This window comes from Lethenteron reissneri, chromosome 58 (genome assembly GCF_015708825.2).
Source record: "Lethenteron reissneri isolate LAM-NWPU_2019-01 chromosome 58, ASM1570882v1, whole genome shotgun sequence".
Lineage (NCBI taxonomy): Eukaryota > Metazoa > Chordata > Hyperoartia > Petromyzontiformes > Petromyzontidae > Lethenteron > Lethenteron reissneri.
The window spans coordinates 10,095,193-10,383,550 of NC_083836.1; the positions used below are offsets into that span (position 1 = coordinate 10,095,193).

A 288,358-nucleotide genomic window follows, 5' to 3' on the forward strand; every position below is an offset into this window, starting at 1 on the left:
CAATATTATTTTAATGCTGACCTAGAACAAGAGGACTACGGCTCAGTCATATACCGAGTTTGACTTGAGTGGGGGGGGGGGGGGGCAGGGGTTCGCTTTGTCCCTCGCATTAGGAATCGGGGGGTGCACATAATTTATTTATGTATGATCTTAATTTTATACTACTGAAAATAAATGAATAAAGGTGTCCAGTTTGGGGGGGGCTTACCCCCCCCCCCCCATGCCCCCCCCCCCAACTCAGTTTTTCATGAACTACTGCCGATGCTTCTTGCATAACGCACAGAGAGGGGCGTGAGACGCTCGTGTGGTTGCTGTGCCAGTAGGGGACACAGGTGGTGCATCAGCAAGTCATCTCAGTCAGCACCTGGGTCTGCCCCGTGACCTCCTGCCAGCGGGTGTTCGACACTTTACGTGGCCTCAACGTGCACATGGCCTGGCACAAGCGTCGTGGTGACGTCACCGCCACTTAGTGGCGAATGGCGCTTGTTGTTGTTGTTGTTGTGGTGGCGGTGAGTGCAAGTGTTGCAATCACCGCGGTGGCACAATCAGGCGCGGCCGCGTGTGCCCTGGCGTGACTGCGCCACGAGGGGGCGGCCGAGCCACGGCAGTGCCATTGTGGCCGTGCAGCACAAACCATGGACCGTCGAGAAAACTTTATTTGTAATGTGCAGAGGTGGGACAAAGTCATTGTTATGCAAGTCCAAGTCGAGTCTGAAGTCATCAAATTCATGACTCGAGTCTGACTCGAGTCCAAGTCACATGACTCGAGTCCACACCTCAGAGGTGGGACAAAGTCATTGTTATGCAAGTCCAAGTCGAGTCTGAAGTCATCAAATTCATGACTCGAGTCTGACTCGAGTCCAAGTCACATGACTCGAGTCCACACCTCTGGTAATGTGACCAGCTAAGGCCCACTGAGCCTATACAGCTCTTTTTCAGAAGCGACCTGGCCACAAATGACAGCTCAACGAAGTGGATTATCATCACGTGAATATGTAGAGCAGCCAAATAGTCTAAACGCGTGATGTTGATTCTTTATATTGTTTTCATCTGAGGACGATTGCTTGTGTTGCGATCGAAACGTCGTGATTTTTAAAATAATTTTTCGATCTACGTGACTTTACCGAAAGACCCAAAGAGTATCGATTCTAACTGTGGAAGGAAAAACCGGAGAAAAATCCACGCAACCACGGGGACAACATGTAACATCCAAATATACAGCAGCAGGCGTCAGCGTCCGGATTAAACTCACGACCTGCTGCATACCAGGCGAAGTAGTTAACATATCATAGCCACAGTGATGATGATGAGAGAGACACGCAAACTCCAAATATACAGCAGCAGGCGTCAGCGTCCGGATCAAACTCACGACCTCCTGCACACCAGGCGAGGTAGTTAACATCTCATAGCCACAGTGATGCCCAAGACAACTCGCGCACATTGCAGTTTATCCAGAGAATAAGCTTCTATGTCCAATTCTCATGCTGCTTATTTCTGCATTGAGTGTAGGGCATGTCGCTGTTACCGTCTTCGTATTCTTCATATGGCGATCTTGATGCAAAGCAACATATATAATTTAACTTTGAGGTGGTTGAGCCATATAATTGCGTCGGGAGTAGTGGAGTGGTATGTATGCGTGTATGTTGAACTTCTTTCGCACCGTACGTAGTAAACAATGCTAATCAGAGGTGCGGGCGTAGGGCAACAAACTAAATACAAAAATCAGTTCTAAAAAAAAGTTTTCAATCTAGATTTAAAAGTGCGTATAGTTTCAGTGGCTTCCTAATATCGCAAGGAAGAGCGTTCCAGACGGACACAAAAGCGCATCTGGTATGGCTGTGATGATGCCTGCTTCGTATTTGCGAATCGATCACCGAGTTGTGAGATGTGCCGTGGTTTTGCTCTGGGTGGCGACCCCAGTCTCCACACATTAATCGGAGAGTTGTTCATTTCCCAAGCAATGCATCATCAAAGTGATCGCATCTGTTGCTGGTGCCATGGGTTGTGGCGCAGCGGATGCGGTCCAGGAGTTGTGGCCCAGAAGCCTCGCAGGAAGATCCCAGCCAGGGATCTTTCTGCGTAGTCTGATCTCTCCATAAGAGGTGCTCGTTGTTTGTGACGTCTTCTTCTTCTTGTGAACTCTGTTCGGCTTTCCAAGCTCCACCATCGGGGGGTTGACTCAGTTGACCGTCACTAACGATGGGTGGAGGAGTGGTGGCACGGAGATTAGCGCGCTCGCGCGAGGAACCTTGCACCCTTGAGCTCAAGCAGTTCGTTATGAATTTGACTGGACGTGCACACAATTTATTCGCGTTCGATTGAGAATATTCTGGGGCTGCAATTGGCATTATCGGCCTCTGTTGCTGGTCGCTTGTATCGGCATGAAACTATACCGGCACAGAATTCAGTCTCTGCGCATCACGGATAGTAAGGGTAGTCACGCTATTTTTTAATACAGCAATATGGCCATAAAACAAATGAACCAGGTTCAACGTGAGTGGTTACACTGAAATGGAAATTTTTATGCCATGTGGAAAAGGGTGTGCATTATATCTGGCGTGCCAATATTTGTAATTCCCGATTCATGCATTTTTAAACAACTTGTAGTTTATTCGCATTTACAACCGTGACTGATTGATGACGCTGTGTGTACGCTTGTTGATTCGGATATCTTTAAAACAATAGGGATTTTTAAAAAAATCTTTGACGTGTACATTGAACTTTGGAAATTATTTTAAGTTTAAAAAGTGCTGAAGGTCTTATTTATTTTTACATAGCATTGTGTTTTAAGGAGTGAGTCATGTATTGTGTTATAAAGCACTGACTGCCAAGGCTGTTTACTTTGTATGGTTCCTGTGATAAGGGGGAGGGGGGGCTAAGCCTCATTTAGCAAACAGCACAGAGGTGAACTTGTCCGCCCATAAATAGTCCGGAGGTTTTATCGACACTTCAGAACCGCACTCTCAAGGGGCCCAACCGCAGAACTGCAAGATGGTTCAAAGATGTTTGACATTGTTAATGTCATGCTTAATTACATGGTCCTTGTGGGAAACCAAAAGGTAAACACATTTTCTTAATTTTTTTCTCGTACGGTCCTGTAAAAGCTCTCGAATGTATATACGCAGCAGTTGTGTTGAACGAATGTTGTGTTCAGTGCGGCGTCTTTAAAGCACGACAGTCTTTCAGACAATTACCGGCGATTATATTTGGTGAAAATGCTAATTTTAAACATACGTTGCAAAACAAATCGAGCTGAGCGTGAGCACGTTAAACGGTTGCAATGTCCGTGCAGTTTGTAAGCAAGTAAAGGAGTGCGCGATCGCTGCTCGTTTGCCCTCTCGGCAACTTGGCCCCAAGCACCGCACGCCACCCAGTCTTGGGTTCGTCTGTTGTCACCGCTCACTGGGCACGCGCACTTTCTCGCAACTTCGATTTTTATTGATAACCACCAATGTAAAATTTCGACCGCGTGGATGGCGTTTGGCCGTGCGGACTGTATGGACTTCGGGCAATTGTATTGACATTTTTTAATGCAAGCTGTAATTTCCTATTTGTAATAGGGATTATAAGCGGACGCGCATCACCTCTCCCCCGTGTCGCTCTGTCTCTGCTGCTCTCGCCCTCTGTCCATTGAACATCACCTGGGGTCGCCGTTCTTTTGCTTCCTCTTGGTCTTCTCCCAAATAATCTTCCCACAATCACCTCCTTCAGCTCATCCCCCCCACTACCGCCTGCCCAATCCAGATGTTCTTCCTTTTACTTTTAGTTTTTACGAGTTCAAGTCTTTCTCCCAGCTGAAGCAGGACCTCTTTGTGTTTATTCCTGTCTGGTTCATTTATATAATTCTCGGTCAAAATCCACATTTTCAAAACCTTCAAATCCGTGCCTCGTGTCTGCATTGTCCACCGCTCACAGGCGCACCTCGCCACACTCCAGACCTTGCTCTTGATTATTTTCTTCAATTTGCCATCAACGGGTTGTTAGGAAATCCTTTCTGATGGCTTCTTGACCCATCCCATTTCTGGTTCTGACTTCTTTAGAACACCATCCATGAGATGTGATGAGGCTACCCAAGTAGCTTTCGAATGATCACTGAGCCAGAACCGCTGAGGCCTGAGTTCAAATCTAGGCGGTCGCCTGTGAGAGAGTTGGTGGCCTCAGCCTAGTCAACAATGAATGTAAAACTTGCATTATATAATTGTATTATTATTCGTAATCTGCTTACATTCCAGCTATGAATTGTTTAATATAATGTGGTTTGACCATTATATGATGGACATTTCTTCGTAATAGAAAATTATCCCTTTAAGTGTGCGGATATAACATGTCACTTGAAGGGAGGGATCTCAGAAGTAGTTTTCTGATATCTCATTACGTGGGCCATTGTATGACGTTGCACTGCTCTTAGAGAGTTCCGAATGGACTTTGTGCTTCGTGGCGTCACGTGACTCCGTGTGAAACGGGCTGCTGCATGGCCTCATTTGCATCGCTTTGGCAGATATTCCGTTTTCGTAGTCAAACACTTCTGAGAGACATTTGTTAAAAAGCCAATAACCAAGAACAACATTTCCCAAGCACTAATTTACAAATACGGAGAGACAATATGTACTGTATAGACAGTATTGACTACCCACAAGTCAAACCAAAGTTTCTCACTGTGTATAGTGCTTATCACCGCTGGCTTATCTGAGTCAGTCATGCAAATTTCACATTCCTACGTAGGGGTTTCCCAAAACGATAACCACTGTGGACAAGATGACCACTCGTCGACCTCCCAGTATGCGGTACTCATCTTATCAACCCCAGATATGAGAAACACAAATTGTATTGTAACGTACAGCCTTCCGATTGTGAGTCAAGTTCTCTAACCACAATGCCATCTGCCCACCTGGAGTAGGTTGATCAAATGTATGAGGGCAATCCATCACGTAGCGTTCGATACTCGTTCCTGAAAAGAACGCGCGTAAGTCGAATCGCTCTGGATGAAGGCTCAATGCTCCCATTGACATAGATGTTATCCAGGGGGTGCGTTACTGAAGACAAATTAATTATCATTTCATTATTATCCCTGAATTTACAAAGTACGCACAGTATACATTTAATACGTAATAATATGATTAACATTGAAAAAAAATACTTAGGAGTTTAATAACGAATAATAAATAAGATTAAAAACATTACCACTTACATAGATTGCTTAATAAGTTGGCTACGCCCAGCCCATCCATGACACTGAGCGCTGCCAAGACAGGGTGACGCCATCAGATTGAGATGTTGTGTCGGTTAATCTGCGAAATATATTTCTCCCTTGATATTTTTTTTTATAATTTAAAATATTAGTATTTATTTTGAAATATTTTACTTTCACAATTTCTATTGTTTATTTTCTTGGGCGCGTAACTGTGAAACGCATAGCGTACGTGTGACGTGTGTCCCGAAAAGATTAATCGATTTGCTGCAAATTCGCGCTAAGTGGGAGCGCGTTACGTAAGGGATGCCTCGACTGAATCGACTTCACTCGTGTGGCTGGAACAGAGTTGTGGCCGGAGTGCTTCATCATTACAGCTGCAGATTGCAGCGAAACGATGGCTTAATCGATACAGCTTTCAAGTAATGTCTGGCCAGGTGGATCTGTGTTTCGTAACTACTGTTTCCACAATCAAAATATCCTAATTTTTTCTTTTGGGTATGACTTGCTTTTGCCCATTATCCCTCAGGGTTTCATTAAAATAGGTATACTTTGTGAGGATCTAGCGACATTGGTTGTTCTGTGGAGAGTAGCACTGGTTCCTACCAGAGGGGTGTGGACTTATCTAAAGATGTGGCCATTTTGACTGCTTGGAATGCCTGCTGTAGAGCGATAGTGAATTACTCAGTGGCGCTGTTTATAAAAGTGGAATTACTGTACCAATCATACACACGAGCAACAGATATATACTTTACATAAAGCCCCGTAGTGCACACTGCCTCACAGCAAGAACCGTCTGAGTTCCATACCTGACTCGGACGTCTCTGTGTGGAGTGTATATGTTCTCCCTCTATTCTGCATGGGTTTCCCCTGGTTTCTTCAGTTTCCACTCATAACTAAAAAGACACACGAAATGGAAATGGACAAAAGATCCCAATGCTGAAAAAAACACCGTCAAATTACTCAAGAGAGAACCCTCTGCAAAAAAATATACACGTGTTTGCCGACGAGTAGAAATGCAATCTATGTTACCATTTTATGCACAATGCATTTATTTGTGAAATAGGAAAAAATGTGCATCACACATCGACACTCAGCACGCTGAGGTGCCTCTCTAACCCATCAAACACGGCTGACGCTGTCAGCAGTCGTCACTCGTGCACAACTGCCTGTGCACAGACACCGTTGTGGAATGGGTGACACGTGATGGTGATGGGATTTCGAGTCACTTAGATCTCTGTTGCAGTGCCTGGACGCTGCGTGTTGGAGACTCGCCTGGCCAGGAGCGGCAAGATCTTGGTAAGTGTCAGCTGGTTACATTTTTCAATAATTGTGCATATCAGCATCAAAGTTTAAGTGTTGAGTTTATTTGATTTGTTACACGAGTGGGTCCCGTTTAGCCAGTTGCCCGTCTGTTTTACACGGGAGATTTGTGGTGGGTGAACACAGCAGCATCTAGACTCCGAGTGAAGCATCACATTCCATTCCGGAACCCCGTTAACAACACAGGTTCGTGTTTAATAGCACTACTCACACGGGATATGAGATTAATTCAAATTTCCCACACATGCGTGTCATCGCTCCCTGCAGCCATACAACGTCGTGATGCATCCCATGCCTGCCAGTGCAAACAGGCCCCCTGTGCAGAAAATGAAATAACTACCAACTTGTTTTTATGTTTTTGTTCTGTTTTGTAATGGTTATATGGTCCATTTGTGGTCTAACAAGCCAGGGGCATAACATTCATATCACACGACAAGCCGGTTTATATATTTAAGCTCCGATACGAGCTGCTGATTTTCATCTCAGGCGCCAGGGTGGCGCAGTGACATAAAACTTCTAAGTGCTGATGGCTCGATGCTCCACAATTACCACTGCGTTATTCACTATCAGAGTTGTAACAGATTCGAGTTCACATGTCTCTTGACTTGAGCAAAGTTGGATATACGAGATTGAAAAAATAAACGATGAGAAGGAATTTCAAAGTGGAGCAGTGCGAGGAAAGAAGCCGAAAGCGAAGTGTTGTGAGCTGCAGTGTGGTGGTCAAAGGCAGTACAGATGAGATGAAGCAGTCAGTGTCAGCTGGACCTGGGCCCTCAACGTGAGTGGAGGAATCACTGAGTTAGGTTCATGGGGACAGTCGCCATGGTAGAGCTGCACAATCATTTTTGGGTTAATTTTAGTTGCAGCCACCCAGGCATGTGACCCCATTATCAAATGATCACTGAGCGGTGGTCATCTCTGTTTAATGCCCCTTGCCAGGAGTGGAAATTCAGCATTGTTACGGTGGTGCCAGTATCTTCACAGCGTGGTGGTGAACTCCCACGACGTGTTATGCATTTTATTGCCCCAACAGAGCAATGGCGAGGGGTCAATTGTACCCTTTAAAGCAAGGCCGTAGCCATGGAGTCAAGATTTGGGGGGACCAACTCTTCTAGGGGGTCTGGGGGTCCCAACCCAGATAAAAATCTAAAATTGAAAACTCATTTCCTGCCATTTCCTGCCTAAAATATTGAAAAATTCATAAACACATGGGATGGACTTTTTATTTATTTTTTACAATATTGTCTAATAGTGTATTGTATTACATTGCTCTGTTTTTTTTTACCATTTCTTTGTTTCATTGTATGTAATGTTTGAGATTAAGAAAGTTTAACCATAACCACAATCATATAAACATAAATCTATGCATTGATTTATATGAAGACAAGTACAGATATTGTGGTCAAGGTTTAGAAAATTGTTGTTTTTATTTACAAAGCATAGCAATTATGATTACTTTATTTTTTATTTTTTTATAGCAATATATTGGGGGGGACATTTTGAGCATATTTGAATATTGGGGGGGGATGCGTCCCACCCAATATTTGATATCTCACAAAAACTGATGCCAGATTTGGAATCAGCAACCCAAAATTACCTTACAACCGTTGGAATACCTTATGCCAGAAAAAGTGTGTTGACCAGTGTTATCAGAGTGCTGTTTTTTGTTGTTTGCATTTTGACCGCAACTATTGTGGTCAGAATGCAAACATGATTTCTTGTAAAAAAAATGTGTCAGTTTTGTTGCCAGATAAAAGGGTAAAACCCTATTATCAAAATTTCCTTCATTAATCCAGAAGAGCCCGAGTCTTGAGACTCATTTCCAGCAGCGTCCTGCAATGGGATGCTTCGACAAATTTCTTGAACGAGTGGTTTCATTTGAGGGAGTAAACCAGAAAATCTGGAGTAAATCGACACCACAGCAAGGAAGCCGGACATTACTCGACATTGCCATCTTCTGGCCACCTTGCGGCCAACGCTAAGGGTAACACGTGGCGGCCTCCCATCCGAGTTCTAACCAGGCTAAACACCTGCTTAGCTTCAGAGATCTGACAAGATCGGGTGCGTTCACGGCGATTCAGTCCGAGACAAAAAGTGATGATCGATGAAAATCCGTCACAGGTAATGCCCGTAAATGTTTTCCGTAAAATACTGAACAACGTTTGTTGACATGGACAGGGCACGAGCTATGGAATTCCATTATAGGATGTTCAAGTTTACCGTCGTCACAAAAACAGGCAACGTAATTCAATGGACATTTTAACCCCCTGTTCTTAATGTCCTGTTGCACTCAAAGTCATGAGCGGCCTCTACGAGGAGAACACTGAACGGGTCTGAAGGGCCACACCGGTAGGTTGAAGTGAACAGCTCTGGCATCCCTGGGTTAACGCCCGAGTTGTGGTTTATGGCCTAACAGCTCTCTCCTTGCCTCCGTGGCGATGATAACGAGGCTCTGTAAATATTGAAGTCAATCCATGTTGACTGCACAGTGGTTGCTGGTAAAGCCCAATGTGACAGTTTCCACAGCTGTAGGGGTTGTAACTTCAAATACAAGTTAAGGGACTCTATTTGCAGTGGGCTTTAAGGAGCAGCTGAAAGTATTTTCCCGATAATTGCCATTAACGAACACTGCTTTGACAAAGACCCATACACAACCAGCTAACATCTGAGACGAATTTCCCTTGAGGAGAGATCCACGCAAGACTCCTTGCTGGTGGCACCTGCAATGAAGACCACGTCACCCCAATCCTGCAGACCCCTCCACCGTCTCCAAGATCCTCCTTGAACCCACGGCTGCTTATCTGTCCCCTCTCATCTAACTCTACTCCCCACCACGCACTCTCCTACGACTCCCCTCTCTTATCACTCTACTCCCCTCCACATTTCTCCTACCTCTCCCCTCTCATCTGACTCCACTCCCTTCCACGCACTCTTCTACCTTTCCCATGGCATCTCACTCTCTCTTCCTCCATGTATTCTGCTACCTCTGTCTTCTCTAATCTCACTCTACTTCCCTTTAACTGTTCTCTGCTCGGGCAACCGAGGCGTTTTCTATAGCCCCCAGTCAACCTTCACCCAGAAGGAGGTCACTCGGTCTCCTGTGGTGCCCTCATAGTTCGGGATTCCTTTCCCTCAGCCACCCATGCTACCGGCTCCCTGCCCCTGTTCAAGTCCAGCCTCAAGATCTCTCATGAATCCTCTGCCTGACTGCCTGCCTGCCTCTCCCCACGAAATACATACACCTGCCGCTTCTTTACAATGTTTTGAGATGCAGTCACATTTCTCAAAAAGCGCCTCGCTTATTTTATCCAATTAATCAATTTAACGATCAGTCGCAGCGGCAATTCTTCTTCAACTAAGCAGTGTCAACCGTGACAAGTAATTGGAATTGAAACGGCTTCCCACAGCCGGTTCACTTGACGTGTTCAATAACTACATCACAACGGCCAATCTCATCTCGGATGTTACGGCAGGCAGAGACACTTGCACAATCTAGTACATTTGCTGGGTCCAAAATGTAACCGCACCGAGATAATGGGAGATGCGTGAAAGCCGTCACGTCAACACATCGAGGGTCACTACCAGGGGGACCTTGCCCCGCGACGTGGACCGCGGGACATCCAAGGCACCTGCACCGCGCTCTCGAGTCTCGTGCATGCCTCATCCAGAAGAATCCATGCATAGGCCAGGCACCGCACACCGCACGCTGGCCAGCACCAGTCCGTGCTAATTGAGATGGCATATTTATTTTATTTCAGTCACAGTCTCAGTCTGTGGATTTTATATATGTTCTATCCCTGCTATGACTATGACAGCCAAAAATGTAGTCCAAATCTGAGTACTGATATGTTGATGTGAGGAGAGTGTCATTTTATTACTCCTCAGTATAATAAATGTTATCAGGTCAGCCAATCCGTGAACTCGTTAAATGTTTCTTTTTATATACAGTCCATACACTCTCTCGTAACTTACCACTTGTGTTATCTTTAGTCCACTGCAGTCTCGAACATCGCAAAATCATCGCAGCCTGCGTCTTCACAGCAGCGCATCGTTCTTTGGTGGCTAGCAGTGACCGTCACCGCCACGTTTGATGAAGTTCATCCGCTCATCGCTGATTGAAATAAAAACACCTCGTCGGCGAACATCACCGCCATTAATGTCACCAACATAAATGCTCCCTGGGCCATCGGGCCTGCACGCGCCCTTCCCCTGCCGTCACCAAGCCAAGGCGAGCGGAAAACGCAGCCGGGGTACGAGATACATACTTACGTAGGGGTCACCGAGTTGGATCTTGGAGTCAGGTATGATGTGAGACAGGGGAGCCACCAGTTAGAGGAGTCGGCGATCCACATGTTATGTAGCCGGATAGGATCCCACAGAAACAACACACATATCTCTGCACAGGGCAGGCCTGGGGACAAACGCAAGGTGGTGGCACGGGAAGATCCATGAAAAAGGATAAATATTCCTGAAAAACGTACAAACTGTATGGTGTAGAATGATTAACAAATATACACAAACTAAAATATTAAAATACAACATACATATAGGACACATCATTATGCTCGTTTACCCAGTGTTAATATTATTAAAAATTACATTTTTAAAACTACAGCCAGTTCTCAACTTACGAACACCTGGCTTATGAACACCCGCACTTACGAAACAACTTCCACAACATTTTTTTACATCGACTTAAAACGCGAACTCGCACTTGCAAACTGAACCGTGGCACTCATCAGCGGAGAGATTCTCCGCGAGATGTAATGAGTCAGCCTCGCGCTGGGAGTGTCTTGTGTGTGCTCACGAACAGCACTTGCAGCAATGAATCCCACCGTCCGAGTTCGATTCGTTGCCACGGCTAACATCGGTGGCGAGTGATATCGGAACCGATTCAACCCTTAGCCAGCCTGCACTGACCAGCATGGTGAAGTATGGTCAAAAACACCCCATGCCCTACAATGCTTGAGGAGGCAACCATCTATTGGTGGATGGTGAATATCAGAAATGAATGTGACTTTAATGCCCCGTGACAGCACCGAATGAGTTTATATCACACACATACAAAAGTACCGTGTTGTGCACCTGTTTTCAGGAGTTCATTTGTGAGCGTGCGTGACCAAATATATCCACTGCAGACTCTGAACTCCACTGCAGATTATCACGCAGGCCAATTCCTTTCTTGTACAGTAATGGTTATCTAGCTGGGTGCTTCTGTGGCAAGAGCATATAACTTATCGTTGGAAGTTTGTGAGCTTAAATCGAGGGTTTGGTTAATAAAACTGATCTGTCTTAAAGCTGGTTATTCAGATCAATGACCCACCAGTAACATTGAAAAGCACTGTAAATATCTCAGTGGCAACATTATTCAGCTGTATTGTCTTTATACCGTGCCCAATAAAGGAAAGCATGATTCCGTGAATTTATAACAAAATTTTAATGTTATTTTTTACAGACGCGCATCTCGGCTGCAGCTTTGATGATGAGGGGCTCCCGCTGTGCGGCTGGACTCAGTCAGGCGATGACACCGGAGACTGGATCAGGAACTCGGGAGCAACCCCCAACCCCAACACCGGTCCACCTGGGGACCACACCAACGGATGTAAGCAGCACTCACATTGTAAAATGGTTGCTTAGAAGAAAAAATAAAATATAATCTGGTGGCCAGGTGGCTCAGAAGTCAGAGGACTTGGATAGCACAGCTCGATAAGGTGCTGGCCAAGGTTTGAGTCAAGGCCGCTGCCTGTGATTAAACCTGCTTCTCAAGTCTTAGTGAGTTGATGACCTCAACATGGTTACCAATGACTGCGCACAAAAATCACATCACGTTAAATTTATTTAACACGCTTAATTTGGCAATAAATCCCAGCACTGAGAATAAAATATTTAGTTTGGCCGCCTTGCGATAAACATAACTCTCATGCAGAGCAAGTGGGAAGTGCTGCCCTCTACTGCGTGTCGTCCGGAGGTGACTTGAAGGCATCTCAAAGGTAGCTCTTTGATAGCCGCTTCTGTGGGCCGTCTTTGAACACGAAGGGTCACACTGCTCTGCAGGAGATATGGGTGGACGCGTCTCGTATTGACGCCAGTAGTATAATCGAGACAACACTGGGGGAACAAACTCACAAAATTCAATGACAAAACTATCTGTTACGAACACTCTGTGTTGAGTCTTCACCTCGGATATTGTTACATGTTTACTGTTTTACAGAATTATCTCCTGTTCAGCGTACCATGCTTTTCAGTTGTATATACATATATAAATGAAACAATTAGAGCCACTTGTTTAGCATACATACAAAATTACGTCTGCATTGCATTTTAACAATGTGCCGCCCAGTGCGTTTTAACAAATCTCGTCTATCCACGCATATTTTTTTTCGTATGTACCTTGCAGTTAAGCCTAAACTTTGATTCGTAGATAAGAACACCTGGATGTGCCCCATTGTTGAACTCAATGTAGGCGATCTAACCCCAAAACACACTATTATGGATGATATTGGTCGCGAAAGCCTACGTGTAAAATTTTATACAGTTTTGCTTATTGGTGTCATGTCATGAGATGAAAACATTTAAATTCCCAAATGCCACAGAAAGCGGTGCACCACTCTGGTTTTATAACAGCTTGTGGGTGATATCACTAACCTTGAGTTCCTTGATCAATTGCCTCTAAGGCAGTGTATGGGTGCTGCACATTCTCATTCAGCCGAATATTGACAATGTTTGCCACATGATGAAGCAAACATTTTGTAGCACAGAGTGGAGAATATGCCACTTAAAGTGAAAGAGATTTAAATCGATTGGGTTTTTGCGGAAGTTGTTTAAGTTCATTTATTAAGTATAGCCCTGTGAGCCATTCGGCTCTTGAATCGGGTGCAACCGCAACAAACAAAAAAACAAAAACATGAACAAGAAAACATCTTAAAGTGAATGTGACTAAGTGCAAACAGAAAATCCAAGAAAAGACAGCAAAATATTGCAGAAAAAACACCGTACACCAACGCTGTGTGCAAACATCCCAGTGGGATCATGACAGCAGTTGTGCAAATGTCGCGACAATAAAGCAAATTCCCGTGCGATGCTCTCTTGCTGTTTTTGATCAAGACACAAATCTGACCCAGCAAATTTACAATTGCGTGGGATTTTACGATCTCGTGATTAACTTCAAACACACACGAGAGACAAAATGCTCACGAGCCTGCCTACAAGGCCGAAGTGTTTCTTAAAATTAGATCTGAATAAAACTGTAAACAGGTTGAACATTTATATGGAAATAATTAAAATATTACTAGTTACATTTTAAAAAATAATTAAAAAAATGTACGAGATCTAACCCAAAAAAACTCTTATTGATGTATTATAATTGTTAAACAAATTAATTAAAAAAACACCCCTTCAGATAATAACAATCTAAGCTCAACTAAACTATTATTACTCTTTGGTTCTTTCGGTAAAGTCACGTAGGTATAAAATAAAATAAATCACGACGTTTCGGGCGCCACACAAGCGTCCGTCATCAGGTGGGAAAGCATGGTCTGCTGCTGATGCAGACTGTTTTAAAAAGGTTAGAAATGGGTGTAACCCAAGGGTCATAAAAAAGTGGCCGGGGCTAGTGATGTTGATATGAGAAATTAGTATGTAACTGTAAGATATAAGAGCCACCTCCTAAACGAGGGCAATGGAAGTGGCTCTGTTAATGAGGGATTAGCATGATGTTAATGTGAGAAATTAGAGGGCACGGAAGTGGCTATGTTAATGTGAGGGATTAGCATGATGTTAAAGTGAGAAATTAGAGGGCACGGAAGTGGATATGTTAATGTGAGGAATTAGCATGATGTTAAAGTGAGAAATAAGCATGTAACTGTATAAAATAAGGAGAAGAGGTGGGCCTCCTCGACGAGGGAATGCAACCCAACGGGTGTAATACGAAGGGCCTGTGAGTATGAGAGTGCAATCCAAAAGACGCTTGTGTTGCGCTCAAAACGTCGTGATTTATTTTATTTTCTACCTACGTGACTTTACCGAAAGAACCAAAGAGTATGGATTCCTGCAGTCACGAAAGCCTCAAATCAAGATTAAACTATTATTATTTATCAGGTAAAGCCCACCGAGCTCAATTTACACTGTACCTCGTGGTGAATTCATCCTGCTAGCCACAGCTGATCTGTAAAATCAGGAGGGGGCACTGTGTAGCATGATAAATTAATCCCACTGTCCACACTTTTTTCGAGGGTTAAGATTAGAGAGTTTTCGTGAACGGAATAAAATACAGGTAGTCCTCTACTTATGATAGAGATGCGTTACGATGACCACATCGTAAGTCGAAAATAGTGTAATAAAGGACTTCGCTGACACACTGCTTGGTCTCCGTCACTCTTTATTCCCGTTGATGCTCGCACTCCGCTGGTCCCGACAGCGGACCAGCTGCTCCTCGCGCGCCTCGCACGCGCTCTCCCGTCAGTCGCTCCACTCCCCCGCTCCCGCACACCGCTGGCCGACGGTGTGCTCGAAGCTCCTCCAGCCACGTGGCTGATGGCGCGGATACCCTCCGGCCACCCAACGTGGTCCCGCTTCGTGACTCTACCAACTGACCCGGAGCCCTTCCGGGATCCCACCTATATTCCGTTCACCACGTGATCCTGTCTCCTTCCTCTCACCACGCCCTTCACCAAACCTTCCAGATCCGGCCTCCGCATAGCGCCTTGCTGGCTCCGCCTTTAGGTTCCGCCCCTGCTCACCTCGCATCCGATTGGACCCGAGGTGAGCGGCGGACCTTCACATACGCCCCCATACTGGGCCCCGCCCCCCAATACCCTGGGCCGTATGATTGGCCCAGAGCCGAGCAGCGAAACCCCGCTTACGCTCGCATTATAATAGCGTAAGTCGAAGATGGCCTAGCCTATCCAGGAGTCTTAAAGAATGGTGATAATTTAGCAAAACAGAGCAATTTACAGTACCGTACCGTATAAACTTAATTACAATACTGTATTGCACAGTAAAATTGAAAGTTAAAAACAAGGTAAATTCTTAGCCTACCTATATGAACTGCAATTTAATAGAAAGTTTTTTCAGGAAACAATCCTATCTGCTATAAAAACTTTGAACATGCATTGAATGTATCGTATCGTGGTAACCCTAAAATTAAATCGCTAAAGCTACGTATCATACATCCATTGAACGTATCGTAACGTATCATATTGTACTGTACTCACCAAGATTCTGTCCGTTGTCTGCATACTTGAACGATGTTAGGTTATTGATGGCTACATTAACTTCGTTGTCGGAAGAGGATGGCGATGATAAAGTACAGTATCGTACCTCGTACGGTTCTGCGTTTGCCTGCCGCGCGAAATGTAAAATATTTTTCAATTTTGTCGTATTGCTATCGTAAAATCGAAATATCGTAAGTCGGACCATCGTAACTCGGGGACTACCTGTACAATTTTTTAGGTATTTTGATGAGCTTGAAGTTCTCCCCAACACTCCCCGACCATCGCGGATAAGAAGTCTTCCCCAGACCACACAAACGGGCCTGGTTCTTTTGTCAATAAGGAAGTAGGGGGCTCCCACAGGGCGTATCTGCACCGGGCCCCTAGCAACCTCATGGCTGGCCCTGCTCGTGCTGCTTGTTATCGGTGTAAATTGACGGCACGGGATGCCGGTTTGTTTCAGCCTCCTTCTACCTCTACCTGGACTCTGCATCCGTGGGAGCTGGGGAGGAGTGAGGCTCCTGAGCCCCAGCATCAACACCAACCAGAACGTGTGCCTGAGCTTCTGGTATCACATGTTCGGCGATGAACTTATGACCCTGAACGTGCACGTGCTGGAGGACGGTGGAGAGAGACACGTGTGGCGCGCGGAGGGGCAGCAGAGCATCGCCTGGCTGCAGGGAACCGTCACCATCCAGGCCAGGCCAGACACCCAGGCCAGTGGCCCTTAATACTCACCAGAAACGCCCACCAAGAGTCTGATTCCTATAGCTATGTTTGGCCACTATTCTTCCACTTTGAAGAAATTACAGCTATTTTCTTCGAAAAATCTTACATAAATGTTACTTTGATAATGCCTGTCTGCTAATTTCCAATCCTAATTTGTTCTCAATGCATCTCGCAGTAATTGTATTTGTGCGTACCCTATTCAATACGTTTCTGCTCTTTCAATTGCTGTTTACTTATTGTTTTCCAACAACCATGGATATTTAAGATCTTTCGGCATGTTTGTGCCCGTGTATGCTCTGTTATAAATTCCAAAATTTATCAGATTTTTCCACTGTTACAAAGTGACAGTAATTTCCAATTAGCCTGGTCCTTCAATACCAAGGATGGGATAATTGCCCTCCCGAGCTAGTAAAAATAACTAGAACCATCCTTTATTTTTTTGATTTTACATCCATGCATGTGTTGTGGATTCACGGAGAGTGGAGACGACTTGTAGAGGCAACGCGTTTATTCCAATAACGGTAACAATAACTTCCACAAAGGGCAGCGGCCCTTTTACCTACTGCCTGGGGAGGTACGGCCTCCAGACTAGTGTGCCCTATCACTGGGCTACGGGCTCTAAGTCCTCCGGCTAAGACTAACCTAGGGGAGGCTACACTGACCTGACCCAGCCAAGATACGGGTCCCGACCACTGGCCTACTCGGTCCCGGCCCTTACAAGGGCAGCCTGTCTCGGGGTCCCAGGATCCTAGGCTAGCTGGTCTTCTGGCTTCGGTCTTCGGACTGGCCCTGGACCCATCCAGAGGTCCGGCTTTTATACCCCTCCCTAGGTGTGTCAGCCCCTGGCCACGCCTCCCTTCCAGAGAGGGGGGAGGGGGGTCTCGGGTGATCCTAGAACACCCAGAACCCCCTCCCCTGCTTTGGGGCTGGGGAATGTAGCGACCCTTATGCCGGTCCAAGTTACTACCCCTGGTGGGCCCTGTCTGCTACTGCAGGTAAGTATACGGAGCCCGATAATTGGTTCTTTACCCTTCTATCTGGCAACAAAACTGACACCTTTTTGCAAGGAGTCATGTTTGCATAGACCGCAATACCTGCAGTCATAATACAAACAAAAGAACATAACTCTGATAATGTGCACTGTCCCTGAAGTTGATTGGTCCACACCCGAGACAGCTTTCCTTCGAGCCTAGTCTCATATGGGTTGGACCAGATGACGCCAAAAGGCGCACAACTCAAGGACAATGCACCATCAGAGTATGAGAGCTCTCATACTCTGATGGTGCATTGTCCTTGAGTTGTGCGCCTTTTGGCGTCATCTGGTCCAACCCATATGAGACTAGGCTCGAAGGAAAGCTGTCTCGGGTGTGGACCAATCAACTTCAGGGACAGTGCACATTATCAGAGTTATGTTCTTTTGTTTGTATTATGACTGCAGGTATTGCGGTCTATGCAAACATGACTCCTTGCAAAAAGGTGTCAGTTTTGTTGCCAGATAGAAGGGTAAAGAACCAATTATCATATTTTTACTGGCAAATGAGGTCCCCATAGTATACGGAGCCCATTTACTGCGCTACACATGTTTACAGTTATTCCTTTGTGAATCAAAATTACCGTACATTTTTCTTGTGGTTAATTTATCTGAAACAATCACTGTAAAGTACAGGCGTCCCTCCAGTAATTCAGCCCCCCCCCCACAGTGCAAATTCACAGTTATGCGATTCTTCTTTTAGGGAGATACTTCATACGTACGCTTTGTGTTTCACATTTACGTGCTCGAGAGAAAAGAAAAAAAAAATCAAATGTTTAAAAATAATTTTTAATTCTAAAAATTCAAAGCAAACAAACAATATTCCTGATGGCGTCACAGCGTCATGGCAGCGCCCAGCGTCACGGGCTGGGAGTAGCCATCGTAGATCTACCGCCTGTGTCTGCATCGCGCGTGCATCTGTAAGCAGCCCACGGAAGCATTCAAGGAGCCCTGAAGTTACTCATTATTAAGTAAGCTTTGTAAATAGTAATATTTTAAATAAAAATTATTAGTATTGTTTATTAAACTCCTTAATAAGTATTTCTTTGAAATGTTACAAATGTTATCAAGTTTTACATCTATACGTATTTTGTAAACCCAATTTTTCTTCAGAAACGCACCCCTCCGTATAACATGTATGTGTATAGGAAAATAGTCTTCATACAGCACGATTCGACTTACGCGTTGTTTTTCAGAAACGCATGTCACGTGTTATGCGAAGGACGCCTGTGTCTGACTCAATATCTACTCTATCTGCAGGTTATCCTGGAGGGGATTCGGGGAGCATTAAGATTGAGTGATATAGGCCTGGATGACATTTCCGTGGCTGAGGGAAATTGTTTTGGTAAGATGAAATGAATTCAGTTTTATCATTTTGTAATAAAGGACTCTTAGGCGATGTTGGTCTCCGTCTGTCCTTTATTGGGTTCTTGTCTCCGGTCGGACCCGCACCTCTTCTGTCGCGTGCCCTCCGCACGCCGTTCGAGTCCTCCGCTCTCTCTGCAGCCACACCGCTGCCCGTGTGCCCCGCACACTCTGCAGCCACCCTGCTGCTCCGAGTGCTCCCGCACACTCTGCAGCCACCCTGCTGCTACGTGTGCTCCCGCACACTCTGCAGCCACCCTGCTGCTCCGTGTGCTCCCGCACACTCTGCAGCCACTCTGCTCCTCCGTGTGCTCCCGCACACTCTGCAGCCACTCCGCTGCTCCACGTACACCACTGGCCGACGGTGCCGTGACTCCGACCACGTGGCAATTCGTGCCACCCCTCCGCCAGCACCCTGCGTGGCTCCTTCTATCTCTACTCTCTCTCCACTCCCGATCCCCTTCCGGTTCTCACCCTATATCCTCCTCCTCACGTGACCCTGACTCCGCCACCACTCACCCCGGCGACCAGGCTCCACCTCCCCTAATACTCCGGCCCGCGTGAGTGGCGCAGAGGCCGCGCCCACCCTGTCCTTGCTCGCATTACAATTTTACACTTATTAATTATGAAACATTCTCACCGTGAAACAGATTTTCGGCTCAGTTGAGGGTGTCATTGTGAGATCGTTTGTTAAAATTTCAATCAGAGAGTACAGCACGCCATCTCCATCATCCCTCTGGAGTACCGACCGGAGCACCCCTACTAGGTGGGAAGTCACCAGTGATTGTCCTATGGAACAACTAGTCTCTGCTAGAAAGCTCCCGAGCTCATCAAATTTCGGCTGCTAAGCAGGCTTGAGCCTGGATATCACTTGGATGGGTGACTCCCATGCACAGACAGGTTGCATTAGGGCTATCGGGCCCTATGGCAACCTTCAATCCACGCTGACCTGGGTGGCGAAGTATGGTAAAAAAAAATCTCTCACAACCCAAGCGGTGTGGGAAGGCCCTGATCCAGCAGTGGATTTAGAAAAGCTCCAACTGGTTCAGATATTCGTCACTGATGTTTGTCGTGAACGAGACTCGAGCTCGAGTAGCGGGATTAATAACGCAGTGCGTGTTGGATCCCGATTTGGTGGCTGAGTGGAGATTGTCCCATCGGATGTCACGATGCTGTGGCGGATTCCTCTTGCTCCTCTCTAAACTGTGATTGGTTAGCGAACACTGAGCAGGCGAAGATTCATACTACATTGCACTGAATGAAGAACTGTGCGCTGCTGGAAACTCTGCTCAGTTCATGAATCGCACCCTAGAATCGGCACTACAACAATTTTCTGGCCCAACAGAGCTGTGACTGAATGATTTTAAATTCCAGTGGCATCGATATTCTGCACTATAGCCATGCATTGATAAGTTAGCAACTTACGACTCACCATGGAATGCAGAAAATATAGTTTGCTTGTTTCTTGTGTGTAATTTAAATGTGAAGTAATTTACCCACGTATTAATTCATGTTTTCACCCCACAGAGTGTGTGAGCGGATGTGATTTTGATGAAATGGGAGACTTCTGTGGCTGGCAGAACAGCGGAGGGGACGTGGGCTGGGAGCATTGGACTGGTCCCACAGTAACTGAGAACACTGGTCCTGACGATGACTTTTCACGCCCTGGCTGTGAGTATCTTACAGCCTCGCATCACTCACAGCCTCCACTCGAGCTCCTGGCATTGAAACCCACATTCAGTATAATGTGTATCGATCACTGTGTTAGTGAATACAGCAGAATGTGTGTGTGGATCACTGTGTTAGTGAATACAGCAGTGTGTGTGGATTACTATGTTAGTGAATACAGCAGTGTGTGTGGATCACTGTGTTAGTGAATACAGCAGTGTGTGTGTGGATCACTGTGTGAGTGAATACAGCAGTGTGTGTGTGGATCACTGTGTTAGTGAATACAGCAGAGTGTGTGTGGATCACTGTGTGAGTGAATACCGCAGTGTGTGTGTGGATCACTGTGTGAGTGAATACAGCAGTATGTGTGAATCACTGTGTTAGTGAATACACCAGTGTGTGTGTGGACCACTGTGTTAGTGAATACACCAGTGTGTGTGTGGACCACTGTGTTAGTGAATACAGCAGCAGTGTGTGTGTGGATCACTGTGTGAGTGAATACAGCAGAGTGTGTGTGGATCACTGTGTTAGTGAATACAGCAGTGTGTGTGTGGATCACTGTGTTAACTCTGCTGTGTGTAGTTGGGAATTACCTGCTGCTGGACTCTGAGTACAACAAACCTGGAACGGCGCTGCTGCTAGAGAGTCTGGCTATCCCCTCCTCTGGGTGCCTCGTCCTGAGCTTCCACTACTTCCTGTATGGGTCAGCAGAGAACATGGCCATCAACGTTTACATCAACAAAGGTACAGAGGCTTTTATCTCCATTACAGTTGTCAGGCTTTGCCAGTAGTTAACCTGTCACGATGTAATTGAAGATATGCACTTTGTTTTCATTTCAATTTGGATGAAAGGCCATATTGCCAACTAAGGGTTGCTTTAAAGCCAAGATTTAGTAGGCGTTGTGTCCAGATGAAACGGTAGTAACTAAGATCACGTATAAGTCTTTAGATAAAATTATCATTCGTATCGCAAATATTAAATGTCGCTGTACGCACTACTGCAAGTACATGTGTATGCACAGACGATATCACATCACTGTCTTGAACACTTCAGTGTACAGTGAGGGAAAAAAGTATTTGATCCCCTGCTGATTTTGTACGTTTGCCCACTGACAAAGAAATTATCAGTCTATAATTGTAATGGTAGGTTTATTTGAACAGTGAGAGACAGAATAACAGCAAAAAAATCCAGAAAAACGCATGTCAAAAATGTTATAAATTGATTTGCATTTTAATGAGGGAAATAAGTATTTGACACCCTCTCAATCAGAAAGATTTCTGGCTCCCAGGTGTATTTTATACAGGTAATGAGCTGAGATTAGGAGCACACTCTTAAAGGGAGTGCTCCTAATCTCAGCTTGTTACCTGTATAAAAGACACCTGTTAACAGAAGAAATTAATCAATCAATCAATCAGATTCCAAACTCTCTACCATGGCCAAGACCAAAGAGCTCTCCAAGGATGTCAGGGACAAGATTGTAGACCTACTTAAGGCTAGAATGGGCTACAAGACCATCGCCAAGCAGCTTGGTGAGAAGGTGACAACAGTTGGTGCGATTATTCGCAAATGGAAGAAACACAAAATAACTGTCAATCTCCCTCGGCCTGGGGCTCCATGCAAGATCTCACCTCGTGGAGTTGCAATGATCATGAGAACGGTGAGGAATCAGCCCAGAACTACAAGGGAGGATCTTGTCAATGATCTCAAGGCAGCTGGGACCATAGTCACCAAGAAAATAGTTGGTAACACACTACGCCGTGAAGGACTGAAATCCTGCAGCGCCCGCAAGGTCCCCCTGCTCAAGAAAGCACATATACATTACCGTCTGAAGTTTCCAAATGAACATCTGAATGATTCAGAGGACAACTGGGTGAAAGTGTTGTGGTCAGATGAGACCAAATGGAGCTCTTTGGCATCAACTCAACTCGCCGTGTTTGGAGGAGGAGGAATGCTGCCTATGACCCCAAGAACACCATCCCCACCGTCAAACATGGAAACATTATGCTTTGGGGGTGTTTTTCTGCTAAGGGGACAGGACAACTTCACCGCATCAAAGGGACGATGGACGGGGCGATGTACTGTCAAATCTTGGGTGAGAACCTCCTTCCCTCAGCCAGGGCATTGAAAATGGGTCGTGGATGGGTATTCATCCACGTACGTGGGCAAACGTACAAAATCAGCAGGGGATCAAATACTTTTTCCCGCACTGTAGTACGGGGTAGATCCGTGTGATGTAAGGAAAAAGTTTAGCTGGAGGCATATTATATTTTTTGCGACATAGAATTGTAATGTATGACTTATTGTTAGTAGCTAAGTTTATTGGAGAGTATATTTAGTATATTGATGATATTGATGTCGTTTATATTTTAGTTTTTTACGTGGTGGTTTGGCTGCTACAGCTTCTTACTATTAAAATTCCTTCTCTTTATTACTGCGAATACTACTTCCTCCCTTTGTTGCTGCTAATCCTACATAATGCAAAATATGACTTTGAGACCCCCCCCCTACCTCCTACGCAATCCCATATCTGCATTTTCCATAAATATGCTAAATTCCTCTGTTGATATGCAAATTCCTTTGTAAAAGCGCCCTTCCTCCTCTAACCCAGCTTAAATATACGCTGCCAAGCTTGGTGGTGTTCATTCAGACGCTGTATTTCCGACAGACCTGTTCTTCACCTAAGGACGGCTGCTTGCGTTGTGGCCGAAACGTCGTGAGAATTGTATTTTATTATGTTTTATTTTTATTATTTCCCTTCTACATGACTTTACCAAAAGAACCAAGAAAACTTAACACTTGTTTTGTTGCCAGATAAAAAGAGAAAACCTATTCTCATATTTTAGTACTGGCAAAGGAGGTCCCATGATATTAATGAAAATGGTTTAATGGGGACTATAGTTTTAATGGGGATGATGGTTTTAATGAGAATTATGGCTTTAATGGGGATGATGGTTTGAATGGGGATGATGGTTTTAATGCAGATGATGGTTTTAAAGGGGATGGTTTTAATGGGGATGATGGTTTAATGGGGATGATGGTTTTAATGCGGATGATGGCTTTAATGGGGATGATGGTTTAATGATGATGGTTTTAATGGGGACTATAGTTTTAATGGGGATGATGGTTTGAATGGGAATGATGGCTTTAATGGGGATGATGGTTTTAATAGGGATGATGGTTTTAATTGGGATGATGTTTTTAGTGGAGATGGTGGTTTTAATGGGGATGATGGTTTTAATGGTGACTGGTTTTATCTCCATGTAACTTTGTGTATTTGTGTGTCAGTGGCACACCCATATGCTCCGCTTCCAGCCGTGTAACAAACCTTCTGTATCACCCACACTGACCGCAGCTGTCAATGGACAACCCGTGTGGACTGTTCAGGGAAACCAGGGAGAACAGTGGATTTTAGCTCAAGTCATGTTCCCTGAGTCCGGAAATGTTCAAGTAAGAGAATCCCTTACATGCAGTGTAGTTCTGTATATGTGTCTACTGTATTTGGATCACTCCCGATGATATATGTGTGTGGGTTAGATTTGAAAGATATGCAGTTGTATTTGGTGAGATGCAGATTTGTAATACCAATTGGTAAGGTGTAAAGATTACGACTCAATTAGAATGCACTTTTAATTGTTTACGATTCCCCACTGTGTGCACGGCTATTTATTTGAACACTGCACCACCCATTATTCAAATCAAGCTTGGGCTGGTGTTGAACACTTTGGGTTGAATGCAGCTGAATGAAATCAAACGTCATTAAAAAATTGTGAAATTAATTTAAAGTGTTTAAACATTCAGAAACCATGTAAATGTTTTTTATGTTTTGTGTTTAGTTTATTGTCCTTCCCCTGCACCTCCGATTAGCACGGTTGGCTACGTAGTTCAACATGCATGCATACAAATGATGCACACACGTTTTGTTATTTATGTTGAAATTTCATGAAACTGAACACTTTTGAAAATAACGTTGCGTTATTAATGAGTTGTGTGCATTTCAAGAGATCTCGTGTCATACCGATGTATTTTCAACCATATCAGTTGATTAAACAAATCATGATGCAACTTAGATTTTCTTAGTCCATGGGTATTAACCCACTTCATATATAAAAAAAAATTATATTACCTTCGCTCATGCATTAAATATGCATTTGTGCTCCTGCGAGTTCCAATCATATAAATTGGAATTCTATGGACAATTCCTGGGCTGCACAGTTAGAGAATCTCCATTAATTAAATTGCTGATTCCTGCGTCTACTTTAAATAAAGGGGTGATTCTTGGGCTATTCGAATGGAGACAGGACCATCGCCATGGAGTTGAATGGGGATTCTTTGACAGCCTAGCAGTTGTTCAGAGAATCGCCACCAGATTCCATGCTCTGGATATTCCCCACAGAAAATATTATTAACGCAACGATGCACACATTAAACCATGCATGTGAGAATCAACTGTTTATTTATATAACCTATATGCTAATGTATATATAGAGAGTCATTCATTATTGTAATCAAAGCGCGACGATAAATTGTAAATATTTGTATAGTTACTATGGGCAATTGTTAGATGCCTAGAAAATACCATAAATTCGCAATTCAATTGATAATCCCATTGGGCATCGTATTCCATCAAAGAGCCGCATCGCGATTGGGACCAGGCACAAATCGCCCGGCATTAGTCCCTTGATGTTCCTACCAAAGCGTCACATATGAAGTATTCGGAATGACGGCAGGAAACCACTTGACGGGTAGCACACTCTTTTATTAAATCTTGACTTGTTACGATACGTGTGGTCTCTATTCTCACACTACACACTCCACTGACACGTGTGGTCACTACTTCTCCCGCTACACTCCACTGACACGTGTAGTTACTATAGCTCACGCTGCATGCTCACACTGCACTCCAGCCCCGTAACGTCCATGGAGCCTACAGACCCACCCCAAGCTTGGGCGTGGGTCACAACCTCTGGGTCCCGCGAGCCGGCCCTCACACGGACGTTCGGCCCCGGGTCCCAGGGTCCCGCCTCTGGGTCACACAGAGCCCCGGTCCTTGCAAGGACAGCGGGACTAGGTGCCGCAGGGCCCTATCTCTTCCTCCGCCGTCTTCAGTCTTCGCTGGTCACCAACTCCCCGAGCGACCGCGCGCACCACCTTATATAGCCCTTTTGCGGACCGCGATGTGAGCACCCACTAGTCGACCAATCACGGCGCGCTGTTCCTACGATCCGTTTTCCCAGCGCGTGTTACCACTACACAACCAATCGCCCCGCGCTGCCACACGATCACTCCCTGTCAGCGCGCGTCACCAACACACAGCCAATCACCACCACATAACCCATGACCCCGCGCTGCCCTGTGATCCCTCACCGTCAGCGCGCGTCACCGGCACACAGCCAATCACCATGCGCTGCCCCACGATCCCCACTGTCAGCACGTATCACCACTACATCACCCCCTCCCACATAGCTCGCAGCCGGCCCGGCTGCTAAACAACACAACAACAACAATAGTAACACAACAAAAACCCAACCCCCCAGTGTGCCCCGTAACACAACAACAACAACACAATGACATAACACCAAACAACAACCTATGTACAAACCGACAACAACACAATAAAAAAAACCAACAACAACACACAACACCTAGACAACAAGTTATGTACAAACCGACGAACAACACAATAAAAGCAAGTCCGAGAAAAAGAACGTGTCCAGTGTCTCTGTGACTATCGATCCCCCCCCCCCCCCGCTCCGCTCGCTCCTCCACCGGGATGATGGAGCGGTCGAGCGGAAGAGGAACGCAGTGACGAGGCGCTCCGGCCGCATCGACCCCTCATTCGGTTGGTCAAGAAAAGTTGCGCGACTGAGCGTGAGTCCGCCTGGCCGGTCCATCGTATGGGACGGGACGCTGACGACCGTCTGGTGGCTCCGGCAGCCCCGGAAGGCGCGTATCGGGCCTGGAAGGACCGGCCGCGCCGCGGGGATCTGGCCGCCGGTGGTCGGCAGCTGTCAGTTCCGAGACACCTGGGAGCGGATCAGGCGGAGACATGTGAGGATCAGGCGGAGACATTTCCCCCCTTTTGTCGTCGGTCACGTCACATGCTCGGCCCTCACGACACAAAGGGAGGCCATATGGAGGCGAGAACGGTTTCAGTCGGGAGGGGTGGACGTAGCAACGGCGCTTTCCCCATTTTATCTGAACACATTGGGGGCGTGCAACCCGCACAACCTCAACGGGTCCCCGCCATGGCTTCAATAATTTAGGCGACGTAGCCAAAGGTGCCTGAGGGCAGTGCAGCCAGGCCCTATCGCCTGGTTTTCAGTTGTGCACGGACACCTTCCGTGCACGCAACCGCTCGTTGGCAATTTGACGAGCCCGCGAATTAAGCCGTGCGGCCTCCCGTGCCTCGGTCAGCTTATGAATGTTAAATTTAATATGTTCAGCCAATTTCGAACTCGTTCGTGGCGCGGACAGTCCCAGCTGCGTTTCCATAGGCGGGTCGGCTTCCCGACCATACATCAGATAGAATGGGGAAAATCCCGTTGCTGCATGGGGGGCCATTTATACGCGGCGAGGATCCCCGGGACCTGCAGGTCCCAGTCAACATGTGCCTCGCACACCTGCTGGCACAGCATAGAAGTCAAAGTCCTGTGGAGTCGCTCCACCATCCCGTCTGTCTGTGGGTGGTACGGGGAGGTACGCACCTTCTTAGTACCCAATAGGTCGCACACCTCTTGCAGCAATTTACTAGAAAAAATTTTCCCTTGGTCGGTTAGCAAGCGTTCGGGAGCCCCCTTGTCCAGGACGTAGCCCTGGACAAAGGCGTCCGTCACAGCCGCCGCCGACTGGTTGGGGAGTGGCCACGCCATAGGCCACCGGGTAAAGTACTCGACACCAACCAACAGGTACTTATTTCCCCTCGGCGTGACTGGAAAAGGCCCCAAAATATCGAGCGCAACGAGCTCGTTAGTGCGCGAAACCTGAATAGATTGCAGCGGTGTATTCGACGCCACGGCCGGCGGTTTTCGTCTGGCGCAATCAACGCACCCCTTTAGAATGTTCACCACATCACTCCCCATCCCCGGCCAATAATAGTCACGCTGAAGCAGAGCAAGCGTTTTGTTGACCCCTAAATGCAAGAGGCATTCATGTGCGGCCAGGACAACTTTCCCTCGCACAGCGGAAGGCACCACGAGTGCGTGCCGCCGGGACAAATTGTCCCATCTCATTAACAGGCCCTGCTTGAGCACCCAGGAGCCAGTCCGTTCCCGGCCATCCTCGGGACCCCCCACCCTGCGGCGCAGCGCGAACAGGGAGCTGTCAGCCATTTGGAGACGGCCCCACTCAATCAGCGACAATGAGAGCAGCGAGTCCTCTCCTTCAGGGGCAGCGGGAACATCGCCAATCGGTGCATCCGCGGTCGCGGCGAACGCCCCCATACTTTCCGCAGCTGGCGGTTTACAGCGTGCCAATCCCATTAAGCACACACATTTGTGACAAGGCGACAATCGCGACAGGGCATCGGCGTTAGTGTGGCGGAACCCCTTTCGGTATGTGGTCGTGAACTGATAGTCCTGGAGGACTTCCAACCACCGTGACAATTGGCCCGAGGGTTGGGCAACCCGCAATGAATACTGAAGTGCCGCGTGGTCCGTCCGGACCGTAAAGTGACGGCCATAGAGGTATGGTCTAAATTGTTGTACAAAAAAAACAATAGCCAGCAACTCGCGATGGGTGACGCAGTAGCGCTGCTCCGCCGGCGACAAAACCCTGCTACCATAGGCAACCACCCTTTCGACTCCCCCGACGACCTGTGAGAGTACCCCCCCAATGCCCGTGTTGCTAGCATCCGTGTCTAGCAAGAAGGGACTTGTAAAATCAGGGTAACGCAAGGGCGGGGCACCCACCAAGGCGTCCCGGAGGGAGCAGAATGCGGCCTCCTCCTCCGGTCCCCATCGGAACTTGACTCCTTTTGCCGTTAGAGCGTGCAAGGGTTTTGCAATGGTGGCGAAATGCTCAACGAATCGGCGGTAATAAGAAGCAAAACCGATGAAACTACGCACGTCCGAAACCGACGTGGGCGTTGGCCATGAACTGACACAGTTCGTCTTCGCGGGATCGGTAGAGATCCCCGAAGAATCGACAATGTGGCCCAAGTACCTCACGGACTTACGAAGAAGGTGGCATTTGGCCGGTTTAAACTTTAATTTAGCCGATCGCATCCGCAAGAACACCCCTCTCAATCGCTGGAGGTGTTCCTCGAACGTTTTACTGAAAACAATGACATCGTCTAGGTAAATCAAGCAAGTATCCCATTGCAAGCCCGACAAAACCAACTCCATAAGGCGCTGAAACGTCGCGGGAGCGGAGTGAAGACCCATGGGTAACCGGTTAAACTGGAACAGGCCCCCTGGAGTCCGAAATGCCGTCTTGGGTCTAGACTCGTTGTCGAGTGGCAGCTGCCAGAATCCCGACAACAAATCCAGAGTCGAAAAATATCGCGCGCCAGATAATGCATCGAGGGACTCGTCCATCCTGGGGAGCGGATACGCGTCAGCCACGGATATCTTATTCAGGCGACGGAAATCTACGCAAAATCGCAAGGACCCGTCTTGCTTTTTAACCAGCACAATAGGTGCTCCCCATGGACTGGAAGAAGGCGAAATAATGTCGGCCGCCAGCATATCGTTAACGGCCGACTGAACGTGTTCCTTTTCAACAGGACTCAGCCGGAAGGGATTTAGCCTGACCGGTGCCGCATCGCCTGTTTCAATGTGGTGGTGCAACAGGTCCATGCACCCAATGTCATATTTATGCTTACTGAAGACGTCCGAAAATTCAATCAGTAACGTACGCAGCGCACCCAACTGTACCGCTGACAAATCGGTCGAGTCCGCGCACAGCGAATCGACCCATTCAAGGTCCTCCCTCGATGGATTGTTCTGCGTCGGGCTTGGGTCAACCTGTGCAACTAGGCGCTCCTCCGCAGGGACCCGTGCCACGTGAGCTAGTACAGTGCCCTGCTTAATAACAGCCGGCCGCGAACCAGCGTTTAAAACCATCACGAACGGGTCCTTGTCAGCCCGAACCAAAGTGTGAGCCACCGACAAATCGAGACCCCCCACAGCCCTATTAGAAGGACCCAAAAGCATGCCTCGTTCCGAGGTCTCTCCAACCAATGGTTTTCTCAACCGGAGGGGAATTAACATCTGTGAACCCGGGGGCACGTGCACGGTCTGCGTCGCCAGCGCTTGTATCGTAGCGCACGCCGTCCGAATTTCGGTAGGATTCGTCAAAAATGAAATACGGCGACCCGATGGTAACTCAATGCAACGCTGATCGATGAGAATTTTAATGGGCATTTTAGCCAAGAAATCTGTGCCCAACAGACAAGGGACCGCTAAGGAAGAAGAAACGAAAACGGGTCCCGACAATTTAATATCTCCAATGCAAATGGACGCCCTAATTTGGCCGACAATGCCCAACGAGCCCCCATTTGCCGCGTAAAATGGCACGTCGACCAGGAGCAGAGGTCTACATTGGACGGGGAGAATGTTGTAAATGAGGTCTGATATAATAGTCGCCGACGCCCCCGTGTCCACCAACACCCTGACCTCGACCCCGTCAATGAATCCCGTAACGACCGACGAACCCGCCGACGCAGCCACCATCCTGTGCCCCAACTCAGACCATTCAATGTCCCCTCGGTCCCGCACGAACCCCCCTCGCCGAACCGAATCCCCGATCCCTAACCGGCCTTCCTCCGCCGCAACGCGACGGCCCATGTGTGTCGTGCATGTAGGCCGAGCATGTGAAGTGCCGCGACTTGCCGGGGGTAGTAGGGATGACTTGGGGCCTTGGTCGTCGTCCAGCCGAGGTCCCATGGCGCGCTGACGAGGAGCGCGGCAACCGGACGCCACGTGGCCCCGGAGGCCGCAGTTGTAACACGTGATGAGGGACGTCGGAGGTCTCGGTTGCTCCGGCTTGCGGGCCGATCGCAGAGGCGAACGACCCCCCGACCTCCAGTCCTCCGGTCGTCCAGCGGTGAACGCCTCCTCCCGTGGGCTGATGACTTGGGGCTCGGTGACGACCGGGCCCGGAGCTGAGGCCACGGCAGCAGTGCAGACGGCCCCCTGTTTACGCTGGAGGACCTCGTACGCCTGTATACTTGTTGCGACCCGCAACGAAGAAATATCGACCTCGTCGGCCGTGTTGATGGGGACCCCCAGGTCCTGCGCCAATTTGAGCAGCTGCTCCAAGACCATCGCGTCCTGGCCCTCCTCGTCCATACGAGGGAACGCGGCGTCGGCGAGAGCCAACAACGCCGTGCGGTAGGCGAGGGCGGTCTCCGTGTCTGCCTTCCGTCGGGCGTAAAAGTGATGGCGACACGCCGAGGGAGGTCCGTAGACCTTGGCCATGAGACCCAGCGCCGCCTTGAGCGTGGAGCGGTCCGACCTCTGTGCGGACCTGAAGGCCGCGAGCGCGTCGTCGTCCAACATGGCAGGCAGTGCCCGCAGCGCCGTAGCGTCGGACCAGGCCGACATCTCCTGATGCGCCAGAAACCTGCGCTGGAATGCGCTCCAGTCCCCGCCCTCCGCCTTGAAGGCTGACAATGTGGGAAGGCGCTGCTGGGAAATGAAGTCGTCCTCTGCCACGTGGTTCCTCTCGGCCGCACCGTCGGTCTGCAAGATGGCGGCCCCAATGGCGGGCGGCTGATGGCGGTCCGCGGCGCGCGTTGATGACGTGAGCGGGCGCGCGTGGAGAACCGCCGCCACGTGTTGCTCGCCGTTCCCGCCAAAAGATGGCCGCGCAGTTGAAATGGCGGGAATCGCCAAGTCATTTTGGCGGGAATCTGCGGGCCCCGCTTGATGAATGTCCGTCGACGTCCCCGCTCCTCCCGCTGTCTTGATTTCTGCCAGGATGGACGCGGCGGCGAACAGCAGCTCTGCCAGATGGGAGTGCGCCTCGCGGAGTACGGCCTCGGTCCCCAGTCGTTCGTCCGGCGCCCTTGGCGGGTCCTGCGGCATCGGCATTTCCTCGTCCTCTCCCCCCGATGCCAGCTGGCCCGAGTCGTCAAGGTTATCCTCGCGGTCATTCCCGTGAGTCCGACGGGTCTTCCTTGTATCCATGCCTGGAAGACTGTTTCACTTCTGACGCCAGTTGAAGTATTCGGAATGACGGCAGGAAACCACTTGACGGGTAGCACACTCTTTTATTAAATCTTGACTTGTTACGATACAACGTGTGGTCTCTATTCTCACACTACACACTCCACTGACACGTGTGGTCACTACTTCTCCCGCTACACACTCCACTGACACGTGTAGTTACTATAGCTCACGCTGCATGCTCACACTGCACTCCAGCCCCGTAACGTCCATGGAGCCTACAGACCCACCCCAAGCTTGGGCGTGGGTCACAACCTCTGGGTCCCACGAGCCGGCCCTCACACGGACGTTCGGCCCCGGGTCCCAGGGTCCCGCCTCTGGGTCACACAGAGCCCCGGTCCTTGCAAGGACAGCGGGACTAGGTGCCGCAGGGCCCTATCTCTTCCTGCGCCGTCTTCAGTCTTCGCTGGTCACCAACTCCCCGAGCGCCCGCGCGCACCGCCTTATATAGCCATCTTGCGGACCGCGGTGTGAGCACCCACTAGTCGACCAATCACGGCGCGCTGTTCCTACGATCCGTTTTCCCAGCGCGTGTTACCACTACACAACCAATCGCCCCGCGCTGCCACACGATCACTCCCTGTCAGCGCGCGTCACCAACACACAGCCAATCACCACCACATAACCCATGACCCCGCGCTGCCCTGTGATCCCTCACCGTCAGCGCGCGTCACCGGCACACAGCCAATCACCACGCGCTGCCCCACGATCCCCACTGTCAGCGCGTATCACCACTACACATATATACGAGTGGTTTCCACTCCAACAAACAACACGATCATTAAATGCTCAAGTCAGACGTGCACTAATAATACGTGACATTGCTTTGTATTTTTGTGCAGTTTGCCATCGAAGGAGTGCGTGGGGAGACACCTGAGAGCGATATTGCTGTGGACAGCGTCTGCGTCTCAGTCTGTGAGCCTACAGGTAAATATGTTGTCGTAGTGGAAGTATTCATATAAAACCGGCCTAATTGACATGTGCATTCTAGTTTGAATTCCAGGATTACAACACAGGACACATTGGTTGCGTGTCTCTAGATACATATTTGTAGCTGTATTTGTGATGCCTCATCTTTTGATACATCACTGTTGGTAATGTATAAAAAACATTTTCCTATTTAAATGTGTGCCTTGTATTTGTTTCTGCACTCTTTCGGTCATCGATGAACGCGAGAGATAATGTTTCACCTGCATTTCCCCCGCACCTCCGATTAGCACGGTTGGCTACATACGGTGGAAAGTTCAACATACATAGATTAATCACGATGCAAAAGATGTCACTTTACTCCGAAAACCCTTCATTATTCCGATTACAGCCATATCCTGAGTGGTTGTGTGTGAAGTTAAATAGAATTTTTTTCAGAGGCTACTCATACGATTAGAACTGCCAATTTCTCCGTGTATGAGCATGCGTATGTCCTGTATTGGAGATGTGTTTGCTCATACAGTGGTATTAGTTCTACCATGGCACTGCAGGCTCATGATTGACAAAAGGTTCTTATGATGTGCACTCCAAATGGCATTGCTTTAAAGTGGCCTCGGCAGTTTTCTACAACTACATACTGTGCACGACACACAGCTCTTCGGCACATCCGCCCCATGCCCTCAATTGGCGCAGAAAACACCCTCGCCTGCTGTATCATAGGTTCCCATCACAATTGCTGCAATGCCCTCTACTCACTTGGGCATCCGTCAAGAGGATCAACAAATTACAAATACTACGAAACGATCTGCCGTGCCCTGCCCTCGGCATGGAGAGTGGTGGCACAGATTTTTCTGCTTTGCTAAAAATCACAGCGCTCGCCCCCCATATCTGCACGATTCAAGCAAAAGGTTGCGGCCCTCTATCACCATGCTCTTTGCATGGCCTCCTGTCAGACCCAGCATCACTGCTCACTCTGCAGCAGTTCCCTCCATCTGTAACTCTACCCCCCTTCACATACGAAGCAGCATCCAGTCTCCTTCCACCTTCAAGAAGCACCTGAAGACACATTTTTGGCGAGCTTCTTGAGCTTTCTGGGGAACTCCGAGCGAGGCTCCGAGCTTCCTGAGTCGCACTCGAACTTTGAATGCACGGTCGTGAAATTTGAGCGCATTGAAAGTGGACTCTTATTACTCTTTGGTTCTTTCGGTAAAGTCACGAAGGTAGAAAAAATAAATAATAAATCACTACGTTTCGATCGCAACACAAGCACTCGTCATCAGGCAGAAAGACACAGCAGCAGAACTGCTGAACAAGAAATGGCTGTTGCAACCAGAGATTATTTCAGGTTTGAGGTGGGTGTCACCCAAGGGCAAGTAGGCGGGGTCAGAGATGGAAAGGAGTCCTGTCGCCGTGCGTACGCACAACAGCCGCGCCAAAGGAGGATTGGCATGCTAATGCAAACGAGCACAATGGGAAAATGAGCTTTGCCGTCGCACACGAGCACCGTCGCCACACGTACAACAGCGGCGTTAATAGGAGAGACATACAGCCTATTGAACAGCGCCACCTCGTGGGCAACACAAGCTGAGGCGTTGGCTGCTGCACATTGAGAGGCCAGCGTATCAACGCCAGAGAACCACCGTAACGGTGGCCGTGACAGTGAGAATTCAGAGAGTCGGAAATAACTGCTAAACAACGGCAGGAAGGATGGAAACATCACAGCAAGTTATGACTTACCTGGTTAATAACATCCTTCTAATGATTGCTCAGTTTGTACCCATCTTCTCGGTTGAAATTGTGTCTGTGTTTATATATCTGGATGGCTTCACGGACAAATCTTTGATGGTAGCCCGAAGGTTTGCAAATTACCTTGGTCTTGGAAAAAACAATATCGTGTGAACCGACCGCGTTAAAACAGTGATCAGCCACGGCAGAGGTATTTGTTTTGCCGTGTTTCAAATCTGCCTTGTGTTCGCGAACACGGTCCGAGACATGTCGTTTCGTTTCCCCGATGTAACTGCTACCACAGACACAACTTAGTCTGTAGGCACCAGGGTATTGCATGTCAGGAATCACATCCTTCACAGGATAGTTGTTGCTGGTCGGAAATGCAACGTGCCCTATGGTGTAGTGTTTTGATGAGGGAGTTCTTCTGGGCTGGATGGTGGTGGGAATCAGGCTTTAGATAGGAATCCGTGTGGATGGCTTTCCTGTAGACAGAATGTCCCAACGAGCCATCAGAGTGTTTTCTCGATCAAAATATCCAGGAATGGTAGCTTGCCATCGTTTTCTACTTCCAAGGTGAATTTGATGGATGGGTGTATGGAATTGATGTGGTTAAAAAATTGGTCCAGTGCTGTCTGGCCATGTGGCCAGATGACAAACGTGCCATCTACGTATCTTTTTCACAAGGAAGGACGTAGGGTGGATGTCAGGATGGTATCTGTTTCAAATTTCTCCATGAAAACATTTGCTACCACTGGCGACAAGGGAGAACCCATAGGGGTACCTTCATTTTGTTTGTAGAATGTACCATTCCAGGTGAAGTAAGTATTGGTAAGGCAGTGCCTTACCAAACTTGGTACATCTGGATTCAGTCCATGTTGGATCAAATCTTCAATGATTGCAATGGTGTCAGACTCAGGTACCTTGTTGAACAGAGAGACTACATCGAAACTGACAAGCAAATCATCTAGAGATGGTAAGATGTCCTTGATTAGAGCAACCAAGTGAGCTGAGATAAGTACAGCTGAGGTGGTCTTGCCCATGAATGGAAGCAGGTTCTCGGGCCAGTTTGTCGGTGGGTGAGTTAATGGTGGATACAATAGGACGGAGTGGATAACCTTCTTTATGGATTTTTGCAAAGCCATAAAATCTGGGTGCTCTCGGGGTCTGTAAGGACGATGAGATCTGCAGTGTGGAGGATGGCGTCCTGGACTGTCACACACAGGGTGAGTCCTCCCTGCGTGACTTTTCAGTCTACATATAATGCTTTGAAACATTGTTCTCCAGGTCCAGATGATGACACTCCAAAACTGTACACTAATTTATCCAGTGTAATGGTGTGGAGGGGTTGCCCGGATGAAACGAAATATGGATAATTCAAAACATATAAATTCTACAAAAACATATGTCTTACTTAGATAGAATGGGGATGAATAAATAATAATTACTTCTGTAGCGCCGTAACATAGCAAGCCATTGGAAGGTTGCTGAACAGAATGTGTGTAGAATGTGTTGTCTATCTTTATTTGTTTAATAAAATCATGAGGATTTTTGCTGACATGTTGAATTATAGCCATAACATATGCAATAATTAATCATGAAGCAGGGGTAGCTCGGAATTCAACCAGGTCACACGTAAAACTTAACATTTTGTTTTACAATCATTGTAAACCTGCCCACTCATAATGAGCATTAAGTGAAAATGTGTCAGAATTATTATTCATTGTGTAGTGGGTCCAACTGAGTCGCAGACGTTGTTCCTTTTAGAGGCAACACGTTTACTTGTAACACCGTAACACAAAGGGGTAACTGCCCCTTTACCAGACTACAATGAGTTACTGCTACGAAGGGTCGATCCCTCACACGGGTCTCCGACCACGTGGTTGCCTCGTAGGATGGAGAGCTTCAGCTTGAGACGTAGAGCTTCCCGCTTGTAGATGTTTATCTTCCAGCTTGTAGATTGCAGTGACCCTGGTCCCTCTCAGGGACCTGCCTTATATCCCTCTCTGGTCGGGGCTGCTCCGCCCTCGGCCCCACCCGCCTTCCTAAACATTCTCGTTCCCTCTTGAACCTTCTCAAGAGCTCCTTCCGGACACGTGATCACCCACCAGTCCCCCCACCCGGGGCCCCCTGTGTGGACATTTTGGATCACGTGTCTACGGGGTCAACCAGAGTGCCATGGCTCGGGGCAACCCTGCCCCTGGGCTGACACTCACCCCCTCCCTCTCGAGGGAGCCCCCACCACATGCTGTGTGTGGTGCCCGCATTATCCCAGTGTTCGCCAAGCACCGCTAGGGCTGGTATTAAACACAGCCACCCACACGGTGCTGTCCACGATGTAGGAACATCGAACGACATGACCCCTCTGGGCCGGCACCATACAGTGACATCCCCGATGTCACTACATCACCCCCCCCCCTTCAAAGCATCCAGCTGTCCCGGCTGTAAACTCCCCCCGCAATGGTCAATAAATGAAATGCAACGACCAAGTGTGCCTCAACAAGAACAGATATAAATACCCCAACCCACCTGTACAAAAATTACACTATATACAAATGTACAAACCAACAGGGAGAAGGGTGGAAACCAACAAAACCATAACCACACAATCTTAACAACAATATAAAAGAACAGCGTGAACCACGGGATCCTCCATGAGCATCAGACCTCCCACCTTCATCGTGTAACGATGGACGCGAGCACAATGGCAGCAAGGTTAAACCAATGACCGCCGTGACTCAGCGAGCGCGACAAGCAACCGAAAACGTGGGAGCGAGTGTACAAGGGAATCATGAAACAACACCATACCAACAATAATAAAAAACGCGGAACACACGGGATCCCCCATAACCATCACACCTCCCACCTTCATCGTTGTAACAATGCACGCGAGCAAAATGGCGCTAAGGATGAACCAATAACCGCCGCGACTCAGCGGGCGCGACGAACAACTGACAACGCGGGAGCATGTGTGCAAGAGGATCGCGTACGAGTCTTTGAGCGGGTCCAAGATGCCAGCCCCCCCCCCCCCCCCCCACAGGGGAGGTGGCTCGCACCATTGGAGGACCTGCAGGGAATGTGTCAATGTTCCGCCGGACCCGGCTCCTCACGAAGAGCAGCAAGCCAGGCCGGCGGGTCCATCCCCCTCGAAGCTCGCGAAACCGGCATGTGCGACCAATCAGGGGACGACAGGTGTACCGCGACCGGGGACGGGACAGAATCGATCCGCCCGGGAGCAACTGCAGCGGCCACTCGTCCCGGGTCACCGGACGCACTCGACACTCGGCCCCAGTGATATGTAGATGAGATGAATTTGCGCGGCGCGATGACCGGTTCAATCGAGAGGGGTGGACAGCACAGCAACTAATCACATCTTGGAATCATCACGTGCAAGGCTCCGCACTCGCTATACCGACAACGCCCCCTACCGGACGTACCGGGGCCACATGAGCCAACCCCGTACTTTCCTGAATGACCGTGGAGTCCAACCCAGCATTTTGAACCTGAACACGAGGTTTCTGGTCGTCGGACACCAACGTTTGAGCTATAGCTTGGTACCCCGCAGTACCCAAATCGAGCGGCTCCCTCAAATGGAGGGGAACAGACGTTCGTGCGCCGGGCGGGATTTCCCCCGTTCAGCGCGAGGACATCTGCACCGTAGCGTAAGCCGAACACAACTGGGTAGGGGAAGGCAAAAACGCCACAAGGTGTCCGGATGGCAATTTCAAACAGCCACGGTCAATGCAGATTTCCAATGGCATCCTGCCAAGGAAATCGGTTCCAAGTAAACATGGAACAGTCAGGGACGTGGAAACAAAAATGTGTCCCGACAAGCTGACATCGGCGATGCTTACATCGGCCGTGATCCAACCGATGATACCCAACAAGCCGCCATCAGCAATGGCACATGGCGCATCGACAAGGTCGAGAACCTGACACTTCCGGGGCAGAATGTTACAAATCTGGAATGTAACGACAGTTGCCGATGCACCCGTGTCGATCAGCATCCTCATCTAGCCCTCGGCAAGGTAAGGTGAAAGTTAAATGGTAAAAAAAAACAAGACTATTTTTACCCTACCTTTTACCTTACGACAATACAATCACTCTACCCTACCCTTTACCCTTTAGCAGGTAAGGTAAAAGGTTAAAGGTAAAAAGCAACGAGCCTACCTTTTACCCTTATCCCATACAAATTACACGATTACAGGGAAATTACTGGGGTACAACACATGAAAAAAGTTTATAACGATAAATGCTAGGTAGAGCGCTTTATACATATAGAATACTCTCGAATCGGGCGTTGAGGCTGTCGATGACACCGTCCTCCATAACCTGCTCGTCCCAGTCGTCTTGGTCGATGGCGATCTCATCAACAACCTGATCAAGTTCGTCATTGCTATCGTCCTCGGACGAACGACAGGCAATAAGATCCTGCGCCGCTCCAGCCCAGTTAGACGGAACCTTCAGGCAGCCGACGCCGACGTCCCGACCACGCTGCCTGGGGCAAGCGCGTTGTGCTTCTTGAGGTGGAAAACCACTTGCGGCAGTGCGTGCTGTACATTGGGATCACCCTCCATCCAATCGTGCGTGTGCTCCCACGGGAACGCATGCCGCTGCCTCTTTCGATTGCTGTTCGCAGCAACCCCAAAAATGCCATTGCTGGCATCCTCCTCGACCTCGTCCTCTAGTACCTCTACTCAAGAACGTGGACCGTCTCCATCTGGTCCGACATCAATTTATAATGGAGGCCACGGACTGCGCCACGGAGCTTTTAGCGGTAAACAAGGTACAGTATTTACCAGGTAATTATTCGCGCTACTTTTGCCCTACCGGGTAATTCTTCTGAGCTACCTTTTACCCTACCCTTTACTTTACCCCTTGGCATGTCGAAACCTTTATCTTTTACCTTTACCCTTTTACCCGGTAAAAAAGGTAATTTACCTTACCTTGCCGAGGCCTATCCTCATCTCCACACCCTCGATAGACCCAAGCACCATAGACGAATTATCGGTTGCAACCACAACTCGATGGGCCAGTTCCGACCACTCACCCGGTTGGAGCTGGCGCACCTCGCGACTACGCGTAGGACTTTCCCCTACCGACACGCGATCGGGCCTTGAACCAAATGGCCTAGATGAGTGAAGGTAGGCCAGGGGCTGAGTATGGAGTGCGTCGCGACTCGCATCTGGTCGTAGAGGAGAGCAGGATGGCGGTGATGCCGGGAGGCGCCGATGTGGGACGCGGCAGCCCGAAGCCATGTGGCCCGACAGGCCGCACTGGTAGCAGGTATCACAGCCACCTCTTGAACGAAAAGACGACCTCGACTGCCTCCGCTTGTCCTTCTGCCGCGTGCCACCGTTATCCCGGTCACCACCCATCCGAGTCGACGCGCCTTCCGTAAGGGGCCCCGCAATATGCGGTGGCCCCGGCTCTGTGCAGGACACAGCGCAAGTCGCCAGCGCCTCGTCCTGATGCAAAAGTTTCTGGGCTCAGACGCACTTGGCGACTCTGTGGTGCATGTCCGCCGGAGGCCTGTATATGGACGCCAGTTGATCGAAGGCCTGCGTAAGGGTGGATCGTTCCAGTGGCGGGATGGCGAGAAACGCTGCAAGGGCGGCAGGTAGCGCCCACAGCGCTTCCTTCTCCGACCATCCCGCCAAGCCGGCGTTCACGAGGAAACACTGCTTGAAGGCCACCCAGTCGCCGTCGGGAGCCATGATGTCTTCGACAAAGGGAAGCTGACATTGGAGTGCCGGGCTGTCCCTCGGCGCCGACGGCACGCCTTCAAGTTTGGCGGGCTGCGCGCTCCGTGCAGGCGGTAAAATGGCGGCCAATCACGCAGGCTGCACCACCGCATTTCCCGCCTGTCGTGAAATGAGCGGTCTTGCTGCTCCTTCCGTCACCGGCGTGACCGCAAGGATAAACTCTGCCAAGACCAAAGTCGCCGTATGGAGGAGCTCCGCGAGACACTCGTACGCCTCCCGTAGGGTCACCACTGCCGACGGCGAAGCATCGAACGCCCGGACGGCACCCAGCTCCGCTAATGTCACTGACGTTGCTCCTTTTAGAGGCAACACTTTTATTTGTAACACCGTAACACCGTAATACAAAGGGGTAACTGCCCCTTTACCAGACTACAGCGAGTTACTGCTACGAAGAGTCGATCCCTCACATGGGTCTCCGACCATGTGGTTGCCTCGGAGGACAAAGAGCTTCAGCTTGAGACGTAGAGCTTCCCACTTGTAGATGTTGAGCTTCCAGCTTGTAGAATGCAGTAACTCCGGTCCCTCTCAGGTACCCGCCTTATATCTTTCTCCGGTAGGGGCCGCTCCGCCATCAGCCCTGCCTGCCTTCCTGAACATTCCCGTTCCCTCTTGAACCTTCTCAAGAGTTCTCTCCGCACATGTGATCACCCACCAGTCCCCCCACCCGGGGCCCCCTGTGTGGACATTCCGGATCACGTGTCTACGGGGTCAACCAGAGTGCCATGGCCGGGGCATCCCTGCCTCTGGGCTGACACTCACACCCTCCCCCTCAGGGGAGCCCCTACCACACACTAAGGCTGGTATTACACACAGCCACCCACACGGTGCTGTCCACGATGTAGGAACATCGAACGGCACGACCCTTCCGGGGCTGGCACAATACAGTGATATCCATGATGTCACTACAATTGTATTTGACCGAAGAATCATAAATGCACCCCATCAAATTGTATGTTGTCAGCTAAGCAGCATTGAGCCTGCTAAGTTATTGGATAGGTGACCAGCAGGGCTTGGGGCCATAAGAAAGCCAGAATATATAAGTAGTCACCTCTTGATAATTGGGTTTTTACCCTTCTATCTGGCAACAAAACTGACACCTTTTTTTGCAAGTGCTATGGATAGCTTGCTATTAATTTCCCAATGACACTCTCTGGTCTACTTTTAATCAACAACATTAACAACAATGTTATAACCACATAACCACAACCATAACCATATTCTAACCACAACCATTAGCACATTATAATTTCAACTATAAACACATAAACACAACTACAGTATTATGACCACAACCATAAGCACATGATAACCATACTCATAAGCACATTATTATCAAAACCATGATAACATTATAATCACAACCATAACCGCATTACAACCACAACCATAAGCACAACAATGCATTCGAAACTGGCCTGATGACGCAATTCACCACCAAATCCGGACTGTACCAGCAGAGCATCAGCCTAAGGCGAGGGAGAGGGTCGGATGCATCCGAGCAATACTGAATAAAAAATATAAATGTTTCTGTTTTCGTACTGCTTAATTTACAATAATAAATACATGGTATGTATATTTGTTATGTATATTAGCAGACCTTTTACACTATTTCCTCGGAATGCCCTCAGCAAGAGACAATGTTTTAGGTTTATACATGTGTAGTGACATAGAATCGGTCACTTAGCAGAATAGCGCTTGTTGCTGGCAGGGAAAGGGATCTGTAGTTACAGCAGCACTGACTGACAGCAGGTCACGTGATAGACCAGAGAGAGGGATGTAGGGAAAGGTTACAGAAGGGGCACGTGGGGGAAGCCTGGGAACCCGCTAGTAGGTTATAGAAAGGGGGCGTGGCTGGAAAAAAGCAAGGCCACGCTGGGAGCATAAAAGGAGGCCCCGAGCAAGAGCTCGGTGCTGTCGTTTGGAGTGGGATCTCGTGGTGCTGCTGGAGTCTTCGTCACCGTCTCCGTCTTCACCTTCTTGGCGTCATCAGTCAGGCAGTCTGCCAGCTGTGCTGACTGGGAGCTGTAGTTACTAAGTGTTAAGGCTGTTAATAAACAGAGTGCCTCCTACTCTTAGTGTCTCTGAGTCAATCACTATACATGTGTGGTGAGTGACTTCCGAGACTTAACGTGTAGAGAGATTCTTATTTATTTCTCACACTTCAGGCACAATCACTGGGCAACATATATATACACGGCTACACATAGCTGACCCATCTACGCAGCCCCATCGTCGGCGTCTAACTATATAGCTGACTGACTAATATAGCGACGACGATGGGAGCCATACAGAGGATTGGCCATGCGGCCAGATGATGAAAAGAGATGACGGCGAAGACAGCGACGGTCACTTCCCACTTATATACTTCCCTGTGTGGCCAGGCCCCGCCTCTGGCCACGCCCCCTTCTATAACCTTCGAGCAGGTTCCCAGAGCTTCCCGACTGACCCCCGCCTTTTACCTTTAACCCAGTTACGCCCCCTTTCTAGTTGGTTATTATATAATGCACCAATTCTCGTGATTACCCCTCCTGGTCAACCAATGGCACACTGTCATTAGACATGTATAGTGACATAGCGCTGACTGTTGAACAGCAGCAGCAACTGCAGGTGGACACTTAGCGCACACACCGCTGAGCCTATACGTGGGTTCGCCGACAGGGTGGAGGAACTGGGGAAAGGGTCATGGTAGACCTCGTGTGGGAGCCCCTGGAACTCTCTAGAGCAGGGGTACCCAACCCCTGCGCTGCGGAACGGTACCGGTCCGTGGCCTGTTAGGAACCGGGCCGCACAGCAGGAGGTGAGCGGTGGGCGAGCGAGCGAAGTTTCATCTGTATTTACAGCCACTCCCCATCGCTCGCATTACCGTCTGAGCTCCGCCTCCTGTCAGAACAGCGGCGGCATTCGATTCGAATTTTATATATATGTAGAAATACATATCTCAGTGTGTATAATATATGCTGTGTTTAACAACTACATTTTTACTATTTCAATTCACCAAATGAATTCAAAATGAGTTGCAGAACGTGTTTTTATAACAGAATAATGGAAAGTAGACAATGTTTGTTTTTTCTTTGTACTTAAAAGAGTGTCATGAATGATGATGGAGAGGTTTTGTGAGAGAAGTGAAGTAAAAACCTTTGAAATGTTTAGAACACAGGATACAAAGAGTGAATGGGCTCAAAAAGGACATTGCATCCATGCCACAATCAAGTGAACTACATCAGCATATCCAGAGGGTATTGATACATCCTCAGCAGTGGATTTTAAATGGCAGCTTTGATATATTTTAAGCCTTTTACTTTGGCAAATTCAAACACAAAATGTGACATATTTGACAATTTACCATAAAAAGGTCAGCATTATTAAAACTCCGTATTAATACCAATACATACTTGCATAACATTTTTTCTTCAAGTAATTCGCTATGTGGTATCATCAGAGTCAACACCTGCACCAACTCCATCAGCACCAGCTCCTCTACAATCAACAGATTAACTAGCAACTTAATTTCCAATACCAACAACAAAGTCACCATCAGCAATATCATCACCACCAAGTAAATATACCAAATACAGCACTTAATAGACTGTTTACTATCAGACAACATTCAAAATGTTACTATGGATATTGGTTTAGCAGCACTAATATACGTTTCTTATGAAATCTTAATAAAAAAATCCTTAAAAGCTAATTGATGACCTGTCTATTACATTTCTTACACAATAAAGGCACCGATACCACATCATTAGAATCACCATCAGCACCAAATCCTCCAGCACAATCCACACCAGATAAAAGCACACAATGCAAATATGACATTGAGATCACAGCACAATACATATGACATTGAGATCACAGCACCGTAACAATACATGATATACCACCAAACATCATTGTTATAATAAAAGGGTCACGATTATGAACAATGAAATGCAATCCTGCACAAATAATTAACTTCTTACTTGCGTGTAACATTCTCTATGTAATGAAGGCACCGAAGCCCCTCCTTTCGACTCAACACCAGCTCCTTCACAGACTACAGATTTACCCCCAACTGTATTTCCGACATCGACAACAAAATCACCATCAGCAGCGTCAACACCAGGTAAATGCATCCAATATAAGCATGAAAATACTACAGCACTACATCAAGACATTTTACAACGAAGCATAATTAATTTCGCTGCAATAATAAATACAATTCTATTGTGTACACTCTTGCACTTAAAATCAGACTCATTACAATTTTAATGCTGATAGATGTCTTTTTCACAATGACGACTGAAACACCAAAAACCCATACATTTCCCTGCTGTGCTCTTTGCTATATATAGGCACCGAGGTTCCATCGTTAGAATCAACATCAGCACCAAATTCTCCAGCAGGATCAACAACAGGTAAATGTACCCAAAACAGATGACATTGAGATCACAGCACCGTAATTGTTTCTAACAATGCCTGATGGTAAATTATAATTTTTAAAGGTTCACGATTATTAGAAACATAAATATAATCCTTCACAAATAATTTAATTATTGCCGGTAACGTTCTCTATACCATGAAGGCACCGAGGTCCCACCTTTTGAATCGTCTGTGTCTACAGATGTAAGAGCAACTGCATTTCCCACATCAATAAAATCACCATCAGCAGTGTCAACACCAATTAAATATGCACAGCCCAAACATCAACCTAAGATTACAGTGCTCTTAACTTTCACAGTAATGATGAAAGTATCATAAATTAGAGCCTATGGAAATAATATCCTATATATAAAATGTTGCTTCATTAGGAATTATAAAATGGATATCAGGCTAAAGAATCAGTCATTTTTATATAAATTGCAATTCCATATGCTGTGTTTTAACTTATTTAAACATTACTATAACACATTAAACATATTAACGGTGGCATGCAATGAGACCATGTTTGTAAAATTGTTCCCCTGATAAACACACACACATTTGTTAAATTGGTGTTATAACGCCTTATTTCCAGACGCATATTCGTTAAGAAATGTACATAGCCATTTCATGGTGCATGTTTTCACATCATCAATTGTTATGACCTTTAAACCTTTTGCACCACCCATCTACACTTCAACTTGAGAAAAACATATCACATAGCTAACCTGTAAATTTCAACTGGTTTGATATTTTCCATCACTATAAACTTATCTTCTTAGTTCTTTCGGTAAAGTCACGTAGAAGGGAAGTAATAAAATAATAAAAATAAAATATAATAAAATAAAATAATTCTCACGACGTTTCGGCTACAACGCAAGCAGCCGTCTTCAGGTGAAGAATGAGACAATGCCAAGCTAGGAGCTTATATATAAGCTGCGTTGGAGGTGGAAGAGGAGCGCCTTAACAAAAGAATGTGCATATGAAGAGGAATTTAGCATATTCATGGAAAATGCGTAGGAGGTGGGCGGGGGGGTTTCAAAGTCATATTATGCCCATGCATTATGCAGGATCAACAGCACCAAGGGGGGGTGCAGGGATTAGCAGTAACAAAGGAAAGGAATGTTAATGATATGTAGCTGCAGTTACTAAACAACCACGTAGAAAACTAAAGTATAAACTACATAATAAACTAAAGTATAAATTGCATAGCACCATCAGTATACTTACTATACTCTACAATAAGCTGAGTTACTAACAGCAAGTAATACATTACAATTCTACGTCGTAAAAATTATATAATATGCTTCCATCTAAACTTTATTCTATTGCATTACACGAGCATATACCGTACTATATACTGCCAACATTAAAAATTATATACTGTATTGCTGTAAACCAACCTTATACATACCTTATACATTTAATATAACACTATGTATATTAAATGTATAAGGTTTACAGCAATACAGTATATAATTTAATGTTGGCAGTATATAGTACGGTATATGCTCGTGTGATGCAATAGAATAAAGTTTAGATGGAAGCATATTATATAATTTTTACGACGTAGAATTGTAATGTATTACTTGCTGTTAGTAACTCAGCTTATTGTAGAGTATAGTAAGTATACTGATGGTGCTATGCAATTTATACTTTAGTTTTTTATGTAGTTTATACTTTAGTTTTCTACGTGGTTGTTTAGTAACTGCAGCTACATATCATTAACATTCCTTTCCTTTGTTACTGCTAATCCCTGCACCCCCCCTTGGTGCTGTTGATCCTGCATAATGCATGGGCATAATATGACTTTGAAACCCCCCCCGCCCACCTCCTACGCATTTTCCATGAATATGCTAAATTCCTCTTCATATGCACATTCTTTTGTTAAGGCGCTCCTCTTCCACCTCCAACGCAGCTTATATATAAGCTCTTAGCTTGGCATTGTCTCATTCTTCACCTGAAGACGGCTGCTTGCGTTGTAGCCGAAACGTCGTGAGAATTATTTTATTTTATTATGTTTTATTTTTATTATTTTATTACTTCCCTTCTACGTGACTTTACCGAAAGAACCAAGAAGATGAATCCCTGCAGTCACGAAAGCTTTAAATCGAAACTATAAACTTAATTACAAAATCCTGTCCCATAGCACATGACAACCATAACACACCGTGAACTGCTATCTTAAAATACCCAAACTGCTTTGCGCATCTGTCATGTCATTTGACATGGGAATTTCCAGATTTTGCTACGACCACTTGTGTTATTTTATGATTAGCCAAACAAAAAAAGTACAAGTTAACATCTAAGTACCCTTTATAATACAGGTATCCATGGATTTACGATAGGGATGCGTTCTTCAAAAACAGGCATAGAACTAAATTTCGAAAATCAGGATCACTTTTCCCATCCATTTAATAAAAAAAAAGTTTGGGAAGTGTTTTGGACAATCATTGCAACTCTACTCCTAACCTAAAATATACACCTATATCACCTTCACAATTCAAACAATAATAAAGAACATAAATTTAAAACAATTGAATAATACATTTAAAAGAATGTACCTTTTCAGGGATCTCACGAAAAGATAAGATTGTTGGGATGAACAGAAAGATGATGTGGAAGCGTTACTGTTGCACTGCAGGGATAGCTGTGACACTGTCGCGGATGGATGATGCAACCTCCCTGATGCTTCTTGTTTGATTTCATTGCGCGTGCCGTTCGAAATTTCGTTAACGCAGAATTCGATTTGGTTTTGTCAAATTTTCGAAAAGGTTCAATAATGAAAAGTGTCCATAATTCTGTAAATGCGACATTTCGTAAACCAAACATTCCTCCCATTAGAATCGACGCCAGGACCAACTCGTCTGCCAGCAATCACGACCACGACCAATACGACAGCAGCTCCTCCAAGTAAACACTGCACTCACAGCACCCGCTTTGGTATATGCCAGTTACTGAGAGAGTGCCCTTATATAGAAATAGAGAGGCTGTTGGCTTTATATATGTGGAAAATATTTTCTTTTCAGTATGCATACGTCTGTTGAGGTGCTAATGATGACACGGACGCAGATCTTCGTAAGGGCTGATGCCAAGGTTTATTAGGGGCTCCGCCTAGGAACTTATTAAGGGCTAGCATATTTCTCCGCAAGGGAAGGGTACTGGGAATCCTAACACCCCCCGGCTATCTGGGCTCTTCCCACTGCACCATCCGAGGGCTGAACCAACATCGGCCGGCCGGGTGAAACAGCCACTCTCGCCTCGTGTTGGATCACCCTACCCTGGGTCCCGGCTTCCACCCTCTCCAGGGGGACATGACGTCACTGTCCCGCCCCCCGTGGATGACGTCACTTCTCTGACGTCACTGCACTGGAGGTTGAGCGTGATGTAACGTCATAACTACCCCTCAACATCACCCCCCCACCCCCCCGTGAAAAAAAACAGCCGACCTGGCTGAAACTATCACATGAGCGGAGTCTACCCGGTGGGAAATTCCAATGACAAAGAACGCAAGCGACACATACGAACACAACACTAGGGCAGCACGGAACAAAATACAGTCTGGAAGGAGTCACCACTCGGGGTAAGGTAAGTGGCGGCAAGGCTGAGAAGGAAGAAGACGGCTCCACAGGCCGTCAGCATATGGGTACGCCCCTTGAACGCGTGCCCGCCGCGGGCCCGCACCCTCGCGTGGCGTCGGCCGCCGAAGCATGGTGACGCACTGGCCGACGGCAAGCCTACATGGACAGGGCGAGACGCCGCCAGCGGCACAACCAGCGGGAGCTCCGCAGGCGCCCCCAATGGCAGGCCACTGCCTCCTGCTGCGTTGGCCTTCGAACCAGGCAGTGGTTCGGAGGGGGACAGGGCCGCCGCCGGGACATCCCCCGGAAGGCCCGGCACCGGCGGCGTCACTGGCGGTGGCTCTGTAGGCGTACACAAGGGCAGGGCACGACCCCCGCAGCCCGGTTCATTGGACGCATCAATCGCTGGCCGCTCTGGGAATGGGGATGAATCAGAGAGCCCAGGAGGCACCACCCACTTGAGCCGCAACGGGTGCACGATCCAGTGGCGACAGCCCCACCGAATACGAACACATTGAGGTTGGCGGATCTCCACAACCTCGACAGGGCCCTGCAATGGGCGATTTAATTTAGGGGACGTACCCACCGGCACTTGAGGGCAGTGCAGCCATGCCAACTGACCCTTTCCCTCGACAGGCCAACAGCCTGGTGGAACAGGTGAACCTTTCTTGGCAGGGCCTAGGTCGTGCATCGGGGGCTCGGGTTCCCCCCCTACATGAGTTAAAAAGGGGAGAACCCTGTCGAGGCATGAGGAGCCAACCTGTACGCGGCCAGCACCTTCAGGATGAACAGGTCCCAGTCCGATTGGGACGTGCTCACATGATGGCACAGTATGGACGTGAGCAAACGGTTCAACCGCTCTACCATCCCGCCGGACTGGGGGTGGTAGGGAGAGGTGTGGACCTTCTTCATCCCAAGGAGGTCACAGACCTCCTTGAGCAACCGGGACGAAAAATTCTGCCCCTGATCAGTCAGGAGCTGTTCTAGCGCCCCCTTGTCGAGAAGATATCCTTGAACGAACGCCTCGGTGATAGACGAGGCCGATTGGTCCACCAGAGACCACGCCATAGGCCAACGCGTGAGGTACTCCACCCCACCAAGAGGTACCTGTGGCCCCGTTGGGATGCAGGGAATGGCCCCAAAATGTCCAGGGCCACAATCTCATTAACACGAGAAACCCGGATGGATCTCAGCAGGGCCTGATCCTGACCAACTGGGGCCTTCTTCCCTGCACAGTCGTGGCAACCTTTCAAAATAAGGGCCACATCATCCTCCACACCCGGCCAATAGTAGTCCCGTTTAAGGGTTAACAAGGTCTTGTGGTAGCCGAGGCGCAAAAGTTTCTCGTGAATGGCCCGAGTCAACTTACCTCGCAAGCCAATGGGCACAACCACACAATAGCACTCCAACTGGACATCCCAACGCATGAGGAGGCCGTCATGCACAGCGATCACCGGGGCAGCCGACGGAGCCGAGCTCCAGGACTTTGACCCAACACGGCGTCGCAGCCTCAGCAGAGATGAATCCTCCATCTGCAGCTTGGACCATACCTTCCGGGGGAGTCCCAGGCCGAAATCAACAGGCACCGCCACACCTGGATGGGCTGCTGCTTTGGCCGACGCAACCAACTGGGCCACGGTGTCCAATGGGGCCTACAGCGGCTGGAACCCAGGGCACAAGCGCACCCGCCATCGGGGAGCAGCCTGGAAAGGCCATCCGCATTCCCATGCAGAGTCCCCTTCCTGTGGATGACATCGAAGGGGTACTCCTGGAGCACCTCGTGCCAGCGGGACAGCTGACGCGAGGGCTGGTCAATTCGCAGGGAATATTGCAGGGCCGCGTCGTCAGTCCAGACGGTGAACCGGCGACCAACTGTACAAAAAAACTATAGCCAGCAGCTCCCGCCTGGTCACACAGTGGGGGACAAAACACGGTTACCATAGGCAACAACCCACTTCACCCCATCGACGACCTGAGCCAGGATAGCCCCAAAATTCGTGTCACTGGCATCAGTGTCGAGGAGGATTGGCTGTGAAAAGTCTGGGTATCCCAAGGGCGGCGCATTCGCTAAGGCCGCGCGAAGCGCCACAAAAGCGGCTTCCTCCTCTGTCCCCCAGTGAAACTTTTGAGCTTTGGCAGAGAGTGCGTGCAGTGGTTTCGCAATGGTCGCAAAATCGCGGATGAACCGGCAATAGTACAATGCGAAGCCAACAAAGCTACGCACCTCATCGATAGATGTAGGAGCCGGCCAAGTCCAGACACAAGCAGTCTTTTCCGGATCCGTGGCAACACCTGACACGCTCACAATGTGTCCCAAATACTTAACCGATGGTTGCAATAGATGGCATTTTTGTGGTTTGAATTTCAAGCCCGCGGCACGCACTTTGGCGAACACTGCCTCAAGACGCTGCAAGTGCTCGTCAAACATGCGGCCGAAAACAATCATGTCATCCAAATAGATTAAACAAGATTCCCACTGCAGCCCCGCCAAGACCATCTCCATGAGACGCAGGAAGGTGGCCGGGGCCGAATGAAGACCCATAGGAAGCCGGTTGAATTCGAACAATCCCTGGGGTGTGCGGAACGCTTTCTTGGGTCTAAAGGCCTCGTCGAGCGGCAACTGGCAAAATCTTGAGAGAAAATTTAGGGTCGAAAAGAGCCGCGCACCCGAGAGAGCATCGAGGGAATCATCCATTCGTGGAAATGGATAAGCATCAGCCACCGATATTTGCTGTTTCTTGACTAGAACGATGGGGGCCACCGAAGGGCTAGTGGAAGGGGAGATAATGTCCACCGCCAACATCTCATCAACTGCGGAGCGGACATGATCCATTTCCGCCGGGCTAAAGCGGTGTGAATTTAGCCGAATAGGGGCCGAGTCGCCCATATCAATGTGATGTTCCAGGAGAGTGGTACGACCCAGATCAAATTTACTTTGGCTGAAGACATCGGTAAACCTGACGCGGAACTGCTGGCGCTCCTCGGAGGACAATGAGGCGTTCTCGTTGAGCAACGCATCAATCCATGATGCGTCGGCCCTCCCCGCGGGCAACACGCCCACCATAACCCCTCCCGGCGGCCCGCGACTTTGGGAGGAGGGCCCGGGGTGGCGAGCACCAACACAGCACCGACAGGGATGACGATTGGCGCGGGCCCCCAATTGAGGACCTGCAAAAAATGCTCCCGGCCGCCGACACATCTGTAAAAGCACCCACCAAACAGTCGAATTCGGAAAAATAATTGGAGGGAGACAGGAGAATGCCTGTCTCCGGGGACTCCACTTTCAATGGCCCGCGCAGCCTGAGGGGAAGCAGGATCTGTGACCCAGGTGGGACCGTCACAGACTCCGTGGTCAAAGCCCGAACACTAGCGGCCAGAAGGGCCAACACAGAGGGAGATTTCAGGAAATGCAACCGACCCCCCGATGGCATCTCGACGCACCCTTGGTCGACCAGGATACGCATGGGCATCCTAGCCAAAAAATCGGTCCCCAAGAGGCATGGTACGGCCAAGGTCTTGGAGACCAAAATGAGCCCCATCAATTAAATTTCACCGATCACTATCGACGCAACGACGTGGACCAAAATGCTGAGGCTGCTCCCGTTGGCGGCCACGCAAGCCCCGCGAACTGGCCGCAATGGCCCCACGCTGCGTGGTAGCAAATTAAAAACGGCCTCCGAGACCATGGTGGTTGACGCACCCGTGTCCACCAGAATCCGCACCACGACCCGCTGCACATGCCCCACAATGGCCGAGGACCCCGCAGTGGCGGCCACCATGTGATGCGCAAGGGCCCTCCACTGGCGAGTCTATCTGGGCCACCCAAACGACGGGTGTAACCGCGCGAGACACAAGTCCGACCCCCTAGAGATGACCCCTTGATGATGGATCCTAACCCCGCTAGCTGCTCGCAGGAGGAGAGGCCTTGACGAAGGCCCGGGGGCGTTGTTGCAGCCCCGCTCGAAGTGGCCCTGCTGGCCACAACGGAAGCAGGTGACCTGCCCCGTGGCCTGTGGACGAGGAGGACCCGCCCGCCACCGCCTCTCTGGCCGGCGAGTAGTGCCACCCCTCCCGCGGCGGTCGTAAGCCGCCACGGCCGCGAGGGCATCCTCCACCCGAGGCACCACCACCGCTGCAGACTCCGGAGCTCCCACGCATGCTGCCACCACGGGTGGCTGTCGCAGCGCAAGATGCACTTGAATATTTTGCACAACGGCCAATGATGTTATCTCGATTCCTCGGCAATGGACAGCACAATGCCCAGCTCCCCCACGAGGATCAACAGCCGCTCAAGGGCCAAGGAGTCCAGCGCCTTCCCCTCAAGGTCGGGGTATGCGGCCCGAGCCAGCGCCAGGAGGGAGCAGCGAAATGCTAGGGGCAACTCCCCCTCCTCCCGCCGGCGCATGGAAAACTTAAGGCGCGTACTAGATGGCTGCTCGAACACTGCGGCCATCTGTTGGTAGGCCGACTGCAGTGTCGCCTTATCCGCCGGTGAGATGGCCGAGAACGCCTGCAACGCCCTTGCATCAAGGCACGTTGGCAGTGCGCGCAGCGCCTCCTCCGTGGGCCAGTGCACCGACTGATAGACCGCATCAATCGGGTCTGAATGTCCAGCCAGTCGCCCCCCTTCACGACGAACGGCGCGACAGGGGGCAACCGGCGCAGCGGCAGGTGGGCCGACCCTTCCCCCAGCTCGGACTTACCTGCACAGGCGGCCGCCGGTGATCCCACGGCCGCACCCCCACCTGGGCCACCACGACGGCGAGCTGCGCCATGGTGAGCGGCTCCTCACTGACCATGGTCTAAATTTTTCATCTATGCTTTTGCACGAAGTGTGATACATTGGGTACTAAGCAAATGAAGACGTCCCCATACCATTCTCAGACGGATGGGATTGTAGAACGCTTGAACAGAACGACATCATCCATGCTCTGTCAAGTGGTAAATGAGGCACAAACGGATTGGGACCTGCATGTTCCAGGGATTTTGGCGGCGTATTGGATGGCTCCACATGCCTCTAAGGGGTTGTCCCTTTGTTTCTTATGTACGGGCGGGAGGCTCAACTGGATATAGCCTCCAATAAACGATGGGACATACCCGAGCCGCTGCAGGTTTCACTCAAGCGGGTGTTGGAAGCACGTGCAGCAGTGAAGGAAAATGCCGCCAGGGCACAAGCCGCTAATGAGAAGAATGCAGAGCGTCGCACGCATGTGCTTCCTTGGCCAATCGGGGAAAAGGCATAGCTGTATTGCCCGCAGGTGCTGCTGCATACGTCGCCAAAATTGCACCAGCGAGACACACACAGACAAACAGAAGGACAACGAAGGCTTCGGCACAGTTTCGTTGTCCTTCTGTTTGTTTTGGTGTTTGTTTCGTTCTGTGTGTCTTTGTGTGTGTCTCTCTCTGCATATGTCTGCCTATGCTGTTCCTGTCTGTGTTTTATCATTCATTTTCACCTGATGATGGTTGCTTGCGTTGCGTCCGAAACGTCGTATTCTATTATTATTTGATTAGATTTTCTACGTGACTTTACCGAAAGAGCCAAAGAGTAATGTATCATTTGATGATATGCTTCCAAGCAGCATTAAGTCTGTAGCAATCTGAACAGTTAAATGTTTTTCTTTCAATTTCGATAGATTCTCTAATTAGTCTTGGCCAGTAGAAACTAGTTTTGCACAGAACTTCAACATTATTAAAATGTATTGAGTGTCCTTGTTGGCACACGAGTTATGATACTGGTGACAGTTGTATTTGGGAGTATTTAATATTTATTTGGTGTTTTTTTAGTCTCGTGCTGATCATTCGTCCTGTTTGCCCAACATAGCATTTGCCACAAGTGCAATCAATCCGGTACACACCATCTGTTGATAGCTTCGGTAATACATATTTTGTATGAGATATTAATTTCTGTATTTTATTTACCGTGCCAAATCTGACTCGGATGTTTTGTTTTTGCAAATATCTGGCTAGTTTATCAGTTACTCCCGCAATGTACGGTATTTTAAGTCTGAACTACTTGGGAAGCTTCAATGCTCATGTTATTTGACTTGGTTTTGGCATTCAATGCCCTGCTTATTTGTGCATCATTGTAACCGTCAATTGCAGCGCTTCTTTAACGTGTTTAATTTCACTTCTCAGACTATCACCATCTGACACTTTCTTAGCCCGAGGAATGAGCGTCTTGATGAGAGCAGATTTCTGTGCAGGGTGATGGTGTGACTCTGCATTCAGATAGGCGCAGTGTGTGTTTTTTTTCGGTAAACACTGTGTGTTATTTTACCATTTAGACCCCATCCGAGCAGAATATCCAGAAATGGTAGAGTTCTGTCAGCTTCCCTTCCATGATGAACTGGATGGATGGGTTTTTTGAGTTGCGATGATTTATAAATTCGTTATGTGTATCTTTACCGTGTGGCCAGACCACCAATGTGTCATTCGCATATTTAAACCAAGCAGAGGGTTTTAGTGTGCTTGAAGCTATTGCTTTTGTTTCAAAATCTTCCATGTACAAATTCGCTATCACAGGAGACAAAGGAGATCCCATTTCTGCTCCTTCCGGTTGTTTATAGAAGTCACCTTTCCACAAGAGTTGGTGTTCTTTAGACAGTATTCAGCTTGTCGTGGGATATCTTTGGCTAAACCTGTGTTCGTTACCAGAGTGTCGAGTAATATAATTGACTCGTTGACTGGAACCCTCGTGAACAGAGAAGTCGCGTAAAAACTTACGAGAATATCATCAGGGTTAACCTTAATATCTTGAATTTTATTTACGAGATGTTCAGAGTTTTTAATGAATGAGGAGGTCCTACCGATGTATGGCTGTATTTGTTTCATGACGTATTGTGCTTATTTGTATATGGCAGAGCCTATTGTACTCACTATGGGTCTTAATGGGACATCATGTTTGTGAATCTTTGGTAGCCCATAAAGTCTTGGTGGTTTGATGCCCTTGGTTTGATCAGCTATTGGTCTTCCTTGGGAATTGATAACTTGGCAATATTTGCCGTTGTTTTACGTTCTAAGGTTTTGGTTGGGTCTCACCTTCATCGAGTAAATCTTTGATTGTATTATGATAATCCTAACGGGGATCACAACAGTTAATCGGTCCTTATCATCAACAAGAATATGGATATCTTTATTTGCTCTCAATTTTCTTAAGGCGTTTGCTTCACTGAAGCTAATATTCGTTTTTGGCAATTTTACTGTTCTCAATAATTTTGGCAACCTTATGCCTAGTCATCTCAGCTTGATTATGTGGGAGATGTCTAACTGCTGATTCCACTTCAGCAATTATCTCATCGACAGGGATTGTACGTAGGGTAACAGCAAAGTTTATCTGACTGTTGCCTCATGAAGCTAGTTTTAAGTACTGGCGAGACGTCGTACTCAGATTGTAAATGGTGTGGCTTGGCTCTCCAACACACTGGTGTGCTGTACTAGTAACGAATTGGCATGTTCTGTTCATGTGACAACCCTTACTAATTGGCTGTGTCGGGTGGTGGCGGGTTTAACAAGACATTGATATATTTATGCGATTTAACCCAAAAAAACCTGTATTATGGATATTGGTCGCAAAAGCCTACGTGTTAAAATTACAAAAACTACGAAACGATCTGCCATGCGCTGCCCTCGGCATCGGGCACGGTGGAACAGATTTTTTCTGTTTTGCTAAAAATCACCGTGCTCGCTCCCCATATCTGCACGACTCAAGCTTAACGTCGCGGCCCTCTGTCACCGTGCTCTTTGCGTGGCCTCCTGGCATACCGATCGTCTTTGCCCACTCCGCAGCAGCTCCCTCCATCTGTAACTCTACCCCCCTTCACATACGCAGCAGCATCCAGTCTTTTTCCACCTTCAAGAAGCACCTGTAGACACACATTTTGGCGAGCTTCTTGAGCTTTCTGGGGAACTCTGAGCGAAGTTCCGAGCTTCCTGAGTTGCACTCGAACTTTTAATGCACGGTCGTGAAATTTTAGCACGGTAAAAGTGAACTATTATGTTTCATCATTGCAGCATTAATATTGATGAAGCACTATACATAACACAGCAGATTAAAGAGTGCTCTTAATGAATGAATGTTGGGTACGTCGGTTGACGAGTAATGTCCCATTGTCTTTATTTCATGAACCGAAGCTCCAACAACGCCGGCACCAACGCCACCACCGACGCCACCACTTCCAAGTGAGAATTTGCAGTGGAGTGCGCGGTTCGTCAGGGATAACCTAAACGCCTCATCGGTTTGAGGCTTTGTGCTGTACTGGTTTCCAGTGTCAAGTCGCTATATTATTATTTCTACAACTTTTCATCACTGCCGTATATTACAGTATTGTGGTGGGGCAGTGATCAGTCCATTGCACTATGAACATTGATCTGGTTATGCAGATCAATGGCCCACCAATAACATTGAAGAGCACAGCCCATTTCTCAGTGGCAACATTCTTGAGCTTGATTGCCTTTATACAATGCCCAATAAAGGAAAGCCTGATTCTGTGAATTAAAAAAAACGTACAAATTTTCCGTGCTGTGTGTGTGCGTTGTTTTTTTTTCAGATGTGCGTCTCGGCTGCACCTTTGATGATGAGGGGCTCCCAATGTGCGGCTGGACTCAATGGGGCGATGACGCTGGAGACTGGATCAGGAACTCGGGAGCAACCCCCAACCCCAGCACTGGCCCACCTGGGGACCACACCACCGGCTGCAAGCAGCACTTGCATTGTAAAATGCCTGCTTAGAAGATAAACATCAAATATAATCTGGTGTCCAGGTGGCTCAGAAGTCAGAGCACTGAGAGAGGACTGCTCGCTAAGGTGCTGCCCGAGGTTCGAGTCCAGGCCGCTGCCTGTGATTGAACCTGATTCTCAAGTCTTAGTGAGTTGATTACCTCAGCATGGTTACCAATGACTGTGCACAAAAATCACATCACGTAAAATTGAATTAACACGCTTAATTTGGCAACAAATTCCAGCATTGAGAATGAAATCTTTAGGGGCCGTCCATAAATTACGTCACGCACCTAGGGGGGGGGAGGGAGGGTGAGACATTTGTGACGATGTGTGACGAGGGGGGGTTTGAGAAATGTAACGTCACGTAAAATGCGCAATTTTAAATAAATATAAACAACACCTTCTACTTAATTAAATTGAATTGTTATAACACTAATTTTCATTATTAACTTTTTTATTATTTAAATGTATTAAGGTCACCTTTTATTTATAGTATAGATGAAATTATACTGTTAAACATAAGAACCGGAAGTCAAACTACTTCACACTTTTATAGAGAATAATACTTCGTCAGGAAGAAGAAATGCAAATAAAATTTTAATGCAGTCGTTATATTAAACACGCTTGATAGTTTCGAATAAGAATTTAAAAAAACGTAAGTACTATTATTCCTGTCATATTAATCGACAGAATTTTCAATCACACACATTTATTAAATATACATTTTTAATATCACTATAAAATGTACTACTATTAATACTATTATTATGTTACAATAACATTGATAATAACATATATAGAGAGAAAAGTAAAAAAAAAAAGTCTTAAAGTCACTTTATTGTCAAGTGTGTTACATGCATGACATACAACACAGATGAAATTACAGTCCTCTCTTGGTCCCACGGTGCAACCAAGCAATTACAAAATTAATCACAATTAACAGACATAAATAAACAATAAACAATCGGCGATCAACACAAGATAAATAATCAAAAATGTAATAGACTTAAAATAAACAACAGTCAAGAATTTTTAAAATGTAAAATATTATTTAAATAAAGTATTTAAAGAAATAAGATATTTAAAACAGTGTGGTAGTGCGATGTAGTGCAATGTGCAGTCCAGAGATCAGGATGTACGAGTGAATGTGTGTGTGGGGGTTGGGGTCAGGGGGCAAAGGGAGGTGGGTGGGCAGAGGGGGGGAGTGATGGTAGAGCAGGGAGGGAGTTGAGTCTCCTGACAGCCTGGTGAAAGAAACTGTCTTTGAGCCTGCTGGTCCTGGCTGGAAGACTCCGCAGTCTCCTCCCTGACGGCAGCAGGCTGAAGAGGCTGTGAGATGGGAGGGTGGGATCACCTGCAATCTTGATTGCTTTGCTGGTGATGCGGGTGTTATAAATGTCCAGAAGAGGCGGGAGAGAGACACCAATGATCCTCTCAGCTGCTCTCACTATGCGCTGCAGAGTCTTGCGGCAGGACACGGTGCAGGTGCCGTACCACACGGTGATGCAGCTCGTCAAGATGCTCTCGACGGTGCCTCTGTAGAAGGTGTGCATGATGGGGGGCGGGGCTCCTGCTCTTCTCAGTTTGCGGAGAAAATACAGGCGCTGTTGGGCTTTTTTGGCCAGTGATGCAGTGTTGTGACTCCACGACGGGTCTTCAGAGATGTGCACACCCAGGAACTTGGTGCATCTCACCCTCTCCACTGCAGCACCGTTGATGGTTAGCGGAGTATGCTGGGTGTGCACTCTCCTGAAGTCCATGACAATCTCCTTCGTCTTCTCAACATTCAGGTGGAGATTGTTGTCCTTGCACCACGTGGCCAGCCTGCTCACCTCACTCCTGTAGTTTGTCTCATCACCGTTTTTGATGGCACCCACCACAGTTGTGTCATCCGCAAACTTAATGAAGAGGTTGGAGCTGAATGATGGTGTGCAGTCGTGGGTCAGCAAAGTGAAGAGGAGGGGACTCAGCACACATCCTTGGGGGACCCCTGTGTTCAGTGTGATGGTGCTGGAGGTGTTGCTGCCAACTCGAACTGCCTGTGGTCTCCCTATCAGGAAGTCCAATAGCCAGTTGCACAGGGAGGTGTTGAGCCCCAGGTGGTCTAGTTTGTGGATGAGCTGCTGGGGAATGATTGTGTTGAATGCTGAGCTAAAGTCGATGAACAGCATTCTGACGTAGGAGTCTTTAGTCTCCAGATGGGTGAGAGCTGAGTGGAGGGTAGCGGAGATGGCGTCATCGGTTGAGCGGTTAGACCGATACGCAAACTGGAAAGGGTCCAGTGCGGGGGGAAGGACAGACTTGATGTGTTGTAGGACTAGCCGCTCGAAGCACTTCATAAGGATGGGAGTGAGTGCGACCGGGCGGTAGTCATTGTGGCAGGAGGGAGATGACTTCTTCGGGACCGGGATGATGGTGGTAGCTTTGAGGCACGTGGGTACAACAGCCTGTCTCAGCGAGGTGTTAAAGATGTCGGTGAAGACATCTGTGAGCTCCTCCGCACAGTCTCTCAGGACACGACCCGGAATGTTGTCAGGGCCCTGGGCTTTCCTTGGGTTCGTCCTTCTGAGGGATCTCCTCACGCTATCTGGGGATAGCGTCAGCACCTGATCACCGGGAGGTGGTGGAGTCTTCTGTGCTGGGGTGCTGTTGTCTGCCTCAAAGCGAGCGAAGAAGTCCTTCAGCTGGTTCAGCAGAGAGGTGGAGCTGTCACAGGTCTGCGGAGAGGGTTTATAGTCCGTGATGGTCTGCATCCCTCGCCACAGGTTCCTGGTGTCTCTGCTGTCATTGAAGCGGTCGGATATCAAACAGCCATTTTTGAGCATGGAGGGATAATTAATAATGGAGTACATACGTCATTCAGCAAGTGAACAATAGCCAACGCGTCCTCCATGATTAATTATTCCCCATTAAATTTTAGTTCTTTGTACCCAGAAAATGGCGTCATGCTTCTTTTCGCCATTGTCCTACTATGAACCATGAGTGACTGAATTTAACCGTATAGGATCTTTGATTTAACTACGGAGTTCCCTTATGGAAATAAATACAAAAAATTACCGCTCACGATTCAGTATATCGTGTGCACGATTTAGTATTTTATGCGCAAAAAAATATAAATTGTGTGCAAGAACTAATCATTCGCACAAATAAAATAAATTTCGCATTAAATTGAAATTGAGTTTTTTACATGTTTCTATAAAGGTGCTCCATACTAGCTCATTTCATTTTTTAAAATACTTCGTATCAGTTTCAGTTTGAGTTAATTGAGTAATCATAGTAATCAAATAATCATAGAATAGCTAATCAAAGAATTCATGAATTTAACGCTATCTATTTAAAATATTAAACATTTTCAGACTGGTCATTACTTTAAACTCAAATCTCAATTAATATATACAACATTTTATCACATAGGTATTTTAAATTAAATATAAGGAAAGTCGTATATAAGGATTATAAGGTTTTCAGTGTTTGTATGATTGTTTATATTGTACATTTTTGTTGTTTTCTTGAATAATTTTCTGTGTTTAGGAAAAATATATGATTGTGTTAGTGAAATTTTTTTTCCTAAAAAGTGTAACATTTTGGAAAAAAAATTTCACGAAAATAAATTGTCACGCACAACAAGTCTGTGTGCAAAATGTCAGCTCGATTGGATCACGGGAAGTGGGTTAAAAAAAGACCGAAAGATTTGCACGGTCGTAAGCGTGCAAGCAAGCAAGCAAGTGAACTTAATATAAAGGATTTAAATTTTTTTCCTAAAAAGTGGAAAATTTTGGAAAAAAAATTTCACGAAAATTAATTGTCACGCACAACGAGTCTGTGTGCAAAATGTCAGCTCGATTGGATCACGGGAAGTGGGTTAAAAAACGACCAAAAGATTTGCACTGTCGTAAGCGCGCAAGCAAGCACGTGAACTTAATATAAAGGATTTTAAAAAGAGCACATAAAGCAAGAGATGAGAAGAAAAGAAAATTAACTGTTCTTTTTGAAGATAATCCAGACTTACGCACATCTCTGAACGTCAGGGCCAAGCCGGGTAGGCCGAAAATTGAGGAAGATCAGCCTTCATTACTGGAACCTATTGTGGATACTGCTATGCATGGATCGGCATCGCATGAAAGAAGGCAGAGCGATGTGTACAGAAGCATGACCATGACTGGGTTGTGGCCGCAGGACACAAGCTAATTCCTTCGGTCTATGCCGGAATCCAAATTCAGTCTAATGGTCCAGGAAACCGAGAAGCTGTTGGTTATTCGGGACCGACCTACATAGCATTCAGATCTGGAAAACACTCGTCATCAACAGCATTCAGCCATGGGTTTGATTTCGAAAAATTGCTTACTCTCGAAGAGTTTGACGTCATTACAAGGAGTGGTATTGATCGATTGGTCAAACCAATTTTAGTGTCGATAGTTGATAGTGGATAGTGGCTCGGACGAGAACCCGAGATACCAAAAGTGATGAAGGTTGCAGTCCACCACTTTCTTCAGCACGATTTCTACGCTTTATTCCTCGCTACCAACGCTCCAGGAAGTGTTTAATAGGGTCGAGAGAAAAATGGCACCACTCAGTAAGGAACTTACTGGATTGATATTACCACATGACCACTACAGTAGTCATTTGAACTAAAGAGGTATTACCATCGACGCTGATTTAGAGAAGAAGCATTTTAAGTTTGCTGGAAACACTCTAGCCGAAATTTGGTCACAGTTGATTGTCGATCATTTTCCGACAGTGGCTGAATACATCGAGCCAACAGAGTCTGAGCTCCAGGAACAAAACCTCTTGTCCAGAGATCAGAAATGGTACGACGTCCACGTACGAACAAGCCAATACTTGACACAGATTGTAAAATGCACCGACAAGTGCTGTTTGAAACCAAGAAGCTCCTATTTTAGTGTGGTAACAGACACATTTCTTCCTCCTCCTTTACAAGTTGTTCAAACAAGCGAATGTCTTAAAATTCCAGAACGGACAACAGACGGAGCATCTCATAAATTCCCATCTCTGTTTGTTGCACATAGTTTGAAAGTGGATGACATCCTTCCTCGCTCTTCAAATCCTTATTGGTCGACACCATACTGTATGACTTGTACTATCCGTCAATACAATCCGTGCATAGCGATAGGATTTGTAAGAAATGTCACACATACTTCGTGTCATTAGGCATGCTGCGCAGCCACTCTGTAACACAAAAGCAGGAATCAATTATTATTCCGCCCAAACGCATCAGGCCACATAGAGTCGCTGCATGTCGGCAACGTGAACTAATGGTTGTAATCGCGAACAAAGAAAATTGAGAGAGTGCAGATTGCATAGACGAAGAAGAGCTCGATCTGAATGGAATATCCATTCCACAGGATGAAGAGATCCATGCTCTCCATATTTATTCCATGAAGGAGCATTTTGCTTCTCCATAGGAGAATGGAGAAGCATAAATGTAGTAAAAATTTGGAATCATTGTTATTAAACATTTCGATGCTAATGATTCTTCCAGGGCTTTTCATTCTGTGGAATGAATATGTGATTTCCACACAGCTATAATTTAGCAATCTTTGGAGAACGTAATCAACCAGGCTATGCGTTGTGTGTTAGCCGACTCTCTGCGTTGCATTGCATTACATTTCCAAAAATTTGCTAGGTTTGTTTTCTCAAACTGCCTATTTCTCTCTCTAAAATTTACCAGGCTCTCATAGGCCCATTCACTTTTTCTCTCCCCCTGCCGCCGCGGGGTGTATTTCCACACAGCTCTCTCATTGACATGCTAATTTCTCTGCTCCAGCAGACCCACTTCTCTCTCTGCCCCCTCTCTCTTTATTTAAGGTCACGACACAGAGGCATTGGGTCTCTGTGTGTCTATGTTGTGTGTCTCTCTCTGTGTGTCTCTGTGTTGTCTCTCTCTGCTTGTGTGTCTGTCTGTGTATTTCCGTGTCTGTGTTTTGTCTCTCTCTCAAATTTAGTTCTACCCGATGACGACTGCTTGTGTTGCAATCGAAACGTCGTATTCTATTATTTAATTTATTTTCTTTCTACGTGACTTTACCGAAAGAACCAAAGAGAATATGTTATTGTTATAATTGTACTCTCCATTTTGCTTCGTTCTACTACAAAGTTTCAAGTATTTTTTATAGTTCTAATTACTTTTAATATTTGTTAATTATAAGAGAAAAAAAAGTATGGATCATTGCAGTCACGAAAACTTCAGATCTAGATAATTGTCGTGCAGAGCAAGTGGGAAGTGCTGTCCTCTACTGTGTCTGGTCCGAAGGTCACTTGAAGGGATCTCTGAGGTAGCTCTTTGATCGTCGCTTCTGCGGGCCGTGCTCGAATACGAAGGGTCACACTGCTCAGCAGTAGATATGAATGGACGCGTTGTCTCGTGACGTGACGCCAGTAGTACAATCGAGATAACATTGGGGGAACGAACTTACGAAATTAAATGACAAAACCATATTGTTACGAGCACTCCGTGTTGAGTCTGCACCTCGGATATTGTTGCATGTTGACTGTTTTACAGAATTATCTGCAGCCTTTAACTTCTCCTGTTCAGCATACCGGACCTTTCAGTTGTAATGTAAATATATAAATTAAACAATAAGAGGCACTTTTTTAGCGTACATACATTATTACGTCTGCATTGCATTTAAACAATGTGCCGCCCAGTGCGTTTTAATAAATCTCGTCTATCCAAGCGTGTTTCTTCGTTCCGTGTGCACCTTGCAGCTAAGCCTGAACTTTGATTCGTAGATAAGAACACCTGGATGTGCCCCGTTGTTGAACTCAATGTCTCTTTTGTTTCAATCAAGTTATTTCAAGTTAATTTCAATATCAAAGTTAAACCTTTTTACATAATTTTTCAAAGTCCACTTTTAGTCAGATCAAATATTAGGAAACACTTGGGCCTTGCAGGCGTTCTCATGGGCATATTGTATATCGTGTTTGTTTTAAGTTAAAACACGACATCATAAAATCCTACTAATTGTACATTTGCTTGGTCAGATTCGTGTGTTGACCAAAACAGCAAGAGAACATCGCCATGGAATTTGCTTTATTGTCGCAAAAGGAAACATCTGGGCATTTGCACAACTACTGTCATGACTTGTGAAAAAACACCATCTACTTGATTCTCCTTCACTTTAAGTGGGATATTCTCCACTCTGTGTTACAAAATGTTGCTTTATCATGTGGCAAACATTGTCAATATTCGGCTGAATGAGAATGTGCAGCACCCATACACTGCCTAAGAGGCAATTGACCAAGGTACTCTAGGTTAGCGATGTCACCCACAAGCTGTTGTATAACCAGAGTGGTGCACAACTTTCTGTGGCATTTGGAAATGAAAATGTCTTCATCTCATGACATGATACCAATAAGCAAAACTGCATTATAATTGGTAAATAAATTAAAGGACACCCCTTCAGCCAATAACAATCTAAGATAAACTAAACTTTTTTTTATTTTACCAAGTAAAGCCCACCGAGCTCAATTTACACTGTACCTCGTGGTGAATTCATCCTGCTAGCCACAGCTGCTCTGTAATATCAGGAGGGGGCACTGCGTAGCATGATAAATTAATCCCACTGTCGACACTTTTTTAGAGGGTTAAAATTAGCGAGTTTTCATGAACGGAATAAAAGTATTTTTTTGCTGTATTTTGACGAGCTTGAAGTTCTCCCCAATACTCCCCGGCCATCGCGGATAGGAAGTCTTTCCCAGGCCTCATACAAAAGAGGACCCCCATAATGGGCCTGGTTCTTTGTCAATAAGGAAGTAGAGGGCTCCCACAGGGCGTATCTGCACCAGGACCCTAGCAACCTCTGGGCCGGCCCTGCTCGTGCTGCTTGTTATCGGTGTAAATTGACGGCATGGGATGCCGGTTTGTTTCAGCCTCCTTCTACCTCTACCTGGACTCTGCGTCCGTGGGAGCTGGGGGAGGAGTGAGGCTCCTGAGCCCCAGCATCAACACCAACCAGAACGTGTGCCTGAGCTTCTGGTACCACATGTACGGCGATGAACTTATGACCCTGAACGTGCACGTGCTGGAGGACGGCGGAGAGAGACGCGTGTGGCGCGCGGAGGGGCAGCAGAGCAGCGCCTGGCTGCAGGGAACCGTCACCATTCAGGCCAGGCCAGACACCCAGGTCAGTGGCCCCGAATACTTTCCAGAAATGCACACCAAGGGCCTGATTCCTTTAGCTATTTTTGCTCTTCTTGGTTCTTTTGGTAAAGTCACGTAGAAGGGAAGTAATAAAATAATAAAAATAAAACATAATAAAATAATTATCACGACGTTTCGGCCACAACGCAAGCAGCCGTCCTCAGGTGAAAAATGAAACACCACCAAGCTTGGAGCGTATATTTAAGCTGGGTTGGAGGGGGGGAGGTGGGCAGAAGAGCGCCTTGACAAAAGAATTTGCATATCAAGAGGAATTTAGCATATTTATGGGAAATGCGTAAGAGGTGGGCGGGGGGTTTCAAAGTCATATTATGCCCGTGCATTATGCAGAATTAGCAGCATCAAAGGGAGGGGATGGGGGTAGCATTAACAAAGGGAATGGATGTTAATAGTATGTAGCTGCAGTTACTAAACAACCACGTAAAAAACTAAAGTATAAACTACATAGTATCATCAGTATACTAAATATACTCTCCAATAAGCTGAGCTACTAACAGTAAGTAATACATTACAATTCTACGTCGCAAAAAATATAATATGCTTCCATCTAAACTTTTTTCTCTTACATCACACGGGTCTACCTCGTACTATATACTGCCATAGACAACCCTAACATTAAATTACATACTGTATTACTATACACCTCTTAGTATCTTTCACGCGACGGTCAATGGTATAGTGTATAGCAGATTGTATAAATAGTATAAAATTGTAATGTTTAATACAATGTATAAGGTAATATACAGTATCGTAATTGTATAGTGAATATACAGCAGTGTGGTATACAGTAGGGTGGGTAGAATAATACTTAGGTTAATATTATAGTCGAAGGTATAGAGTGGTGTATAGTAATACAGTATATAATTTAATGTTGTATTTGTCTATGGCAGTATATAGTACGGGGTAGACCCGTGTTATGTAAGAGAAAAAAGTTTAGCTGGAAGCATATTATATTTTTTGCGACATAGAATTGTAATGTGTTACTTACTGTTAGTAGCTCAGCTTATTGGAGAGTATATTTAGTATACTGATGATACTATGTAGTTTATACTTTAGTTTTTTTTTACGTGGTTGTTTAGTAACTGCAGGTACATACTATTAACATTCCTTCCCTTTGTTAATGCTACCCCCATCCCCTCCCTTTGATGCTGCTAATCCTGCATAATGCACGGGCATAATATGACTTTGAAACCCCCCACCCACCTCCTACGCATTTCCCATAAATATGCTAAATTCTTCTTGATAAGCAAATTATTTTGTCAAGGCGCTCTTCTGCCCACCTCCCCTCCTCCAACCCAGCTTTAATATACGCTCCAAGCTTGGTGGTGTTTCATTCTTCACCTGAGGACGGCTGCTTGCGTTGTGGCCGAAACGTCGTGAGAATTCTTTTATTATGTTTTATTTTTATTATTTTATTACTTCCCTTCTACGTGACTTTACCGAAAGAACCAAGAAGATGAATCCCTGCAGTCACGAAAGCTTTAAATCGAAACTATTTTTGCTCGTTATTCTTCCACTTAAAAAAAAATATGGCCATTTTTCTTCGAAAATCTTACGTAAATGTTATTTTGATATTGCCTCTCTGCTAATTTACAATCTTCCTTTGTTCTCAATGCATCTCGCAGTAGTTATATCTGTGCTTTCCCTTTCAATACGTTTCTGATATTTCAATTTCTATTTACTTATTGTTTTCCAACAACCTTGGATTTTTATATCTTTCTCAAAAGTTTTACCCATGTATGTTCTGTTATAAATGATAATATTGATACGATTTTCCACTGTTACAAATTACAGTAATTATCCTTTCAGCCTGGTCCTTCAATACCAAGGATGAGATAATTATGCTTTGCCCACCATAACAAGTAAAAAGTAACTAGAACCATCCGTTATTCTTTCAATTTTACATCCATGAATGTATACAGTTATTCCTTTGTGAATCAACTTTACCGTACATTTTTTTCGTTATTAATTTATCTGAAAACTATTCACTGTAAAGTACAGGCATTTCTCGAGTAACTTGACCCCCTCCCCCCCACAGTGCAAATTCACAGTTACGCAATTCATTTTTAGGGACATACTTCACACGTACGCTTTCTGTTTCACATTTACGTGCTCTGTAAAAAACAAAACAATTTTGAAATCACATGTTTCAAAAAATGTTTCATTTAAAAAAATTCAAAGCAAACAAAAATATTTTTGATGGCGTCACTGCGTCATGGCAGTGCCCAGCGTCACGGGCTGGGCGTAGCCATCGTCGATCTACCATCTGTGTCTGCATCGCGCGTGCGTCTGTAAGCAGCCCACAGAAGTGTTCAATGAGCTCTGAAGTTACTTATTATTAAGTAAGCCTTGTAAATAGTAATATTTTAAATAGTATTACAATTTGTTATTAAACTTCTTATTAAGTATTTTTTGTAATGTTAACATTATTTTAGGTAAAGTGACATAGATAGAAAAAATAAAAGATAGTGTTTTTTTATCTTACGTTTTATTTATTTATTATATTTTTCTATCTACGTGACTTTACCGAAAGAACCAAAGAATATGAATTCCTGCAGTCACGAAAGTTTTAAGTCAAAATTATTATCAAGCATTATTTGTATACATAGTTTGTAAATCCAGGGCTAAAGTAATGAAATAATACTTATTGTTAGTTTTTTGTCGGTAAAGTCACGTAGGTAAAAAAAGAAAAAAATATAAATGAAAACAACTAAATTAAATCACGACGTTTCGGGCGCAACACAAGCGTCCTTCAGGTGGGGACAACGTAGCGAAAGCACAACCGCTTAAGTGTGTCTAAGAGATGGCTGTGACGAGGAATTATATAGTCGCGGGGGATGGAGGGAGGGGGACCATGGTGAGTGTGTGGGCGGGCTGTGGACTGGGAGGCAGCGATGTGAGGAACGGGGAGGGCGCTGGGAGGCAACGCATGGCGCTCAAACTGAAGCCTTGTGATGCAGGGGGCGGAAGTAGATAAGAAAGCTAAGATTAAGCAGCCTTTTGTTATGCTGCCGGGGGGGGGGGCAAATTAGAAATGCGCAAGATGAACACTAACGTGTGGTAATGGTGATGTTAGTGTGTGAAGCTGGGGGTAACAGACTGGGAATAAGGATATGATTATGAAAATAAATCTAAACTGGCTGTCTAGCAGTAAACTGCACGGCAGCTAAAGTTGAACTTGGTTAATTACATCCTTCCAATTATTGCTCAATTTGAATCCATCCTCTCGGTTGAAGTTATGTCTATGTTTGTATATCTGGATGGCATCATGGACAAATCTTTGGTAGTATCTAGGAGGCTTGCAGAGTACCTTGGTATCGGAGAACACAATGTCATGAGAACCAGCAGTATTATAAGAGTGGTCAGCTACGGCCGAAGAATTCGTCCTGCCATGCTTCAAATCCGACTTGTGCTCGCGAATGCGGTCAGAAATATGTCGTTACGTTTCCCCGATATAACAATCACCACAGGTGCAACTCAGTTTGTAGGCACCAGGGTACTGTAAGTCAGGAATGACATCCTTTACGGATGGGATCAGATCACGGATATTGTGTACTGTACTGAATCGGACCTGGATCTTGTGTTTATTTAGAATTTAGGAAATATTTTTGGTAACGCCTGCTATGTATGGCAACGTAATGATTTTGATCGGAGTCTCAGGGGGCTGTTTCTCCACGGTGGGAGAAACAGCTTGGTGGATAGCACCTTCCGAGTATCCGTTTATCTTGAGGACCAGATGTACATGTTCCAATTCACTGGCCAGGTGGTGTTGGTCAGAGATGCAGTGGGCCCTATGGAATAGTGTTTTGATGAGGGAATTATTTTGTGCCGGATGGTAGTGGGAATCAGGCTTCAAGTAGGAATCTGTGTGGGTGGCCTCCCTGTAGACAGAATGTCCAAAAGAGCAATTGGGCCTCCTCTCAAACAGAACATCCAGGAATGGTAGCTTGCCATCCTTCTCCACTTCCATGGTGAATTTGATGGATGGGTGTATGGAGTTGATGTGGTCTAGAAATTGGTTTAATACTGGGAGGACATGTGGCCAAATGACAAAAGTATCATCCACGTATCTCTTCCACAGGGAAGGACACAGAGTGGATGTCTGGATGGCGTCTGTTTCAAATTTCTCCATGAAAACATTGGCTATTACTGGTGACAAGGGGGAACCCATAGGGGTGCCCTCATTTTGTTTGTAGAAGGTACCATTCCAGGTGAAGTACGTGTTGGTGAGGCAGTGCCTAACCAGCGCAGGGACATCAGGGTTCAGTCCATGTTGGACTAAGTCTTCAATTATTGTTATTGTGTCAGGCACTGGAACCTTGGTGAATAGAGAGACCAAATCAAAGCTGACGAGGACATCATCAGGAGACAGTACAATGTCCTTGACTAGAGAGACCAAGTGAGTTGAGTTAAGTACTACTGAGGTGGTCTTGGCAGTGAAGGGAAGCAGAGTATCCGATAGAAAACGGGCTAGTTTGTAGGTAGGTGAGTTGATCGGGGACACGATGGGCCGTAGTGGGGTACCTTCTTTATGGATCTTGGGAAGCCCATAGAGTCGGGGAGGTCTCGCAGCCGAGGGTTTCAGGGAGAGCCGTTTGATTGGTTCAATTAGGGAAGTCGAACTAGTGATGATCTTGTTGGTTTTAGTAGTTAGGCTATTAGTCGGATCTCTATTGATTTTAGAGTTTAACAAAAGGCTGCTTAATCTTAGCTTTCTTATCTACTTCCGCCCCCTGCATCACAAGGCTTCAGTTTGAGCGCCATGCGTTGCCTCACATCGTTGGCTCCCAGTCCACAGCCCACCCACACTCACCATGGCCCCCCCTCCCCCCATCCCCCGCGACTATATAATTCCTCATCACAGCCATCTCTTAGACACACTAAGCGGTTGAGCTTTCGCTACGTTGTCCCCACCTGAAGAAGGACGCTTGTGTTGTGCCTGAAACGTCGTGATTTAATTTAGTTGTTTTCATTTATTTGATATATAAAAAAAAATATTTTACCTACGTGGTTTCTTCGTTAATGCTCTCCCGCATAAAAAATTTGTCTCTCGGCTGCGACGCGTTGTTTTTCAGGAATGCATGTCACGCGTTATGCGAAGGACGCCTGTGTCTGACTCAATATCTACTCTATCTGCAGGTTATCCTGGAGGGAATTCGAGGAACATCAAGATTGAGTGATATAGGCCTGGATGACATTTCTGTAGTTGAGGGAAATTGTTTTGGTAAGATAAAATAAATTCTGTTTTATCATTTTACACTCATTAATTATGAAACATTCACACCATGAAACAGATTTCCGGCTCAGTTGGGGGTCTCATTTTGAGACTGGGAGTAAAAATTTCAACCGGAGAGTACAGCACGCCATCTCCATGATCCCTCTGGAGCACCGACCGGAGCACCCCTACTTGGTGGGAAGTCACCAGTGATTGTCCTATGGAACAACTAGTCTCTGCTAGAAAGCTCCCGAGCTCATCAAATTTCGCCTGCTAAGCAGGCTTGAGCCTGGACAGTGCTTGGATGGGTGACTCCCACACACAAACAGATTGCAATAGGGTTATAGGGCCCTATGGCAACCTTCAATCCACTGACCTGTCGAAGTATGGTAAAGAAAAATCCCTCACAACCCACGCGGTGTGGGAAGGCCCGGATCCAGCAGTGGATTTAGAAAAGCTCTAACTGGTTCAGATATTCGTCACTGATGTTTGTCGTGAACGGGAATCGAGCTCGAGTAGCGGGATTAATAACGCAGTGCCTGTTGGATCTCGATTTGGTGGCTCAGTGGAGATTGTACCATCGGATGTCACGATGCTGTGGCGAATTCTTCTTGCTCCTCCCCTAAACTGTGATTGGTTAGCGAACACTGAGCAGGCTAAGATTCATACTCCATTGTACTGAAGGAAGAACTGTGCACTGCTAGAAACTCTTCCCAGTTCATGAATCGCATCCTAGAAGTGGCACTGCAACAATGTTCTGGCCCAACAGAGCTGTGACTGAATGATTTTAAATTCCAGTGGCATAGCTATTCTGCACTATAGCCTTGCATTGATAATTTACTAACTTACGACTCACCAGGAAATGCAGAAAATATATTCTGCTTGTATCTTGTGTGTAATTTAAATGTGCAGTAATTTACCCACGTATTAAAATGCATGTATCCATGTTTTCACCCCACAGAGTGTGTGAGCGGATGTGATTTTGATGAGATAGGGGACTTCTGTGGCTGGGAGAACAGTGGAGGGGACATTGGCTGGGAGCATTGGAACGGTCCCACAAACACTGAGAACACTGGCCCTGACGATGACTTCTCACGGCCTGGCTGTGAGTATCTTACAGCCTCGCATCACTCGCAGGCTCCACTGGAGCTCCTGGCCTTGAAACCCATATCCAGTATAATGTGAGTGTGGATCACTGTGTTAGTGAATACAGCAGAGTGTGTGGATCACTGTGTTAGTGAATACAACACAGTGTGTGGGTCACTGTGTTAGTGAATACAACAGTGTATGTGGATCACTGTGTTAGTGAATACAGTAGTGTGTGTGGATCACTGCGTTAGTGAATACAACAGTGTGTGTGTGGATCACTGTGTTAGTGAATACAGCAGAGTGTGTGTGGATCACTGTGTTAATGAATACAGCAGTGTGTGTGTGGATCACTGTGTTAGTGAATACAACAGACTGTGTGTGTGTATCACTGTGTTAGTGAATACAACAGTGTGTGTGTGTATCACTGTTAGTGAATACAACAGAGTGTGTGTGGATCACTGTGTGAGTGAATACAGCAGAGTGTGTGTGGATCACTGTGTTAGTGAATACAGCAGTGTGTGTGTGTATCACTGTGTTAGTGAATACAACAGACTGTGTGTGTGTATCACTGTGTTAGTGAATACAGTAGTGTGTGTGGATCACTGTGTGAGTGAATACAACAGACTGTGTGTGTGGATCACTGTGTTAGTGAATACAGCAGTGTGTGTGTGGACCACTGTGTTAGTGAATACAACAGTGTGTGTGTGGATCACTGTGTTAGTGAATACAACAGACTGTGTGTGTGTATCACTGTGTTAGTGAATACAACAGTGTGTGTGGATCACTGTGTGAGTAAATACAGCAGAGTGTGTGTGGATCACTGTGTGAGTGAATACAGCAGTGTGTGTGTGGATCACTGTGTTAGTGAATACAGCAGTGTGTGTGTGGATCACTGTGTTAGTGAATACAACACAGTGTGTGTGTGTGTGTGGACCACTGTGTTAACTCTGCTGTGTGTAGTTGGGAATTACCTGCTGCTGGACGCCGAGTTCAACGGCCCTGGAGCGGCGCTGCTGCTGGAGAGTCTGGCTATCCCCTCCTCTGGGTGCCTCGTCCTGAGCTTCCACTACTTCCTGTATGGGTCAGCAGAGAACATGGCCATCAACGTTTACATAAATAAAGGTACAGAGGCTTTTATCTCCAATACAGTTGTCAGGCTTTGCCAGTAGTTAACCTGTCATGATGTAATTGAAGATATCCACTTTGTTTTCATTTCAATTTGGATGAAAGGTCATATTGCCAACTAAGGGTTGCTTTAAAGCCAAGATTTAGTAGGCGTTGTGTCCAGATGAAACGGTAGTAACTTACATAATGTATAAGTCTTTAGATACAATTATCATTCGTATCGCAAATATTAAATGTCGCTGTACGCACTACTGCAAGTACATGTGTATGCACAGACGATATCACATCACTGTCTTGAACACTTCAGTGTACAGTGAGGGAAAACATTATTTGATCCCCTGCTGATTTTGTACGTTTGCCCACTGACTAAGAAATGATCAGTCTATAATTTTAATGGTAGGTTTATTTGAACAGTGAGAGACAGAATAACAACAAAAAATCCAGAAAAACGCATGTCAAAAATGTTATAAATTGATTTGCATTTTAATGAGGGAATGTGGTAACCACCCCCACGTTCCATGGAATGGAACGTGGGGGTGGTGGGCGGGGCTACAAGAGAAATTGGTCAAAGTCGTCATGTACAAGAAAACAATTGGTGTACCTCGACCTAAACCGATGTTGGTTGAGAATCCAAATACAAAAAAGCAGTACTGTTAAACGCTGGGGATGTCAACACTCGGTAAAGTAGAAAAGTACCTTTTTTCTTTTATTAACTTTTAATTTAATTTTTTACCTACGTGACTTTACCGAAAACACCTAAGAGTATGAATCCTTGCAGTCACGAAAGCTTCAAATCTAGAATTAGTTTTCAAAGACAATGCATATTTTATCAGAGTATGTTTTTTTTCTTTTTTTTTGTTTGCATTTTGACCACAATTATTGTGGTTAATGCAAACATGATTCCTTGTTAAAAGGTTTCAGTTTGGTGTTTTAACAATTTAATACTTGTTTTGTTGCCAGATAAAAGGGGAAAACCTATTCTCATATTTTAGTACTGGCAAAGGAAGGTCCCATTATATTAATGAAAATGGTTTAATGGGGACTATAGTTTTAATGGGGATGATGATTTTAATGATAATTATGGCTTTAATGGGGATGATGGTTTGAATGGGGATGATGGTTTTAATGGGGATGGTTTTAATGGGCATGATAGTTTTAATAGAGATGATGGTTTGAATGGGGATGATGGCTTTAATGCAGATGATGGCTTTAATGGGGATGGTTTTAATGGGCATGATAGTTTTAATAGAGATGATGGTTTAATGGGGATGATGGTTTTAATGCAGATGATGGCTTTAATGGGGATGATGGCTTAATGGGGATGATGGTTTGAATGGGGATGATGGTTTTAATGCAGATGATGGTTTTAAAGGGGATGGTTTTAATATGGATGATGGTTTTAATAGAGATGATGGTTTAATGGGGATGATGGTTTTAGTGCAGATGATGGCTTTAATGGGGATGATGGTTTAATGGGCATTATGGTTTTTATGGGGATGATGGCTTCAATGAGGATGATGGTTTTAATTGGGATGATGGTTTTAATGCAGATGATGGTTTTAATGTGGATGGTTTTAATGGGGACTATATTTTTAATGGGGATTGTTTGAATGGGAATGATGGCTTTAATGGGGATGATGGTTTTAATAGAGATGATGGTTTTAATTGGGATGATGTTTTAGTGGAGATGGTGGTTTTAATGGAGATGATGGTTTTAATGGTGACTGATTTTATCTCCATGTAACTTTGTGTATTTGTGTGTCAGTTGCACACCCCTATGCTCCGCTCCCAGCCGTGTAACAAACCTTCTGTGTCACTTACACTGACCGCAGCTATCAATGGACAACCCGTGTGGACTGTTCAGGGAAACCAGGGCGAACAGTGGATTTTAGCTCAAGTCATGTTCCCTGAGTCCGGAAATGTTCAAGTAAGAGAATCCCTTATATGCAGTGTAGTTCTGTATATGTGTCTACTGTATTTGAATCACTGCCGAATATATATGTGTATATGGGTTAGATTTGAAAGATATGCAGTTGTATTTGGTGAGGTGCAGATTTGTAATACCAATTGACAAGGTATAAAGATTACGACTCAATTAGAATGCACTTTTAATTGTTTGCGATTCCCCACTGTGTGCACGGCTATTTATTTGAACACTGCACCACCCTTTATTCAAATCAAGCTTGGGCTGGTGTTGAACACTTTGGGTTGAATACAGCTGAATGAAATCAAACGTTGTGCAAACCCCTGATTCATTTAAAAATTGTGCAATTAATTTAAAGTGTTTAAACATTCAGAAACCGTGTAAATGTTTTTTGTTTTTTGTGTTTAGTTTGTTGTCCTTCACCTGCACCTCCAATTAGCACGGTTGTCTATGTAGTTCAACATGCATACATACAAATGATGCACGCACGTTTTATTATTTCTTTATGTTTACATTTCATGAAACTGAACACTTTTGAAACTAACGTTGCATTATTAAAGAGTTGTCTGCATTTCAAGAGATCTCGTGTCATACATCGCAACTAAGTGCCAATATTTTCAACCGTATCAGTTGATTAAACAAATCATGATGCAACTTAGATTGTTTTAGTCCATGGGTATTAACCCACTTCATATATTTAAAAATTATATTACCTTCGCTCATGCATTAAATATGGAGTTGTATTCCTGCGAGTTCCAATCATTAATTTTAATTTTATGGACACTTCCTGGGCTGCACAGTTAGAGAACCCCCATTAATTAAATTGCTGATTCCTGCGTCTACTTTAAATGAAGGGGTGATTCTTGTGCTATTCCAATGGAGACAGGACATCGCCGTGGAGTTGAATGGGGATTCTTTGACAGCCGAGCAGTTGTTCAGAGAATCGCCACCAGATTCCATGCTCTGGATATTCCCCACAGAAAATATTATTAACGCAACGATGCACACATTAAACCATGCATGTGAGAATCAACTGTTTATTTATATAACCTATATGCTAATGTATATATATAGAGAGTCATTCATTATTGTAATCAAAGCGCGACGATAAATTGTAAATATTCGTATAGTTACTTTAGGCAATTGTTAGATGCCTAGATAATACCATTAATTCGCAATTCAATTGGTGATCCCATTGGGCATCGTATTCCATCAAAGAGCCTCATCGCGATAGGGACCAGTCACAGTGGGAATCGCTCGGCACTGGTCTCTTGATGGTCCACTCCAACAAACAACACGATCATTAAAATGCTCACGTCAGACGTGACATTGCTTTGTATTTTTGTGCAGTTTGCCATCGAAGGAGTGCGTGGGGAGACACCTGAGAGCGATATTGCTGTGGACAGCGTCTGCGTCTCAGTCTGTGAGCCTACAGGTAAATATGAGGTTGTCGTAGTGGAAGTATTCATATAAAACCGGCCTAATTGGCATGTGCATTCTAGTTTAAATTCCAGGATTACAGCACAGGACACACATTGGTTGCATGTCTCTAGATACATATTTGTAGCTGTATTTGTGATGCCTCATCTTTTGATACGTCACTGTTGGTAATGTAGAAAAAGGATTTCCTATCTAAATGTGTGCCTTGTATTTGTTTCTGCACTCTTTCGGTCATCGATGCACACACGGACCACCTCTACAAACGCGAGAGATAATGTTTCACCTGCATTTCCCACGCACCTCCGATTAGCACGGTTGGCTACATACGGTGGAAAGTTCAACAGACATAGATTAATCACGATGCAAAAGATGTCACTTTACTCAGAAAACCCTTCATTATTCCGATTACAGCCATATCCTGAGTGGTTGTGTGTGAAGTTAAATTGAATTTTTTTCAGAGGCTACTCATACGATTATAAACTGCCAATATCTCCGTGTATGAGCATGCTTATGTCCTGTATTGGAGATGTGTTTGCTCACACAGTGGCATTAGTTCTACCATGGCACTGCAGGCTCACGATTGGCAAAAGGTTCTTATGATGTGCTCTCCAAATGGCCTTGCTTTAAAGTGGCCTCGGCAGTTTACTACAACTACATACTGTGCACGACATAACCAAAGCATGCAATTGCCATCTCACAGCTCTTCGGCACATCCGCCCCATGCCCTCAATTGGCGCAGAAAACACCCTCGCCTGCTGTATCATAGGTTCCCATCACAATTGCTGCATTGCCCTCTACTCACTTGGGCATCCGCCAAGAGCATCAACAAATTACAAATACTACGAAACGATCTGCCGTGCCCTGCCCTCGGCATGGAGAGTGGTGGCACAGATTTCTCTACTTTGCTAAAAATCACCGCGCTCGCCCCCCGTATCTGCACGGTTCAAGCAAAAGGTGGCGGCCCTCTATCACCGTGCTCTTTGCATGGCCTCCTGTCAAACTGAGCATCACTTCTCACTCTGCAGCAGTTCCCTCCATCTGTAACTCTACCCCCTTCACATACGAAGCAGCATCTAGTCTCCTTCAACCTTCTAGAAGCACCTGAAGACACATTTTTGGCGAGCTTCTTGAGCTTTCTGGGGAACTCCGAGCGAGGCTCCGAGCTTCCCGAGTCGCACTCGAACGTTGAATACACGGTCGTGAAATTTGAGCGCATTGAAAGTGGACCTCTTATTACTCTTTGGTTCTTTCGGTAAAGTCACGTAGGTAGAAAAAAATAATAATAAATCACTACGTTTCGATCGCAACACAAGCACTCGTCATCACGCAGAAAGACGCAGCAGCAGAACTGCTGAACAAGAAATGGCTGTTGCAACCAGAGATTATATACAGGTTTGAGGTGGGTGTCACCCAAGGGCAAGTAGGCGGGGTCAGAGATGGTTAAGGAGTCCTGTCGCCGTGCATACGCACAACAGCCGCGCCAAAGGAGGATTGGCATGCTAATGCAAACGAGCACAATGGGAAAATGAGCTTCACCGTCGCACACGAGCACCGTCGCCGCACGTACAACAGCGGCGTTAATAGTAGAGTGAAGATAGCATGTCGGTGTCAGAAGACCGGGCAAAGCGCCACCTCGTGGGCAACACAAGCTGAGGCGTTGGCTGCTGCACATTGAGAGGCCAGCGTATCAACGCCAGAGAACTACCGTAACGGTGGCCGTGCCAGTGAGAATTCAGAGAGTCGGAAATAACTGCTAAACAACGGCAGGAAGATTGGAAACATCACATCAAGTTATGACTTACCTGGTTAATAACATCCTTCCAATGATTGCTCAGTTTGTACCCATCTTCTCGGTTGAAATTGTGTCTGTGTTTATATATCTGGATTGCTTCATGGACAAATCTTTGATGGTAGCCCGAAGGTTTGCAGAGTACCTTGGTCTCGGAAAAAAACAATATCGTGTGAACCGACTGCGCTAAAACAGTGATCAGCCACGGCAGAGGTATTTGTTTTGCCGTGTTTCAAATCTGCCTTGTGTTCGCGAACACGGTCCGAGACATGTAGTTTCCTTTTCCCGATGTAACTGCTACTACAGACACAACTGAGTCTGTAGACACCAGGGTATTGCATGTCAGGAATCACATCCTTCGCAGGATAGTTGTTGCTGGTCGGAGATGCAACGTGCCCTATGGTGTAGTGTTTTGATGAGGGAGTTTTTCTGGGCTGGATGGTGGTGAAAATCAGGCTTTAGATAGGAATCCGTGTGGGTGGCTTTCCTGTAGACAAAATGTCCCAACGAGCCATCAGGGTGTCTTCTCGATCAAAATATCCAGGAATGGTAGCTTGCCATCGTTTTCTACTTCCAAGGTGAATTTGATGGATAGGTGTATGGAATTGATGTGGTTCAAAAATCGGTCCAGTGCTGTCTGGCCATGTGGCCAGATGACAAACGTGTCATCTACGTATCTTTTTCACAAGGAAGGACGTAGGGTGGATGGCAGTGCCTTACCAAACTTGGTACATTTGGATTCAGTCCTTGTTGGATCAAGTCTTCAATGATTACAATGGTGTCAGGCTCAGGTACCTTGTTGAACAGAGAGACTACATCGAAACTGACAGGCAACTCATCTCGAGGCAGTAAGATGTCCTTGATAAGAGCAACCAAGTGAGTTGAGTTAAGTACAACTGAGGTGGTCTTGCCCATGAATGGAAGCAGGGTCTCAGACAGAAATCGGGCCAGTTTGTCGGTGGGTGAGTTAATGGTGGATACAATAGGACGGAGTAGAGTACCTTCTTTACAGATTTTTGCAAAGCCATAAAATTTGGGTACACTCGCATGCGAAGGTTTTAGAGAGAGCTGTTTGGTCGGTTCGATTTGGGAAGTGGAATTGGTGATGATATTGTTGTTTTTTGTAGCCAGGCGGTTGGTAGGATCTCTGTTGATTTTGGTATAACTGCCATCATTAAGAAGGTCCTGAATTTTGTTATTATATGTGGTTTTATCCATGAGGACAGTAGCATTGCCCTTGTCGGCTCAGAGGATGACAATATCACTTCTAATTTTTAATTGAGCGAGTTCAAACCGCTCGTCCTTGCTGATGTTACTGATGTTTTTTTTTATTAGCGTCTTTGAGGATAGCAGCGATTTCAGATCTTGCCACGTCTGTCGGAAATTGGGCTATTACTCTGATTGATAACAATCTTGTTGATATCTAACTTGTGTGGATCTGGATTATTTTTGACAGGATGTTGAATTTAGCAATCAGGTTAACTTTACATTTAGTTGACATTGTAGAGGATGAAGAAGTAGTCATGTTATCTACAAGGTCCCAATCCGATGTGGACATTTTATTTGTTAATGCTAAGTGTGATTGTAAGAGAGTCTTGTCTAAATTATCAACTTCAAATCGGAGCAGTATTATTCTCTCTTGAACAAACACAAGATCCAGGTTCGATTCAACACAGTACACAAAATCCGTGATTTGATCCCTTCTGTGAAGGATGTGATTCCTGAAATGCAATACCTTGGTGTCTACAGACTAAGTTGTGTCTGCGGTAGCATATACATCAGGGAGACGAAACGACGTCTCAGACTGTGTCCGTGAACACAAGGCAGATTTGAAACACGGCAGAACCAATACCTTTGCCGTAGCAGATCACTGTTTTAATGCGGTCGGTTCACACGATATTGTTTTTTCAGAGACCAAGGTACTTTGCAAACCTTCGGGCTACCATCAAAGATTTGTCCATGAAGCCATCCAGATATATAAACACAGACAATTTCAACCGAGAAGATGGGTACAAACTGAGCAATCATTGGAAGGATGTTATTAACCAGGTAAGTCATAGCTTGCTGTGATGTTTCCATCCTTCCTGCCGTTGTTTAGCAGTTATTTCCGACTCTCTGAATTACATGACCTTGTTAAATGTCTTTACATTAACAGACGAAGGTCTCACTAACATAGCCACTGCTGTTCTCTTTTGCCTCGATGTAACGGCTTTCGCTGTTCAATAGCCTGTTTGTCTCACTGGCACGGCCACCGTTACGGTGGTTCTCTGGCGTTGATACGCTGGCCTCTCAATGTGCAGCAGCCAACGCCTCAGCTTGTGTTGCCCACGAGGTGGCGCTATGCCCGGTCCTCTGACACCGACATGCTATCTTCACTAAGATAGCCACCGCGGCCCCCCTTTTTCCTCGAAGAAACTGCAGTTCTCGCTGTTCAATAGGCTGTATGTCTCTCCTATTAACGCCGCTGTTGTACGTGCAGCGACGGTGCTCGTGTGCGACTACGGGGCTCATTCCCCATTGTGCTCGTTTACATTAACATGCCAATCTCTCCCTTTAACGCAGCTGTTGTGCGTGCGTGCGGCGACGGGACTCCTTTCCATCTCGGACCCCGCCTACTTGCCCTTGGGTGACACCCACCTCAAGCCTGTATACAACCTCTGGTTGCAACAGCCCTTTCTTGTTCAGCCGTTATACTGCTGTATCTTTCTACCTGATGACGATTGCTCACGTTGTGATAGAAACGTCGTGATTTATTATTTTTTTTTTTTCTACCTACGTGACTTTACCGAAAGAACAAAAGAGTATGGATTCCTGCAGTCACGAAAACTTCAAATCAAGATTGGACTATTATTGTTTCATCATTGCAGCATTAATATTCATGAAACACTGTACAAAACACAGCAGATAAAAGAGTGCTCTCATGAATGAATGTTGGGTGCGTCGGTTGATAAGTAACGTCCCATTGTCTTTATTTCATGAACCGAAGCTCCAACAACGCCGGCACCAACGCCACCACCTACACCACCACTTCCAAGTGAGAATTTGCAGTGGAGTGCGCGTTTCGTCAGGGATAAACTAAACGCCTCATCGGGTTGAGGCTTTGTGCTGTACTGGTTTCCAGTGTCAAGTCGCTATATTTATATTTCTACAATGTTTCATCACTGCTGTATATTACAGTATTGTGGTGGGACTGATCAGCGCATTTCACTATGAACAGGGGTCACCTCGGTTTGATTCCTGGCCATGGCTAATATCAGTGGCGAGTAATGCTTGAACTGGTCCTGCCCCTACAACCCCCCTCCACACCCTTCACCAATCGGCACTGACTAGCGTGGTGAAGTATAGTTAATCCCACATTACTAACATGACCTGAGGGAGGCCTTCATCCAGCAGTGCATTGCTGAAGGGCATGTTATGTTATATTTCATATTTATCCATGCAACCTTACATTTCCGCAACTCCGATCAACACAAATAGCGACGTACAGTGTGAAAGAAGTTCAACATACGCACATACATACTATTGTGGCTTTATTGATGTTGCACAGTGCCATGTCACCCGAGAGACATGACTGAGACGTGATGTGCACGGTCATACCATCCCGGCCATCATACTACAGTAGTATCATAACAGATGTCATGAACTAAGTATTATGAGTAATAGCAGTATTTAATTGTAAAAATATCTGTTTGATATATCCAGTGATAAAAAAGTCCAATTTAAATCGGAAAACTTTTGGTCCCACATAATTAGACGCAAAAATGGAAAACTTTCATATTTTTTAAACTTAGGCATAAAATCTTTGAAAAAAGTTTTAAGTGTTCTATGGTACAGAGTGTAGTAGGTTCCAGGAGACTTGGACGACGAAGTTGGAGGCACACTTATTTATTAAGCACAAAGTACATAACAGGCCGAGATGTACAACACTCGAAGGGGTATCGGCCCCTTCACCCGTCTAACAGGGAGATCAACACTCTATGTCACAGCTCGCCTTACTCCTAGGTCTTCCACTACAGGGCTAGGGGAGGCTAGCTAACCCAGCTCTGGTTAAGCTGGGATTACGGCACCCTGAGTCCCCAGACCGGCTCTTACAAGCGCATCGGCTCTGGGCTCTTGGGGCCACGCCACTGGCTTGCCCTGGTCGGTCCTGAGAAGGACAGCGATCCAGGAGAGTCCCAGGGCCTATGTAGCAGGTCTTCTTGCTTCTCTGGTTAAGGCTGAACACTGAACCCCGAGCCCTCCGGCTCACCGCCTTATATAGCAACTCCCCCCCTGAGGGGTGGGGCCGTGGGGGATCCCAGCGCCGTGTTAGCCCCCCCAGGCTAAACGGTGAGGACGTGGATGTAAGCACCTCTCGGCGTACGGCCATAACCACGCCCAGTGTGTTTGTTTGCCCTCCGTAACACCTCTACAAGAGTATAATTGACATCAGTTTAAATATAAAATGTATACATATTCTTTCAGATCCCAAAATTTGGAGTGTGCTCAAATGTTTAACAATATTTTTCTCATGGAAGTCCTATCTAGAGGTTTTAAAGGTGCTGAATCTAAATAGGTGTCATATTTTAATAAATTACATGTTCATATACTTCTGGGAAAAGTGCGATGTTAAAGCTGATGGAAAGCCAGCAAAGCCTGCTGCCAATTACCAGCATATATGTACGTGCTGGTAACATTTACCACCATCACTTGTATTATGCAATGATGTTCGTAACTTTCAGAACCAGGACACTGCAGCATTTGCGGAGACCCTCATTACTGGACATTTGACGGGGTCGCCCACGACTTCATGGGCACGTGCACCTACACCGCGTCCATCCCGTGCAACCAGAGCTCCACCCTGCCCCACTTCAACGTGGAGACGACCAACGAGCACCGGGGCGGCAGCACGGCCGTGTCTTACGTCAAGGAGGTCCACGTGGAGGTCTACGGCCACAGAATCACCTTGGGCCAAGGGCGCCGGGTGCTGGTGAGGCCTGCGCTTGCACAGTGCCTCTTGTTTTTACATTGCAGGACCGAGACCCTCCAAGCTAGCTGGTCCCGCTCAGCAGGTGCCAGTTTGTTGCTGCGCTGTAAAACCCAAGGCTGTGACGTCACACACACAATGAACGAGACGCTTGCAGATGATGCGGTGACGCCGTGTCCTATGTCCTCACATCACGCATTTAAATGTAATTGCCGTAGAATATCATCTCGACTGTGTCAATTGTGTCACCTCTGTTGTGCAGGTGGATGGGCTGCGTGTGACTCCTCCGTTCTTTATTTCGGGGGTGTACATCCATCTGAGTGGATCCTACGTTGTGCTCGAGACCGATTTCAATCTGGTTGTTCGGTTTGATGGGAACCACCATGTGGAGATAGTCGTGCCTGGAGAATACACGGGGGAACTGTGCGGCATCTGCGGTGAGTTGATCTGCTGAGAGAAGTGACACAATAAGCAACTGACTTGAGGCTGTAGAATTCATAAAATCTCAATGAGATTTCAGTTGACAAAATATGCAAAGAATTCAGCCAAAGAGGAGCTGCAGTGAGGACAATTGAGCATTATCAGCCACGAATTCTTACCAAAATGGAAAAGTTAAATAGGCCTTTCATCGAAAAAGTGCCGTTTTTCACGTAAACCATCTGAATTGCAACTACTAACGGAACGAGTTGTGTTGTTTTACAGGGAACTTTAATGAAGATGGCTCAGATGACAATCTGAAGCCGGATGGGTCAGCAGCGGCCTCATCAAGCGAGTTGGGAAACAGCTGGAGAGTGTTCAACAGTTCTGATGATGAGTGAGGATCCGTTCTTCTCAATTATTTCCATGCACTTCTGCTAATTACAACAGTGCCATTGCAAAAGCCTCTAGATAATACACGTGGAAGGCATTGGTATTGACAGCGATTCGAGCTCGAGATAAATAAGAAGTGCCAAACATGAGCCCCATGCTGACATTAGATCTGACTGTTGTGCCACTGATGTTGTATTTGTGTCAGCTGTTTGGGCTACATTGAGTTATCTTCACGATGATGATGATTAATGACGACTGTGATTATGTTTCCAGTGATGTTTTCTCTTTCAAACTCGGTGATGGTAACCTGCGCGTGTGTTTGTTGACAGTTGCCAAGATGATACCGGGGAAATACCTCCATGTGATGAGAATGACAAGAACTTTTATGAATCGGATACGTTCTGTGGAATAATCACTGACCCTGAGGGTGGGTATTGCTCTCCATTAAGTTCAGCTGTTAACTCGTAACTGTGCATGATAATGGACTTCATTATATTGCAGACATTGTGGCATTTCTACTCCATGGAGCTATACCCACAACAAGTTTACCTGTGTGATGGGCATTCAATTCTAGTTGGAATAATGTTTTATTATTATTATCACTTAAAAAAATATAGATGCTACGACATTCTTATTACACGTATTTTTTCAAAACTCTTGCACGAGCCATGATGAAATTGTTTCTACAGATAATTAGCGTTCAAAGTTGTTTTGCTATTAATGGGAGCACAGTGCACAAACCATTTCACCGCTGCTGCATCAAGAGGAGTGATGTGCCGATGCCGCTAACACTGACATCGTATTTCTCGCTTTGATCAGGAGCTTTCAAAGAGTGCCACGCGGTGCTGCCTCCACAAGTCTTCTTCGACAACTGCGTGTTCGACCTGTGTGCCACGGACGGGGACCACGGCTCGTTGTGCCAGGCCCTGCAGGCCTACGCCGACCAGTGCGCCCAAGCTGGGGTCATAGTCACGTGGAGGAACAACACCTTCTGCCGTGAGCGCACCGCCTGCTATGATGTCACCGCCACACTGATTGCCCAGCCATGACATTTGATTGTGATTTGATGGACGTGTGATCGTAAATCTGCGAATCAATAGAGGTCGAGATACACCACGCAATTTTAATATAAGTGAAATTCAAACCTAACTAGGGTTCTCCATTGCATGACAGACGCATTGTTAATAGTGCGGGTGTATTATCCATGAATACTCACCATCTGCTTTACATTGGACGCTACAGATTTCCTGAGATTTTAATCAAAGTGGGCTTTGGTGTGATGGTGTTGTTGAAATTTGCTAAATGTGTAAAATAATCTGCCAATTACTCGATCTGGATTACAAATAACAACATTGCTCTTACTGGCAGACTCATTCTGATGACAAGCTGGTGCTCAGTCACCTTGTGCTGCCCAGAGTCAGCTGCCAATATCCAGCTGCCTTTGAATATTTACACGATCTAACCCAAAAAAACTGTATTATGGATGATATTGGTCACGAAAGCCTACGTGTAAAACCGCCTTTGAATGTTTGAGATAATATGTGGCTCAAGGTGTTTTGAGTTTCTGAAGTATTTAAGCACCATTTGAAATCAAAGATTATTAAAGATTATTGTTGTGTGTGGCACCCACAGCATTCCCGTGTGAACCTGGCAGCCACTATGAGAGCTGTGCCCCACCGTGCCCGGCCACCTGCAGCAACGCAAGTCTCCCGGGTGGCTGCAACCAGCACTGTGCGGAGGGCTGTGTCTGTGACGACGGCTTTGTCCTCTCTGGAGACAAGTGTGTCCCCACATGGCAGTGCGGTTGCCTGGATAACAATGGCCACTACCATCCGGTGAGCTAAGCAAAGATGTGTACGTAAATACCTATCCTAGGCTTTGTGTTTGATACAGGCCAACACAAGTTTGAATCACAGTCAAAAGTATTCATGAGTTTATTTATTTATTTACTCGTCATCATAATAATAGCTAAAAGGTTAACTGAGATGTTTCTAAAGACATTGCATTTGTATCTCAGCTCGGGGAGAGCTGGTTTGAGTCGCACGACTGCAGCAAGCGCTGCATCTGTGTCAATCCTGGCGGCGATGTGAGCTGTGACCCCTGGGTCTGTAAGGACGATGAGATCTGCAGTGTTGAGGATGGCATCCTGGACTGTCACACACAGGGTGAGTGCTCCCTGCCTGACTTTTCAGTCGACATATAATGCTCTGAAACATTGTACTCCAGGTCCAGATGATGACACTCCAAAACTGTACACTAATTTATCCAGTGTAATGGTGTGGAGGGGTTGCCTGGATAAAACTAAATATGGATAATTCAAAACATATAAATTCTACAAAAACATATTTCTTACTTAGATAGAATAGGGATGAATAAATAACAATGACTTCTGTAGCACCGTAACATAGCAAGCCATTGGAAGGTTGCTGAACAGAATGTATGTAGAATATGTTGTCTATACTATGAGATCTCTTTTACCAGTGGCAAAATATAATAGTAGGTTTTTACCCTTTTAACTGGTACAAAACTGGTGTCAGTTTTGTACCAAAGGTGTCAGTTTTGTACCAGTTAAAAGGGTAAAAACCTACTATTATGTTGTCTATCTTTATTGTTTCATAAATTAAGAAGTATTTTTGCTGACATGTTGAATTATTGCTATAACTTATGCAATAATTAATCATGAAGCAGGGGTATCTCGGAATTCAAACAGGCCACACTTTAAACTTAAATATTGTTTCACAATCATGGTTAACCTGCCCAGTCATAATGAGCGTTAACTGTATATGTGTCCGAATAATTATTAATTGTGTAGTGGGTCCAACTGAGTCGCAGACGTTGTTACTTTTAGAGGCAACACTTTTATTTGTAACACCGTAACACCGTAACACAAAGGGGTAACTGCCCCTTTACCAGACTACAGCGAGTTACTGCTACGGAGGGTCGATCCCTCACACCGGTCTCCGGTTGCCTTCTAGGACAGAGAGCTTTAACTTGAGACGTAGGGCTTCCCGCTTGTAGATGTTTATCTTCCAGCTTGTAGAATGCAGTGACCCCGGTCCCTCTCAGGGACCTGCCTTATATCCTTCTCTGGTTGGGGCCGCTCCGCCCTCAGCCCCGCCCGCCTTCCTGAACATTCTCGTTCCCTCTCGAACCTTCTCAAGATCTCTCTCCAGACACGTGATCACCCACCAGTCCCTCCACCCGGTGCCCCCTGTGTGGACATTTCGGATCACGCATCTACGGGGAAAAAATAGAGTGCCATGGCTCGGGGCAACCCTGCCCCTGGGCTGACACTCACCCCCTCCCCCTCCCACCTGGGGGAGCCCCCATCACATACTGTGTGTGGTGCCCGTACTATCCCAGTGCTCGCCAAGCACCGCTAGAGCTGGTATTACACACAGCCACCCACACGGTGCTGTCCATGATGTAGGAACATCGAACGACATGACCCTTCCAGGCCGGCACCATACAGTGACATCCCCAATGTCACTACATCATCCCCCCCCCCGCTTTTATAGCATCCAGCCATCACGGCTGTCAACTCCCCCCTCACAATGAACAATAAATGAAATGCAACGAGCAAAAAAAACACAGTGTGCCTCAACAATAACAAGAACAGAAATAAATACCCCAACCCACCTGTACAAAACTTACACTATATACAAATGTACAAACCAACAGGGAGAAGGGTTGAAACCAACGAAACCATAACCACACCATCTTAACATCAATATAAAAGAACAGCGTGAACCACGGGATCCACCATGAGCATCAGACCTCCCACCTTCATCGTGTAAAGATGGACGCGAGCACAATGGCAGCAAGGTTAAACCAATGACCGCTGCGATTTAGCGAGCACGACAAGCAACCGAAAGCGTGGGAGCGAGTGTACAAGGGAATCACAAAACAACACCATACCAACAATAATAAAAAACGCGGAACACACGGGATCCCCCATAACCATCACACCTCCCACCTTCATCGTTTAACAATGCACGCGAGCACAATGGCGGCCAGGATGAACCAATAACCGCCGCGACTTAGCGGGCGCGACCAACAACTGACAACGCGGGAGCGTGTGTGCAAGAGGATCGCGTACGAGTCTTTGAGCGGGTCCGTGATGCCGGGCCTTCCCCCCCACAGGGGAGGTGGCTCGCACCACTGGAGGACCCGCAGGGAATGTGTCAATGTTCCGCCAGACCCGGCTCCTCACGAAGTGCATTGATACATCCCCAGCAGTGGATTCTAAATGGCAGCTTGGATATATTTTAAGCCTTTCACTTTGACAAATTCAAGCTAAAAATGTGACATTTGACAATTTACCATAAAAATGTCAGCATTATTAAAACTCCGTATTAATACCAAATAGACATTTGCATGAAATATTTTCCTCAAGTAATTCGCTATGTGGTATCATCTGAGTCAACACCAGCACCAACTCCATCAGCACCAGCTCCTCCACAATCAACATATTAACTAGCAACTTAAATTCCAATACCAACAACAAAGTCACCATCAGCAATATCATCACCACCAAGTAAATCTCCCAAATATAGCACTTAATAGATTGTTTACTATCTGACAACATTCAAAATGTTACTATGAATATTGGTTTAGCAGCACTAATATACTTTTCTTATGAAATCTTAATAAAAAAAATCCTTAAGAGCTAATTGATGACCTGTCTATTACATTTCTTACAAAATAAAGGCACCGATGCCCCATCATTAGAATCATCATCAGCACCAAATCCTCCAGCACAATCCACACCAGGTAAAAGCACACAATGCAAATATGACATTGAGAGCACAGCACAATACATATGACATTGAGATCACAGCACCGTAACAATACATGATTTAAATTTCGAGGCGACAGAGTCTGACGGACCTGTTTTTCACCTGAGGACGGCTGCTTGCGTTGTGGCCGAAACGTCGTCAGAATTATTTTATTGTGTTCATTTTTATTATTTTATTACTTCCCTTCTACGTGACTTTACCAAATGAACCAAGAAGATGAATACATGATTTACCACCAAACATCAATGCAATGCAATCCTGCACAAATAATTCACTTCTTACTTGCGTGTAACATTCTCTTTGTAATGAAGGTACCGAAGTCCCTCCTTTCGAATCAACACCAGCTCCTCCACAGGACACAGATTCACCACCAACTGTATTTCCGACATCGACAACAAAATCACCATCAGCAGCGTCAACACCAGGTAAATGCATCCAATATAAGCATGAAAATACTACAGCACTACATCAAGACATTTTACAACGAAGCATAATTGATTTCGCTGCAATAATAAATACAATTCTATTGTGTACACTCTTGCACTTAAAACCACACGCATAAACCGCTTTCAAAGATAATAAAACACAGAATCAATAATTTCCCGAGACTCATTACAATTTTAATGCTGATGGATGTATTTTTCACAATGACGACTGAAACACCAAAAACCCATACATTTCCCTGCTGTGCTGTTTGCTATATATAGGCACCGAGGCTCCATCATTAGAATCAACATCAACACCAAATCCTTCAGAAGGGTCAACAACAGGTAAATGTACCAAAAACAGATGACATTGAGATCACAGCACCGTAATTGTAATTTTGTGTTTATTTCTAACAATGCCTGATGGTAAATTATAATTTTTAAAGGTTCACGATTATTATAAACATAAATATAATCCTTTACAAATAATTCAATTCTTGCCGGTAACGTTCTCTATGCAATGAAGGCACCGAGGTCCCACCTTTTGAATCCTCTGTGGCTACAGATGTACGAGCAACTGCATTTACCACATCAATAAAATCACCATCAGCAGTGTCAACACCAATTAAATACGCACAACACACATCAACCTGCGATTACAGTGCTCTTAACTGTCACAGTAATGATGAAAGTATCATAAATTAGAGCCTATGGAAATACTATCCTATATATAAAATGTTGCTTCATTAGGAATTATAAAATGGATATCAGGCTAAAGAATCAGTCATTTTTATATAAATTGCAATTCCATATGCTGTGTTTTAACTTATTTAACCATTTCTATAACACATTAAACATATTAATGGTAGCATGCAATGAGACCATATTTATAAAATTATTCCCCTGATAAACACACACATTTGTTAAATTGGTGTTATAACTCCTTATTTCCAGACGCATATTCGTTAAGAAATGTACATAGCCATTTCATGGTGCATGTTTTCATATCATCAATTGTTATGACTTTTAAACCTTTTGCACCACCCATTTACACTTCAACTTTAGAAAAACACATCACACAGCTAACCTGTAAATTTCAGCTGGTTTGATATTTTCCATCACCATAAACTTAATTACAAAATCCTGTCCCATAGCACATGACAACCATGACACACCGTGAACTGCTATCTTAGAATACCCAAACTGCTTTGCGCATCTGTCATGTCATTTGACATGGGAATTTCCAGATTTTGCTACGACCACTTGTGTTATTTCATGATTAGCTAAGCAAAAAAAGCACAGGTTAACATCTAAGTACCCTTTATAATATAGGTGTAGTGTTGTACAGACGGACTCTTCAACGTCTTTTGGAGCACACACCTTTATTTGTCTTATGAACACAGTCCCTATGCACTGAGGGGTATACGGTCCCCTCACCCGTTACACTCAGAAGGTACAAGTCTCCGCACCCTACAGGCTACTTAATATCCCGCTCTTCAGTGTCCTCTGACTGGACCTAGGGGATGTCTCCCCGACCACTGGTTACACTGAACCCTAGCCCTTATAAGGGCTGGAGGGCTTGGTCCAGGGTCCTAGGCTTCTTCCGCCGTCTTGGGTCTTCGTGTAGCCGAACTCTCTCAGAGCTCTGAGCGCTCTGGCTTTATACTTGTCCGTGGCCGGGTTGTCCAATCCCCGGCCACCTTGTGGAACCCTGTGATTGGTCGTTCCCAATCTGCTTTTGGATCCCAATTCACCCTATCTGACCCTGACCGTTTGGTCGCGCGGGAAAACCTTGTTTTAAGGTCAGCTCTCACAGCTTGTGAGACCCTGACCGTTAGTTTGAGCGGGAAAACCTTGTTAACGATTTGCTCTCCCAGTTTGTGAACATCGAGTAGTTAACTCTACTACATCACCCTCCCCTTCGGAAGCCTCAGCCATCCCGGCTGTTACAAGCAGAAAAATCCCAATCAATGAACCAAAGTGTGTGCCAAAACCAACAAGAACAGGAACACCCACTATAAATACCCCCCCCCCCCCATCAACAACGCAACATATGTACATGGTCAGAATCAATCACAAATAACGACATTCGTGACGCACAACGCATGCAGCATTCAGCTACCGCAAAAAAAATGATGGGCAATCAAGAAAAGCGACGCGATCTAGCCCGTGTGTATTTCGCGGGCCCGTCGTAGGGGATGGGTGCCCTTTTCCAGGCTGCAGGCTGACCAGGCATCCTGGCAAAAATGTCAGCAGGGGCAGGAGGCCTCTCTGCGGAGACCCTTGGAGCAGACGGGTCGGGCAGCCTGGCAAACATGTTGGGCGGGTCAGGCATCCTGGCAAACATGTTGGGTGGGTCAGAAGGTCTCTTTGCAGAGACTCTTGGTGTAGACGGGTCAGACATCCTGGCAAACATGTCAGGTGGGTCGGGCATCCTGGCAAACATGTTGGGTGGGCCCAGAGGCCTTTTTGCAGAGACTCGTGGCTCGCCCGGCTCCCTCAGTCCCGCATCATCTGCGGGAGGAATGACACGTCTGCGCTGTGGTTAGGTACTAACGGGGCGAAATCCGGCTCGTCGGGGATATCACACGCTCGGCCCTCTTGTTTTGAGTGTGACGCAGAGCCACGCGGAGCAACAAATGGCTTCAGACGAGAGGGGTGCATGAACCAGCGACGTCATCCCCAACGGATTTTAACACATTGTGGGCGCATTATCTCGACCACCTCAACCGGACCCCGCCATGGTTTAAGGAATTTAGCCGATGTGGACACCGGCACCTGGGGGCAATGAAGCCACGCCATATCACCTGGAGCCCACTGATGCACGGACGTGCGAGGGGCTTGCAACCTTGAATTAGCCCGCTGGCGGGAGGCGGAATTTTCGATCGCCACATCACGAGCCTCAGACAGCTTTTGTAGGTTGAACCGCAAATGGTCAGTGAGCTTCGATGACCGTGGAAGCTGTTCTATCCCAAGCCGTACATCAGCGGGGGGAATGGCCTCCCTGCCATACATTAGGAAAAATGGGGAGAACCCTGTCGCTGCGTATGGCGCCATGCGGTAAGCAGCGAGGACCCCTAGGATCTGCAGGTCCCAGTCTACGTGGGATTCGTCAACCTGATGGCATAGCATAGAGGTGAGGGTTCTATGCAACCGCTCCACCATGCCATCTGTTTTGTTTGGGGGTGATACGGTGAAGTGCGCACCTTCTTAGTGCCCAACAGGCGGCATACCTCACTCAGTAGGGTACTTGAAAAATTTCTTCCCTGATCGGTCAGCAACCGTTCTGGAGCGCCCTTATCCAGCACATAGCCTTGAACAAAGGCGACCACCACGGCTGCTGCCGACTGGTTGGGGAGGGCCCAGGCCATAGGCCACCGTGTAAAATACTCCACCCCAACCAGAAGGTACTTGTTACCACGAGGCGTTGTAGGGAAAGGCCCCAAAATGTCGAGAGCAACCAGCTCGTTCACACGGGATACCGTGATGGGCTGCAGCGGTGGGCATGCCGGCTTCACTGGAGGTTTACGTTGCGCACATTGTGTGCAGCCCGTTAAAATATCAGTTACGTCGCGAAGCATGCCCGGCCAGTAAAATTGTAATCTTAGCAACCCAATGGTTTTGTGCACACCCAGGTGTGACAATCGCTCGTGTGCCGCGCACACAGCTGTACACCGCAAAGCCGATGGCACTACAATTTTGTACTGGCAAGAATCAGCATCCCAATGCATGAGCAGACCGCGGTGCATGGCAAAAGAGTTCGATTTACTTGAACGTGAGGACGAATCACATGCGCGAAGACGCAGAGGCAACAATGACGCATCGTTCATTTGGTGCCGACTCCATTCGTCCAACGTTATCCCCAGCAAGTCGTCACTTGCTGGTGGATTTTCGTGGTCCGCACCCGGCGCGGGATCGGAAGGAAGGGCAGCAGAAACCGTTTCAAGAGGTGCAACCGGGCGTACTATTTGCGATTTGCACCGGCCAGAACCCGTAAAACAGGCGCTTTCTTCTGACGGGAGGCGAGATAGCACGTCCGCATTATCGTGCTGTGTACCCTTACGGTAAATCACCATAAAATTGTAGTCCTGGAGGACTTCAAGCCATCGGGAGAGCTGGCCAGACGGTTGGTCAATGCGCAAAGCGTATTGTAACGCAGAGTGATCGGAGCGCACGGTAAACCGTTGACCGTACAGGTATGGCCTGAATTGTTGTATAAAGTAAACAATGGCCAGCAGCTCGCGTTGGGTTATGCAATAACGTTGCTCTGCAGGGGACAAAACCCTGCTTCCATAGGCAACCATCCTCTCAACGCCATCAACTATTTGGGACAGCACCCCGCCGATCCCGGTGTTACTGGCATCGGTGTCCAGAATAAACGGCTTTGCGAAATCGGGGTAAGCCAGGGGCGGTGCTGCTACCAGAGCGTTCCGTAAGGAGTCAAATGCGGCCTATTCTGCGTCTCCCCAATGAAATTTCAGCCCTTTTGCTGTTAGAGCGTGTAGTGGCTTGGCGATTGTAGCGAAACCAGCCACAAAGTGTCGGTAATACGACACGAACCCGATAAAACTGCGAACATCCCCAGCAGAGGTGGGGGTAGGCCATTGGCTGACACATTTAGTCTTTTCAGGGTCTGTGGAAATACCCGAGCTGCTGACTATGTGGCCTGTATAGCGCACAGACTCACGCAGAAGGTGGCACTTCTGCGGTTTGAATTTGAGGTCCGCAGCTCGCATCTTTTCGAAAACAGCGCGCAACCGTTCAATGTGTTCGTTGAACGTGCGGCCAAAGACGATAACGTTATCAAGATAGATAAGGCATGAGTCCCACTGGAGCCCAGCGAGGACCAGCTCCATGAGCCTCTGAAACGTCGCTGGGGCCGAGTGGAGCTCCATGGGCAATCTATTAAACTCGAAAAGGCCCTGTGGTGTCCGAAAAGCAGTCTTTGGCTTTGACGCTTTGTCGAGGGGGAGTTGCCAAAACCCTGACAAAAGGTCCAAAGTGGAAAAATAACGCGCCCCTGCCAGAGCATCCAATGACTCATCCATACGTGGAAGAGGATATGCGTCAGCCACAGAAATTTTATATAGGCGCCGAAAATCTGCCATCGTGCTTTTTGACCAGCACTATCGGAGCACTCCTGGGGCTGTTGGAAGGAGAAATGATATCAGCCGCCAGTATATCGTCAACTGCCCATTTAACATGCTGTTTCTCCGCAGGGCTGAGCCGAAACGGGTTTTGGCGGATAGAGGCAGCATCACCAGTGTCAATGTGGTGACGCAGCACCTTGGTGCAGCCAATATCAAATTGTGATTTGCTGAACACATCCGAGAATTCCCGCAAAAGAGCTCGCAATTTACTCTGCTGTAAAACGGATAAATCGCCGGCATCCGCACAGAGAGCATCAATCCATCCCTCGTCAACGTTATGAGGGCGAGGCTGTTGACTGTTCGCTACATGTCCAACAACCCCGGTCCCCAGGGGCGCCACCGTCGCATGAGCGAGCACTGTCCCCTGCGGAATGATGGTGTCGGACAGACCGATATTCAAAACTTGCATAAATGGCTCCCTGTCGCCCGCTACAAGAGTCTGTGCGGCCACCAACGATAGGCTCTTAACTGCTGTGTTGGAGGGTCCCAATAAAATGCCATTTACTGAGGCGGTGGGAGTGAGCGGTTTCTTTAACCGCAAGGGAATGAGCATTTGTGCCCCTGGCGGAATGCGTACGGCGCAAGCCGCAAAAGCCTGTACGGAGGCATTTTCCATCCGTGAATGCGTGGTTGCGGGTAAAAATGCCATCCGCCGGCCCGACAGAAGTTCAATACATCCCTGATCGATAAGGATTTTAATAGGCATTTTGGCAAGAAAATCGGTTCCCAGAAGGCACGGCACCGCAAGGGAAGAAGACACAAAAACAGGGCCGGCCAATTTATTATCACCAATGGCAATTTGCGCCCGAATTTGCCCGAGAATCCCTAGCGAACTTCCATTTGCAGCAAAAAACGGAACGGAAACTTTTTCCAATGATCGACATCGCACAGGCAGTATGTTGTAAATTAACTCGGAGATGATAGTGGCCGATGCACCTGGTATCGACAAGCACGCACACTTCTACCCCCTCGATCGAACCAACAACCACCGAGGAACCCGCCGTCGCTGCAACCACTCTATGGGCCAGCTCTGACCACTGCCCGGGTCGTAGTGGTCACGAAAAGTCGCCCGAACGCCGCGCGTCATACGCCGTATTCCGAGCGAAGTCAATGGTGTGTTGTGGTGTGTATGAGGACCGAGCGTGAGGGGTGGCGCGACTCGCCTGGTTATGCTGCGCCGCTCTGGAAGCTCTGTAGTCCCGGTCTTGGGAACCGGAGAAGCGGCGGCGAGGTGCACGGCAGTCGGAAGAAACGTGGCCTCGGCGGCCACAGTTGAAGCACGTCACGTCGCCGCGGGGGAAGGACCGTCCCCGCTCCCGGTCGTCGCGGCGTCCGATGCAATCCGGTAATCGCTGGAGCGTCGTGCTGAACATCGAGAAGACTCGATCTGGAGAGCGAGCGTTGTCCCTGCTGGCAGGCCCCACTGTCTTAGCCGATGCGGTGATGGTCTCGTCCTGGTCGAGCATCAAGTGAGCATGAATGCTCTGGGCAGCTCGCAGTGAGCACATATCCTCATCATCCACGGCCTGGATGACAAGGCCCAGTCCCCTCGCCATCTCCAACAGCTTCTGTAGGACGAGTGCGTCGATAGCTTCATCGTCCATGCGGGGGTAAGCCGTTCTTGCCATGGCGAGTAGCGCGGTGCGGAACGCCAATGGCGACTCCCTTGGCTTGCACCGTCTCTCGTAGAACTGGTGGTGTGTGGCGGAAGGAGGTCCGTAGACATCGGACAGCCGCTGAAGTGCTGCTTGTAGTGTCGCTCTTTGTCGCTTGGGAATGGAGATGAGTGCAGCGAGAGAGTCGTCGTCCAAGGTGGCTGGTAGTGCACGAATGGCTTGTGCATCCGACCAGCCCACCATCTCCTGGTGGCTGAGGTAGCGACGCTGAAATGCCGCCCAGTCGCCCCCTGTGGACGAGAATTCGCGAAAGACAGGCAGTTGTTGCTGTAGAGCAGCTGTGTCGTCGTCTTCATCAAGGTCGGACTCGGTTCCAAACGCGGCGATGGCTTGGTTGACAACATGAACTGTACGGCGTCGCAGCCGTGATGACGCGGTGTTGCTGGAGCATCCTGCAGAGGCTGCGTCATGGTCGGATGACGCGGTGTGCCGTGATTGGCCCCCGGAGGTCCCAGCATGCATATGGCTTCCGCCTCTGGCGGAACCACGTGACCCATCGGCGGGAAAGTCGACCTCTTCCGGGTTTGCGATGGCGGAAACGTTCGCCGTCGGTCGCTCCTCTCCGCCCGCAGCCCCCAGGGTAATTTCCTCCAGGATGGCTGCTGCAGCATGCAGTAGCTGGGCGAGAGGCGTGAGCAGCCTGGATGCCGTCGTTCGCGGCGGTCGGCTGCACTGCTGGTGATGGGACGGCTGGAGACACGCCAGCGTCTTCAGCGCTGCCCTCAGCACCCACGGGTGAGTCGGAGCTTGCATCGTCGGGACTTCGCGTGCGGTTCGTTCGTATTGTTTCCATCTTCTGATACCAAATGTTGTGTTGTACAGACGGACTCTTCAACGTCTTTTGTAGCACACACCTTTATTTGTCTTATGAACACAGTCCCTATGCACTGAGGGGTATACGGTCCCCTCACCCGTTACACTCAGAAGGTACAAGTCTCCGCACCCTACAGGCTACTTAATATCCCGCTCTTCAGTGTCCTCTGACTGGACCTAGGGGATGTCTCCCCGACCACTGGTTACACTGAACCCTAGCCCTTATAAGGGCTGGAGGGCTTGGTCCAGGGTCCTAGGCTTCTTCCGCCGTCTTGGGTCTTCGTGTAGCCGAACTCTCCCAGAGCTCTGAGCGCTCTGGCTTTATACTTGTCCGTGGCCGGGTTGTCCAATCCCCGGCCACCTTGTGGAACCCTGTGATTGGTCGTTCCCAATCTGCTTTTGGATCCCAATTCACCCTATCTGACCCTGACCGTTTGGTCGCGCGGGAAAACCTTGTTTTAAGGTCAGCTATCACAGCTTGTGAGACCCTGACCGTTAGTTTGAGCAGGAAAACCTTGTTAACGATTTGCTCTCCCAGTTTGTGAACATCGAGTAGTTAACTCTACTACACAGGTATCCATGGATTTACGATAGGGATGCGTTCTTCAAAAACAGGCATAAAACAAAATTTCGAAAATCAGAATCACTTTTCCCATCCATTTAATAAATAAAAAAGTTAGGGATGTGTTTTGGACAATCATTGCAACTCTCCTCCTAACCTAAAAAATACACCTATATCACCCTTCACAATCCAAACAATAATAAAGAACATAAATATAAAATGATTGAATATTAATACATTTAAAAGAATGAATATTTTCAGGGAACTCACGAAAAGATATGATTGTTGGAATGAACAGAAATATGATGTGGAAGCGTTACTGTTGGACTGCAGGGATAGCCGTGACACTGTCGCGGATGGATGATGCAACCTCGCTGGTACTTCTTGTTTGAGCTCATGGCACATGCCGTTCGAAATTTCGTTAACGCAGAATTCGATTCCGTTGTGTCAAATATTCGAAAAGGTTCACTAATGAAAAGTGTCCATAATTCGTTAATTCTGTAAATGCGACATTTCGTAAACCAAACATTCCTCCCATTACAATCTACGCCAGGACCAACTCGTCCGCCAGCAAGCACGACCACGACCAATACGACAGCAGTTCCTCCAAGTAAACACTGCACACACAGTACCCGCTTTGGCATATGCCAGTTACTGAGAGAGTGCCCTTATATAGAAATGGATAGGTTGATGGCTTTATGTATGTGGAAAATATTTTTTTCAGTATGCATGTCTGTTGAGGTTGAGGTGCGAATGATGACACGGACGCAGATCTCCGTAAGGGCTGATGCCAAGGTTTATTAGGGGCTCCGCCTATGAACTTATTAAGGGCTTACGCCTAACATTGGAGGGGCTAGTATATTTCTCCCCAAGGGAAGGGTACTGGGAATCCTAACACCCCCCGGCTATCTGGGCTCTTCCCATTGCACCGGCCGAGGGCTCAACCAAAATCGGCCAGCCGGGTGAAACAGCCACTCTCGCCTCGTGTTGGATCACCCTACCCTGGGTCCCAGCTTCCACCCTCTCACGTTCCCGGCTCTGACGAGGATCTTGCTTTCGTCACGGGTCCCCACTTAAGTACCCCAGGGGGACATGACATCACCGTCCCGCCCCCCGTGCATGACGTCACTTCTCTGACGTCACTGCACTGGAGGTTTAGCGTGACGTAACGTCATAACTACCCCTCTCCACGTCACTTGGAAAATAATTGGAGTAAGTTGCGGTTTGTGTCAGACCTGATTTGATCTGAATCAAATTTTACAACTGATCAGATGGTCAAATCCAATTTTATTGTCCGAATAGGATAAAATGATATCCCCAGTTTAGTAACAAGGTATACATTACTGAATAAACATTTTTTAAATTTCAAAATGCGATAACTTTGGTGGGACACAACCAAAATATCACATCGGAATATATGTTTATATATATCAGGAAGTTATTGCAGTTTGATTGGTTCATGATGACGTAAAGAGGCATACGAGATGGAGAGGAAAAATACCAAACAGTGCATATTACACTATCAATGACAGCAAAATGGAAACTGACAACTAAAAAGTCAATAAATAAGCATGGAGTGGTGCATACTTAATATTACACTCGGAGACAGAAATAGAAACACATGGATCAGATAACATATGCCAGTTGAAGTTTACAACAGAATTTTTATTATAACTCAATCTATGGGTTGCCGAGGAGTGTCTACCATTTACTACAATTTTTGGGTGGTTGTCTTGATTTTATACAATGCTCTTATAACTCAATTACTTTATTCTTATAGAATTTGTGGCGACTTGTACCAGATATAATATGACCAGCCCATGAAGATCTGATAAGATGTTCAATTAAATTGTTAAACATCAAATTCTGTATCTAACGAATCGTGCACCACTATGCATCATATGCCACTTTTGTGAAAAAAGATACATTTTATTTCTCTATTTTCAGAACCAGGTGACTGTGTGATCACTGGAGACCCTCACTACATCACGTTCGACAAGACGACGCACCACTTCATGGGCGAGTGCACCTACACGGCAGCCATCCTGTGTAACCAGAGCTCCACCCTGCCCCACTTCAACGTGGAGACAACAAATGAGTTCTGGGGCAACAACACGGCCGTTTCTTATGTCAAGGAGGTCCACGTGGATGTCTACGGCCACAGGTTTACCTTGGCCAAAGGACGCCGGGTGCTGGTGAGCGTTACACCGTACCTTCATGGTCATGTCTATGGGTTTCCACACTCAGGCAGAAGCTAAAGGGGAAAAAACACAAAAGTTTTCATTTCTCCTTTGGCTGAAAAAGGTAAACTTGTCTCCCAATTGTGCTGCACAGTATACCGGAACCTTGCTAACCTGATGAGTGCCCACTGAGAGAGCAACTTTCATCAATAATAATTATAGCTCATATAGCGTCTTTCACAATCGTAAAATATCATAAAATACATCAATTACAATTAAGAAGTGGTTAAGTTAAAATATAAAATGCTTTCTGAAAGATAAATGTTGTTAGGGAGGAATGGAAAACCCCTAATTTAGTGGAGAAGCCGAGCACATACAATAGTTATAGCTTACAGACATTTGGCAATCCTCTGCTGGACACGGCCCTCCTGTGCCATTCGTGGGGGTTGTGTGATCACTGTTCACGACGCTGGTCAATGTAGGTGGGTGACGGAGAAGCTCTGGCTGGTTCAGATGTCATGTAATGTAGTCATGAAGAATCGCGAAATCAAGCTAAAAGCATCTCTAATGCGCATTGTCGTCTTATCAAACTGTGTTCATCAAGTGAATGCTATGGTCTCACTTGCAGTGTTTGAACTCGAGGTGTTCTTGAGTTCGCCTGGTCGGGTGTTCCATGTAACGAGGCTTGCTTTCTGAAAGCGCCTGTGATGTTGTTAGCCACGGCTGAGAATCAAACTCAGGTCACTGGATTCATAGCGCAGTATGTGAACCCCTCCCACTTCTCCCCGAGTCTCATCTGATAATGGCTTATTTTTGCTGTGATGGTTATTATGTTTACAATGATAATCTTATTTGTATTTAAACCATCATACTTGTAATTGTGTATTATAATTCATAGTGTTATGTGTAAACTAGTGCGTCCACTCCACCACTCTCTACAATAATAGGATATACTGTAGCAAATATATATGTTGTATGTGTAATATATATTCTAGGTTTTGCTCACTAAAATTGTTAAACATGTGCATGTGGAAATAACACAAGTGTTTCAAATCTATGACAGAAATTCTCATAATTTAACAATAGGTATTTGTTTTTCAAAATGTGTTTTTATATCCTAAACAAAACGTTTTGGTGATTTAATGAAGCCAAGAGTGGGAGCGGAGAGGATGGAGCGAGTGGAAAGTGGGGCAGGATTCCAGTGGTGGACCAAGAGTAGTGGGTACAAGTTTCCCTTGGCCTAGTCCGGCGTGTGCACTGTGTGCAGCACATGTACGGTACACGAGAAGGTGTGAGAATGTATTAGATGCACGACTGGGACCCTCACTGGAGCTGTGCGCTGATTTACAGGTGGAAGGACGGCGTATGACCACTCCGCTGCTGCTGTCGGGGGTGCACGTGTACCTGAGTGGATCCTACGTTGTGCTCGAGACCAATTTCAATTTGGTTGTTCGGTTTGACGGAAACCACCATGTGGAGATAGTCGTGCCGAATGCGTATGCTGGGATACTGTGCGGCATCTGTGGTGAGTGCCGACAACAGGCTTTTAATGTGCTTCTGTGGCCGTCTGGAATGCTCTTCTGATATGAGGAAGCTACTAGAGCTATGCACTTCTAAATCTAGATTGCAAACTCATTTCTTTTGAACAGCTTTTTGTGTTTAGTTTGATGTCCTTCCCCCGCTCCTCTGATTAGCACGGTTGGCTATATATGGTAAGAAAGAAGTTCAACATATGTAATGAGAGCGCGCCACCTGGGGGGTAACAAGAGATATCTGCATGGCCACCGCTGGGTAACCAGTATCCCAATCTGAAGCAGGGATTCCATCTGGGCGAAAGGTAACGGGCGGAGCTACAGAGAATACACGGGAACCATCGAGAGGGTTTCACGAGGGGGTATTGGCTGAGGGCGGAGCTTGCTTCACCGAGAGGGATATAAAGTCATGCAGAGATTCTACAAATAAAGAAAAGACACCAGTCAACAACTGTCGTGGAAGTTGTTTATTACACATACATACATGCAAAGCAGATGCACATAAGGTCATGAGCTTACCAACATGGCCTCTCAACCATGGATTTTGTGGATGTAGAGTTGAGACCTAAATGTGACTCTCAAAAGAAATGGTAGCCAAACACACAAATTAATAGCAAATCACCAGCCAGTCAGATTTTGGTTCACGAGTAATCTAAAGTACATATAGATGACCAACCCGTGACTCGGCGGTTGGGGAATCGATATGGGGGTAGGCAGAGATGGGCAAATACATATTAAATTATATTTGCTGTATTTTTCAAAATATGAATGTAAATACATGTAAATTAAATAATGTTCATATCTGTGGAAGGGTTATATGAGCACATCTACATCCCAGCCAACAATGTATAAAACCCAGTGAAAACCTACTGATATGCAAAATAAAACTTGTATTTTAAATAAGTCTATGCATTAATACATTTAATTATGCTTTAGTTCCATTGTATTGCATGCACATGGACCAAGTGGATATTATATAAGTGGGCATCTGCAAATACTTCTGAAGCACGATTGTGACTAAACGTCACACTGCACTTATTACAATGCTGACCCCGAGTCACGGTTTGGTCGCCCAATTCACACTGGGTCACCATGGCAACAAATGCAGTGGTTTACCCAGTGTGAATTGTCATTTATAGTTTTTCATTTTGAAGCCTTCCTTTATATTAGTGCTCAATTTAGTCGTGCACTGAGATGTCTTTGCACACTAGCGTTACTTTCATGTTGTAACCTTGCAGGAAACTTTAATGGCGATGGCTCAGATGACAATCTGAAACCAGACGGCTCAGTGGCCGCCTCCTCGGCAGAACTGGGAAACAGCTGGAAGTCGGTGAACAGCTCGGATGAGTGAGTAGCAGTCACCCTCGCACTCATCTCTTGCTGTAGCTGAGCATAATGCCCTCATGTGGGCCCAATTCTTTGTTGATGGTTATTTCGGTCTTGATTTTGTCTGATAGCTTACGGTTTCATATTCTTGGGTCTTTCGGTAAAGTCACGTAGATAGGTTAAAAGAAAATAACAAAAAACTACGACGTTTCGATCGCAACACAAGCAATCGTCATCAGGAGAAAAAGCGGGAAAGCTGCTGAGGTAGGCTGTTTTAAAGATTTTGAAATGGGTGTAGCCAAAGGGTCATAAACGAAGTGGGCGGGGCTAGTGATGTTAAAGTGAGAAATTTGCATGTCAATGTAAGTTCGGAGAGTTACCTCCACGACGACGAAGGCGTGGAGGTGGCCATTGTATTGTGAGAGTTTAGCATGTCAATGTAAGATTGCAGAGCCACTGCCACATCGAGGACACGAGCGACATTGGCTGTGTGAGTGTGAGACATTTAGCCTGTTAATGTAAAACCAGAGAGTCGAAAATAACTACTAACATCGGAAGGTAGGATGGAAACATCACAGCCAGTTATGATTTAGACTGGTTAATAACGTCCTTCCAATGATTGCTCAGTTTGTACCCATCTTCTCGGTTGAAATTGTGTCTGTGTCTATATATATATGGATGGCTTCATGAACTAATCTTTGTTGATAGCCAGTGGGCTTGCAAAGTAAAATACCTTCGTCTTAGACGATTGCTTGTATTGCGATCGAAATCTCGTAGTTTTTTGTTATTTTTGTTATTTTCTTTGAACCTATCTACATGACTTTACCGAAAGACCCAAGAATATGATTTCCTGCAGACACGAAAGCTTTAAGTCGAGCTTACTGTTTGTCTTTTAATTAAGCATACCCTGGGAACTCTTGCAAGCGGATGTTCCATCTCAAGGGATTTTTCAGTTACCATTTTAATAAAAATATATATATAACCTCTTTACCTTACAACGGATTTTACCCATCAATCCCTTGAAAAATCATACATCTCAGCACATTCAGAAAACACATTTTTACTCATAAGCAGCTCGTGTGTGTTTTTGGAAAGTATTATTTGCCCATACTCTGAGCCCAGCGACCTGAGTGTGATTCCTGGCCATGGCTAACACCAGTCGCAGCTGATGTCTAAACCGGCCTTGGGTCCCCTTTCACCAATCCACGATGATTTGTGTGGTGAAGCATGGTCCTCAAACGACCACGATTACCAATACGGTGTGGAGATGTCTTCATCCAGCAGTGGATTGACAAAGGGCTGTGAATTGTGGAGGGGGGGGGGTTCCTGCCATGATATCAGCACGCTTTTGCTCATTTAAAAAACAATTGTGAAATTTTTAAATAACATTATCACAAGTAGATTATTATTACTGGTACCATAACTTAATATTGAAGTATTGTTTTTCAAAGGGCAGTGATATGCCGGTATTCCTTGGTGTTTGTTTTGGCAGATGCAAAGATGATGAAGGGGGAAGACCCGAGTGTGATCCAGCGACACAAGTGGAGTTTGAAAAGGAGGGATTCTGTGGCTTAATCACCGACCCCAATGGTAATGTCAATTCTCAGCATCTGGGTACTTTAATGCACATTATTGTGCAACCATTTTAATTATTCACATTATGCAGTATTACACAACATAACCTACTGGTGCTTGTTAATTCACTATTGAATGAAAGCCTCCCCTCGTTATGTCAGTCATGTTTTTTTTTAATCGTATTTCACCATGCTGGTCAGCGTGGACTGGTGAACGTTTGAGCAGCGGGTGGCCAGAGCCAATTGACATGTCACTCTCCACCTATGTTTAGCCATTGCCGGGAATCGAACTCGAGTCGATGGGTGCATAGTGCAGTGCACAAACCACTTTGCCACTACTCCAAACACACGCGTGCAGTATTACTCTCCAAATAGTGCAATTATTTTACATTGCTTTCAAGGCCTCGTTTATAAGATAGTTAAGTGAATGGGACTTAAGTATTGTGTATTTATAGAACATCATCGACCATACAAGTAGTACAGCAGCTTTGATGCATGGCATGAGGAAGCAGATCTACTTTGACAACAGCAAGGTTTCGGCAGCAATAACTCTACATTCAATAATTGGCCAATCACTTTGCATGTTTGGACACAGGCATGTATGGTTAATGCAGACTTTATACTTCGCAATAGGTGGCTATTTGGTGTTTGAACATCTTAACACCTGTATTATTGCTGAAAATGTTGAAGCCTTTATTTTTCATCATAGTGTTAGGACTGAATACGTTGTCATCAAAGGTAAACTGTCTAGTGTGATGGTATGGATAGCTAGATGTGTCCAGTGCCCGTGGAAATGTTAATCAGTCTCGTTGATTTGTAATTATTATTAGACTGTGAAGAACTGGAGGTTAACACAAATATTTTTCTGCATTAAAAGGGGAGGTTGGTATTCTTTAATTTCTGTATTCCAAAATTAAATCATACAAATGCCCAAATCCCTCCTTATGCAAGTGGGGCTATGCAGATGCCTGCAAAGATTAAAATAACAAAGCTGCATTCACCTGACACACCTTTCCTGACATCATTGTGACCAGGAGCTTTCAAAGAGTGCCACACGGTGCTGCCTCCACAAGTCTTCTTCGACAACTGCGTGTTCGACCTGTGTGCCATGGGCGGCAAACCCCTGTCGCTGTGCCAGGCCCTGCAGGCCTACGCCGACCAGTGCGCCCAAGCTGGTGTAATCGTCACGTGGAGGAACAACACCTTCTGCCGTGAGTGCAGCACCCGCTGTGATGTCACCGCCACATGTTATAATCCTGTGCTTTGTTCCTATCAGAACAGGATTGTTGAGTAAGAATTAATGGATACCCTATATGTCGTGTCCATGTTAAAAAAATAAAAAGCCAAAGTGGTAGAACTGGGTTGCCACTCCCAGAGGTGAGTTTTCACACATGTGGCACAGCTTATTCTACCGCTATTATTCAGTTGGCAAATAATTTCTGTTGGGCCGCATCACCATTCTCAACTTAGCAACGTTACCTACATTCATACGTATTTTGATGTTCGTAGTGCAAACAGTAGATGAGAATTCATAGACAAGAGCAGTTTGCGTTCTCTTTGCGCCATGCCAGATGTATTCCATCATTTAAAGCAACAAAAATAGAGATACATTAACCAAAACATTTGTATAGAATATAATTGGTTCCACGGCCGCCACATTCCCTTGAGGCGTGCAGTCTCGAGACAGCCGATCAATTTGTCATGGTTGTGGTGTCACACTGAGCAGACACACAGAAGGGATGTGAGGCATTGAGCTCTCCCGTTCTGAAGGTGTCATGCCTCTGGCCCGAGAGGTGTCTCAGTCGTCATGGAATTGGGTTTAAGGTGCCCACCATACGTAATCATGAAGTACATCCAGCATCTTTACCTCCCTATGATAAATAGTAGAGGGGCAAGGTAGCACGATGGGTTCAAATGTCAGCTTCTTTCAAAGTTGCGATGAAATTCAAAACTCTCATTAATTTCATCTGCGCATTCCTTAAAGATCTGTGGATATTTCATTATGGCATTACAATGAAATAAAGTAAAACATGCACATTTAAATGCAACCAAAATGAATATGTTAATATTGCAGATGATTTGTAGAGGTTTTGTTATTTAGTAGAAAGCATCGTGTGTGCATGTGGCACCAACAGCACTCACTTGCAAACCTGGCAGCCACTATGAGAGCTGTGCACCGCCCTGCCCGGCTACCTGCAGCAACGCAAGTCTCCCGGGTGGCTGCAACCATCACTGTGGGGAGGGCTGTGTCTGTGACGACGGCTTTGTCCTCTCTGGGGACAAGTGCGTCCCCGCGGAGCAGTGCGGTTGCCTGGATAACAACGGAAACTACCACCCGGTGAGTTCTACTCATTCTTTCACCCTCGTGTAAACTCACCGTATCTTCCCAGTCGACATTAATGGGTGCACTGTGCCTTTTTTTGTTTAATTTTGTATCAGTTTGCATAAATAGTGTGTTGTAAACCCTCCTCCACCCGACACAGCCAATTATAAAAATTGTCACGTGAACAAACATGCCAGTTTCACTGCTTCAGCACACCAGTGTGTTGAAAATAAATCCACATCACATTTAACAATTGGGTTGCCTGACGTTTCACTATAAGTAACAACCACCTTAATCAACTTTACTAACTAGCTATGTCGGGTGGAGGAGGGTTTACAACACATTTTTCGTACGTGATCTAACCCAACATTAATTTTGAATCATATTATTAATCACAGAAGCCTACTTGTTAAAATATTGTGCCTTTCTTCATTGTTTATCTGGTCGCATTTTATAAACATTTTTCTAAAATACAGATTCCACTATTTGTGGTTATCTGATTACAAAAAATTCAACAACCAATGACAATGGAATATGATGAAAATTATTCGATTCATATGGCGTTCTCAAGACTTTTTCACTGCCTTCACGATCGTGTGGTGGCAGCTCGGGAAGAACTGGTTTGAATCGGAGACCTGCGACCGGCGCTGCACATGCGTGACGCCCGGATACGTGAGTTGCGATGCCTGGCAATGTGGATGGCAAGAGGTCTGCACGGTGGAGGATGGCATTCTGGGCTGCCACAGCAAGGGTATGTGTTTTGTCTATGACACAAATATTGAACAATCAAACGCAGACACTGTGGCAGAGCGCTATGGTCACCTTTGGAAGACAATGAGTTATAATCATAGTTATAATGCAACCCAGCCCATCATCCCTTCAGAATTAAAAAAAGTATTACTACATAATTAAAATCTGAAGTTGCCTTGTGGAGAGATGTATCCATAGCACAGGAATGTAGAATTTCCATCTGATTTGTAACCACCAATGCAGATAAAAAATAATTCCCTGCTGATATGAGCATTGAGGCAGTGCTCATCTCCTGTTTAGAGCCCTGCACCAGTGATCTAAATTCCACGTTCCTGTGGAGGGTGCGAGTCTATCCATAGAAGCGCCACGGTGGTGAGATGTTGTCTCCCTCACCTGGTATGCAGGAGATCATGGCGTTGAACTTTGCATATTCTCTCTGCCCACGGTCGCGTGGAGTTTTTTGCGGGTCCTCTGGTGCTTCCCTCTATACGAAGCAACGTGTGTTTGGTTTAATTGACTTCTACTTTACATTCCCACATATAATGATATAAGCCACTTTGATGGCCAATCACGTGTGCCCATGCCACCTCTGAATATTAGTCCAAAGCTCAGTTAGTTAGTTTTACCACAATCGACTTCCCCACAAAGTGGCAACCATTTTAGCAAACCCAGAGGGGTGATGGGCTAAATTGACCCAAAACCAGGATTTGAACTTGGAACATTCCGATGGAGAGCCGCTCACTTTACTTTTGAACCATTGGAGATGGATATCACCAAATATGTGTTTGAATATGGGGAAACATATCCACTTTTTTATTTAAATTGAATAAACAATATTTTTTTTATCCAATCTCATCAGTGCCCAAGCTGAAACCATCAATCGTCTTACCATATGCGTCGAACCAGGAGTTTAGTTAATCTCAAATGGGTAACTGGGACTTAAACCTCGGGTTAAGTGGTCATGGCTCAATACACCGACAGGGACATTCATCCGAACCAACGTGCTCTCTTCTTTTACCTTTACATTCCAGCGAATCTAGCTTAACACGAATTGGCTTCATCAGCCATGGCCTCTTCCTGTATCAATTACACTACTTTTGTCTTTGAAATACCATATGGTATCACAGTTGTTTTTGCTTTAGAAAAATCTGCTTTAAGCTTCCCTTAAGGGTTATAAGAAATTTGTAAGTTTCATAAGCATTTTTATTAATACGTCTGTATGTGATCATCGGTGACCGGACATATCTCCAGTTAAATTTCATAAATAATTGTCTGTGGGTTTCAGTCGATTGCACCTGCCTTTTGATTGCGGAATACTTACGAGTGAGGGAGGGAACAGTAGCACCCGCTACTTGCTGTGAGAAGGGCCTGGTTGTGTTTCTGTGCCCCAGGTTACGCCACGTGCCACGTTGCCGGAGATCCCCACTACTTCACCTTTGACCTGATAATGATCAGCTACATGGGCACATGCACGTACACGCTGGCGGACGTGTGCAATGACACCAACGTGACACCCTTCACCATCACCGCCAAGAACGAGGAGCGCGGACAGGCGTCCGGCTCCTACCTCAAGCACGTGATCGTCGACATCGCGGGCCACCGCGTCACCCTGCAGAAGAGCCACCGCGTGCTGGTACGCACGGATTGGGCACCGTGAGACCGTACAGTCGCAGTTGAGAAAGAGAAGATTATTTATGGGCAGATTGGGTGCGGCAGAGTGCCCATCTCACAGTTCGATTGCTGGCCGTGGCTAACATCAGTGGCGAGTGATATCTGAACTGGTGCCAAGCAGCCCACCCCACTAACCGGTGTGGTGAAGCAATCACTGATGTGGTGTGGGTAGTAGATTGACAAAGAGCTATTAAAAAAGTATCTTATTAGCATTCCCTGCAACATTTGCTAAACAGTAGATATAAAATAAGCATACCATTTACATTGATTTAAGAAGTATATGTTAATGGAAGTTTATCATGTGAATTTAGTTAAAAGTTTGTTTTCTTTGTAAGCAGGAATGTCTTAGTTGTGACATCAGAAAACTTTATATTAATAATGAACCCATTATTATTTAGGCAATGAGCAGAGATGATTAATGTACAATTAACGTACAATGTGTTTTGTGATATGTAGTTAGTAGTGCAAAGTAATTATGCGGTAAAAATGAGAGCTGTTGTAAAACACACAATGCATCGTGGTTGATTTTTCTTTCTTAACAGGTTGACGATAAGCGAGTTAAGACCCCCATCGAAGGTTTGGTCCCAGGGGTTAAGATCGGCATAAGCGGAAGCTACGTTCTCCTGGAGACTGATTTTGGCGTCACAGTCAAATTTGATGGAAAACATCACCTTGAGATCAACACTCCAAGTACTTACTTTAACAAGGTCAGTTTGGTTCGGAGACTCAGCACCTACATTGCAACAGCAAATATCAGAGCCACACTCGAAGGAATGGTTTAAATAACATTCACTACTCCTAAAGCCAGGGTCCGTAACACATAATGGCAGTTGCAGAGATAACCACGACAAAGGTAGTGGACCTGAAAGGTGATAATGTTCCTACATTTAATCATGGAGTTGGAAGAGAAAATGGATTACTGAGCAAAGCTGTGTGAGGATTGAAGGAAGAGCATGAACGTTCCATCCTAAAACGAGGTGGCAGCATCATCATCATCAGCCGCGATCGGTTCACTGATGGATGAAGGCTTTCCCAAGCTGATGCCATCTTTCATGATCCATAATTAGAAAATCCCCACAAAGTACCTGCACAATAACTTATTTCATTGCTCCATCTTCATGGTGGATACCCTCTCAGGAGACAGCAGCATGTGTTTAAATGGATTCCTGGTTAACAATGTCCTATACAGACAGGTATATTGTTATATATCTTTACACTGTCACTTAAAATCCGTTTAGATGTTTTTTCCTGTCGCTAATACCATAGATTTATTATGCCCGCACGCATGCATTTGTAGTGCAAATACTTGCGTGATCCGGGGGTAGAAATACTCACGGGATCCCAGGTTACAGTTAAAATGATAATATGAAGGAAAGGAAAGAGAAGGCGGGGCGAGAGAGATAGGGAACGCCCAGGGAGAGAGTGGGGACGTCACTGGATGAGGTGGGGCAATCGAGGTGCTTCCTGGAGGGATTCGGAGTGGAGTGGATGTGCGCGGTGTGAGCTGGCAATATAAAATAAAGAAGTGTATGTCATCCTTATCTTCATTTGGTGGACTCGGTACAACTGGTGGCAGCGGTGGGATCCCGAAGATGCCTCGACGCGGTAACGTAAAGGACCCCGACCAAGACCCCAGCGAAGAGGGAGAAGAACGCGCCTCCACTCCCAATGCCCCAGACAGCTGTGATCCAGAGACAGCACAGTCTACAGACAGGGTCAGGACAGCCCGCCGAACCATAAGAAGATGGCGAAAAGCGAAGAGTAACTCCTCTGAGAACCCTGGACCCCGCGAGAGAAGCAAGCCCTGGGCGGACCGAGTCCATCAATTCACGGAGGCAGTAACGCTACTCCTGCAATAGCTGCGGGAAGACAAGATGGCTACTAGCCCAGCGACTGCGCTGGCTCTTTTTTCTTATTTTCTTTCGGTTCGAGCGGGAAATCCCATGGCGGGGACGCCACGAGCAACATCGATGGCTGAGATAGTTGCCGCCCACGATGAAGTACTGGAGACATCTGCGCCAGGGATGGAGAAGCCAGTGTTGTTGATGGGTGAGGGCACGGCACCACGACCGATGGGATCCACTCTCCCCAGCCTGGCGAGCTGATCGGAGTCTTCGAAATTGCCAGAAATACAAAGGGATGGAGAAGGGCAAACCTTTGGAGGGAGTAGAATTATATTTGGCGGGAACAACACCAATAGCCGCCATTGGTTTGGAATTGGTACGAAACAACCAGGCGCAGCGGTAATGGACGCTCCGAGCCTTAGCGGCGGAGCCTTGGAGCCACACGGGGAAGCGCTAAGACAATGACTTGAAGCGCGCGCAGCAGCCACAGCCCAGGTCGCAGAAATTAATTCACCTGGAGGATTGGAGCGGCGATGAGGAGAGGGCGCTGATCGACCACGTAGGTTAGGCCACGTAGAAAGGTTTGTGGCTATAGGAGGAGACTGGGGGACAATTGTTCACAGATTCAAGGTGGCATATACATATATAGAGTGGATGGAGCCTGAGGCACTGAAGGTGCTCCCCACGGCCCTTAGCGACGGATGCTCTAATTATATATTCCTCCATCCCGGCGGAGAAAAAGGAAACCCTGCACGCTGCTTATCGTGAGATGGCAGAGATTTTTGACCCGCCATCCAGCGCAAAGAGACGATTTCAGAACCGTCGGCGGGAAGAAGGGGAGTCAGCCTTGGCCTACAGGAGTGCTCGCATGGACCTAGCTCAAGCTGCTTTGCCAGGCCTGAACGCGGGGCCCTGGACTTTATGGTGGTCGACCGTATGTTAGCGCTGGCATAGGCTTTAACAATAGTTTTTCCAGTCACAGATGAGGACAAGTAGACCTAATTGTGGATCACGAAGAGCCCATGAGGAGGTGATGAGATCACAACGTATGGTCGCACAAACAGGGGAATCATCATATCATTAAGGACTGGAGGGGGTTCGGGGAATATGGAACAAGGAAGACAACGCCGAGGCAGAGGTGGACGTCAGTGTGCCCGGGGGAGAGATGTTCGCAGCTGGAAGGGGGACATTTCAGTGCCCTACCTAGAGGACCCATCGCTGGATGCCCCGGGGACTCCAAGCACCTAGCAGGACCCGGAACCTGGTGACCTGTCACCGATGTGGCCATATAGGCCACAACACCCGCGGGTGCCGTACCAATGCTGCTCCACCGGGGCCGCCTTCGCGCCAACAGCTGTTGTTCACCTCTACATACAACCAGCAGGTGAGTCACGGCACCCCAAACACCTCGGCAGTTCCCATCACAGACCTCTCATACACACCTATCATTTGATACACCCACTACTTCCCGACGATCACAACCACCATCGTATATACATGATTTTTCACCACAATGGCGCAAGTTGGCACAGAGGGTAGTAGCGACTGCAGCTGGAACGTCAGTGGTGGTAGGCTCAGTGGGGGGAATTGGGGTTTGGATGCTGTTCGATACAGAAGCATCAGCGACTATTATATCCTTGCACATTTTGTATGTGCTTCCCCATAAGGCCCAGCGATTGCAACATGTACAATTATTCTACGTAGCAGCAAATGCGGGAAGCATGAGATTCTTGGGACAGTTATAAATCAAAATCTGTGTGGGAGGACTGGTCATATCGGGACCTGTGCTCATCTCCAGCACATTAACGGTTCCCTGTTTGCTGGGGACAGACTATTTAAATCAACTGCCTATCAAAATTGTTATGGACCAGGGGTGAATCGAAATGCCGTCAGGGGAACGGCTATATTTTTTATGCCCAGATAATGGCACCCTATGTTGGCTCAGGTGCAGGCAGTCGTCAACAAAATGCTGACGCTACCCCAGCATCACAAATCCTGATTCCCCTTCGATATCGCACGCCGCTGGTGACGACTCAACCTATATTACTATCACTGGCGATGATTATCATGGACCGACATGCCCTGGCAAGTGCGGATACTATCCTGTGTCTCCACCAGAAACTAGTTATCCAAGTTTTAAACACGGAAAACACACCTGTCACTTATATGGGGGAATGGTTTTGGTGCATGTGCGACCCATGCCAGCAGGGGGCGATGAAGTGCAGGTGGGAATAATGGAGGATGAAACTGATTCTGCGTGCGAGGAGGCTACGCCCTGGCTGGAAGCTATGACAGCACAGGATACTAACTTATCCGAGCCACAACGTCAGGCCCTTTGGAAATTGTTACAGGATTTTGAGGATTTATTTACTAAGGGACCATATGATTTAGGGCAATCTAAATTAATGACACGCCACATAGATCTTGACTTAAAGCTTTCGTGACTGCAGGAATTCATATTTATTCTTTAGGTCTTTCGGTAAAGTCACATAGATAGGTTCAAAGAAAATAACAAAAAAATAACAAAAAACTACGATGTTTTGATTGCAACACAAGCGTTCGTTGTCAGAAAGATGTCCCACTCTTCCACTCTTCCTGATGACGAATGCTTTTGCTGCGATCGAAACGTCGTCATTTTTTTGTTATTTAAAAAAAATTTCTTTGAACCTATCTACGTGACTTTACCGAAAGACCCAAAAAATACACCGTATAGAGATATAACAAAGCGCCACCCATCTGCCAAAATTAATATCGCATGGGGCCGGTCGAGAAAGCTCACATACAAAATTCGCGATCCACGAGATGTTAAAAGCCGATATTATTTGCTATGCACGAGCCCATGAGGGGCCCCTGTCGTCCTGGTAAAGAAACCACCGGTTCATTGCAGCTTTGCATCAACTTTCGTCGACTGAATCAGATCACAATGGTGGATGCTTATCTGCTCCCGCTGATTGATGATTCCTTGCACGCCTTAGCGGGCACCAAATACTTTTCTACATTGGACCTATAATCTGAGTTTTGGCAGCTACCGCTAGATGAGGATTCAATAAACAAGACTGCCTTTGGAACACTGCAGGCGTTATTTTCATGTTAACTGTCTCCCCATGGGATTACAAACGGCGCCAGCCACATTCTCATGGAACTAGTACTAACAGGTCTCCAATGGGACATTTGCCTGATATATTTGGACAACGTAATTATGTTCAGATGATCTTTGCAAGAACACTTACACCGGCTGAGGCTGTATTTTTCACGTATCAGCGGAGCACATTTGAAACTCAAGCCTTCTAAATGCCATTTCACACAGCCTTCCGTCAGATACCTGGGGTACATAGCGCAATGGGGGTGGCAACTGATCCCAAGAAGACATGGTGTATTAGAGAATGGCCAACCCCCGGATCCGTGGCAGATGCCAGAAGATCTATAGGCTTTGTTTCCTATTACCGTCGATTTGTTCAGGATTTTGCGGCCATTAAAAAAACCCTTACACACATACACAGCTAAGGGGCAGAGGTTCCAATAGGGTACAGAAGAGGACAGGGCTTTGAAAAATCTGCGGACGCTCGTCACGGTGGAGCCACCATTGGCATACCCAAATTATTCATTGCCCTTCACGCTATATACGGATGCAAGCGATGTGGGCATTGGGGCTATCCTATCTCAGGTGCAATCGGACAGAGAGGTAGTGATAGAATATGGCAGCCAGGTATTGTCATTGACCGAACATCACTACTGCGTAACGAGGCGGGAACTCCTGGTCGTTGTGCATTTTGTGCAACAATTTCGCCCATGCCTATATGGACGGAAATTTGAGGTGCGGACTGACCATGCAGCACTGAAATACTCGTTGCGTATCAACCAACCCTTTGGTCAGATGACCAGATGGATTGAAAGACTGCAAGAATTGTCCTATGAGGTGGTCCATAGGAAGGGGTTGTGCCACACCAATGTGGATGCTTTATCGCGTCTGCCAGAGGCAGGTACTTGTGAATATGCTAAGGGGTCACCCAGGTGTAAACCACTCTCTACTGACACGGTGTGCCTCACAACACATGTGAACATACGGAAAGACAAGCCAGAGCCTTCCCTGGCCGATCGAGATTAGATATTTGTAGATTACGAAGGGCTATTGATGCATTGGGTGATCGACACACAGTCCTAATGTGTCGTCATGCTGACCTCCTGCATTTGGGGGAGCTGAAAACACTCTCTACCGTTAAGACTCATTATTTTTGGCCGAGCATGATGACAGATATCTGCGCATGGACGGCCTCATGTGTAAAATGTACACAGCGAAAGACGCCAGCACACCCGATCAAAGTGCCCCTACAATCAATCGAGGTTTCGCGAGTTAATGAATTGGTGGCCTTGGATATATTGGGACCTCTACCTCACACTGACAGAGGTCATAAATATCTGCTAGTAGGGGTCGAGTATTTAATATGATCGCCGGTAGCATGGCCCCTAGCGGATCAAACTGGTCAGTCAATAGCAGAAGCTTTTGTGCATGGACATGTTATGGATAAAGGGGCCCCTGAAAATCTTCTAACAGACCAGGGTAAAAAAGAATCCTTAAAACTGATACAGGAAGTGTGCGACATCCTAGGCATTAAGAAAGTATGCATTTCCCCATACCACCCGCAAACTGATGGGATGATAGAATGCCCAAATCGCACCTTCACATCCATGCTGTGTCAGGTGGTCAATGACACTCAGACATACTGGGACTTAAACATAGGTGGGGTCCTGGTGACATCGGTTGGCCCTGCATGCGTCAACGGGATACTCTCCGTTCTATTTGATGTATGGTAGGGAGACGGACCCTCCCATTGAGTGCCAGCTTTTTTAACTTCTAGCTGGGGCCGCGAAATGGCCTTTAGCGGTACGACAGGTCATGCAGCAGTGGAAGATAGCGAGGGAAGCGGCACAAACTGTCGCAGCTTTTTCCCGTTCTGTGAATGAAAGGGCTAGGCAAAGGTGAGTGACGCCTCAGCCTTTCGAAGTAGGAGATAGTGCTTGGCTACACTACCCACAGGTACCCTTAGGGACCTCACCCAAACTGCACCATCTGTGGCAGGGCCTTGTGGAAGTGGTAGAGATACTTGAGCCTCAATGTGTACGTGACCAATTGGGACGTCGGTGATGGCATGTATATCCTGCCTGTATAAAGCTTGACCGGTCGAAGCCTACCATGGATATTCCACAAGACTCGGAGGAGCACTTGATACACTCACCAAAAAAACAGGTTACCATGAACACATACACCTTCACCCCTTCACTCACCTTTATCATCACTGCCGAGGTCGGGGAAGCTACTTGCCGCGACGAACCAACCTCAAAAAGGACTGCCTGTGACCAAGAAGATGCGGCAGCGTCTGACCGAGCCATGGCTACGCAGCCCGGTTACTCGGGCACGGGCTCGGGCCATTCTCTCACAGTGATGAACAACCACTGCATGCAAGACAATGGAAACACGGAGGAAAATTACATTGTTGTTCTTTCGCACTGGAGACTGTCATCTGTTGTTCGCTTGTTACAGTTGGAAGTTCCGGTTGAATTTCATGTGTACCGCCTCATCTATCGGTTCCTCGGTTTATTACTGTCCTTAATTTTGTTCTATATACATACACACCACACAAAGTGGCAGGACTCCAGTTGAATTCTAAATTGCTTGTTTATTGACCGACATAAGTTTATTTCCCCTCCCCCTTCATCTCTCCCTACTCCCCTACCATCGTAATTACCCTGAATCCCTTGGATTCGCACGGGTTGTGTTGAGTCGAAAACGACTTTTTTTTCAGGGGGGAGGGGGTGATGTAGTGCTAATGCTTACGTGATCCGGGGGTAGAAATACTGTACTCACGGGATCCCAGGTTACAGTTAACATGACGTCATGAAGGGAAGGAAAGGAAAGAGAAGGTGAGGCGAAAGAGAGGGTGACGCTTAGGGAGAGAGTGGTGACATCACCGAATGAGGCGGGGCGATCGGGGCACTTCCTGGAGGGATTTGGAGTGGAGTGGACATACGTGGCCTGAGCTCACGCCTAAAATAAAGAAGCGTGTGTCACCTTTATCTTCGTCTGGTAGACTCATTACACATTCATTGGTCGAACGTTAAAACCAGAAAAGTAACTATTGGAAGTTTTATTAATTAGTTTAATGTGATAAATTATTGGATGCTAGGAGGAATACTTACGCACGAACGATAATGCACAGAGACCCACGATGCATCATTGACGCCATTTTGCAATATAAATGCACATGCTCCATGTTATCTCAAAAATATTCTATATATTTAAATGCACTGGTTATCATTGCAGTCAATAATTACCAGGATTAAATAATGAATCTAAAGTATATCTCCTCTTTATACACCCATTAACCCATGACACGTCTTGATCATGTCAAAAATATCTTACATTGGTTTTTGTTTGACCGTGCAACAGCTGTGCGGCCTATGCGGCAATTACAACCAGAACGGCACAGACGACTACCTGATGCCCAACGGGGAGCTTGCCACCAGCGCCGCCCAGCTCGGAGACAGCTGGAAGGCCGAGGGAGACGATGATGCTGGGTGAGGCAGCCAATGTGGATGGTTTGGTGTCGTACAAGCCACGCAGCATAATATGTTCCATGTGGTAATAGCACATTACAGTGATGTATATAACACCGTGTCAATCCACTGCTAATGGAAAGGCTCCTCAAGCCGGGTTTTTATGACCATACTTCACCAAGCTTTACATTGTGGGTTGGTGAAGTGTGTAGTTCAGATGTCATTTGACACTGTCATATCCATGGTCGAGAATCAAAATTGGGTCGTGTGGTTTCATAACGCGGTGTGCTAATCACTGGACCACCGCTTTAATTTAAAATGAAAACAGGTACCTGAAATATTTATCAATATTTCATATAGTGGAGGAGTTTACAGCAACCCCTATAAATGTACATCAATGTGGCATTCGTCGTATCACATTATTTTTGTCTAAATCATGCATGTGTTTATATCGATAACAAAACCATGCGTGTGATTTATTTTTTCACAGTTGCAAACCAGACGAGCCACACATTCCCAGCTGTGATCCAATCAATGAAGAGGCATATCAAAATACATGTGAAGTCGTTATCTCTATCTCAGGAGCCTTTGCCAAGTGCCATGCCGAGATAGATCCTGAGCCTTTCCTGAAGACGTGCATCTACGATATGTGTCAGTTCTATGGAATGGAGAGCACGCTGTGCGATAACTTCCAGGCCTATGCGGAGGCCTGCCGGGCAAAGGGCATGAACATTCTGTGGCGCAATGAAACCTTCTGCCGTGAGTTTTCTGTATGAGGGCATTTTTTTATATTTACAGATATCCATTGTGAGAAAAAATATTTTAGACAGCATCAGCTTTACCTCCACGGTTGAAATATAAGCAACATTCCTTATATGCTTGTGTATCTAAACCAAGATTTTTTTTGCGAAATCTAAGAGCACATGTGGTGTACGTGTGGATTATGGACCATTTAGACAACTCTATAGTCACTCCTTCAATGTAGGAACAGCAAAACGACACAAACTCTCTCCTGAAGCCCTGTCATATTGGCTAGCAGACATCGACATTTCCATTAAGCTTGTGAACATATTGCTGCCATACGCAAGAATATAAACTGCACATAACAGAAGCATTTGAATCAATTATACCCGAGATGTTGATGAACCTGGGATTCTTTCAAATTTCCATATGACATACAATGCCAATGCCACAGTGAACATAACCATGACACCCGTATGATAAAATCCGTACGTGTCTCTCCATTAGCACTGTCATGCCCGCTGAACACCCACTACACGCCGTGCGCCTCGCCCTGCCCGGCCACCTGCTCGGACATCTACGCCGAGGCCGGCTGCCAGAGCGCGGCTCGGTGCGCCGAGGGCTGCGTCTGCGACCAGGGCTTCGTGCTTAGCGACGACCTCTGCGTGTCGCTGGAAGCCTGCGGCTGCCGGGACGATGAAAACAACTACCACTCGGTGGGTAGCGAGGCTGCTCGGTCTGCATGGTCCATGTGCACTGCGCTCCTACACGCTCCTCTCGCTCTTTGCGGTTAACACTTGCAGGTGATGATTTGTGGAATATCATGATGGAATTTATACGCACGGTGCTGGGTGGATCAGGGAGATAATGTCTGCGTTGGAGAGCTGAGTGCACGCCGATGATATTCTGGGAGTAGCCACCTATCACTGGATTGGTTCTCAAGTATTGCGGTGAGTTCACGATCTCAGGCCAGTAACCATTGACTGTACAAAAAAACTCGTGGTGTAAAGTTAGGCTTTAACATCATGTATTTTGTTCCAGCTTCGAGGACTTAAATATGACAACTTGATTTTCATTCTGTCAACATTATATGTACAATATATAAATGTAATCTAGTGTAAGAGAGAAGGTCTATTGAAGTGACTTCATGACGTCATCCTACAAGGGAGTTTTCTCAACATGTGATGATGTAATGAGAATTCCCAATGGAAATTCGATTCTTCATGGGGACACTCCGGTTATACATTGGCCAACAGCAATGTGCTCATCTCATTTCCTGATTCTGTATGAGTGGTGTCAATGTTCGTGACGCCACCTGCAACACAATATAAGACATTTGATGCCATTACTTTGGAATTATAAAATACGACAATCCCACTGAACTGCCTGGGCAGCTTTGGTCACAGGGCTATTGTCTCATTCGCTACAAAACTGCATACCCGATTTTCATCACCACTTCAGTCTGCACCTGCTGTGTGGGGTGTGACTAAACTGGTGCTTGAGTGTGGCATGCAAGATGTAAAGGATGTGCATTATTATCACGAGGTGTATTTAAGTCGCTTTTTTCATAGCAGTCGTGGTATAAATGTGATTAATTCGTATTTAAGGAGTTTCAACTTACGTGGCATTGCTTCCTTGCATCTTTCAGTTTGAAGAGGCCTGGCTTAGTGACAACTGCAAACGAAAGTGCGTTTGCTCGGTGCCTGGCAATGCGAGCTGTGAGGCGTACAACTGTGTGGAACACGAAAGTTGTCAACTGAAGAATGGGAAGGAATCTTGCCAGCCTGTTAGTAAGTGTTGAGCAATGTACTTGTGTGCATGGCACTGGGTGTGCAAATCGCAAACGTCATAATTTGTGCCTTCATGTGCTGTTATCTCTGCTGCCTCCCGGAAATGCAATTTTTTTCAGGAACCTGGTGGGTTTTACATAATGCATGAGGCTGAGTAAGTAAGAACATCTGATATTGGGCACTCTTATGAGTCCAGTCCATGTCGAATGCGCATTGATCACACGTTGAAGTAGGTTCTCTGAAGCAACACTGTTTTAAGTCTGTTGTGGAACTGGCTCAGACTCAGGGATGGATGTTGAACATGAGCTGGCCAGAGACCTTAAATCTGTGTTGGCTATATTGCTCGAGGTTTACACGCGGGTACAGCAGGTCGCTGCGAGCCGCGGATCGTAATTGGAGTCGAATTGAGTCTGTTGAAGCTGGTTCACACTGATTGGTGAGATAGGATGGAGCAGATTAATGGAGACTCTTGAAGACGAGTAGGCATAATTCATACGCAGTGCCGCGCCACACGTATGAAACTCATGATAGGATCATATTTCTGTTTCTTAACTATCAGACGAGCTGCAGCATTTAAAACCGACTAGATTGGCCGCAGGTGAACAGAGCTGGCAAAGCCAAAGATGCTGTTGCAGTAGTCCACACGGCTGATGATGAATGCGTGGACAGGCATCCTCAGAGTCTCCATAGTTAGAGCACGACAGACTGTGTGGAGGTATTGAAGCTGGTAGAAGTGTAATGCGAGTGTAAATGGGGTTGTTGCTGGGCTCTGGTCCAATCACACGGCCCGGGGTATTGGGGGGCGGAGCCTGGTCTGCGGGGCATGTGGGAGGGGCCACCGTTCACCTCGGCTCCAATGGGAGGCGAGGTGAATGGGGGCGCAGCCAGTGGGGTAGTATGGGAAGGCCGGATCTGACGATCCGGAAGGGGAGGAGTCAGGGTCATGTGGGGGGAATGGATATAAGTGGGAGCCCGGAAGAGATCGGGGCAGTCGGGGAAGTTAAGAGTCTGAGCCACGTTGGGTGGTGAGAGAGAGATCCGCGCCATCGGCCACGAGGCCGAAGGACCTCAGCACGCCGTCGGCCAGTGGTCTGCGGAGTACGGGAGTAGAGGAGCTAACGGAGGAGCGTGCGTGGCACGCGAGAGGGAGCGTGCGTGGGACGTGCGTGAGATGACGCTGGTTTGAGGAGGAGACCAGCGGGGTGCGGAGAAGAACCTGAATAAAAGACAAGCAGAGACCATTAGTGCCTGACGGAGTCTTTTATTAAACTGGTGTCAGAAGTGGAACGAGATGTCAAAACATCTCAAGGAAAAGAATATGCCTGCACCATCTTCAGAAGACGAAGAGGACCTTCCTCCGGCGGTGGCGGTCCCGACCATGGAGGGCGTGGGCCAAGTGGCGGCGAGCGACATGACAGGAGTACAAGATGTCGTCGTGGCGGCTGGGCCGTCTGCGTCGACGGGCCCCAAGGACGGCTGGCGACACGTGGCAGACTAGCTTGATTCCCCGCGGGCGTTCTGCTGGATTTAGTCACCGTGGTCGCGCCAGCGACGATGCCGGGACTGCGACCATTGAGGGCGCCGCCTCTCGTGAAGGATGGGCCGGAGACCCGCACTCGTTGCAAATCCCTTCCCTTTCGTTAATTGTGTTGTTGTTATACTCTCCGTTGTGTCTGGTGATTCCTGATTGTGATGCTGTCGCTCGCATTATTTTGTCCTATTGCAGCCGGGATGCCTGGCTTTTTCATCAGGGGGGGGGTCATGTAATGCGAGCGTAAATGAGGTTGTTGCTGGGCTCTGGTCCAAACACATGGCCCGGGGTATTGGGGGGCGGAGCCTGGTCTGCGGGGCGTGTGGGAGGGGCCACCGTTCACCTCGGCTCCAATGGGAGGCGATGTGAATGGGGGCGGAGCCAGAGGGGTAGTATGGGAAGGCCGGATCTGACGATCCGTAAGGGGAGGAGTCAGGGTCACGTGGGGGGAATGGATATAAGTGGGAGCCCGGAAGAGATTGGAGCAGTCGGGGAAGTTAAGAGTCTGAGCCACGTTGGGTGGTGAGAGAGAGATCCGTGCCATCGGCCACATGGCCGAAGGACCTCAGCACGCCGTCGGCCAGCGGTGTGCGGAGTGCGGGAGTAGTGGAGCTAACGGAGGAGTGTGCGTGGCACGCGAGAGGGAGCGTACGCGGGGCGTGCGCGAGACAACGCTGGTCCGAGGAAGAGACCAGCGGGGTGCGGAGAAGAACCTGAATAAAAGACAAGCGGAGACCAGCAGTGCCTGACGGAGTCTTTTATTATAGAAGCACTGTCCAGTCAGGCGCCTGATGTGAGTGGCAAATGTCAGTTCGCTATCGACAAGGACATCAAGGCATGTTGCCTTATCCGACACTGGGATGTCGCAGCCGTCTATGTGGATAGGTTCACATTTGACTCTGGAAAGCTGATGGTGAGTCCCAAGCACGATTAATTTAGTCTTAATCGAGTTAAGCTTCAGATAGTGTCAACCAGTTTTTGTATGTGTTTGAGACACAATATGAGACGTGGAACGTGTGTCAGCTTTTGTATGGAAGTAAAATTGCGTGTCATCAGCATATGATTGCACGCCGATACTATGATGGCGGGCGATGCCGATGACAGCGGTGTAAAGTAGGAAGTGCACTTCCCTATGGTACACCGCACGCCACCGATGACCTGTGTGATAGGTTACTGGCAACATTGACCCTTTGTGTCCGACCTGTAATGAAGGACTCAATCCATGAGAGCACAGTGCCTTGTATATGTAACGGCATAAGTAGTGCAGGAGACGTTGACGGAGGCAACACGTATTTATTAACAATTGCTACTATACAGTACGTAGCGCACCCTAATGCTTGAAGGGGTAACGACCCCTTCACCCGGTTCTATCCGAGGCAGTGTCCCTCGGCTAACGTTTCCCCGTTAGCTCCTACACCCCTCTAACCCAGACCATCCTAGTAGAGGCTAACTGACCTGGCCCAGCTTCGGCTCAGGTCCGACCCTCAGCCACACGAGCCTGGCCCTCACAAGGACACAGACCTCACTGCTCTGAGGTCGCCCCTGGCTTGCCCTGCTCGGCTCTTATAAGAGCAGCGAGTCAGGGTAGTCCCAGGGCTAGCTAGCTGGTCTTCAGTCTTCACTGGCTCTTCTGCTCCAATGACTCCTCGAGCTCTCTCGCGCACCGCCTTATATACCCAACTGCCCCCCCGAGGGGCGGGGCTGTATGCGGACGTTGATGTAGACACCCCACGTACGGACGTTTATGTAGACACCCCAACGTAACGGCTTGCTACACCCCGGTACGTAATACCTCTACATCACCCCCCCCCCCCGCCCCCCCCCCCCCCCCCGTATAGCTCGCAGCCGGCCCGGCTGCAAAAACCCCCCTTTTCAATAAAGAATACACCAAAAAGCAGAACCGTGTGTGTGCCCCGTAGCAACAACAATAACACAACAATTAACAACAACAATCGAATGCCACAATAGATAACCCAACCTTCCAACACTCAACACCATGAACATATGTACAATGTCGATGAGAAAATAAAATAAAAAACGACATTACACCATCCCGTGACCCGTGCCCGCGACCTCACACGTCCAGGAGAAGCGGGACATCCGGACAGTCAAAGGGGGCTGCCCTGGCACGGGCATCCTGGTGGATCCGGCCGCACATCACGAGAAGTGGCGCAATTTAGCGCGAGTCCGCTTGGCCGGTCTGTCATACGGGACAGGGCATGCTTGTCCGACAGGCGGCCCAGGTAGCCCTGGAAGGCTCGAACCGGGTTCCCCGGTTCCGCACGTGCTTCGGGGATCCGGCTGCTGGCGTTCGGAGGCCGTCAATTCCGCGGCACCTGGGAGCGGGACAGTCAGAGGCATGTGAGGATCAGGTGGCGGTATCCCATTCCCCGAGTCAACGGACACATCACATGCTCGGCCATTTGGACATGAAGGGAAGGTATGTGGTGCCAAAAAGGTTTCAGTCGGGAGGGGTAAACATACCAACAACGCTTCCCCCACTTAATCTGAACACATTGGGGGCGCGCAACCTGCACAACCTTGACCGGTCCTTGCCATGGCCTTATCGCCCGGTTTCCACTCGTGCGTGTGTGTCCGCTGTGCACGCAACCGCTCGTTCGCCAATCTGGCGAGATCTCGAATTTAGTGCCGCTGCTTCCCGTGCCTCGGCCAATTTAGAAATGTTAAATTTGATGTGATCAGCCAATTTTGACTTAGCACGGGGTTCGGAAATCCCCAACTGGGCATCCACGGGCGGATCAGCGTCCCGGCCATACATAAGATAGAAGGGAGAAAACCCTGTTGCCGCGTGGGGAGCCATCCTGTAGGCAGCGAGGACACCTGGAATCTGTAAGTCCCAATCCACTTGAGCTTCGCACACCTGATGGCACAACATGGACGTAATCGTCCTGTGGAGCCGCTCCACCATCCCATCAGTCTGTGGGTGGTACGGGGAGGTACGCACCTTTTTAGTGCCCAAAAGGTCGCACACCTCCCGTAATAAAACGCCCAAAAAATGTTTCACCTGGTCGGTCAGCAACCGCTCCGGTGCACCTTTGTCCAAGACATAGCCCTGGACAAAGGCCTCGGCAATGGCTGCTGCCGATTGGTTGGCAAGTGGCCAGGCCATGGGCCATTGAGTGAAATATTCCACGCCAACCAGCAGGTACTTGTTACCCCTAGGTGTCACTGGGAAAGGCCCCAAAATATAAAGCGCAACAAGTTCATTGCTGCACGAGACCTGAATAGATTGCAATGGTGGGTTAGCCGCAATGGGAGGCAGTTTCCGTTGGGCGCACTGCACACACCCTTTAAGAATGGTGGACACATCCCTTGCCATACCCGGCGAATAGTAATCACGCTGGAGCAGAGCAAGGGTTTTGTGAAATCCCAAATGTAACAGTCGTTCATGAGCGGCCAGAACAACCCTACCTCGCACAGCAGATGGCACAACAAGCCTATGGCGAAGGGACGTACCATTCCAATTCATAAGGAGGCCCTGTTTCAATACCCATGAGTCGACGCCAACTGTACCCTTATCGGAACCATTGGCCTTGTGATGCAGCGCGAGCAGGGACGCGTCGCCCATTTGGAGCCGGCCCCACTCAACGAGGGACAATTTGAGCAAAAAATCCCCACCCGTCGGAGAGAAGGGAATCTCGGGTCGCGGTGCATCAGCCGCAGCGGCCAGAGCTGCCGGAGGGACGACAGTCTGGGGTTTGCAGTGTCCCGATCCCAAAAGACACGCACATTCAGAACTTGGTGACAACCGCGACAGGGCATCCGCGTTGGTATGGCGAACATCCTTACGGTAAGTAGTTGTGAATTGATAGTCCTGGAGGACCTCTAACCATCGGGACAACTGGCCCGATGGCTGGTCAACGCAAAGCGCCAATTGAAGCGCCGCGTGGTTCGTACGGACAGTGAAGTGTCGGCCGTAGAGATACGGTCGAAACTGTTGGATAAAAAACACAATAGCCAGTAACTCGCGACGGGTCACGCAGTACCTTTGTTCCACCGGCGACAATACTCTGCTACCGTAGGCGACAACGCGTTCGACACCCCCGATCACTTGTGAGAGTACTCCGCCAATGCCTGTGTTACTGGCGTCCGTGTCAAGCAAAAACGGCTCGGTGAAATCAGGGTAACATAAGGGCAGAGCACTCACCAAGGCGTCACGAAGGGAGCGAAAAGAGGCCTCTTCCTCCGGCCCCCAGCGAAATTTCACACCTTTTGCCGTCAAAGCGTGCAGGGTTTGGCTATGGTGGCAAACTGTTCGACGAATCGCCGGTAATATGAGGCAAACCCAATAAAACTACAGACCTTGCTGACCGAAGTGGGCGTTGGCCAAGAACTGACACAGTGTGTCTTAGTGGGGTCAGTGGAGATACCCAAACGGCCGACGATGTTCTCTAAGTACCGCACTGATTCCGGGAGTAACTGGCACTTTTGTGGCTTAAACTTCAATTTGGCGGATCGCATCCTGAGGAACACTGCCCTCAAACGTTGGAGGTGCTCCTCGAACGTTCTACTGAAGACGATGACGTCATCCAGGTAAATTAAACAGGTATCCCATTGCAGGCCGGACAAAACCAATTCCATTAACCTCTGGAACGTTGCGGGAGCTGAATGGAGTCCCATGGGCAACCGATTGAACTGAAATAGGCCCACAGGTGTTCGAAACGCAGTCTTGGGTTTCGACACCTCGTCAAGGGGGAGTTGCCAAAATCCCGATAGCAGGTCCAATGTGGAAAAATACCGTGCCCCTGCTAAAGCATCTAAGGATTCGTCCATCCTGGGGAGCGGATATGCATCAGCCACAGAGATCTTATTAAGGCGACGGAAATCAACGCAAAACCTCAGGGACCCATCGTGCTTTTTCACAAGCACGATGGGAGCCCCACGTGGACTGGATGAGGGCGAAATGATGTCGGCAGACAACATGTCATTAACATCTGATTTCACATGTTGCTTCTCGGCTGGGCTCAGCCGGAAGGGATTTTGCCGAATGGGGGCAGCGTCACCCGTGTCAATGTGGTGACGTAATAGGTCAGTGCAACCAATATCATATTTGTGCTTGCTGAAAACGTCCGAAAATTCGACCAACAGGGCGCGTAATGCCGCCAGCTGTGAACTAGACAGGTCACTGGATCCAGAACACAGTGAATCCAACCACCCTAGATCACCCCCCGATTTCAGATGCGGAGCCGGAGCAGTATCAACATGCGCTATCAGCGGCTCTCCCACGGGTGCCGGTGCTGCATGAGCGAGCACGGTACCCTGTGGAATCACAGCTGCTCGTGACCCCACATTTAAAACCACAACGAAGGGGTCTCTGTCCCCCCGCACCATCGTCTGAGCCACCGCCAAATCCAAACCCCTGACAGCTGCGTTAGACGGGCCTAACAGTACACCATGCTCCGTTGTACCCACACCAAGAGATTTCCGCAAGCGTAGGGGCACTAACATCTGTGACCCCGGCGGTACGCGTACCGTCTGGGTGACCATCGCCTGCACCGTCGCACAGGCCGTGCGTAGATTGCTAGGGGAGGACAAAAATTCTATGCGGTGGCCGGAGGGAAGCTCGATGCAACCCTGATCAATGAGGATCTTGATCGGCATTTTAGCTAGAAAATCCGTTCCCAATAAACGTGGGACTGCAAGAGACAATGAGACCAAGACTGGTCCCGACAATTTAATATCCCAAATGCAAATACCCGCCCGAATCTGACCCACAATACCCAAGGAACCTCCATTTGCCGCATAACATGGAACGTCTACTGGGAGTAAGGGTCGACATTGAACGGGAAGAATATTGTAAATAAGGTCGGAAATGATCGTTGCCGACGCCCCCGTGTCGACCAAAACCCGAACCTCAACACCCTCGATCGACCCAGTAGCCACGGACGAACCGGCCGACGCAGCCACCACCCTATGGGCCAGCTCAGACCATTGGGCTGGTCTGAGCTCCCGTACGAGCCGTACGAGCCCCCCTCCCCGCACTGAACAGGCACCCGAATCCCGTGGCCCATCAGGCACGGCGCAGTGACTCGTGTGAAAAGTGTGAGTGGGCCGAGCATGTGTGGTGCCGCGACTTGCCGGGGACTGTTGGGAGGACTTGGGACCTTGGGCGTCGTCCAGCCGTGGTCCTGTAGCGCGCTGACGTGAAGCCCGGCACCCAGAAGCAACGTGGCCTCGGAGGCCGCAGTTGTAACATGTGACGAGGGCCGTCGCTGATTTCGGTTGCTCCAGCTTGCGTGGCGTGCGCTGGGGCGACCGACCTCCCAACCTCCAGTCCCCCGACTGTGTCGTGGCGAAGACCTCCTCCTGTGATAGAGCGCCTTGGGGTTCACTGGGCGCCGAGGCTGAGGCAGAAGCTGAGGCTGAGGCGCAGGCAACGACAGGCCGTTTCCATTTAAGAACTTCGTGCGCGTGGATGCTCGTAGCAACTCGCAACGAGCATATATCAACCTCATCTGCCGCGTTGATGGGAACACCCAAGTCCTGCGCCAATGCCAAAAGCTGCTCCGTGACCATTGCGTCTTTGCCTTCTTCGTCCATGCGAGGAAAAGCGGCGTCAGCGAGAGCCAGAAGTGCAGTGCGGTAGGCAAGAGGAGTTTCCGTCTCCCCCTTACGGCGAGCGTAGATGTGGTGGCGACAGGCAGACGGCGGTCCGTAGACCCTGGCCATCAGCCGAAGCGCAGCATGGTGTGGAGCGGCCAGACCTTGGAGTCGACCTGAAGGTGGCCAGAGTGTCATCGTCCAAAGTCGCTGGGAGCGCGCGCAGTGCCTCGGCATCGGTCCACCCCGACATCTCTTGGTGAGTGAGGAACCTCCGTTGAAAGGCTCCCCAGTCACCTCCCTCTGCTCGGAAGGCCGTCAACATGGGTAGTCACTGCTGGAATGCCTGCCCCGCTCCCGGCTGCTGATGTTTCCGCGCAGCGCCGTCGCATATCAATGACGTGGGAGGCAGCGATTGGAGACCCTCCCTCACGTGGTGCTCCCGTTCTCCGCCAGTCAACGAACTGGTTGGTAAAATGGCGCCAAATTCAAGCTGCATCGCGGTGTCCGTGGCGGGAGCCTGTTTTTGGCGTGGTCTGGGGCCAGCGAGAAGGTTCCAGAAAGGGGCGTGGCCATGGGGCAGGGGTGTGGCCATGCACAGCATATAAGGGGACAAGGCGAGAGGCTAGGGGGCTGCTGAAGTTGGGGTCTGCCTGTTCAAGGGGTCGTGTCTTACAATAAAGAATCATCTCAAGAAACGTGTCTCAAGTCATTCAACGTGCATTGGACACATTTTTGTGTATTGACACTAACTGCCTCGCTGCCCTCGCTCTCCTACCCCTCCCCTCACTGAGATTTCTCTGTGTATTTTTTGCATGATTTGTTTACCTTTCTTATACTTATACTATCATGTTTATGTATTGTAACATTCTTACATCCCCCAACTGGACATATATGTAAAAGATATTGATAGCTTATCGGATTCCTCCAGCATATATAAATATTTCTGATTCTATAAAAAAAGTTACCCATGTGGAAACAATTTTGCCCTTTGTGCCAGGTTACAACACGTGTTCAATATCTGGGGACCCACATTACCAGACCTTTGACAAGAGGCTGTACCACTTCATGGGTCGTGAAACATACACGCTGGTGCAGAGCTGTGGGGACAACAAAAACCTCCTGCCCATCAGAATCCTCGGCAAAAACAAGCGTGTCGACCACAACCACCGCGTGTCCTTACTGGATGCAGTGTACATTTACGTGTACGGCTTCCAGATCAAGTTTACCGACAGAAAGGATTTCGAGGTGTGGCGTTGTTCCCATTAAACATTTTTTTGTTAGAAACGTATTGTCAGTTACTGATGTATGCAGGAGTTTCCCCGTACACCCCTGAGATATCATGACATCACACGGAGAAGAAAACGGAGATGTGAACGTGATGTAAATAGAGTGCCGAGTGTGTTGTCACACACATGTGACGCCAGCGAGGGTTGATGGATCATGATAGAGTTGGTGGATTGTGCAGAGATGCATATTGATCTGGTAGGTGGTAGTGGCGCATGCCTGTAATCCATCACTGGAGGTGAGGGTTGGTGGATCGCACAAATATTGTGAAACGCCCATTCCCGTGGACATTGACGTGCCATTCCCTAGCTCGCCGAGAGAATGCGGTGCATAAAAAATGTGGACTCAATCTGTTCTTTCTTTATGGGATAGAGCGTTGCCTCTCATAGATGAGAGTTTTCGCTAGGTGCTCCAGTTTCTTTCCACGTGTAAACACTCATTAATTAATATATAGAGGACCGCAGAGCTCATTTGGCACCGGTTCTCCACCGCCTGGCTTCCGTCCCACTTGTCTGTGGTTCCTCGTGCCTCAAAGTTGTTCTCTCCATTCGCGAGCAAACATGTGGCCTGCAGATGGCAGTACAATGAGTGGGTTGCTGACTTTGAGTGTTACCCGTTGTGAGAGGGTTTTCACACCAAGACACAGATATATGAATCACACCAGAGCTCTATGAATCACACCAGAGCTGGGCATCATCAGCCTTGTGATGCCACAGTCCATCTCACTCCTGCACACACACTGATCTCATTGCTTCACCTCCACAGTGGTCATTCCCTCTTGCACATTCTCTCCTTTGGCTGCCATCTTGTTCACATTCCCATCCCTTGGCCAAAAGGCCCTCTGTCGGAGTGTCCTGCCTTGAGCCCACTTACTTTCCTTTAGTCAATAATGGCTCTGATTTGCATTTATACCATTGATCCACATGCACCTCTTTCTCAGTGTAATTCCAAGTGTGCATTTCTCCATGCTTGTTTGAGTACTTTTCATTGCTGTTGTACACTTAAATATATATTTCCTTTATGCAATTACTTACGTATTATATATTTCCCCCATGGTTTAGAATATGCAGTTGACCAGGCTAAACATTTAAGGGGAGGACACTGCACTTGCTTAAGTATAGGTTCCACCACTACTGCCTATGTCACTGCCTCCATGAGCATCTGTGCAAAAGCACCGTTCAGTTTCCCAACGCTCCACCACATTATACATTCTCACTTATGTTCTTGCTCTGCAGCTGAATGGGGTAAGAACGAAGCCCCCATCAAATCCCATGGAGGGACTTGAAATCGTGCACACCTCCCGCAAGATGGTGCTCAGGACGGACTCTGGCCTGACTGTCATATTCAACCGCAAGTCACACGCAGGTAAAGAGTCCGGAGAAGTACATCGCTTCCTGCTCGTCAGTGATTACGTTGATCACGTGATGCAGTTAATACATATTGCAAACAAATTCTACAGCTCGTGACTTCCAATAATGCCATTAATACGTGGCGTCAGCTGGGAATTAAAACATGCAAAATAATGTATGGCTCGCAAACCTCTTTATTAAAGGAAGATGAAGCCAAAATGACACCGTTTATATTTGCAGATGCATACCTCGTAGCTGCAGTGACTTTTTTAATTAAGTGTGTGACACCTGTGAAGTGACTCAAGTCTCAAGTGCTTCTGTGACTCCGCACTCGTGGAGGATAGCCCAGAACACATGGTCCGAGTGTGTCGCTAACGAAATAAGAAATATTTGTTTTTCTCGCGACCAAATCACCCTAGATGCAGCTGAGCTCGTCAGAAATTGGAAGCTGAGCAGAGTTCAGCTTGGTCAGTACTTGAATGGGTAACCAGCATGGATACCCAGTGTATTAGGGGAATGGTTGTGAGGGCTGTGAGATAGTTGTAAAAGGCAGTACAGAAATGCTATCAGTCTACAGATAGATGTTTTCCACTCACTGGATTAAGTGAATGGATTGAATCTGTGCATAGTGTAGAGTGCTATACCCTTTAATATGTGCATTTTCTCCAGGTACTGTAGTTTCCTCCCACAATGGACCAAAAACGAATGAATGGTTAATTTCATACGTAGGCTTCCATGACCAGTATCACGATATATAATTATTTAGTTTTGGGTTAAATCGTGGAGGTATATATTTTTTTGTAGCCCCCACCACCCAACGTGTCAATATTGGTTTAGCTGAAATCAAATTGGCCATTTCAACTGGCACGATTATCTAACCCAAAATAAACTGATTATGAATCACTCATTATTGGTACTGGCGAAACATCCCAGTGTAGGATCCTCATACTTTTTTTTAAATATCAAAACTAGGTGAAGATTCTTTTCAGTGGGGGGGGGGGGGTAAACAATTGTCATTGTTATTGTTTTTGGGCGTGGCTTCCTTTAAGGATCTATATATATGTAGAACGTGGTGCAACAGAATCGAGTGTTGAAGGTTGGTTTTTTTGTGATGTAGACGTGACCATTCCCAGTTCTTATGCTGGCCAAGTGTGTGGCCTGTGTGGGAATTACAATGGGGACAAGAGTGACGAATTCAAGACTCCCGATGGATCGCTCGTTACTTCCGAGAACGTGTTTGGCAACAGCTGGGAAGTCAATGAACGACGCAGCCTCTTTGAGCAGTACGAGTCACCCGTTTTCAGGTGAGATTTATACTTCTTGCAGCAATCCATATTCTTTGGTTCTTTTGGTAAAGTCCCATCGGTAGAAATCTAATATAAAACAAAAATAATATATCACGACGTTTCGATCGCAACACAAGCGGTCGTCCTCAGGCATAAAGAATAATCCAGCAGTGTAACTGCTGAACCAGTGAGAGAGCTGTTATATATGTGGCGAAGGGCAAGCAGGCGGGGTCTGAGCTGGAAATGAATTCCATCCCCGGACGCAAGCACGTTAGTTGTGTTAATGGGGGAGATTAGGGAGAGAGAGATTAGAGAGAGATTAGCATGAAATGAGCTTCCGTCGCCGCATAGGAGTATCGTCCCCGCATATGCGCACAACAGCAGTGTTAATGGGAGATTATCACTATGTTGATGGGAGAGATTAGGCAGAGAGATTAGGGGGATTAGCAAGTTAATGTCTATGTGTAACACAAGCTGTGGAGCTGCCAACTGCGCTGTGAGAGGCAAGCGCGTCCACGCAAAAGAACCACCGCAAGTGAGACACAGCCTATCACACAGCCAGAACCATCGATACATCGAGGCTAAGCGAGCAGAGGTGGCCTTGTTAGTGAGACACCAGTCCGTTAATGCAGAGGCACCTAACAGGGCAATGCAACTCAGAGAGTCGGAGATTACAGCCAAATGGCAGGGAAGAATGGAAGCACCACAGCAAGTTACGACTTTGCTTGGTTAAAAACGTACTTCCAATGAGTGCTCAGCTTATACCCATCTTCTCGGTTGAAATTGTCTCTGTGTTTAGAAATCTGGATGGCTTCATGGACAAATCTTTGATGGTAGCCCGAAGGTTTGCAGGTACCTTGGTTTCGAAACAAAAATATCGTGCGAGCCCGCTGCGTTATAACAATGATCAGCCATGGCAGAAGTATTGGTTCTGCCGTGTTTCAAATCTGCCTTGTGTTCGTGAACACGGTCAGAGACATGTCGTTTCATTTCCCCAATGTAACTGCTGCCGCAGACACAACTTAGTTGTAGACAGGAATGACATGCTTCACAGATGGGATCAAATCACGGATTTTGTGTACTGTATTGAATCGGACCTGGATCTTGTGTTTGTTTAAGATTTTTGAAATATTTTTGGTGACACCTGCTATGTATGGCAAGGTGATGGTTTTGATTGGGTCCTCAGATGGTTGTCTCCCCATGGTTGGGGACACAGCTTTGCGGATTGTGCGGTCTGAATATCCATTCATCTTGAGGGCTTGGTGTACGTGTTCCTGGTTCAGCAGTTCCACTGCTTGTGTTGCGATCGAAACGTTGTGATATATTATATTTCATTGTTCTACCTACGTGACTTTACCGAAAGAACCAGAGTATCCATATTTAGTTTAATCCTCCTTACACCATTACACTGGATAAATTAGTGTACAGTTTTGGGGTGTGATCATCTGGACCTGAAGAACAATGTTTCAGAGCATTATATGTCGACTGAAAAGTCACGCAGGGAGCACTCACCCTGTGTGTGACAGCCCAGGATGCCATCCTCCAAACTGCAGATCTCATTGTCCTTACAGACCTAGGCATCACAGCTGACATTGCCGCCAAGATTTACACAGATGCAGCGCTTGCTGCAGTCGTGGGACTCAAACCAGCTCTCCCCGAGCTGAGATACAAATGCAATGTCTTTAGAAACATCTCAGTTAACCTTTTAGCTATTATTATGATGACGAGTAAATAAATAAAAACATGAATGCTTTAGACTATTTTTAATTAAGGAAGATTCAAATTTGTGTTGGCCTGTATCAAACACAAAGCCTAGGATAGGGATTTACGTACACATTTTTGCTTAACTCACCGGATGGTAGTGGCCATTGTTATCCAGGCAACCGCACTGCCATGTGGGGACACACTTGTCTCCAGAGAGGACAAACCCGTCGTCACAGACACAGCCCTCCGCACAGTGCTGGTTGCAGCCACCCGGGAGACTTGCGTTGCTGCAGGTAGCCGGGCAGGGTGGGGCACAGCTCTTAATAGTGGCTGCCAAGTTCGCACGGGAATGCTGTGGGTGCCACACACAACAATAATCCTTAATAATTTTTAATAATACACCCAAACTTTTAACAATGCGGCGTTAGGTTCGCATTTCGCATATATTAAAATTGCACTGTGTATCTAGGCCTCTGTAGATGAGCAGATTTATAATGACATGTCCATTAAATCACTAAATCTAATTTCATGGCTCGGCAATCAGTGTGGCGGTGACATCACAGCGGGCGCTGCATTCACGGCAGAAGGTGTTCCTCCACGTTACGATGACCCCAGCTTGAGTGCACTGATAATTTGCATTGGCGTTTAATCTTGTGCATCGTGAGTACAGGTCGAAACGTCTCGTTGAGGAACCCCGGAATGACCTCAACCTCAGCTGCAGCGATGAGCAATGGGCAGAGCTGGAGAACAAGAATTCCTGCGGAGTGTTCCATGATCCCGCTGGGCCTTTCGTGCAGTGCTGGACCGCTGCCCCGTGGGACCCGTATTACACGTGCGTCCACAGCTGAGATGAGCGGTGCATTGTATTACATTAAATACGTGGTATATGAGAATTAAAATTCAGGGTGTCCACAGATGTAAAGGTGGTGACAACCCTGCAAATTCTCACTCGCGCCACTGCTGGTGGAGGGGCCTCCACTCCAGCGAACTCTAGAGGGTATTTGGTCTACTCTTCCACGTTAACTATGTGTTGGAAGAGGTGGGCGTACCCACACTTTACCCCACCACACGTGACCTGCCGATCGATTTTGTTGAACACTGCTGGCTAGACAGCGGCGGTGGGGGGGGATTTGAGAACTGCCACGCCAGAAGATGGTATTGAACTGGTAACTTCTGGATTGCAAGTCCATTGTGCTCACCATTACCCAATAGCGGCTCCTTAAATAGATTATCCTTCAAAGACACTTTAAAGCTATACCCACAGACCCTTGGTAGTATGAAGAAATTACTGTACGAGTTTCATCACTCTCCGAGGAATCGCCAGGTCTATTGAATGTCTTCTAAGCTAGTTTATTTGGACGCAGCATGCTGCTTCGATGCAGCATGCCAACAAACTATTGCACGTCCACGTGTCCAATACTTTCAAAATTACAAAGACGGCACAAAATGCACATCAATCATGGCAGTGTTACCATAAAGTCTTTCAAAAATTCACGTTAAAAATTAAACGTTTCGCTTTCTCTTATAGAACTTATATTATAAACAAAAATACTCGTCCAATATCTGGCAGTAAATCATCTCAAGTCTATAAGAAATGTGTCCAACATTTCAATCACACTGTTCAAACGGCTGTGTAGTTATCATACGTCTATGGACACCATATTGCAACTCAAGGGACTGCATTGATACCTCTCTACCCTCATCAATGAGAGTACAAAAGGGCTATGTAGCAGGGTTACATCATGGCCAGTCAGTTGCCCTTCCAAGCTGAGAAAGAGAAGTTAAATATCGTCTTAATTTTTGTTGGAAAATGCACTTACAATATGGGGCCTTGTAAACACCTGGTTCAGTTGAGTTAGCTGATATAATTACATTAATTCATATACAGCCCTTTGTGAATCCGCTACTGGGAAAAGGCTTCCCCATGGCCTGTTGATCATGGATTTTACTTGACCATACTTCACCGCGCTGGTCGGTGTGGGTTGGTGAAGGGTGGCCCAGGACAGGTTCAGGTATCACTCGCCACTGATATTAACCATGGCCACAAATGACAAAGGGATGAAACATTTTTCTTATGAAGTTTGAAAATTACGTGTTTACATACCGACAATCGCAAATGATATTTTTTGTTGGAGGTACTATAAGGATAGTTTGTGCATAACTGTATTTGCAGAATAATACTGGTAGGAACGAAGTGAACCAACCTACAATAGATTATATCGTCCGTCCGTCCGATGTCCGATTAGGTGTAGCAACATCGCCCCCTACTGCAAACACTTGGCAGGACCCTACAAAAACCTTTAGACTCAGTGAGGCTTTCCTGGCTAAACAAGTGTAACATTCCCTTATAATTCCCTGAGATAGTTTTTAATTAAAACATTTAAATAAAAAATTAACTCACAGCGGCCTAAAGCCTACAGCTAGGCCTAAAGCCTAGATCTAGGCCTCAAACTCTCCCTTCGTATCGTACCCCCGCGTGTGTGAAAGGGAGTTAATGTTTAACAATGTTACATTCCCTGATGTTTTTAAATAGAAACATTTAAATTTAAAGCTTTTACATTAAATTATTGGCAGCCATTTTTTGCCATTTCATTTTATTATAGCCATTCATTTGTTCGTTCCTACCAGCCACCCCACAGGGACCTGTTCATGGTAATTGGTGCATGCTAGATTTTAAGTTTTCGTGACTGCAAGGATCGATAGTCTTTGGTTCTTTCGGTAAAGTCACGTAGGTATAAAATAAAAAATAAATTAAATCATCAGGTGGGACAACCACCTGATGGCGGACGCTTGTGTTGCGCCCAAAACGTGATTTAATTTATTTTATATTTTATACCTACGTGACTTTACCGAAAGAACCAAAGCATAATGAGTGCATGTATCATGTGTTTTTCAGGAACTGCATGTATGACTTGTGCGAAAACATTGGAGACAAGGAGTTGTTCTGCAGCAGTCTGGAGGTTTACACGTCAGCCTGCCAACAGGAGGGCATCACTCCCAACAACTGGAGAATTCACACGGGCTGTGGTGAGATGAATCACCGATGTCTGCTTAAAATGGAAATATTTCTGGAAAACATTGGCCTATTGGCTGATCGCCAAAAAAGTTGTGTTGTACTTTAAACAAATAGACCCTTTGTAATTTTATTACAGACAATGCGCTGCTCATAATAGTGCGTAGTATATTTTGGAGGGTGGTGAAGTATGGTCAACAACACGCATGACCCACACATCATGGGGAGGCCTTCATCCGGCAGTGCATTGACGAAGGGCTACAAATTAATATTACATCATAAAGTCATACACATGGCTGGGGCCTTTACGTATGTTGCCCCATGTATGCATTGGTACGTGCGTGTGTGTGTGTGCATACGCAGAACCGGCGTGCCCTCCAAACAGCGTCTACGTCGAGCGCATGTCCGCCTGCCCGTCCACCTGTGGAGACTTGGCCGCTTCTTCGAACTGCGAGCTCCCCGACGTGGAGGGCTGCCAGTGCTTGCCCGGGTTCGTGATGAGCGGCTTCGACTGCGTCCCCTACACCCAGTGCGGCTGCCTCTATGAGAAGTCCTATCACGAGGTAATGATACAAACAAAGAATGGATAAACCATGTGGCGTATACTCTATATATACTATACACTCAGATACAGTAAAGTCCCCATTCCTGCTCTTTTAAATATTAAGCTGTGAAATTCACCTTGGTGAATCTTGCTATGACTGCCTCCCACTGATTGCTGCACTGACCAGGCCAATGTGAAGCTAGACAAGTTCCATCTGTGTGTGATGGGATCCGCAGTCTGAACCTGAATGACGTGTGGACATCAAGGAACGCTGTTATTCGGAAGTATTCCATGTTTTCTGGTGGTTCACGTTTCACTCATTTTGCAGAAATGTTTCATACGTTGAGCGTTCTGGGCACGAAACACATTGCATTGTGAGGTGTGTGTTTAGAATAAATGCGTGATATGTATGAGAGACTTAAATGATACAATTATTGACAAGAACCAGCTGTGCCCTAATTTGTTGTCATGAATGTTAATATTCTCTGCTACCCTACGTGTATTCATGCAAGTTTGTGGAGTGATGTGCTGAAGTCGATTAACAACGTTCATTTGTGATCTAAAATTGTAAGTCTGTACACCAAATCCATTATCTTGCACATTTTCACGTGTGTAATGTTGAAAAACGTGTATGTGTGTGTTTGCCCCTTTGTGCATAATGAAGGTTGGGGAACAGTTCTACACATCCGCCTGTGAACAGTCATGCAAATGTCTGAAAACAGAGACGTTGGTATGCAACAGATATAGTTGTATTGAAGAGGAAGTGTGTACCGTCAGCAATTTCACCATCGGCTGTTTTGCCGGTAAGAATCACGAACCATAGCTCGCTTGATAAATTTTACGTAAACAATCTCTGACTTTTTAAGTGCGTTCTGCTGGTAGGAAGATTAGGGTTTTTATTCTAAACAATAATCAATGAAGAGAGCCACCCTGCAGTAACTTGAGAACAGCACCTGACTCACAGTTGTTACTCTGAGTTTGTATGTGTAGTGACATACGACGTCACTACTGTGTTAGGACTGTACGAGCGTAGCCATATATGACGTCATTACTGTGTTGGCTCGGTATGGGTGCTGTAGGCGGGTGTCACAGGGGTCGTGTCAGGCCAAAACACTCTGCGTGAACCCAACAGGACACGTGACCCGATACAGGGGGGTTAGGGGCCCCAGGGGGGAGCTTGGGGGTCACGTGGTGGGGGCCCGGACCTTCTCAAAGGATCGAGAAGTGGGGCGTGGCCTGGGGCTGAGCCGGCCACGCCGCGGGAGTTACAAGCGGGGTGTGAACAGAGAGCTGGGCTGTTCAACCCCGGGATGAAGATGCCATCAGCGGTCTTGGAAGTCTCCGACCTTCGTCCGTGACCAGGCAGCTCGTCCTCTGCCCTGGTCACGCTGTGTAGTATTCCCCGAGTGTTAGTGAGATGAGTAACGGTGGTCACCACCCTGTGTATCATGTTCCAGTTGGTTGTTATGCGTTAATAAATAGTGTTGCCTCCAAGTTGAGTGTGCGCTACAATCGAACCAATTACATATGTGTAGTGGTGTATTCACGCTGACACTTTCAGCTTTTCTCCTGTGTTACTTTATTTCGTCGCATCCCACACGGATGCTCCTCACACTTAACACCACGCACTCTTGTTCCAACTCTCTCTCTTGCTCCGCTAGCCTGTCACTTAATACTCCGCTAGCCTGTTAATGAATACTCTGCTAGCCTGTTAGCCTTCTCTCACACCTCCTACCTCGTCCGTGCCCCCAGTGGGGGTTCAGCCAACACCGCTGGGGAGGACGAGGTGTGGAGGGCGAGGTGCCAGGCTTCCTGTCCTCGATTCTTCAGCTCCAACCGACTCACTGTGTTGCTTTGCACACCCCTTATATCCCCCTCCTCATTAAGGGTCCTCAGTTGCCCCCATTAAGCCGGCGCCTCGGCGGCACCACGTGCACTTGCTCTCTTTGTCTCTCTTATCGTTTCCATCTCCCATCTCGCCGGCACCTACCCCGTGTTCCCACGCTTGCACCTGCCTGTCCCCAAATGCACCCGGCCAATCACCGCTTCTCCCCATAATTGCTGGTGCCTCTCTGGCGGCTGTTCCATGTCCTAACGCTTGCACTTGGTCGCCCTGAAATGCACCCACTGTTTGCAAACCCCACGCGTGAATGCATCCGCTGTTTGCAACCCTGCACGTGAATGGATCCACTGTTTGCCACCCTGCGCGCGTTATGCCACTACATATGTACGTTAAACTTCTTCCGCACCGTACGTAGCCAACTGTGCTTATCGATGGTGCAGGAAATCTAGACCAGGGATTGACTCACCACTAATCTCTTTGGGAGTGATACAATGAGGCCAAATTTGAATAAAGTCGAAAATGACTTCCCTGGTAAAGCATGACCCTCATCACGTGAAATGTACTTAATAGCTTTAAATAATTGGTAAGCAACACTTGATAGGGAATCCTTTTCAGATGCAAATTTACCTTTTTAACATTGAAATGCATTGCTGATTTTAAATGTATATTTCATAATCTACGTAATCCGGGCCTGTTTTTGACACGGTAATTCCAGGCCATGCTGTGTAAGTCCCAATGTTGTCTTTTGCAGCCGATCCATGTGCCTCATCCCCTTGTCAGAATGGAGGCACCTGCTTAATGAATGGCGTTGAGTACGAGTGCACCTGTCCTCCCAACTACAATGGAACGAATTGTGAAATTTCACGTGAGTGGATCCGTGTGGCTTCTGCATGTTTAACTGCAACGTACAAATTCTGCTCACAAACAACATTTCTCGATAGATATAAAAATCTCATTGTCATGAATACAGTAAATCAGGGGTCCCCAACTCCCGGGCCACGGACCGGTACCGGTTCGTGGCCTGTTAGGAACCGGGCTGCATAGCAGGAGGTGAGCAGTGAGTCCGCGCGTGGCCCACCCCCATTATTTTAATGACCATTTCCGTCCGCGCCTCTTTCCCGCACTGCGCACTTGTCTCAGTCACAGTTTTGGTAAGCCCACAAAAGGTGGAAAGACCCAATGATGAACCCCCCCGTCCCCGTCTGTCCCCATCCGTCCGTGAAAAGATTGTCTTCCACGAAATGCCAAAAAGGTTGGGGACTGCTGCAGTAAATTATTAAAATCTCAATATAAAACAATGGCCTCACAAACATCTGGCAACTTTTACACGTGCATAAGTAATTGGTTGATAAATCGATGACATGTGCTGCGAGTACCAGACACAAACCAGGCTGTCTCTTTAAGGCTGTTGCCAACTTTGTCTTTTCTAAGAGTACTGATCTAGTCTAAAGCCACAAAATAGCAACTCTTACCTCGTGCTGCAGTAACAAACTGAAATGCCAGTCCATTCAGGGAGCCCATGTTTTGTAAGGGTAATCTAATGTACAAAGAAATAGACGCATGGAAACATGTGTAGTAGGTTCGAATTAGGTGCACACACACGCGGCTTGGAGGCAACACTATTTATTAAACGGTAAGTAATATAACACTGTACATGAGGTGGTGACCACCTCCCTCAACTCACTAACACTCTGGAACGCGACATAGACTGGACCAGGCAGGCAACGGCCTGCCTGGCCCAGGACGACGACTCGGGACTTGACGACCGATGATGTCTTCACTTCGGAGTACAGTACAACAGCCTCGCTCTGCGTTCACACCACGCTTATATCTGCTTTGGCGTGGCCGGCTCCGCCCAGGCGTGGCCGGCTCCGCCCAGGCGTGGCTGGCTCTGTCCAGGCCACGCCTCCCTTCCCCCACCTCTGGGAAGGTCCGGATCCCTCCACCACGTGACCCCCCAGGCACCCCCTTGGGGCCCCCAGCCCTCGTACGGGCTGACACAGTAGTGACCGTTCTATGTCACTACATCACCCCCCCCTGTATAAACACACAGCCGTCCCCGGCTGTAACACAACTGTGAAACATCGAAAAGGTGTGCCTCCGAACCAGCAACATCAATAAATAACCGACGACCGATAAGAAATACAATCACGTAATATACACAGAATCGACGAGGGTGAAAGGAAGGAAACCGCATAGAAAATGGGGAATTAACAACAAATATACATGAAAACTGGCTAACCCACTTACGCTCTAGCCTCCCCGTGAGAATCACTCATGCACCGACATGTGAGTGTGGCCATTGGAACGACGGCATAGGCAATGAGCAAGGAGTCTAAGAGGCATGTAGAGCAGCCAGTCTTCAACGAGTCCATGTGGCCGGGCCTGGGGAACCAGAAGCGGCCCAAAGGGCACGGCCCCTCCCCCCAGGAGTCAAGAACAGGAGGAGCAGGAGTAGCTGACGCATGCTCCACTCCCTCCCCCCCCAGTCCGTAGCCGGTCGGCATAACCGGCGACTCCAAGGTGCCAGGTAGATACTGCCTCCTGTGACGAGAACCAAACCCTCCTGAGGCATCACTCAACGAACACTCGCCTCCGCTCTTCGGACATGACAGTCACCCAATAGCACCCTCCCCGCCTTTCCGACATGGCGTCTCCATCCTAAAACCCGCGCACGTCGGCCATATCGGGGGGGGAATTTCCATGTTACCACCCCACCGCCTTTCCGACGCGGCGTCACAACCAGTACCACGCGTCGGCCATATCGGGGGGGGAATTTCCATGTTACAACCCCACCGCTTTTCCGACGCGGCGTCACAACCAGTAGCATGCGTCGGCCATATCGGGGGAGGAATTTCCATGTTACCACCCCACCGCCTTTCCGACGCAGCGTCACAACCAGTACCACGCGTCGGCCATATCGGGGGGGAATTTCCATGTTAGCACCCCACCGCCTTTCCGACGCGGCATCACAACCAGTAGCGCGCTTCGGCCATATCGGGGGGGGAATTTCCATGTTACAACCCCACCGCCTTTCCGACGCGGCGTCACAACCAGTAGCACGCGTCGGCCATATCATAGGGGGAATTTCCATGTTAGCACCCCACCGCCTTTCCGACGCGGCGTCACAACCAGTACCATGCGTCGGCCATATCGGGGGGGAATTTCCATGTTAGCACCCCACCGCCTTTCCGACGCGGCATCACAACCAGTAGCGCGCTTCGGCCATATCGGGGGGGAATTTCCATGTTACCACCCCACCGCCTTTCCGACGTGGCGTCACAACCAGTAGCACGCGTCAACCATATCGGGGGGGAATTTTCATGTTACAACCCCACCGCCTTTCCGACGCGGCGTCACAACCAGTAGCACGCGTCGGCCATATCGGGGGGATTTTAACCCAGTCTCTCTCCAAGACTCGCATCGCAGCATATAGCTGTACCGACCGAGCTGAGACGACCCATCGTTCACTCACTGCACAACATGCACCCTAACAACTGAGGGATACAGTCCCAACGTAACGGGACAACTCCACCTGAACACTACGAATCTCCAGCCCACTTTTTCAACGCGCCTCGGAGTGTCTCACTCTCCGGGCAGTCAGGTCAAGCCATCAGACACAGCATGATGGGACCACACTCTCTGAGCCATGTGAGCGCACAGCCCACTAGGCTAGACAAGTCACGGAGTGTCTCGATCTCCGGGCTGTCAGGTCAAGCTGTCAGACACAGCATGACGGGACCACACTCTCTAAGCCATGTGAGCGCACAGCCCACTAGGCTAGACAAACCACGGAGTGTCTCGATCTCCGGGCTGTCAGGTCAAGCCGTCAGACACAGCATGATGGGACCACACTCTCTGAGCCATGTGAGCGCACAGCCCACTAGGCTAGACAAGCCACGGAGTGTCTCGATCTCCGGGCTGTCAGGTCAAGCCGTCAGACACAGCATGACGGGACCACAATGTTCGTGTTAGACACGCAACTCTCACTGGGCCATCCTGGTCAGGATCTGCGCCCCAAGATAAGTGACAGCCAGCACCACAATTCCAAATACCTGGCAGCATGTCACCATCGCAATTTAACACCATCACAACACATACAATTTGAATTATGATCCCCCACAGAACTGATCCAATGCCGAACAGGTACGCACAATTTGTGACGATCCCGAATATTCAATGGTCACAGCAATACACCTCACATTCCGTATCCGTACACATCATCTCCGAGACTCGCATTGCAGCATGCAGCTGTACCAACCGAGTGGAGAGAGCAACGCAATTTGACGGCAATTAATGGAAACGCACCCCCGGTCCATGTAGAACACAAGGGGCATTCCCGCACAAAAGACATCATCTGTGCAACAACGGACAGGAACCAACCAGTGAGTTTGAAACAAACCGAACCTGTCATTTCAAAATCCCCTTCAACACTAACCATGGGACTCAGGGCATTCGAATTTTGAGAGCAAAAAAACTAGACACAAACCCCAAGAATCGCCGAATCGATTAATACAGTATATGCAGTATACGAAGTTCGTACAGTCAATCATTTGGCGCAATGCTGCATCCAGTCCCCACATGGCAACACACACAATCAATACTCCAGACAATCCGTACATAGTAAATAATCACAAGCAAGTACCCAATAGTCCATACACTGTTAACAATTTCCAGCAAAGCTCCATACGGTCTGTACATTGGCAACAATGACGATCAAAGTTTCTGACAGTTACGCGTGACAATCACGAGCGAAACTCCATACAGTATACACAATAACAATGGCGATTTCGCAAAAAAACGACGTAACAACACGAGTCATTAACACGGCAACCTACAGGATATCAACGGAGCTCGGGACACCAAACAACGAATTAATCATTAACTACACCCAGAAGATACCGATCTCGACGCCGTATTTAACAACACTGTTACAAGCAGACACCCGCATGGAAGCTGCGTCAATTTATCACGCACACAACCGGACGAACACGCTCCGCAAACCAGCGAGTAAAAAAAAACACCCGCGATCGCAACCTGGCGCACGTAAGATGGGTGAAGATATTATTATTTTCCTTGGGGCCGGGTGCTTGTCATGTCACGACTCGCCTGGCAACCATGAATAGCGTAGAGCGGCAAGGTGGAGCACTGGGACGCCCCGAAGAATCTTGCATGGTGAATACGGCCTGCTCTTGCGAACCCATCCACCCTCTCGCGCTCGAGCAGAAGACTGGAACTCCCCCTCTGCAGGCGTTGATGTCGGCGGGAGCGGCATTTCGGCAGCAGGAGCGGCGTTTTAGGGCGGGAACCGCGCCCCGACCAGCCCTCGAGTTGGCGGGAGCGGCGTTTTGGCGGGAACCGCGCCCCGACCAGCCCTCGAGTTGGCGGGAGCGGCATTTTGGCAGGAACCGCGCCCCGACCAGCCCTCGAGTTGGCGGGAGCGGCGTTTTGGCGGGAACCGCGCCCCGACCAGCCCTCGAGTTGGAGGGAACAGCGCCACGATCAGCCGCCGAGTTGGCGGCCCCACCGCGTGGCCCGCATGCCCGGGCCTCCCCCGCCAGCCCCCGCAGAGACGACGGTGTCTGTGGGTCTCTGTGCGGTGAGTCTGTGGGTCTCTGTGTGTGGTGAGTCTGTGGGTCTCTGTGTGGTGAGTCTATGGGTCTCTGTGTGGTGAGTCTGTGGGTCTCTCCCCGCGGCTCCATCGCTCCGTTCCCGATGCCAGTCCCGCCGCTCCGCGTGCAGCGCCATCTCTCTCTCTCTGTCACCGGGGCTGCCATCCCCGGGGCTGTCCGAAGGATGGTCGTCACACCATCCCCGTCGTACGAAGGCGTCCAGATGAGTTTTGTATTTGTTTTTCGTCTTCCCATTTTACTTCCCTAGGATAACACCTAGCAATATTTATATTTCCACAACTTCTGACGCCAAATGTAGTAGGTTCGAATTAGGTGCACACACACGCAGCTTGGAGGCAACACTATTTATTAAACGGTAAGTAATATAACACTGTACATGAGGTGGTGACCACCTCCCTCAACTCACTAACACTCTGGAACGCGACACAGACTGACCAGGCAGGCAACGGCCTGCCTGGCCCAGGACGACGACTCGGGACTTGACGACCGATGATGTCTTCACTTCGGAGTACAGTACAAAAGCCTCGCTCTGCGTTCACACCACGCTTATATCTGCTTTGGCGTGGCCGGCTCCGCCCAGGCGTGGCTGGCTCTGTCCAGGCCACGCCTCCCTTCCCCCACCTCTGGGAAGGTCCGGATCCCTCCACCACGTGACCCCCCAGGCACCCCCTTGGGGCCCCCAGCCCTCGTACGGGCCGACACAGTAGTGACCGTTCTATGTCACTACACATGCAAACACAGACATGCACGTTTGGTGATCACACACCCTCACCTTTTAATACACACGTGGTCATCGCACTGGTAAGCAGGACAATGTTATATTCCACAAACATTGCTTTTTGAAAGTATTTTACTGTACATCTTGTCAGAAACTATGCATATCTGGGCATTGGTAATGGTGAGTTATGTGGGTTTATAGCGATTGGTTTCGGAGCTTTGTAGTTTTCGTGATGATATGTGAACTGTACTCACACGGACAAACCAATGTAATATTAACAACGTGGAGCCTGTAGGCTCCTGAAGAGTATGCTGCTCACTAGCAGTGCGGAATAGAGATTGTGTAAGCATCCAACTGCAGCTCCACCTGACGTACGTTAAAATGAGACTAACTACCTGGTAATGTTGCTAGTGATGTGTTGGCAATAGTGCACAAGCACAAATAATAAAACCTCAAAGCATTCATCAACAACACTGCCTTGAAATAAAAATTGGTGGCTTTGTGTTCTGGCATTGTCAACGTTGGAGTTGAATTGCAAATTCACAATGCCTCTCTTGCAGTGGACCCATGTGCGTCAAACCCCTGCCAGAATGGAGGAACCTGCATGGTAACGAATGACAAATTTGAGTGCAAATGTCCAGCAACGCACAACGGGGCCCTCTGCGAGATTCTGGGTATGTTTTTAAATGTGTGCTTTGTCTCCATCAACTCAATCATCTAGGATGTTGCTTTGTGCCCAAAGCTGCTTAATTGGCTACTTGATTATTCAATTTGTGAATAAAACTAAAATGGATGGGGGAGAAGGAACTAAAATTCTCAACAAGAGTGTTCCTCATCAAATATTGTGAGAAATGTTATGAATAATTTGTAAAACAATAAACATTTTAGAATTGGTAATATGAATACATCTCATCATTAAAACTTAAACATATAATATATATATTTCATAATTATCATCTTTACCATAACCATCAATTCTCCATCATCATTGTCATCAGCAGCAAACAATTGTTCCAGATAATTAAATTCTTGTATTCATTATCGAGTCTATTGAGATGATCTCTTCCACCGGATTAAATTCACATGACCTTATTTATTTTGTGGTTAATTTTCATGTATGACATTTGGACCTGAACAATACACGCAATAGCCAGTTTATTTTCAATTCATATTATAGGACATTTTATCTTCACCTTAATGAAGTAGCCGTGCCTTGGTAATTCCCTGCAGTTATCTCTGGACCCCTTATCCAGTAACAGTGATTGTCAGAATCTGCGGATAGATTCCTACTCTGTCGGCTGAACTTGATTAACATGAAAATTTATCAACAGTACCTCTCTCTGTGTCCATATGGAGGATTGATATTTCAATAATAGGAATTTTCAGCAGTAAAGCTTTGCCCGTCAGTCAGTCACATTTGCGCAAATTTATTTTGATGGTGACCTTAGGGAAAAGGACCACGTTGCACTTCCTATCCCAATTACCTTTCAGACACCCCGCATGACAATAACCCATGGAATTAAACACTGAGATATGGGAAATTAATAAAAATAAATGATAAAGCCATTTGTTGAATTAACGAAAAGTTGAATAAGTGGAATTGTATAGATTACATTGAAGACACGCTTTAGAAATGTCCAAAGACTCGGAGAACCTGTTATCTCGTGGGAGAGAGTTCCACAGTCTGGGGGCTGCTACATGGAGAACATCTCGGTCGGGGAATGCTGACAAGATCTACATCCCCAGATTGTAGAGACCTTAAACACAACTAATGCCGTCATCTTGGCGAAATGGACGTCATTAATTCGAATCCAGATATAATGAACAGAGATAAATGCCAAGAAAGGCTCTTCTAAGGGCCAGAAACCAATCGGATGACGTCTTCAAGTGAAACCAACTGTATATTGAAGGACTCTCAAGACCTGAATGTAACTTCCTGGCCATCAACCTGAAGGAAAACAAAGTTTACGGCATCGCCTTACAAGAAGCGCACGTTGATGACAGTGTGTTGATGGCGAGTGACACAATAAATGGTTGCACACTTGTTGCTGCCATCTACCACCCTCAACGTGGCCTCCTCGCCACCTTCAACAGGGAACATAAAAGACAAGCCGCCACATTGGAACCATGGCCATGCAATCCAAACTGTGGATCTTATCGTAGGTCACTGTGGTCTGCCCTCCTTCAGTGGAGGAACAGCGCAACTACACGAACTCTCCTGAAGCCCACTTGTGGTTCGCAGACCTCGACATTGGCATTGAGCTCCTGAAAATATTGCTCCTACTTGCGAGAATGGAATAGAAACATTGAGGGGACATGGGTATAGCATGTCTCTGATGTAGGCTGGGGCGAGGTAGTTAAGTGCTTTGTGCATTAGCAATAGGATTGTGAATTGAATCCTTTGTGAAGCTGGAAGCCTGTGCAGTCAGTGCAACAATACATTGCAATGTAATATGTATTATATTGTACGACGGGAAAGCACCGTGGTTGATTCCAAGGTATTTAACAATGATGTGTTTTACAGTGGACCTGTGTGCTTCGAATCCTTGTGAGAATGGAGGCACGTGCACAGTAGAGGATGGCGTGCTTGTGTGCCAGTGTCCTTCCTCCTACACTGGAAAACACTGCGAGAAAAAAGGTAACCCACACGGTGAAGATATCTAGTTAATGCTGCTCTTCCATTGTGGAGTGCGCCATGTTACATATACCATTACCCTTAAATTTCGATTTAAAGCTTTCGTGACTGCAGGGATTCATCTTCATGGTTCTTTCGGTAAAGTCACGTAGAAGGGAAATAATAAAATAATAAAACATAATAAAATACAATGCTCACGACGTTTCGGCCACAACGCAAGCAGCCGTCCTCAGGTGAAGAACGGGTCTTTCGGAAAGACAGCGTCTGAATGAACACCACCAAGCTTCGCAGCGTATATTTAAGCTGGGTTAGAGGGGAAAGGGCGCCTTGACAAAGGAATTTGCAGCACCCTTCCCTCTCTAACCCAGCTTAAATATACGCTGCCAAGCGTCGTGGTGTTCATTCAGACGCTGTCTTTCCGACAGACCTGTTCTTCACCTGAGGACGGCTGCTTGCGTTGTGGCCGAAATGTCGTGAGAATTGTATTTTATAATGTAAAATTTTTATTATTTTATTATTTCCCTTCTACGTGATTTTACCGAAAGAACCAAGAAGATGTACCATTACCCTTGATGCAATTTTTATTTTCTCGACAAAGTGATGGGCAATGCAGTAATGAGGTTTAATAAGTCTCGTTAAGTTGATATTTCCAATACTTGTCAGTAAACTCACCTCATATAAAATGTTTAGGAAGTGCTTTGTCATGAAATACTAGAGCCCTGAGCCGGCACCACTGATATCCTTTACAAACATACTTTCAAGTCAATGTTAAGTTCAGCAATAATAATCTGATTATATACTAAAAACAGTGATACAGGGTAAGTCTTATTTCTGAAACACATTACTTCCCACACTCAACGTGTCATGTCCTACTCCTCAACCATAGCCAAAGGATTTGCACATTTGCTAACTTGTATTTGTTCATGATATAATATTTCAGTTTCTTACTTTCAAAAGTGTTGATGCACCACAGTGGTTGATTCTTGTAAACATGTTTTGTGGTTTTCACCGAGTAACGACGTTTTTGTTTTAAACATTTATGCACTTTTGCTCAAAAAATAAGATTATCTAGTGATTTGATGCTGAAACGTGCTTGGTATATGTTCCGTAGATGATACCATCACCATCGTCATCGCTGTGGTTTGCTCTGTTGGAGGAGTTTTGATCATTGCCGTCATTGTTTTCGTCGTCTACAAAAGAAAACGATCCAGGTCAGTACTAATAACTGTGTCTTTCTCATAACTCGTTTGTGATTCTATCATCCGAATCGAATGGGGGGGAAGGCATTGTCTATTACCGGGTTGCTTCAAGGTCTTACAGACACCCACCCTGAAGGCTCCCCTAATCCCACCGCCACCACAGCGTGCCAACACCGGCCATTATTCCACCTTTACTGTCTGGCTTCACTCATCTCTTAGGAGAGGCAGCCACAGATTCCGGGGCAAACCTAGAAGGGCGCAGGTATCGGCACTATTGGTGATCTCCCGAATATAGATAAGCGGTTACACACCTTCTGAGACCTTCAACAATGAAGTATTAATAAAATAACATGAAACTGCGCACAGTCACTCTGGAGGAAAATGACTCGCCCATTCTAAGCTCTGGAACTCTGCCTAAACTCGAATCATAATGCTAGCCATCGAACAAAGACGGCCAATGCATCACTCGTTTTTGGATGGCTTCTCTGGCTGTCGAGAACGCTCTTCCTTCCGATATTAGGAAGTCACTGAAGCTATGCACTTTTAAATCTAGATTGAAAACTAATTTCTTTAAAACTACTTTTTGTGTCTAGTTTGTTGTTTCTCCCCCGCACCTCTGATGAGCACGGTTGGCTACGTACGGCTCGAAAGAAGTCCAAAACAAATACATAAGAAATTACACAATTTAATTTGCATTGGCCAAACATCCCAACACTTCAGTATTACTTGCAAATGATTAAATTGGGATTACACACAGCTATTTCGCTTTGAGTACGACGTTTCGCTGATAATTACAATCAGCTTCATCGGGCGATGAAGCAGATATTGTGGTCTATGCAAACATGACTCCTCGTAAAAAAAGGTGTTAGTTTTGTTGCCAGATAAAAGGGTAAAAACCCAATTATCATATTGTTTACTGGCAAATGAGGTACCAATGGTGTAAACCAGGCTACAGTCCACATTATAGACTGCCAGTACATTCACCGAGGTTAATAACCATAGCTACAGTCTACATTATAGACTGCCAGTACACTCACCAAACTTAATAACCAGGCTACAGTCCACATTATAGACTGCCAGTACACTCACCGCGATTAAGACAAATTTGAGTGCAAATGTCCAGCAACGCACAACGGGGCCCTCTGCGAGATTCTGGGTATGTTTTAACACATTCCTGCGGAGGGAGCTGGTAGGAACGTTGGGTTGCTCGGTCAATGGCCAGGGTCAACGGCGGCGTGGTGTATTCCGCAAATATGGCCGACTGTGAGGGCGGGCACAAGCCGGTGTGAGTAGGTTAAACGTTGAGTTATATAAGGGCACCACGGGGTGACCAGCCCCTCCCTACCCAGCCCCACCCCTCCCACCCCCCACCCAGCCCCACCCTCCCCACCCAGCCCCTCCTCACCCTCCCCTCTCCACCCAGCCCCACCCCTCCCATTTTTGGATGCAGGACGGACGGACACAATAATCCCCTGTGGGCTGGTGTAACCAGGAGGTTCCTACCAGTAGATGTGTGCTATGTCTCCATCAACTCATTGATCTAGGATGCTGCTCTGTGGACACGTGCATACCCAAAGCTGCTTAATTGGCTACTTCATTATTAAATTTGTGAATAAAACTAAAAAGGATGGGGGAAAAGGAACTACAATTCTCAACAAGCGTGTTCCTCATCAAATATTGTCAGAATGAATAATTTGTAAAACAATACACATTTTTGAATTAGTAACACGAATACATCTCATCATTACAACTTAAACATATAATAGATATATTTTTCCTAATTATCATCTTTACCATAACCATCAATTCTCCATCATCATCATTGTCATCAGCAGCAAACAATTGTTCCAGATAATGAAATTTCTGTATTCATTATCGAGTCTATTGAGATGATCTCTTCCACCGGATTAAATTCACATGACCTTATTTATTTTGTGGTTAATTTTCATGTATGACATTTGGAACTGAGCAATACATGCAATAGCCAGTTTATTTTCAATTTATATTATAGGGCATTTGATCTTCACCTTAATGAAGTAGCTGTGCCTTGGTAATTCCCTGCAGTTATCTCTGGACCCCTTATCCAGTAACAGTGATTGTCAGAATCTGCGGATAGATTCCTACTCTGTAGGCTCAACTTGATCAACATGAAAATGTATCAACAGTACCTCTCCCTGTGTCCATACGGAGGATTGATATTTCAATCATGAAATTTATTTTGATGGTGAAAGAAGTCCTGACTTGAACTTTGTTTGGCAGGAAAAAGCCACACCATTCTGAGCTTCAGATGGATTCAAGCATATCGGAAACATACGAAGTTCCATTTGATCATTTCTACTACAATGAAGACTGGGATACTCATGAATATGAAACAATTTGCCCTGAGAAAGATGAAATGACTGAGGGAATCCCGTTGGCCGTTTCGAGCAATCATTTGGCTCAAACTTGCTCGGCAGGATTGTATGTAAACGATACTTCCTCTGACACGAATTTGGGTACTAATAAATGCTTGTACTCAACAGAGTTGGTTGTATCGGTCGATAATATGAACGACGAAATACACTCTTAAGACTTAATGGCAGAATGGTAATGCACAAGTTATAATGGTGACTCTGAAGGTCTGTTCCAATGATTAAGTTCACATATACTTTTCCACGTCAATAAAATTGTCCGAGCACAGATGTTTTCTACATTTTAAGTCTGACACAACTGGAATATTTGTTTTCACTTCTGTTGCACTGCTGCATATAAAATATAAGTACACCTTTTATCATACAATATGTGCGTTCTGTTTTAAATGCCTTACAATGTGTGATGTTTTAGACACAATATTAAAATTAGGTGTTTAGTAAAAATTCAAAAGCAATATCATTTAATGGCAAGAGGACATTTATTAAACAGTCCAATTCTACGCTTCCTTAATTAATCAACCTACAAATGCCCCATATCGCATGCTCATATTAACCACACTTGAACATTGGTCAAGCGTGTTGATGTTATAAGAGGTTTGTTGATTGCAACAGAGGAGTGTTTGTGTGATGGGCCACAGCCCCCACCGGACTCATATCATCGCATGTTCCATGCGTGTGGACAACTTTCAGAGTGGTTAAGCGGGGTTAGACTATGGAGTAATTTTGTATTTTGAAATAGAATCCGTGTAGCCGTACCCACAAAATACTTTAAAACCATTTGTTTACAAGTGTCCGCTTGGTGTTACTCATTCTGCCTTGAATGCTGTCTTAATTCTAAAATAAACCAAGTGACTTAGGGGTCCTGATCCTACAGTACAGCAAGGTTCCTAAACGTGGAATGTTAATTCAGATGGGAATAATTTCACGAATAAAATCCGGTTTTCCACATTGTTGTTGATGGTCAGTATGACGTCTCGCTACTTAAGAGAAACACATTTGAGCAAATGCAAACATGCCATCATTCAGATACGATACATTTAATTTTCATAAGACATTCAAGAATACCCACAAGCCATGTGATGCTAGTTTACAGTAACATTCACCTCGCACCAGAGCAACGTAATGATTAGCCCCTCTGATGATGTGCACAATATTCTCTGATATTAACATAAACACATTGCCATCTTTGCAACCAGCTAAACAAAGCCACGTTTCCGTCATTTCACACTCCTTGCACAAGTAAAGATGCAACTTCCAATAGAGTTGCACATCCAGCAATGATACTCTTTGCCCGTCATGTCCAGAGGTGTTATTTTGATTTCAGGCATATGTGTGAACAACATAGAGCAGTCGATTCCCTCAAATGCACCAATTTTAACAAACTCTTACACAGGATATAGTTCAGTGGATCATTAAAGGTGCATCACGCTTGTGTAAAATCCGATTACCTATTCCACCTGCTACAGACCAGGGCTTCTCAAATGCCAGTCACATCAAGCCCAACACAACGTGTGTAATTGAGTGGAGATGCATTTGATGAACGTGGAAATGTGTTTTGGGAATGAGCATGAGGTTTGTAAAGTGAGAGGCACCTCCTCAAACACAACAAACTCGCATTAAAATCGCATTTAATGTTGTCTGTCGTAGCATAACCAAACAGCACTTCAATCAATCCGCACTTAATCCACACAACCCGAGGTACATCTCTAGCAGCTACAGTCATGTTATCTATGTATCATGCACGCACTTCACTTGATCGAAATATATCAATATCGCCACTGAAGTCAAGATGTTTGCATTACCTTATTTTTGAAAGCTACAATATTACGCACTTGCCAAATGTGCTTTATTTTCCAAGGTAAATTCACATCGCATCAATTGATCAATGTGCTAGTTTTTTGCGTCTAGCCAGTATGATGAAACGTATACCGACTGCAGAACATAAAAACCGTGTATAGCGTCAGATGTTCCTACGAATCTGTTCAATTTTCCATCTCACAAATTACTGTGCATACTCCATATGGCAAATTGGGCCTCAATATTATTACATGCAAACTTGATTATGGTCGACTGTACTGTTTCTAAATATGTTTTTTTTATCACAATTAAACTCAAACTCTACTCTGAAAATGCCCATTGTTGTAAAGTGAAAAGAACGAGGCCTTTACAGGAGGAATTGCAATTTACAAGAACCTCTGAACAATAACAACGTTACAAAGATTGGCAGATGCACAAGAGGGATTCTGCGAAATCATTAAATGGCTGAGCTCCACACCACTTCAAGTTTCACTTTAGAAAACCTGAGGCAGAACAGTTATGTAATTAGGTATGATTCATGTAATGTCATTTGTCAAACGTTAAAATAATAAATCGATGTTGCATGCCAATGTTTTTCCCAGTTTGTCGTAATTATCTCATGATATAATTACACACCTGTGGTGGGTAAATATGAATAACCTGTTATCTTTTACACGCAGCGCACGCCACTCGCCACAAAGACCAAGTATACGGAAACCTGTAAAATCGAGACACGTGAACTATGCGGAAATTTTTTTTTTATCTGTCCGGGCCGATTCAGACGGATGGGTCTCTAGCCTCATTTGTCGTTTGAGTATCGGCCCGGCATCTTGTTAACAACCAAGCGCCTGCTGTTGGAGGACAAGAAGGTGTCTTCAATGGGGGACCAGGTAAGAACCCACGGGTGCCTGTGGCACACACCGCAATAACTGTTAAGCTCTCAGCCATTCGAGGGACACAAGCAGTCACGTTTAAGTGCACGTATGACGAGGCAGTGGATGTGCACCTAGCCTGGCACAAGCGCCGTTGTGAAGTCACCGTCATGAAGTGGCGAACGGCGGTTGTTTGTTCAATTACAGCACAAACATTAATTAGAAGTAAAGACGTTGCATTGTTATTTTATTACACAGGTGATATGTTGTGCGGGTAAGGCGAACGTGGACGGGTGGTTTCATCATCGAGTCAAACATTGTCAGGTTTCTGTGCGAGTTTAGAGTCTAGGCAGGGTGCTCGCACCATGGGAATGTGGAATTTCTAACGCTGGCCCGGGGTCGACAAGGGATGAGCGCGTCCTCTTCATCGCCCGCGTGATGGAGCAGGGGAGGCGTGATGGCTACATCCTAGAGAGGCAGGCTCGAGTCTCGTTTTGCGTTGGGCCACATGCGTGTACGGGGTTCATAAGTCGGCTGTGCTCTCAGCAATTCTGTTCAGTGTTCGGCAATGGCACAGTTATGGGTGTCATAATTTGGCACGATGCAGCATGTACGAATGGATCTGTTTGGATGCTTGTGGTGCTTTGATAACGGAAATTTTTTATCTCAATGAACTATAACAGCCTGCTACTACAATTGATTTCACACTTGAGTCAGTCTACAGTAACCAATATTGAACATCCATTGTTTATTCATTCGCAGTCAAACTGCCAATTTACAGGCCTCTAAATGGACTGAGACATAAACGCGGGGCCCAAAATTATTTTAAATACCAGACACTACAGGTTTGCGGAGTATTGGGTGCATATTTCAGCATCGCACTGTTCACAATCCAGTCTGCATTACCACGGTGTCCTATCAATGCCATCACATGACACCTGTCAAACAGGTTGTACAACAAATTTCACAAAGTTGCCCCACCGCTCTGTCGAGAGAGAAGAGGTTCTGCCCCGCGTGAAATGTGCAAAGGCGAGACGCACACCGCGATGAGAGTGCCAGGTGCCCGTATGGACTTGGTCTCACGTGTCCAGAGAGGTTGCGTCACTTTGCACATCCCAGGCAGTCATCGACTTACGAACATTCGCACCTACGAACACCCGCACCTGCGAACTAGCTTCCACGAAATGTTTTTTACATAGACTTAAAACGCGAACTCGCAATTGCAAACTGAATCGCGGGTGTCATGAGTGTTTGTGTGTGCATGCGCACATGTGTGTGTGAGGAAGTAAGAGTATGTTTTTGAACTTCTTTCGCACCGTACGTAGCCATCCGTGCTCATCGGACGTGTGTGAAAGAGTGCGCGCGCGTGTGTGCGTGCACGCGCGTGCCCCCGTGTGTGTGTTTGTAGGGAGTGGTGGTGCAATGGTTAGCGCGCGGCGCTACCAATGCGGCGACCCGACTTCGCTTCCCGCTCACGACCAGCACCAGTGGCGAATATCTGAATGGGTCTTGGGCCTCCCCTAGGTCGAGTCAGCCTCAAATGGTGCGGTGTGTAAACATCGCTACTGGGCAGACAAAGACAGGCGGGCGTGGTGTTGGCCACCCACCCCCTCGTGTGCCCTACCGGCCTTCATCAGAGGCGCTGCTCGCTAACAGCACTTGCCCCAACAGCCTGTGAAGGCTACACGGGGATCTTTATTGTTGTTGTGCGTGTCCCCGTGTGAGTGTGCGTGCAATTGTGGAATCAAGGTAAGTGAAAATGAAACTGAATTTGTTTTCTACTCATGTTACTTTATTTTACGTGTTATTTATTACACTTATTACAGTATTGCATGCAAATGTACGATATGACTTATGAGTATTCTTAGATTTTTTTTCGGTAAAGTCACGTAGGTAAAAAATTAAAATTAATAAAAGTAAAACATTGTTTTAATTATATTATATTATTAAATTTTTATTTTACTTTTATTAATTTAACATTTTTACCTACGTGACTTTTCCGAAAAAAACATAAGAATATGAATCCTTGCAGTCACGAAAGCTTCAAATCTAGAATTAATGACTTATGAGTTTAATCATGCTTCCCATTTCCATTAAACCGTAACACATTTGCAAAAACTGACCGTGCGTGCAGTTGAATACAGCACATCATTGCATTCCCACTTACGAATTGTTCGACGTACGAACGGGACTCAGGAACGGAACCCGCTTGTAAGTCGAGGACTGCCCGTATTGCATAACATTTACACACGCTCAACGACGACGTCGTGTTCTGTGTGATTACAGGGGGAGGAGAGACCGCCACCATCATCGACAACTCAGCACCACCACGGCAATCCCTTCACGGCCCTCGCGAGGAAAGTGAAGTCACATGCTACGGTGACCAATATTGAACATCCATTGTTTATTAATTCGCAGTCAAACTGCCAATTTACAGGCCTCTAAATGGGCTGAGACATTAACGCGGGGCCCAAAATTATTTTAAACACCAGACACTACAGAAGCAATGAGATGCACCAAGGCCGTAGCCATGGAGTCAACATTAGGGGGGACCAAATCTTCCAGGGGGTCTGGGGTTCCCCCCCCCTCCAGATTTTTTTTAATCTAAATTTGAAAACAAATTTCCTGCCTGAAATATTTTAAAAAATTCACTAACACATAGGATGGACTTTTTATTTATCTTTTTACAATAATGTATAATAGTGTATTGTATTACATTGCTCTGTTTTTTCTTTTTTACCATTTCTCGTTTCATTATATGTCATGGCAGAGATTAGGGATTAATAAAGTACAACCATAACCAGAATCATATAAACAAACATCTATTTCATGGCATTATATTGGGGGGACATTTTGAGCATATTTTAATATATATTATAATTACGGCCTTGAGATGCACACTCCACTTCCACGTGGTTTTAGGGTTGCGGAGTATTGGGTGCATATTTCAGCATCGCACTGTTCACATTCCAGTCTGCATTAGCACGGTGTCCTATCAATGCCATCACATGACACCTGTCAAACAGGTTGTACAAAGAATTTCAAAAAGTTTCGCCACCGCTCTGTCGAGAGAGAAGAGGTTCTGCCCCGCGTAAAATGTTCATGGGCGAGACGCACACCGCGATGAGAGTGCCAGCTGCCCGTATGGACTTGGTCTGACGTGTCCAGAGAGGTTGCGTCACTTTGCACATCCCAGGCAGTCATCGACTTACGAACATCCGCACCTACGAACACCCGCACCTGCGAACGAGCTTCCATGAAATATTTTTACATCGACTTAAAACGCGAACTCGCAATTGCAAACTGAATCGCGGGTGTCATGAGTGTTTGTGTGTGCATGCGCACATGTGTGTGTGAGGAAGTAAGAGTATGTATGTTGAACTTCTTTCGCACCGTACGTAGCCATCCATGCTCATCGAAGGTGTGTGAAAGAGTGCGCGCGTGTGTGCGTGCACGCGCGTGTGTGCGTGCACGCGCGTGCCCCCGTGTGTGTGTTTGTAGGGAGTGGTGGTGCAATGGTTAGTGCGCTGTGCTACCAATGCGGCGACCCGACTTCGATACTAGTGGCGAATATCTGAATGGGTCTTGGGCCTCCCCTAGGTCGACTCAGCCTCAAATGAGTACCTGGTGCAGTGTGTAGCATCGCCACCGAGGAGTCAAATGCAGCCGGGCGTGGTGTTGGCCACCCACTTCCTCGTGTGCCCTACCGGCCGTCATCAGAGGCGCTGCTCGCTAATAGCAATTGTCCCAACAGCCTGTGAAGGCTACACGGGGGATCTTTATTGTTGTTGTGCGCGTGCGTGTCCCCGTGTGAGTGTGCGTGCAGTTGTGGAATCAAGGTAAGTGAAGATAAAACTGAATTTGTTTTCTACTCATTACTTTTATTTGAAGCTTTCGTGACTGCAAGAATCCATACTCTTTTATTCTTTCGGCAAAGTCACGTAGATAGAAAATTAATAGATCACGACGTTTCTATCGCAACACAAGCAACCATCATCAGGTAAGACAAACACAGCAGGAGAACTGCTGAGGTAGGAGCTCCTTCCTTTTCTATCTACATGACTTTACCGAAATAACCAAAGAGTTTCATATTACTTTATTTCATGTTTTATTTATTACACAATTATTACAGTATTACATGCAATTGTATGATATTCTTATTTATGAGTTTAATAATGTTTCCCATTTCCGTTAAACCGTAACACATTTTATAAATACTGACCGTGCGTGCAGTTAAATACAGCACATCACTGTATTCCCACTTACGAATTGTTCGACGTACGAACGGGACTCAGGAACCGAACCCGCTCGTAAGTCGAGGACTGACACTATTGCGAAACACTTACACACGCTCAACGACGACGCCGCCGTGTGCTGTGTGACTACAGGGGGAGGGGAGACCGCCACCCTCATCGACAACTCGGCACCACCACGGCAATCCCTTCACGGCCTTCGTGAGGGCAGTGAAGACCATGACAGACGGGAGATTGGAGGGGCATCCACAACCATCTGGAGCCTATGCAGCCCAAATGCCCCCTCCCGCTTATACCACCAACGCGCCGATGGGACACCCGTTTCATGCTCAACCACAGCAAGGACCACAATTCTACGGGCAGCCGCCGACGGCATACCCAGGGGCTTCCCAGCCCACGATGGCTGGCGCTGATCATCAGCAACCCATGATGGTCGATGCGCCACCCGGAATGTTTGTGCCTCAATACACGACACAACCGGCGATGGGCGCTCAGCCTTATATGTTTGTTATGCGGCCTGAAATGGGCACTCAGCCAACGTTTGTTTCTCACCCAATGATGGCTCCGCAGTTCACTGGTCAGCCAAGATTGGGTCCTCAATTCATTGGTCAGCCAAGGATGGGTTATCAGGTCACCTCACAGCCAAGGATGGGTTATCAGGTCACCTCGCAGCCATGGATGGGTCCTCAAATAACCTCACAGCCAGGGATGGGTTATCAGGTCACCTCACAGCCAGGGATAGGTCCTCAGGTCATCTCGCAGCCATGGATGGGTCCTCAAGTAACCTCACAGCCAGGGATGGGTCCTCAAGTAACCTCACAGCCAGGGATAAGTCCTCAAGTAACCTCACAGCCAGGGATGGGTCATCAGGTCACCTCACAGTCAGAGATGGGTCCTCAGATCATCTCTCAGCCAGGTTTTTCACGACCAAAAATGCCACTTCCGATGGATAAGAAAGAGAAACTGGCAAATGTGACACCTCAAGAAAAGGGACATCAATCCATCATGGGACCTCCAGACAAGGCCAAGTATCACCCACAGACGATGGGACCGAGTCAGCATGCTCAGCCGAACGTGCATATTGACATAAAAGAGGAGGACAACGTCTACGAAGAGGTCACTTTAAAAGATGGCCCTGGCAGTGGAACGTACGAAATGGACACAAGCCTTTACGAGCAGCCAGATGTGTGCCCAGATAGAGCAGGAGGTCATCAGAGCGTCGCCGTGAGTGAAATGGCCGACAATTATCTACCAATAAATTATTAAGAGCAGGGGGGAAGACCGGCACCACTCTTGAGGTTGTGGAAGTGTTGGTTCGTACTCGAATTGTAAGTGTTGTCGTGGGTTTACTCTCCAACACACCAATGTGTGTTGTATTAGTAACGAATTGGCACTTTTTGTTTACCTGACATTCCTTACTGATTGGTTGTGGTGGCGGCTTTAACGACACATTTATATTTACTCGAACTAACCCCAAAAAACCTCTAATATGGATAATATTGGTTGTGAAAGCCTCCTCTGACTACCACGTGTTAAACCGTGTTGGTGCTGTCGCACGTTGGAGCCGATGGACCGGAGTCTTTTTAGAAGCTGGGCTACAGAAGCAAACGAATGACTCCGCCGTGAGCCAGCGCCGCTGAGGTCGCGGGGTTCAAATAATGGGGTCCCTTAACCACGATGCACAAATTCTCGATCGTCTTTGCCCAATCACTGGCAACTTACATTAACGCGATGTAAACATGTCACGTAGAAATTGGTTTCACAATTTCGGCAACAATCTTCGTGTAGAACGTAATTGACGGTAAGCGAATCGCTCGCACGAGCTATATAACGAGGGCAGAGTGGCCCGCGCAGAGGTTAACGCAATGCACCGCGAACCTGGCAACCCGAGTTCGATTCCTGGCCACAGGTTTAACACCAGTGGTGAAGAGAACCTCTGCTTCACTACCCCACCACTGGTGAAGTATTGTCAAACAACCACCCCCCACGTAACCAATAGTGTGAGGAGGACCTAAATCAGTACAGAAATGTTTTGTAGTGTAGTACAGTGAACACAAACAAAGACAAAGATCTCCCGTATAGCCTTAACAGACAGTTGGGGCAAGTGCTGTTAGCAAACACCTATGAAGGCCGGCACGGCACACGAGGGGGTGGATGGCCAGCACCACCCACGACCGCTTTTGTCTCCCCAGTGGCGATGTCTACACACCGCACAGGTACTCATTTGAGGCTGAGTCGACCTAGGGGAGGCTTCGAACCGGTTCATATAATCGTCACCGGTGTTGGCCGTGGGCAGGAATCGAAGTCGGGTCGCCGCGTTCGTAGCGCAGCGTAGCGCTAACCACTACACCACCGCTCCCCGCAAGTACAGAGAGTATACATGCACGCATACGCGATGCAAACCCTATGAATGGCTCCTCGTGCACTCGGCCGGTCAAGAGACATCGGCTGACCCCGACTGCGGTCAGCAATGTGGTCGGGTCAGGGGGTGGGCTGCAGGAAATTCGATGGGAAGCGTGCGCCCAGCAGAAAAACGACGTCTCGCATTGTCACGCTGCTGTGCGATGCCGCTCGTGAGCGAGCGACGACTCGCGTGAGTTGAGAATGATGTGCCCGTGAGATTTGTGGGTTGTTTTAATATATCGCACGCACTTCGCAAGGGTAATTACCAGGTCACGGAATCTGAAGGAGAAAAAAATGCAAGAATATTTATTCATGCTTGGGGGGGGGTCACAGGGTTGCCAAAGAAGTGGAAACTCAAAGTCCAAGAATAATGTATCCAAAAAATATCGGTAATTAACTATACATCACAATATGTTAAACAAATACAACTTCAATAAGGTAATAGCCAAATGTACTTTGTGGATGTTTAAGTTTTGAACGCAGTATTTGCTACAAATTGGGCTGCATTATCGGTTTTAAAATACACAATGTATACAGCACGATCCGCAAACTTGTACGAGGAGTGCAAACTCAACATCTGGAGCTGAATGTTTGTGTGGGCCTAATTATTTTTCCCCGTGATAAGCCTCAACTCGGCGGACAATGGCACGGAGTTGGTTTGTTGTTGTCACGCGGCGCCGGAAGACGATCCCGACGCAACTGAACCATTATAGAGGTGGGGGGGGTAAGTGGTGGGGTGCCCCCCACCGCTGCTGCCCCAACCAAGTGAAGACGCCTAGACGTCTGGGAGGAGATGACGGGGGAAGGGGAGGTATAACGAACCGCACGAGGAAACCCTTAGGTAGGGAAGATGGGGGAAATGGTGGGGGGAAAGGAGAACAAAGAAGACCCCTAAAATGAAGTAACATAACAGGCGGCTAATGGGCGTCCATGCTTTCCTTCCACCTTCCACCATTCCGAGTTGCGCTCCCACTTCACCACTGAGGGGCTGCTATTCCCCTCTTTTTCGGTCCCCATCTCCAGCCCCCCGCCCCCTCCCCCCCCCCACTAATCCGACCGCCTCACTTCAAGCTCCGTATAAAAGGGAACCACCTGGCCTCGTACAACGTCTCTTTTCCCCGAAGCTGATGCCTCAAGTTGCCCATGCCCTCGGAAGAGTTGTACCATGCCACTGTCGCCATTAAGAGAGCTCGTGTTCCTTCCGGTTGACCGGCATCATCTTCCCTGGCGACGATGTTCAGAGTTCTGGAGCAGGGCATTGTCGACTTCTTGTTCCCGTGCCAGGTTTCAGACCCCGCAGCGTCTCTTCTAGGGACAGGGAGATGTTTTTCCCCACACAAGTCATTAAATAGGTTCCGTGATCTCATGGTAAAGTTGCGCAGGAATCGGGCAGAGCCAAAAAGGCGTGGGAATATGTTTGTACCATGCCCGAATTTTTTTTTTTAACCTGAGATGTAACCAGGACTTTTAACTGCGCGAAAAAACGTGAATTGGGCCCTGGTCTGTCAAGTACGGAGGAATGCAGCAATTGAGAATGTGCCCTGAAAATAACAAGGGGCGAATGTGCGGTGTGTTTTTTTTAGAGGTACCTCTAAAATCTTTAAAATAATTTTAAAAATGCATAACAACCTGCCCTCGCAAAGGTCGCATTTCTAACAGCGTGCTAAGAAGAGGCGACGCTACGTCTCCACGGTGGCTCAACATCCCCCACGTGCCACCCTGGGCCTCAATTTAGCCTCCACTGCAGAATTGTTGCTGTGCCTTCGACAATCGCCTTTTAATTTTCGGTGGGGTTTTTTTCAACCTTTATTTTGAACTGCTCTTCATACTTGTATCGTGTGTATATATAGCATAATGTACATAAGATTGAAGCTATAACGTGGGGATAAATTTGACATTCGTTGTAATAAGATAATTTACTTAGAAAACGGATGAAATGTATTGGGACATCATCGCTTAATTATCCCCGGAATATTGAGGGTCTCTTTATAGAGTTTTGGTTCTTAACCTGGGGTGCACGCACCCCCTGGGGCTGCGAGATGTCCTTTCTGAGAACCAAAGGGGTGCAGTCTGCAGTGAAGGTTGAGAACAACTGCTCTATATGAAGGAATTCCAGACTTCGTGTGGCTCGATGCCGATGTATTGGGAAGATGAATGTGGTCAAATGTAAACGTAAATAAAATGACATCAAATATGTTAAACAATGACGATGTCTCCCTTCAAATGGATATGAGAAGCTGCTATAATGCATGCGTAAGGCCACCGTTCATCGAACTGGCCGCAAGCCAGAATTCTAGCGCAATTAGCCTATAACCAGGTCCTTGTGGGCTGGGGTCATGACCTCCTACACATTTGCAATCCCATCATCAATCAATTCTCAATGTATGGTCACCAAAGAGTCATTGTATGTCAATTAATTAAAAACGAGATGCAAACGATATGCTGCTGTAATTAGGTAGTGACAGCTGTACAAAGGAACACGCCTGCACGCACTCACCCCGAGAAGACGAGTCAATCATATTTCAGCCTAAACTTCACCTCCACTACATTCCATGTACAACGTAGAGCAACTCCGACTTCAAAGCATAACCACCACCTTTCCTATTTCCTCTTCATATTCTCATGAAACGGCTATCACTAATTCCCCATTCATTCAATCATTTATAGTGAATCCAACTGAGTCGCAGACGTTAATCTTTAGAGGCAACACATTTATTATGCAACACGTATTTCCAAAGGGGTAACTGCCCCTTTACCAGATACAGCCTGGGGTGGTGACAACCCAGCTAACTACACTATACGTAGGAGTTACAGCTACGAGGGTCGGACCCTCATTCGGTTCCCCGACCACGTGTTGATGCCTCGTAGGACGTAGAGCTTCCAGCTTGTAGACGTAGAGCTTCCAGCTTGTAGACGTAGAGCTTCCAGCTTGTAGAACGAAGCGACTCTGGTCTCTCTCAGGGACCCACCTTATATCCTCCCGGGTCGGGGCCGGCTCCGCCCTCGGCCCCGCCCACCTTCTCGAGCGTTCTAGCTCCCTCTCTATCCCCCTCGAGAGGTCTCCCTGGACACGTAATCACCCCCTAGCCCCCCCACCTGGGAAACTCTCTGTGGACACTCCAGATCACGTGTCTACGGGGTCAGCCAGAGTGCCATGGCCCAGGGAAAACCTGCCCCTGGGCTGACACTCTCCCGCTCCCCCTTATGGGAGTGTGGTGCCCGCGCTATCCCAGCGCTCACCAAGCCCCGCTAGGGCTGGTACTACACCCACCTAAGGGGCTCAAGCCGGCATCACACTGCAACCCCCCCTGTGCTGTCCGCGATGTAGGGACATCACACGCCACGACCCTCCTGGGCTGGCACCATACAGTGACATCCCCGATGTCACTACACGTTCATCATCATTTACTGTCATCAATTTCGCTTTCACCCAATTCACGCATCACAGATTCTCCCCCATTGCTTCCTCTCTCATTTATCTAATTCACCTCATGTCCACCGTTACATTCACACACTCGTTGTTATGCCGTTCTTAATTATCTGTAAAGCGACTTGGTTAAGGCACTATGTGAATTACGTTAAGATAAGGACGTTTATAAGATACCATTACCCAACCATCACCACCACCATATTCATCCCCAGGGAAGGATGCGGAGGGCAAGGGCAGGAGACACTTGGGCATTATTCTCATTCATAGCTCCCCTACTGTGAGCCCACTTCGCTTACGCATTGGTGTGAGTGAGGTGGCGTGGCCTCTGAGCACGAGTTGACATCGTGGTCAGGGGTTAATTGGGCCCATGATCCATCCCGCACCAGTCCTCGACAGAGGTGGCACTTGAAAGAGGGCATCAAAAGTCGGTGTCCTTACGAGGAACTCAAGTTGTGCCAGAGGAATGTGGAACTTCCGCCATTCACTCTCACCCCGTGGCGGAGACGAGCGAGGCTAGTGCTGATTTGAGTGTGGAGACGATCCCACGTAGAGAGTCGAGGGGGGGGGGGGTACTTGTGTATTCGGTCGGGGATATTATGTACACATCGATGTATCCAGATCTCTTTGCGCCACACATATACACGGTTTATATAAAACAGAAGCCCTTCTCACGGCTCCGAATCAATCACCCGCACTTATACATTTCCATAGATACAATGAGTGCCGTCCTACCAGCAATTCAGTGGCCGACATGCTGACAACAGCATTCCTCTTCCGTGACGTCCGGCCAGCGTGGAAGAGTAGGCCAACAATACCAGAGGGGGGCTCTGGAAGGCGCCCCCTAGTCTAGTAGAGAGCCGCACTTCCTGCCAGCGGTGACGTTAGCAAGCAGTTGCAGGGCTGCGCCTTTACATTTTCGCACAGCGAACAAAAACATATCCGTGCAATGGTGACGCGTGAGGAGGAATGTGAACAATGCGGATGGGGGCTGTTGTGACGCCCACAAGCTGGCAGCGTGTGGGTGCTGTCTGCGAGCACCCCCGGGGCTCGGATCAGCAGCTCCCAGGTGTGCGAGTGTAGGGGAGACATCACCAGGCTGCTGACTCCATGGGTGACCAGGCAAGTGCGTGCGCGTGTGCACACAGCGTGTGAGATCTCTTCGCGATGCTGGCCTTAACTGTTGTCAGTGTGTCAAGTCGTTATGCAAGGCGTTGTCGAGCCCGTGCCAGCAATCCAGACAGACACCGAGGAGGCTCGTCAGAAGGCGATACAACAAAAATAAATGTGGACTCCACTCGTTCCATCTGTATGGGATCGAGTGTTTCACCCTTGCACGCTAGGGGTTTCTCCAGGCGCTTTGCGATCCTCCCATGTGTATAACCGCTCGTTAATTGATTGCCCGATAACGCCTTAATGCTGTATGGAGAGGACCGCAGAGCTTGGGAAATTTTATGCAACTGGCTAACTGTGCGGCTGCTGCATTACCGGCTTTGTCCGTAGTTCCTCCTCGCGTCTCTTGAGTCGTTCTCTCGATGTGCGAGCGAGCGAGTGAACACTGTGCGGTGCCGCGTTACAAGTGTAATGACAATAGAGCTGTGGGGGTGCGCCGTCCACCCCCTCCACTCCCCCCTTCTCCTCTTGGGCCGTCTCTCGCCACGTCCCCGTCGATCGCGCCAGCGCCCTCTCTGAGGGACATCGCCACTCGGCTGGCTCACCACCGCCCGGGGTTATCTCCCCCACGCACACGTACCCCACCACACAAACACGAACACGGAGGCGTGTACTCACGCGCCCCTGCAGGCGCGTTTTTCCCTCACAAAGCTGGCGCCGGCCAAAACGAACGGTGGTGGTATGAATATGCACGCGCCCCTCCTGGTGGTTAAACCCTAATCCGCGTGCCCGCAATGCTGATGCTAATGTGAACTGAAAAGAAACGGCGGCTGTATGAATATGCACCCCCCCCCCCCTTCGTGCAAACAGAGGCTAATGCTAGCGGGAAAGAAACGGCTGGAACAGGGCTATGGGGCACGCCTAACCGTTAACGCGATTTCTACTGTGTAAACGCGCTGCGTAAAGTGCGCTGTGTAAATACGCACGCGAGCGCGAGCACGTGCACACGATGGCGGCCATGTGTGCTGCAGTGCACGCGCCTCACGCTCAACTCACTCGCACCAGCCCCGCGCTGCAGCCCTGCGCCCGCGCCGGGCACGCCGTCTCTCGACGCAGACGCGCCACACACAGATCACTGACGCTACGCCGAGGCTCTGCCCACACACACAGAAATCACACTACACCGATATTCTGTACTAGACTTTATTAACGGCGCAAATACCCGTTACCTGGAGGGGGAATATTTCACGAGGAGAGCCGAGCCTAACTCTGCCTATGACCCCAGTTACACAAACGTTCTACCACGTACCTCGTAGCTGGACTCACGGCGTCCCACGCTGTGAGAGTCGGAGGGAGAAGGACGAGCGAAACCCTCGCTTATCACTGCCTCGTAGCAGCACTCGCTGGCATCACACGGATGCTGCGAGCGGCTTGAGGAGGCAGGACGGCAGGGAGTGGGTCTGGATCACCTGGAGGTTGAAGACAACTGCTCTCACCGTCCCAGGGCACCAATCTTTATTCTCTAAACGTCAAAGGCCCAGGGTGACGTCATACCGTGCATACAATCGGGCGCTTACCCTTGCTTCCCGTCGTCGTCCCTCTCCACCGTCTCTACCGTGGCCTAATCCCCTCACTTCACCACGCAGCCAATAGCGCGCTCACCTGTGCCGTCTGCATGGAGGGCCACGGAGTCTGCTGCTGCTGCGGCCCCTCACCCATCATCCCCCGTGCTCATTAATTCTAACCCACTGGTCTGCCCTTCTAGCCTATATTCCACCCTCCGCCTCTCCCAGTGTCGTGAGTAACTTATTGCGGTTGGCCCAGTGAACCTTTTCGTTCGGCGCCCATACAATCTTAAGCCAATTTAGAGGCACCGCAATGTAACCTGTCCTGTGAGGATCGGCCAATCTCCTGGCACCGGGAAACCATGGGACTCTCCCTCTAGGAGCCCTTCGGATTAAAACCCAATGTCAGGACACTACGTGGGTGCGCTGTGTGTGGGTGTGTGTTTAGTGTGGGGGCCGGGAGGGGATTGCGGCGTTTGCGGAGTTTCTCCATGGTCGTGGCACCACAGAGCCTGCATGCGGTGTGAGTGGACTAGGGGCTATGGGAGGTAATGACAGGGGTATCAGTTGTGAGTGCAAAGGGACCGGTGGCTACGGGAGGTAATGACAGAGGTATCAGTTGTGAGTGCAAAGGGACTGGTTGCTACGGGAATGATCGAAAAGGGAGCGTGGTCAGGTGACGGAAGGGAACGGCAGAGTCTGCCGGTGGAGTGAGCATCCAGAGTCAGCGAAAATGATCGAGAAGGGGGGCGGGGCCTTCGGTGGGTATATAAGGGAGAGATGCGTGGGAGATTCGGGGCTGTTGCAGTGGGGTCTCCACCTGATGTCAAGTGAACGTGTCTTCAATAAAGTGCCATCTCAAGAGAAGTCGTCATTACACAAGTGTAGATGATCAAGGTTGCAGATTTACGACAGGGATGCGTTAAGAAATAAAACCACACTTGAAAGTAAATGTATTACATTGGAAATGGCTTTTCCCGTTAATAAAAAATAGTTAGGCATGTGTTTCGGACAGCCATTCCAACGCTAGTCCTAACCTAAAAATATATCCACCGATATCCATTTTTCACAAAACTAAAATGTTAAAACGATTAAATAATAATTTTATAATAATCATTTTAAACAAAAATAACCTTTTCAGGGAACTCACGAACAAGATTTTGTTGTAATACTGTTGCGTTGCTGCAGGCAACCCCGTGGGCGCTGTGCCGGGTGGACGAGGCAGCCTCAGGGAAGGCTTCTCGTCTCGACGATCTCATGGCGCGTGCCGTTGTGAAATGTCGCAAACTGCCACACGGAAATTCGATTTCGTGAATCGAAAAGTGTCCACAATTGCGCTCAAAGCGAGCATTCGTAATTCGATGGGATTACCTGGACTGTGTTACAAGGTCTGCCGCGTTGTTCTTCGTTCGCGCATTTTATCGTCGTTCAAAGTAGAAAAATTACGCTGGTCAAAAACAACATCAAACAGTATCCACAATTGGCTGTCAGGGCTGTGAACGGGAGATTTGGCACCAGGGGCCGGGCTCGCGCGGGGAGAGGATGAACACTCAACAACGCTGCGCTCCCAAGCACCTCCGACAAACCTCCAACAGCATCCAGTAACGAGCGAATTGCGTCCAGCGGGACACATTCCCTCGCACGATGAACAAATACTCGTACAGACATTACCTTCACATCCAACACGCGTGCAGCGTCATGATGATGTTTGTTTGTTCTATCAGTCAACAATCTCAACTCCATAGCGATGACGGTGAATCTCGTGCACCGCTTGCATAGCTGTCAATCCCTTATCAGTTGCCCACCTTATTACAGACCAATTTAGACCTTTTTGGTCAACCCGTGCCCTTATAAATCTCAACATTCATCCTACAAAGTCCCATCACAAGAGAGAAACACAAACAAATATACATGCATTTGTTGCTGCCCGTATTGAAACGGCTGTCTGCCGCATGGACCTGAACACTCAATTTCCATGTACAAGAATACAGGTAAACCGTATTGGTGGCCAGCTATGCGCTTGTTTAACCAGTTTGTAACACAGATGCAGTTCCACAGCCAGCATTGCGAGGATATCGTGCGGTTGTTTGTGTTGTACATGTGGTACAGTATTAATGCTATTTCTTCACAGCCCCCCACTCCAGCAATTTTATGAATTGCCACGACTCGGTACCAGCATTCAAACCACACGAGCCGCCGGCTCGTTTCGCCTGGCTCGTGCTGCCTCTGGTTCTATCGCCACGCAGAGATGCCCATCACTCTTATGCACACCGTAAACTTAACAGAATCGCACGTGTGACATTACCAACCCATAGCATTGTACTTGCAACGCACATTAACTCGTTATTAGTCAGCCGAGTTGTGTATTTTGGGCCAGAGCCATCTTATCATACAGGTACAGAACCAACCGTGCGCTAGGGACCGAGCTAATGTTGTAAAGTAACATTCAGTGTTTGTTTCTGATCATAAGAAATATTCACCATTTTAGACGAGCAGCTTCTCTTGCCTTTCACACATATTCTGAGTCGCAGCAAGCAGCTGCCCAGACAAAGGAATAACAGGGAAGTCCTCTTGGTATAAATTCTTGTCAATAGGTGGGATGGTTAAAACATTCATCCTGCGATGCATTATAGCGCAGATAAATGATCATGCACACGACATGACTTAATGTGAGTCACAAAACAGAAACTCCTCTAAACAGCAGATGTGCTTGCTGCTCCTGCATTGGTGTTCGCTTACTCTGGTGTGGATAAATAGTGTCGAGCCGTTCTTTATGATATTGCCTGTTTTGCATGCACGTTCACCAGCAGGAGGCACGACGGTCACCTGAATGCACGCCACAATGTTGCCGCTTCTCTTGCTGTGACACAATCACAGCCGTGCTGGGAAGAAAGCACGGCGACGTGGCTGGGAGACAGCAAGGGAGGCAGCAGCAGCAGCAGCAACAAGAGACGTCAGCCCAGGTCTGCGCAGCGCAGCCGATCGCGCCGCCCCGAGTGAGTGCGCAACCGGCCACGGCTCCCCAGGTCATCACGCGCCAAATCACGATCACGCAACAACCCCACGGCTTCACGCAACCCCACGGCTTCACGCAACCCCACGGATTCACGCAACCCCACGGCTTCACGCAACCCCACGGATTCACGCAACCCCACGGATTCACGCAACCAAAACTGGGGCCTCAGTTTGTGGCGCAGCCGGGGATGGGACGCCACGTCATCACACAAACCACAATGCTGCCCGCCACCCAACCTGGCACGGGTGTGGCCGCGCCAGTGGCCCTTCCCCAGACGCCACGAAGCGCAGTGGGCGCAGAAGCGTCGCGCGCGCGGCGCCAGGGAAAGGAACCGACGTCTCCAGGCAAGGTCAAGTTTGCGGAGCTGATGGTTCCGAGGCAGCGTGCTCGTCCGAACGTGTACACCAGTACAGAAGAGGAGTCCAAGCTCTACGAAGAGGTTGATTGAGATGACGGCCCTGGTGGAAGGGGCAGCCGCTCTGCGGGCGCCCCACCTACGACCCCACCACCCCCAAGCGACAGGTTTGTGGACTTCTCCACAAACCTGTCTGTCGCCTGATGAAGCTAGTTGTAATTTCTGGCGAAACGTCGTACTCAGATTGTAAATGTTGTGGCTTGGCTCTCCAACACACCGGTGTGCTGTACTCGTGACGAATTGGCACGTTCTGTTTACGTGACAACCCTTACTAGTTGGCTGTGTCGGGTGGTGGCGGGTTTTAACGACATTTACGCGATCTAACCAAAAAAACCCTCTATTAAGCCTCTGATATAAAAGTTGATTTCAAAATATAAAATATATTATAATAATTGGGTATAAAATATTAACATTGGCGCTCAATCCCATTAATATAGGAATTCAGCTGCGGTGTTGTGACGGGTATCTCCCATCGTTATTGTAGATACACAATGTGCCCTTCTGAAGAGGACTATTGAAATAGTTTTGCCGCTTGACAAACCCACCACCTGGTGGTCAGCTGTTGTCGAGTAGCCCGCTTCTCCGGTGGACAGAACAGACTGCGATGAGTAGACCTGCACCCCCCCTCCCTCTCTGACGGGAGACGCATAATTGTTTTCAGTTGTGCGTGTTCAATGGCAGGTAAAATGCAACAAGGGACACCAGTAACGCCTACAGGGTTTGCAGATGTGTGACGGTTCAGCAGCTGGGACACCTAAGGCTACTGGCGAGGGCGTAGCGACAGTATGCCAGTTTGGAGACCCACAGAGTGCTGGTATGCTGGGTGACCCTGGAATTTTGGTGGGTGACCACCATTCGAAGTTAAGAATTGTGCCCAATGTTTCCTCCTACATCACTGTTATTCATTTTCCGTATAATTCCGTTGAATTACATTTTCCCTTTACTACCCACATGTTTCCTTTCAACGTTTCTTCCCCTGTCACCTGGCTAGTGAGATTAATAATTTTGATGGACCAACAAGGTTTGTAAGGCTCAGGCAGAAGAGTTCTCACGTTCTTTGAAGTATATAAGGCACTGCACTTGACGAAGGGGATACCGGGGCTTGATTACCCCTCTCGAGGTTCTCCAAACTCGTGGATCGAGGAGCTATCAAGCTGTCAAAAGGACACAGAGTCCTTGCGGGAAACTCGGGACCAGATGCTGGGTCGTCTCGTTCCGGTGTTGTCGTGGAAAGGTGTGAATGTTTTTTTGTATGGGAGTGCCACAATCAGTGTGATTCTGGAGGGGTCAATGTTGCCGGTGTGAGCTCACCCGTGATTAGTCACGCCGTGATTAATTGTGCTCCCTGTAGCATATTGGAGCCTAATAAACTATTTTGCATCGCTATGGGTAACCAGGCGCGAAGTATTATTCTAAGTGAATGTGACAGCTCAAATAAACATGCCTCACACACCACTGCCACACCAGATGCTCGAGCTGTAAACACGTTTGGTATATTTCCTAATTGTAATTAATTTGTACTGCTGGCATCATGTCAAGCTATAACACTGTGTACCACATCTTCTTGGTTCTTTCGGTAAAGTCACGTAGAAGGGAAGTAATAAAATAATAAAAATAAAACATAATAAAATAATTCTCACGACGTTTCGGCCACAACGCAAGCAGCCGTCCTCAGTTGAAGAATGAAACACCACCAAGCTTGAAGTGTATATTTAAGCTGGGTTGGAGGGGGGAGGTGGGAAGAAGAGCGCCTTGACAAAAGAATTTGCATATCAAGAGGAATTTAGCATATTTATGGGAAATGCGTAAGAGGTGGGCGGGGGGTTTCAAAGTCATATTATGCCCATGCATTATGCAGGATTAGCAGCATCAAAGAGAGGGGATAGGGGTAGCATTAACAAAGGAAAGGAATGTCAATAGTATGTAGCTACAGTTACTAAACAACCACGTATTAAAAACTAAAGTATAAACTACATAGTATCATCAGTATACTAAATATACTCTCCAATAAGCTGAGCTACCAACAGTAAGTAATACATTACAATTCTACGTCGCAAAAAATATAATATGCTTCCAGCTAAACTTTTTTCTCTTACATCACACGGGTCTACCCCGTACTATATACTACCATAGACAAACCCAACATTAAATTATATACTGTATTACTATACGCACTCTATACCTTCGACTATAATATTACCCTAAGTATTATTCTACCCACGCTACTGTATACCACACTGCTGTATATTCACTATACAATTACGATACTGTAATTACCTTATACATTGTATTAAACATTACAATTTTATACTATTTATACAATTTGCTATACACTATGCCATTGACCGTCGTGTGAAAGGTAGTAAGAGGAAGCAACGAAATATGTCAATGGGAGAGTGGTGAAAGGAGACTTAGAGTGTAGCAAAGAATCCATTCCCTGTGGAGAATACAAGATATATAGTCAATGCCAGTGAGTGGACTGTGGTCTGAAAGTCACCGTAAACGTGAACACAATCAGTTAAGATCCGAAATGGTTTATTACGTCCTTCCAATGATTGCTGAGCCAGAATCCATCTTCTCGGTGTGATGTAAGATAAAAAAAGTTTACCTGGAAGCATATTATATTTTTTGTGACATAGAATTGTAATGTATTACTTACTGTTAGTAGCTCAGCTTATTGGAGAGGATATTTAGTATACTAATGATACTATGTAGTTTATACTTTAGTTTTTTACGTGGTTGTTTAGTAACTGCAGCTACATACTATTAACATTCCTTCCCTTTATTAATTCTGACCTTACTCCCTCCCTTTGATGCTGCTAATCCTGCATAATGCACGGGCATAATATGACTTTGAAACCCCCCGCCCACCTCCTACGCATTTCACATAAATATGCAAAATTCCTCTTGATATGCAAATTATTTTGTCAAGGCGCTCTTCTTCCCACGTCCCCCCTCCAACCCAGCTCAAATATACGCTCCAAGCTTGGTGGTATTTCATTCTTCAACTGAGGACGGCTGCTTGCGTTGTGGCCGAAACGTCGTGAGAATTATTTTATCATGTTTTATTTTTATTATTTTATTACTTCCCTTCTACGTGACTTTACCGAAAGAACCAAGAAGATGTGGTACACAGTGTTATAGCTTTACATGATGCCAGCAGTACAAATTAATTACAATTAGGATTTTGCCAGAATAGTGAAGCCCTCCACCTGCTCCCGATCTTAAATAGTGCAGCAGGGTGAGCTAGGGGAAGAGACGGGTACTTGTTACCATTTATGGAGCAGCACGGCTTTAAGGCTCCTAGATGAGCTATCAATGAAGATGCGCCACTCATTATGGATACAGGTGATTCCGATAGCCTCGAACAGACTGGTCACAAGCAGAGCCCATCCTTACGGGTAAAGAAGCTGCAAAAATGTTGGTGACGCTTCCTCTGATCTGCAACTTGCACACTTTCATCCAACAAGTTCCACTGCTTGAGCCTAGACGTCAAAAGCTCGGCATTAGACTTGGTGAGACCAAGATCTCTGATCAAGTCGTTGAGATCTTTTTGGTTGGGGTAGTATGGGTTTCTCTCCTCAGCTCCATCTCTGAAATTGTCATCTGGATCTACAACATCTTCCTCGCTCTCTGACTTGCTGCTCTCTTCTAAAGACGGCTGCTCTCTCTCCAGAGGAGTGTGTACGGGGAGCTCATGGCAGTGTGGCACTGGGGCGATGGATGAAGGAAGGTCCGGATACGTGATAGCAGGTGCATTTTTGCCAGTCCGACGTTTGAAAGGGTCCACCATGCAGAAGTATCAGTTGCTTGAGTGGTCATTGGGTTCCCACCAAATTCTTGGGATAGCGAACTTCATGGCTCTCTTTTCCCCTCTGTACCATCTGTTGTATATATAGGCCTTTTTCCCAAAAATTATATTAATAATAATTCTGCCAATATATATATTTTTTATAATAATCGAGCATGGGGCATGAAAGTGTGAGTCACACCCCACCCTTCACACTCAGCTGCCTTGCCACATTAAAGCAACTGGAGCGAGGAGGTCATAAAGAGCCATTAAATAATACACTCCGGGGCAAAGGGAGGTTAATGACAATCTGGGAAATCTCCAGATTGTCAAAGAACCATTTGACACGACCTCCACGGACGTTTTGGACAGTTCAAAAGCAAATATCCAGGCTCAATGGCGCGGGAGGAACCGCCTGGTCTCAAATCGAAACTTGCTGACGTGGTCGTTGCACCACCCCATTCAGATCTCCACGGCCGCGGAGCACAGGGCAAACAGACATTACAACTGGCGTTTTCTTTAACGGTAAAAGTTCGAAACTTAGCGATAAGAAAAAAATCGACATTCTAGACTGCCAGTACACTCTCAGATTAAGAACCAATCTCCAATCTACATTAATGGTCTATTATTTATTTCATATTATCTAATATTAATATTATTAACCTCACTTTGATTTTGATTTTTCTATCGACGCGACTTAACCGAAAAAAAACAAAGAATTAATTCCGGCAGTCACCAAAGTCTCAGTCAAAACTTAGCCATATCTTCAAACCTCAGGATATCAAAATACAACTCGAGAATAACAAGCACGGATCCGTGGACACGGTCGGAGAACAAAGCCTAATAAAACCCTCAGAATGCCTGAGGTAACAACTATGGTACATCACAAATCTTGGTTAAACATAAACCAAATAATAATTATGAAGTATTAGACCGAGGGTCACCCAGAAGAAATACAATGCGAAACAGGTGAATCACACACGACCAAGATAATGTGTATTCCATAGACTCAGAGTCTCCAAACCGCCTTTGTCTCCCAGCAGCACATGGTAGAAATACATTACATACGCAGGGAGGGCGCCTCCCCTTGAGATATCAAACACCATTAAGGAATTCCAAACGGAAGTACTGTAAACATTGCCCAAAACATATCATGAGTCACTTACAGAGTCAAAACTGCGAAAAGTGGTACGGTATCAAGCTATAAGAGGTAAAATAGAATTTTGAACTTTCAACCGGTGCACGAGAGAACACGACTTCAAAGACCACAGTGGCCCTTTTTGAGAGAGAGAATAATGTAACACCCCCAGCCGTGGGGCAAGAGGGGCGAGAACGCCCCCCCTCCTTCCAGATTAATTATTGCAGAGGGTTGGAGGACTGGAAGGACGCACTTTGGGGCAATTTGGAGCATCTGTTTCCACTGATGGCGGGGTGACTTGAGGAAGGGGACAGGAACCAGGCCTTGATGAGACAACAAGTTACTTCAACAGGCACACGCACACAGGACAAACAGTTGCTCCCACAGGCTGAGAGCGAAATCAAAGTAATTCCGGTCCCTTGTGAGGAGGCGAGCGGAGGTGGGAGAACTTCACATATAAGCAAGGACACAGATCATGCAACTGAATCTTGCTGCGGCAAGCTCCGGGGTCGGGCCCCGCAATCGACCAAGGATGGCGAGGCTTGCAGAGTCGCGGTGTGTCACCGAGTACGAGTTCGGCGCTGACAGACGAAGCATCACTAAAAGTTTTATTCTCCAATGAGTGCCAGCTCCCACTCGCAGCTGCAGCAAGAGAGAAAGAGAGAGAAAGAGTGACGAGCAACGACAAGCAATCAACCTGGAGAAAGGGCAGAAAAGCGCCAAGTATTGACCAAGCGAGCATCGCACAGGACCAGCAGCAGGGAGAGAGCGTGACGGGCGCAACCGAGCAAGAGTATCGGCACCGGCGACCAGCGGACGAGCTGTGAGCGCAATCGTGCACTTTCAAAGACAAGTGTCGTGCCGACTCAGCTCATCCAGCAGCAAAAAGGCCTGCAGCTGCCGCCAAGAGAGCGAGAGCGCCGTGTGTATGACATGCCCACCCACACACACACGACTCATCGCTCAGCAGGGAACCAACACATTTTTGGTCCAAGAAACGCCCCACCTCGGCGTCTGCTTAATGCAAAGAGTTGTGCAAACAGACAATACACCAACACACACATAACGGATATATCGGGACTAATAAGATTACTCCAAAGTTCTCTATGTGTTTTTTAAAAAAGGTGGCCAAAGGGTGTAAAGCATTGCTGCCCATTGAGTTACGTAGATACGGTCGTTTAGAAGTATTTTAATCATTCTTGTTGTTAATTGGATAATCTGTACCAATGAATTAATTTATGAAACATTTATAACCATCTATGTTACGAATCTACACACACACAGGGATACTATTGTGTTAAAATCTTTATTTTCATCACAGAATCTTGCCCGCAAATGTATTAAAGCCCTTAGTCAATTGATATACATTTGTTAGACAAGCAGGCACACTACCGCGAACCATTGTTCCAAGGCATTTTGTTAATTGCATAATCTTACCAATGAATTCATTAAGGTCTAATTTTGCTTTCAGGACATGTTTCTTCATTACTGTTCGTATGAATATTGTCACATACATTTTAAATAACTTTTTCCATTGCCGTGTATGCTCGCTTTACTCTGAGGAATTAACCGATTGTTCTGTTACCCAGTTTAACTAATGTAACCATTGAGGGTTAAATGTACGGATCAATGAGTAGGACATCTCGAGGAGTACTGTGTTGACAATTCCGAGCATAAGAGTTCGCATATTAGAGTGTTATGTTTCTTTTTTAGATATTAAAGTTGCTTAACACAGAAGAGTCTGAATGGTGCCTTCCTAAGTTCATGCCTAATTATCGTAATTATAGGAACTGTATCCTGCAGAGAGATCTGAATTTTGAGACCTGACATAAACACTAAACATAATCAGTAAAAGTTAAAGCGAGAATCATTGTATTATCCCGATTGATAATGTAGGACTCGTACTCGCATTGTCTTTCTTGTCTCGTTTATTCACGCGTAGAGTTCACACCTACTCCTCACCGTCGCACCGTGTCTCTCCGTTCGCTCCGATGCACAACCCGCCATTAACAACACTCCATGTCTCCCCGTTCGCTCGTTCCGCTCCGCGACTTCGCTCGCTCACTCTCCTTCTCTCCCAAGATCCGTTACTCCGCTGCTACCCTACTCTGTACCCACTCCATCCACTGCTACCACTGCTACCGTACACTGTATTCTCTCTCGCCACTGCTACCGTACACTGTGTTCTCTCTATCCACTGCTACCGTACACTGTGTTCTCTCTATCCACTGCTACCGTACACTGTGTTCTCTCTATCCACTGCTACCGTACACTGTGTTCTCTCTATCCACTGCTACCGTACACTGTGTTCTCTCTATCCACTGCTACCGTACACTGTGTTCTCTCTGCCTACCCTTATCGTATCTATTCTTGCTCCCTGCTGCTCCGCCTCTGTCACGGGCACCAACCACTCCAAGTCCAACACCAACCAAGACTCCCGTCTCTTCGTTACGCTGTGCCCTTTATCCCCGCACCAATCAGTCCCAATCAATTATCTCATCCCCCGCTTTGCTACTCGCCCCCAGGCCCCCAGCCTCACTGTGACCATGTTATCGCCGCCAGGCCGGCGTCGGTCATTAGCCACTCACCCTCCTGACCAATCACCGGCCTGCGTCTTCAGTCACCCCTAACACCTGTCGCGTCTCTTAACGACCTCCCCCTTAATGCTACGACAACAACAACCGTGTCCTCAGATGATCCCACTGTACGCTTGCTCGCTTGCCTAGCAACAGAACTGCGTGGCGCGTGATATTTCAAGTCCTACAATAATACAACCCTAGACAACGAAGTGACGCATAATTGCATACACGATTCAATACAGTACACAACATCCCTGATCTAATCCCATCTGTGAAGGATGTCATTCCTGACATACATTATCCTGGAGTCTACAAACTGGGTTGTACATGTGGTAGCTGTTACATTAGGGGAAACGAAACGGCATGTCTCAGACCGTGTTCGCGGACACAAGGCAGAGTTGAAACACGGCAGAACCAATACCTCTGCCGTGGCTGACCATTGTTATAACGCCGTGGGCTTGCATGATATTGTTTTTTTCCGAGACCAAGGTACTCTTCAAACCTTCGGGCTACTATCCAAGGTTTGTTCATGAAGCCATCCAGATATATAAACATAGACATAACTTCAACCGAGAAGATGGAAACAAATTCCGCAATCATTGGAAGGATGTTATTAACCAGATAAAACCTTAACTGTTTATGGTTGTTCCATCATATCTGGCGGGTGTTGTTCTGTTTTTTCCGAGTTAATTCCCCCCCGCACCCCAGCGTTTGGCATTGCTGCTGCATTGACATTATTGCTTCATTGGCATTGCTGCTGCATTGGCAACCCCCCCCCCCACCTCTCTCTCCCCCGAGCTCTCCCATCGCCGCCGCAGATCTTACTCTGCCCCACCCCCCAACTTTAGCCCCGCCCATGTACCCTCCCTCTATCTATATATATAAAATCGCGAATCTGTCTGTCTGTGTGTGTGTGTGTCGCCGGACCATACGCACTTTCATTGGACGCCGGTTGCCCCTGGCAACGGCTAGCGACGCCTTCGCCGCTTTCATTGGACGGCGGTTGCCCCTGGCAACGGCTAGCGACGCCTTCGCCAAGGGCTGCAGTTTCATTGGACGGCGGTTGCCCCTGCCAACGGGTAGCCACGCCTTCGCCACTTTCATTGGACGGCGGTTGCCCCTGCCAACGGGTAGCGACGCCTTCGCCAAGGGCTGGACGCCATTTTTTATTCCCCTTAAAAATAGGCGCACGCATTAACACGCGACTCTGACGTTAAATCATCACAGTTTCACCTCCTCTTCACTCCCCTCCCACCACAATGTGTTCAATGACTATTATAGGCTCCGTAAATTATTAAATAATAGCGATTACACAGTATTATTGTAGCGCGGGGGGGGGGGGGGGGACGCCACCCGTACCCTGCCTCTGCCGGGTGGGCAATTTTGGCGAGGCCGGAGGCTCTGCACGCTACTAGGCCTCGACACCCACCACGCGACTCTGAGGTAAATTCATCAAAGTTTCACGTACTCTTCACTCCACCCCCACCACAATGTGTGCAATTAATATTACTTTTAAACCCAACGCGCCAACAATCGATTCTTTAAATGTTGACTGTACAAATAGTCATTAAGCTGGGTGAGCGTACTGCCAGTCTATAATGTAGACTGTAGCCTGCTTATTAAATTGGGTGAGTGTACTGCCAGTCTATAATGTTCACTGTAGCCTGCTTATTAAGCTCGGTGAGCGTACTGCCACTCTATCATGTAGACTCTAGCCTGCTTATGAAGCTGAGTGGGTGTACTGGCAGTCTATAATGTACACTGTAGCCTGGTTATTATAATCGATTCTTTCAATGTTCTTTGTACAAATAGTCATTAAGCTGCTTGAGCGTACTGCCCGTCTATAATGTACACTATAGCCTGCTTATTCAGCTGGGTGGGTGTACTGCCAGTCTATCATGTAGACTGTAGCCTGGTTATTAAGTAAAGTTAGTCCATTTGTAACACGTACGCTTTCGCAAACATTATTCATAAACAACCTTATTGAGTTTAGATCGCCTTATTTATTAATGTGTTGTAACCCTTATCCACCACCCGACACGCCCAATCTGCAAAAATTTGTCACGTTCATAAAAGACTAAGACTTGACTGCTTTAGCCCACCGGTGTGTTCAAGCGTAAAACCACAACAATTACCATTTCTCATGAAAAAACAACTGTATTATTATGTTTAAACCCCACGCGCCAAGAATGGATTCTTTCAATGTTCATTCTACAAATAGTCATTAAGCTGGCTGAGCGTACTGGCAGTCTATAATGTAGACTGTAGCCTGCTTATTCAGCTCGGTGGGTGTACTGCCAGTCTATCATGTACACTGTAACCTGCTTATTAAGTAAAGTTTGTCAATTTGTAACACGTGGCCTTTCGCAACCATTAATCATAAACAACGTTATTCGCTTTAGATCGCCTTATTTATTAATGTGCGCTGAGGGAGGGAGAGCGGTGAGAGAGGGAGAGTGCTGAGGGAGGGAGAGCGGTGAGGGAGGGAGAAGCTGGTGAGGGTAGGGATGAGCGGGCGTGAGGGAGGAGCGCGGTGAGGGGGGGGGAGAGCGGTGAGGAGGGAGAGCGGTGAGGAGGGAGAGTGGTGAGGGAGGGAGAGCGGTGAGGAGAGGGGGAGAGCGGTGAGGGAGGAGCGGAGGGAGGGAGAGCGGTGAGGGAGGTGAGAGCGGTGAGGGAGGGAGAGCGGTGAGGGAGGGAGAGCGGTGAGGGAGGGAGAGCGGTAGGGAGGGAGAGCGGTGAGGGAGGAGAGCGGTGAGGGAGGGAGAGCGGTGAGGGAGCGGGAGGAGGAGGTGAGGGAGGGAGGGGTGCGGGGGGAGAGCGGTGGGGAGGGGAGGGAGAGCGGTGAGGGAGGGAGAGCGGTGAGGGAGGGAGAGCGGTGAGGGAGGAGAGAGCGGTGAGGGAGGGAGAGCGGTGAGGGAGGGAGAGCGGTGAGGGGGGAGGAGAGCGGTGAGGGAGGGAGAGCGGTGAGGGAGGGAGAGCGGTGAGGGAGGGAGAGCGGTGAGGGAGAGCGGGAGGGAGAGGTGAGGGAGAGCGGTGAGGGAGGGAGAGCGGTGAGGGAGGGAGAGCGGTGAGGGAGGGAGAGCGGTGAGGGGGAGGGAGAGCGGTGAGGGAGGGAGAGCGGTGAGGGAGGGAGAGCGGTGGGGAGGGGAGGCGGTGAGGAGAGGGGAGCGGGAGGAGAGGGTGAGGGAGAGCGGTGAGGGAGGGAGAGCGGTGAGAGGGAGAGCGGTGAGGGAGAGGGTGAGGGAGGTGAGGGAGAGCGGTGAGGGAGGGAGAGCGGTGAGGGAGGGAGAGCGGTGAGGGAGGGAGAGCGGTGAGGGAGGGAGAGCGGTGAGGGAGGGAGAGCGGTGAGGGGGGGGAGAGCGGTGAGGGAGGGAGAGCGGTGAGGGAGGGAGAGCGGTGAGGGAGGGAGAGCAGTGAGGGAGAGCGGTGAGGGAGAGCGCTGAGGGAGGGAGAGCGGTGAGGGAGGGAGAGTGATGAGGGAGGGACTCAGCCTCAAAACGAGTAACTGCTGTGGCGTATGAACATCGCCACTGGGGAGACAAAGGCGGCCTGGCGTCGTGGATCCAAGACCCGGGCGAAGCCGGGTAGTAAAGCTAGTAGTCTATATAACCTTGTGCCACGACAGCTCTCTCGCTTTTTTCAGGAGTTGTTTCTTGCTGTAGTTGTCCCACCTGATGATGATTGCTTGTGTTGCGATCGAAACGTCGTGATTTGTTTTATTTTATTGCTAACGACGTGATTTTACCGAAAGAACCAGAGTATACATACATTAGCATAATTACATACACTTGCAGAACGTAATTAAATTACACCTTCCTAGTGAACATACATGCATAATTTGCATAATTATATAAATTAGCATAATTCGGAAAATTACACATTGTTCAATTTTCATTTAATTTGTATAATTTTTCAAGACCCAATATATACAACACATCCTACAAAAATACATTTATTTCACCCATGACTAATGTGTAAGAGATTCTCACAACACTTTTCATTTATATCTCTTTTCAATAACATTGAAAATTGTAAAACATTTTAAAATTTAAAACTTTCACAATTTTTTGTAGTACAAATTTTATAACATTAAATTGCTAGCAACAATTGTCAACTTACCTTCCAGAGTTTTTTTGCATTGCTCGCAGGTGAAATGAGGTGCCCAGGGTTTGTCTTGATCCCCAACTGGCACGCCGAAATATGCCTTGTCGGCCTCACACATCTTAGCAGATGCTTCCACAGAGTACTTTTTTGATAAATTGGCCGCAGACATAGCAAAATGCATTTGCTGGATGCTTGCAGCCTCTTGATGCCATCTCAGAAAAATGCAGATATGTACACACTTTGGCCGCTGGAACTAAACTAAACTGGTGGTTCTTTTTGGTTCTTTCGGTAAAGTCACGTAGAAGGGAAGTAATAAAATAATAAAAATAAAACATAATGACTTTAAACCCCTCGCCAAACCTCCTACGCATTTCACAAGTAATGCTAATCGCATATCTGCATTTCCCATAAATATGCTAAATTCCTCTTGATATGCATAAATAGTCGCTCCAAGCCTGGAGCGTGCCATTCAGACTCTGTCTACTTGACGGACCTGTTCTCCACCTGAGGACGGCTGCTTGCGTTGTGGCCGAAACGTCGTGATAATAATTTTATTATTTTTTATTTTTATTATTTTATTACTTCCCTTCTATGCGACTTTACCGAAAGAACCAAGAAAATGAATCCTTGCGGTCACGAAAGCTTTAAATCGAAATTGAAACTGGTGGGCTTAAGTCCCCTGTATTTATACTACTATTTATATTACTGGAAAGTTCTAGAATGTTCTAGAAGTTACTCCAAGTTTACTCAGCACTGAATCTATCTGGAATGTTCTCGAAAATAGGTAAATTTAAAAATATCACTGTCCTGGTCACAAAAGCAAAGTTTGTGGGGAATAAGAGCCATTTTCTGTACTTTTGAGGCCTAACTAATTAGGAAATAACACTACCCAGGAAAAAAAATGTTACACAGTGTAATTAAATGCCAACAGAGCATTTTATTGCCCTGTTAGAGAATGGCTCACAAGAGATATAACATAATTTCAAAATCCCAAGTAAACCTTTTAATCTACAAAGCTGTTTGGCGCATGGATGTATAACCCCAAAAAACATTCTCATACCTGGAAATGTACCAAGTGATGAACTGATTGTAGTGTTTTTTTAGTGCAACTCGTACTTGAGATCTTGGTTTAATCGGGGACCCATTGCCCACCCAAATTGAAACCCAAAATCTCAGCAGTACCCGTTCACTGCTCAGGCTCATAAGTACCTTGGCCATATCCAATTGTGTTGTGTGTTGTTTTAAGTCTAAGTCTAAATACTGCATAAAATGGTGAACAAATAAAAGACTCGGGAGAATACTTTGCCTTAAAATATTTCACCCATTAAATGCCTGAACACTTTGGCTGCACGAGGTTTTTTTCTGCATTATACAGCAGCAAGATCAAACCCATGATAGACATCGTTTCAAACTAATCTCAGACATGAAATACGACGGGGATAGAATGCATGAGCAAATAAACCCAGGACTTATTTTAAAGATTGCTTTAATGACATCATTAAGACACACTGCAAAAAAATCTGGAATGCAAAATCGATTTATTTTGTAACATTAGACAAAATATTACATGGATCATACCTAATTACAACACACTGTCCTGCCTCAGGTTTGCAAAGTGAAACTTGAAATGGTGTTGAGCTCAGTCATTTTATGATTTCGCAGAATCCCTCTTGTGCATCTACCAATCTTTGTAACGTTGTTTTTGTTCAGAGGTTCTTGTCAATTGCAAATTTTTCTGTACAGGCCTCTCTCTGATCACTTTCACCGATGGCATCTTCAGAGAGGTACAGTTTTAGGGAGTTTTATTGTGGTTTCAAAAACATATTTTAAAACAGTACAGTCGACCATAATCAAGTTTGCATGTAAGAATATTGAAGCCAAATTTGGCATATGGAGTACGTGCAATAATTTGTGAGATGGAAACTGAACAGATTCGTCGGAACATCTGACGTTATACACGGGTTTAATGTTCTGCAGTCGGTATATGTTTCATCATACTGGCTAGACGCAAAAACGAGCACATGGATCAATTAATGCGATGTGAATTTACCCTGGAAAATAAAACACATTTGGCGAGTGCATAATATTGTAGCTTCCAAAAATAACAATGCAAAAATCTTGACTTCAGTAGTGACTCGATATTTTTCCATCAAGTGAAGATGCATAGATCACATGGCTGTAGCCACACAACCTCGAGTTGTGTGGCTTATTTGCGGATTGATGACGAGGTACTGTATGGTATGCTATGACAGCCAAACATTACATGCGATTTTAATGTGAGTCTGTTGTATTCGAGAAGGTGCCTCTCACTTTACAAACATCATGCTAATTCCCGAAACACATTTCCACGTTCATCAAATGCATCTCCACTCAATTACACACGTTGTGTTGGGCTTGAGGTAACTGGCATTTGAGAAGCCCTTGTCTGTAGCAGGTGGAATAGGTAATCGGATTTGACACAAGCGTGATGCATCATATTCCTTTAATGATCCACTGAACTATATCCTGTGTAAACGTTTGTAAAAAATGGGTGCATTTGAGGGAATCGACTGCTCTATGCTGTTCACACATATGCCTGAAATTAAAATAGCACCTCTAGACATGACAACGAGCAAGGATTATCGTTGCTGGATGTGCAACTCTGTATTGGAAGTCGCATCTTGACTTGTGCAAGGAGGGTGAAATGACGGAAACATGGATTTCTTTAGCTGGTTGCAAAGGTGGTAATCTGACAGCAGGAAAGGATACTGTTTTTGTTGTTCATACAAGGGAATATTGTGCACATCATTAGACAGGCTAAGCATGATGTTGCTCCAGCTTGAGGTGAATTTTACAATAAACTAGCATCAAATGGCTTCTGTGGGTACTTTGAATGTCTTATGAAAATGAAACGTATCATCGTATCTGAACATTATGGCATGTTTGTATTTGCTCAAATGTGTTTCTCTTAAGTAGCGAGACGTCATACTGACCATCAACAACAATGTGGAAAACGGATTTTATTCGTGAAATTATTCCCATCTGAATTAACATTCCACGTTTAGGAACCTTGCTGTACTGTAGGATCAGGACCCCTAAGTCACTTGGTTTATTTTAGAATTAAGACAGCATTCAAGGCAGAATGAGTAACACCAAGCGGACACTTGTAAACAAATGGTTTGAAAGTATTTTGTGGGTACGGCTACACGGATTCCATTACAAAAATACAAAATTACTCCATAGTCTAACCCCGCTTAACCACTCTGAAAGTTGTCCACACGCATGGAACATGCGATGATATGAGTCCGGTGGGGGCTGTGGCCCATCACACAAACACTCCTCTGTTGCAATCAACAAACCTCTTATAACATTAACACGCTTGAACAATGTTCAAGTGTGGTTAATATGAGCACACGATATGGGGCATTTGTAGGTTGATTAATTAAGGAAGCGTAACATTGGACTGTTGAATAAATGTCCTCTTGCCATTAAACTAAAGGACCAAATGATATTGAATCTTGACTTAAAGCTTTCGTGACTGCAGGAATTAATATTCTTTGGATCTTTCGTTAAAGCCACGTAGATAGAAAAAAAATAATAAAAATATCACAACGTTTTGATCGCAATACAAGCAATCGTCATCAGGAAAAAAATAGCTGGAGAGCTGCTGAGGCAGGATGTTATAAAGGTTTGAGATGGGTATAGCCCAAGGGTCATAACATCCGATGTTAATAGTTATTTTCGACTCTCAGGTGTTACATTGGGAGGTTAAATGTCTCACTAACACAGCCACCGTTTCTCGTTTTCCTCGATGTGGCAGTGGCTCTGCGATCTTACATTGACATGCTAATCTCTCACAATACAATGGCCACCTCCGCACTTTCTTCGTGGTGGAGGTGGCTCTCCGATTTACCCCATCTTACATTGACATGCAAATTTCATCACTAGCCCCGCCCACTTCGCTTATGACCCTTGGGCTACACCCATCTCAAACCTTTAAAACATCCTGCCTCAGCAGCTCTCCCACTATTTTTTCACCTGATGATGATTGCTTGTGTTGCGATAGAAATGTCGTGATATTTTTATATATTTTTTCTATCTACGTGGCTTTACCGTAAGACCCAAAGAATACAAATGATATTGCTTTTGAATTTTTACTAAAAACTTAAATTTAATAGTGTCTCATCCATCACACATTGTAAGGCATTTTAACAGAAGGCACATATTGGATGATAAAAGGTGTGCATATATTTTCAATGCAACAGTGCAACAGAAATGCAAACAAATAGTCCAGTTGTGTCAGACATAAAATGTTGTATACATTTGTGCTCGGACAATTTTATTGACATGGAAAAGAATATATGAACTTAATGATTGGAACAGACCTTCCAAGTCACCATTATAACTTGTGTATTACCATTCTGCCATTTAGTGTTAAACGTGTATTTGGTCTATCCAATTATAGACGCATACAAACTACAACTCTGTTGAAAACAAGCATTCATTCGTATCCAAATTCGTGTCAGATGAAGTATCGTTTACAGACAATCCTGCCGAGCTAGATTGAGCCAAATCATCGCTTGAAACGTCCACGGGGATTCCCTCAGTCATTTGATCTTTCCCAGGATCGATTCTTTCATAGTCATGAGTATCCCCGTCTTCACTGTAGTGAATATTATCAAATGCAACGTCGTCTTTTTCCGATTCGCTTGAATCCATCTCAAGCTCAGAATGGTGTGGCTTTCTCCTGTCAAACAAAGTTCAGATCCGATGTAAGTGAAGATTTTTCAGAACCTCAGTTGCAATTGGTACACCCATACAGACACAAACAGTAACACCACTTGCGTGTTTTACCAACCCATTTTTAGACCAAGCTCCGTGTTGGAATAGAGTAGTCATTGACCTTACACAATGTAGCAGAAACAGAGGTAGTGAGGTAAAGTCATGGCAGTTCAGGTGCACAATGCTTAAACAACGGTGATAATTGTTTTCTACTTTTGACTGTAATGTTTATTGTTAACTTTTTTGCAGCTCTTTGCAAATATTTTACATTTTCAAAGTGTATCATGAACAACATTTTACTCACTTTATTTAAATAATAGTTGATTAAGCACATTGTCCACCTGGATTAGTCAGTAACATAAGTAGAGCCAAGGTAATCCGGTAGCTTACTCTTGTACAATCAGTAACATGGTTCAAGTGCAACCAGTGAGCCCGAAGTTTACATATTAAGAGAAGCTTGTATGTAATAAGATATATCTATATATACGTTCAGTAACATGGTTCAAGTGCAACCAGTGAGCCCGAAGTTTACATATTAAGAGAAGCTTATATGTAATAAGATATATCTATATATACTTTCAGTAACATGGTTTAAGTGCAACCAGTGAGCCTGAGGTTTAAACATTAAGAGAAGCTTATATGTAATAAGATATATATAAAGAGTTAGTAGGTCATGATCAAAATAATTTGGCAGGTTCTCATCTGTTGATGATTCAGAGCCAGTTGTGTAAATTCCACATCCATTAGTGAGAGACTATCCTTAGTTCTCTGTTAATATCTTCCAGGACCTGGGAAAACGGATTGTTATCCCATGAGACTTTGTTTTCACAAATGGGATGTAGTGTAAAATAATAATGATACAGTTCAAAACATGCATATAAACAGATAACAATGCTTTACTTTGTTGTTTTGTGCCTTTGGAAATGAAATATTTCCAATGTAGGTTCTATACGTAGGCTTTCGAGACCAATATTATTATTGATAATAATATTCTTTAGGGTCAGAGTGTGTAAGTAGAATGTCAGTTTCAACTATAACCCTCAACCACCCGACAGAGACAATTAAATCCAAGTTGTCACGTCGTGAGCCAAAACGCCAATAGATTCGCTGAGAAACCAAATTAAACGAATTGTGAATCACTCCGTGTGTATGAAATGTAGTTGGTTGGGAGGAAACTTGCAACAGCACTCTCAATAACAGATTAATACACTACAACACAACCTGGGTCAGGTATGCTGAGGGGAAGGCTGTGGGGTGTTGGTGGTGAAAAACTCGGCAAGTGGCATATCTCATCCCAACCAGTGCCCCCCGCTGCAGCCTAGCCAAGGGAACCCCCACCAGCGGCAGCTGTCCCTGTGTGCGTATAGGGGGTGTACGCAGCCAGAGTCTGCAAATGGGCAGCAGTGTGCCAGGAGGGAGTGACGTATGTGATGTTATTTGTCCCAATTAACTAATGTGCACAGCGTTGCATATTGATGGTGAATGGACCTGCAGTGTGAACCAGCGCAGCCACTGGGCTCGTGGCACGAATCCCTGGCAGAAAACGCGCTACCGCTTGGCCATGGCACTGCCCCTTTGGCTTGTGGTTAACATTTCCACAGAAACAGCACTTTTGACTTCCCACAGTGCGGTGAAATTTGTATTGTTTTGTATTCCAATATACGTGAATCGGAAAAACATAACACCTGATATACAGCACTGGTATGGAATCCACATTGGGTGAGTCTATTATTATGATGACAATTGTTAACCCAGTAATGGCTTACTAAGTCTCAGAACTCTTCTTCAGGAGGGTACTGCCGAGTTTCTGCAATAGGAATCAAAATAGCTGCGTGTAATCCCAATTGAGTACTTGCAGGTAATCAATGAGTGTTGGGATGTGTGGCCAATGAAAACTAAAGTGTGTGATTTCTAATAATTTTAGACAAGGCAGAGTTCCAGATATCAGAATATGGGAGTAATTTTCCTCCGACTGTGCGCAGTTTCATGTTATTTTATTAATAATTTATTGTTGAAGGTCTCAGAAGGTGTGTAACCGCTTATCTAGATTTAGGAGATCGCCAATAGTGCCGAAACCTGCGCCCTTCTAGGTTTGCCCCGGGAATCTGTGGCTGCCTCTCCTAAGAGATAGGTGAAGCCATACAGTGAAGGTGGAATAATGGCCAGTGTTTGTAGGCTGTGCCAGACGTCAAGAGAGCTCGCTATGTGCAGGCGAGGTGTTTCGGTGGGATTAGGGGAACCTTCAGGGTGGGGGTCTGTAAGGCCTTGAAGCAACCAGGTAATAGACAATGCCTTCCCCACCCTTTCGATACGAATGACGGAATCACAAACGAGTTATGAAAAAAAACACAATGGATTTACGAGTTATTAGTACTGACCTGGATCGCTTTCTTTTGTAGACGACGAAAACAATGACGGCAATGATCAAAACTCCTCCAACAGAGCAAACCACAGCGATGACGATGGTGATGGTATCATCTACGGAACATATACCAAGCACGTTTCAGCACCAAATCACGAGGTCATCATTTCTTGAGCAAAAGTGCATAAATGTTTAAAACAATTTCTAATGAAAAACGTCGTTACTCGGTGAAAACCACAAAACATGTTTACAAGAATTAACCACTGTGGTGCATCAACACTTTTGAAAGTAAGAAACTGAAATATTATATCATGAACAAATACAAGTTACCGATCATGCAAATCCTTTGGCTATGGTTGAGTAGGACATGACACGTTGAGTGTAGGAAGTAATGCATTTCAGAAATAAGACTTACCCTGTATCACTGTTTTCAGGAAATAATCAGATTATTATTGCTGAACTTAACATTCACTTGAAAGTATGTTTGTAAAGGATATCAGTGGTGCCGGCTCAGGGCTCTAAGTATTAGTATTTCATGACAAAGCACTTCCTAAAGATTTTATATGAGGTGAGTTTACTGACAAGCATTGGAAATATCAACTTAACAAGACTTAGTAAACCTCATTACTGCATTGCCCATCACTTTGTCGAGAAAATAAAAATTGCACCAAGGGTAACGGTATATGTAACATGGCACACTCCACAATGGAAGAGCAGCATTAATTAGATATCTTCACCGTGTGGGTTACCTTTTTTCTCGCAGTGTTTTCCAGTGTAGGAGGAAGGACACTGGCACACAAGCACGCCGTCCTCTACTGTGCACGTGCCTCCATTCTCGCAAGGATTCGAAGCGCACAGGTCCACTGTAAAACACAGCATTGTTAAATGCCTTGGAATCAACCACGATGCTTTCCCGTCGTACAATATAATACATATTACATTGCAATGTATTGTTGCACTGACTGTACAGGCTTCCAGCTTCACAAAGGATTCAATTTACAATCCTATTGCTAATGCACAAAGCACTTAACTACCTCGCCCCAGCCTACATCAGAGACATGCTATACCCATGTCCCCTCAATGTTTCTATTCCATTCTCGCAAATAGGAGCAATATTTTCAGGAGCTCAATGCCAATGTCGAGGTCTGCTAACCACAAGTGGGCTTCAGGAGAGTTTGTGTAGTTGCGCTGTTCCTCCATTGAAGGAGGGCAGACCACAGTGACCTACGATAAGATCCACAGTTTGGATTGCATGGCCATGGTTCCCATGTGTTGAAGGTGGCAACGAGGCCACGTTGAGGGTGGTAGATGGCAGCAACAAGGGTGCAACCATTTGTGTCACTCGTCATCAACACACTGTCATCAACGTGCGCTTCTTGTAAGGCAATGCCGTCAACTTTGTTTTCCCTCAGGTTGATGGCCAGGAAGTCACATTCAGGTCTTGAGAGTCCTTCAATGTACAGTTGGTTTCACTTGAAGACTTCATCCGATTGGTTTCTGGCCCTTAGAAGGCTTTCTTGGCATTTATCTCTGTTCATTATATCTGGATTCGAATTAATGACATCCATTTCGCCAAGATGACGGCATTAGTTGTGTTTAAAGTCTCTACAATCTGGGGATGCAGATCTTCTCTGCATTCCCCGACCGAGATGTTCTCCATGTAGCAGCCCCCAGACTCTGGAACTCTCTCCCACGAGATAACAGGTTCTCCGAGTCTTTAGACATTTCTAAAGCGCGTCTTCAATCTATACAATTCCACTTATTCAACCTTGCGTTAATTAAAAAAATGGCTTTTATCATTTATTTTTATTAATTTCCCATATCTCAGTGTTTAATTCCATGGGTTATTGTCATGCGGGGTGTCTGAAAGGTAATTGGGAATGGAAGTGCAACGTGGTCCTTTTCTCTAAGGTCACCATCAAAATAAATTTGCGCAAATGTGACCGACTGACGGGCAAAGCTTTACTGCTGAAAATTCCTATGATTGAAATATCAATCCTCTGCGGATAGATTCCTACAGAGTACAGAGTAGGAATCTATCCACAGATTCTGACAATCCATTATCACTGTTACTGGATAATGGGTCTAGAGAAAACTGCAGGGAATTACCAAGGCACAACTTCTTCATTAACGTGAAGATCAAATGCCCTATAATATAAATAGAAAATAAACTGGCTTTTGCGTGTATTGTTCAGGTCCAAATGTCATGCATAAAAATAACCACAAAATAAATAAGGCCATGTGAATTCAATCCGGTGGAAGAGATCATCTCAATAGACTTGATAATGAATACAGGAATTAAATTATCTGTAACAATTGTTTTGCTGCTGATGAAAATGATGGAGAATTGATAGTTATGGTGAAGATGATAATGATAAAAAAATTCTATATCTATTATACGTTTAAGTTTTAATGGTGAGATGCATTCATGTTACCAATTCTAAAATGTTTATTGTTTTACAAATTATTCATAACATTTCTGACAATATTTAATGAGGAACTCTTGTTGAGAATTTTAGTTCCTTTTCCCCCATCCATTTTAGTTTTATTCACAAATTGAATAAATGAAGTAGTCAATTAAGCAGATTTGGGTATGCACGTGTCCACAAAGCAGCAACCTAGATAAGTGAGTTGATGGAGACAAAGCACACATTTAAAAACATACCCAGAATCTCGCAGAGGGCCCCGTTGTGCGTTGCTGGACATTTGCACTCAAATTTGTCATTCGTTGCCGTGCAGGTTCCTCCATTCTGGCAGGGGTTTGACGCACATGGGTCCACTGCAAGAGAGGCATTGTGAATATGCAATTCAACGCCTACCGTTGACAATGCCAGAACACAAAGCCACTAATTTTTATTTCAAGGCAGTGTTGTTGATGAATGCGTTGAGGTTTTGTTATTTGTGCTTGTGCACTATTGCCAATACATCACTAGCAACATTACCAGGTAGTTAGTCTCATTTTAACGTACGTCAGGTGGAGCTGCAGTTGGATGCTTACACATTCTCTATTCCGCACTGATAGTGAGCAGCATATTCTTCAGGAGCCTACAGGCTACGCGTTGTTATGTTTTGTTAATATTACATTGGTCTGTCTGTGCGAGTACAGTTCACATATCATCACAAAAACTATAAAGCTCCTAAACTAATCGCTATAAACCCACATAACTCACCATTACCAATGCCCAGATATGCATAGTTCCTGACAAGATGTACAGTAAAATACTTTCAAAAGCTATTTTTTGTGGAAATTAACATTGTCCTGCTTACCAGTGCGATAACCACGTGTGTATTAAAAGGTGAGGATGTGAGTGTGATCACCAAACGTGCATGTCTGTGTTTGCATGTTTCCGTGCTTATATTTCTTTGTACATTAGAATACCCTTACAAAACATGGGCTTCCTGAATGGACTGGCATTTCAGTTTGTTACTGCAGCACGAGGTAAGAGTTGCTGTTCTTGTGGCTTTAGACTAGATCAGTACTCTCAGAAAAGATAAAGTTGTCAACAGCCTTAAAGAGACAGCCTGGTTTGTGTCTGGTGCTCGCTGGACATGTCATCAATTGATCAACCAATTACTTATGCACGTGTAAAAGTTGACATGCGTTTGTAAGGCAATTGTTTAATATTGAGATTTAAATAATGTACTGTATCCATGACAATACGGTTTTTAGATGTATCGAGTAATGTTGCTTGTGAGCAGAATTTGTACGTTGCAGTTAAACAGCAGAAGCCACACGGATCCACTCACGTGAAATTTCACAATTCGTTCCATTGTAGTTGGGAGGACAGGTGCACTCGTACTCAACGCCATTCATGGAGCAGGTGCCTCCATTCTGACATGGGGATGAGGCACATGGATCGGCTGCAAAAGACAAAATTGGGACTTACACAGCATGGTCTGGAATTGCCGTGTCAAAAACGGGCCCGGATTACGAAGTTTATGAAATATACATTTAAAAGCAGTAATACATTAAAATGTTTAAAAAGTATATTTGCATCTGAAAAGGATTCCCTATCAAGTGGTACTTACCAATGGTTTAAAGCAATTAAGTACATTTCACGTGATGAGGGCCATGTTTTACGCAGGGAAATAATTTTACACTTTAATCAAATGAGTCATTGTATCACTCCCAAAGAGATTAGTGGCTGAGTCAACCCCTGGTCTATAGTATCCACACCTTCGATGAGCACGGTTGGCTACGTACGGTGCGGAAGAAATTTAGCGTCCAAACATACAAACTCAAGGTAACAACTGTGGGTCGGGTGCTCTTAAGTTACTGCAGGGTGGCTCTCTTCGTTGATTATTGTTTAGAAGAAAAACCCCACTTCTCCTACCAGCAGCACGCACTTGAAAAAAGCAAGAGAGCGTTTACGTAAAATTTATCAAGCACGTTATGGTTCGTGATTCTTACCGGCGAAACAGCCGATGGTGAAGTTGCTGATGGTACACACTTCCTCTTCAATACAACTATATCTGTTGCATACCAACGTCTCTGTTTTCAGACATTTGCACGACTGTTCACAGGTGGATGTGTAGAACTGTTCCCCAACCTTCATTATGCACAAAGGGGCAAACACACACACACACACGCCAATCAATGTTACACACGTGAAAATGTGCAAGAAAATTGATTTGGTGTACAGACATACAATTTTAGATCACAAATGAATGCTGTTAATCGACTTCAGCACATCACTCCACAAACTTGCATGAATACACGTAGGGTAGCAGAGAATATTAACATTCATGACAACAAATTGGGGCACAGCTGGTTCTTGTCAATAATTGTATAATTCACGTCTCTCATACATATCACGCATTTATTCTAAACACACACCTCACAATGCAATGTGTTTCGTGCCCAGAACACTCAACGTATTACACATTTCTGCAAAACGAGTGAAACCTGAACCACCAGAAAACATGAAATACTTCCGAATAACAGCATTCCTTGATGTCCACACGTCATTCAGGTTCAGACTGCGAATCCCATCACACAGATGGAACTTGTCTAGCTTCACATTGGCCTGGACAGTGCAGCAATCAGTGGGAGGCAGTCATAGCAAGATTCACCAAGGTGAATTTCACAGCTTTCTATTTAAAAGAGCAGGAATGGGGACTTTACTGTATCTGAGTGTATAGTATACGCCACGTGGTTTATCCATTCTTTGTTTGTATCATTACCTCGTGATAGGAGTTCCCGTAGAGGCAGCCGCACTGGGTGAAGGGGACGCAGTCGAAGCCGCTCATCACGAACCCGGGCAAGCACTGGCAGCCCTCCACGTCGGGGAGCTCGCAGTTCGAAGAAGCGGCCAAGTCTCCACAGGTGGACGGGCAGGCGGACATGCGCTCGACGTAGACGCTGTTTGGAGGGCACGCCGGTACTGTGTACGCACACACACACACATACCAATGCATACATATGGCAACATACGTAAAAGCCCCAGCCATGTGTATGACTTTATGATGTAATACTAATTTGTAGCCCTTCGTCAATGCACTGCCAGATGAAGGCCTCCCCATGATGTGTGGGTCATGCGTGTTGTTGACCATACTTCACCACCCTCCAAAATATACTATGCACTGTTATGAGCAGCGCATTGTCTTTAATAAAATTACAAAGGGTCTATTTGTTTAAAGTACAAGTAACACAACTTTGTTGTCGATCAGCCAATAGGCCAATGTTTTCCAGAAATATTTCCATTTTAAGCAGGCATACACCAAATGTTTCACCCTGCTAATGAGACTCAAAAAATTGCACTGGTTCAGTTTCAGTAGTGCCCTAATAGACTCTTTTTATGAATAAAACTTAGGTCCAAAACCAATTCCGACAAAAGCACATCTCTTGTGACGACAGCAGTCCCTTTCTGAAGAAAGTGATTGCGCATTTTGTGAAATGTTAAAATGTGGGTGGAAGAGGCTCAAGGCACGGAGTGGCATCGGTGATTCATCTCACCACAGCCCGTGTGGATTCTCCAGTTGTTGGGAGTGATGCCCTCCTGTTGGCAGGCTGACGTGTAAACCTCCAGACTGCTGCAGAACAACTCCTTGTCTCCAATGTTTTCACACATGTCATACATGCAGTTCCTGAAAAAAACATGATGCATGCACTCATTACCATTATTATACAAATACAGTTATGCCCAATCCTAATAGTACCTCCAACAAAAATAATAATTTACGATTATCGGTATGTAAACACGTAATTTTCAAACTTCATAAGAAAAATTTCATCCCTTTGTCATTTGTGGCCATGGTTAATATCAGAGGCGAGTGATACCTGAACCTGTCCTGGGCCACCCTTCACCAACCCACACTGACCAGCGCGGTGAAGTATGGTCAAGTAAAATCCATGATCAACAGGCCATGGAGAAGCCTTTTCCCAGTAGCGGATTCACAAAGGGCTGTATATGAATTAATGTAATTATATCAGCTAACTCAACTGGACCAGGTGTTTATAAGGCCCCATATTGTAAGTGTCTTTTCCAACTAAAACTCAGACGATATTTAACTTCCCTTTCTCAGCTTGGAAGAAGGGCAACTGACTGGCCATGATGTAACCCTGCTACATAAGCCCTTTTGTACTCTCATTGATGAGGGTAGTGAGGTGTCAATGCAGTCCCTTGAGTTGTAATATGGTGTCCATAGAGGTATGATAACTACACAGCCGGTTGAACAGTGGGATTGAAATGTTGGACACATTTCTTATAGACTTAAGATGATTTATGGCTAGGTGTTGGACGAGTATTTTTGTTTATAATATAAAAAAAGAGAAAGCGCAACGTTACATTTTGTACGTGAATTTTTGAAAGGATATTTTCAGCATGAATTGAGAATCCCAAAGATGTTCTGGTAAAACACCGCCATGATTGATGTGCATTTTGTGCCATCGTAATTTTGAAAGTACTGGACACGTGGACGTGCAATAGTTTGTTGGCATGCTGCATCGAGGCAGCATGCTGTGTCCAAATAAACTAGCTTAGAAGACATTCAATAGACCTGGCGATTCCCCAGAGAGTGATGAAACTCGTAGTAATTTATTCATACTATCATGGGTCTGTGGGTATAGCTTTAAAGTGCCTTTGAAGGATAATCTATTTAAGGAGCCGCTATGGGGTAATGGTGAGCGCAATGGACTTGCAATCCAGAAGTTACCAGTTCAATACCATCTTCTGGCATGGCAGTTCTCAAATCCCCCCCCACCGCCGCTGTCTAGCCAGCAGTGTTCAACAAAATCGATCGGCAGGTCACGTGTGGTGGGGTAAAGTGTGGGTACGCCCACCTCTTCCAACACATAGTTAACGTGGAAGAGTAGACCAAATACCCTCTAGAGTTCGCTGGAGTGGAGGCTCCTCCATCAGCAGTGGCACGAGTGAGAATTTGCAGGGTTGTCACCACCTTTACATCTGTGGACACCCTGAATTTTAATTCTCATATACCACGTATTTAATGTAATACAATGCACCGCTCATCTCAGCTGTGGACGCACGTGTAATACGGGTCCCACGGGGCAGCGATCCAGCACTGCTCGAAGGGCCCAGCGGAATCACGGAACACTCCGCAGGAATTCTTGTTCTCCAGCTCTGCCCATTGCTCATCGCTGCAGCTGAGGTTGAGGTCATTCCGGGGTTCCTCAACGAGACGTTTCGACCTGTACTCACAATGTACAAGATTAACCGCCATTGCAAATTATTAATTAAGCCGTCATGAATGTCAGAAGCAAGTCAAAGTCATTGTAGGCTACAAAAGGGGGTTTGCCAGTTTTATTTGGCGAGTAGATTCTAATCTTGCATATGGAATATGTTCAGGAGATACAGTAAATAATAATAATAATGTCAATGTCTGCTAGCCGCGACGAGAGGGCTTCAGGAGAGTTTGTGTAGATTTTCTGTTCCTCCATCGAAGGAGCGTAGACTGCAGTCTGTTGCTTTATGGTCCGTAGTTTGTGTTGCATGGCCACAGTCGCACTGACGGAGAGACGGTCGCCTCCTCCCGGTGGCCCACCGGTTATGTGTTGTCGTGTTACCTTAAATACATCTAATCCCATGATCTATTAAAATTGACATCATTAATTCGAATACAAATATTATCGGTAGATACGAAGAGTAGAGGAAAGTAGATTTTTCAGATGTTGCTGCAAGAAGTATAAATCTCACCTGAAAACGGGTGACTCGTACTGCTCAAAGAGGCTGCGTCGGTCATTGACTTCCCAGCTGTTGCCAAACACGTTCTCGGAAGTAACGAGCGATCCATCGGGAGTCTTGAATTCATCACTCGTGTCCCCATTGTAATTCCCACACAGGCCACACACTTGGCCAGCATAAGAACTGGGAATGGTCACGTCTACATCAATCACAAAAAAAACAACATTCAACACTCGATTCTGTCGCACCACTTTCTACATATATATAGATCCTTAAAGGAAGCCACAACCCAAAAACACAATAACAATTGTTTACTCCCCCCTGAAAATAATCTTCACCTTGTTTTGATATAATATTTTTTTATGAGGATCCTACACTGGGATGTTTGGTCAATATCGATATGAGTGATTCCTAATCAGTTTATTTTGGGTTAGATAATCGTGCCAGTTGTAATGGCCAATTTTTTTCAGCTAAACCAATATTGACACTGTTGGGTGGTGGGGGCTAAAACATAGATATGCCTCCACGATTTAACCCAACACAAACTAATTATGTATCGTGACACTGGTGATGAAATCCGACGTATAAAATTAACAATTAATCAGAGCTCGATACGATGTGGGAGGAAACTACAGCACCTGGAGAAAATTAACACATTGAAGAGGATGGCACTCTATAAACAGATTCCGTATTGTGAGTGAAACAAATATATCTATAGACTGAATGCATTGCTGCACTCCCTTTTACAAGCATCTCGTAGCACTCACAACCATCGCCTAATACACTGGGTACCCATGCTGGTCGTCACCCACTCAAGTACTGACCAAGCTGAACTCTGCTCAGCTTCCAATTTCTGACGAGCTCAGATGCATTTAGGGTGATTTGGTCGCGAGAAAACAAATATTTCTTATTTCGTAGATACACACTCGGGCCATGTTTCCTGGGCTATCCGCCACGAGTGTGAGGTCACAGAAGCACTTGAGTCACCGCACAGGTGTCACCCACTTCATAAAAACGTCACTGCAGCGGCTAGGTATGTATCTGCAAAATGAACGGTCTGATTTTGGCTCAATTGTCCTTTAATAAGGAGGTTTGTGTGCAATACATTGTGTTTCATGTCTTAATTTCCAGCTCACCCCACATGTATTAAATGGCAATAGGAAGTCGCTGTCTGTAGAACTGTTTGTGATATGTAGTAACTGCATCACGTGATGAAGGTAATCACTGACGAGCAAGAAGCAATTTCATTATCCAGACTCTTTACCTGCGTGTGATTTGCGATCGAATATGACAGTCAGGCCAAAGTCCGTCCTGAGCACCATCTTGTGGGAGGTGTGCACGATTTCAAGTCCCTCCATGGGATTCGATGGGGGCTTCGTTCTTACCCCATTCAGCTGCAGAGCAAGAACATAAGTCATAATGGATAATGTGATGGAGCATTGGGCAAGTGGACACTGCTTTTGCACAGATGTTAATGAAGGCAGTAACATAGGCAGTGGTGGTGGAACCCAGGGACGTGCGGTCAGGGGAGGCATGGCCTCACCTGTCATACTCCAATGAAAATAGCTGCTTTGTGTTATAAATGCACATTTCTATATGATTCCAATCATTTCTTATAGTCAAAATCTCCAAATTTGCGGAGCTTCGCTGAAAATACAGAAACTGGATGGAGCGCGGGCAATGAGCGCGTGCCTGTTACTATCTCTCTATATGTCACTAATGTAATGTTTGTAGACCCCTTCATTACATGTCCTCGCCTTCCATAGTCCATGTAACTTATTTCACGTCTGTGTATAAAGATATTTAGGGTCGCTGGTCTCGTCATAAAACTGCAATAAAAAAGCACCAGGGGAGGCAGCGATCACATCTGCCTCACTATGGGGGGCGTGCCTTGAGCCCACGTAATTGACGCTCGCTCTCCCTCCACGTTAGTCGGCTCTAGCAAAAAAATTCCAGCAGCTGCAAAAATGGAAAACGTTATATCTAACCTTAAAAATTAAAAAAATTGGACTTTCAATCAAAACACGGAGTTATAAACAATGGAAGACCAATGCCTGAGCTTAAGAACCTACTTCAAACGAAGGGACAGAAAATAACACGGTCGTTTCAAATGGAGTGGTACGAATATTCGCCTCTACTGCTTTCCCTGCCTTCTGTTCTCCACTACCGACAACGTTTGGACTAACGCGGGATTTTGTGACTTGAACAATCTACTAAGAAGCCTCAATAAACATGAAAAATCGACAACTCACATTCAAAGCCAAATTGCTTTAAAAACTTTTGGAGCTTCAAGGATAGATCTGGCTTTGAATGAACAGTGGAAATTAAACAGATTCCTGCGGAGGGAGCTGGTAGGAACGTTGGGTTGCTCGGTTAATGGCCAGGGTCAACGGCGGCGTGGTGTATTTCGCAAATATGCCCGACTGTGAGGGCGGGCACAAGCCGGCGTGAGTAGGTTAAACGTTGAGTTTTATAAGGGCACCACGGGGTGACCAGCCCCTCCCCTCCCCACCCAGCCCCTCCCCACCCTCCCCACCAAGCCCCTCCCTGCACGACGGACGGACACAATAATCCCCTGTGTTCTGGTGTAACCAGGAGGTTCCTACAAGTAATATCAGCATCCACAATGCTTAGGTAAAGGAAACCCGCGAGGTTTTAAAAGACCTTATTAATGCGACCTGCTTCCTCGCCAAACAGGAATCCGCATTTCGTGGTAACGATGAGAGGTGCAAGCTCTTCTAATCGTGGCAACTATGTGGAGCTATTAACTGCTTTTGCTGAGAAAGATTCAAAGTTAGCTAGACATTTGGAGACATCCACTGTGTTTTCTGGCTTATCAAACAGAATACAGAACTATTTAATCGAAGCAGTCGGTGATGTAATTAGAAATGATATCAAAGAGGAGATGAATGCAGCCCCATTTGTTGCAGTCGAAGTAGACGAGACAACGGATGACACAAACAAAGCCCAGGCCTCTGTAATTTTGCGCTGTAGCTAAAAGTGAGGTGACTCGTGAGGTGAGGGAGACGTTCTTGGGATTTGATGATGTCAGTGATGACAGACGAGCACTGACTATTGCTGATTATGTTATTGGAGTGTTGGGGAAATACAATTGCGTTGAAAAGCTGGTAGCTCAGACTTATGGCGGAGCCTCTGTGATGGCATCAGATCTTAATGGGGTGCAGGCCAAGATTAAAGAAAAGGAACCTGAAGCCACGTTTACCCATTGTTATGCACACAAATTGAACCTGGTGCTCGGATTGTATAGTTCACAAATGGTGGGGAACGAATGCAAATCACCCGGACAGCTCCTCAGCTTTTTTGCTCAGAATGATCTGATGCAGACGGTTCCCGAGGTAATAAGGTTACTCCAGCTGGTGGTGCTCACTATACCAGCTACAACAGCGTCCGTTGAAAGGTCGTTCTCTGCTTTGAAGTGACTCAAAACATAGTCGGATCGGACTGACCAAAGACGACTTTCATCCCTGGCAATCATCTCTATTGAGATGGAGAGACTTTTAAAACTAAAAGAGAATAAAGAGGACTTTCGATTTAAAGCTTTCGTGACTGCAGGGATTCACCTTCTTGGTTCTTTCGGTAAAGTCACGTAGACTTTACCGAAAAATAAGTGGGAGAGGGTTTCGATTTAAAGCTTTCGTGACTGCAGGGATTCATCTTCTAGGTTACTGTACTGCCATTTTCAGGCAACATGTTTGATAATAATTTAAACTTGTAACACGCTGTACAGTATTCGCTTGCTCGCAAATGGAGAGAACGACTCTGAGGCGCGAGGAACCACAGACAAACGGGAAGGTAGCCAGGCAGTGAGGAGCCGGTGCCGAATGAGCTCTGCGGTCCTCTATATATTAATGAGTGCTTACACGTGGAAAGAAACTGGAGCACCTATCGACAACCCTCATTTGTGAGGGGCAACACTCTATTCCATAAAGAAAGAAAATATGGAGTCTACATTATACTGTACTGCATTCTCTCGGCAAGCCATGGGATGGAATTCCAATGCCCACAGGAATGGGAGTTTCACAACATTTGTGTGATTCATCAACCCTCACTTCCACAGTGATAGATTACAGACATGCGCCACCACCAACTACCAGATTAATATGCATTTCTGCACAATCCACAAACTCTACCGTAATCCATCAACCCTCGCTGGCGTCACAGGTGTGTAACAACACACTCGGCACTTTATTTACATCGCGTTCACATCTCAGTTTACCTCTCCGCATGATGTCATGGAATATTTCAGGGGTGTATGTGGAAACTGCTGCATACATCAGTAACTGACAGCACAATCCGATATGTTTAAAAAAGGTTAATGGGAACAACGCCGCACCTCGAAATCCTTTCTGTCGGTAAACTTGATCTTGAAGCCGTACACGTAAATGTACACTGCATCCAGGAAGGATACACGGTGGTTGTGGCCGACGCGCTTGTTTTTGCCGAGGATTCTGATGGGCAGGAGGTTATTGTTGTCCCCACAGCTCTGCACCAGCGTGTATGTTTCACGACCCATGAAGTGGAACAGCCTCTTGTCAAAGGTCTGGTAATGTGGGTCCCCAGATATTGAACACGTGCTGTAACCTGGCACAGAGGATAAAATGTTTCCACATGGGTTAATTTTTTTTTTTTTACAGAAAACTCAGTAATGGAGGGCTAGGAGAGCGAGGGCAGCGATGCAGTTAGTCTCAATACACAAAAGTGTTAAATGCACGTACAAAAGCTATCAACCTCATGCATTTTGTAAAACCGACCAGTTCCTGAAAAAACTGCATTTTCGGGAGGCAGCAGAAATAACAGCCCATGAAGGTACAAATTAAGACATTTGGGATTTGCACACCCTGTGCCATGCACGCATGAGCTTTGCTCAACACTTACTGACAGGCTGGCAAGATTCCTTCCCATTCTTCAGTTGACAACTCTCGTGTTCCACACAGCTGTGCGCCTCACAGCTCGGATTGCCAGGCACCGAGCAAACGCACTTTCGTTTGCAGTTGTCACTAAGCCAGGACTCTTCAAACTGGAAGATGCACGGAAGCAATGCCACGTAAGTTGAAAACACTTAATTTATAACGGATAAAAATTAATCACATTTATACCACGACTGCTATGAAAAAAGCGACTTAAAGACACCTCGTAATAATAATCGACATCTTACACACCACACTCAATCACCAGTTTAGTCGATAATAGGTTTTCCCCCTTTTTTGTGGCAACAAAACAGGTGTTAAGATGTAGATGCTCACCCCGAGCTCTCATTACTCTGATAGTGCATTGTCCTTGGGCTGTACGTCCTCTGGTCTAACACCGTTTGAGACGAGGCTCAAAAGAAAGCTGTCTCTGGTGTGGACCAATCAGTTTCAAGGATAATGCATATATTATCAGAGTGTGTTTTTTGTTTGCATTCTGACCACAAGCATTATGGTTAATGCAGACATGATTCCTTGTAAAAGGTTGCAGTTTGGCGTTTTAACATCTTAACACCTGTTTTGTTGCCAGAAAAAAGGGGAAAAACCTATTATCTTATTTTGGTACTGGCAAAGGAGGTCCCAGCACCAGCTTAGTCATACAGAGACCTCACACACCCTTCCCACAAACTAGGCACATACTGAAGTTGTCATGCAAAGCGAGTACACAATGTTGCAGCGAATGAGACAAAAGCCCTCTTACCAACGCTGTTCAGAGAGATCAGTGGGATTATAGTCTTTTAGCATTCCAAAGTAATGGCATATTAAGTATTTTGTGTTGCAGGTGGCATCACAAACATTGGCATCACTCGTGTAGAGAATCGTGAAATTAGATGAACACATTGCTCTTGGCCAATGTGTAACTGGAGTGCCCCCATAAAGAATTGCATTTACACTGGGGAATGTTCATAGCAGTGCATCACATGTTGAGAAAACTCCCGTGAGGGATGACGTCATGAAATACATTCAATAGACCTTTTTTCTTACGCTAAATGACACATATATTGTACATATAATGTTCACAGAATGGGAATCACAATGACATGTCCAGGTCCTCCAAGCTGAATTGAAAGAAAATATGTTAAAGTATAACTTTACACCATGATTTTTGTGTACAGTCAATGATGACTGGCCTGAGATCGTGAACTTGCTGCTATACTTGAGAACCAATCTAGCCATAGGTGGCTACTCACATTTCAGCGTGGACTCAGCTCTTCAACGCAGACATTATCTCTCTGATCCACCCGGTATCGTGCGTATATATTCCATTATGTCTAGTACGCTAGCTATTCTACTAATCAGCTCCTGCAAGTGTTAACCGCAGAGAACGAGAGGTGCATGGAGCAGCACAGTGTGCGTGGACCACGCGGAGTCTCTCTACCCACCGAGTGGTAGTTGTTTTCGTCGTCCCAGCAGCCGCAGGCTTCCAGCGACACGCAGAGATCGTCGCTGAGCACGAAGCCCTGGTCGCAGACGCAGCCCTCGGCGCACCGAGCCGCGCTCTGGCAGCCGTCCTCGGCGTAGATGTCCGAGCAGGTGGCCGGGCAGGGCGAGGCGCACGGCGTGTAGTGGGTGTTCGGCGGGCATGGCAGTGCTAATGGAGAGACACGTACGGATTTTATCATACGGGTGTCTTGGTTATGTTTCAAATGATTTTGTTACGTGTTGTTTATATTCTTGAGAATGGCAGCAATATGTTCACAAGCTTAATGACAATGCCGAAGTCTGCTAGCCGCTGCGACACGGCTTCAGGAGAGAGTTTGTGTAGTTGTGCTGTTCCTCCATTGAAGGAGAGCAGACTACAGTGTGTTACGAAATGGTCCATACTCCACATATTGACCACATGTTCTCTTAGATATAGCTCGGAATTTTTGGTAAAAAAAACATAAGCAGAAAAGGAATTTGTTGCTTATATTTCAACCATGGAGGTAAAGTTGCTGGTGTCTAATTAAAATTTTTCTCATAATGGATATCTATAAATTTTCAAAAATTTCCTCAGGCAGAAAACTCACGGCAGAAGGTTTCATTGCGCCACAGGATGTTGATGCCCTTTGCGCGGCAGGCCTCCGCATATGCCTGGAAGTTATCGCACAACGTGCTCTCCATTCCGTGGAACTGACACATGTCGTAGATGCACGTCTTCAGGAAAGGCTCGGGATCTATCTCGGCATGGCACTTGGCAAAGGCTCCTGAGGTAGAGATAATGACTTCACACATCTTTTTATAGGCCTCTTCATTGATTGGTTCACAGCCGGGAATGTGCGGCTCGTCTGGTTTGCAACTGTGAAAAAATAAATCACACGCATGGTTATCTTTGTTGTTATAGACGTAAACATATGCGTGATTTTGACAAAAATAATGTGATAGACCAATGCCACTATATGAAATAATGATAAATGTTTCAGGTACTTCATGTTTTCATTGTAAATTAAAGTAAGGATACATTAAGCAATGTTGTGGTGTGGTGGTGCAGTGGTTAGCACACCGCATTATGAAACCACGCGACCCAAGTTTGATCGTCGGCCATGGATACGTCAGTGGCAATTGACATCTGAACTCGTCTGGAGCCCCCCACACTTCACCAACCCACAATGTAAAGCTTGGTCAAGTATGGTCAGACAAACCCGACGTGAGGGGCCTTTCTATTAGCAGTGGATTGACACGGTGTTATATACATCACTGTAATGTGCTATTACCACATGGAACACGTTATGCTGTGTGGCTTGTATGATACCAAACCGTGCACATTGGCTGACTCACCCAGCATCAGCGTCTCCCTCGGCCTTCCAGCTGTCTCCGAGCTGGGCGGCGCTGGTGGCAAGCTCCCCGTTGGGCATCAGGTAGTCGTCTGTGCCGTTCTGGTTGTAATTGCCGCATAGGCCGCACAGCTGTTGCACGGTCAAACAAGAACCAATGTAAGACATTTTTGACATGATCACGACATATGTGTCATGGGTTAATGGGTCTATATAGAAGATGAGATGGACTCTACATTCATTTTTAATCCTGGTAATTATTGACTGCAATGATAACCAGTGAATTTAAATGCATAGAACATTTGAGATAGCCTGGACCATGGCAAAAATGGAGCCTGTCTACGTGTATTTAGATTGCGGAATGGAGTTAATGATGCGGTGTGGGTCACTGTGCAGTCATTGTTCATGCGCAATTATTCCTCCTTGCATCCAAGAATTGATTACATTAAACTAATTAATAAACCTTCCAATAGTTACTTAGCTAGTTATAACGTTCTATCAATCCCATCCCTGTATTACAATTAATGTATCCGTGCGGTCATAATAAAACTATGGTATTAGCTACAGGCAAAACCATCTAAACGAATTACAGCGACAGTGTAAAGAAATATTTCAACATATATGTCTGTATAGGACATTGTTCACCATGAATCCATTAAAACGCATGCTGCTGTCTCCTGAGAGGGCATCCACCACGAAGACGGAGCAATGAAATCAGTTCTTGTGCAGGTGCTTGGTGGGGATTGTCAAATTATGGGCCATGCAAGATGACGTCAGCTTGGAAAAGCCTTCATCCATCAGTGAATCGATCGCGGCTGATGATGATGATGCTGCCACCTCGTTTTAGGATGGAACGTTCATGCTCTTCCTTCTTTCCTCACACAGCTTTGCTCAGTAATCAATTTTCTCTTTCAACCCCATGATTCAATGTAGGAATATTATCACCTCTCAGGTCCACTACCCTTGCCGTGGTTCTCTCTGCCACTGCCACTGTGTGACACAGGCCCTGAGCATGGGAGCAGTGAATGTTATTTAAACCATTCCTTCGAGTGTGCCTCTGACATTTGCTGTTGCAAGGTAGGTGCTGAGTCTCCGAACCAAACTGACCTTGTTAAAGTAAGTACTTGGAGTGTTGATCTCAAGGTGGTGTTTTCCATCAAATTTGACTGTGACGCCAAAATCAGTCTCCAGGAGAACGTAGCTTCCGCTTATGCCAATCTTAACCCCTGGGACCAAACCTTCGATGGGGGTCTTAATTCGCTTATCGTCGACCTGTTAAGAAAGAAAAATAAACCACGATGCATGATGTGTTTTACAAGACCTCTCATTTTTACCACACACAATTACTTTGTACGATTAACTACATATCACAAAAGACAATGTAACCCTGTGATACATTGTACGTTAATCATATCTGCTCATTGCCAAAATCATAATGGAACCATTATTAAATGTTTTCAGATGTTTTGACGTCACAGTAAGGACATTCCTGCTTAAAAAAAAACGTAACTAAATTCACATGATAAGCTCCCATTAACATATACTTCTTAAATAGATTTAAATGTTATACTTATTTTATATCTACTGTTTAGCAAATGTTTCAGGGAATGCTGATAAGATACTTTTTTTGCAGTTCTTTGTCAATCTGCTCCCCACACCACATCAGTGATTGCTTCACCACACCGGTTAGTGGGGTGGGCTGCTGGGCACCAGTTCAGATACCACTCGCCACTGATGTTAGCCACGGCCAGCAATCGAACTGTGAGATGGGCACTCTGCCGCACCCACTCTGCCCATAAATAATCTTCTCTTTCTCAACTGCGACTGTACGTTCTCACGGTGCCCAATCCGTGCGTACCAGCACGCGGTGGCTCTTCTGCAGGGTAACGCGGTGGCCCGCGATGTCGACGATCACGTGCTTGAGGTAGGAGCCGGACGCCTGCCCGCGCTCCTCGTTCTTGGCGGTGATGGTGAAGGGCGTCACGTTGGTGTCATTGCACACGTCCACCAGCGTGTACGTGCATGTGCCCATGTAGCTGATCATTATCAAGTCAAAGGTGAAGTAGTGGGGATCTCCGGCAACGTGGCACGTGGCGTAACCTGGGGCACAGAAACACAACCAGGCCCTTCTCACGACAAGCAGCGGGTGCAAACGACTGAAACCCACAGACAACTCTACATGAAATTTAACTCGAGATATGTCCAGTCACCGATGATCACATACAGACGTATTAATCAATGGTGCTGCTGAAACTTCCACCTTTTTTATAACCCTGAATGAAAGCTTAAAGTAGATTTTTTTAAAGCAATAACAAATGTTAAACCATATGGTAACGCAAAGACATAAGTAGTGTCATCGATACATGAAGAGGCCATGGCTGTTGAGGCCAGTTCATGTTAATCTAGATTATCTCCAATGTGAAGGTAAAAGAAGAGAGCACGTTGGTTCGGATGAATGTCCCTGTCGGGACTAGCTAAACTCCTGGTTCGACACCAATGGGCACTGATGAAATTGGATAAAAAATGATTGTTTATTCAATTTAAATTTAAAAAGTGGGTATGTCTCCCCATATTCAAACACAGATTTGGTGATATCCATCTCCAATGGTTCAACATTAGAGTGAGCAACTCACAATCCTGGTTGTAGGTAAACTTAGCCCATCACCCCTCTGGGTTTGATAAAATGGTTGCCACTTTGTGGGGAAGTCGATTGTGGTTAAACTAACTAACTGAGCTTGGACTAATATTCAGAGGTGGCATGGGCACACGTGATTGGCCATCAAAGTGGCTTATATCATTATATGTGGGAATTTAAAGTAGCAGTCAATGAAACTTAACACATGTTGCTTCGTGTAGAGGGAAGCACCAGAGGACCCACTAAAAACTACACACGACCATGGGCAGAGAGAATATGCAAAGTCCGATGCCATGATCTCCTGCGTACCAGGTGAGGGAGACAACATCTCACCACCGTAGCGCTTCTATGGATAGACTCGCACCCTCCACAGGAACGTGGAATTTAGATCACTGGTGCAGGGCTCTAAACAGGAGATGAGCACTGCCTCAATGCTCATATCAGCAGGGAATAATTTTTATCTGCATTAGTATTTACAATTCAGATGGAAATTCCACGCTCCTGTGCCATGGATACATCTCTCCACAAGGCAACCTCAGTTAGATATTAATTATGTAGTAATAATTCTTGTAATTCTGAAGGGATGATGGGCTGGGTTGCATTATAACTATGATTTTAACTCACTGTCTTCCAAACGAGACTATAGCGCTCTGCCACGGTGTCTGTGTTTGATCGTTAAATATTTATGTCTTAGACAAAACAAATACCCTTGCTGTGGCAGCCCAGAATGCCATCCTCCACCGTGCAGACCTCTTGCAATCCACATTGCCAGGCATCGCAACTCGCGGATCCGGGCCTCATGCATGTGCAGCGCCGGTCGCAGGTCTCCGATTCAAACCAGTTCTCCCCGAGCTGCAACCACACGATCGTGAAGGCAGTGAAAAAGTCTTGAGAACGCTACATGAATCGAATAATTTTCACCACATTCCATTGTCATTGGTGGTTGAATTTTGTATCAAGTGTAATCAGATAACCACAAATAGTGGAATTTGTATTTTAGATTTTTAAAAAATCAAATGCTACCAGATAAACAATGAAAAAAGGCACACTATTTTAACACGTAGGCTTCTGCGAATAATAATATGACTCATAATTAATGTTGGGCTAGATCACGTACGTAAAAATGTGTTGTAAACCCTCCTCCACCCGACACAGCTAGTTAGTAAAGCTGAGTAAGGTGGTTGTTACTTATAGTGAAACGTCAGGCAACCCAATTGTTAAATGTGATGTGGATTTATTTTCAACACACTGGTGTGCTGAAGCAGTGAAACTGGCATGTTTGTTCACGTGACAACTTTTATAATTGGCCGTGTCGGGTGGAGGAGGGTTTACAACACACTATTTATGCAATCTGATACAAAATTAAATCATCCAAGGCACAGTGCACCCATTAATGCCGACTGGGAAGATCCGGTGGGTTTACACGAGGGTGAAAGAATGAGTAGAACTCACCGGGTGGTAGTTTCCGTTGTTATCCAGGCAACCACACTGCTCCGCGGGGACGCACTTGTCCCCAGAGAGGACAAAGCCGTCGTCACAGACACAGCCCTCCCCACAGCGATGGTTGCAGCCACCCGGGAGACTTGCGTTGCTGCAGGTGGCCGGGCAGGGCGGTGCACAGCTCTCATAGTGGCTGCCAGGTTTGCAAGTGAGTGCTGTGGGTGCCACATGCACACACACACACGATAGTTTCTACTAAATAACAAAACCTCTACAAATCATCTGTAATAGCAACAAATTAATTTTAGTCGAATTTAAAATGTGCATATTTATAAGTGCGAAGATTGATTTTATTTCAGTTCAATGCCATGACAATGACATATCCACAGATCTTCAAGGAATGCACAGATGAAACTGATGAGAAAAAATTAATTCTATCGCAACTTGGAAAAAAACTGACATTTAAACCAATCGAGCTGTACCTTGCCCCTCTACTATTTATCATAGGGAGGTAAAGGTGCCGGATGTACGTGACGATTACGTATGGTGGGCACCTTAAACCCAATTCCATGACGACTGAGACTCCTTTCGTGCCAGAGGCATGACACCTGCAGAACGGGAGGGCCCCATGTCTCACATCCCTTCTGTGTGTCTGCTCAGTGTGACACCACAACCATGACAAATTGATGGGCTCTCTCGAGACTGCACGCCTCAACTGAATGTGGCGCCCGTGGAACCAATTATATTCTATACAAATGTTTTGGTTAATATATATCTATTTTTTTAGCTTGAAATTATGGAATACATCTAGCATGGCGCAAATAAAGCGCAAACATGCTCTTGTCTATGAATTCTCATCTACAGTTTGCAATACGAACATCAAAATACGTATGAATGTAGGTAATATTTGTGAGTTGAGAATGCTGATGCAGGCCCAACAGAAATTATTTGCCAACTGATTATAGCGGTAGAATAAGCTGTGCCACATGTGTGATAACTCACCTCTGGGAGTGGCAACCCAATTCTACCACTTTGGCTTTTGATTTTTTTAACATGGACACGACATATAGGTTATCCATTAATTCTTACTCAACAATCCTGTTCTGATAGGAACAAAGCACAGGATTATAACATGTGGCGGTGACATCACAGCGGGTGCTGCACTCACGGCAGAAGGTGTTGTTCCTCCACGTGATGATTATGCCAGCTTGGGCGCACTGGTCGGCGTAGGCCTGCAGGGCCTGGCATAGCGACAGGGGGTTGCCGCCCGTGGCACACAGGTCGAACACGCAGTTGTCGAAGAAGACTTGTGGAGGCAGCACTGCGTGGCACTCTTTGAAAGCTCCTGGTCACAATGATGTCAGGAAAGGTGTGTCGGGTGAATGCAGCTTTGTTATTTTAATCTTTGCAGGCCTCTGCCTAGCCTCACTTGCATAAGGAGAGATTTGGGCTTTTGTATGGTTCCATTTCCGAATACAGTAGTAATTAAACCATACCAACCTCCCCTTGTAATGTAGAAAAAATATTTTTGTTAACCTCCAGTTCTTCACAAGTCTAATAATAATTACAAATCAACGAGATCGATTAACATTACACCACGCGCTGGACACATATAGTTACCCGTACCATCACACTGGACAGTTTACCTTTGATGACAGCTCTTTCAGTCCTAACACTATGATGACAAAATAAATGGCTTCAACATTTTCAGCAATAATACAGGTGTTCATACACCAAATATAAACCTATTGCAAAGTATCAAGTCTGCATTAACCATACATGCTTGTGGTCAAACATGCAAACAAAGTGATAGGCCAATTATTGAATGTAGCGTTATCGCTGCCTCTACCTTGCTGGTGTCAAAGGAGATCTGCTTCATCATGCCATGCATCAAAGCTGCTGTACTACCTGTATGGTCGATGATGTTCTATAAATACACAATACTTAAGTCCCATTCACTTAACTATCTTATAAACGAGGCCTTGAAAACAATGTTAAATAATTGCACTATTTGCAGAGTAATACTGCACGCGTGTGTTTGGAGCAGAGGCACCGTGGTTTCTGCACTGCACTATGCACCCAGCATCCCGAGTTCGATTCTTGAAAATGGCTAAACATAGGTGGAGAGTGACATGTCAATTGGCTCTGGCCACCCGCTGCTCAAACGTTCACCAGTCCACGCTGACCAGCATGGTGAAATACGAAAAAAAAACCATGACTGACATTACGAGGAGAGGCTTTCATTCAGTAGTGAATTAACAAGCACCAGTAGTAGGTTATTTCGTCGTTATGTTGTGCAATACTGCATAATGTGAATAATGGAAGTGGTTACACAATAATGTGCATTAAAGTACCCAGATGCTGAGAATTGACATTACCATTGGGGTCGGTGATTAAGCCACAGAATCCCTCCTTTTCAAACTCCTACTTGTGTCGCTGGATCACACTCAGGTCTTCCACCATCGTCATCTTTGCATCTGCCAAAACAAACACCAAGGAATACCGGCATATCACTGTCCTATGAAAAACAATAGTGCAATATTAAGTTATGGTAACAGTAATAACAATATGCTTGTGATAATTATATTTAAGAATTTCACGATTGTTTTTCAAATGAGTGAAAGCTTGCAGATGTCATAGCAGGAACCTCCCCCCACCGCCCGCCTGCCACAATTCACAGCCCTTTGTCAATTCACTGTTGGATGAAGGCATCTCCACACCGTATTGGTAATGGTGGTTGTTTGCGGACCAAGTCACTGTGGGTTGGTGAAAGGGGACCCAAGACCAGTTTAGACATCAGCTGCGACTGGTGTTAGCGGTGGCCAGGAATCACACTCAGGTCGCTGGGCTCAGTGCATGGGCAAATAATACTCTCCGAACACACACAATAGCTGCTTATGAGTATAAGTTTGTTTTCTGAATGTAGTGAGAATGTATGAGTTTTCAAGGGATTGATGGGTAAAATCCGTTGTAAGGTACACAGATAATATTTTTTTCAATAAAAATGTTAACTGGAAAATCCCTTGAGATGGAACATCCACTTGCCAGAGTTCCCATGGTGTGCTTAATTAATAGACAAATAGTAAGCTAGCACACAAAATCAAGACCAAAAGAACCAATAACAAAGAATTGGGCCCACATGAGGGCATTACGCTCAGCTACAGCAAGAGATGAGTGCGAGGGTGACTGCTACTCACTCATCCGAGCTGTTCACCGACTTCCAGCTGTTTCCCAGTTCTGCCGAGGAGGCGGCCACTGAGCCGTCTGGTTTCAGATTGTCATCTGAGCCATCGCCATTAAAGTTTCCTGCAAGGTTACAACATGAAAGTAACGCTAGTGTGCAAAGACATCTCAGTGCACGACTAAATTGAGCACTAATATAAAGGAAGGCTTCAAAATGAAAAAACTATAAATGACAATTCGCACTGGGTAAGCCACTGCACTTGTTGCCATGGTGACCCAGTGTGAATTGGGCGACCAAACCGTGACTCGAGGTCAGCATTGCAACAAGTGCAGTGTGACGTTTAGTCACAATCGTGCTTCAGAAGTATTTGCAGGCGCCCACTTATATAACATCCACTTGGTCCATGTGCATACAATACAATAGAACTAAAGCATAATTAAAAGGTATTTATGTATAGACGCGATTTAAAATACCAGTTTTCTTTTACATATGAGTGGGTTTTCACTGGGTTTTATACATTTTTCTTTGGGTCTTTCAGTAATGCCACGTAGGTGGAAAAATAATACAATTATCACGACGTTGGCAAAACATAGCAGGTGTTTCCAAAAAGATGTCCAAAACCATGAGCAAACACAAGATCCATGTTCGATTCAACACAGTACATAAAATGTGTGATCTCATCCCATCTGTGAAGGATGTGATCCCTGACATTCAATACTCCAGTGTCTATAAACTAAGCTGCGGCTGCGGCAGTAGTTACATTGGGGAAACTAAGCGACATGTCTCGGACCGTGTTCGTGAACACAAGGTGGATCTGAAACACGGTAGGACCAATACCTCGGCCGTGGCTGATCATTGTTTTAACGCTGTGGGCTCACATGAAATCGATTTTTCCAAGACGAAGATACTCTGCAAGCCCACTGGCTATCAACAAAGATTCGTTCATGAAGCCATCCAGATATTTCAACACAGACACAATTTCAACCGAGAGGATGGGTACAAACTGAGCAATCATTGGAAGGACGTTATTAACCAGTTTAAATCATAACTGCCTGTGATGTTTCCATCCTACCTGCCGATGCTAGCAGTTATTTCCGTCTCTCTGAGTTACATACATGCTAAATGTCTCACAAGCACAGCCACCGTTGGTTTGTTTACATTGACACGCGAATCTCTCACAATACAATGGCCACCTGCACAGCTGCATCGTTGTCGTGGAGGGTCATCACCGATCTTACATTGACATGCAAATTACACCTCTAACCCCGCCCACTTACCCTTGGGCTGAGCCCATCTCAAGCCTATATCACTTCGTGTTTCAGCAGCTCTCCCGCTGTATTTTCTCCTGCCTCGACAGCTTTCTCGCTATATTTTTCACCTGATGACGATTGCTTGTGTTGCGATCGAAACGTCGTGATAACTTTATTATTTTTCTATCTACGTGGCTTTACCGAAAGACCCAAAGAATATTAATTCCTGCAGTCACAAAAGCTTTAAGTCAAGTTGTATACATTGTTGGTTAATGGGATGTGTTCATACAACCTATCCACAGATATGAACATTATTTAATTTACATGTAATTTACATTAATATTTAGCAAAATACAGCAGATATAATTTGATAAGTATTTGACCATCTCTGCCTACCTGCACATCTATTCCCCAACCACCGAGTCACTGGTTGATCATCTAGATGTACTTTTAATCACTAGTGAACCAAAACTGACGAGCTGGTGATTAGCTATTAATATGTGTGATTGGCTACCATTTCCTTTGAGAGTCACATTTTAGCCTCCCCTCTACGTCCACAAAAAGTCATGGTTAAGAGGCCATTTTGGTAAGCTTATGACGATAACGTGCAACTGCCTTGTAAGTATGTTGAACTTCTTTCGCACTGTACGTAGCCAACTTGTGCTAATTGGAGGTGTGGGGGAAGGACATCAAACTAAACACAAAAGTCATTTTAAAGAAATACTTTTCAGTCTAGATTTAAAAGTGCATAGCTCCTGTGGCTTCCTAATATCGGAAGAGCGTTCCGGACGGTCGCAGAAGCGCATTTGAAAGCGCGCGATGCAGTGACCGTCTTTATTCGATGACTATCTAAAAGCCACTGCGAGGATGACCGGAGTTCGTGTGATGGTTTATGTTCCTTGACGAGATCAGGAAGGTAGCCCAGTACGTGCCTTCCTGCAGATCCTGGCAGGCCAATACATGCCTTGGTAAATTAACCTTGTTGCGTGACTGTTTTCCGTTTTTAAGAGTGTTTTGTCTCCCATTGAAAAGTGTACAAACCCCTGTATCATTGCGAGCCTGATTTATTGTCAGGTGAAATAAATGTTCAAATCAGCATTCATCCAGCCTGTTCTCGGCACTCACCGCAGATGCCGCACAGCATCCCAGCGTACTCGTTCGGCACGACTATCTCCACATGGTGGTTTCCGTCAAACCGAACAACCAGATTGAAATCAGTCTCGAGCACAACGTAGGATCCGCTCAGGTACACGTGCACCCCCGACAGCAGCAGCGGAGTGGTCATACGCCGTCCTTCCACCTGTAAAACAGCACACAGCTCAAGTGAGGGTCCCAGTCGTGCATCTAATACAATCTCACACCTTCTCGTGTACCGTACATGTGCTGCACACAGTGCACACGCCGGACTAGGCCAAGGGAAACTTGTACCCACTACTCTTGGTCCACCGCTGGAATCCTGCGCCACTTCCCAGGTCAACACACCACTCCATCATTTCCGCTCCCACCCTTGGCTTCATTAAATTGCCGAAACGTTTTGTTTGAGATATAAACAAAATATTTTGGAGAAAAAAAACACCTATTGTTAAATTATAAGAATTTCTGTCATAGATTTGAAACACTTGTGTTATTTCCACATGCACATGTTTAACAATTTTAGTGAGCAAAACCTAGAATATATATTACACGTACAACATATATATATTTGCTACAGTATATCCTATTATTGTGGAGTGGTGGAGCGGACGCACTGGTTTACACATAACACTATGAATTATAATACACAATTACAAGTATGATGGTTTAAATACAAATAAGATTATCATTGTAAACATAATAACCATCACAGAAAAAATAAGCCATTATCAGATGAGACTTGGGGAAGAAGTGGGAGGGGTTCACATACTGCGCTATGAATCCAGTGACCTGAGTTTGATTCCCAGCCGTGGCTAACAACATCACAGGCGCTTTCAGAAAGCAAGCCTCGTTACATAGAACAACCGACCAGACGAACTCAAGAACACCTCGAGTTCAAACACTGCAAGTGAGACCATAGCATTCACTTGATGAACACAGTTTGATAGGACGACAATGCGCATTAGAGATGCTTTTAGCTTGATTTCGCGATTCTTCATGAATACATTACATGACATCTGAACCAGCCTGAGCTCCTCCGTCACCCACCTATATTGACCAGCGTCGTGAACAGTGATCACACAACCCCCACGAATGGCACAGGAGGGCCGTGTCCAGCAGATGGATTGCCAAAGGTCTGTAAGCTATAACTATTGTATGTACTAGGCTTCTCCACTAAACTAGGGTTTTTCATTCCTCCCTAACAACATTTCTCTTTCAGAAAGCATTTCCTATTTTAACTTAACCACTTCTTAATTGTAATTGTTGTATTTTATATTTTACGAGTGTGAAATACGCTATATGAGCTATAATTATTATTGATGAAAGTTGCTCTCTCAGTGGGCACTCATCAGGTTAGCAAGGTTCCGGTATACTGTGCAGCACAATTGGGAGACAAGTTTACCTTTTTCAGCCAAAGGAGAAAATGAAAACGTTTGTGTTTTTTCCCCTTTAGCTTCTGCCTGAGTGTGGCAACCCTATAGACATGACCATGAAGGTACGGTGTAACGCTCACCAGCACCCGACGTCCTTTGGCCAAGGTGAACCTGTGGCCGTAGACATCCACGTGGACCTCCTTGACGTAAGACACGGCCGTGCTGCCGCCCCGGAACTCATTTGTTGTCTCCACGTTGAAGTGGGGCAGGGTGGAGCTCTGGTTGCACGGGATGGCTGCCGTGTAGCTGCACTCGCCCATGAAGTGGTGCGTCGTCTTGTCGAAAGTGATGTAGTGAGGGTCTCCAGTGATCACGCAGTCACCAGGTTCTAGAAAAAAATATTAAGGATGTCGGTTTATTTTTAAATGACTTGTAAGATAATTTCAACTACAAGTGGACAGATCATGGGTGATGAAGATGAGAGGCTAACAACGATGATATGAGCATTTCTAATAAGGCAGGCAGGTGGTGTTGCAGAGGTATTTACGTCGGTAAAAAAAATTCTGCTAAAGCACAATGGTTTCCAACTGTAAGCTTTGCCAGTGTGAAGTGAACATCGTACTCGGTGGCGGGACTGTCGGTGGTGCTGTTGTGGAGATATGAGGAGGAGAAGCGGTTGTTCCTGAAAGAAACAGCAAAAATGTCAAAGCGTTATCCTTCCCCTTATCTTGTTTATTGATACAAAGTACATTTTCACCAGTCATTAAAGCCAATTAATATGCTTTCCTAAAGATGGTCACTGGGTTTAAAACAAGATGATCCATTCAATAATGTATTGAATTTAAAGTTTATTTACCATCTGTGTTCATGTAAAATAATTTTAGTTTTTCGGTTGACTGAAGCTGTATGATTTGTTCTTGGAGCCCTATGGATGGTATGTATTTATATTTTTCCAGGTCCCCCTCAAACACTACACTTACCTCTTACCTGGTTGCATAAAAATCTCCGTCTCTCTCTCTGTGAGACGATCGTCATGGCTTTCCTCATTTGTGAAGCAGCACAGCAACTCACCTCGCACGTAGCAATCGAGGATGCCGTCCTCCACGCTGCAGATCTCGTGCTTCTCACACTCCCAGTTCTTGCAGTGAATGTCTCCCCCACCCAAGCACGTGCAGCGCTCGCTGCAGTTGCCAGACTCAAACCAGCTCTCCCCGAGCTGCCACGCGCAACACAGATTCAGCGTCTCTGCAGATTCCACTATTGTGCAAGTGACCTTACATTTGCAAGTGACCTTACATTTTAAAATGTAAGTTTGAAATACAATTTTACTGTGTGTATAAAGTGTTCAACACACGCAGCATTATGGATGTGGCTAGTCTGTAAACATCTGATTTAAATAATGGGTGTATTATATTATTTCAAAATAAATCTCTTTGGGTAACCTTGGCTTTCCATTACTGCTAATTGCAGACTTTGCGAAAGATAATAAAAACTTAGAAAAACATATATACAGTGCTTGAACATATATTGCCGACGACATAAAAGGAATGATGCATAAGTATTGAAAAAGGGTGTGCTTCACATGTGGCCACGTCATACTGAATGGTAGTGGCTAGTCGTGGATATGGTAGTGTCTGTCCTGTTTGTCATTAGAAACGTGGGTTTCTCGGAGAGTGAGGACGTCGATGTTACGCATCTTAAAAATTTTGCAAGATACTCGCACTTTGCCCGGTAAAGATGTGCTTAGAGTGTGTAACTCACCGGATGGTAATGGCCATTGTTATCCAGGCAACCGCACTGCTCCTCAGTGGGACACACTTGTCCCCAGAGAGGACAAAGCCGTCGTCACAGACACAGCCCTCCGCACAGTGCTGGTTGCAGCCACCCGGGAGACTTGCGTTGCTGCAGGTGGCCGGGCACGGTGGGGCACAGCTCTCATAGTGGCTGCCAGGTTCACACGGGAATGCTGTGGGTGCCACAAACGATGCATTTTTTTAAAGTCTTGAATGTTTGTAATTTGCTGTGTAATTTATAGCTGTTTTGCCATGCAGACAACAGCTTAAAGTGCCCAGATTTTATCTCGGTTTTAAGGTATTTAAATAAGATTAGTACGTTTTAAATCTTCAAAGAATGAATCTTACACTGTGCAAAACCCCCCAAAATATTGCAGCAAATGTATAACATGCTTGTATTATGTGAGAACAATGAACCGTCCATCAGTGAGTTTCTCACTTTCACAGAAGGACTTGAAATACGTATATGCATGCGTGCACGTGTACACACCCGTGCACACATAGCGCACATGTTACCAGAATATGGAAGTTAAACGTACCGCAGGTAGGTCAGACGCTAATGGAGCCTAAAGCACAGACAGCTAGATAGGTGAAAACGGCAGTGCACGGTGTCACATGGCTTCTCCATCTGCCGAAGCCCCTCTTGATTTTGTCTGAATGAGCTATTTATGTTCTTGTACATTACCCAGTACAGCATCTTCGTGTGCTCAGGTATTTAGATGCTATACACTGATATTATTATTATTTTTGATGAGACATGTTTGTACTTCTCATAACTCAAGAGCCAAAAGTTCAGACAGTGCTTAACAGCATCCACACTCACGGCAGAAGGTGTTGTTCCTCCAGGTGACGATGACCCCAGCTTGGGCGCATTGATCAGCGTAGGCCTGCAGGGCCTGGCACAGCGAGCCGTGGTCCCCGTCCGTGGCACACAGGTCGAACACGCAGTTGTCGAAGAAGACTTGTGGAGGCAGCACCGCGTGGCACTCTTTGAAAGCTCCTGATGGAAGTGAGAAATACGATGTCAGTGTTAGCGGCATCGGCACATCACTCTCCTTCAACACAAATTACTTTTACAAACATCCCACAACAACAGGATTGCAGTATTTAGGGAAATGGTGATGCAGTGGATTGCATCCGGCACTAAATTCGGTGATCGGAGTTCCTGAATGTGGCAAAAGTCAATGTCAAGTGAAATCTGAATCAGTCATTAAAAAGACTGGCAGCCAGTTGTAATCTTTTAGCGACCATAGATTATGAGCAACAACGTATCATGTCATTTAATTATGTTCAGGAATGTTTAACGTAGCTTTGAAAATAGTTTAGAAGAAAGCTGCGTGCAGAAGAGCTTTGTAGCCTATATTTGTTTAAAGTGATAATACAATATTAAAAATGGAACAAAATAATGAATGCGCAGACTATAATAGCTATTACAGTTAAACTTACGATGATACACAGGACATGGAGCGGAAATGCCATGACTTCAACCTCATGAAGTCGATTCTTTTGTGGAGTTTTCAGAAATCAATCGTGAACGAGCAGTGACAGCTAAACATAAACAGACAGCAATACTCACCCTCAGGGTCAGTGATTATTCCACAGAATGAATCTGATTCATACACGTCCTTCTCATCCTCATCACATGGAGGTATGTCCCCGGTACCATCTTGACAACTGTCAACACACGACACGCAGGTTAACATAACTGTTTAAAAGAGAAAACATCAACACAAACATAATAACAGTCTTGATTTGAAGCTTTCGTGACTGGTATAAAATGACGGACGCTTGTGTTGCGCCCGAAACGTCGTGATTTATTTTATTTTATACCTACGTGACTTTACCGAAATAACCAAAGAGTATAATAACAGTCATCATCGCCATCACCATCATGATGATCACTCACTGTAGCCCAAACTGCTGACACTCATATATATACCCTCAGGAGCACAGGCAATCACATCTAACGTGACTGTGTGGCTCATTTTAACTCTCGTTTTCTATCTGGAGATCTAATTCCTTTTCAATACCAATGCCTTATGTGTATTGCCTAGAGGCTTTTGCAATGATACCGAGTATGGATCATTGCAGTCCCGAAGACTTCAAATCTAGAATGATACTGTTGTAATGAGCAGACTATGCATGGAGATAATTGAGAAGAACGGATTCTCACTCATCATCGGAGCTGTTGAACACTCTCCAGCTGTTTCCCAGCTCGTTTGATGAGGCCGCTGCCGACCCATCCCGCTTCAGATTGTCATCTGAGCCATCTCCATTAAAGTTCCCTGTAAAACAACACAAAGCATTGCAATATACGATTTTCGATAGACATGGTTTACATGAAAAACTTAAAAAAATAACTGACATGCTACTGTAGAACGTTAAAGCACATATTCTCTTTTTTGATACGATTACACATAATTAGAAATACTAACGTATCTGTAGCCTGTTTAGTTGAGGCATCCGTACTTTTATCCTTATGAACTCGGATTTTAAATGAATATATTCAAATGGGACAAAAAGAGATTAGAAACTCATCGTCACGCCTGCATATTCTGTCAACTACAATCACATTGAGATGTTATGCATTCTCCAAGTGTCCAGTCAACTGCTTATTGCATCACTTTTCTCTAGTGGTCAACTCACCGCAGATTCCGCACAGTTGCCCCGCGTATTCTCCAGGCACGACTATCTCCACATGGTGGTTCCCATCAAACCGAACAACCAGATTGAAATCGGTCTGGAGCACAACGTAGGATCCACTCAGTTGGATGTACACCCCGGATATGAGGATCGGAGGAGTCACACGCAGCCCATCCACCTGTAAACAAAACACAGAGCATTTTATGTAGAGACCTCGCAGGAGGATCAATAATGCATGGTAGATCATAGTACAGAAATTATTTTTTAACTCATGCAAATTTCCTCCACGATTCTTTGTAAACATCGACATTCTTCCACCAAAGATTCATAGCATGAACATGGCTTGAATGTTCACATATATTTGGTCATTCTTTATGAAGCCAATTCCTAAGTCCCAGATAAGGAAGCCTCTTATGAGCATCAGGCAACACCGTGGACATTATTAAATTCAAAGTAAATGTTTTTGAAAATGGAAGCCTGTCTAGGAAAATGCAATGAAGCAATCATAAGGAACATTACAGTTATTGAGATATCACTCTATGAGAGAGTGTTGTGCCTTAATGGTGATGGCTCCTGGATGGCACAGCACCAGCTCTGTGCAAATAACAATTCAAGTGTGAAGTGAAACCCTCACCAGCACCCGGCGTCCTTTGGCCAAGGTGAACCTGTGGCCGTAGACATCCACGTGGACCTCCTTGACGTAAGACACGGCCGTGCTGCCGTCCCGGAACTCATTTGTTGTCTCCACGTTGAAGTGGGGCAGGGTGGAGCTCTGGTTGCACGGGATGGCTGCCGTGTAGCTGCACTCGCCCATGAAGTGGTGCGTCGTCTTGTCGAACGTGATGTAGTGAGGGTCTCCAGTGATCACGCAGTCGCCAGGTTCTGAAAATAGAGGAGCCATGTAATAATGTGTTGTGATGCCTTATGCTGCTCTATCAGATCATTGTGTTTAATATAAATGAAGAGCCCAATGCAGCAGTATCTTTTGAAACAAAAACGTAAACAATACATTCAACAATCGAGGTTTGTCAATGTAGGGTGATTGTAGGAGAATGTATTTAGTGAATATTTTACTCAGTGGCGGGGCTGTTGGTGGTTTTGATGTTGTTGTTGAGACCACAGTAGGAGAGGCAGTTGTTGTTTCTTCAAGAAAAATCAAAGGACAAAATGTTACCTTTCCTGTTATCTGTCAACCACAGCAAATTACATTTCTACGAGTCATTCAAAGCATTAGACATTTATTCCCAGATGAGCACTTTGTTGCAAACAAGATGATCCATTCAATATTGTATTGAATTCAAAGTTTATTTACTATCTGTGTCCATTTAAAATATTTGTAGTTTTTCGGTTGAATGCGGCTGTATAATTAGTTCTTGGAGCCCTATAGATTGTGGTTATTGCAATTTTTCCAGGTATTCCATCCAGCACCACACTTCCCTCGAACCTGGCTGCATAAACATCTCTGTTTCTCATTGTCTGTGACAGGATCGTCATGGCTCTCCTAATTTGTGACGCCACGCAGCAACTCACCGCGTGCGTAGCAGTCGAGGATGCCGTCCTCCACGCTGCAGATCTCGTACTTCTCGCACTCCCAGTCCTCGCAGTTGACGTCTCCCCCACCCAAGCACGTGCAGCGCTCGCTGCAGTTCCCCGACTCAAACCAGCTCTCCCCGAGCTGCCACGCGCAACACAGATGATAAGTAAAAATATATAGTTCAACTGCCCTTCCCCCATACTATGACAATATCACCCAGGCATACATGTCTATTTGCTTACTTAATCTTTAAAGTATAATTTCGAGGAATACAGAGTATTCAAAGCTTGTGATATCATGAATGAGAGAATTGCTGCCTCTTTCACATTCGATACTGAGAAAATGTTACATATAGGAGAAAGAGTGAACAACTGTCCAGTGATTGGGCAACATTATCCATCACCCATCAATGAGTGAGTAATATTTATATCGATAATGCTGAATTCATCTTACACGTGACATAGCGTAGGTGTCCTACTGTGAAAATCAAGGACTCTGAGTTAAAGGTGAGTCTGGCTCATGGATCATATAAGCAGAGAATTCAAAATATCATTCACTTAAATTGATCCAAATGTAATGATCAATACAGAAGTTGTTGACTAGCAGGCTGGATTATATGTAAATATGCATATCAGAGATAGAAACTCTGTTAACATCATGCCTAAGTACAAACTTAGGCTTGCATTTTTGCGTCAAATATATACCAATAAGCGTGGATAAGCAGGCTGAGAATCACACTGAGATAAAGGAGAACACGTGGATCAGTGAGCTCGTTTTGCAGAGACAGACGACTGCCGCTTCATCAGCAGCATGGAAGGAGGGCCCTGCCACCACGGTCTACTCGTCAGGGTAGCGATCGTTCACAGTGTGCGACATCATTGCAAACCATATCCCCAGAAAAAATATACAGAACTGTAATTAATACTGAATTTTAAGAAAAGTAAGTGGACTTAGGCAGGTTACATCGCTGTAATGAAATGATAATCAATGGATGAGACTGACCGAATGGCAACCAACAGTATCAACGCTGCAGGGAAAGAGTGGTAAGATTAGATGATGCTGGAACTAGATTGATTATGGCTTTGCAAGTTGAATTGTTTGAAAAATATATCGTCTTATTAAAGCCACTCAACTTAATCAATACATATAAACATATCTTCTTTCTGAAATACGAGACATCAATATATTCTACTGTACACAACTCAATTTTATCAAAACCATGAGACAGGAAATTGTAACCAATTACATGCATTGCTTGGTCATGCTAAATCAATCAACTGACCGGATGGTACTGGTCGTCAAAGTCCAGGCAGCCGCACTGCTCCACAGGGACACACTTGTCCCCAGATAGAACGAAGCCGTCGTCACAGACACAGCCCTCCGCACATTGCTGGTTGCAGCCACCCGGGAGACTTGCGTTACTGCAGGTGGCCGGGCACGGTGGGGCACAGCTCTCATAGTGGCTGCCCGGTTCACACGGGAATGCTGTGGGTGTCACACGCAATAGAAATGTCATCAAAGTGCTTCAGCACCATTCTGAATGTTGACAACTATTTAATTAATTTAGGCACTCAAGTTTTAAACTTAGTTTTGGGGTTTTCCGTTTCTGCTGAACCCAGCATGAATGGCCGAAAAAATGGGGGCCGGGGGAACGGGATGGACTCTGACACTGAACCATTATTGCAAACACATGACGGCCGTTGTTTCGAGGGGAAAACAAGAATGATAAACTCGGGAATCGCACTTATGTTATTTCCGGGTTTGTGTGGTTATATTACCCCCCCTCCCCTCTATTCCCCCCTCCCCCTCTATTCCTACCTATTCAACTCCCCTGCAAATATGCTACTGCCCATCGTTGGCCCTACCGTGGACGGGCAGTGAGCCCAAGTTCCTCCAATCGGTCCCCAATTTCAGGGTATATCACTCCGGGTTTGTTACGCACTTATGACGTGGGTTTCCCATGATGTCTGTGTTTTGAGCTATCCTTCATAAACAGTTTCCAAGAAATGAGAATAGGTTTTCCCCTTTTTTCTGGCAACAAAACAGGTGTTGAGATGTTAAAACACCAAATTGAAACCTTTTGCAAGGAATCATGTCTGCAATAACCACAATACTTGTGGTCAGAATGCATTCTATTCTCATATTTTGGTGCTGGCAAAGGAGGTCCCATGAAGTTTACAAGACACCTGTTTGTCATATTTTGTTGGTATGAAGTTTCAACTAAATGTTGACATTTTTTATTCAGATAATTGTATTTTTCAACTAACTTTCACATTTATCGATGCTAAAAATACACAACTTATCGATGATAAAAATACAGCATTTTAAATTAATGGGTGGAAATGTATATTTACGGTACTCTCTAAAGCTGACACCATTTCCCATGCAATTCAGAGTATCATTAGTGCTGTGATGCCACAGCAGTTGTGTGGTAGCTATACCTAAATAGAGTACTGCATTACCTGACTAACATAGAAACAAACTCATGTCAGACAGCCTGGCACCAACTTGAAGGTTCAAACAAATAGTCCTACAAGATAAAAGCTGTTTTCTTTTGAGTTTTGTATTTCCTTCAAGTGATGCTGCAGACTCATTCAATTTGTTTTGTCTATTCTATATCTTTGAGGGGCAAAATTAGATGCGGGATATGAGCTACCAAACTAGCTTTGGTTGGCTTATAGATGAGGGTTTAAGGACTTGTGGTATAATAATACTTGGAACTGTAAAAAACAAATATATACTGTACTTTTATTTTTTCGAATGGTTAAGAAAATATGTTTAATCATGAGATTTTTTATTTATGACAAACTGATATATTTCATTCTCAAGAACTGTAAATAAACAAAATGATGTGCAACAACCATCAACTTCATATTCGTGAGATCCTATTTGAACCAAGGGTGACTGAAACAAGGCTTTGAACTCAGGCTATACACCTTTATTAATTGCAACATCCCGAGCAATCAGTGTGGCGGTGACATCACAGCAGGTGCTGCACTCACGGCAGAAGGTGTTGTTCCTCCACGTGACGATGACCCCAGCTTGGGCGCACTGATCGGCGTAGGCCTGCAGGGCCTGGCACAACGAGCCGTGGTCCCCGTCCGTGGCACACAGGTCGAACACGCAGTTGTCAAAGAAGACTTGTGGAGGCAGCACCGCGTGGCACTCTTTGAAAGCTCCTGATCAAAACAAGAAATACGATGTCAATGTTAGCGGTATTGGCACATCAATCCTCTTCGACACAAATTGCTTTTACAAACATCTCACGACTACAAGATTGCAGTAATGAGGGAAATGGTGATACAGTTATTTGTGTCCTGCACTTTGAATTCAGTGACCGGAGTTCCTAAATGTGGCAAATATCAATGGCAAATTAAAACCGAACCAGTCATTAAAACTTCTGGCAGCCTGTTGTAATCATTAGTTAATATAGAATATGGGCAACACGTCATTATGTTCAGGAATGATTATCGTGGCCTTTAAGAGAGTTCAGAAGAAAACTGTTTGTAGAAGAGCTTTGATGTCTACATTTATTTTCAAGTGATAAGATAATATTAAAAATGGCACAATATAATGAATGTGCAGACTAGAATATCTATTAAAGTTAGCTTGCAATGATACACATACATGAAGTGGAAATGCCATGACTTCAATCTTATGTGGAGTTATGAGTAACCAATCCTAAACGTGTAGTGACACCTAAACATAACAGACAGCAATACTCACCCTCAGGGTCAGTAATTATTCCACAGAATGAATCTGATTCATACACGTCCTTGTCATCCTCATCACATGGAGGTATTTCCCCGGTACCATCTTGACAACTGTCAACAAACGACAAGCAGGTTAATGTCACCAAGTTTAAAACAGAAAACATCAACACAAACACAGTAACAGTCATCATCGCCATCACCATCATCATCATGATGATCACTCACTGTAGCCCAAACTGCTACACCCATACATATACCCTCAGCGGCACAGCAGTCATATCTAAAGTTGCTGTGTGGCTCATTCTCACACTCGTTTTCTATCTGGAGATCTAATTCCTTTTCAATACCAATGCCTTCCACGCGTATTTCACAAAAGGCTTTTGGATGATACTGTTGTAATTAGCAGTCACGCATAGAGATTATTGAGAAGAACGGATCCTCACTCATCATCGGAGCTGTTGAACACTCTCCAGCTGTTTCCCAGCTCGTTTGATGAGGCCGCTGCTGACCCATCCGGCTTCAGATTGTCATCTGAGCCATCTCCATTAAAGTTCCCTGTAAAACAACACAAAGCATTGCAATATACGATTTTCGATATACATGGTTTACATGCAAAACTTGAAAAAATAACTGACATGCTACTGTAGAACGTTAAAGCACATATTCTCTTTTTTGATACGATTACACATAATTAGAAATAGTAACGTATCTGTAGCCTGTTTAGTTGAGGCATCTGTACTTTTATCCTCATGAACTCGGATTTTAAATTAATATATTCAAATGGGACAAAAAAGAGATTAAAACTCATCGTCACGCCTGCATATTCTGTCAACTACAATCACATTGAGATGTTATGCATTATCCAAGTGTCCAGTCAGCTGCTTATTGCATCACTTTTCTCTGGTGGTCAACTCACCGCAGATGCCGCACAATTCTCCTGCATATTCTCCAGGCACGATTATCTCCACATGGTGGTTCCCATCAAACCGAACAACCAGATTGAAATCGGTCTGGAGCACAACGTAGGATCCACTCAGTTGGATGTACACCCCGGACATGAGGAATGGTGGAGTCACACGCAGCCCATCCACCTGTAAACAAAACACAGAGCATTTTATGTAGAGACCTCGCAGGAGGATCAATAATGCATGGTAGATCATAGTACAGAAATTATTTTTTAACTCATGCAAATTTCCTCCACGATTCTTTGTAAACATCGACATTCTTCCACCAAAGATTCATAGCATAAACATGGCTTGAATGTTCACATATATTTGGTCATTCTTTATGAAGCCAATTCCTAAGTCCCAGATAAGGAAGCCTCTTATGAGCATCAGGCAACACCGTGGACATTATTAAATTCAAAGTAAATGTTTTTGAAAATGGAAGCCTGTCTAGGAAAATGCAATGAAGCAATCATAAGGAACATTACAGTTATTGAGATATCACTCTATGAGAGAGTGTTGTGCCTTATGGTGATGGCTCCTGGATGGTACGCACCAGCTCTGTGCAAATAACAATTCAAGTGTGAAGTGAAACCCTCACCAGCACCCGGCGTCCTTTGGCTAAGGTGAACCTGTGGCCGTAGACATCCACGTGGACCTCCTTGACGTAAGACACAGCCGTGCTGCCGTCCCGGAACTCATTTGTTGTCTCCACGTTGAAGTGGGGCAGGGTGGAGCTCTGGTTGCACGGGATGGCTGCCGTGTAGCTGCACTCGCCCATGAAGTGGTGCGTCGTCTTGTCGAACGTGATGTAGTGAGGGTCTCCAGTGATCACGCAGTCGCCAGGTTCTGAAAATAGAGGAGCCATGTAATAATGTGTTGTGATGCCTTATGCTGCTCTATCAGATCATTGTGTTTAATATAAATGAAGAGCCCAATGCAGCAGTATCTTTTGAAACAAAAACGTAAACAATACATTCAACAATCGAGGTTTGTCAATGTAGGGTGATTGTAGGAGAATGTATTTAGTGAATATTTTACTCAGTGGCGGGGCTGTTGGTGGTTTTGATGTTGTTGTTGAGACCACAGTAGGAGAGGCAGTTGTTGTTTCTTCAAGAAAAATCAAGGGACAAAATGTTACCTTTCCTGTTATCTGTCAACCACAGCAAATTACATTTCTACGAGTCATTCAAAGCATTAGACATTTATTCCCAGATGAGCACTTTGTTGCAAACAAGATGATCCATTCAATATTGTATTGAATTCAAAGTTTATTTACTATCTGTGTCCATTTAAAATATTAGTAGTTTTTCGGTTGAATGCGGCTGTATAATTAGTTCTTGGAGCCCTATAGATTGTGGTTATTGCTATTTTTCCAGGTATTCCATCCAGCACCACACTTCCCTCGAACCTGGCTGCATAAACATCTCTGTTTCTCATTCTCTGTGACAGGATCGTCATGGCTTTCCTAATTTGTGACGCCACGCAGCAACTCACCGCGTGCGTAGCAGTCGAGGATGCCGTCCTCCACGCTGCAGATCTCGTGCTTCTCGCACTCCCAGTCCTCGCAGTTGACGTCTCCCCCATCCAAGCACGTGCAGCGCTCGCTGCAGTTCCCCGACTCGAACCAGCTCTCCCCGAGCTGCCACGCGCAACACAGATGATAAGTAAAAATATATAGTTCAACTGCCCTTCCCCCATACTATGACAATATCACCCAGGCATACATGTCTATTTGCTTACTTAATCTTTAAAGTATAATTTCGAGGAATACAGAGTATTCAAAGCTTGTGATATCATGAATGAGAAGAATTGCTGCCTCTTTCACATTCGATACTGAGAAAATGTTACATATAGGAGAAAGAGTGAACAACTGTCCAGTGATTGGGCAACATTATCCATCACCCATCAATGAGTGAGTAATATTTATATCGATAATGCTGAATTCATCTTACACGTGACATAGCGTAGGTGTCCTACTGTGAAAATCAAGGACTCTGAGTTAAAGGTGAGTCTGGCTCATGGATCATATAAGCAGAGAATTCAAAATATCATTCACTTAAATTGATCCAAATGTAATGATCAATACAGAAGTTGTTGACTAGCAGGCTGGATTATATGTAAATATGCATATCAGAGATAGAAACTCTGTTAACATCATGCCTAAGTACAAACTTAGGCTTGCATTTTTGCATCAAATATATACCAATAAGCGTGGATAAGCAGGCTGAGAATCACACTGAGATAAAGGAGAACACGTGGATCAGTGAGCTCGTTTTGCAGAGACAGGCGACTGCCGCTTCATCAGCAGCATGGAAGGAGGGCCCTGCCACCACGGTCTACTCGTCAGGGTAGCGATCGTTCACAGTGTGCGACATCATTGCAAACCATATCCCCAGAAAAAATATACAGAACTGTAATTAATACTGACTTTTAAGAAAAGTAAGTGGACTTGGGCAGGTTACATCGCTGGAATGAAATGATAATCAATGGATGAGACTGACCGAATGGCAACCAACAGTATCAACGCTGCAGAGACAGAGTGGTAACATTAGATGATGCTGGAACTAGATTGATTATGGCTTTGCAAGTTGAATTGTTTGAAAAATATATCGTCTTATTAAAGCCACTCAACTTAATCAATACATATAAACATATCTTCTTTCTGAAATACGAGACATCAATATATTCTACTGTACACAACTCAATTTTATCAAAACCATGAGACAGGAAATTGTAACCAATTACATGCATTGCTTGGTCATGCTAAATCAATCAACTGACCGGATGGTACTGGTCGTCAAAGTCCAGGCAGCCGCACTGCTCCACAGGGACACACTTGTCCCCAGATAGAACGAAGCCGTCGTCACAGACACAGCCCTCCGCACATTGCTGGTTGCAGCCACCCGGGAGACTTGCGTTACTGCAGGTGGCCGGGCACGGTGGGGCACAGCTCTCATAGTGGCTGCCCGGTTCACACGGGAATGCTGTGGGTGTCACACGCAATAGAAATGTCATCAAAGTGCTTCAGCACCATTCTGAATGTTGACAACTATTTAATTAATTTAGGCACTCAAGTTTTAAACTTAGTTTTGGGGTTTTCCGTTTCTGCTGAACCCAGCATGAATGGCCGAAAAAATGGGGGCCGGGGGAACGGGATGGACTCTGACACTGAACCATTATTGCAAACACATGACGGCCGTTGTTTCGAGGGGAAAACAAGAATGATAAACTCGGGAATCGCACTTATGTTATTTCCGGGTTTGTGTGGTTATATTACCCCCCCTCCCCTCTATTCCCCCCTCCCCCTCTATTCCTACCTATTCAACTCCCCTGCAAATATGCTACTGCCCATCGTTGGCCCTACCGTGGACGGGCAGTGAGCCCAAGTTCCTCCAATCGGTCCCCAATTTCAGGGTATATCACTCCGGGTTTGTTACGCACTTATGACGTGGGTTTCCCATGATGTCTGTGTTTTGAGCTATCCTTCATAAACAGTTTCCAAGAAATGAGAATAGGTTTTCCCCTTTTTTCTGGCAACAAAACAGGTGTTGAGATGTTAAAACACCAAATTGAAACCTTTTGCAAGGAATCATGTCTGCAATAACCACAATACTTGTGGTCAGAATGCATTCTATTCTCAAATTTTGGTGCTGGCAAAGGAGGTCTCATGAAGTTTACAAGACACCTGTTTGTCATATTTTGTTGGTATGAAGTTTCAACTAAATGTTGACATTTTTAATTCAGATTATTGTATTTTTCAACTAACTTTCACATTTATCGATGCTAAAAATACACAACTTATCGATGATAAAAATACAGCATTTTAAATTAATGGGTGAAAATGTATATTTACGGTACTCTCTAAAGCTGACACAATTTCCCATGCAATTCAGAGTATCAGTAGTGTTGTGATGCCACAGCAGTTGTGTGGCAGCTATACCTAAATAGAGTATTGCATTACTTGACTAACATAGAAACAAACTCATGTCAGACAGCCTGGCACCAACGTGAAGATTCAAACAAATAGTCCTACAAGATAAGAGCTGTTTTCTTTTGAGTTGTGTATTCCCTTCAATTGATGCTGCAGACTCATTCAATTTGTTTGTGTATTCTATATCTTTGAGGGGCAAAATCAGCTTGTGGGATATGAGCTACCAAACAAGCTTTGATTGGCTTATAGATGAGGGTTTAAACAATAATAATACTTGGAACTGTAAAAAACAAATATATACTGGACTTTTCTTTCTTCGAATGGTTAAGAAAAAATGTTTAATCATGAGATTGTTTGTTCATGACAAACTGATATATTTCATTCTCAAGAACTGTAAATAAACAAAATGATGTGCAACAACCATCAACTTAAATTTCGATTTAAAGCTTTCGTGACTGCAGGGATTCATCTTCTTGGTTCTTTCGGTAAAGTCACGTTGAAGGGAAGTAATAAAACAATAAAAATAAAACATAATAAACGTCGTGAGAATAATTTTATTATGTTTTATTTTTATTATTTTATTACTTCCCTTCTATGTGACTTTACCGAAAGAACCAAGAAGATGAACCATCAACTTCATATGCGTGAGATCCTATTTGAACCAAGGGTGACTGAAACCAGGCTTTGAACTCAGGTTATACACCTTTATTAATTGCAACATCCCGAGCAATCAGTGTGGCGGTGACATCACAGCGGGAGCTGCACTCACGGCAGAAGGTGTTGTTCCTCCACGTGACGATGACCCCAGCTTGGGCGCACTGGTCGGCGTAGGCCTGCAGGGCCTGGCACAACGAGCCGTGGTCCCCGTCCATGGCACACAGGTCGAACACGCAGTTGTCGAAGAAGACTTGTGGAGGCAGCACCGCGTGGCACTCTTTGAAAGCTCCTGATCGAAGCAAGAAATACGATGTCAATGTTAGCGGCATCGGCACATCAATCCTCTTTAACACAAAATTTTTTACAAACATCTCACGACTACAGTATTGCAGTAATGAGGGAAATGGTGATACAGTTATTTGCGTCCTGCACTCTGAATTCAGTCACCGGAGTTCCTAAACGTGGCAAATATCAATGGCAAATTAAAACTGAACCAGTCATTAAAAGAGAGATCGGAAGAAAACTGTTTGTAGAAGAGCTTTGATGTCTACATTTATTTTCCAGTGATAAGATAATAATAAAAAAAAAATGGCACAATATAATGAATGTGCAGACTAGAATATATATTACAGTTAAACTTGCAATGATACACATACATGAAGTGGAAATGCCATGACTTCAATCTCATCAAGTCCAATCTTATGTGGAGTTATGAGTAACCAATCCTAAACGTGTAGTGACACCTAAACATAACAGACAGCAATACTCACCCTCAGGGTCAGTAATTATTCCACAGAATGAATCTGATTCATACACGTCCTTGTCATCCTCATCACATGGAGGTATTTCCCCGGTACCATCTTGACAACTGTCAACAAACGACAAGCAGGTTAATGTCACCAAGTTTAAAACAGAAAACATCAACACAAACACAGTAACAGTCATCATCGCCATCACCATCATCATCATGATGATCACTCACTGTAGCCCAAACTGCTACACCCATACATATACCCTCAGCGGCACAGCAGTCATATCTAAAGTTGCTGTGTGGCTCATTCTGACACTCGTTTTCTATCTGGAGATATAATTCCTTTTCAATACCAATGCTTTCCACGCGTATTTCACAAAAGGCTTTTGGATGATACTGTTGTAATTAGCAGTCACGCATAGAGATTATTGAGAAGAACGGATCCTCACTCATCATCGGAGCTGTTGAACACTCTCCAGCTGTTTCCCAGCTCGTTTGATGAGGCCGCTGCTGACCCATCCGGCTTCAGATTGTCATCTGAGCCATCTCCATTAAAGTTCCCTGTAAAACAACACAAAGCATTGCAATATACGATTTTCGATATACATGGTTTACATGAAAAACTTGAAAAAATAATAACTGAAATTCTATTGTAGAAAGTTCAAGCAGATATTCTATTTTTGTATATGATTACACATAATTAGAAATAATTACGTATCTGTAGCCTGTTTAGCTGAGGCATCCGTACTTTTATCCTTATGAACTCGGATTTTAAATGAATATATTAAAATGGAACAAAAAGAGATTAAAACTCATCGTCACGCCTGCATATTCTGTCAACTACAATCACATTGAGATGTTATGCATTATCCAAGTGTCCAGTCAGCTGCTTATTGCATCACTTTTCTCTGGTGGTCAACTCACCGCAGATGCCGCACAGTTGCCCCGCGTATTCTCCAGGCACGACTATCTCCACGTGGTGGTTCCCATCAAACCGAACAACCAGATTGAAATCGGTCTGGAGCACAACGTAGGATCCACTCAGTTGGATGTACACCCCGGATATGAGGATCGGAGGAGTCACACGCAGCCCATCCACCTGTAAACAAAACACAGAGCATTTTATAGAGACCTTCCAGTAGGATCAGCAATGCATAGTAGATCATAGAACAGAAAGGATTGATTTAACTCATGCAAATTTCCTCCACGATACTTTGTAAACATCGACATTCTTCCACCAAAGATTCATAGCATAAACATGGCTTGAATTTTCACATATATTTGGTCATTCTTCCAATTCCTAAGTCTCAGATAAGGAAGCCTCTTATGACCATCAGGCAACACCGTGGACATTGTTAAATTCAAAGTAAATGTTTTTGAAAATGGAAGCCTGTCTAGGACAATGCAACGAAGCATCATAAGGAACATTACAGTTATTGAGAGAGCAGTGTGTGAGAGTGTTGTGCTCTGTGGCGATGGTTCCTGAATGGCACGCACCAGCTCTGTGCAAATAACAATTCAAGTGTGAAGTGAAACCCTCACCAGCACCCGGCGTCCTTTGGCCAAGGTGAACCTGTGGCCGTAGACATCCACGTGGACCTCCTTGACGTAAGACACGGCCGTGCTGCCGCCCCGGAACTCATTTGTTGTCTCCACGTTGAAGTGGGGCAGGGTGGAGCTCTGGTTGCACGGGATGGCTGCCGTGTAGCTGCACTCGCCCATGAAGTGGTGCGTCGTCTTGTCGAACGTGATGTAGTGAGGGTCTCCAGTGATCACGCAGTCACCAGGTTCTGAAAATAGAGAAATAAAATGTTTTTTTCACAAAAGTGGCATATGATGCAGAATGGTGCGCGATTCGTCAGATACAGAATTGGATGTTTCACAATTTCATTAAACATAATCTTATCACATCTTGATGTGCTGGTCCTATTATATCTAGTACAAGTAGCCACAATGCTATAGGAATACAGTAATGGAAAATATTATTTATTATATATTTTTTATGTTAATAAAATCACAATTTAAAATTGTTGAGTTATGAGAGCATTGTATAAAATTAAATGGTAGACACTCCTCGGCAACCCATAGATTGAGTATATTGAGTCGTAAACTTGAACTGGCATATGCTCTCTGATCCATGTGCTTCTATTTCGTTCTTCTAGTGTAATATCAACCATGCACCACTCCATGCTTATTTATGGAATTTTTAGTTCATTGTCAGTTTCCATTTTGCTGATCTATCATGAACCAATCAAACTGAAATAACTGCCTGATATATAAACACATATCCTGGTGTGATTTCTAGTTGTGTCCCTCCAAAGTAATCGCATTTTGAAAAAGGAAAATAGTTATGCAGTAATGTAAACCTTGTCACTAATATGGGTATATCATTTTATCCGATTCAGACAGTAAAACTGGACTTGAACATTTGATGAGTTGTAAAATTGGATTCAGATCTGTTCAAGATCAAATCAGGTCTGACCCAAACCATCACCGCACTCCAATTATTTTCCAAATGACGTATGCATACTTAAAGAAAATATTTTCCACATACATAAAGCCATCAGCCTATCCATTTCTATATAAGGGCACTCTCTCAGTCCCTGGCATATACCAAAGCGGGTGCTGTGAGTGCAGTGTTTACTTGGAGGAGCTGCTGTCGTATTGGTCGTGGTAGTGCTTGCTGGCGGACGAGTTGGTCCTGGCGTCGATTCTAATGGGAGGAATGTTTGGTTTACGAAATGTCGCATTTACAGAATTAACAAATTATGGACACTTTTCGATTATTGACACAACGAATTCGAATTATGCGTTAACGAAATTTCCAACGGCACGCGCAATTAGATCAAACAAGAAGCATCAGGGAGGTTGCATCATCCATCCGCGACAGTGTCACGGTATCCCTGCAGTGCAACAGTAACGCTTCCACATCATCTTTCTGTTCATTCCAACAATCATATCTTTTCGTGAGTTTCCCGAAAAGGTAAATTATTTTTCTTCTAAATGTATTATTCAATCGTTTTCACATCTATATTCTTCATTATTATTATTATTATTTTTGGATTGTGAAGGGTGATATAGGTGTATATTTTAAGGTTAAGAGTAGAGTTGGAATGATTGTCCAAAACACATCCCGAATTTTTTTTTATAAAATGGATTGGTAAAGTAATTCTGATTCACAAAATTTAGTTTTATGCATGTTTTTTAAAGAATGCATCCCTATCGTAAATCCATGGATACGTGTATTATTAAGGATGATTCGATATGAACATGCACTTTTTTTGTTTAGATAATCATAAAATAACACAAGTGGTCGTGGAAACATCTGCAAATTCCCATGTCAAATGACATGACAAATGCGCAAAGCAGTTTGGGTATTATCAGATGGCAGTTCACGGTGTGTCATGGTTGTCATGTGCTATGGGACAGGATTTTGTCATTAAGTTTATGGTGATGGAAAATATAAAATAAGCTGAAATTTACAGGATAGCTGTGTGATATGTTTTTCTGAATTTGAAGTGTCGTTAGGTGGTGCAAAAGGTTTAACAGTCATCACAACTGATGGAATGAAAACATGCACCATGAAATGGCTATGTACATTTCTTAAAGAACGTGCATCTAGAACTAAGGCGTTATAACACCAATTTAACAAATGTGTGTTTATCGGGCGAATTATTTGATAGATATGGTCTCATTGCATGCCACCGTTAATAATGTTTAATGTGTTTTTTAAATGGTTAAATACGTTAAAACACAGCATTTTCAATGCACATTTATATTCAAATTACCGATTCTTTAGCCTGATATACATTTTATAATTCCTAACGAAGAAACATTTTATACATTGGACATTAATTTCAGTCTCTAAATTATGATACTTTCATCATTACTGTGAAAACTGAGAGCACTGTAATCTCAAGTTGGATGTGTGTTGTGCGTATTTAATTGGTGTTGACACTGCTGATGGTGATTTTATTGATGTGGGAAATGCAGTTGCAAGTACATCTGTAGATGCAGAGGAGCTGGCATGGATTCAAAAGGTGGGACCTCGGTGACTTCATTGCAGAGAGAACGTTACAGGCAAGAGTTGAATTATTTGTGAAGGATTATATTTATCTTCTTGGTTCTTTCGGTAAAGTCACGTAGAAGGGAAGTAATAAAATAATAAAAATAAAACATAATAAAATAAAATAATTCTATTATTATGTTTTATTTTTATTATTTTATTACTTCCCTTCTACGTGACTTTACCGAAAGAACCAAGAAGATGAATCCCTGTAGTCACGAAAGCTTTAAATCGAGATTATATTTATGTTTCTAATAATCGTGAACCTTTAAAAATTATAATTTACCATCAGGCGTTGTTAGAAATAAGCACAATGACAATTATGTATTGTTACGGTGCTGTGATCTCAATGTCATTTGTTTTGGGCACATTTCCCTGTTGTTGATCCTGCTGGAAAATGTGGTGCTGATGTCGATTCTAACGAAGGGGCCTCTGTGCCTTTATATGTCAAAAAGCACAGCAGGGAAATGTATGTTTTTTGGTGATTCAGTAGTCATTGTGAAAAATACATCTTTCAGCATTGAAATTTTAATGAGTCTCGTGAAAATATTGTTCTGTATTTTATTATATTTGAAAGCGGTTTATGCTTGTGTTTTTAAGTACACGAGTGTACTGGTATATACACAATCCTTTAATTGTATTTATTATTGCAGCAAAATGAATTATGCTTCGGTGTAAAATGTCTTGATGTAGTGCTGTAGTATTTTCATGTTTATATTGGGTGCATTTACTTGGTGTTGACGCTGCCGATGGTGATTCTGTTGTTGATGTTGCAAATACAGTTGGGGGTAAATCTGTAGTCTGTGAAGGAGCTGGTGTTGAGTCGAAAGGAGGGGCTTCGGTGCCTTCATTAGATAGAGAATGTTACACGCAAGTAAGAAGTGAATTATTTGTGCAGTATTGCATTGCATTGACGTTCATAATCGTGAGTCTTTTATTACAATGGTGTTTGGTGGTAAATCATGTATTGTTACGGTGCTGTGATATCAATGTCATATTTGTATTGGGTGCATTTACCTGGTGTGGATTGTGGTGGAGGATTTGATGCTGATGTTGATTCTAATGATGGGGCATCGGTGCCTTTATTGTGTAAAACAAATTTGAATTAAGATTTTATAAGAAATGTATATTAGTGCTGCTAAACCAAAATTCACAGTCAAATGTTTAATGTTGTCTGATAGTAAACAATCTATTAAGTGCTTTATTTGGTATATTTACTTGGTGTTGACACTGCTGATGGTGATTTTATTGATGTGGGAAATGCAGTTGCAAGTACATCTGTAGATGCAGAAGAGCTGGCGTGGATTCAAAAGGTGGGACCTCGGTGACTTCATTGCAGAGAGAACGTTACAGGCAAGAATTGAATTATATTATTTGTGAAGGATTATATTTATGTTTCTAATAATCGTGAACCTTTAAAAATTATAATCTACCATCAGGCATTGTTAGAAATACGCACAATGACAATTATGTATTGTTACGGTGCTGTGATCTCAATGTCATTTGTTTTGGGTACATTTACCTGTTGTTGATCCTGCTGGAAAATGTGGTGCTGATGTTGATTCTAACGAAGGGGCCTCTGTGCCTTTATATGTCAAAAAGCACAGCAGGGAAATGTATGTTTTTTGGTGATTCAGTAGTCATTGTGAAAAATACATCTTTCAGCATTGAAATTTTAAGCATTGAAATTTTAATGAGTCTCGTGAAAATATTGTTCTGTATTTTATTATATTTGAAAGCGGTTTATGCTTGTGTTTTTAAGTACACGAGTGTACTGGTATATACACAATCCTTTTATTGTATTTATTATTGCAGCAAAATGAATTATGCTTCGTTGTAAAATGTCTTGATGTAGTGCTGTAGTATTTTCATGTTTATATTGGGTGCATTTACTTGGTGTTGACGCTGCCGATGGTGATTCTGTTGTTGATGTTGCAAATACAGTTGGGGGTAAATCTGTAGTCTGTGAAGGAGCTGGTGTTGAGTCGAAAGGAGGGGCTTCGGTGCCTTCATTAGATAAAGAATGTTACTCGCAAGCAAGAAGTGAATTATTTGTGCAGGATTGTATTGCATTGACGTTCATAATCGTGAGTCTTTTATTACAATGGTGTTTGGTGGTAAATCATGTATTGTTACGGTGCTGTGATATCAATGTCATATTTGTATTGGGTGCATTTACCTGGTGTGGATTGTGGTGGAGGATTTGATGCTGATGTGGATTCTAATGATGGGGCATCGGTGCCTTTATTGTGTAAGAAATGTAACAGACAGGTCATCAATTAGCTCTTGAGAATTTTTGAATTAAGATTTAATAAAAAATGTATATTAGTGCTGCTAAACCAAAATTCACAGTCAAATGTTTAATGTTGTCTGATAGTAAACAATCTATTAAGTGCTTTATTTGGTATATTTACTTGGTGTTGACACTGCTGATGGTGACTTTGTTGTTGGTGCTGGAAATTCAGTTGGTGGTAAATCTGTAGACTGTGGAGGAGCTGGTGTTGAGTCAAAAGGAGGGGCTTCGGTGCCTTCATTACACAGAGAGTGTTACACGCAAGTAAGAAGTGAATTATTTGTGCAGAAGTGTATTAAGTTGATGTTCATTCTCGTGAACCTTTAAAAACATTGTTTGTTTATAACAATGTTTGGTGGTAAATCATGTATTGTTACGGTGCTGTGATCTCAATGTCATATTTGTATTAGGTGCATTTACGTGGAGTGGATTGTGCTGGAGGATTTGATGCTGATGTTGATTCTAATGATGGGGCATCGGTGCCTTTATTGTGTTAAACAAATTTGAATTAAGATTTTATAAGAAATGTATATTAGTGCTGCTAAACCAAAATTCACAGTCAAATGTTTAATGTTGTCTGATAGTAAACAATCTATTAAGTGCTTTATTTGGTATATTTACTTGGTGTTGACACTGCTGATGGTGATTTTATTGATGTGGGAAATGCAGTTGCAAGTACATCTGTAGATGCAGAGGAGCTGGCGTGGATTCAAAAGGTGGGACCTCGGTGACTTCATTGCAGAGAGAACGTTACAGGCAAGAATTGAATTATATTATTTGTGAAGGATTATATTTATGTTTCTAATAATCGTGAACCTTTAAAAATTATAATTTACCATCAGGCGTTGTTAGAAATAAGCACAATGGCAATTATGTATTGTTACGGTGCTGTGATCTCAATGTCATTTGTTTTGGGCACATTTACCTGTTGTTGATCCTGCTGGAAAATGTGGTGCTGATGTTGATTCTAACGAAGGGGCTTCTGTGCCTTTATATGTCAAAAAGCACAGCAGGGAAATGTATGTTTTTTGGTGATTCAGTAGTGATTGTGAAAAATACATCTTTCAGCATTGAAATTTTAATGAGTCTCGTGAAAATATTGTTCTGTATTTTATATTTGAAAGCGGTTTATGCTTGTGTTTTTAAGTACACGAGTGTACTGGTATATACACAATCCTTTAATTGTATTTATTATTGCAGCAAAATAAATTATGCTTCGTTGTAAAATGTCTTGATGTAGTTCTGTAGTATTTTCATATTTGTATTGGGTGCATTTACCTGGTGTGGATTGTGGTGGAGGATTTGATGCTGATGTTGATTCTAATGATGGGGCATCGGTGCCTTTATTGTGTAAGAAATGTAACAGACAGGTCATCAATTAGCTCTTGAGAATTTTTGAATCAAGATTTTATAAAAAATGTATATTAGTGCTGCTAAACCAAAATTCACAGTCAAATGTTTAATGTTGTCTGATAGTAAACAATCTATTAAGTGCTTTATTTGGTATATTTACTTGGTGTTGACACTGCTGATGGTGACTTTGTTGTTGGTGCTGGAAATTCAGTTGGTGGTAAATCTGTAGACTGTGGAGGAGCTGGTGTTGAGTCGAAATGAGGGGCTTCGGTGCCTTCATTGCACAGAGAGTGTTACACTCAAGTAAGAAGTGAATTATTTGTGCAGGATTGTATTGTGTTGATGTTCATTCTCGTGAAATTAAAAAAAATTGTTTATAACAATGTTTGGTGGTAAATCATGTATTGTTACAGTGCTGTGATTTCAATGTCATATTTTCTATTGAAAGCATTTATCTAGTGTCGATTCTGCTGCAGGATTTGGTGCTGATGTTGATTCTAATTGTAGGGCCTCAGTGCCTTCATTGTGTAAGAAACGTGATGGCCAGGTCACTAATTAGCTGTTGAGGAATATTGCATTACATTTTTAAAATACATCTATTATTGTTGCTGTACCAATATTTATAGTATTTTGACCAATTGATTGAAAATAGCCTCAGGAATTGTTAAATTTTTGCATAGGATGAGGGGATAATCGGTTGGTTTCAAACTGTGAAAGATTCATTTCCTAAATTCCAATTAAACGAATTAAGGCAGATATTTTAACTATGCATGAAAGTAATTATATTTTTAAATTTGACTGTTTAGTGCATTGTGTCGTATTATTTTGGTTTAAATTTTTTTATTTGCAAATGAAATTTGAACATGAATATGGCAATGTGGTATTTGTTTGACATGCTGGATTATTAGGAGGCCTTACCGTCAATGTGTCAATTGCACTATGTGAATTTAATTGACCTGGATGGTGCCGATGGGAATGTGGTCGATTTCTGCGTGTATGTTGGTAGATGTGGAGCTGGAGGAATTGGTTTTGTTGATTCTAATATTTGGGCTACAGTGCATTCATTGCGTAAACAACGTTACAGGCAAGTAAGAAGTGAATTATACATGGAGTACTGTATTGCATTAAAGTTCATCATCGTGAACATTTGAAAATACAGGTAGTCCCCGACTTACGATACTTCGATCTTACGATGGCGATAGCAATTCGACAAAATTATAAAATATTTTACATCTCGTGCGGCAGGCAAACGCAGCACCGTTTCGAGGTACGATACTGTACGTTGGGACGCTGCCGGGATGTACTGTACGCTTATAATTTATACAGTACAGTACTGTAAATTGCTCTGTTTTGCTAAATAATCACCATTCTTTAAGACTCCTGGGTAGGCTGGGCCATCTTCGACTTACGATGGGGTCGTCGTAACGCATCTCCATCGTAAGTCGGGGACTACCTGTAATGAGTTTATTTTTGTTAATTAATTTAACAAATTATCTGTTGCGGTAAATCTTGTATTGTTGTTGTACTAGTGCTCTCAATGTCATCTTTGTATTGGGTACATTTACCTGGTGTTGATCCTGCTGGAGGATTTGGTGATGATGTTGATTCTAACGATGGTGCTTCAGTGCCTTTATAGAGCGAATAACACGGAAGGAAAACGTATGGGTTTTAGGTGTTTCATTTGTCATTGTATTCAGCATGTTGAATTCTTTCGCGTCGTACATAGCCAACCATGCTAATTGTGAAATTATTGTTCAGTATTTTAATGCAAAGACGTTTTGCATCAAAAAGTGGTTTCTCTTTGTGAAAGCGGTATATGTTTAAGTTAAGTGTACAAGTGTATTATCATATATTTTATATTGAATTGTATTTATTATTGGAGAAAAATGAATTATGTTTCGTTGCAAAAGGTCTTGATGTAGCGCTGTAGTATTGTGATGTTTATATTGGGTGCATTTACTTGGTGTTGACGCTGCTGATGGTGATTTTGTTGTCGATGTTGGAAATACAGTTGGGGGCAAATCTGTAGTCTGTGGAGGAGCTGGTGTTGATTTGAACGGTGGGGCTTCAGTGCCTTCATTACACAGAGAATGTTACACGCAAGTAAGAAGTGAATTATTTGTGCAGGATTGTATTGCGTTGATGTTCATTCTCGTGAACCTTTAAAAACATTTTAAACTATGTTTATTACGTATCACAATGATGTTTGGTGGTAAATCATGTATTATTACCGTGCTGTGATCTTTATGTCATATATTTGTATAGTGTGCATTTACCTGGTGTCGATTGTGCTGGAGGATTTGGTGCTGATGTTGATGGGGCATCGGTGCCTTTATTGTGTAAGAAATGTAATAGACAGGTCATCAATTAGCTCTTGAGGATTTTTGAATTAAGATTTCATAAGAAATGTATATTAGTGCTGCTAAACCAATATTCAGTGACATTTTTCATGTTGTCTGAGAGTAAACAATGTATTAAGTGCTGTATTTGGTATATTTACTTGGTGGTGATGATATTGCTGACGGTGACTTTGTTGTTGGTATTGGAAATTCAGTTGCTGGTAAATCTGTAGACTGTGGTGGAGCTGGTGCTGATGGAGTTGGTGCTGGTGTCGACTCTGATGATACCACATCGCGAATTAGTTCATGAAAATGTGTATTTGTTATTAATACAGAGTTGTGAGAATGCTGACCTTTTCATGGTAAATTGTCAAATATGTTACATATTGTCTTTGAATTTACCAAAGTAAATGGCTTAAAATATATCCAAGCTGCCATTTAGAATAGACTGCTGGAGATGTATCAATGTCCTCTGGATCTGCTGATGTAGTTCACTTGACTGCGGAGTGGGCGCAATGTCCTTTTTTAGCCAATTCACTCTTGGTATCCAGTGTCCTAAACATTTCGAAGGCTTTTACTCCACTTTTCTCACAAAACCTCTCCACCATCATTCCTGACACTCTTTTCAAGCACAAAAAACATTGTCTATTTTACATGATTCTGTTATAAAAACATGTTCTGCCATTCGTTTTGAATTCCTTTGGTAATTTTTAATATTTACATTTTTGTTGTTATACACAGCATATATAATACACACTAAGATGTCTATTTCTATCTATATATATATAATTCGCATGTATCCATTCGTCTGTCCATCTGTCACACTCTGAATCTCTCAAATGCTACATGGAGGAAAACATGGATAAAAATAGAAACATGGTCTCTTGCTGAGGGCATTCCGAGACAAGAGTGTAAATGTATGCGAATCTTCTTTGTTCTTTCGGTAAAGTCACGTAGAAGGAAAATAATAAAATAATACAAATAAAACATAATAAAATAATTATCACGACGTTTCGGCCGCAACGCAGGTCTGTCTCTCGACAGACCTATTCTCCACCTGAAGACGGCTGCTTGCGTTGTGGCCGAAACGCCGTGAGAATTATTTTATTATGTTTTATTTTTATTATTTTATTATTTTCCTTCTACGTGACTTTACCGAAAGAACCAAGAAGATGAATCCCTGCAGTCACGAAAGCTTTAAATCGAAATTTAAGGTATGCGAATATACATACAAATATAAATATCATGTGTCTATTATTGGACGTTAACTCATGCTGAAACAGACACATTTGTATTGTTTTATTCGGCAATGTTCGCATGCATCCTACCCCCTCCCCGCTTTGCGCTCAGGCTCAGCTGGTACGGTCTGGATTTGGTGGTGAAATTTGTAATCGGGCCAGTTTCCAATGCATTGTTGTGCTTATGGTTGTGGCTGTAATGCGGTTATGGTTGTGATTATAATGTGCTTATACTGTAGTTGTGATCATGTGTTTATAGTTGAAATTATGTGCTTATGGTTGTGGTTAGAATGTGGTTATGGTTGTGGTTATAACATTGTTGTTACTGTTGTTGATTGAAAGTAGACCAAAGAGTGTCATTGAAAAATAAATATTAAGCTATCCATCTCTTTAAAAAATTAGGATGCCAATTATACATTCAGGAAAAGCTCACTAAGTTTCAAGAGAGTTTTGTTTAGAAGTTTGGCCATGTGGGAGGAAACCAGAGCACCTGGAGATAACCCACACACATAAGAGGTTACAATAATTATATATTATTGCATTCTTATAGCCCCAAGCCTTGCTGGTAACCCATCCAAGAACTTATCAGGCTCAATGCTGCTTCGCTGACAACGTCGAAGTTGATGGGGTGCAATTAAAGTGCTTTGGTCAAAGACAATGAATAATAATTCGGACACAAATACAATGTGTGGGCAGGTTATCCTTGATTGTAACAAAAATATTTTAATTCTTACGTGTGGGCTGATTGAATTCCGAGCTACCCCTGCTTCATGATGAATTATTGCATAGGTTATGGCAATAATTCAACATGTCAGCAAAAATACTTATAACTTTATGAAACAATAAAGATAGACAACACATTCTACACATTCTGTTCAGCAACCTTCCAATGGCTTGCTATGTTATGGTGCGAGAGAAGTCATCATTATTTATTCATCCCCATTCTATCTAACTAAGAAATATGTTTTTGTAGAATTTATGTTTTGAATTATCCATATTTAGTTTCATCCGGGCAACCCCTCCACACCATTACACGGGATAAATTAGTGTACAGTTTTGGGGTGTGATCATCTGGACCTGGAGAACAATGTTTCAGAGCATTATATGTCGACTGAAAAGTCAGGCAGGGAGCACTCACCCTGTGTGTGACAGCCCAGGATGCCATCCTCCACACTGCAGGTCTCATCGTCCTTACAGACCCAGGGGTCACAGCTGACATCGCCGCCAGGATTGACACAGATGCAGCGCTTGCTGCAGTCGTGCGACTCAAACCAGCTCTCCCCGAGCTGAGATACAAATGCAATGTCTTTAGAAACATCTCAGTTAACCTTTTAGCTATTATATGATGACGAGTAAATAAATAAAAACGTGATTGCTTTTGACTGTGACTTGAAATACTATTTTAATTAAGGAAGATTCAAACTTGTGTTGGCCTGTATAAAACACAAAGCCTAGGATAGGGATTTACGTACACATCTTTGCCTAACTCACCGGATGGTAGTGGCCATTGTTATCCAGGCAACCGCACTGCTCCACAGGGACACACTTGTCCCCAGAGAGGACAAAGCCGTCGTCACAGACACAGCCCTCCGCACATTGCTGGTTGCAGCCACCCGGGAGACTTGCGTTGCTGCAGGTGGCCGGGCACGGTGGGGCACAGCTCTCATAGTGGCTGCCAGGTTCACACGGGAATGCTGTGGGTGCCACACACAACAATAATCTTTAATAATCTTTGATTTCCAATGGTGCTTAAATACTTGAAAAACTTAACACACCTTGAGCCACATATTATCTCAAACATTCAAAGGCGGTTTTACACAAAGGCTTTCATGACCAATATGATCCATAATACAGTTTTTTTTTGGGTTAGATCGCATAAATAATCAAAGGCGGCTGGATATTGGCAGCTGACTATGGGCTGCACAAGGTGACTGAGCACCAGCTTGTCATCGGAATTAGTCTGCCAGTAAGAGCAATGTTGTTATTTGTAATCCAGATCGAGAAATTGGCAGATCATTTTAGACATTTAGCAAATTTCAACAACACCATCACACAAAAGGCCACTTTGTTTAAAATGTCAGGGAATCTGTAGCATCCAATGTAAAGCAGATGGTGAGTATTCATGGATAATACACCCGCACTATTAACAATGCGTCTGTCATGCAATGCAGAACCCTAGTTAGGTTTGAATTTCACTTATTATATCAAAATTGCGTGGTGTATCTAGGCATCTATAGATTAGCAGATTTACGATCACATGTCCATCAAATCACAATCAAATTTAATGGCTGGGCAATCAGTGTGGCGGTGACATCACAGCAGGTGCTGCACTCACGGCAGAAGGTGTTGTTCCTCCACGTGACGATGACCCCAGCTTGGGCGCACTGGTCGGCGTAGGCCTGCAGGGCCTGGCACAATGAGCCGTGGTCCCCGTCCGTGGCACACAGGTCGAACACGCAGTTGTCGAAGAAGACTTGTGGAGGCAGCACCGCGTGGCACTCTTTGAAAGCTCCTGATTGAAGCGAGAAACACGATGTCAGTGTTAGCGGCATCGGCACATCACTCCTCTTGATGCAGCAACGGTGAAATGGTTTGTGCACTGTGCTCCCATTAATAGCAACACAACTTTGAACGCTAATTATCTGTAGAAACAATGTCATCATGGATAGCGAAAGAGTTTTGAAAAAGAATACGTGTAATAAAAATGTCTTAGCCTCTATATTTTTAAAAGTGATAATAATAATAAAAAACATTATGCCAACTAGAATTGAATGCCCATCACACAGGTTAACTTGTTGTGGGTATAGCTCCATGGAGTGGGAATGCCACAATGTCTGCAATATAATGAAGTCCATTATCATGCGCAGTTACGAGTTAACAGCTGAACTTAATGGAGAGCAATACCCACCCTCAGGGTCAGTGATTATTCCACAGAACGTATCCGATTCATACAGGTTCTTCTCATTCTCATCACATGGAGGTATTTCCCCGGTATCATCTTGGCAACTGTCAACAAACCGACGCGCAGGTTACCATCACCGAGTTTGACAGAGAAAACATCACTGGTAACATAATCACAGTCGTCATTAATCATCATCATCATGAAGATAACTCAATGTAGCCCAAACAGCTGACACAAATACAACATCAGTGGCACAACAGTCAGATCTAATGTCAGCATGGGGCTCATGTTTGCCACTTCTTATCTATCTCGAGCTCGAATGGCTGTCAATACCAATGTCTTCCATGTGTATTATCCAGAAGCTTTTGCAATGGCACTGTAGTAATTAGCAGAAGTGCATGGAAATAATTGGGAAGAACGGATTCTCACTCATCATCAGAGCTGTTGAACACTCTCCAGCTGTTTCCCAGCTCGCTTGATGACGCCGCTGCTGACCCATCCGGCTTCAGATTGTCATCTGAACCATCTCCATTAAAGTTCCCTGTAAAACAACACAAATCGTTCCATTATTGTATTTGCAATCTAGATGGTTTACATGCAAAACATCACTTTTTAATGGAATGCCTATTAACGATTTCATTTTAGTTGGAATGTATGGCTGATAATGTTCTATGGTTGAAAATTAAGCCTGCAGTGTTTTCCAATTAATACGTGCAAAATGGACAGGTAGCTGACATTTTTTTCTCTTTTAGAATTGCTCCCCACAACAGAAGTACATTTTTCCAACTCGACTTCAGTGCTTGTATGCTACCACTGCAGTCACGTTTCTCTCTCTCGTAGTCACCATATGAGGTTTCCTCACTTGGCTAACTCCTCAACTGTGCTGCGAACAGCTGCCTCTCCAGGCTGTTATGTTGTCCTTGCTCAGCTGCGCTGTCGACATCAATGCATTCGTCCATTCGCCACGCTTATAAAAGGCCCTGTTCATACTCTCCTAACTGTAACCCCCGTGTCAACAACAATGACATGTTTTTTATTCTACATTGTCCAGTCAGCTGCTTATTGTGTTATTCTCCCAGGAGATCAACTCACCGCAGATTCCGCACAGTTGCCCCGCGTATTCTCCAGGCACGACTATCTCCACATGGTGGTTCCCATCAAACCGAACAACCAGATTGAAATTGGTCTCGAGCACAACGTAGGATCCACTCAGTTGGATGTACACCCCGGACATGAAGAACGGAGGAGTCACGCGCAGCCCATCCACCTGTAAACAAAACACAGAGCATTTTATGTAGAGACCTCACAGGAGGATCAATAATGCACAGTGCATTATCGTAAACTAAATATATTGTTTATTAGGCATATTTTATCCACTATTTTTTGTAACATCAGCATATTTCCTTCGAGCAATTATGGCATAAACATCGCTTGAATATTCACGTATTTTACGTCTTTCTTTAGAAGGTCAATTCCTAACTCCCCAATAAAATTTCCAAATATCAAGTTATACATATATATTCGTTTATTCCCACACGAGTGAGAAAAATGAGGCGACACGCCACGGCTGCGTACATCATTTCAACAATACAAGACACAAACATAAAGGGGGAACCAGCGAAGGTAGCATCTTTCAAGCATCAGGCGACGCCGTGGACATTGTTAAACTTGTTTAAAAGGGAAGTCGCTTTAGGATAATACAATGAATAAATCACGATAAGGAACAATATGGTTAGAGAGATATCACTGTATGAGAGAGTGTTGTGCCTTGTGGTGATGGCTCCTGGATGGCACGCACCGGCTCTGTGCAAATAACAATTCAAGTGTGAAGTGAAACCCTCACCAGCACCCGGCGTCCTTTGGCCAAGGTGAACCTGTGGCCGTAGACATCCACGTGGACCTCCTTGACGTAAGACACGGCCGTGCTGCCGCCCCGGAACTCATTTGTTGTCTCCACGTTGAAGTGGGGCAGGGTGGAGCTCTGGTTGCACGGGATGGCTGCCGTGTAGCTGCACTCGCCCATGAAGTGGTGCGTCGTCTTGTCGAAAGTGATGTAGTGAGGGTCTCCAGTGATCACGCAGTCGCCAGGCGCTGAATAAAGAGAAAAGGATTAGTTTCGTAATTAACCGGAAATTATTTTTGAGACATTTTTGCCTTTGGCCTGTAAATATTAAGCTTTGAAAAAATATGCACCCGTGAGTATCCACGTGTTTTTATAATCAGAGTTGAAGGGTATAACTTCTTAAACGAGTGGGGGGTGCTCTTTGCCATTTAACGCTTCGAAGTCAACCTCAAATTGTAAATACACAATACGGTGAATAGTTTACAAGACATTTTGTCAATCCATTCACGAATGAAAGTCTACCCACACCATGTCGATCATACGGAGTTTTTTTAAAATTAAACTTAACTACACTGGTCACTGGGGGTTGGTGAAGTATGGGCCCAGGATTGGTTCAAATATGAATGGCCATTGAAGTTAGTCATGGGCAGGAATTTTACTTATGTCACTGGGTCCAAATTGAAATGTGATATTCACTGCACCATGTCATCCCCTTGTAGTGTGTGGGATGTGTTAGCGTAGTGTTTGATGTGTTAATGTAGTGTGATGTATTTAGTTAACATGCTCATGATGCAACTTTCTTACGTTTTGGCGGGGTTGTTGGTGGCACTGTTGGCCCTGTTTCGACGCCAATGAAAAAAGAGAACAGATTAGTACCAAGTGCATCTGACAAAACTAAATTAGATTCAATCCTGCTTAATGACAAAAACTATTTCTCAAGGGAAGAATCTCCGAGGTCACGCGGAGGCCTTAGGGCAGAGTGTTCCAGATCTGAGGACCAAGGACCGAACAAGCCCGAGCTCCAAAGAGTTGTTGATGACAACGTGGCCTCCAGAGAGACATGGTGTGAAACATGAATATGAAGAGCGCTACTAGGATCGAACTTTTGAAAAAAGCAGAATTCGCAAACTGCAGTGAGTGGTTCACCTGAGCCATGGCAGCCCAGGATGCCGTCCTCCACACCGCAGGTCTCGTCGTCCTCACAGGCCCAGGCCCCACAGTTCACATTGCCAGGATTGACACAGATGCAGCGCTGGCTGCAGTCCTGCGACTCAAACCAGCTCTCCCCGATCTGAGACACACAACACGCACGCGTTACCTCCATTGCACTCTCTAACGCAGACCACACTGTCATAAAGTAATCTCTGAACCAGTCCTCAGCCCATTTTCACCAGTTCTCGCGGAGCAGGGCGATGAAGAGTGGTTAAACAATCTCCTTGCTTGACACAGTGATATACACAGCATGGAGATGCCTTCATTATATTAATATATATTTTAAAACATATATTTTGTATAATTCCGATTAGATCCATATTCCTGAACCCATTGCCTGTTTACAGTAGGTTAAATGGGTTGCTTAAAGATTTCAGGAATTTGCACAAAAAGAAACCTGTACTCATCAATGCTTGGGAACGAGAAGAAATGGTCAAACAGAACGTGTAGTAGGGTGTATTAAAATTTACAAATAAAATTTGTAATAAAAATACTTGAAATACGATTTAATAAAGATGACAAATAAAGAATGCAAAGATCTCATATTGCTTATTCCCAAATTAATTTGAGATCTCAGTAATAAGTGAGATTTTCACTTACATTTTCAGTCAGGAATATTACTGGGCCGTCACTTCAGTGATGTTGTATTATAAAATATGGGAGTGACGGTGCAGTGACATCACCAGAACTCTTATGACTGTGACTTTTAACTTGTTGGGCAGTATAGAACACAGAAATATAATATAATTCTACATGTGCAGAACTGTAAACTTTTTCTTTGTAATTTTTCTTAGCTCACCGGATGGTAGTGGCCATTGTTATCCAGGCAACCGCACTGCTCTGTGGGGACACACTTGTCCCCAGAGAGGACAAAGCCGTCGTCACAGACACAGCCCTCCGCACAGTGCTGGTTGCAGCCACCCGGGGGATTTGCGTTGCTGCAGGTGGCCGGGCACGGTGGGGCACAGCTCTCATAGTGGCTGCCAGGTTCACACGGGAATGCTGTGGGTGCCACACACAACAATAATCTTTAATAATCTTCGAATTCAAATGGTGCTTAAATACTTCAAACACTTAAAACACATTGAGCCACATATTACCTCAAACATTCAAAATGCGGTTTTACATATAGGCTTTCGTGACCAATATAACCCATAACAGGTTTTTTTTGGGTTAGATCGCGTAAATATTCAAATGTAGCTGGATATTGGCATCTGACTCTGGGCAGCACGAGGTGACTGAGCACCAGCTTGTCATCGGAATTAGTCTGCCAGTAAGAGCAATGTTGTTATTTGTAATCCAGATCGAGAAATTGGCAGATCATTTTAGACATTTAGCAAATTTCAACAACACCATCACACAAAAGGCCACTTTGTTTAAAATGTCAGGCAATCTGTAGCATCCAATGTAAAGCAGATGGTGAGTATTCATGGATAATACACCCGCACTATTAACAATGCGTCTGTCATGCAATGGAGAACCCTAGTTAGGTTTGAATTTCACTTATTATATCAAAATTGCGTGGTGTATCTAGGCATCTATAGATTAGCAGATTTACCATCACATGTCCATCAAATCACAATCAAATTTAATGGCTGGGCAATCAGTGTGGTGGTGACATCACAGCAGGTGCTGCACTCACGGCAGAAGGTGTTGTTCCTCCACGTGACGATGACCCCAGCTTGGGCGCACTGGTCGGCGTAGGCCTGCAGGGCCTGGCACAATGAGCCGTGGTCCCCGTCCGTGGCACACAGGTCGAACACGCAGTTGTCGAAGAAGACTTGTGGAGGCAGCACCGCGTGGCACTCTTTGAAAGCTCCTGATTGAAGCGAGAAACACGATGTCAGTGTTAGCGGCATCGGCACATCACTCCTCTTGATGCAGCAACGGTGAAATGGTTTGTGCACTGTGCTCCCATTAATAGCAACACAACTTTGAACGCTAATTATCTGTAGAAACAATGTCATCATGGATAGCGAAAGAGTTTTGAAAAAGAATACGTGTAATAAAAATGTCTTAGCCTCTATATTTTTTAAAGTGATAATAATAATAAAAACATTATGCCAACTAGAATTGAATGCCCATCACACAGGTTAACTTGTTGTGGGTATAGCTCCATGGAGTGGAAATGCCACAATGTCTGCAATATAATGAAGTCCATTATCATGCACAGTTACGAGTTAACAGCTGAACTTAATGGAGAGCAATACCCACCCTCAGGGTCAGTGATTATTCCACAGAACGTATCCAATTCATACAGGTTCTTGTCATTCTCATCACATGGAGGTATTTCCCCGGTATCATCTTGGCAACTGTCAACAAACAGACGCGCAGGTTACCATCACCGAGTTTGACAGAGAAAACATCACTGGTAACATAATCACAGTCGTCATTAATCATCATCATCATCATGAAGATAACTCAATGTAGCCCAAACAGCTGACACAAATACAACATCAGTGGCACAACAGTCAGATCTAATGTCAGCATGGGGCTCATGTTTGCCACTTCTTATCTATCTCGAGCTCGAATGGCTGTCAATACCAATGTCTTCCATGTGTATTATCCAGAGGCTTTGCAATGGCACTGTTGTAATTAGCAGAAGTGCATGGAAATAATTGAGAAGAACGGATTCTCACTCATCATCAGAACTGTTGAACACTCTCCAGCTGTTTCCCAGCTCGCTTGATGAGGCCGCTGCTGAGCCATCCGGCTTCAGATTGTCATCTGAACCATCTCCATTAAAGTTCCCTGTAAAACAACACATATCGTTCCATTATTGTATTTGCAATCTAGATGGTTTACATGCAAAACATCTCTTTTTAATGGAATGCCTGAACGAATGTATGGCTGATAATGCTCTATGGTTGAAAATGAAGCCTGCAGTGTTTTCCAATTAATACGTGCAAAATGGACAGGTAGCTGACATTTTTTCTCTTTTAGAATTGCTCCCCACAACAGAAGTACATTTTTCCAACTCGACTTCAGTGCTTGTATGCTACCACTGCAGTCACGTTTCTCTCTCTCTTAGTCACCATATGAGGTTTCCTCACTTGGCTAACTCCTCATCTGTGCTGCGAACAGCTGCCTCTCCAGGCTGTTATGTTGTCCTTGCTCAGCTGCGCTGTCGACATCCATGCATTCGTCCGTTCGCCACGCTTATAAAAGGCCCTGTTCATACTCTCCTAACTGTAACCCCCATGTCAACAATAATGACATGTTTTTTATTCTACATTGTCCAGTCAGCTGCTTATTGTGTTATTCTCCCAGGAGAACAACTCACCGCAGATTCCGCACAGTTGCCCCGCGTATTCTCCAGGCACGACTATCTCCACATGGTGGTTCCCATCAAACCGAACAACCAGATTGAAATTGGTCTCGAGCACAACGTAGGATCCACTCAGTTGGATGTACACCCCGGACATGAAGAACGGTGGAGTCACACGCAGCCCATCCACCTGTAAACAAAACACAGAGCATTTTATGTAGAGACCTCGCAGGAGGATCAATAATGCACAGTGCATTATCGTAAACTAAATATATTGTTTATTAGGCATATTTTATCCACTATTTTTTGTAACATCAGCATATTTCCTTCGAAGAATTATGGCATTAACATCGCTTGAATATTAACGTATTTTACATCTTTCTTTAGAAGGTCAATTCCTAACTCCCCAATAAAATTTCCGAATATCAAGTTATACATATATATTCGTTAATTCACACACGAGTGAGAAAAATGAGGCGACACGCCACAGCTGCGTACATCATTTCAACAATACAAGACACAAACATAAAGGGGGAACCAGCGAAGGTAGCATCTTTCAAGCATCAGGCGACGCCGTGGACATTGTTAAATGCGGAGTAAAACTTGTTTAAAAGGGAAGTCGCTTCAGGACAATACAATGAATAAATCACGATGAGGAACAATATGGTTATTGAGATATCACTGTATGAGACAGTGTTGTGCCTCGTAGTGATGGCTCCTGGATGGCACGCACCGGCTCTGTGCAAACAACAATTCAAGTGTGAAGTGAAACCCTCACCAGCACCCGGCGTCCTTTAGCCAAGGTGAACCTGTGGCCGTAGACATCCACGTGGACCTCCTTGACGTAAGACACGGCCGTGCTGCCGCCCCGGAACTCATTTGTTGTCTCCACGTTGAAGTGGGGCAGGGTGGAGCTCTGGTTGCACGGGATGGCTGCCGTGTAGCTGCACTCGCCCATGAAGTGGTGCGTCGTCTTGTCGAAAGTGATGTAGTGAGGGTCTCCAGTGATCACGCAGTCGCCAGGCGCTGAATAAAGAGAAAAGGATTAGTTTCGAATTAACCGGAAATTATTTTTGAGACATTTTTGCCTTTGGCCTGTAAACATTAAGCTTTGAAAAAATATGCACCCGTGAATATCCACGTGTTTTTATAATCAGAGTTGAAGTGTATAACTTCTTAAACGAGTGGGGGGTGCTCTTTGCCATTTAACGCTTCGAAGTCAACCTCAAATTGTAAATACACAATACGGTGAATAGTTTACAAGACATTTTGTCAATCCATTCACGAATGAAAGTCTCCCCACACCATGTCGATCATACGGATCTTTTTTTTAATTAAACTTAACTACGCTGGTCACTGGGGGTTGGTGAAGTGTGGGCACAGGATTGGTTCAAATATGAATTGCCATTGAAGTTAGTCATGGGCAGGAATTTTACTTATGTCACTGGGTCCAAATTGAAATGTGATATTCACTGCACCATGTCATCCCCTTGTAGTGTGTGGGATGTGTTAGCGTAGTGTTTGATGTGTTAATGTAGTGCGATGTATTTAGTTAACATGCTCATGATGCAACTTTCTTACGTTTTGGCGGGGTTGTTGGTGGCACTGTTGGCCCTGTTTCGACGCCAATGAAAAAAGAGAACAGATTAGTACCAAGTGCATCTGACAAAACTAAATTAGATTCAATCCTGCTTAATGACAAAAACTATTTCTAAAAGGAAGAATCTCCGAGGTCACGCGGAGGCCTTAGGGCAGAGTGTTCCAGATCTGAGGACCAAGGACCGAACAAGCCCGAGCTCCAAAGAGTTGTTGATGACAACGTGGCCTCCAGAGAGACATGGTGTGAAACATGAATATGAAGAGCGCTACTAGGATCGAATTTTTGAAAAAAGCAGAATTCGCAAACTGCAGTGAGTGGTTCACCTGAGCCATGGCAGCCCAGGATGCCGTCCTCCACACCGCAGGTCTCATCGTCCTCACAGACCCAGGCCCCACAGTTCACATTGCCAGGATTGACACAGATGCAGCGCTGGCTGCAGTCCTGCGACTCAAACCAGCTCTCCCCGATCTGAGACACACAACACGCACGCGTTACCTCCATTGCACTCTCTAACGCAGACCACACTGTCATAAAGTAATCTCTGAACCAGTCCTCAGCCCATTTTCACCAGTTCTCGTGGAGCAGGGCGATGAAGAGTGGTTAAACAATCTCCATGCTTGACACGGTGATATACACAGCATGGAAAAGCCTTCTTTATATAAATATATATTTTAATACATATCTATTTTTTATATTGGATTAGATCCAATGCCTGCACCCATTGCCTGTTTACAGTAGGTTAAATGGGTTGCTTTAAGATTTCAGGAATTTGCACAAAAAGATACCTGTACTCATCAATGCTTGGGAAAGAGAAGAAATGGTCAAACAGAACGTGTATTAGGGTGTATTACAATTTACAAATAAAATTTGTAATAAAAATACTTGAAATACAATTAAATAAAGATGACAAATAAAGAATGCAAACATCTCATATTGCTTATTCCCAAATTAATTTGAGATCTCAGTAATAAGTGAGATTTTCACTTACATTTTCAGTCAGGAATATTACTGGGCCGTCACTTCAGTGATGTTGTATTATAAAATATGGGAGTGACGGTGCAGTGACATCACCAGAACTCTTATGACTGTGACTTTTAACTTGTTGGGCAGTATAGAACACAGAAATATAATATAAATCGACATGTGCAGAACTGTAAACTTTTTCTTTGTAATTTTTCTTAGCTCACCGGATGGTAGTGGCCATTGTTATCCAGGCAACCGCACTGCTCTGTGGGGACACACTTGTCCCCAGAGAGGACAAAGCCGTCGTCACAGACACAGCCCTCCGCACAGTGCTGGTTGCAGCCACCCGGGGGATTTGCGTTGCTGCAGGTGGCCGGGCACGGTGGGGCACAGCTCTCATAGTGGCTGCCAGGTTCACACAGGAATGCTGTGGGTGCCACACACAACAATAATCTTTAATAATCTTCGAATTCAAATGGTGCTTAAATACTTCAAACACTTAAAACACATTGAGCCACATATTACCTCAAACATTCAAAATGCCGTTTTACATATAGGCTTTCGTGACCAATATAATCCATAACAGGTTTTTTTTGGGTTCGATCGCGTAAATATTCAAATGTAGCTGGATATTGGCAGCTGACTCTGGGCAGCACGAGGTGACTGAGCACCAGCTTGTCATCGGAATTAGTCTGCCAGTAGAAGCAATGTTGTTATTTGTAATCCAGATCGAGAAATTGGCAGATCATTTTAAACATTTAGCAAATTTCAACAACACCATCACACAAAAGGCCACTTTTGTTTAAAATGTCAGGGAATCTGTAGCATCCAATGTAAAGCAGATGGTGAGTATTCATGGATAATACACCCGCACTATTAACAATGCGTCTGTCATGCAATGCAGAACCCTAGTTAGGTTTGAATTTCACTTATTATATCAAAATTTCGTGGTGTATCTAGGCATCTATAGATTAGCAGAATTACGATCACATGTCCATCAAATCACAATCAAATTTAATGGCTGGGCAATCAGTGTGGCGGTGACATCACAGCGGGTGCTGCACTCACGGCAGAAGGTGTTGTTCCTCCACGTGACGACGACCCCAGCTTGGGCGCACTGGTCGGCGTAGGCCTGCAGGGCCTGGCACAACGAGCCGTGGTCCCCGTCCGTGGCACACAGGTCGAACACGCAGTTGTCGAAGAAGACTTGTGGAGGCAGCACCGCGTGGCACTCTTTGAAAGCTCCTGGTTGAAGCGAGAAACACGATGTCAGTGTTAGCGGCATCGGCACATCACTCCTCTTGATGCAGCAACGGTGAAATGGTTTGTGCACTGTGCTCCCATTAATAGCAACACAACTTTGAACGCTAATTATCTGTAGAAACAATGTCATCATGGATAGCGAAAGAGTTTTGAAAAAGAATACGTGTAATAAAAATGTCTTAGCCTCTATATTTTTTAAAGTGATAATAATAAAAACATTATGCCAACTAGAATTGAATGCCCATCACACAGGTTAACTTGTTGTGGGTATAGCTCCATGGAGTGGAAATGCCACAATGTCTGCAATATAATGAAGTCCATTATCATGCACAGTTACGAGTTAACAGCTGAACTTAATGGAGAGCAATACCCACCCTCAGGGTCAGTGATTATTCCACAGAACGTATCCGATTCATACAGGTTCTTGTCATTCTCATCACATGGAGGTATTTCCCCGGTATCATCTTGGCAACTGTCAACAAACAGACGCGCAGGTTACCATCACCGAGTTTGACAGAGAAAACATCACTGGTAACATAATCACAGTCGTCATTAATCATCATCATCATCATGAAGATAACTCAATGTAGCCCAAACAGCTGACACAAATACAACATCAGTGGCACAACAGTCAGATCTAATGTCAGCATGGGGCTCATGTTTGCCACTTCTTATCTATCTCGAGCTCGAATGGCTGTCAATACCAATGTCTTCCATGTGTATTATCTAGAGGCTTTGCAATGGCACTGTTGTAATTAGCAGAAGTGCATGGAAATAATTGAGAAGAACGGATTCTCACTCATCATCAGAACTGTTGAACACTCTCCAGCTGTTTCCCAGCTCGCTTGATGAGGCCGCTGCTGAGCCATCCGGCTTCAGATTGTCATCTGAACCATCTCCATTAAAGTTCCCTGTAAAACAACACATATCGTTCCATTATTGTATTTGCAATCTAGATGGTTTACATGCAAAACATCTCTTTTTAATGGAATGCCTATAACGTTAATGTATGGCTGATAATGCTCTATGGTTGAAAATGAAGCCTGCAGTGTTTTCCAATTAATACGTGCAAAATGGACAGGTAGCTGACATTTTTTCTCTTTTAGAATTGCTCCCCACAACAGAAGTACATTTTTCCAACTCGACTTCAGTGCTTGTATGCTACCACTGCAGTCACGTTTCTCTCTCTCTTAGTCACCATATGAGGTTTCCTCACTTGGCTAACTCCTCATCTGTGCTGCGAACAGCTGCCTCTCCAGGCTGTTATGTTGTCCTTGCTCAGCTGCGCTGTCGACATCCATGCATTCGTCCGTTCGCCACGCTTATAAAAGGCCCTGTTCATACTCTCCTAACTGTAACCCCCATGTCAACAATAATGACATGTTTTTTATTCTACATTGTCCAGTCAGCTGCTTATTGTGTTATTCTCCCAGGAGAACAACTCACCGCAGATTCCGCACAGTTGCCCCGCGTATTCTCCAGGCACGACTATCTCCACATGGTGGTTCCCATCAAACCGAACAACCAGATTGAAATTGGTCTCGAGCACAACGTAGGATCCACTCAGTTGGATGTACACCCCGGACATGAAGAACGGTGGAGTCACACGCAGCCCATCCACCTGTAAACAAAACACAGAGCATTTTATGTAGAGACCTCGCAGGAGGATCAATAATGCACAGTGCATTATCGTAAACTAAATATATTGTTTATTAGGCATATTTTATCCACTATTTTTTGTAACATCAGCATATTTCCTTCGAAGAATTATGGCATGAACATCGCTTGAATATTCACGTATTTTACATCTTTCTTTAGAAGGTCAATTCCTAACTCCCCAATAAAATTTCCGAATATCAAGTTATACATATATATTCGTTAATTCACACACGAGTGAGAAAAATGAGGCGACACGCCACAGCTGCGTACATCATTTCAACAATACAAGACACAAACATAAAGGGGGAACCAGCGAAGGTAGCATCTTTCAAGCATCAGGCGACGCCGTGGACATTGTTAAATGCGGAGTAAAACTTGTTTAAAAGGGAAGTCGCTTCAGGACAATACAATGAATAAATCACGATGAGGAACAATATGGTTATTGAGATATCACTGTATGAGACAGTGTTGTGCCTCGTAGTGATGGCTCCTGGATGGCACGCACCGGCTCTGTGCAAACAACAATTCAAGTGTGAAGTGAAACCCTCACCAGCACCCGGCGTCCTTTGGCCAAGGTGAACCTGTGGCCGTAGACATCCACGTGGACCTCCTTGACGTAAGACACGGCCGTGCTGCCGCCCCGGAACTCATTTGTTGTCTCCACGTTGAAGTGGGGCAGGGTGGAGCTCTGGTTGCACGGGATGGCTGCCGTGTAGCTGCACTCGCCCATGAAGTGGTGCGTCGTCTTGTCGAAAGTGATGTAGTGAGGGTCTCCAGTGATCACGCAGTCGCCAGGCGCTGAATAAAGAGAAAAGGATTAGTTTCGAATTAACCGGAAATTATTTTTGAGACATTTTTGCCTTTGGCCTGTAAACATTAAGCTTTGAAAAAATATGCACCCGTGAATATCCACGTGTTTTTATAATCAGAGTTGAAGTGTATAACTTCTTAAACGAGTGGGGGGTGCTCTTTGCCATTTAACGCTTCGAAGTCAACCTCAAATTGTAAATACACAATACGGTGAATAGTTTACAAGACATTTTGTCAATCCATTCATGAATGAAAGTCTCCCCACACCATGTCGATCATACGGAGTTTTTTTTTTAAATTAAACTTAACTACGCTGGTCACTGGGGGTTGGTGAAGTGTGGGCCCAGGATTGGTTCAAATATGAATTGCCATTGAAGTTAGTCATGGGCAGGAATTTTACTTATGTCACTGGGTCCAAATTGAAATGTGATATTCACTGCACCATGTCATCCCCTTGTAGTGTGTGGGATGTGTTAGCGTAGTGTTTGATGTGTTAATGTAGTGCGATGTATTTAGTTAACATGCTCATGATGCAACTTTCTTACGTTTTGGCGGGGTTGTTGGTGGCACTGTTGGCCCTGTTTCGACGCCAATGAAAAAAGAGAACAGATTAGTACCAAGTGCATCTGACAAAACTAAATTAGATTCAATCCTGCTTAATGACAAAAACTATTTCTAAAAGGAAGAATCTCCGAGGTCACGCGGAGGCCTTAGGGCAGAGTGTTCCAGATCTGAGGACCAAGGACCGAACAAGCCCGAGCTCCAAAGAGTTGTTGATGACAACGTGGCCTCCAGAGAGACATGGTGTGAAACATGAATATGAAGAGCGCTACTAGGATCGAATTTTTGAAAAAAGCAGAATTCGCAAACTGCAGTGAGTGGTTCACCTGAGCCATGGCAGCCCAGGATGCCGTCCTCCACACCGCAGGTCTCATCGTCCTCACAGACCCAGGCCCCACAGTTCACATTGCCAGGATTGACACAGATGCAGCGCTGGCTGCAGTCCTGCGACTCAAACCAGCTCTCCCCGATCTGAGACACACAACACGCACGCGTTACCTCCATTGCACTCTCTAACGCAGACCACACTGTCATAAAGTAATCTCTGAACCAGTCCTCAGCCCATTTTCACCAGTTCTCGTGGAGCAGGGCGATGAAGAGTGGTTAAACAATCTCCATGCTTGACACGGTGATATACACAGCATGGAAAAGGCCTTCTTTATATAAATATATATTTTAATACATATCTATTTTTTATATTTGGATTAGATCCAATGCCTGAACCCATTGCCTGTTTACAGTAGGTTAAATGGGTTGCTTTAAGATTTCAGGAATTTGCACAAAAAGATACCTGTACTCATCAATGCTTGGGAAAGAGAAGAAATGGTCAAACAGAACGTGTATTAGGGTGTATTACAATTTACAAATAAAATTTGTAATAAAAATACTTGAAATACAATTAAATAAAGATGACAAATAAAGAATGCAAACATCTCATATTGCTTATTCCCAAATTAATTTGAGATCTCAGTAATAAGTGAGATTTTCACTTACATTTTCAGTCAGGAATATTACTGGGCCGTCACTTCAGTGATGTTGTATTATAAAATATGGGAGTGACGGTGCAGTGACATCACCAGAACTCTTATGACTGTGACTTTTAACTTGTTGGGCAGTATAGAACACAGAAATATAATATAAATCGACATGTGCAGAACTGTAAACTTTTTCTTTGTAATTTTTCTTAGCTCACCGGATGGTAGTGGCCATTGTTATCCAGGCAACCGCACTGCTCTGTGGGGACACACTTGTCCCCAGAGAGGACAAAGCCGTCGTCACAGACACAGCCCTCCGCACAGTGCTGGTTGCAGCCACCCGGGGGATTTGCGTTGCTGCAGGTGGCCGGGCACGGTGGGGCACAGCTCTCATAGTGGCTGCCAGGTTCACACAGGAATGCTGTGGGTGCCACACACAACAATAATCTTTAATAATCTTCGAATTCAAATGGTGCTTAAATACTTCAAACACTTAAAACACATTGAGCCACATATTACCTCAAACATTCAAAATGCCGTTTTACATATAGTCTTTCGTGACCAATATAATCCATAACAGGTTTTTTTTGGGTTCGATCGCGTAAATATTCAAATGTAGCTGGATATTGGCAGCTGACTCTGGGCAGCACGAGGTGACTGAGCACCAGCTTGTCATCGGAATTAGTCTGCCAGTAGAAGCAATGTTGTTATTTGTAATCCAGATCGAGAAATTGGCAGATCATTTTAAACATTTAGCAAATTTCAACAACACCATCACACAAAAGGCCACTTTTGTTTAAAATGTCAGGGAATCTGTAGCATCCAATGTAAAGCAGATGGTGAGTATTCATGGATAATACACCCGCACTATTAACAATGCGTCTGTCATGCAATGCAGAACCCTAGTTAGGTTTGAATTTCACTTATTATATCAAAATTGCGTGGTGTATCTAGGCATCTATAGATTAGCAGAATTACGATCACATGTCCATCAAATCACAATCAAATTTAATGGCTGGGCAATCAGTGTGGCGGTGACATCACAGCGGGTGCTGCACTCACGGCAGAAGGTGTTGTTCCTCCACGTGACGACGACCCCAGCTTGGGCGCACTGGTCGGCGTAGGCCTGCAGGGCCTGGCACAACGAGCCGTGGTCCCCGTCCGTGGCACACAGGTCGAACACGCAGTTGTCGAAGAAGACTTGTGGAGGCAGCACCGCGTGGCACTCTTTGAAAGCTCCTGGTTGAAGCGAGAAACACGATGTCAGTGTTAGCGGCATCGGCACATCACTCCTCTTGATGCAGCAACGGTGAAATGGTTTGTGCACTGTGCTCCCATTAATAGCAACACAACTTTGAACGCTAATTATCTGTAGAAACAATGTCATCATGGATAGCGAAAGAGTTTTGAAAAAGAATACGTGTAATAAAAATGTCTTAGCCTCTATATTTTTTAAAGTGATAATAATAATAAAAACATTATGCCAACTAGAATTGAATGCCCATCACACAGGTTAACTTGTTGTGGGTATAGCTCCATGGAGTGGAAATGCCACAATGTCTGCAATATAATGAAGTCCATTATCATGCACAGTTACGAGTTAACAGCTGAACTTAATGGAGAGCAATACCCACCCTCAGGGTCAGTGATTATTCCACAGAACGTATCCGATTCATACAGGTTCTTGTCATTCTCATCACATGGAGGTATTTCCCCGGTATCATCTTGGCAACTGTCAACAAACAGACGCGCAGGTTACCATCACCGAGTTTGACAGAGAAAACATCACTGGTAACATAATCACAGTCGTCATTAATCATCATCATCATCATGAAGATAACTCAATGTAGCCCAAACAGCTGACACAAATACAACATCAGTGGCACAACAGTCAGATCTAATGTCAGCATGGGGCTCATGTTTGCCACTTCTTATCTATCTCGAGCTCGAATGGCTGTCAATACCAATGTCTTCCATGTGTATTATCTAGAGGCTTTGCAATGGCACTGTTGTAATTAGCAGAAGTGCATGGAAATAATTGAGAAGAACGGATTCTCACTCATCATCAGAACTGTTGAACACTCTCCAGCTGTTTCCCAGCTCGCTTGATGAGGCCGCTGCTGACCCATCCGGCTTCAGATTGTCATCTGAACCATCTCCATTAAAGTTCCCTGTAAAACAACACAAATCGTTCCATTATTGTATTTGCAATCTAGATGGTTTACATGCAAAACATATCTTTTTAATGGAATGTCTATTAACGATTTCATTTTAGTTGGAATGTATGGCTGATAATGCTCTATGGTTGAAAATGAAGCCTGCAGTGTTTTCCAATTAATACGTGCAAAATGGACAGGTAGCTGACATTTTTTCTCTTTTAGAATTGCTCCCCACAACAGAAGTACATTTTTCCAACTCGACTTCAGTGCTTGTATGCTACCACTGCAGTCACGTTTCTCTCTCTCTTAGTCACCATATGAGGTTTCCTCACTTGGCTAACTCCTCATCTGTGCTGCGAACAGCTGCCTCTCCAGGCTGTTATGTTGTCCTTGCTCAGCTGCGCTGTCGACATCCATGCATTCGTCCGTTCGCCACGCTTATAAAAGGCCCTGTTCATACTCTCCTAACTGTAACCTCCGTGTCAACAACAATGACATGTTTTTTATTCTACATTGTCCAGTCAGCTGCTTATTGTGTTATTCTCCCAGGAGATCAACTCACCGCAGATTCCGCACAGTTGCCCCGCGTATTCTCCAGGCACGACTATCTCCACATGGTGGTTCCCATCAAACCGAACAACCAGATTGAAATTGGTCTGGAGCACAACGTAGGATCCACTCAGTTGGATGTACACCCCTGACATGAAGAACGGTGGAGTCACGTGCAGCCCATCCACCTGTAAACAAAACACAGAGCATTTTATGTAGAGACCTCGCAGGAGGATCAATAATGCACAGTGCATTATCGTAAACTAAATATATTGTTTATTAGGCATATTTTATCCACTATTTTTTGTAACATCAGCATATTTCCTTCGAAGAATTATGGCATGAACATCGCTTGAATATTCACGTATTTTACATCTTTCTTTAGAAGGTCAATTCCTAACTCCCCAATAAAATTTCCGAATATCAAGTTATACATATATATTCGTTAATTCACACACGAGTGAGAAAAATGAGGCGACACGCCACGGCTGCGTTCATCATTTCAACAATACAAGACACAAACATGAAGGGGGAAAAAGAGAAGGTAGCATCTTTCAAGCATCAGGCGACGCCGTGGACATTGTTAAACTTGTTTAAAAAGGAAGTCGCTTCAGGATAATACAATGAATAAATCACGATGAGGAACAATATGGTTATTGAGATATCACTGGAAGAGACAGTGTTGTGCCTCGTAGTGATGGCTCCTGGATGGCACGCACCAGCTCTGTGCAAATAACAATTCAAGTGTGAAGTGAAACCCTCACCAGCACCCGGCGTCCTTTGGCCAAGGTGAACCTGTGGCCGTAGACATCCACGTGGACCTCCTTGACGTAAGACACGGCCGTGCTGCCGTCCCGGAACTCATTTGTTGTCTCCACGTTGAAGTGGGGCAGGGTGGAGCTCTGGTTGCACGGGATGGCTGCCGTGTAGCTGCACTCGCCCATGAAGTGGTGCGTCGTCTTGTCGAAAGTGATGTAGTGAGGGTCTCCAGTGATCACGCAGTCGCCAGGCGCTGAATAAAGAGAAAAGGATTATTTTCGTAATTAACCGGAAATTATTTTTGAGACATTTTTGCCTTTGGCATGTAAATATTAAGCTTTGAAAAAATATGCACCCGTGAATATCCACGTGTTTTTATAATCAGAGTTGAAGTGTATAACTTCTTAAACGAGTGGGGGGTGCTCTTTGCCATTTAACGCTTCGAAGTCAACCTCATATTGTAAATACACAATACGGTGAAAAATTTACAAGACATTTTGTCAATCCATTCATGAATGAAAGTCTCCCCACACCATGTCGATCATACGGAGTTTTTTTTTTAAATTAAACTTAACTACGCTGGTCACTGGGGGTTGGTGAAGTGTGGGCCCAGGATTGGTTCAAATATGAATTGCCATTGAAGTTAGTCATGGGCAGGAATTTTACTTATGTCACTGGGTCCAAATTGAAATGTGATATTCACTGCACCATGTCATCCCCTTGTAGTGTGTGGGATGTGTTAGCGTAGTGTTTGATGTGTTAATGTAGTGCGATGTATTTAGTTAACATGCTCATGATGCAACTTTCTTACGTTTTGGCGGGGTTGTTGGTGGCACTGTTGGCCCTGTTTCGACGCCAATGAAAAAAGAGAACAGATTAGTAACCAAGTGCATCTGACAAAACTAAATTAGATTCTTTAAAGTGTCTCCCTGTACCAATCCTGCTTAATGACAAAAACTATTTCTAAAAGGAAGAATCTCCGAGGTCACGCGGAGGCCTTAGGGCAGAGTGTTCCAGATCTGAGGATCAAGGACCGAACAAGCCCGAGCTCCAAAGAGTTGTTGATGACAACGTGGCCTCCAGAGAGACACGGTGTGAAACATGAATATGAAGAGCGCAACTACGATGGAACTTTTGAAAAAAGCAGAATTCGCAAACTGCAGTGAGTGGTTCACCTGAGCCATGGCAGCCCAGGATGCCGTCCTCCACACCGCAGGTCTCGTCGTCCTCACAGACCCAGGCCCCACAGTTCACATTGCCAGGATTGACACAGATGCAGCGCTGGCTGCAGTCCTGCGACTCAAACCAGCTCTCCCCGATCTGAGACACACAACACGCACGCGTTACCTCCATTGCACTCTCTAACGCAGACCACACTGTCATAAAGTAATCTCTGAACCAGTCCTCAGCCCATTTTCACCAGCTGTCGTGCAGCAGTGCGATGAAGAGTGGTTAAACAATCTCCATGCTTGACACGGTGATATACACAGCATGGAAAAGGCCTTCTTTATATAAATATATATTTTAATACATATCTATGTTTTATATTTGGATTAGATCCATGCCTGAACCCATTGCCTGTTTACAGTAGGTTAAATGGGTTGCTTTAAGATTTCAGGAATTTGCACAAAAAGATACCTGTACTCATCAATGCTTGGGAAAGAGATGAAATGGTCAAACAGAACGTGTATTAGGGTGTATTACAATTTACAAATAAAATTTGTAATAAAAATACTTGAAATACAATTAAATAAAGATGACAAATAAAGAATGCAAACATCTCATATTGCTTATTCCCAAATTAATTTGAGATCTCAGTAATAAGTGAGATTTTCACTTACATTTTCAGTCAGGAATATTACTGGGCCGTCACTTCAGTGATGTTGTATTATAAAATATGGGAGTGACGGTGCAGTGACATCACCAGAACTCTTATGACTGTGACTTTTAACTTGTTGGGCAGTATAGAACACAGAAATATAATATAAATCGACATGTGCAGAACTGTAAACTTTTTCTTTGTAATTTTTCTTAGCTCACCGGATGGTAGTGGCCATTGTTATCCAGGCAACCGCACTGCTCTGTGGGGACACACTTGTCCCCAGAGAGGACAAAGCCGTCGTCACAGACACAGCCCTCCGCACAGTGCTGGTTGCAGCCACCCGGGGGATTTGCGTTGCTGCAGGTGGCCGGGCACGGTGGGGCACAGCTCTCATAGTGGCTGCCAGGTTCACACAGGAATGCTGTGGGTGCCACACACAACAATAATCTTTAATAATCTTCGAATTCAAATGGTGCTTAAATACTTCAAACACTTAAAACACATTGAGCCACATATTACCTCAAACATTCAAAATGCCGTTTTACATATAGGCTTTCGTGACCAATATAATCCATAACAGGTTTTTTTTGGGTTCGATCGCGTAAATATTCAAATGTAGCTGGATATTGGCAGCTGACTCTGGGCAGCACGAGGTGACTGAGCACCAGCTTGTCATCGGAATTAGTCTGCCAGTAGAAGCAATGTTGTTATTTGTAATCCAGATCGAGAAATTGGCAGATCATTTTAAACATTTAGCAAATTTCAACAACACCATCACACAAAAGGCCACTTTTGTTTAAAATGTCAGGGAATCTGTAGCATCCAATGTAAAGCAGATGGTGAGTATTCATGGATAATACACCCGCACTATTAACAATGCGTCTGTCATGCAATGCAGAACCCTAGTTAGGTTTGAATTTCACTTATTATATCAAAATTGCGTGGTGTATCTAGGCATCTATAGATTAGCAGAATTACGATCACATGTCCATCAAATCACAATCAAATTTAATGGCTGGGCAATCAGTGTGGCGGTGACATCACAGCGGGCGCTGCACTCACGGCAGAAGGTGTTGTTCCTCCACGTGACGATGACCCCAGCTTGGGCGCACTGGTCGGCGTAGGCCTGCAGGGCCTGGCACAACGAGCCGTGGTCCCCGTCCGTGGCACACAGGTCGAACACGCAGTTGTCGAAGAAGACTTGTGGAGGCAGCACCGCGTGGCACTCTTTGAAAGCTCCTGGTTGAAGCGAGAAACACGATGTCAGTGTTAGCGGCATCGGCACATCACTCCTCTTGATGCAGCAACGGTGAAATGGTTTGTGCACTGTGCTCCCATTAATAGCAACACAACTTTGAACGCTAATTATCTGTAGAAACAATGTCATCATGGATAGCGAAAGAGTTTTGAAAAAGAATACGTGTAATAAAAATGTCTTAGCCTCTATATTTTTTAAAGTGATAATAATAATAAAAACATTATGCCAACTAGAATTGAATGCCCATCACACAGGTTAACTTGTTGTGGGTATAGCTCCATGGAGTGGAAATGCCACAATGTCTGCAATATAATGAAGTCCATTATCATGCACAGTTACGAGTTAACAGCTGAACTTAATGGAGAGCAATACCCACCCTCAGGGTCAGTGATTATTCCACAGAACGTATCCGATTCATACAGGTTCTTGTCATTCTCATCACATGGAGGTATTTCCCCGGTATCATCTTGGCAACTGTCAACAAACAGACGCGCAGGTTACCATCACCGAGTTTGACAGAGAAAACATCACTGGTAACATAATCACAGTCGTCATTAATCATCATCATCATCATCATGAAGATAACTCAATGTAGCCCAAACAGCTGACACAAATACAACATCAGTGGCACAACAGTCAGATCTAATGTCAGCATGGGGCTCATGTTTGCCACTTCTTATCTATCTCGAGCTCGAATGGCTGTCAATACCAATGTCTTCCATGTGTATTATCCAGAGGCTTTTGCAATGGCACTGTTGTAATTAGCAGAAGTGCATGGAAATAATTGAGAAGAACGGATTCTCACTCATCATCAGAACTGTTGAACACTCTCCAGCTGTTTCCCAGCTCGCTTGATGAGGCCGCTGCTGACCCATCCGGCTTCAGATTGTCATCTGAACCATCTCCATTAAAGTTCCCTGTAAAACAACACAAATCGTTCCATTATTGTATTTGCAATCTAGATGGTTTACATGCAAAACATCACTTTTTAATGGAATGCCTATTAACGATTTCATTTTAGTTGGAATGTATGGCTGATAATGCTCTATGGTTGAAAATGAAGCCTGCAGTGTTTTCCCTCTCTATAAATAAGGCCCCGTCACAGAGACGACCTCTCTCTTTGTGACGATACGTGTTCTCTCTCTGTGTATCTTAATGATGTCTTTCTGCTTATATGTCTGTCTATAGTTTTATGGTTAGATTTTTGTTGCTATTTTTTTATACCTGATGATGATTGCTTGTGTTGCAATCGAAACGTCGTAGTATGCTATTATTTAATTTATTATTTTATCTTTATACGTCACTTCACCGAAAGAACCAAAGAAGAATAAATGGACAGGTAGCTGACATTTTTTCTCTTTTAGAATTGCTCCCCACAACAAAAGTAAATTTTTCCAACTCGACTTCAGTGCTTGTATGCTACCACTGCAGTCACGTTTCTCTCTCTCGTAGTCACCATATGAGGTTTCCTCACTTGGCTAACTCCTGATCTGTGCTGCGAACAGCTGCCTCTCCAGGCTGTTATGTTGTCCTTGCTCAGCTGCGCTGTCGACATCCATGCATTCGTCCATTCGCCACGCTTATAAAAGGCCCTGTTCATACTCTCCTAACTGTAACCCCCGTGTCAACAACAATTACATGTTTTTTATTCTACATTGTCCAGTCAGCTGCTTATTGTGTTATTCTCCCAGGAGATCAACTCACCGCAGATTCCGCACAGTTGCCCCGCGTATTCTCCAGGCACGACTATCTCCACATGGTGGTTCCCATCAAACCGAACAACCAGATTGAAATTGGTCTCGAGCACAACGTAGGATCCACTCAGTTGGATGTACACCCCGGACATGAAGAACGGAGGAGTCACGCTCAGCCCATCCACCTGTAAACAAAACACAGAGCATTTTATGTAGAGACCTCGCAGGAGGATCAATAATGCACAGTGCATTATCGTAAACTAAATATATTGTTTATTAGGCATATTTTATCCACTATTTTTTGTAACATCAGCATATTTCCTTCGAGGAATTATGGCATAAACATCGATTGAATATTCACGTATTTTACGTCTTTCTCTAGGAGGTCAATTCCTAACTCCCCAATAAAATTTCCAAATATCAAGTTATACATATATATTCGTTTATTCACACACGAGTGAGAAAAATGAGGCGACACGCCACAGCTGCGTACATCATTTCAACAATACAAGACACAAACATAAAGGGGGAAAAAGAGAAGGTAGCATCTTTCAAGCATCAGGCGACGCCGTGGACATTGTTAAACTTGTTTAAAAAGGAAGTCGCTTCAGGATAATACAATGAATAAATCACGATGAGGAACAATATGGTTATTGAGATATCACTCTAAGAGACAGTGTTGTGCCTCGTAGTGATGGCTCCTGGATGGCACGCACCGGCTCTGTGCAAATAACAATTCAAGTGTGAAGTGAAACCCTCACCAGCACCCGGCGTCCTTTGGCCAAGGTGAACCTGTGGCCGTAGACATCCACGTGGACCTCCTTGACGTAAGACACGGCCGTGCTGCCGCCCCGGAACTCATTTGTTGTCTCCACGTTGAAGTGGGGCAGGGTGGAGCTCTGGTTGCACGGGATGGCTGCCGTGTAGCTGCACTCGCCCATGAAGTGGTGCGTCGTCTTGTCGAAAGTGATGTAGTGAGGGTCTCCAGTGATCACGCAGTCGCCAGGCGCTGAATAAAGAGAAAAGGATTAGTTTCGAATTAACCGGAAATTATTTTTGAGACATTTTTGCCTTTGGCCTGTAAACATTAAGCTTTGAAAAAATATGCACCCGTGAATATCCACGTGTTTTTATAATCAGAGTTAAAGTGTATAACTTCTTAAACGAGTGGGGGGTGCTCATGGCCATTTAACGCTTCGAAGTCAACCTCAAATTGTAAATACACAATACGGTGAATAGTTTACAAGACATTTTGTCAATCCATTCACGAATGAAAGTCTCCCCACACCATGTCGATCATACGGAGTTTTTTTTTATTAAACTTAACTACGCTGGTCACTGGGGTTGGTGAAGTGTGGGCCCAGGATTGGTTCAAATATGAATTGCCATTGAAGTTAGTCATGGGCAGGAATTTTACTTATGTCACTGGGTCCAAATTGAAATGTGAAATTCACTGCAACATGTCATCCCCTTGTAGTGTGTGGGATGTGTTAGCGTAGTGTTTGATGTGTTAATGTAGTGCGATGTATTTAGTTAACATGCTCATGATGCAACTTTCTTACGTTTTGGCGGGGTTGTTGGTGGCACTGTTGGCCCTGTTTCGACGCCAATGAAAAAAGAGAACAGATTAGAAACCAAGTGCATCTGACAAAACTAAATTAGATTCTTTAAAGTGTCTCCCTGTACCAATCCTGCTTAATGACAAAAACTATTTCTAAAAGGAAGAATCTCCGAGGTCACGCGGAGGCCTTAGGGCAGAGTGTTCCAGATCTGAGGATCAAGGACCGAACAAGCCCGAGCTCCAAAGAGTTGTTGATGACAACGTGGCCTCCAGAGAGACACGGTGTGAAACATGAATATGAAGAGCGCAACTACGATGGAACTTTTGAAAAAAGCAGAATTCGCAAACTGCAGTGAGTGGTTCACCTGAGCCATGGCAGCCCAGGATGCCGTCCTCCACACCGCAGGTCTCGTCGTCCTCACAGACCCAGGCCCCACAGTTCACATTGCCAGGATTGACACAGATGCAGCGCTGGCTGCAGTCCTGCGACTCAAACCAGCTCTCCCCGATCTGAGACACACAACACGCACGCGTTACCTCCATTGCACTCTCTAACGCAGACCACACTGTCATAAAGTAATCTCTGAACCAGTCCTCAGCCCATTTTCACCAGCTGTCGTGCAGCAGTGCGATGAAGAGTGGTTAAACAATCTCCATGCTTGACACGGTGATATACACAGCATGGAAAAGGCCTTCTTTATATAAATATATATTTTAATACATATCTATGTTTTATATTTGGATTAGATCCATGCCTGAACCCATTGCCTGTTTACAGTAGGTTAAATGGGTTGCTTTAAGATTTCAGGAATTTGCACAAAAAGATACCTGTACTCATCAATGCTTGGGAAAGAGATGAAATGGTCAAACAGAACGTGTATTAGGGTGTATTACAATTTACAAATAAAATTTGTAATAAAAATACTTGAAATACAATTAAATAAAGATGACAAATAAAGAATGCAAACATCTCATATTGCTTATTCCCAAATTAATTTGAGATCTCAGTAATAAGTGAGATTTTCACTTACATTTTCAGTCAGGAATATTACTGGGCCGTCACTTCAGTGATGTTGTATTATAAAATATGGGAGTGACGGTGCAGTGACATCACCAGAACTCTTATGACTGTGACTTTTAACTTGTTGGGCAGTATAGAACACAGAAATATAATATAAATCGACATGTGCAGAACTGTAAACTTTTTCTTTGTAATTTTTCTTAGCTCACCGGATGGTAGTGGCCATTGTTATCCAGGCAACCGCACTGCTCTGTGGGGACACACTTGTCCCCAGAGAGGACAAAGCCGTCGTCACAGACACAGCCCTCCGCACAGTGCTGGTTGCAGCCACCCGGGGGATTTGCGTTGCTGCAGGTGGCCGGGCACGGTGGGGCACAGCTCTCATAGTGGCTGCCAGGTTCACACAGGAATGCTGTGGGTGCCACACACAACAATAATCTTTAATAATCTTCGAATTCAAATGGTGCTTAAATACTTCAAACACTTAAAACACATTGAGCCACATATTACCTCAAACATTCAAAATGCCGTTTTACATATAGGCTTTCGTGACCAATATAATCCATAACAGGTTTTTTTTGGGTTCGATCGCGTAAATATTCAAATGTAGCTGGATATTGGCAGCTGACTCTGGGCAGCACGAGGTGACTGAGCACCAGCTTGTCATCGGAATTAGTCTGCCAGTAGAAGCAATGTTGTTATTTGTAATCCAGATCGAGAAATTGGCAGATCATTTTAAACATTTAGCAAATTTCAACAACACCATCACACAAAAGGCCACTTTTGTTTAAAATGTCAGGGAATCTGTAGCATCCAATGTAAAGCAGATGGTGAGTATTCATGGATAATACACCCGCACTATTAACAATGCGTCTGTCATGCAATGCAGAACCCTAGTTAGGTTTGAATTTCACTTATTATATCAAAATTGCGTGGTGTATCTAGGCATCTATAGATTAGCAGAATTACGATCACATGTCCATCAAATCACAATCAAATTTAATGGCTGGGCAATCAGTGTGGCGGTGACATCACAGCGGGCGCTGCACTCACGGCAGAAGGTGTTGTTCCTCCACGTGACGATGACCCCAGCTTGGGCGCACTGGTCGGCGTAGGCCTGCAGGGCCTGGCACAACGAGCCGTGGTCCCCGTCCGTGGCACACAGGTCGAACACGCAGTTGTCGAAGAAGACTTGTGGAGGCAGCACCGCGTGGCACTCTTTGAAAGCTCCTGATTGAAGCGAGAAACACGATGTCAGTGTTAGCGGCATCGGCACATCACTCCTCTTGATGCAGCAACGGTGAAATGGTTTGTGCACTGTGCTCCCATTAATAGCAACACAACTTTGAACGCTAATTATCTGTAGAAACAATGTCATCATGGATAGCGAAAGAGTTTTGAAAAAGAATACGTGTAATAAAAATGTCTTAGCCTCTATATTTTTTAAAGTGATAATAATAATAAAAACATTATGCCAACTAGAATTGAATGCCCATCACACAGGTTAACTTGTTGTGGGTATAGCTCCATGGAGTGGAAATGCCACAATGTCTGCAATATAATGAAGTCCATTATCATGCACAGTTACGAGTTAACAGCTGAACTTAATGGAGAGCAATACCCACCCTCAGGGTCAGTGATTATTCCACAGAACGTATCCGATTCATACAGGTTCTTGTCATTCTCATCACATGGAGGTATTTCCCCGGTATCATCTTGGCAACTGTCAACAAACAGACGCGCAGGTTACCATCACCGAGTTTGACAGAGAAAACATCACTGGTAACATAATCACAGTCGTCATTAATCATCATCATCATCATCATGAAGATAACTCAATGTAGCCCAAACAGCTGACACAAATACAACATCAGTGGCACAACAGTCAGATCTAATGTCAGCATGGGGCTCATGTTTGCCACTTCTTATCTATCTCGAGCTCGAATGGCTGTCAATACCAATGTCTTCCATGTGTATTATCCAGAGGCTTTTGCAATGGCACTGTTGTAATTAGCAGAAGTGCATGGAAATAATTGAGAAGAACGGATTCTCACTCATCATCAGAACTGTTGAACACTCTCCAGCTGTTTCCCAGCTCGCTTGATGAGGCCGCTGCTGACCCATCCGGCTTCAGATTGTCATCTGAACCATCTCCATTAAAGTTCCCTGTAAAACAACACAAATCGTTCCATTATTGTATTTGCAATCTAGATGGTTTACATGCAAAACATCACTTTTTAATGGAATGCCTATTAACGATTTCATTTTAGTTGGAATGTATGGCTGATAATGCTCTATGGTTGAAAATGAAGCCTGCAGTGTTTTCCCTCTCTATAAATAAGGCCCCGTCACAGAGACGACCTCTCTCTTTGTGACGATACGTGTTCTCTCTCTGTGTATCTTAATGATGTCTTTCTGCTTATATGTCTGTCTATAGTTTTATGGTTAGATTTTTATTGCTATTTTTTTATACCTGATGATGATTGCTTGTGTTGCAATCGAAACGTCGTAGTATGCTATTATTTAATTTATTATTTTATCTTTATACGTCACTTCACCGAAAGAACCAAAGAAGAATAAATGGACAGGTAGCTGACATTTTTTCTCTTTTAGAATTGCTCCCCACAACAAAAGTAAATTTTTCCAACTCGACTTCAGTGCTTGTATGCTACCACTGCAGTCACGTTTCTCTCTCTCGTAGTCACCATATGAGGTTTCCTCACTTGGCTAACTCCTGATCTGTGCTGCGAACAGCTGCCTCTCCAGGCTGTTATGTTGTCCTTGCTCAGCTGCGCTGTCGACATCCATGCATTCGTCCATTCGCCACGCTTATAAAAGGCCCTGTTCATACTCTCCTAACTGTAACCCCCGTGTCAACAACAATTACATGTTTTTTATTCTACATTGTCCAGTCAGCTGCTTATTGTGTTATTCTCCCAGGAGATCAACTCACCGCAGATTCCGCACAGTTGCCCCGCGTATTCTCCAGGCACGACTATCTCCACATGGTGGTTCCCATCAAACCGAACAACCAGATTGAAATTGGTCTCGAGCACAACGTAGGATCCACTCAGTTGGATGTACACCCCGGACATGAAGAACGGAGGAGTCACGCGCAGCCCATCCACCTGTAAACAAAACACAGAGCATTTTATGTAGAGACCTCGCAGGAGGATCAATAATGCACAGTGCATTATCGTAAACTAAATATATTGTTTATTAGGCATATTTTATCCACTATTTTTTGTAACATCAGCATATTTCCTTCGAGGAATTATGGCATAAACATCGATTGAATATTCACGTATTTTACGTCTTTCTCTAGGAGGTCAATTCCTAACTCCCCAATAAAATTTCCAAATATCAAGTTATACATATATATTCGTTTATTCACACACGAGTGAGAAAAATGAGGCGACACGCCACAGCTGCGTACATCATTTCAACAATACAAGACACAAACATAAAGGGGGAAAAAGAGAAGGTAGCATCTTTCAAGCATCAGGCGACGCCGTGGACATTGTTAAACTTGTTTAAAAAGGAAGTCGCTTCAGGATAATACAATGAATAAATCACGATGAGGAACAATATGGTTATTGAGATATCACTCTAAGAGACAGTGTTGTGCCTCGTAGTGATGGCTCCTGGATGGCACGCACCGGCTCTGTGCAAATAACAATTCAAGTGTGAAGTGAAACCCTCACCAGCACCCGGCGTCCTTTGGCCAAGGTGAACCTGTGGCCGTAGACATCCACGTGGACCTCCTTGACGTAAGACACGGCCGTGCTGCCGCCCCGGAACTCATTTGTTGTCTCCACGTTGAAGTGGGGCAGGGTGGAGCTCTGGTTGCACGGGATGGCTGCCGTGTAGCTGCACTCGCCCATGAAGTGGTGCGTCGTCTTGTCGAAAGTGATGTAGTGAGGGTCTCCAGTGATCACGCAGTCGCCAGGCGCTGAATAAAGAGAAAAGAATTAGTTTCGAATTAACCGGAAATTATTTTTGAGACATTTTTGCCTTTGGCCTGTAAACATTAAGCTTTGAAAAAATATGCACCCGTGAATATCCACGTGTTTTTATAATCAGAGTTGAAGTGTATAACTTCTTAAACGAGTGGGGGGTGCTCTTTGCCATTTAACGCTTCGAAGTCAACCTCAAATTGTAAATACACAATACGGTGAATAGTTTACAAGACATTTTGTCAATCCATTCACGAATGAAAGTCTACCCACACCATGTCGATCATACGGAGTTTTTTTTTTATTAAACTTAACTACACTGGTCACTGGGGGTTGGTGAAGTGTGGGCCCAGGATTGGTTCAAATATGAATGGCCATTGAAGTTAGTCATGGGCAGGAATTTTACTTATGTCACTGGGTCCAAATTGAAATGTGATATTCACTGCACCATGTCATCCCCTTGTAGTGTGTGGGATATGTTAGCGTAGTGTTTGATGTGTTAATGTAGTGTGATGTATTTAGTTAACATGCTCATGATGCAACTTTCTTACGTTTTGGCGGGGTTGTTGGTGGCACTGTTGGCCCTGTTTCGACGCCAATGAAAAAAGAGAACAGATTAGTACCAAGTGCATCTGACAAAACTAAATTAGATTCAATCCTGCTTAATGACAAAAACTATTTCTAAAGGGAAGAATCTCCGAGGTCACGCGGAGGCCTTAGGGCAGAGTGTTCCAGATCTGAGGACCAAGGACCGAACAAGCCCGAGCTCCAAAGAGTTGTTGATGACAACGTGGCCTCCAGAGAGACACGCTGTGAAACATGAATATGAAGAGCGCAACTACGATGGAACTTTTGAAAAAAGCAGAATTCGCAAACTGCAGTGAGTGGTTCACCTGAGCCATGGCAGCCCAGGATGCCGTCCTCCACACCGCAGGTCTCGTCGTCCTCACAGACCCAGGCCCCACAGTTCACATTGCCAGGATTGACACAGATGCAGCGCTGGCTGCAGTCCTGCGACTCAAACCAGCTCTCCCCGATCTGAGACACACAACACGCACGCGTTACCTCCATTGCACTCTCTAACGCAGACCACACTGTCATAAAGTAATCTCTGAACCAGTCCTCAGCCCATTTTCACCAGCTGTCGTGCAGCAGTGCGATGAAGAGTGGTTAAACAATCTCCATGCTTGACACGGTGATATACACAGCATGGAAAAGGCCTTCTTTATATAAATATATATTTTAATACATATCTATTTTTTATATTTTGATTAGATCCAATGCCTGAACCCATTGCCTGTTTACAGTAGGTTAAATGGGTTGCTTTAAGATTTCAGGAATTTGCACAAAAAGATACCTGTATTCATCAATGCTTGGGAAAGAGAAGAAATGGTCAAACAAAACGTGTAGTAGGGTGTATTAAAATTTACAAATAAAATTTGTAATAAAAAGACTTGAAATACAATTAAATAAAGATGACAAATAAAGAATGCAAACATCTCATATTGCTTATTCCCAAATTAATTTGAGATCTCAGTAATAAGTGAGATTTTCACTTACATTTTCAGTCAGGAATATTACTGGGCCGTCACTTCAGTGATGCTGTATTATAAAATATGGGAGTGACGGTGCAGTGACATCACCAGAACTCTTATGACTGTGACTTTTAACTTGTTGGGCAGTATAGAACACAGAAATATAATATAAATCGACATGTGCAGAACTGTAAACTTTTTCTTTGTAATTTTTCTAAGCTCACCGGATGGTAGTGGCCATTGTTATCCAGGCAACCGCACTGCTCTGTGGGGACACACTTGTCCCCAGAGAGGACAAAGCCGTCGTCACAGACACAGCCCTCCGCACAGTGCTGGTTGCAGCCACCCGGGGGATTTGCGTTGCTGCAGGTGGCCGGGCACGGTGGGGCACAGCTCTCATAGTGGCTGCCAGGTTCACACAGGAATGCTGTGGGTGCCACACACAACAATCATCTTTAATAATCTTCGAATTAAAATGGTGCTTAAATACTTCAAACACTTAAAACACATTGAGCCACATATTACCTCAAACATTCAAAATGCGGTTTTACATATAGGCTTTCGTGACCAATATAACCCATAACAGGTTTTTTTTGGGTTAGATCGCGTAAATATTCAAATGTAGCTGGATATTGGCATCTGACTCTGGGCAGCACGAGGTGACTGAGCACCAGCTTGTCATCGGAATTAGTCTGCCAGTAAGAGCAATGTTGTTATTTGTAATCCAGATCGAGAAATTGGCAGATCATTTTAGACATTTAGCAAATTTCAACAACACCATCACACAAAAGGCCACTTTGTTTAAAATGTCAGGCAATCTGTAGCATCCAATGTAAAGCAGATGGTGAGTATTCATGGATAATACACCCGCACTATTAACAATGCGTCTGTCATGCAATGGAGAACCCTAGTTAGGTTTGAATTTCACTTATTATATCAAAATTGCGTGGTGTATCTAGGCATCTATAGATTAGCAGATTTACCATCACATGTCCATCAAATCACAATCAAATTTAATGGCTGGGCAATCAGTGTGGTGGTGACATCACAGCAGGTGCTGCACTCACGGCAGAAGGTGTTGTTCCTCCACGTGACGATGACCCCAGCTTGGGCGCACTGGTCGGCGTAGGCCTGCAGGGCCTGGCACAACGAGCCGTGGTCCCCGTCCGTGGCACACAGGTCGAACACGCAGTTGTCGAAGAAGACTTGTGGAGGCAGCACCGCGTGGCACTCTTTGAAAGCTCCTGATTGAAGCGAGAAACACGATGTCAGTGTTAGCGGCATCGGCACATCACTTCTCTTGATGCAGCAACGGTGAAATGGTTTGTGCACTGTGCTCCCATTAATAGCAACACAAATTTGAACGCTAATTATCTGTAGAAACAATGTCATCATGGATAGCGAAAGAGTTTTGAAAAAGAATACGTGTAATAAAAATGTCTTAGCCTCTATATTTTTTAAAGTGATAATAATAATAAAAACATTATGCCAACTAGAATTGAATGCCCATCACACAGGTTAACTTGTTGTGGGTATAGCTCCATGGAGTGGAAATGCCACAATGTCTGCAATATAATGAAGTCCATTATCATGCACAGTTACGAGTTAACAGCTGAACTTAATGGAGAGCAATACCCACCCTCAGGGTCAGTGATTATTCCACAGAACGTATCCGATTCATACAGGTTCTTGTCATTCTCATCACATGGAGGTATTTCCCCGGTATCATCTTGGCAACTGTCAACAAACAGACGCGCAGGTTACCATCACCGAGTTTGACAGAGAAAACATCACTGGTAACATAATCACAGTCGTCATTAATCATCATCATCATCATGAAGATAACTCAATGTAGCCCAAACAGCTGACACAAATACAACATCAGTGGCACAACAGTCAGATCTAATGTCAGCATGGGGCTCATGTTTGCCACTTCTTATCTATCTCGAGCTCGAATGGCTGTCAATACCAATGTCTTCCATGTGTATTATCCAGAGGCTTTTGCAATGGCACTGTTGTAATTAGCAGAAGTGCATAGAAATAATTGGGAAGAACGGATTCTCACTCATCATCAGAACTGTTGAACACTCTCCAGCTGTTTCCCAGCTCGCTTGATGAGGCCGCTGCTGACCCATCCGGCTTCAGATTGTCATCTGAACCATCTCCATTAAAGTTCCCTGTAAAACAACACAAATCGTTCCATTATTGTATTTGCAATCTAGATGGTTTACATGCAAAACATCACTTTTTAATGGAATGCCTATTAACGATTTCATTTTAGTTGGAATGTATGGCTGATAATGTTCTACGGTTGAAAATTAAGCCTGCAGTGTTTTCCAATTAATACGTGCAAAATGGACAGGTAGCTGACATTTTTTCTCTTTTAGAATTGCTCCCCACAACAGAAGTACATTTTTCCAACTCGACTTCAGTGCTTGTATGCTACCACTGCAGTCACGTTTCTCTCTCTCGTAGTCACCATATGAGGTTTCCTCACTTGGCTAACTCCTCATCTGCGCTGCGAACAGCTGCCTCTCCAGGCTGTTATGTTGTCCTTGCTCAGCTGCGCTGTCGACATCCATGCATTCGTCCATTCGCCACGCTTATAAAAGGCCCTGTTCATACTCTCCTAACTGTAACCCCCGTGTCAACAACAAGGACATGTTTTTTATTCTACATTGTCCAGTCAGCTGCTTATTGTGTTATTCTCCCAGGAGATCAACTCACCGCAGATTCCGCACAGTTGCCCCGCGTATTCTCCAGGCACGACTATCTCCACATGGTGGTTCCCATCAAACCGAACAACCAGATTGAAATTGGTCTCGAGCACAACGTAGGATCCACTCAGTTGGATGTACACCCCGGACATGAAGAATGGAGGAGTCACGCGCAGCCCATCCACCTGTAAACAAAACACAGAGCATTTTATGTAGAGACCTCGCAGGAGGATCAATAATGCACAGTGCATTATCGTAAACTAAATATATTGTTTATTAGGCATATTTTATCCACTATTTTTTGTAACATCAGCATATTTCCTTCGAGGAATTATGGCGTAAACATCGCTTGAATATTCACGTATTTTACGTCTTTCTTTAGGAGGTCAATTCCTAACTTCCCAATAAAATTTCCAAATATCAAGTTATACATATATATTCGTTTATTCACACACGAGTGAGAAAAATGTGGCGACACTCCACGGCTGCGTTCATCATTTCAACAACACAAGACACAAACATAAAGGTGGAACAAGCGAAGGTAGCATCTTTCAAGCATCAGGCGACGCCGTGGACATTGTTAAATGCGGAGTAAAACTTGTTTAAAAGGGAAGTCGCTTTAGGACAATACAATGAATAAATCACGATGAGGAACAATATGGTTATTGAGATATCACTCTAAGAGACAGTGTTGTGCCTCGTAGTGATGGCTCCTGGATGGCACGCACCGGCTCTGTGCAAATAACAATTCAAGTGTGAAGTGAAACCCTCACCAGCACCCGGCGTCCTTTGGCCAAGGTGAACCTGTGGCCGTAGACATCCACGTGGACCTCCTTGACGTAAGACACGGCCGTGCTGCCGCCCCGGAACTCATTTGTTGTCTCCACGTTGAAGTGGGGCAGGGTGGAGCTCTGGTTGCACGGGATGGCTGCCGTGTAGCTGCACTCGCCCATGAAGTGGTGCGTCGTCTTGTCGAAAGTGATGTAGTGAGGGTCTCCAGTGATCACGCAGTCGCCAGGCGCTGAATAAAGAGAAAAGGATTAGTTTCGAATTAACCGGAAATTATTTTTGAGACATTTTTGCCTTTGGCCTGTAAACATTAAGCTTTGAAAAAATATGCACCCGTGAATATCCATGTGTTTTTATAATCAGAGTTAAAGTGTATAATTTATTAAACGAGTGGGGGGTGCTCTTTGCCATTTAACGCTTCGAAGTCAACCTCAAATTGTAAATACACAATACGGTGAATAGTTTACAAGACATTTTGTCAATCCATTCATGAATGAAAGTCTCCCCACACCATGTCGATCATACGGAGTTTTTTTTTTATTAAACTTAACTACGCTGGTCACTGGGGGTTGGTGAAGTGTGGGCCCAGAATTGGTTCAAATATGAATTGCCATTGAAGTTAGTCATGGGCAGGAATTTTACTTATGTCACTGGGTCCAAATTGAAATGTGATATTCACTGCACCATGTCATCCCCTTGTAGTGTGTGGGATGTGTTAGCGTAGTGTTTGATGTGTTAATGTAGTGCGATGTATTTAGTTAATATGCTCATGATGCAACTTTCTTACGTTTTGGCGGGGTTGTTGGTGGCACTGTTGGCCCTGTTTCGACGCCAATGAAAAAAGAGAACAGATTAGAAACCAAGTGCATCTGACAAAACTAAATTAGATTCTTTAAAGTGTCTCCCTGCACCAATCCTGCTTAATGACAAAAACTATTTCTCAAAGGAAGAATCTCCGAGGTCATGCGGAGGCCTTAGGGCAGAGTGTTCCAGATCTGAGGACCAAGGACCGAACAAGCCCGAGCTCCAAAGAGTTGTTGATGACAACGTGGCCTCCAGAGAGACATGGTGTGAAACATGAATATGAAGAGCGCAACTACGATGGAACTTTTGAAAAAAGCAGATTTCGCAAACTGCAGTGAGTGGTTCACCTGAGCCATGGCAGCCCAGGATGCCGTCCTCCACACCGCAGGTCTCGTCGTCCTCACAGACCCAGGCCCCACAGTTCACATTGCCAGGATTGACACAGATGCAGCGCTGGCTGCAGTCCTGCCACTCAAACCAGCTCTCCCCGATCTGAGACACACAACACGCACGCGTTACCTCCATTGCACTCTCTAACGCAGACCACACTGTCATAAAGTAATCTCTGAACCAGTCCTCAGCCCATTTTCACCAGTTCTCGCGGAGCAGGGCGATGAAGAGTGGTTAAACAATCTCCTTGCTTGACACGGTGATTTACACAGCATGGAAAAAGGCCTTCTTTATATAAATATATATTTTAATACATATCTATTTTTTATATTTTGATTAGATCCAATGCCTGAACCCATTGCCTGTTTACAGTAGGTTAAATGGGTTGCTTTAAGATTTCAGGAATTTGCACAAAAAGAAACCTGTACTCATCAATGCTTGGGAATGAGAAGAAATGGTCAAACAGAACGTGTAGTAGGGTGTATTAAAATTTACAAATAAAATTTGTAATAAAAATACTTGAAATACGATTTAATAAAGATGACAAATAAAGAATGCAAACATCTCATATTGCTTATTCCCAAATTAATTTGAGATCTCAGTAATAAGTGAGATTTTCACTTACATTTTCAGTCAGGAATATTACTGGGCCGTCACTTCAGTGATGCTGTATTATAAAATATGGGAGTGACGTTGCAGTGACATCACCAGAACTCTTATGACTGTGACTTTTAACTTGTTGGGCAGTATAGAACACAGGAATATAATATAAATCTACATTTGCAGAACTGTAAACTTTTTCTTTGTAATTTTTCTTAGCTTACCGGATGGTAGTGGCCATTGTTATCCAGGCAACCGCACTGCTCTGTGGGGACACACTTGTCCCCAGAGAGGACAAAGCCGTCGTCACAGACACAGCCCTCCGCACATTGCTGGTTGCAGCCACCCGGGGGATTTGCGTTGCTGCAGGTGGCCGGGCACGGTGGGGCACAGCTCTCATAGTGGCTGCCAGGTTCACACGGGAATGCTGTGGGTGCCACACACAACAATAATCTTTAATAATCTTTGATTTCCAATGGTGCTTAAATACTTCAGAAACTCAAAACACCTTCAATCACATGTTATCTCAAACATTTGGAGGGGACCGGATATTGGTAGCTGTCTCTGTGTAGCACAAAGTGACTGAGCACCAGCCCGTCATGGGAATTAGTCTCCCAGTAAGGGGCAATGTTGTTATGTGTCATCCAGATTGAGTAATTGGCAGCTAATTTTACAAAGTTGCCAAGTTTGGACCACGACATCAGCACACAACGGCCTACTCTGCTTAATGTCAGGGAATCTGTAGCGTTCAACGTAAAGTGAACCAAGTATGGTTAATACACCCTCACTATTAACAATGCGTCTGATGCTATGGACAGCCCGAGTTAGGATTGCATTGCACTTATTATATTAAAACTGCATCGTTTATTTAGGCCACCATAGATTAGCATACTTACAATGACACGTCCATGAAATCACATCAGAATCAAATTTCATGGCTGGGCAATCAGCGTGGCGGTGACATCACAGCGGGCGGTGCACTCACGGCAGAAGGTGTTGTTCCTCCAGGTGACGATGACCCCAGCTTGGGCGCACTGGTCGGCGTAGGCCTGCAGGGCCTGGCACAGCGAGCCGTGGTCCCCATCCGTGGCACACAGGTCGAACACGCAGTTGTCGAAGAGGCCTTGTGGAGGCAGAACCGCGTGGCACTCCTTGAAAGCTCCTGCTCGCAGCGAGAAATACGATATCAGTGTTAGCGGTATTGGCACATCACTCCTCTTTAACACAAGTGGCTTTTAAGAATAACGAACTATTACCGTATTCCATTATTTGATGAAGCAGCGGTGCAATGGTTTGTGCACTGTGCAATACTTACCCTCAGGGTCAGTGATTATGCCACAGAACGCATCCGATTCATACAGGTTCTTGTCATTCTCATCACATGGAGGTATTTCCCCGGTATCATCTTGGCAACTGTCAACAAACGACACGCAGGTTAACGTCAACGAGTTTCAAACAGAAAACATCACCAGAAACAATCACATTACCATCATCATCATGAAGATAACTCACTGTAGCCCAAACAGCTGGCACAAATACAGCATCAGTGGTACAGCAGTCAGATCTAATGTGAGCTTGGGACTCATGTTTCACATTTCTTGTCTATTTGGAGCTCCAATGGCTTTTAATACCAATGCCGTCCACGTGTATTATCTAGAGGCTTTTGCAATTGCACTGTTGTAATGAGCAGACACGCATGGAGATAATTCAGAAGAACGGATCCTCACTCATCATCAGAACTGTTGAACACTCTCCAGCTGTTTCCCAGCTCGCTTGATGAGGCCGCTGCTGACCCATCCGGCTTCAAATTGTCATCTGAGCCATCTCCATTAAAGTTCCCTGTAAAACAACACAAATCGTTCCATTAGTAGTTGCAATTCAGATGGTTTACGTGAAAAACGGCACTTGTTCGATGAAATGCCTATTTAACTTTTCCATTTTTGTTAGAATTCGTGGCTGATAATGCTCAATGGTCCTCACTGCTGCTCCTCTTTGGCTGAATTCTTTGCATATTCTGTCAACTGCAATAACATTGATATTTTATGAATTCTACAATTTAAAGTCAGTTGCTTATTGTGTCACTTCTCTCAGCAGATCAACTCACCGCAGATGCCGCACAGTTCCCCCGTGTATTCTCCAGGCACGACTATCTCTACATGGTGGTTCCCATCAAACCGAACAACCAGATTGAAATCGGTCTCGAGCACAACGTAGGATCCACTCAGTTGGATGTACACCCCCGAAATGAAGAACGGAGGAGTCAAACGCAGCCCATCCACCTGCACAACAGAGGTGACACAATTGACACAGTCGATATGATATTCTACCGCAATTACATTTAAATGCGTGACGTGAGGACATAGGACACGGCGTCACAGCATCATCTGCAAGCGTCACGTTCATTGTGTGTGTGACGTCACAGCCTTGGGTTTTACAGCGCAGCAACAAACTGGCACCTGCTGAGCGGGACCAGCTAGCTTGGAGGGTCTCGGTCCTGCAATGTAAAAACAAGAGCCACTGTGCAAGCGCAGGCCTCACCAGCACCCGGCGCCCTTGGCCCAAGGTGATTCTGTGGCCGTAGACCTCCACGTGGACCTCCTTGACGTAAGACACGGCCGTGCTGCCGCCCCGGTGCTCGTTGGTCGTCTCCACGTTGAAGTGGGGCAGGGTGGAGCTCTGGTTGCACGGGATGGACGCGGTGTAGGTGCACGTGCCCATGAAGTCGTGGGCGACCCCGTCAAATGTCAAGTAATGAGGGTCTCCGCAAATGCTGCAGTGTCCTGGTTCTGAAAGTTACGAACATCATTGCATAATACAAGTGATGGTGGTAAATGTTACCAGCACGTACATATATGCTGGTAATTGGCAGCAGGCTTTGCTGGCTTTCCATCAGCTTTAACATCGCACTTTTCCCAGAAGTATATGAACATGTAAATTATTAAAATATGACACCTATTTGGATTCAGCACCTTTAAAACCTCTACATAAGACTTCCATGAGAAAAAAAAAATAGTTAAACATTTGAGTACACTCCAAAATTTGGGATGTGAAAGAAATATGTATATATTTTATATTTAAACTGATGTCAATTATACTCTGTACCATAGAACACTTAAAACTTTTTTCAAACATTGTATGCCTAAGTTTAAAAAATATGAAAGTTTTCCATTTTTCCGTCCAATTATGTGGGTCAAAAGTTTTCAGATTTAAATTTGACTTTTTTATCACTGGATATATCAAAAAGATATTTTTACAATTAAATACTGCTATTACTCATAATACTTAGTTCATGACATCTGTTATGATACTACTGTAGTATGATGGCCGGGATGGTATGACCGTGCACATCACGTCTCAGTCATGTCTCTCGGGTGACATGGCACTGTGCAACATCAATAAAGCCACAATAGTATGTATGTGCGTATGTTGAACTTCTTTCACACTGTACGTCGATAATTTTGTTAATCGGAGCCGCGGATGTATAAGGTTGCATGGATAAATATTTAAAAAAACATAACTTGCCCTTTATCAATGCACGGCTGGATGAAGGCCTCCCGCAGGCCATGTTAGTGAAATGAACTTGAATGAACTTGAACTAGTAATGTGGGTTTAACCATATTTCACCACGCTGGTCAGTGCCGATTGGTGAAGGTGGGGAGGGGGGTTGTGGGGGCAGGACCAGTTCAAGCATCACTCGCCACTGATATTAGCCGTGGTCAGGAATCAAACCGAGGTGACCCCTGTTCATAGTGCAATGCGCTGATCACTGTCCCACCACAATACTGTAATACACAGCAGTGATGAAACGTTGTAGAAATATAAATATAGCGACTTGACACTGGAAACCAGTACAGCACAAAGCCTCAAACCGATGAGGTGTTTAGGTCATCCCTGACGAACCGCACACTCCACTGCAAATTCTCACTTGGAGGTGGTGGCGTTGGTGCCGGCGTTGTTGGAGCTTCGGTTCATGAAATAAAGACAATGGGACATTACTCGTCAACCGATGCATCCGACATTCATTCATGAGAGCACTCTTTTATTATTTACACGCCTTTAGATATTTATTTAACTCACTCTGTTGTATCCTCAAATCTTGTAACTCAAATTTTACATAGTTCCCAATGTCGTATCGACTGCAAACTTGGTATACGTATGTCATATTGATGACAATACTATATTATATCATTACAAAAAAATAAAAAACATATACTTTAAAACATTATTTAACACGCTTTTTTATAAACTTACTCTGTTGTCGTATCCTCAAATCTTGTAACTCAAATTTTACATAGTTCCCAATGTGCTATCGACTGCAAACTTGGTATACGTATGTCATACTGATGACAAAACTATATTCTATCATTAAAAATCTAAATAAATATTTTTTAAACTTTCTTTTTATATCTTATGTTTCGGCTTGGGGCTAATTGTCCACGCTCAACTCACGTTGCCTGTAAATCACCGCGGCCCCTTACTTTGTGGCAAGCCTCGGGGCCACTTCCTGGAGTGCTGCCATCACTAGTCCGGTACATTTAATTAAAGCGTGTTTTTTTAAAATATGTTTAAATATTACTTATTATCTACTGTGTTATGTACAGTGTTTCATCAATATCAATGCTGCTATGATGAAACATAATAATAGTCCACTATTAACGCGCTCAAATGTCACGACCGTGCGCGACTCGGGAAGCTCGCAGCCTCGCTCGGAGCTCCCCAGGAAGCTCAAGAAGCTCGCCAAGAATGTGTCTTCAGGTGCTTCTAGAAGGTGGGATGAGACTGGATGCTGCTTCGTATGTGAAGGGGGTAGAGTTACAGATGGAGGGAGCTGCTGCAGAGTGAGCAGTGACGCTGGGTCTGACAGCAGGCCACGCAAAGGGCACGGTGACTGGTGACAGAGGGACGCCACCTTTTGCTTGAACCGTGCAGATTTTTAGCAAAGTAGAGACATCTGTGCCACCACTCCCCATGCCGAGGGCAGGGCACAGCAGATCGTCTCGTAGTATTTGTAATTTGTTGATGCTCTTGGCGGATGCCCAAGTGAGTAGAGGGCATTGCAGCAATTGTGATGGGAACCTATGATACAGCAGGCGAGGGTGTTATCTGCGGGAATTGAGGGCATGGGGCGGATGTGCCGAATCGCTGTGAGATGGCAATTGCATGCTTTGGTTGTGTCGTGCACAGTATGCAGTTGTACTAAACTGCCGAGGCCACTTTAAAGCAAGGCCATTTGTAGAGCACATCATAAGAGCCTTTTGCCAATCGTGAGCCTGCAGTGCCATGGTAGAACTAATACCACTGTGTGAGCAAACACATCTCCAATACAGGACATAAGCATGCTCATTCACAGGGAAATTGCCAGTTTATAATTGTATGAGTAGCCTCTGAAAATGTTACAATTTAACTTTACACACAACCACTCAGGATATGGCTGTAATCGGAATAATGAGGGGTTTTCGGAGTAGAGTGACATATTTTGCATCGTGATTAATCTATGTATACTAATAGGGGTTTTCCCCTTGTTTCTGGCAACAAAACTGATACATTTTGCAAGGAATCATGCTTACATTAACCACAATACTTGCAGTCAAATGCAAACAAAAAACAATACTCTGATAATTTATGCATTGTCTTTGAAATTGATTGGTCCACACCAGAGACAGCTTTCTTTAGAGCCTCGTCTCATGTGGTGTTCGACCAAATGACGCCATATGAGACGAGGCTCTAAAGAAAGATGTCTGGTGTGGACCAATCAGTTTCAAAGACAATGCATAAATTATCAGAGTATTGTTTTTTGTTTGCATTTGACTGCAAGTATTGTGGTTAATGTAAGCATGATTCCTTGCAAAAGGTATCAGTTTTGTTGCCAGAAAAAAGGGGAAAACCCCTATTAGTATATTTTGGTACTGGCAAAGGAGGTCCCATGATGTAATCTATGTATGTAGAACTTTTCCACCGTATGTAGCCAACCGTGCTAATCGGAGGTGCGGGGGAAATGCAGGTGAAACATTATCTCTTGCGTTTGTAGAGGTGGTCCGTGTGTGCATCGATGACCAAAAGAGTGCAGAAACAAATACAAGGCCTACATTTAGATAGGAAATCCTTTTTTCTACATTACCAACAGTGATGTATCAAAAGATGAGGCATCACAAATACAGCTATAAATATGTATCTAGAGACACGCAACCAATGTGTCCTGTGCTGTAATCCTGGAATTCAAACTAGGATGCACATGTCAATTAGGCCGGTTTTATATGAATACTGCCACTACGACAACCTCATATTTACCTGTAGGCTCACAGACTGAGACGCAGACGCTGTCCACAGCAATATCGCTCTCAGGTGTCTCCCCACGCACTCCTTCGATGGCAAACTGCACAAAGATACAAAGCAATGTCACGTATTATTAGTGCACGTTTAATGATCGTGTTGTTTGTTGGAGTGGAAGCCACTCGTATTTATGCGACGCTTTGGTGGGAACATCAAGGGACCAAGTGCCGGGCGATTCCCACTGCGACTGGTCCCAATCGCGATGCGGCTCTTTGATGGAATACGATGCCCAATGGGATCATCAATTGAATTGCGAATTTATGGTATTTTCTAGGCATCTAACAATTGTCCACAGTAACTATACGAATATTTACAATTCATGGTCGCGCTTTGATTAAAATAATGAATGACTCTATATACACATTAGCATATATGTTATATAAATAAACAGTTGATTCTCACATGCACGATTTAATGCGTGCATCATTACTTTCATAATATTTTCTGTGGGGAATATCCAGAGCATGAAATTTGGTGGCGATTCTCTAAACAACTGCTAGGCTGTCAAAGAATCCCCATTCAACTCCATGGCGGTTGTCCTGTCTCCATTGGAATAGCCCAAGAATCACCCCTTTATTTAAAGTAGACGCAGGAATCAGCAATTTAATTAATGGGGATTTTCTAACTGTGCAGCCCAGGAAGTGTCCATAGAATTCCAATTAATATGATTGGAACTCGCAGGGACACAAACGCATATTTAATGCATGAGCGAAGGTAATATAATTTTTAAATATATGAAGTGGGTTAATACCCATGGACTAAAAAAATCTAAGTTGCATCATGATTTGTTTAATCAACTGATACGGTTGAAAATATTGGCACTTAGTTGTGATGTATGACACGA

General features: G+C 45.3%; 3 protein-coding genes across 9 annotated transcripts in view; 2 read left to right on the forward strand and 1 right to left on the reverse strand.

Annotated features, from left to right (window-relative positions):
* Positions 1-2,937: 2,937 nt before the first annotated feature.
* Positions 2,938-162,293, forward strand: LOC133357581 (zonadhesin-like). 6 transcript variants are annotated; one of them, XM_061575575.1, is made up of 59 exons: positions 2,938-3,059; positions 6,435-6,487; positions 11,967-12,113; positions 16,184-16,436; positions 18,740-18,824; positions 20,372-20,515; positions 21,095-21,256; positions 23,866-23,960; positions 32,524-32,608; positions 44,090-44,203; positions 44,433-44,495; positions 47,344-47,412; positions 56,214-56,261; positions 56,630-56,776; positions 64,693-64,946; positions 70,121-70,205; positions 71,158-71,301; positions 72,246-72,407; positions 74,243-74,337; positions 75,685-75,769; positions 80,550-80,597; positions 82,285-82,532; positions 82,792-82,966; positions 83,232-83,343; positions 83,669-83,766; positions 84,159-84,335; positions 84,972-85,174; positions 85,357-85,504; positions 88,450-88,563; positions 88,846-88,908; positions 97,318-97,374; positions 98,712-98,959; positions 100,295-100,469; positions 101,715-101,823; positions 103,295-103,392; positions 104,411-104,587; positions 105,512-105,714; positions 106,306-106,450; positions 107,841-108,082; positions 108,663-108,827; positions 116,410-116,537; positions 117,007-117,275; positions 117,765-117,973; positions 118,906-119,047; positions 128,140-128,387; positions 129,662-129,791; positions 130,893-131,079; positions 133,436-133,597; positions 135,662-135,792; positions 136,142-136,341; positions 136,987-137,125; positions 138,917-139,030; positions 145,077-145,190; positions 147,041-147,154; positions 148,263-148,362; positions 153,340-153,448; positions 155,717-155,809; positions 157,819-158,343; positions 158,434-162,293. In XM_061575575.1, exons 4-56 carry the CDS (start codon positions 16,296-16,298, stop codon positions 153,353-153,355), a joined length of 7,386 nt encoding a protein of 2,461 aa, XP_061431559.1. In that variant the 5' UTR covers positions 2,938-3,059; positions 6,435-6,487; positions 11,967-12,113; positions 16,184-16,295; the 3' UTR covers positions 153,356-153,448; positions 155,717-155,809; positions 157,819-158,343; positions 158,434-162,293. The 6 variants fall into 6 exon arrangements, with proteins under 6 accessions (XP_061431559.1, XP_061431553.1, XP_061431556.1 ...); XM_061575569.1 differs by lacking the exons at positions 153,340-153,448; positions 155,717-155,809; positions 157,819-158,343; positions 158,434-162,293 and adding an exon at positions 150,610-153,055; XM_061575572.1 differs by lacking the exons at positions 97,318-97,374; positions 153,340-153,448; positions 155,717-155,809; positions 157,819-158,343; positions 158,434-162,293 and adding an exon at positions 150,610-153,055.
* A 2,213-nt stretch (positions 162,294-164,506) lies between these two features.
* Positions 164,507-171,168, forward strand: LOC133357595 (uncharacterized). Of its 2 annotated transcripts, none has more exons than XM_061575608.1 (2): positions 164,507-164,635; positions 168,999-171,168. In XM_061575608.1, the coding sequence occupies exons 1-2, from the start codon at positions 164,624-164,626 to the stop codon at positions 169,653-169,655; spliced, it is 669 nt and encodes a 222-aa protein (XP_061431592.1). In that variant the 5' UTR covers positions 164,507-164,623; the 3' UTR covers positions 169,656-171,168. The 2 variants fall into 2 exon arrangements, with proteins under 2 accessions (XP_061431592.1, XP_061431593.1); XM_061575609.1 differs by having other exon boundaries at positions 164,530-164,635; positions 169,002-171,168.
* Positions 171,169-182,754: 11,586 nt separating this feature from the next.
* The window catches only part of LOC133357470 (IgGFc-binding protein-like), a 122,070-nt gene continuing 16,466 nt past the window's right edge, over positions 182,755-288,358 (reverse strand). The window contains 129 exon segments of the mRNA XM_061575415.1: positions 182,755-185,959; positions 188,373-188,472; positions 189,106-189,219; positions 191,022-191,135; positions 192,104-192,217; positions 192,768-192,906; positions 193,541-193,740; positions 194,313-194,443; positions 195,846-196,007; positions 196,513-196,699; positions 197,765-197,894; positions 200,855-201,102; positions 201,397-201,538; positions 202,871-203,079; positions 203,498-203,766; positions 204,246-204,373; positions 205,349-205,513; positions 206,100-206,341; positions 207,584-207,728; positions 208,329-208,531; positions 209,485-209,661; positions 210,764-210,834; positions 211,514-211,622; positions 213,876-214,050; positions 215,398-215,645; positions 216,329-216,473; positions 217,019-217,056; positions 217,059-217,223; positions 217,874-218,050; positions 218,627-218,724; positions 219,224-219,335; positions 219,697-219,871; positions 220,328-220,575; positions 220,768-220,836; positions 221,224-221,368; positions 222,510-222,712; positions 224,230-224,406; positions 224,954-225,051; positions 225,384-225,495; positions 225,857-226,031; positions 226,486-226,733; positions 226,926-226,994; positions 227,382-227,526; positions 228,669-228,871; positions 230,588-230,764; positions 231,246-231,343; positions 231,676-231,787; positions 232,151-232,325; positions 232,769-233,016; positions 233,871-233,939; positions 235,668-235,730; positions 236,024-236,137; positions 236,310-236,372; positions 236,815-236,877; positions 237,186-237,299; positions 237,472-237,534; positions 237,707-237,820; positions 238,511-238,573; positions 238,864-238,926; positions 239,099-239,212; positions 240,504-240,566; positions 240,899-241,012; positions 241,215-241,268; positions 241,439-241,555; positions 243,654-243,801; positions 244,007-244,209; positions 244,851-245,027; positions 245,424-245,521; positions 245,847-245,958; positions 246,510-246,684; positions 247,261-247,508; positions 248,065-248,097; positions 248,407-248,551; positions 249,272-249,474; positions 250,115-250,291; positions 250,687-250,784; positions 251,112-251,223; positions 251,756-251,930; positions 252,519-252,766; positions 253,322-253,354; positions 253,664-253,808; positions 254,528-254,730; positions 255,372-255,548; positions 255,941-256,038; positions 256,366-256,477; positions 257,013-257,187; positions 257,776-258,023; positions 258,581-258,613; positions 258,923-259,067; positions 259,789-259,991; positions 260,633-260,809; positions 261,205-261,302; positions 261,630-261,741; positions 262,292-262,466; positions 263,043-263,290; positions 263,849-263,881; positions 264,213-264,357; positions 265,078-265,280; positions 265,922-266,098; positions 266,494-266,591; positions 266,923-267,034; positions 267,822-267,996; positions 268,573-268,820; positions 269,374-269,406; positions 269,738-269,882; positions 270,603-270,805; positions 271,447-271,623; positions 272,019-272,116; positions 272,448-272,559; positions 273,347-273,521; positions 274,098-274,345; positions 274,901-274,933; positions 275,243-275,387; positions 276,109-276,311; positions 276,952-277,128; positions 277,524-277,621; positions 277,950-278,061; positions 278,612-278,786; positions 279,375-279,622; positions 280,178-280,210; positions 280,542-280,686; positions 281,409-281,611; positions 282,170-282,346; positions 282,500-282,597; positions 282,912-283,023; positions 283,289-283,463; positions 283,723-283,970; positions 285,110-285,145; positions 287,473-287,557. Of these exon segments, the coding sequence (XP_061431399.1) occupies positions 185,689-185,959; positions 188,373-188,472; positions 189,106-189,219; positions 191,022-191,135; positions 192,104-192,217; positions 192,768-192,906; positions 193,541-193,740; positions 194,313-194,443; positions 195,846-196,007; positions 196,513-196,699; positions 197,765-197,894; positions 200,855-201,102; positions 201,397-201,538; positions 202,871-203,079; positions 203,498-203,766; positions 204,246-204,373; positions 205,349-205,513; positions 206,100-206,341; positions 207,584-207,728; positions 208,329-208,531; positions 209,485-209,661; positions 210,764-210,834; positions 211,514-211,622; positions 213,876-214,050; positions 215,398-215,645; positions 216,329-216,473; positions 217,019-217,056; positions 217,059-217,223; positions 217,874-218,050; positions 218,627-218,724; positions 219,224-219,335; positions 219,697-219,871; positions 220,328-220,575; positions 220,768-220,836; positions 221,224-221,368; positions 222,510-222,712; positions 224,230-224,406; positions 224,954-225,051; positions 225,384-225,495; positions 225,857-226,031; positions 226,486-226,733; positions 226,926-226,994; positions 227,382-227,526; positions 228,669-228,871; positions 230,588-230,764; positions 231,246-231,343; positions 231,676-231,787; positions 232,151-232,325; positions 232,769-233,016; positions 233,871-233,939; positions 235,668-235,730; positions 236,024-236,137; positions 236,310-236,372; positions 236,815-236,877; positions 237,186-237,299; positions 237,472-237,534; positions 237,707-237,820; positions 238,511-238,573; positions 238,864-238,926; positions 239,099-239,212; positions 240,504-240,566; positions 240,899-241,012; positions 241,215-241,268; positions 241,439-241,555; positions 243,654-243,801; positions 244,007-244,209; positions 244,851-245,027; positions 245,424-245,521; positions 245,847-245,958; positions 246,510-246,684; positions 247,261-247,508; positions 248,065-248,097; positions 248,407-248,551; positions 249,272-249,474; positions 250,115-250,291; positions 250,687-250,784; positions 251,112-251,223; positions 251,756-251,930; positions 252,519-252,766; positions 253,322-253,354; positions 253,664-253,808; positions 254,528-254,730; positions 255,372-255,548; positions 255,941-256,038; positions 256,366-256,477; positions 257,013-257,187; positions 257,776-258,023; positions 258,581-258,613; positions 258,923-259,067; positions 259,789-259,991; positions 260,633-260,809; positions 261,205-261,302; positions 261,630-261,741; positions 262,292-262,466; positions 263,043-263,290; positions 263,849-263,881; positions 264,213-264,357; positions 265,078-265,280; positions 265,922-266,098; positions 266,494-266,591; positions 266,923-267,034; positions 267,822-267,996; positions 268,573-268,820; positions 269,374-269,406; positions 269,738-269,882; positions 270,603-270,805; positions 271,447-271,623; positions 272,019-272,116; positions 272,448-272,559; positions 273,347-273,521; positions 274,098-274,345; positions 274,901-274,933; positions 275,243-275,387; positions 276,109-276,311; positions 276,952-277,128; positions 277,524-277,621; positions 277,950-278,061; positions 278,612-278,786; positions 279,375-279,622; positions 280,178-280,210; positions 280,542-280,686; positions 281,409-281,611; positions 282,170-282,346; positions 282,500-282,597; positions 282,912-283,023; positions 283,289-283,463; positions 283,723-283,970; positions 285,110-285,145; positions 287,473-287,557 (18,675 nt within the window). The 3' untranslated portion in view covers positions 182,755-185,688.

Bases quoted from the DNA above. Each gene is read 5' to 3' on its own strand.
- LOC133357581 (XM_061575569.1), top strand. From the start codon at position 16,296: ATGTTCGGCGATGAACTTATGACCCTGAACGTGCACGTGCTGGAGGAC. The intron at 85,175-85,356 runs GTGAGCTAAGCA...TTTGTATCTCAG, and splicing joins ACAATGGCCACTACCATCCG to CTCGGGGAGAGCTGGTTTGA. The intron at 106,451-107,840 runs GTATGTGTTTTG...TCTGTGCCCCAG, and splicing joins TCTGGGCTGCCACAGCAAGG to GTTACGCCACGTGCCACGTT.